The sequence below is a fragment of the Bombus affinis genome, chromosome 16, assembly GCF_024516045.1.
Source record: "Bombus affinis isolate iyBomAffi1 chromosome 16, iyBomAffi1.2, whole genome shotgun sequence".
Taxonomy (NCBI): domain Eukaryota; kingdom Metazoa; phylum Arthropoda; class Insecta; order Hymenoptera; family Apidae; genus Bombus; species Bombus affinis.
In genome coordinates this window covers 2058831-2342688 of record NC_066359.1, presented here as the reverse complement: position 1 = coordinate 2342688, position 283858 = coordinate 2058831, and the positions used below count along the sequence as shown (strand labels likewise).

At 30.3% G+C, this 283858-nt stretch overlaps 38 protein-coding genes and 6 long non-coding RNA genes across 103 annotated transcripts in view; 26 read left to right on the top strand and 18 right to left on the bottom strand.

Moving 5' to 3' along the window:
• LOC126925640 (protein TAPT1 homolog) overlaps window positions 1–3567 on the top strand; it is a 3859-nt gene extending 292 nt beyond the window's left edge. Inside the window, exons 1-7 of the mRNA XM_050741407.1 lie at window positions 1–85; window positions 313–467; window positions 661–758; window positions 1175–1503; window positions 1877–1974; window positions 2124–2339; window positions 2427–3567. The exon at window positions 1–85 is cut by the window's left edge and continues 292 nt beyond it. Coding sequence (XP_050597364.1) covers window positions 1–85; window positions 313–467; window positions 661–758; window positions 1175–1503; window positions 1877–1974; window positions 2124–2339; window positions 2427–2795 — 1350 coding nt within the window. The 3' untranslated portion in view covers window positions 2796–3567. The remainder of the gene's footprint in view (window positions 86–312; window positions 468–660; window positions 759–1174; window positions 1504–1876; window positions 1975–2123; window positions 2340–2426) is intronic.
• A 1032-nt stretch (window positions 3568–4599) lies between these two features.
• Window positions 4600–14139, bottom strand: LOC126925649 (uncharacterized). Of its 8 annotated transcripts, none has more exons than XR_007714031.1 (9): window positions 13953–14139; window positions 13538–13689; window positions 10087–10320; window positions 9798–9929; window positions 9580–9697; window positions 6617–7105; window positions 6349–6455; window positions 5888–6212; window positions 4600–5683 (listed from the first exon to the last, which is right to left on the bottom strand). It is a non-coding gene; the product is annotated as an uncharacterized LOC126925649 (long non-coding RNA). The 8 variants fall into 8 exon arrangements; XR_007714030.1 differs by having other exon boundaries at window positions 6363–6455; XR_007714034.1 differs by having other exon boundaries at window positions 6363–6455; window positions 9798–9919.
• Window positions 7104–11666, top strand: LOC126925637 (hexamerin-1.1-like). Its single transcript, XM_050741403.1, has 6 exons — window positions 7104–7900; window positions 8101–8434; window positions 8741–9156; window positions 9489–9805; window positions 10114–10469; window positions 11163–11666. The coding sequence occupies exons 1-6, from the start codon at window positions 7679–7681 to the stop codon at window positions 11570–11572; spliced, it is 2055 nt and encodes a 684-aa protein (XP_050597360.1). The 5' UTR covers window positions 7104–7678; the 3' UTR covers window positions 11573–11666.
• A 3036-nt stretch (window positions 14140–17175) lies between the features above and the next one.
• On the top strand, window positions 17176–20816 carry LOC126925636 (hexamerin-like). Its single transcript, XM_050741402.1, has 7 exons — window positions 17176–17423; window positions 17950–18283; window positions 18516–18762; window positions 19042–19210; window positions 19391–19707; window positions 19829–20181; window positions 20275–20816. Exons 1-7 carry the CDS (start codon window positions 17205–17207, stop codon window positions 20700–20702), a joined length of 2067 nt encoding a protein of 688 aa, XP_050597359.1. The 5' UTR covers window positions 17176–17204; the 3' UTR covers window positions 20703–20816.
• A 5069-nt stretch (window positions 20817–25885) lies between these two features.
• LOC126925638 (hexamerin-like) lies at window positions 25886–29649 on the top strand. The gene is made up of 6 exons (XM_050741404.1): window positions 25886–26150; window positions 27087–27423; window positions 27497–27900; window positions 28063–28379; window positions 28509–28861; window positions 29160–29649. Exons 1-6 carry the CDS (start codon window positions 25932–25934, stop codon window positions 29561–29563), a joined length of 2034 nt encoding a protein of 677 aa, XP_050597361.1. The 5' UTR covers window positions 25886–25931; the 3' UTR covers window positions 29564–29649.
• Window positions 29650–31332: 1683 nt separating this feature from the next.
• Window positions 31333–35598, top strand: LOC126925639 (WD repeat-containing protein 43). The gene is made up of 7 exons (XM_050741406.1): window positions 31333–31706; window positions 32641–33135; window positions 33522–33963; window positions 34073–34379; window positions 34483–34727; window positions 34947–35165; window positions 35363–35598. Exons 1-6 carry the CDS (start codon window positions 31425–31427, stop codon window positions 35150–35152), a joined length of 1977 nt encoding a protein of 658 aa, XP_050597363.1. The 5' UTR covers window positions 31333–31424; the 3' UTR covers window positions 35153–35165; window positions 35363–35598.
• Window positions 35599–35704: 106 nt separating this feature from the next.
• LOC126925642 (geranylgeranyl transferase type-2 subunit beta) lies at window positions 35705–37804 on the top strand. The gene is made up of 6 exons (XM_050741409.1): window positions 35705–35871; window positions 36144–36248; window positions 36377–36733; window positions 36940–37084; window positions 37218–37393; window positions 37494–37804. The coding sequence occupies exons 1-6, from the start codon at window positions 35869–35871 to the stop codon at window positions 37710–37712; spliced, it is 1005 nt and encodes a 334-aa protein (XP_050597366.1). The 5' UTR covers window positions 35705–35868; the 3' UTR covers window positions 37713–37804.
• Window positions 37805–38550: 746 nt separating this feature from the next.
• LOC126925641 (protein-lysine N-methyltransferase EEF2KMT) lies at window positions 38551–40350 on the bottom strand. The gene is made up of 5 exons (XM_050741408.1): window positions 40020–40350; window positions 39795–39938; window positions 39546–39725; window positions 38979–39474; window positions 38551–38907 (listed from the first exon to the last, which is right to left on the bottom strand). Exons 1-5 carry the CDS (start codon window positions 40110–40112, stop codon window positions 38804–38806), a joined length of 1017 nt encoding a protein of 338 aa, XP_050597365.1. The 5' UTR covers window positions 40113–40350; the 3' UTR covers window positions 38551–38803.
• Window positions 40351–40397: 47 nt separating this feature from the next.
• LOC126925647 (CUE domain-containing protein 1) lies at window positions 40398–43330 on the top strand. 4 transcript variants are annotated; one of them, XM_050741421.1, is made up of 5 exons: window positions 40398–40540; window positions 41142–41287; window positions 41415–41790; window positions 41878–41976; window positions 42064–43330. In XM_050741421.1, the coding sequence occupies exons 2-5, from the start codon at window positions 41168–41170 to the stop codon at window positions 42198–42200; spliced, it is 732 nt and encodes a 243-aa protein (XP_050597378.1). In that variant the 5' UTR covers window positions 40398–40540; window positions 41142–41167; the 3' UTR covers window positions 42201–43330. The 4 variants fall into 4 exon arrangements, with proteins under 4 accessions (XP_050597378.1, XP_050597376.1, XP_050597375.1 ...); XM_050741419.1 differs by lacking the exon at window positions 40398–40540 and adding an exon at window positions 40699–40840; XM_050741418.1 differs by lacking the exon at window positions 40398–40540 and adding an exon at window positions 40792–41059.
• Window positions 43331–43450: 120 nt separating this feature from the next.
• On the bottom strand, window positions 43451–47182 carry LOC126925634 (WASH complex subunit 4). Its single transcript, XM_050741401.1, has one exon. The coding sequence runs from the start codon at window positions 46871–46873 to the stop codon at window positions 43613–43615; it is 3261 nt and encodes a 1086-aa protein (XP_050597358.1). The 5' UTR covers window positions 46874–47182; the 3' UTR covers window positions 43451–43612.
• A 972-nt stretch (window positions 47183–48154) lies between these two features.
• On the top strand, window positions 48155–52235 carry LOC126925950 (pre-mRNA-splicing factor ATP-dependent RNA helicase PRP16). The gene is made up of 2 exons (XM_050741967.1): window positions 48155–51774; window positions 51925–52235. The coding sequence occupies exons 1-2, from the start codon at window positions 48398–48400 to the stop codon at window positions 52004–52006; spliced, it is 3459 nt and encodes a 1152-aa protein (XP_050597924.1). The 5' UTR covers window positions 48155–48397; the 3' UTR covers window positions 52007–52235.
• Window positions 52227–53882, bottom strand: LOC126925952 (60S ribosomal protein L23a). The gene is made up of 4 exons (XM_050741968.1): window positions 53772–53882; window positions 53053–53354; window positions 52717–52844; window positions 52227–52552 (listed from the first exon to the last, which is right to left on the bottom strand). Exons 1-4 carry the CDS (start codon window positions 53803–53805, stop codon window positions 52291–52293), a joined length of 726 nt encoding a protein of 241 aa, XP_050597925.1. The 5' UTR covers window positions 53806–53882; the 3' UTR covers window positions 52227–52290.
• A 623-nt stretch (window positions 53883–54505) lies between these two features.
• On the top strand, window positions 54506–56157 carry LOC126925935 (ras-related protein Rab-34). The gene is made up of 6 exons (XM_050741946.1): window positions 54506–54535; window positions 54935–55101; window positions 55173–55274; window positions 55381–55445; window positions 55529–55659; window positions 55942–56157. The coding sequence occupies exons 1-6, from the start codon at window positions 54506–54508 to the stop codon at window positions 56155–56157; spliced, it is 711 nt and encodes a 236-aa protein (XP_050597903.1).
• Window positions 56158–56914: 757 nt separating this feature from the next.
• Window positions 56915–76573, top strand: LOC126925891 (NADPH--cytochrome P450 reductase). Of its 3 annotated transcripts, none has more exons than XM_050741876.1 (11): window positions 56915–57192; window positions 71353–71561; window positions 72161–72353; window positions 72782–72931; window positions 73909–74033; window positions 74203–74391; window positions 74467–74705; window positions 74783–75114; window positions 75346–75607; window positions 75703–75931; window positions 76050–76573. In XM_050741876.1, exons 2-11 carry the CDS (start codon window positions 71386–71388, stop codon window positions 76192–76194), a joined length of 2040 nt encoding a protein of 679 aa, XP_050597833.1. In that variant the 5' UTR covers window positions 56915–57192; window positions 71353–71385; the 3' UTR covers window positions 76195–76573. The 3 variants fall into 3 exon arrangements, with proteins under 3 accessions (XP_050597833.1, XP_050597832.1, XP_050597834.1); XM_050741875.1 differs by lacking the exon at window positions 56915–57192 and adding an exon at window positions 64013–64181; XM_050741877.1 differs by lacking the exons at window positions 56915–57192; window positions 71353–71561; window positions 72161–72353; window positions 72782–72931 and adding an exon at window positions 73494–73645.
• Window positions 76574–77489: 916 nt separating this feature from the next.
• Window positions 77490–93328, top strand: LOC126925889 (probable histone-lysine N-methyltransferase CG1716). 5 transcript variants are annotated; one of them, XM_050741871.1, is made up of 13 exons: window positions 84894–85103; window positions 85184–85499; window positions 86362–87980; window positions 88145–88801; window positions 88860–88979; window positions 89067–89195; window positions 89267–89468; window positions 89543–89640; window positions 89739–89904; window positions 89989–91051; window positions 91307–92091; window positions 92181–92516; window positions 92628–93328. In XM_050741871.1, exons 2-13 carry the CDS (start codon window positions 85497–85499, stop codon window positions 92781–92783), a joined length of 5334 nt encoding a protein of 1777 aa, XP_050597828.1. In that variant the 5' UTR covers window positions 84894–85103; window positions 85184–85496; the 3' UTR covers window positions 92784–93328. The 5 variants fall into 5 exon arrangements, with proteins under 5 accessions (XP_050597826.1, XP_050597830.1, XP_050597828.1 ...); XM_050741869.1 differs by lacking the exons at window positions 84894–85103; window positions 85184–85499 and adding an exon at window positions 77490–78243; XM_050741873.1 differs by lacking the exons at window positions 84894–85103; window positions 85184–85499 and adding an exon at window positions 84540–84681.
• Window positions 77666–84456, bottom strand: LOC126925890 (uncharacterized). The gene is made up of 10 exons (XM_050741874.1): window positions 84271–84456; window positions 83698–84000; window positions 83355–83588; window positions 82994–83277; window positions 82679–82928; window positions 82342–82554; window positions 80491–82255; window positions 79796–80409; window positions 79425–79552; window positions 77666–79338 (listed from the first exon to the last, which is right to left on the bottom strand). Exons 1-10 carry the CDS (start codon window positions 84394–84396, stop codon window positions 78345–78347), a joined length of 4911 nt encoding a protein of 1636 aa, XP_050597831.1. The 5' UTR covers window positions 84397–84456; the 3' UTR covers window positions 77666–78344.
• A 511-nt stretch (window positions 93329–93839) lies between the features above and the next one.
• On the top strand, window positions 93840–97032 carry LOC126925588 (activating signal cointegrator 1 complex subunit 1). 3 transcript variants are annotated; one of them, XR_007714014.1, is made up of 8 exons: window positions 93840–94465; window positions 94543–94652; window positions 94730–95048; window positions 95140–95303; window positions 95412–95542; window positions 96053–96338; window positions 96559–96700; window positions 96790–97032. XR_007714014.1 is itself a non-coding variant. In XM_050741300.1 (7 exons), exons 1-7 carry the CDS (start codon window positions 94251–94253, stop codon window positions 96064–96066), a joined length of 1071 nt encoding a protein of 356 aa, XP_050597257.1. In that variant the 5' UTR covers window positions 93841–94250; the 3' UTR covers window positions 96067–96169. The 3 variants fall into 3 exon arrangements, 1 of the variants encoding a protein (XP_050597257.1); XM_050741300.1 differs by lacking the exons at window positions 96559–96700; window positions 96790–97032 and adding an exon at window positions 95598–95715 and having other exon boundaries at window positions 93841–94465; window positions 96053–96169; XR_007714013.1 differs by lacking the exons at window positions 96559–96700; window positions 96790–97032 and adding an exon at window positions 95598–95946 and having other exon boundaries at window positions 93842–94465; window positions 96053–96169.
• A 363-nt stretch (window positions 97033–97395) lies between these two features.
• On the top strand, window positions 97396–100494 carry LOC126925583 (uncharacterized). Of its 4 annotated transcripts, none has more exons than XM_050741280.1 (4): window positions 97396–97516; window positions 98179–98363; window positions 98448–98629; window positions 98701–100494. In XM_050741280.1, the coding sequence occupies exons 2-4, from the start codon at window positions 98190–98192 to the stop codon at window positions 99914–99916; spliced, it is 1572 nt and encodes a 523-aa protein (XP_050597237.1). In that variant the 5' UTR covers window positions 97396–97516; window positions 98179–98189; the 3' UTR covers window positions 99917–100494. The 4 variants fall into 4 exon arrangements, with proteins under 4 accessions (XP_050597237.1, XP_050597235.1, XP_050597236.1 ...); XM_050741278.1 differs by having other exon boundaries at window positions 97404–97632; XM_050741279.1 differs by lacking the exon at window positions 97396–97516 and adding an exon at window positions 97738–97876.
• A 400-nt stretch (window positions 100495–100894) lies between these two features.
• On the top strand, window positions 100895–106195 carry LOC126925586 (eukaryotic initiation factor 4A-I). Of its 2 annotated transcripts, XR_007714012.1 has the most exons (8): window positions 100895–101059; window positions 102022–102139; window positions 102250–102397; window positions 102472–102581; window positions 102819–103094; window positions 103217–103668; window positions 103818–104013; window positions 105178–106195. XR_007714012.1 is itself a non-coding variant. In XM_050741298.1 (7 exons), the coding sequence occupies exons 1-7, from the start codon at window positions 101037–101039 to the stop codon at window positions 103960–103962; spliced, it is 1272 nt and encodes a 423-aa protein (XP_050597255.1). In that variant the 5' UTR covers window positions 100895–101036; the 3' UTR covers window positions 103963–104944. The 2 variants fall into 2 exon arrangements, 1 of the variants encoding a protein (XP_050597255.1); XM_050741298.1 differs by lacking the exon at window positions 105178–106195 and having other exon boundaries at window positions 103818–104944.
• A 1622-nt stretch (window positions 106196–107817) lies between these two features.
• On the top strand, window positions 107818–110100 carry LOC126925591 (eukaryotic translation initiation factor 4E-binding protein). Of its 2 annotated transcripts, none has more exons than XM_050741303.1 (4): window positions 107818–107979; window positions 108274–108422; window positions 109373–109525; window positions 109728–110100. In XM_050741303.1, exons 2-4 carry the CDS (start codon window positions 108281–108283, stop codon window positions 109775–109777), a joined length of 345 nt encoding a protein of 114 aa, XP_050597260.1. In that variant the 5' UTR covers window positions 107818–107979; window positions 108274–108280; the 3' UTR covers window positions 109778–110100. The 2 variants fall into 2 exon arrangements, with proteins under 2 accessions (XP_050597260.1, XP_050597261.1); XM_050741304.1 differs by having other exon boundaries at window positions 107823–107979; window positions 108227–108422.
• LOC126925589 (stimulator of interferon genes protein homolog) lies at window positions 110016–112067 on the bottom strand. The gene is made up of 2 exons (XM_050741301.1): window positions 111844–112067; window positions 110016–111755 (listed from the first exon to the last, which is right to left on the bottom strand). Exon 2 carries the CDS (start codon window positions 111710–111712, stop codon window positions 110666–110668), a length of 1047 nt encoding a protein of 348 aa, XP_050597258.1. The 5' UTR covers window positions 111713–111755; window positions 111844–112067; the 3' UTR covers window positions 110016–110665.
• Window positions 112068–112180: 113 nt separating this feature from the next.
• On the top strand, window positions 112181–123819 carry LOC126925582 (macoilin-1). 5 transcript variants are annotated; one of them, XR_007714011.1, is made up of 13 exons: window positions 112181–112670; window positions 113273–113414; window positions 113488–113614; window positions 113696–113825; window positions 114073–114139; window positions 114218–114425; window positions 114504–114762; window positions 114858–115103; window positions 115343–115519; window positions 115674–115952; window positions 116208–116401; window positions 116597–122982; window positions 123144–123819. XR_007714011.1 is itself a non-coding variant. In XM_050741275.1 (12 exons), the coding sequence occupies exons 1-12, from the start codon at window positions 112591–112593 to the stop codon at window positions 116857–116859; spliced, it is 2169 nt and encodes a 722-aa protein (XP_050597232.1). In that variant the 5' UTR covers window positions 112181–112590; the 3' UTR covers window positions 116860–123819. The 5 variants fall into 5 exon arrangements, 4 of the variants coding, with proteins under 4 accessions (XP_050597232.1, XP_050597233.1, XP_050597231.1 ...); XM_050741275.1 differs by having other exon boundaries at window positions 114218–114422; window positions 116597–123819; XM_050741276.1 differs by having other exon boundaries at window positions 115361–115519; window positions 116597–123819.
• A 652-nt stretch (window positions 123820–124471) lies between these two features.
• On the bottom strand, window positions 124472–126605 carry LOC126925590 (m7GpppX diphosphatase). Its single transcript, XM_050741302.1, has 5 exons — window positions 126459–126605; window positions 125752–126368; window positions 125529–125674; window positions 125043–125379; window positions 124472–124841 (listed from the first exon to the last, which is right to left on the bottom strand). The coding sequence occupies exons 2-5, from the start codon at window positions 126104–126106 to the stop codon at window positions 124660–124662; spliced, it is 1020 nt and encodes a 339-aa protein (XP_050597259.1). The 5' UTR covers window positions 126107–126368; window positions 126459–126605; the 3' UTR covers window positions 124472–124659.
• Window positions 126579–140282, top strand: LOC126925585 (UTP--glucose-1-phosphate uridylyltransferase). 7 transcript variants are annotated; one of them, XM_050741292.1, is made up of 11 exons: window positions 126579–126725; window positions 137584–137842; window positions 137918–138126; window positions 138274–138456; window positions 138572–138777; window positions 138864–138939; window positions 139035–139181; window positions 139256–139394; window positions 139459–139596; window positions 139680–139846; window positions 139931–140282. In XM_050741292.1, the coding sequence occupies exons 2-11, from the start codon at window positions 137779–137781 to the stop codon at window positions 140141–140143; spliced, it is 1542 nt and encodes a 513-aa protein (XP_050597249.1). In that variant the 5' UTR covers window positions 126579–126725; window positions 137584–137778; the 3' UTR covers window positions 140144–140282. The 7 variants fall into 7 exon arrangements, with proteins under 7 accessions (XP_050597249.1, XP_050597253.1, XP_050597254.1 ...); XM_050741295.1 differs by lacking the exon at window positions 126579–126725 and adding an exon at window positions 131238–131494 and having other exon boundaries at window positions 137718–137842; XM_050741294.1 differs by lacking the exon at window positions 126579–126725 and adding an exon at window positions 131238–131494 and having other exon boundaries at window positions 137631–137842.
• Window positions 140283–140424: 142 nt separating this feature from the next.
• Window positions 140425–145707, top strand: LOC126925584 (activating molecule in BECN1-regulated autophagy protein 1B-like). 9 transcript variants are annotated; one of them, XM_050741283.1, is made up of 11 exons: window positions 140425–140843; window positions 141917–141972; window positions 142489–142678; window positions 142773–142831; window positions 142893–143076; window positions 143298–143470; window positions 143801–143881; window positions 143961–144229; window positions 144713–144811; window positions 144888–144992; window positions 145102–145707. In XM_050741283.1, the coding sequence occupies exons 3-11, from the start codon at window positions 142502–142504 to the stop codon at window positions 145503–145505; spliced, it is 1551 nt and encodes a 516-aa protein (XP_050597240.1). In that variant the 5' UTR covers window positions 140425–140843; window positions 141917–141972; window positions 142489–142501; the 3' UTR covers window positions 145506–145707. The 9 variants fall into 9 exon arrangements, with proteins under 9 accessions (XP_050597240.1, XP_050597247.1, XP_050597246.1 ...); XM_050741290.1 differs by lacking the exon at window positions 141917–141972 and having other exon boundaries at window positions 145102–145208; window positions 145265–145344; XM_050741285.1 differs by lacking the exon at window positions 140425–140843 and adding an exon at window positions 141392–141447.
• A 657-nt stretch (window positions 145708–146364) lies between these two features.
• Window positions 146365–148646, bottom strand: LOC126925587 (gastrula zinc finger protein XlCGF58.1-like). Its single transcript, XM_050741299.1, has 4 exons — window positions 148185–148646; window positions 147965–148114; window positions 147506–147673; window positions 146365–147396 (listed from the first exon to the last, which is right to left on the bottom strand). Exons 1-4 carry the CDS (start codon window positions 148317–148319, stop codon window positions 146686–146688), a joined length of 1164 nt encoding a protein of 387 aa, XP_050597256.1. The 5' UTR covers window positions 148320–148646; the 3' UTR covers window positions 146365–146685.
• Window positions 148647–149332: 686 nt separating this feature from the next.
• Window positions 149333–155574, bottom strand: LOC126925955 (cyclin-Y). Its single transcript, XM_050741975.1, has 4 exons — window positions 154640–155574; window positions 154323–154543; window positions 153842–154128; window positions 149333–153770 (listed from the first exon to the last, which is right to left on the bottom strand). Exons 1-4 carry the CDS (start codon window positions 154869–154871, stop codon window positions 153482–153484), a joined length of 1029 nt encoding a protein of 342 aa, XP_050597932.1. The 5' UTR covers window positions 154872–155574; the 3' UTR covers window positions 149333–153481.
• Window positions 155575–156260: 686 nt separating this feature from the next.
• Window positions 156261–158292, top strand: LOC126925949 (2-oxoglutarate and iron-dependent oxygenase JMJD4). The gene is made up of 4 exons (XM_050741966.1): window positions 156261–156741; window positions 156813–157110; window positions 157189–157459; window positions 157529–158292. Exons 1-4 carry the CDS (start codon window positions 156507–156509, stop codon window positions 157982–157984), a joined length of 1260 nt encoding a protein of 419 aa, XP_050597923.1. The 5' UTR covers window positions 156261–156506; the 3' UTR covers window positions 157985–158292.
• Window positions 158293–159531: 1239 nt separating this feature from the next.
• Window positions 159532–164409, bottom strand: LOC126925947 (mRNA (2'-O-methyladenosine-N(6)-)-methyltransferase). 3 transcript variants are annotated; one of them, XM_050741961.1, is made up of 6 exons: window positions 164061–164409; window positions 163180–163462; window positions 162677–162832; window positions 162462–162601; window positions 161016–162380; window positions 159532–160934 (listed from the first exon to the last, which is right to left on the bottom strand). In XM_050741961.1, exons 2-6 carry the CDS (start codon window positions 163435–163437, stop codon window positions 160664–160666), a joined length of 2190 nt encoding a protein of 729 aa, XP_050597918.1. In that variant the 5' UTR covers window positions 163438–163462; window positions 164061–164409; the 3' UTR covers window positions 159532–160663. The 3 variants fall into 3 exon arrangements, with proteins under 3 accessions (XP_050597918.1, XP_050597919.1, XP_050597920.1); XM_050741962.1 differs by lacking the exon at window positions 164061–164409 and adding an exon at window positions 163816–164043; XM_050741963.1 differs by lacking the exon at window positions 164061–164409 and having other exon boundaries at window positions 162669–162832; window positions 163180–163327.
• Window positions 164410–164666: 257 nt separating this feature from the next.
• LOC126925948 (polycomb protein Scm-like) lies at window positions 164667–169372 on the top strand. Of its 2 annotated transcripts, none has more exons than XM_050741965.1 (8): window positions 164667–165040; window positions 165203–165493; window positions 165568–165800; window positions 165858–166425; window positions 166510–166692; window positions 166777–167349; window positions 167408–167562; window positions 167685–169372. In XM_050741965.1, exons 1-8 carry the CDS (start codon window positions 165013–165015, stop codon window positions 167817–167819), a joined length of 2166 nt encoding a protein of 721 aa, XP_050597922.1. In that variant the 5' UTR covers window positions 164667–165012; the 3' UTR covers window positions 167820–169372. The 2 variants fall into 2 exon arrangements, with proteins under 2 accessions (XP_050597922.1, XP_050597921.1); XM_050741964.1 differs by having other exon boundaries at window positions 164669–165040; window positions 166504–166692.
• A 2176-nt stretch (window positions 169373–171548) lies between these two features.
• LOC126925895 (thioredoxin domain-containing protein 9) lies at window positions 171549–173216 on the bottom strand. Of its 2 annotated transcripts, none has more exons than XM_050741884.1 (4): window positions 172950–173216; window positions 172593–172771; window positions 172192–172393; window positions 171549–172086 (listed from the first exon to the last, which is right to left on the bottom strand). In XM_050741884.1, the coding sequence occupies exons 2-4, from the start codon at window positions 172767–172769 to the stop codon at window positions 171818–171820; spliced, it is 648 nt and encodes a 215-aa protein (XP_050597841.1). In that variant the 5' UTR covers window positions 172770–172771; window positions 172950–173216; the 3' UTR covers window positions 171549–171817. The 2 variants fall into 2 exon arrangements, with proteins under 2 accessions (XP_050597841.1, XP_050597840.1); XM_050741883.1 differs by having other exon boundaries at window positions 172981–173216.
• Window positions 173217–173310: 94 nt separating this feature from the next.
• Window positions 173311–184414, top strand: LOC126925892 (uncharacterized). Its single transcript, XM_050741878.1, has 11 exons — window positions 173311–173768; window positions 175888–175985; window positions 176513–176659; window positions 176746–176865; window positions 177066–177216; window positions 178159–178288; window positions 178469–178622; window positions 178733–178921; window positions 179002–179121; window positions 179210–182517; window positions 184275–184414. The coding sequence occupies exons 1-11, from the start codon at window positions 173477–173479 to the stop codon at window positions 184282–184284; spliced, it is 4719 nt and encodes a 1572-aa protein (XP_050597835.1). The 5' UTR covers window positions 173311–173476; the 3' UTR covers window positions 184285–184414.
• Window positions 184415–186280: 1866 nt separating this feature from the next.
• LOC126925894 (regulator of G-protein signaling 7) lies at window positions 186281–192873 on the top strand. Of its 4 annotated transcripts, none has more exons than XR_007714185.1 (14): window positions 186281–186807; window positions 187170–187322; window positions 187473–187698; window positions 187770–187866; window positions 187958–188008; window positions 188379–188534; window positions 188654–188877; window positions 188985–189205; window positions 189358–189471; window positions 189551–189676; window positions 189803–189989; window positions 190166–190258; window positions 191567–191761; window positions 192203–192873. XR_007714185.1 is itself a non-coding variant. In XM_050741882.1 (13 exons), exons 3-13 carry the CDS (start codon window positions 187480–187482, stop codon window positions 191630–191632), a joined length of 1554 nt encoding a protein of 517 aa, XP_050597839.1. In that variant the 5' UTR covers window positions 186281–186807; window positions 187170–187322; window positions 187473–187479; the 3' UTR covers window positions 191633–192873. The 4 variants fall into 4 exon arrangements, 1 of the variants encoding a protein (XP_050597839.1); XR_007714184.1 differs by having other exon boundaries at window positions 192198–192873; XR_007714183.1 differs by having other exon boundaries at window positions 191833–192873.
• A 1068-nt stretch (window positions 192874–193941) lies between these two features.
• On the bottom strand, window positions 193942–211465 carry LOC126925893 (monocarboxylate transporter 13-like). 2 transcript variants are annotated; one of them, XM_050741880.1, is made up of 6 exons: window positions 211111–211465; window positions 199286–199542; window positions 198757–198883; window positions 198012–198191; window positions 197697–197860; window positions 193942–197490 (listed from the first exon to the last, which is right to left on the bottom strand). In XM_050741880.1, the coding sequence occupies exons 2-6, from the start codon at window positions 199497–199499 to the stop codon at window positions 196445–196447; spliced, it is 1731 nt and encodes a 576-aa protein (XP_050597837.1). In that variant the 5' UTR covers window positions 199500–199542; window positions 211111–211465; the 3' UTR covers window positions 193942–196444. The 2 variants fall into 2 exon arrangements, with proteins under 2 accessions (XP_050597837.1, XP_050597838.1); XM_050741881.1 differs by lacking the exon at window positions 211111–211465 and adding an exon at window positions 199625–199792.
• A 1955-nt stretch (window positions 211466–213420) lies between these two features.
• On the top strand, window positions 213421–214760 carry LOC126925896 (uncharacterized). The gene is made up of 2 exons (XR_007714186.1): window positions 213421–214421; window positions 214493–214760. It is a non-coding gene; the product is annotated as an uncharacterized LOC126925896 (long non-coding RNA).
• A 1294-nt stretch (window positions 214761–216054) lies between these two features.
• Window positions 216055–219415, bottom strand: LOC126925858 (ras-like protein 2). Of its 6 annotated transcripts, none has more exons than XM_050741845.1 (5): window positions 218927–219415; window positions 217224–217311; window positions 217084–217111; window positions 216722–216933; window positions 216055–216634 (listed from the first exon to the last, which is right to left on the bottom strand). In XM_050741845.1, exons 2-5 carry the CDS (start codon window positions 217290–217292, stop codon window positions 216440–216442), a joined length of 504 nt encoding a protein of 167 aa, XP_050597802.1. In that variant the 5' UTR covers window positions 217293–217311; window positions 218927–219415; the 3' UTR covers window positions 216055–216439. The 6 variants fall into 6 exon arrangements, with proteins under 6 accessions (XP_050597802.1, XP_050597804.1, XP_050597805.1 ...); XM_050741847.1 differs by lacking the exon at window positions 218927–219415 and adding an exon at window positions 218774–218883; XM_050741848.1 differs by lacking the exon at window positions 218927–219415 and adding an exon at window positions 217820–218717.
• Window positions 217297–219731, top strand: LOC126925861 (uncharacterized). Its single transcript, XR_007714158.1, has 2 exons — window positions 217297–217400; window positions 218782–219731. It is a non-coding gene; the product is annotated as an uncharacterized LOC126925861 (long non-coding RNA).
• Window positions 219732–221328: 1597 nt separating this feature from the next.
• LOC126925855 (mediator of RNA polymerase II transcription subunit 26) lies at window positions 221329–227226 on the bottom strand. Of its 3 annotated transcripts, none has more exons than XM_050741838.1 (4): window positions 226600–227226; window positions 225388–225462; window positions 224943–225221; window positions 221329–224418 (listed from the first exon to the last, which is right to left on the bottom strand). In XM_050741838.1, exons 1-4 carry the CDS (start codon window positions 226612–226614, stop codon window positions 223213–223215), a joined length of 1575 nt encoding a protein of 524 aa, XP_050597795.1. In that variant the 5' UTR covers window positions 226615–227226; the 3' UTR covers window positions 221329–223212. The 3 variants fall into 3 exon arrangements, with proteins under 3 accessions (XP_050597795.1, XP_050597796.1, XP_050597794.1); XM_050741839.1 differs by having other exon boundaries at window positions 226622–227226; XM_050741837.1 differs by having other exon boundaries at window positions 226773–227223.
• Window positions 227227–228034: 808 nt separating this feature from the next.
• Window positions 228035–232949, bottom strand: LOC126925859 (protein max-like). Its single transcript, XM_050741850.1, has 6 exons — window positions 232784–232949; window positions 232669–232728; window positions 232002–232236; window positions 229596–231742; window positions 228446–228534; window positions 228035–228275 (listed from the first exon to the last, which is right to left on the bottom strand). Exons 1-4 carry the CDS (start codon window positions 232820–232822, stop codon window positions 231561–231563), a joined length of 516 nt encoding a protein of 171 aa, XP_050597807.1. The 5' UTR covers window positions 232823–232949; the 3' UTR covers window positions 228035–228275; window positions 228446–228534; window positions 229596–231560.
• LOC126925864 (uncharacterized) lies at window positions 228529–229237 on the top strand. Its single transcript, XR_007714161.1, has 2 exons — window positions 228529–228823; window positions 228935–229237. It is a non-coding gene; the product is annotated as an uncharacterized LOC126925864 (long non-coding RNA).
• Window positions 232950–237630: 4681 nt separating the features above from the next.
• Window positions 237631–241292, bottom strand: LOC126925860 (protein max-like). Of its 2 annotated transcripts, none has more exons than XM_050741851.1 (5): window positions 241210–241292; window positions 240683–240730; window positions 240566–240625; window positions 239930–240164; window positions 237631–237751 (listed from the first exon to the last, which is right to left on the bottom strand). In XM_050741851.1, the coding sequence occupies exons 1-5, from the start codon at window positions 241228–241230 to the stop codon at window positions 237720–237722; spliced, it is 396 nt and encodes a 131-aa protein (XP_050597808.1). In that variant the 5' UTR covers window positions 241231–241292; the 3' UTR covers window positions 237631–237719. The 2 variants fall into 2 exon arrangements, with proteins under 2 accessions (XP_050597808.1, XP_050597809.1); XM_050741852.1 differs by lacking the exon at window positions 237631–237751 and adding an exon at window positions 238135–239528.
• A 20-nt stretch (window positions 241293–241312) lies between these two features.
• Window positions 241313–282614, top strand: LOC126925857 (forkhead box protein A2-A-like). Of its 3 annotated transcripts, XM_050741842.1 has the most exons (4): window positions 241313–241436; window positions 242609–243483; window positions 262037–262564; window positions 276427–282614. In XM_050741842.1, exons 3-4 carry the CDS (start codon window positions 262346–262348, stop codon window positions 277303–277305), a joined length of 1098 nt encoding a protein of 365 aa, XP_050597799.1. In that variant the 5' UTR covers window positions 241313–241436; window positions 242609–243483; window positions 262037–262345; the 3' UTR covers window positions 277306–282614. The 3 variants fall into 3 exon arrangements, with proteins under 3 accessions (XP_050597799.1, XP_050597798.1, XP_050597797.1); XM_050741841.1 differs by lacking the exons at window positions 241313–241436; window positions 242609–243483 and adding an exon at window positions 248523–249486; XM_050741840.1 differs by lacking the exons at window positions 241313–241436; window positions 242609–243483 and adding an exon at window positions 252828–253656.
• On the bottom strand, window positions 249692–252769 carry LOC126925863 (uncharacterized). Its single transcript, XR_007714160.1, has 2 exons — window positions 252521–252769; window positions 249692–249937 (listed from the first exon to the last, which is right to left on the bottom strand). It is a non-coding gene; the product is annotated as an uncharacterized LOC126925863 (long non-coding RNA).
• On the bottom strand, window positions 271527–272319 carry LOC126925865 (uncharacterized). Its single transcript, XR_007714162.1, has 2 exons — window positions 272226–272319; window positions 271527–272147 (listed from the first exon to the last, which is right to left on the bottom strand). It is a non-coding gene; the product is annotated as an uncharacterized LOC126925865 (long non-coding RNA).
• Window positions 282615–283858: the final 1244 nt, after the last annotated feature.

Genomic DNA, 283858 nt, shown 5'->3' with positions numbered 1-283858 from the left:
ACGAAACAATTGGATAGTCATATTAATAAAATTGAAGATATGAAAGCCCAATTAAACGTTGGGAAATATCAGCATAGAAAACCAGGTAATTTTGTTTGAACTGTCATCTGTTTGGTAAATTGTTTATTAACATGAAATTATAAATTTTTCATAATAATGTACAGAGTGTTATAAAATGAGGGATCTAAGACTTTAAGAGCTTATGGTGCTCACTAAGAAGAATAAAAATGTTTAAAAAATATAGCTTCTAAAAGTAATCTTTTCTTTTTTTGTAAATTTTTGTATTGTAAATGTTTTTCATTGTCATTACAGGTGTGTCTCTTACACAATTTCTACGAACAGAATTAACAAGAGGCTATCAATTAGAAAATGACGAGGAAAGTTTTTCTGCAAGAAGGGAAAAACTTTATTCATTTATGAAAATTCCAAAAGAAGTTGAAAAATTTATGGCCTATGGATTTTTACAAGTATGCATATATGGAATGTTTTTTATGAGTATTAGATCAAGTTTAATATGCAGTTTGTAAAAGTGATCTAATTATTTTGTAGTATTTCACATAATCTTAATGTTTTCATGAATTTAAGATTAACGTTCTTTTATGTCATATATGTGTGTGTGTGTTAAAGATAAGTGTATAATAGAACAATTTTCTGTTGCAGTGTGCAGATTCTTTTCTATTTGTTTATACATTTTTACCACTAAGATTCATGATGGCACTATGGACAATGGTTACAAAACCCTTATGGCATTGTCTCGGGTAAATTTATATTTATATTGGTTTACATGTTCAAGATTGACAATGTCATATATATGCAATAGAATATCTAAACAAAAACATTGTCATATATACATCTAAGGAAGATATTAATATCCACAGATATCAGGAAAATAAAGTCATATGACAGTATGTAAAAAAACAAAATTGATATTGATTGAAAGTTAAAGTAATATACAAGGTGGCTCAGCTAAATGGGATCACCTAAATATCTACCTTATTTATTATGCTCATATAGCCTGGGTCAATTGCTAAGTATCACTTTTTATAGATTTATACAAATAATGAATCGTAAAAGGAACAAAAGCTATTCATAAATACTCCCAAATGTTCATTCATACCACGTTAAAATTTGATTACATATATTCTATTCTATATAAAATAAATTTATGGTCTAGAAAGAAGAAGGATTTAAGAGTTGGAGAACGATACCTAAGACCAGCGGAAATGTGTGACCTTTTAAAAGGAATCGTGGTGATTAGCTGTTGGGCAGCTACATGGAAGGTTGACACTTCGATGATGTACCATTTGGTGAAAAGTCAGTCTGTGATAAAACTCTACATATTTTATAATATGTTGGAAGTCGGTGATAAATTATTCAGTGCTTTTGGGCAAGATATAATAGATGCCCTTTTCTGGACAGCTACAGAGCCTAGATCAAAGTCACAAGCAAGATCTCAACATTTGGGCATCCTACCTCATCTATTGTTTGCTTTTACCTATGTTTGTATCCTTTTTATAAACATTGGGTGTAGGAGAGAATTTTGTACTACATTTAATATTACTTTGAAAGATTTATTAAAATCTATGGGGTTTTGATTTAGGTTTATTACTGGAGATACTAGTTTTCTATGTTTTAATGGATGTTTAAATTAAAGCACTATTACAATTACAGTATTGGAAATATTAATTGTATCACTCAAATTTTTTAAGACCTTTTAAGCTTGAAAATATCAAAATAATAATTACAATTCATATCAAACTTTATAGTGCATTATTATCACTAAAAATTGAAAATATTTAAGTTATATTATATGGAGTGTATTACATTGAGATATAAATGATTTTAATATTTTCCTATGCAATATTTACTTTCATAGTATTACACAGTATTTTGGTACTTTTCCAAGCCACAACTTTAAATGTTGCTATAAACAGTAGCAATAAAGCTCTGCTCACTATAATGATGTCTAATAATGTAAGTCATTATTAATATGTTACTCTTCATAGAGCATTTTTAAAAGAATTGAATAAAAAAAGTTATTTGTCTAAAAATAATAAGAAAGATCAAGAAACACTCATTCTACAGTGAACATAATAATGCTATTATGTGAACTTCTATTTCAGTTTGTAGAATTGAAAGGTTCTGTGTTTAAGAAATTTGACAAGAACAATCTCTTTCAACTATCTTGTGCAGACGTAAGGGAACGTTTTCATTTAATGATGCTCCTTCTTGCTGTAAATCTTCAAACAATGAAGGAATATGCATGGAAAGCCGAACGACTCGCAGTGCTTCTTCCAGATTGTATAATGCTGCTCTCTGCTGAAGTCCTCGTAGATTGGGTAAATAGATTATCATAGTTTTCAGAGATAACCATCAGAGAGAGACTTGTCTTTTTAAGGCATTTATCGAATTACTTTCTACAATAGGTTAAACACGCCTTTATAACTCGTTTCAATGAACTTCATTCAACAGTATACAGAGATTATACTATCAAAGTAGCCTATGATATGGCTCAAACTCGGCAGGAGAGCGCCTTCTCTGATCCATCAGATGTAGTAGCCCGTAGGATGGGTTTTATTCCCCTTCCTCTAGGAGTTGCAATAGGAAGAGTTCTTTGTACGACTATTACACCACCTGTTCAACCAGCCAATATAATTTTGTTGCTTCTAGCTTATTTTATTCTAGTAACATTCAAGATCTTAAATAGCTTGATAATTCTTGGCAAAGCGTGTGATATAATTTTGTCACATTCCAAAAAATCGGACAATAAAGTGACGTATAATTGTATGGAATAGTATTTGAATATGTGTAAGGCAAAAAATTTAGAACAAAATTGTAATTATGTTTTTATAACATTTTGTTCCTCTTCTTACTTGGGACTGGTAATTGATAATTATTGAACTATAAATTCAATTAAGGATTCTAGTGTTTTACAGAAAAGGATTTGATTATTATTATGTATATAAAAGATGTAGAAAGAAGTAGTTCACATTTATACTTATATAAAATATTTATATTTATTGAACCAGTGGTATTTTTTAATGTATTAAATATTAAACGTACTTTTTTTCATTAAGTAACGTTTTATGAATATTCTATTGGTTTTGCTCCACAGACAGAACTTTTAGCTAAGTTTTTACCTGTGCACCTCCGTTTAAATTTCTTCTTCATTTTATATACTGTAGAGGATAATTTATTTTCTTCGTGATTTGGAAATGTGATATTGTACACTGGTATGTTGCTGCGTTGTTTATCTCTAGTCACAGGTGATCGCAAAATGTATAAATAGTTACTAGGACCCAAGAATGTTCTGAGCGTGGTAACTTTCTAAAAGTACATGTGCAATATTCATAGAAATTAATTGATTTTAATTTTAGCGTATTTTAAAAAAATTCCCTGGATTATCATTGTAATATTTTGAAATACGTGTTCTTTTATGTAATTTGAAATATTTTATGTTTAATGTTATATTTTATGTAATCAATTTGTAAAAAAAAGAGCAACACAAACAATTCTGACTTCATTGTGATTTTCAATTTAAAATTAATAAACATAAATAAGAAAATATTTGTATGTAACTTATTTATTGATATATTTATAATAAGTAATAACAATAATTTTAAGCAAATTTATATAAATTTAATTATTTACTATAATAAAACTCTCCCTCATTTTTTTTAATAATGATATTAATCCACCATTATTTACCATCATTTAAAAGTATAGTTAAAGTAGATCTAACAATGATTCACTTTTATAAATAGGGCATAAGAACTATAACTTACTCTACCATACAACTCAAATTCTTTTAAATGATCTTGCATCTCTGTCACCCATGATAACGAGCTGTTTTCAAAATTTTCATGCCTATATAGGCATTGTATATTATTTTTTAATCTTTCGATAATCATTTTAAGTACTACGACCATATTAGCATACTCAGAGGATGCTAGAATTATATCTTTCTCTGAAAGTGGAAGATGCATTTCTCACAAGTTTTTATTACCCGTCTTCAAAATATTAAGTGATTTGATATCTAAAATAAGTAATATTTTAAATAACATATCTTGTAATTTTAATGTATGAAATTGTAACTTAGTTTCGAATTAGAAACTATATAATTCTTGAGGTAAAAGCTTTTGATACTGAAATAAATCCAAGAAAATATTGCATCTATTTATAGATTAAGGTTTATATAATGAAATTTATTTCAGATATAGTTCAATTTTATAAGAGATAGAAAATAATGTGATTTAAATTAATTTAAAATAATTTTGCTCTTATATTCCTATTTGGAAAATATTCAGCACTTAGTTTTGAAGCAGTATTTAATAAAAAAAACATAAAAATCTATATATTTAATCACTATATAATAATGGTAATAATAATAGTAATAATGAATCATACTATATTAATTTTGTATTATATACTCTGTATTATGATTTATTACCTTACCTTTACTAAATTAATATGTTCATATGTAAATCATACTATTTTCAATTTTTAAAGAAGTATATTTATGTATTCAAAATGACTAATAAAATAAATAGATAACATTTTTGCTGTAAACAAACTGAATTTAGTTACACATTAAATAAAAATGTGATATTTATAAACATTAAATTTTCACTTTACTACAACAAAATTGATATAACAAAATCTAACGAGTCACATATTACAATTTAATATACAATTTATAAATGTCGGTTAGTATTATAAGTTTGAATTATAATATAATTGTAGAATTGTTGCTTTAGTTACCGATTTAAAGAAAAGTATGTATGTATGTATAATTTCATTACTTATCAGCGCAGCAGATAAGGTGTACGAAATTTTCCCTTGAATCGAATGTTCAAGATATTGACCTTACGCACCACATTTATCAATTAAATTAATAATGAAATTATACACCTATGTGTATTTTATTTATTCAACGAATGTATTTTTATTTTAACGAAAGTATGTCCAAAAGAATGGAATAATGAAATTAAAGAATTAACTAATAACCTTTTAGATGATTATTAAGAAAAATGTTTATTTTTATCTTCTTCTTATTTCTTACTAGAAGTAATATAATATTTAATATTAATGATAATATTCATAATATTATTTATTCGTACTATCCATGATTTGATATTAACAAAATAAATGAATGAAAAGCATCAAATTAAGTATGATTTTCGTTAATGCATTTTGTTAATACTAAAACACGAATAATAAAAACAGATAATATTATAAATAATAATACAAATATAAATAATGTTATTGTAGTATAAGTCTTACAGAAAAATATTCTCATTTTATCTTCCCTCTTCTTTTATATATTACACAATCTTATTTTGCCATTTACAAGATTATGTACGTTGTTTGACTTCTGATAAATCCTATTTCAACATTATTCTTAACCCAAACAATACTATAACATTTTTATCACATGGCCACCGTATTAATTAATAAGCTTTCGAAAATAGTATAATTCTATTTCGTTTAGAGAACAAAAATCACGCGACAAATATAATTATTTTTTCCTTCTTTTTTACATTCAACATAACGTTCCGTAAAAGTCTGAGAAATCCATTCCATTAACTTTAGTGTTTTTCCATATGCCTGTTATTCTCACATTAATCTATTGAAACAATAATACTTTTAGTGCTCGTATTTTGCCTTTGATCCACGTCACGCTCTGCAATTAAGAGACAAATGTTATTTACTTATTCACTGACCCGTGAATTACATATTCGTCTGCGACATTGAATATTATTGAGATAAAAAAACCGACAGAAATGTGAGAAACAGATACGCCAATCCGTTTTAATTACTTTGCACGTTATTAATATATATTTTGTTCTTATAGTTAATAGAAGTAATTTAAAAAATTTCTATACACCTGTGTCATTGGTTCTGAGAATCATTGCATCTCTTTTATCGCTTAGATCGTCTTACATTCGTTCGTGTAAGGAAATTTGTCAGTCCTCGGCGCACTTTTACTTGATATCTTAAGCTGCATATATAATATACATTTGATTGATACATTTGACCAGATTAAAAATTCATACTTCGATTTAAGAAATGACAGAGATATATTCTGATATAGAAAATAGTTCAGTATAAAAGCCAGCATAGAGGATAATTTAAAAGATTGCGGATCGATATAAGAATTACTAAGTTAAGTAACACTCTCTAATAATCGTAATATTGTTTCATTGATGTAGCTGCAAATAATAAAATTTATTTATTTATTAAATATCGTGAATTACATAATATACGTTCGAACGATTTGATTACAAATTTATACTTCAATTTCGAAGCGTTTATTGTTCTACGAAGAGGATATAATGTTAAACATACATGGAGGAATATACCGAGCCTGGTCAGCATATTTACTCGCTTCCAGATCATAGAAGAATTTTCCATTCAAATAACTCTCTTTACGTTAGCTAAGGTAGTGGGGCAGTCTGGAAAATTCACAATAGAGTGACTGAAACGTTCTACGATTTAATTAGAAAGGAACAGAAAGTAGAACACAGATGATTAATGATTGTTTCCATTAATAATGCTTAATAAAAAAGTAGACAGGAATACATAACGAATAATAATAAGAAATAAATGCATTTACCTCGACGCTAATAACACTATAATGAGGCTCTCAAAGGTGCTTGTCATCTTTTTAGATTACTAAACTATTATCAGAATTACATAAAATATATATATATACACAGATTGGGATAAAGTTCTAGCTTGGCCAAAACGACGTTCAGCACAGTCGTTGGAATATTCGAAACGTCCATCGAGCATTCAATGGGCTCATTCTGAAGCGTTCTTCGGACGATTCTCGCGTTTTTTAAAATGCGTGAAAAATAATTAGATCGTCCAACGAGACACGCTTACCAGGGGAGTCTTGAAGGCAGTTTTCAACTGGCCAATTGCATCGCGAGTATTTTAATTACTACGCGTGAAGTTGATATTTACCGGTCTAGGTGAATATTAAAATTTGGTAGATTAGCCGAAGGATGTCTAAATATTGATTTTCTATTGGTTTAAACATTGATCATGGTCGACGTGATCGGTACGATGACTTCAGGCCGCCAAAGGGTTAAACCCGCCACTAGAAACAAGTAGTAAAATATGTAACATAAATAATGCATCGTATAAATACGTAATAATAATAATCACTAATAACAGTAATAATAATAAATTCCAAAGAAAATTAAGAAAAATATTTATAATATTTGTATTGGTAGAAGCTTAAAGCATAAAGAATTTGACGATCGCAACAAGATTAACTCCGTGCATCTCGAGCCGACTCACGGATTACAAAATTTCTCCCAGAAATAAAATACGAAGATAATTGACGGTATCCTACTAAGAATCGAAATATTTCAAGTAGACGTAAACTGATCGCTATATGATTGCACGTACTAGTTTCAAACGTATGGAAATCGTATTCGCGCACAATCCTATGTCGAATCTTTTCCTTTCGACGGATGTGCCTGTTAATAATCAACCGTAAAAATATACAGGGATATTGATGACACACGGTATCTCCGTGAGCACGATGTGGGTCAGAGGTTCAGCGTGATTATTGTATTCCGAATAAGTATAAAAGCACGCGGTGGATCGTCAACCGGTACACAGCGACCAACTGAATCCAGGGTGCAGCCGAATTTTCATCGCGGGGATGTTCAAGTTGACTTTGTTAGCGGCGCTAGTCGCTATTTGCGTAGCGCAGAGCGCATCGTTCTCCGGAAGTCGCACCGCCGACATGGACTTCCTCCATAAGCAGAAGAAGATCTTCGATCTGTTGTTCTACGTTAGACAGGCAGACCTAAGCGATGCTGAATGGTATGACGTAGGAAGGAACTACAACATGGAGACAAATATGGACATGTACAAAGACAAGGTGATTCTCCATGTTCACGGTTTCATGACTATAATTATTCGAATTATACCTGTTACTATTTCATCGAGTCGATCCCGAACGTTTAACCATTATAATTTAACAACATTCGATTAAAATAACAATCGAACAAAGTAATAATTGTTGTTACAATATATTCTAATTTTTGAACATTATATATGTCTTGCATCTACTTGTTTCAGGATGTCGTACAAAAGTTCTTTTGGTGGTACAAGCAAGGAATGTTCCTTGTCCGTGATGCCATCTTCACACCATTCAACACCGAGCACATGTACGAAATGAGAATGCTGTTCGAGTTGTTCTACAACGCCAAGGACTTCCAAACATTCTACAAAACTGCTTGTTGGGCCCGACTTCACATGAACAGCGACATGTTCACTACGGCGTTCTCCGTTGCCGTGTTCTACAGAAGCGACTGTAAATACATGAGATTGCCAGCGATCTATGAGATCTACCCTAACTATTTCTTCGATTCAAGCGTGATACAAGAAGCACAATACTTGAAGATGTCTCAAGGTAGCTATACCTTCCTATTTTACAGTATTATTATAGAGTAAATGTAAGTAGTTACATATAGAGTAGTCAGGTAGAGTAGTTGAAAATAGTAATCTGAAATTGAATTTCAAATGATTCGTCTAATACATGAGTAGCAATCTATTTTTCGAATAACATATTCAGACTCTGTTTTCTCCTAAACGGGAATCTACGAAATATGGAAAAGGGAACGAAGGACATTTTTTATAAAGATTCTAATAGCAGAAAGTCTTGGAAAAGTCCTCATCCGTCGATTTTAGATAAATAAAGTCAACCTTGTTCTTTCAGGAACTGGTGCCGGAATGGGCAACATCGAAACTTACGTAGTATCCGCCAACTACTCGAGCAGTTACATGATGCCATACATGGACGACGAATATAAACTCGACTACTTCATGGAGGATATCGGAGTGAACGCGTATTACTACTACATCCGACAGATATTCCCCTTCTGGATGTCCAGCAGCAAATACAACATGCCTAAAGAGATACGTGGACAATTTTATTATTTCATCCACCAGCAATTATTGGCCAGGTACTTCCTTGAACGAATGTCGAACGACGTTGGTAAGATAGAGGACTTCGACTGGAACAAGTCAATCTACCCTGGATACTTCTCGACGATGATGTACCCCAATGGCATACCTTTCCCACAAAGAGACAGATATTCGGCTCTACCCTATTATAAATACAAGTATCTTAAGGTGAGCATTACATTTTATCGCAATAACAACGAGCTTAAAAGTTTGCTTCTTTACGACTAATTTAAGGAAAACAGCTAGTACTACTTAAAACCTGACAACCTTCAATCTAAACTGAAAAATTTCAACAATATAATTCACAAAGCCATCGTCGATAAAAGCCAAATTATTTACTTTGCAAGAATTATTAGCAGGAGCAAAATATGCTAACAACGGCCAATATAGATAACAAAGAAGAAAATCCAAAGTATAGGTTGAATCTTCAAAAAATAACAATCGTGATGTCCGATATGAAGAGTAAAATGAAAATTCAAAGTGCACGTTCGATTCTCCAGGAAATCAACGCCCTGGAGTTGCGTATAATGGACGCCATCGACTCTGGCTATCTGATAGACCAATATGGAAAGAAGGTAGACATCTACACACCGGAAGGTTTGAACATGCTCGGCAACGTGATAGAAGGGAACGTAGACTCCTGCAACACCAGATTCTACGGCATGTACGACGCACTTGCACGTGACATCCTTGGCTTCAACTTCGACTTCTACAACAAGAACAAGGTGATCCCCAGCGTTCTCCAATCCTACTGTACCAGCATGAGAGATCCGGCATTCTATATGCTTTACAAAAAGATCATGACTTACTTCTTCAGGTATGTTGGCTGTTTAGAAGATGTCAGAAAGATATGTGAACGACATCAGATCGTTATTAACGTATTCGTATCGTTACAAGCAGAAGTCTCGACGAAGAGCTAAATTTTGCTATCCTGCAACAAACTTTTCAATAAATTTATCAGTATCTTTCATAAGATTCAGCTTAAAAATAGTCTTATTAGATAATAATCATCTGTGCGCATGAATATCTGCAATTATAATTAATCTCAACTACTCTTTACAATAATTTGAAAGGTTTTATGTATTTTCTACTTCTTACTAATTGTTATGCATTATGTTCGCGCAGATACAAGAAATTCCAGTCTCAGTACTCTCAGAGCGAACTGCAAGTGCCAGGTGTGAAATTCGAATCCGTGAATATCGACAAACTGTACACGTACTTCGACACCTGCGACACTCTGATCAGCAATGCAGTATCAGTGGATAGCTTCAAGGGTGGAATGTACCTTCGTCTGAAGGCACGACGCGCTTGCCTCAACTACCAACCGTTCACCTACAAAATCAACATCAATTCTGACAAAGAAATGAAGGGAATGCTGAGAATCTTCCTTGGGCCAGCCTTCGACGAGGTACAACAGGATATGGTCTACTTACAGAAGTACTATTACTACTTCGTGGAAATGGACAGATTCGCCGTGAACCGTTAGTATCTTATTTATTTTTCTTTATTATTCTCCGTACGAATAATATATTATTCAATATGCTATTTAACGCTAATCTTATCAGGCCCGGTCAAATTTCAAAATTTATTTAAAGTTGTACATTCGTCGTTACTTTTTTTCTTCATCTAACTTTATGTAAATTCTTATATTATCTGGCTAATCAATTTCTCAATTTTTGTTAATATAACAACTTGCAGGAAGTTAGATGGACGAAAGAAATAACGACGAATGTACAATTTTAAATTAAATTTCGAAACCGGTCATTTGACCGGGCTTGGTAATGTTAATGTTAACCAGTTAGCTGTTGCGACCTGTTTGGAAAACGTGAACCTAAAACATATCGCAAAAAGTAAGCGATGACGAGTATACTCGTCCAACACAGAGTCTGCGTGTCTATTACAATATAGAATTAAGTTGTAACGAAATGACTGTTTTTTCAATGTTATTACCGGTAGGACTCGTCCTAACACAAAATATTGCAATTTCTTCATGACGAGTATACTCGTCAAAAACAGCTAACTTGATCAATCAAGCTTAAAGAACCTCTTTAGTTCCTGATCGATGCGATAAGACAGCTCACGATGAAGCAAGCTGTTTTCGACCTTTATTATTATTATTACTATTAGAAAATTAAAGATCGATATTCAATCGAGCCTTCTGTTTGCTCTCACAGTCCATTCTGGAAGCAACAGCATCGAACGTCGCAGCTCGGAGTCCCACATAACTGCACCTGGCATGATGTCAAGTGACATATACTACGACAAACTGAACAAGGCAATCAGTGGAAGCGAGCCGTTCACGTACTCCGAAAGGGTGTTCGGTTTCCCAGAACGCCTCACTCTGCCACGTGGTAAACCAGAAGGTTTAAGATACAAGATGTTCTTCTTCCTGAGCTCGTTGGAAGAAAGCAGCATGAACTCGTACGAAATGCCTCTGTACGGAAAGATGATGTTCGACAACATGCCATTCGGATTCCCATTGGACAGACCCATGTTCGCATGGAACTACACCATTCCTAACATGTTCTTCAAGGACGTGTACATTTACAATCGCCCGTACGAAAAAGAAAGGATGAATTACTAAACCGATGAGATTTTTATAAACAGTGTTTTCCCTTTATCGATTGTTAACGATCTTGTAAAAGATTATTCGAATAAAGAATTCTGAATGAAACGAACGTTTGTGTTATGTTTCTGTTTACGCGTTGGATTTCTATTATACACGTTGTATCAACAGCTTTCTTCATAAGATCATTCCAAAATTGATCAAATAATTTTTTAGTGTTATGCCTTCTAACTTTATCGATCTCCTCGTACGTTATATATTTATGTGTTCGTTTCTCGTATTAACGTGATCGTTAGCGATATCTTCAAGTAGTCGCAAACAGGTTCGAACACAGGTTCGAAGCTAAACGCGACATATTCGAACCCTATACGGATACTTGAAGATAAAGAAGGTATTCTTAACACTTTACCGACCGCTAGCAATTCAACAGCATACGCACGTCCGACCGGCATCTCAGGCGCAGATTCTCCCTGGCGCCGGCGTTGTTTCGGTTTAGACTCTCCAATACCATTCTTATTGTTCATCGCGAATGGCACGTTTTTCTAATTGATATAAAACTGTGGGAGCTTACAAAGCAACGCAACTGACGCAACCGAGCAAGGTACCTTAGTACTAAATAACAAATTACTGCTCAAATAATGGGAAAAATTGTCGACGACAAAAAGCCAATTAATAGGCTATCGGTCGGTAAGCGTCGATGACAGAAAACCGATTAATCGGCTATCGGTCGGTAAAGTGTTAAGTAGAATTTAAACACTGGCCGAACAAGTTTGAAACTTTACGAGTATCTATAAATCTCCCATTCGCTCAAAGCTATTTTTCTCGGCTATCGTTCAAATAAAATTTACAGCAATCCCATTCTACGATTCTGTATAATTTTCCTTTTGTAGGAAGAATTCAATTTCAACGACTGTACTCTCTCGTCGACGACGAGAATGGAAGTTGTCGAGACAAGAGTAAAGTCACCCTTGTGTTTGCGTTACGGTGTTCAAATTTTTATTCTGAGTTGTTCTAGGGATGTAAGCACGTGTTCCAAAAGAAGAACCCTTTGCCTGTATATTATTGTTGTTAAAATAAAGAGAAATATCCATTGTGCTACGGATGTTAGCGTTCCTAAACTCATTTTTTCCTAAACTAAGTACGATATTGAAACGATATTTTGGAACAATGTCTAGAACAGCTAAAACGATCGAACACGTTGATGAACATCGTCTAATGTAAAATATGTAAAATACGTTCGATTTTTAAGAAATGGAGGGCGAGTCAAAAATGCAAGCTTTCGCGGTTGCTTCCGAGATCTTTTGAAATAAATCATTATTCGCTTTGGAACAACGTAGAACAAACGTGAAACAACTTGGAACAGCAATAGAAAATACAAGATTTATACGAATTATAGTCGTAGATCGAATATCTGCTAAGTACAATGAACCAACTATCGCATACATTTTATTAGTAACATTCCAGCTCCGTGAATCTTGGATTGGTCTCGATGAAAATATTCGAACATCTACGCGGAACATTTGTATTACTGTGTTACGTGCATTAAAGGGGACTTTCTGAAATGAGGCACAACTATCGCGATTAGATGTAATAATAAAATTTGAAACCAATTCGTAAATAAACAAATAAAATAATAGAAGTTACAAGACATTTATCGCAAACACCCGGAGGAAAATTAGCATACAATATGAATAATAGTTTGAAACATACAATTAATGCTTCGAATATCGTGGCTTATTAATATAGCGAATAATTTATCATTCAAATACTATATGGATATCTTTGCGAAAAGTATGCTTCCAATAAATATCTCGTAACTTTTACATACATTTTCAGATGCCTTTCAAGTTTTATCAATATAATCACGTAGTCGCCTCTCGTGATATAATGCTAATGAACTTTAATTTTAATGTTTCTGGATAATATATGTATACATATAAAGTGTGTGTGCTCGAGTACTTTCATGAGCCACTATATACGTACTTTGATCAGGCAATAAGTTCACGAATCGCATCTTCGTACTTTTTTTCTCTCCAACATCCGCATCGTGTTCCCCGCGTCTGCTATCATTTTCAATCTTCTGTCTCCAAGCACAGACAGAGAACGCACTTTCAACGCACTTTCATCACCTCTTCCTACGAATACACATAACTTTAACATTTGACCGATCTATTAGATCGTCCCAAAAGTTTCTTTCGTTTTATGAGGAAATAACAGATGCACAACATTTTCTGTTTTATATTATTCTATTGAATCCTGTACGATCCATTTTATTCCATTGCTACAAAATAAAAACAAATAACATTGTGCATCTATTATTTCCATATAAAACGAAAGAAACTATTGGAACAGCTTAATACTTAAGAAATTTCACAGCAGCCAAACTTAAGAACCATACCGGTTTAAACATTCGTTTTTACATGCTGATTGATACTTTTCAAAGCTACTTATTCTTTAAGAATAAGTCGTTTTCGAGACTCGAGTTTTACTCTTAATTCGCCGCTGGCACAAAGTCAACAATTATAACGTTCACTCTGCAAACAACAAACTGAAACTGCTCTAGATCTACTCCTAACTCAACGTACTACATAAAACGAATGATGCAATATTTTTCAACATTGCAAATTATTATTTTTATACTTCCGATTGTAAGGAATACGCATTTATGAGAATATGCATTTCGAGCAGCTACAGAAGATTCCTTTTGTTTCATTTATTCCTCTTACGTTCGCAATCCCTGTCATTAAGGAGCTCAAACGTTGTACATATGAGCACGCCGAAAACTATAAAATTCTTAACACGTTGAAGGCGAAAAAAACAACACTCCAAATTGCCGCGTATTTTTGGAATGATCGGATGGATTCAAAAGGTCGTTCGGAATGTTCGTTCTGATTTACACTTCGATTCAATATACATTTACTGAATTACATAGCTGACACTTTGTTCCACCTATCGTTCAGGAACCTTCCAGGTTTCTCGGCGAAAAACTTTGCAATGTGATTTTTCATGTCGGCGAAATTTCTTAAAAATTGGAACCAACTTTCCCACCAGCATTTAACGAGTGTAATATTTTATTAAAAATCAAAGAGCATGTTTAAAGACACTTCTAGTGTGATATGCTTGAGGACAATCTCCCCAATGGAGAGGTACTGAGCAACATTTATTATTTTATTAAATTCCTTAAAAATCAAAACGAACTTTCCGAGCGACCAATATTATATCTAATATATTGATAACGGTTTCGCATTTTATCTATAGCATTCGTTGCTTTTTTTACTGTTTCATTCAACAGTAGTTAACGTTTTTATAGGATAGCGCATCAAATAGAATTCGCGTCTCCTGTCCATAAAATATTAGGATTTATAACTTGTTACGACGTTATCGCGTTTTTACTACTTTACAATCTATAGATCCATAGATTATATAGGATATTAATTAATAGATAGATAACTACATATGGCCAAAATCCACGCGAAACTACTTTTCTTAGATTTTGGTCACATGGCTATTGCAGCGTATTGCCAGTTTAATTCACATTGTGAATAGTTATTATGGCACGATTGGTCGAAAAATAGAGTTTCATTTAATAAAATATCCATGGCCTTCGAATCTCGTAAAAAGATTACCGCGAAGAAAGATTCCTCTCACCGTTACACGTGTCCCTTTAAACAGCGTGAATTTCGCTTCGAGAACCTTTTTCACGCTACAAAATAAATAAATAAGATATTCGTCACTTCGATATCATTTAGCTGGACCATCTTTTATGACAATGTCTCGCGCATAGTCTTGCACTATATCTTAAACATACTTCAGATGCAACTTAACATGTAAGAAGTTCGTTCACATTCGACACACAGAAAGTTCATTCGCTTCGACGATTTTTAACATCGTCGTGGTATCGGTTCTTACTCTATCATTCGCCAAGCCATTCGCAAACCGATCTGAGACAGCTAATTAGCGGATAATTTAAATTTATAATCTGTCAATTCCGTAGAGAAGGTAGCAAATGCTGCTTGTAATTATATGCAAACTATATGTATAAACTTGTCGTTAATTTACAAACTATTACAAAGGTACTTGAAAGTAATAGTGCATATGTACTAGAAATATATAAAAGAAAAGCCAAAAGTGCGAAACATGTGATAGGTATATTATAAGAAAGGATTTCTCTGACATCATCGTGTCATAGGTCACTAAACTCGATTATGATATAACGTAATAAGAAACTGTTTTAAATATTATGCAAAAACATGATAACTTCCAAATGATCTTCAACATGATCTCAGACAGTCTCCTTTTTTAATGGTTTTTCTTTTATCGAACAGCGTTTACTTTTATACTAATACACTAGCGTTTATGCTTTCCTTTCAATTTCTTCATTTAACGAAACGTTCCAATGTTAGGATATTTGGAAGCAAATTAATCTTTATTTCCTATCGTTATCCGAAATGATTAAATATCTGTGTAATCTTTCAAATATTTTTATCTATTATTTTCTATCGTAGCAGTTATTCTTCTTGTTTATTTGTCATCGTTAATTTATTCAAAAATGTCTAAAGCCGACTAGAAGAACGAAAAATTCTTAAATCAGAATTCTCGTTAATTGCAAATTGTGTAATTAAAATCGAATCGTTATCGTGCAAAAAATGATTCGGAACGTTTGCCGGGCGATTAGATGGACGTAGCGTTTGCAGAAACGAGCGAAAAATATTTTGTTAACGTAGGTCTTCGAATCAATCTCGACTGCGATAATATACGATAAAAATGGTTGTTTATTTCAACCAGAGACTGATTTTTATGTAATCGTGTTCTTTCCAGAAAAAATAGTTTCTTAACTTTTAAAATTCATGCATTCGAAATTGCAGAATTATTAGCCTGGTGCATATGAAGTTTGAAATTCTTCAGGTTTCAGTTCGACAGGACAATATTTATCCATGTATTTGTCACATCCCATATCACCGTAGTTAAATTTATTAAAAATCTCGATAGTGTATCCTTAATAGAATCGAAGAACATCTAAATACTTAAATACAAGGATATTTGAACGAACAATCCGTCTATAGCATAGTCCACTGTAACCATTAGCGTCCCAAAACGAACATGAACGCGATTAAAGTATCTACACTAGATCCTTCCTCCTACAGTAGCAGACAAAGGAAGGTTTGCAAGCTAAGAAATATGAAAAGACAGCATAATTTTACAAAATGGACTTATGTCTAATAATAATAAACAATATGTAGCGTCGAATAGACGGCTGTTATAAACATGGTAAGCAATTTTTAGTAGAAATTTTTAACAGAGAAGTTACTGAAATTCATAGTCTATCCATTGTTTCATCCGCCACTGCATCAACTAAAAATTAACCACAGCTATTTACCAAATTTCAAGTTCACAACGAACCGTAGTTCTTCGTTGAATTGCGAAACTTTACCGATATACCGATCGAATCAGCCAAATTGCATCCTTTATCTTTATCAGCAATTGCGACACGAAACCGAACGCGTGATAAATCGTTACTTTTACCACCCTCGCGACCTTACCCTAATTCGACCCCGATACAGATTATAGATTTGTTTATCGAAGTCCAAACATTTTGAGTCCGGTATATAAACTGATCACCGAACCGGTCTCCTCCAACCGCGGTTCAACGATGAAGCCCGCTTTAGTAATTTTCGCCAGTTTCTGCTTGCTGGCCCAGGCAGTGCACCAACTGCCCAGCCAGGTCGCTGACGCTACTTATCTGACTAAGCAGAAGAACATCTACGAACTGTTTTGGCATGTCGACCAACCCACTGTATACCATCCTGAACTCTACCAGAAGGCTCGCACCTTCAACATCGCGGAGAACGTCGTCCAATACAACGACCAGGTAGGATATACGGCTGACTCGTGAATAGACTGCAGATTTTTATATAAACTTATACCCTTATGAATAGGATTCAAGAAATAGAGATTCGTCTTGCATGTTAAAAATTACAACAAATATTCTGATGCAGATGAGTTACGTATCTTTGTATCTTTAAATTTTGCACAACAATTTATGTTCATATACCTTGTACATTTAGAAATTTCATTGGTAACGAGTAGACTACAGACCAAATAAATATGCTTGCAAATGTATATTGTTTTACAGCATTTCGAATAATTTCTGCAGCGTTGAACGCATTTCTTTTTCTCATATATCGAAACGCAAATCTCTTTAAAGGAAAGAAATTGTTTCTTTCTGTCTCCAAGAACTCTTTCGCATAAGAGTATTATTAAGTGAAAGCAGCAAAAGCAGAAAATCGAGTCTTATGTTCGGTATTCAACTCGCAAATATTAAAATCTGCGATCTATTAATTGGAAGAATCGTCTTCTCGCCGCTAACGATTAACATATAATTGATAATATAATAGGAAGCAGTGACGGAGTTCATTCAGCTTCTGAAACATGGAATGCTACCACGTGGACAAGTGTTCACCATGATGAACCCTGAAATGCGCCACCAAGCTGTGACGCTTTTCCGTGTTTTGTACAGTGCCAAAACCTTCGACGTGTTCTATAACACCGCTGTCTGGGCTAGATTCTACGTAAACGAGCTAATGTACACGTACGCTTTAAGCGTGGCTGTGATCCATCGACATGACACCAAATTGATCAAGTTGCCGCCATTGTATGAAGTGCTTCCACACTTCTTCTTCAACGACGATGTCATGCAAAGAACTTACGATATCGCTATGGGCAGCACAGGTTGGCTATGTTAATAATCTTTTCTTCTTTTCTAACCCCGCTCCATTCTCTCTATTGTTCTTGACCCAAGCGTATTCTTTTAACATTAAAAGATAGCTCAAGTCTGAGCTGAATATGAAAAAGTTGTTCGTATGCATGATTTTTGAATTTTGGATTTTACGTTAAACATGCTCTTCAAATATTAGAAACTTGTTTTGTTTGCTACGCAACGTTTTTGTTTGAACTTGAACAGTTGACGAGAAGAAAACCGTGGGTAATGTCGACCAATATGTACTTTTGGCCAACTACAGCGGATGGTATTTGACGAGGCACAATGTACCCGAACAGAAATTGAACTATTTTACCGAAGATGTTGGCCTGAATAACTTCTACTTCATGATCAACCATGATTTCCCACCTTTCATGTCTTCCAAGATGCTTCACACCCCACAAATCCGTGGTGAATATTATTTCTTCAGCCACAAGCAATTGTTGACCAGGTATGTTAAGAATTGCTCGATTATGCGTTGAATTTACTTCAAATAAAAATACGAATCTTGACACTTTCCTATGACATGAATAATATAGTGATTTGTATAAATTTTGGAAAAACAATTTATTTCACGAGATATGATTTCATTCGTATAAAAATGTAACAGAATAATTTATTTGTAAGAAGACGTTCCATTCATGCGAATGTAAATTCATTTCATAGAAATTTAAAATAATACTAATTAACGTCGCTTCTAATGGCTGCTATTTAAAATTCATGTTTTCAGATACTACCTCGAGAGACTCTGTAACGACATGGGTGAAATTAGTTACGTGAGCGTAAACCACCCCATAATAACTGGATACTATCCCACCATGCAATTCCGCAATGGGCTTCCATTCCCACAGAGAGAAGCCGGCGCTGTTGTGCCTCTTCACATGCAAAAATACGTCCAGGTAAGTTTTATATTCATTCAAGAATAATCGCCGGTCGAGAAGAAGGTGATTCGGAGAAGGTGGAAAAGATATATTTTTCGAAAATATAAAGTGAAACTTTTTCGTACGACCCATTGTTTTAGATCAAATTAAATCAAAATCAAATATGAAAATTCCATTCTACGTGCACGCTATTTACAGATGCTTCAGGACTTGCATACTAGGATCTCAACCGCCATCGATCTCGGTTTCGTCTTGGACACCAATGGTAACCGTGTCAATATCTACGACAAAAACGGATTGAACGTTCTTGGTAACATCGTCCAAGGCAACGTCGACAGCATCAATGTACAATTTTACGGACAGTTGGACATGCTCGTAAGAAAAATCTTTGGATTTGGTTATGAATCGAACGTCAAACACCAAGTGGTGCCATCTGCTCTCGAACTTTGGTCCACCAGTTTGAGAGATCCCGTGTTTTACAGCATCTACAAGACTATCCTCAATTATTACCACAGGTTTGTCTTACCTCGTTTAATTTCGTTGTTACATTTGTCATGTATCATTGTTACTCTTTTAAATCTCTCTCCAAGAGATCCCAAGAATAAAGGAGCCAATAAGTAAAGATTCTTCTTCCAGATACAAGGAAAATGTTCCCAGTTACACCGTAGATGAATTGAGCTTCTCTGGTGTGACCATTCAATCCGTAACTGTAGACAAACTCGTCACTTACTTCGATCACTTTGAGTCCCTGCTCAGTAACGGAGTGTCCGTTCGTGGCTACAAAGAAGCCAAGAACACTTTGATCCAGGCTCGTCAATACCGTCTGAATCACAAACCATTCACCTATCATATTACCGTCAACTGCGACAAAGCCACCACGGGTGTAGTTCGCATTTTCCTTGGCCCAAAATACGATGAATTTGGTCATGAAATTGACTTGGTCCACAACTACATGAACTTCATGCAGATGGATGAATTCATGGTTGACCGTACGTATATATATTTTATTATTCTTATTATTCGTCAATTCATATTAATTTTCACGTCCAACGCTAATGTTTGTTCGATTATTCGTGTTACAGTGAAGTCTGGAATCAACAAAATCGACAGAAGCAGCCACGAATCCATCTTCGTTGTTCCTGACGAGACCGCCAGCCACATTCTCTACAAAAAGCTCGTAAATAGCATCGAAGATGGCGCAACTTTCAAGTACTCTGAACAGCCTTATGGATTCCCTGAAAGACTCCTTCTGCCAAGAGGTAAAAAGGGAGGTATGCCCTACAACCTCTTCGTCATCGTTTCGCCGGTCAACCCGTCAGACACCGTCCAAGTAGATTCTCCCATATGGGGTCACATGACCGACGATGGACGTTCTATGGGCTTCCCTCTGGACAGGCCTGTCAGTTCTCTACTCTTCAACGTGCCTAACATGCATCTCACGGAAGTTCTGGTTCATCATGGAACTGAGCAGGAACTGAACACTGTCGATGAAACAAAACTTTCCATGTAGTTTTTCTAAGTTATTTCGTAAATATTAATTCTTTAATAACTCCTTAATAATTTCCTTAAAGAGGAAACGACAAAGAGATGTAGAAAGAGACGAAATAAAATAATGTAAAAATTATTGGCTTGGATGTTTGACTATTTTATTGTCCTATATTGCGATATATAAGCAACGTTAATCTTATCTATGAAGAATAAATATTGATATGGATACATAGAAGGCTCAATAGTTGATTAGCTTAGTCTGCTGATTTTGCTTCTTGTAGTTACATCACCAATTTTTAAAACTGATTATCCATTTCAAACATCTAATGTGTTCGCTTGTTTCTCCGGCTCTTATTTGATTTTTTGCATATCTGCATTTGCATCTGATGAATAATATTTAACGTAAAAGTTGAAGGAATGATATTTCAATCTTTTTGTCTTCGAACTTAACTCTTTGTATACTCACTAAAATAACTAAACGTGGTAAAAAAAGATCGCATTTGTTATGACTTGAACTAGAATATTCTAGCGAATATAAGCGTTTATTACGTATATTTAAACTTCTCTTCTTCAATTTTTAATAATTAAACTTTGCATGATACGATATTTGATAATTATCATTGATCAATATCATTCAACGGTAAGTGATAAAATTACATCGTTAAACTAATGTTTCGTTTAGAGACGGAAATCAACTTATCCTATAAAAGTCTTAGTGAAACAGAAAAAAAGTTATCATAACGATTAATTTAAATGCAGTAAACATCCTAAACCTACGCAGGTTATATCAATCGAAAGAAAGCATAATTAAAACCACTATGAATAGAAAACCTAACGATACCAAGCAATACATATGTACTTATAACCACAAAACGATCATGTCAAAGGCACAATGCCCTTAAAATTAACAAAAAATAAAAATCAATTTCGAAAGTTGATCTTATTCAGTTGAAACATTGTATTAAGTATAACAGAGATAAGACGTAGAGACATTAGTAAAATTGTCGAGATATCAGACAGCAATTAAAAGACCAGACTATTGATCAAACTAATTATCGAACTATCAAACGTCCGTTCACACGGCAAAACAACAGCTGTGCAGACAAGAGAACTTCATTTCCGGCATAAATCATATCCAATTATCGTCGAGACAATATTATCTTCGTGAATTATTATTAACGAACTATCCAGACTAATAAGAGAAGAAAGTGAGAACAAATGTTCCATACTAATCATACGATAATGCTAATCAAACAACGATAACGTATTTTTATATATTCATGTAATTAAACGCGATTACGTGAAAGTACTTATTGCATGCTAAAAGTTCAATGTAGATAAAACTCACCCTGTATATACAAGTTTTCTTGCATACGCATCTCTCTTAATTACTTACGTATATTTGCAACTTGCGTTCATAGTAATAATAATAATATAAATGCGTACCGATACGTGCGCGCATGCGCAACTGCTTTCTAGTTATATCGAAGTTCAAGAACGCCTTTTTTTAATTTCTGTATTATTTCGTGTTCTTCGTACCAATTTCTCTGTTTTTATTGGTACTCTGTACGATATAATACATCATTCTTCGGTTACTAAATTAACTAGATAAAATATGAAAATTATTACTAAAAAGCAGATTTTTATGCTAATTCATATTTTTTAGAATATATATATTTAAAAAAGTAGAACTCCGGTAGAAAAATGTTTTATTCACCAAGTATTCTAGGAAACATTATACTTGGATACTTTATATATTTTTTCATATTATGTGCGTTCTGTGTAATTTTGCACTTTCAGAATTCCTATAAATCCGTAAAAATCCATAGACCAGTTGTTCTAAATTTGTTATTAATTTTTACAAATTTTAAAATGGATATTATAACAAGCGTAATCGTTATCGTGAACTGAGAGGCAAAGTTTGTTCTGATAAGGAAAATAGTGTAAAATTAGATTTGTTTTCATCTGGAATTTTTTGTAATTTATCATAGAACATCAGTAAGCAAATATTTTTATCTAGTTAAGTCTATAAAGACAGACAGAAAAAATATAATTTCTTAGTTGTTTGAACTTTGAAATAATAAGTATTGGAAATATGTGCATTAAATGTTTCTTGAAAAAACCTTATTATAAATTTCGATTCTCAATTTATATGTATATAATATAAAATTAATTTATATGAATTGAAAACATAATTAACAATAACCCCTGTTGAAAATGACAACGTGAGTTCGGGCTCGCCACTCATATGCAGATGCGCTAGTTACAATAAATAGTAACTAGAAGATAGTTCTAGATACGATCGATAGATTTAATCGATAGGTTTAAGATGTTCTTTTGTTTTTATCCCTAGTCCATGTAAGAAAGTGCAATAAAGTTTTTTCGGCTCAGAACGGTGTGATAGATTTATCTAAAGAATAAAATAATAACTATTGTGATCCTACAGAAATAACAACAATCCCCTTGCCACTTCCCACCTAAGAAAAATGAAATGTACAACTTTTAATTCCTTAAAATCTGTGGAGTATTGTATTTTATTTGTTCGTTGTATTAAAGGCTGGTGCCTATTACAATTTTTTCGCGTATCTCCTAGTTTGTTGCATTTTGTTTCTATCTTAATTTATTCCTCAAAGCTAAATCTTACTTCTCTATTTATTTAAATAAATAATAATAAATAATAATAAATATATCTATATCTTAATTTTGCTATAGAGGTTACTATATATCAGTCTTTGGTGTTCCAACCTTATTCGTTTTTCTTCGATTTCTTTATTCGCTTATGCAGAAAACTCATGCTTCCCTTTATGATGTTTACCAGTTCCCATATTTCATTTTCGATTGTTGTTATCATTATTTTTGTCCATTCTTTACTTTCCAGTATGATTGGTATGATTCTTATATATATATATATATATATTGCACAGTCGCTTAGTATACCAGGTATGTAAATATGAAACCGGAATTTTTGTATAGAAAATACACGTTTATTGTATGAAAATGATTAAAAATATTTTATTCGAAGTATTGTCCATCGCTAGCTATACATTTTTCCCACCTGTCTGGCAATTGGTGGATGCCACGCCAAAGAAACTGTCGCTCTTTTGAGGCAAACCAGTCATCGAGCCATTTTCGTACATTTTCGTAAGAAGTGAAGTGCTGGTCAGAAAGTGCGTGTCCCGTCGATGCAAATAAATAGTAATCGGACGGAGCCAAGTCTAGTGAATAAGCCGCGTGCGAAAGTATTTCCCAACTGAACGCTTCAATCGTTTCCTTGACCGGTTTTGCTGTATGTGATGGTGTATTATCATGAAGCAAAATTACTTTGTGTTGCCTTTTTTGATATTCTGGTCGTTTTTCACGCAAAGCTTGATTCAAATCGATCATTTGTTGTCGGTAGCGCTCAGTATTAACGATTTCGCCAGGTTTTAACAGCTCATAATAGATCACGTTCCACGTTCTTCGTTCCTCACGTCAAAATTGCCACTTCAGAATTTTTTAAACCACTCAAAGCACTGTGATTTACCAAGAGCATGCTCACCGTAAGCTTCGACAAGCATTCGATGCGATTCTGCAGCAGTTTTCTTCAAATGGTAACAGAAAAAAATCAATGCTATCCGCAAATCGTAGTTTCCAGGCACAAAATTCGACATGTTCAACGCTATTACAAACTATGCTGTTGTATGAAACTTGTATTGTTCTGAGTCGAAAATGTTTGTGAGATGTCAACAAAGACTTTTGGCATCAATGACGCAGTTTAGTGACAACTACATTATCAGCTAGGGCCATCTATAGACAAATTCCGGTTTCATACTTACAGACCTGATATATTTTCTATTCTGTATTTCTCCGATGTAGCATGTCGCATGTAGCAGTCGACATGATAATTTCTCTTCTGTTTTATATTTCATTTCTTGCCTTATTATGCATCTGTAGAATATATAAAATGTATTGTATGCATCAATCGAATAAAAATTGCATGAATTTCTTTTAGCAAAACGAAATATCCGCATCACTCGTCTCATTGTCAAAGTGTGAAACAGATTTCGTGCCTGCACCGATACCTGGATATTTACTTTTTCATTTTCTTGCATTTAAATATACAAAATATTGATAAAAGAAAGGTTACCTTGGGTAAGACGCCGAAAATACAGCGACTGATATTTTCTGATCGAACATTCATACAAATTACAAACCTTTTGATTAAGCTTGAATAATTAAAACAACAATGCAGCTAAAGTAAAAATATTTGTTCTTCGCTATCGATTTTTGTCATACTATTCCGTGACATAATATTGAACTGTAGTAAACATAATAATCGCTACCTTACTCCATATCGAGAAATTCTCAATTATGCTTATATTATATAATAATATACTTCCTGTTACATAGGTAATGAATCAATTGAAAATTTCTCTGTCAATTAATTAATCCACACCAGCGATACCGCATGCATGTTTTATTCTTCTTAATTTAGATTGGCCCAAAATTAATACATAATATGTAATCGGGAAGATAAAATTATTCAAAACACGAATTTCGATCGAAGTTAAGTCGTCAATGACCAAACAGTGTTTATTGCTGTCATATCGTACAACTTTATTACGATGAAATACATTATGATTAAAAAAAAGAGAACCTTCTAACGCTCGAAATAAAAAATTACGCATTTCTCCTTAGCCTTTTCTGATAAAAATTGACCGAGGCACGTTTAAATTTTCAAAATTTCGAACAAGATCTTAACGATTTCTTCCAGACTTTCTTTTTCATTTTCTTCGAAAACCGTTCGTCGCGCGAGAAAAAGGCAGTAAAACATCAAAGATGCTCTCCTTTCTTAGATCTACAATTTTTGTCTGACGTGCTTCTGTTATATTATATTAGATATGTTATATTAGAAATATATTATTACATAGGATATGTTATATTACATTATATTAGATAATCGAATAAAATCGACTTTATGTGCATTTAAAAATTTAAATAATTATTTCGACGTTTAAGGGCTCAGAGGCACGCCCTTTCCTTATCCAATCGAGCTGAAACTCTGCACAGATTATTTTTTTTATTCGGTGGAACTATTCCGGTGGAGGGTATCGCGAAAGAAATTTTCATCAAGATTAGATAAGAATTTATGTAAAATATCTAATGGAGCAATAAGTAAGAATTAATCGAGGGAGGGGATGACGGACTATAAGAGTAGCTGCGCGCTGAGCATCCGCGCTCTGGGATTCCGCGGTTTTCACTTTTCAAAAATATGTTTCCACGGCTGTGGCTGCTGGGGCTACTGGCCTGCAGTTTGGTCAATGCAGAATATTACAACACGAAAACCGCTGATAAGGATTTCTTGTTGAAACAGAAGAAGGTCTACAATCTCCTCTATCACATCACCCAACCAGCCGAGATCAACTACACGTGGTACGAAGAAGGTCAAAAATGGGACATCGAAGCGAACATCAACTTGTACTCCAACCCGGTTAGTAATTATTCATTAAAAAAAAATATTGATTATTGATGATGATTGCGTTGCTAGCTGCACAACGATTAAAAATATGATAGATGCAATTCTGTTGGTTCACTGATTTTTATGTTACTTGGTGTTTAAATTTGTATACTTTAGTATAACATACGTATAACATTAGTATAACATCAGAGCAAGAGGGCACGAATAATAAATAATGATAAAATGTAACATACATAATGACTCACGGAAGTATTCAAACACTTCTAAAAACTTTCTATGTATACAGTATGTCCGATTTATTCGTATGCACTATACACGCTATTGTTTCGTTAACTATTGAAAATGCGAAAAAATGTTTCCTATGAAATTTGTTCGACTTCGGGAGGGCATATTCTAATGTTATTAAATTTTCTGTAGATACGCGCATAAGGATTGTGTGAAGAACAACTTTGTTTTTTTCTATGGAATCATATATTCTTTAATACATTAAAAAAAAGAAAACGAAGTTGCTCTTCACACAACCTTTACGCGTTTACCTACAGAGAATCTAATAACATCAGAATATGTTCTCTCCGAAATCAAACAAATTTCATAGGAAACATTTTTTCGTATTTTCAATAGTTCAAAAGTACATATTTTGAAATCTCATTAACAATGTAATGAGACACAGCTATCATGATTATATTGCTCATAATCACGATAGTCGTGTCTGCATATCAATTGATTACATTCTAAAACATTTCATGACCAAGTTTTGTTTTACATAAAAAATAACTACAATGGCCAGATAAAAAAATCCAGCGTGGACCGCCAATGGCATTCAATGTAGTAAAATAAAGTGACAAAGCAAATAACGAAAAACAAATACAAATTTTTAAATAATTATTTGAACAAAAATCTAGTAATATCCAACCCTGTGTAAAGTGAATATTCTTGATGAATTTTCAGGCCGCGGTAAAGGAATTCCTTTACATGTACAAGAACAGCATGCTTCCGCGAGGAGAAGTGTTCTCACTTTACTATCCATATCTTCTTAAAGAAATGGTAGCCCTATTCAGGTTGCTTTACTATGCAAACGACTTCGAAACATTCTACAAAACAGCTCTTTGGGCAAGAAACAACATAAACGAGGGCGAATATATCATAGCCTTCTACAATGCAGTAATCAGAAGACAAGATACTAAGTTCATTAAATTGCCACCCCCATACGAACTCTGTCCATACCTTTTCTTTAACTCGGAAGTCCTGCAAAAAAGCCATCACGCATCATTTTTTGGCCTCCGTGGTAATTGTTTCTAGTTTCTTTGTTTTTATTTTCGTCGTACTATTTAACATAATTGCAAACTATTTCACTTTAGAAACAAGTGGAGAATACAAGACATACATACTTCGGGCAAACTATTCTGGTTGGTACATGAATCGTGAATACTATTTGGAAAATAAGTTGAATTACTTCATGGAAGATATCGGCTTAAATGCCTACTACTTCTTCTTCCGACAATCATTCCCATTCTGGATGTCATCCTCGGAATTTGGTTTTCAAGATTATCGCGGAGCAGAATACTTGTATGGGCATCAACAATTAATGAACAGATACTATTTAGAAAGACTTACGAATGAATTACCTAATCTCGAAGACTTCGACTGGGAGAAACCATTTTATGCTGGTTATTATCCTACTATGACATACCAAAATGGATTACCATTCCCTCAGAGACCAGAATGGAGCAACTTCCCTAGCTACAAATACAAATACATTACGGTAAGGAAAAACTAACAAGTTTGAAATTTTTAATTTTGAATTTCTTTAAAATCTCACATGTGTGTTATAAATTGCATGTTGCGTCCGAACGATCCGTAGCACTGCAAGTAGTCGACCGAGCCGCTCGCCTTCCAAAGGTTAATATAATTTCATTTGTTATAGGACATCAAAGACAAAGAATCGAGAATAATGTCTGCAATTGATACTGGTTATGTATTCGGCAATGGTACTACCAAGTATTACATCTATAACGAGGATGGTTTGAACATTCTTGGAAATATAATTGAAGGCAACGAAGATTCCTTTAACCAACAATTCTATGGCAGTATTGATGCCCTTGGCAGAAAAATCCTTGGTTACAATCTAGAACCATCAAGCAAGTATAAAATCCTTCCCAGTGCCTTGGAAACCTTTTCTACTTCTTTAAGAGACCCTGCTTTCTATCGTCTCTATAAGAGAATAGTGGACCTTTACTACAGGTAATTCTAGTTTAGTTTAATTTAGTTTGTTTTTAAACATAATTAGCTTAATTCTAAACATTTGCTTTTATTTATTCATATTTATTTTTGTTACATTGTAACTTCAATTAACAAAACGTTTATTTCTAGGTACAAAATGCATCAGACGCCATACAACAAAGATGAACTCATTTACCCTAGTTTGAAAATTGAATCTTTCTCTATTGATAAACTCATTACATATTTTGAGCAATTTGATGCAACAATCAGCAATGGGTTGTTTATAGATGCACAAAAAGATGACAAATTGTCATTAATTAAAATTAGACAGCCTCGTCTGAATCACAAACCATTTAATTTCCACATTACCATCAATTCTGATAAAGCAATGAAAGCAGCTATCAGAATTTTCCTTGGACCCAAATATACTTCACACCATAAACTATATGAACTTCCAGAAAATCTGAAATACTTCTATGAAATTGACAACTGGATCCTTGACTGTAAGTTTATTCAATTTTATTTATTAGTTAATTATTAGTTTGATTCCCCCTTATTTATCCTTTTCTAAAAATATTCTATTATTTTCATATATTTTCAAATTAAAAGGTATTAAGTAAATACAGACATTTTTTTAGATTAACAAAGAAGTTTTATGTTTTTCAAATCATTCTTGGAAAGTCGTTATAGTTAATGAAATTATCTTAATTTACTATTACCCTTAATCCTTAATGTATAAATTTTTGTTATGACTAATATTTAGATATATAACTAATATTATTCTTCACAAATTTTCAACAGTGAATGCTGGTCTGAACAAAATTACACGTAATAGTCAGGAATGCTTCTTTACAATCAATGACCAAGAACCAAGTGAAGTTTTCTATAGCAAACTCGAAGCATCTCTCTATGGTGACAAAACATTCAATTACTATGAAAGAATCTTTGGATTCCCAGAAAGACTGTTATTACCAAAGGGTAAAAAAGAAGGGATGCCATTCCAACTGTTCTTATATGTTAGCCCAGTTTCTACGGAATACCAATTCACTTCCAGAATATGGGGTGATTATAAATTTGACAACAAACCATTTGGTTTTCCACTAGATAAACCTCTTGATAATTTCAACTATGATGGACCTAACATGTTATTCAAAGACATTCTTATTTATCACAAGGAGGAATTTGACATAAACATTACTTATTAATAACTTTCTCTTTCTCTTGTATCTCTCACATTTATTTTTATAATATTCATAATTTTGTAATAAACGTTACTTTCTTTATCTTCCAATATGTTTTACTTTATTCTTCTTTTCATATATTTGGATACTCCTAAAAACTAATATTCTACATTTAATATTAAGGTAATCACAAATTTTTAAGTGATAATGTCATATGGAAGAAAAAAATATATTGAATAATGTTTCGGAATTTATATAAATGTTGTCAGATCATTCGCTAATTAAACTAAGAGAAATAGATTTACGTTGCTTTTTAGAAAAATATATCAAAAATAAAATAGTTTAATTAAACTCAAATTCTTTAAAAAAAATTGATAGTAGAGCTATAGGTTATGTTATTAAAATAGTTATTAAGGTTGTAGGTTAACTTATTAATATATGATGTATATAATTACATAAAAATTATAGATTAAAATTATAGATCGTGTTATTTCATGATTATGTTGAGATTGGCACGTACCACGATCATATGCCGTATACAAAGTTCTAGCAATTCCTAGAAATTTTGATGGTAGGGGATGTAGCGTTTAAAATTTTGTTACTACTTGCATAGTGGTTATATTTCAACTTGAAACATGTAAGAATATTTTTTATCTAAAAAAAATTCTTCCAACACGTAATACATATGTGGTTGTATTAATACATAAGAGGCAAAGTGTTCAAAATTTTTAAAAGCAAGTTTTGAAATTAGATACATAAGGAAAACAGAATAATTATTGTACTTCGCAGCTAACTTTACTTCGTAGTAGTTGAATAGCTGGTTAGCAGCAGAGAGGAAATTAAAGTTTACGCTTATGGACCTGGTTGTTCACGAAGTAGTGCTGCACCATGCGGTCAAGTGCTGAATTTAATTCACGTTAGCATATACAAGATCCTATAAAATTAGGGATTTGTCCTGTGTGGTTGCACACTATTATAAATAACAACCTATTGTGTTCCAAGCTACAAGAACTTATTTAATCGTACGGTTCTACGGAAAAGTTCATATCTACTATTCTATTCGATAGACAAGTATAAAAATGAGAACATTGTGCAATAATGAAACTATTGTAAGTTGCTTAGAAAAGAGGAATTAATTGTTTACTACATTTTTGAGCGATGACACATATAAAGCAGTGTCAGAAATAATATAAAATGTCAGAATATAATAATTTATTAACAAAAAAACAAAGAAAACAAATAAATTTCTGTCGTTGACAAAATCCTAACTGCCCTTTGCCTTTGCTCTTGACTTTTGAGACTTGCACTCTTCTTTGTTGATGTCTTCTCAGGGACAAATCTTCCTCAGCTTTAACGGAAAGCTCTTCTTCGGATGCTCCTAGAATCACTGAAGGAATTTACCTATAAAAACATAATCGCAATAGCAACCAATTAGCTCATATTATTTGCTATATAATTCATAATTGTATATTGTCAATATTATATGATACAATTAGTAATTATATGTCAAATAAAAATGATTTTCCGGGTCTCACCACGTGAAACTTGTATGTATTAGCAGAGAGGAATTTCCTCTCTGATATTACAAAATAAAAATTTTATAAGCTATACATCAATTAATAGCAAAGTAAACAATGATAAATTATTTTCAATTAAATTAATTTCTCTTTTCATGATAGTTTCGCTATCAATTCTCCAGGACTATTCTAAGCTACTAATTATAAATATTCTCCAGGAGAATTTAAGTTACTTAAGTTTAAGGTAATAACTTTAAGCTTAAATACATAGATTCTAGTATATGCTAAGTTCCAACCAAAAAGGGCAGATCCTTAATTTTATAGGTTCTTGTACATGTTAATGTCAATTAAACTCAGCACTTGGCCGCATGGTGCAGCACCTGTACTGTGAAACACTGAAATTACGGGCGTGTGAGCATTCTCATTTCCTCTCTGGTAGTAGTAATAGTTCAAAAATGGTGACTACCGCTAATTACGCTTTTTCTTCCGACGGTGAATATTTTGCACATTGCGGTAATGATGGAAAATTAAAAATTTGGGACACTGGCACTGGCCGTTTGAAACAAGAATATGTTTCTAATTCTCATCTTTCTTCACCATGTTGTGTTTTGACTTGGCTTTACGTCAGTTCTCAAACAACAAATACATCGGTATGCCATGTGCTTCTTTACTCTATATTCGTATAAATGTTAGATTTTCTTATTCTTTCGTAGATTTATTCTGTATATTATGATAAAACAAAACTTTTTCCGAACTCAACCTATCTTCTGAGTCATATCATGAATCATGAATGTTTATAATCTTTAATTAATCATACTTCACAGCACTTTTAGAGGTTATGTTTTCCATGCGTTTCGCAATTTTTTACAAATTTTATACCAAAATAAACACTGAAATGAGACTTACACAAAAGTATCTTGAGTTGTGAATATCTTTTATTTCATGAATTTTTCCTTTTCACTTGCCTTTATTATTAAACCATATTTCTTTAATTAAATGGTACTTGAGGTTATAATCTTTGTTCATTACTTTATTATATTTATATCAGCATAAGCTATAAATTTATTATTGTTCTCATAATATTTTACTATATATTGTGTAGATGTAATATCTTTATTTATAAAGGTATTTTGTTTTGTAATATAAACGAAATATTAAATAAATCATTTTTAAGATCTTTGTATTATAATTGTACATAATACAAATGTTTATGTTATTGTAAAATTTCAATTTCTTGAGTATAACTGTATAATATAAAAATTTAAAATATATTGATACCTTTCAATCCTCCTTTTTCAATCAACTTTGGATGTTAGAAATATACATTACTTAATAAGTTATTAAATATTGATGAATAATATGAGAACCAAATTATAGTATATTTAACATAATAGTATATTTACTTATGGATTAATAGTATATTTAACATAAGATAAATTGATATAATTAGTACTAGTTATTAAATAGAAAATATAGAATATATTATAACAATACTAATTTATTTTAATTTATAATAATACAACTAATTTGATTAATAAAGTCTTGAGTATATAATTGAAAATAGTTATTTTATTTTATTTTTAGCCTTCACCATGGAAAAAACGCAGAAAGAAATCAATTTCAGAAGAATCCAATCAAAAGGGCATTGTTGCCATGGGTTCAACAAATGGAAGAGTCACACTTTATGATACAACAACTTCCTTAGTTACTGCACAATTAAATGGTCATTCTAGTACTGTTACTGCAGTGACTTGGTCTGAAAATGTTGGCTTATTCTCTGCAGCAGATGATCATCACATTATTCAGTGGAATTTGCAAGAAAATGGTGTAAGATGTAAATGGAAATCAGGCAAAGGAAAAACTGTATCATTAGCAGTTTCACCAGATGGAAAGAGTTTGTTATCAGGAGAAAGGGTTATTAAATGGTGGAATCTAGATACTAAGCAGTTAGTAAGGACATTCACAGGCCATGCTAATGAAGTGTCATGTCTTCATACTGTTCAAACGACATCTGGTAACAATTACGTTATCAGTGGTGCTTGTGGGGATGGTTACCTGAATGTTTGGGCATTAGATGAAGTAAGATGCATTTTTTAAATTTCTTATTCTCATTAATTTTTTTTAATATCCTATACTTATTAACCATAACACATTATTATATGAGAATTGACAATTCCCTGCATTATAAGGAGAGTATACTAAGAAAGAATCATTTAATCATTTGACAATTTGTGGTGTATTGGTAACTTCCCCATATACCTAAATAAAAAAAATTATTGTTAACAATATAAAATACAAATCTATTTAATTTTTAAAAATTTCCGATAATGGACTTTAAATATGATTTTATTAGAGCTCCCAAATTAATTTCTATAAAAAGTAGTATTATATGTGTTCTTTTCAAAATTTTATTCAGTTTTAATTAAATATACAATTATATCTACTAATTAAGAAAATATTTTCAGCAAAGAAATGAAAGAACTGCTGTGGCAAGTTTAGCTTTGCAAGATGATCCAATAAGTGTTTCTACACACATTTCTGAAAACTTTCAAGTGATAGTGTTGGTAGTAACAAGGTCTGGTCAAGCACATCTATTTCAATACCAACCAAATGGTCGGTCAAAACCTTTGAAGCCAAGTTTAAATATTGCAGTCGCTTCTGATATAAGCCAAAAAGATAGTGTCCAACAAATTTCTATTTTAAATGGAAAATTAACAGAAGATGAAAAGTTATTATTGGCATATGGAACATACCTTAATCCTATATTTGAAAAAGTGACACCAGATTTTTCTGATAAAGTACAGTATCTGGTACGTTCTGAATATAAAAAAAGCAAAGACAGAAAGGAAGAAATTTCTAAAGTGAAGTCGACTATAATTGAAGATAATGTTGAATATCTTACACCAGGTATTTATTTTTGATATTAATTTTGATATATATTTTGATATAAACAGAGCAACATTTATACATAACAGTAAATCAGATTTGTAATTTAATTTTGATTTATCTGTTGTAGGAATAATTGAAACTACACAAAAAAAGATTAGAAGCAGTGGTGGGTCACAATTATTATTAAAGGATAGATTGGAAAACTTAAGCTTAAGTGCTGAAAGCAATCCTACAGGCAAAATCACGAACACGGGTAATAGTAGGGCACAACTTTTGGTACAAGGCTTAAATAGTAAAGATAAATCTATTTTGAACAACATTTTTCTCACAAAAAATGAGACTATTATTAAGAATACTATTGCCAAGCTACCAATTCAAGCAATTGGTCCTCTTCTTAAAGAACTTACCATCCTACTTCAGGGTAAAACATACACGTAAGATTATCAAATGTTAGCTAATTTTTGTAGTATATTTAAAATCATTAACTATAGAAGCCTAAAGATCGTGCTTAATTTTTATTAATTGATTATATTATAGGAGTAAAATTGCTGTACGATGGTTGGAAGCATTATTAACAACTCACGCGGGACATTTATTATCACAAGCAGACCTTGTAGAATTATTTGGGCCAATTTTAAGCTTAATGGATGCTAAACTGACTCTTTTAACAGAACTCTCGAAACTTAAGGGTCGAGTATCTCTTATTACTGGTCAAATTTCTCAAACAATGGAAGAACACGACAAAGACATTAGCGAAAACTGCCTTGTCTACCAAGATACAGGTTTGTATCTGTAAAAATATTATTTTGTTGCAATCAATGTTTTAAAACTATTTTTCAAAATACAATTTATAAATTAAAATAAGTTTTGGACAAAATCTTATTTTTGTATAAAAATTAATAATACATAATTTCCCATCTAATTTGATATGTTATACTATTTTTACAATATATAGTATTTATTTAAAGCTGAAATTAATAAACATAAATAAATATAAATAGATTCATCAGATGAAGATGGTGGAGTTGAAGATGAAGATTTGGAAAGCGAATCAGATGAAAAATGGGAAGAAATGTCAAATCAAGAGGACGACGAAGGTGAGCAAGAAGATCAAGGTGATCAAGAACAGGAGAATGATGAGGATGTTACAAGTACGAATTCTAATTATGATAATGATGATGATGATGAAGAATTTGTATCCAGCTGAATATTAATTTGAGGTAAAATAAAAAACGGAATTATAAAAAATCATTAGTTTTAAATTACGTTTAATTTTTTTGCAGTTTACATGAATTAATTTAAATGCTTCACTAAATTATTTTATTATAATATTATATCAGAATGATTATTTAAAAAATTAGTATAGGTCAGTTTACCACACAATGACATTACTAAATTCAGTTTTTGTTTGTTTTAGTGAACATTGGAGTTCCTGAATGTAATGAATATGAAGAAAAAGAGAAAACAATTGAATTCTTGAAATTGTTAAATAAATGTCGTTTTTCTACAAAAACTATTCAAATTATTAAATATATATTATCTATTCTAAATGAGAAATTATTTCATACTTCCGATTTTAAGTTAAAAATAAACAATAAGTATTTACTTAGAAATAAACAAACCTTTTTAAAAGGAAAATAGAAATAACTACAACTTCAATGTTATTACTTTATGTAAACTTATTATAATCTTTTATTCCGTTCTGTTTAAAAAATTTTTTTTTGAAAATCCGCGCCTTTTTGTTACCACTAAGAATTTCTGTTTTGAGGTTAGGTTGAAAATGAAGCTATTCTTCAATGAAGAATGAGGTATATTTTTATCGGGGGTGTAAGAGGTGTAAAAAGTTTTTCTAAATTGACATAAATGAATGAATATTAATAAAACATAGTAATTTATATACTTTTCAAAAAATAACTTTGTAACATGGTGAGTGGACGTAGAGTTTAATACAAATTATTTATTCTGGGTTAAAACATTAATTCTGTCTTAGGTTAATTTATCCTTTTTTTGCGTATTATATTATTACAATGATTTTATTTTGTAAATTTTTTTATTAAATAGAATATGGTTTATACAGTTCCTAGAATAAGTTTTTACAAAAAAACTTAGAATAAAATAGGATATTATTTATACAAGTATAAATTTATTACTATTTACATCATACATGCTTTAACAATGTTTTTTAATCTATGCTTTAGCCAGTGCTAAAACATGACATCGAACTTCCAGCTTCAGTTCCTGAATTACTATTGGAAAAGCATGCAAACTTTTTACTTTCTTATGGCACTGATAAAGATGAATATGTAAGTATATTATATTATTTTAAATTTTATGTATTATATTTTTTATATTATAAGTAGTATAAGGATTATTTGCATATATATAATTAAATAAGGTTTAATGTACAATTAATGGAAATAATAAATTTTAGATGTATTGTATGACAGAACATATGAGAATGTCTGGAATGTACTGGGGTTTAACAGCACTGGATCTTATGGGTAAACTTGAACAGACAAATCGAAATGAGGTACTAGAATTTATTGCTCAGTGTCAAACAGACAGTGGTGGTATAGCTGCAAGTTTACAACATGATCCACATATTCTTTACACTTTGAGTGCAGTACAAATACTTTGTATCTATAATGCATTAGATACTATTGACATAGAAAGAGTTGTAAAATATGTAAAGGAAAGACAACAACCAGATGGAAGTTTCACAGGTGATATCTGGGGTGAAGTTGATACAAGATTTTCTTTTTGTGCTGTGGCAACTTTATCACTTTTGGTAAATAAATATAGTAATAAGAGATTTAATCTATTGATAGATATTAGACAAATGTTGACAGATATTAAATCTGTGCAAAAATGTATTAAATTATATCTATATTTCTGTATTTGTATATTTTTTATGATAATAGAATAATATAATACTTAAAGTTACAAAAATAGTAAGCTTATGAATTAACTTAGACTATAATAATATTATTTTAGAATCGATTGGATGCAATAGATGTTGATAAGGCAGTTGAATTTGTGATGAAATGCATGAATTTTGATGGTGGATTTGGATCAAAACCTGGAGCTGAAAGTCATGCTGGTATGATTTATTGCTCCATAGGGCTTTTATCAATAACTGGTAATTTTTATTTTATTTTTAATTATTCTTCAGTTAGTATATAACAAAATCAATATAATAAAATAAAAAGAAGGAGAAAAAAAATATACAATTCTTTTTACAAATTAAACAACAAAGTGTTAAATATTGCCAGGTAATCTTCACTTAGTGGATGCAGATCAATTAAGTTGGTGGCTTTGTGAAAGACAACTTCCATCTGGGGGTTTAAATGGTAGACCAGAAAAGTTACCTGATGTTTGTTATTCTTGGTGGGTCCTCTCTGCATTAACAATTTTAGGACGCCTTCATTGGGTTGATAAAGAACAATTGGTATATATTTCTTCAAAAAAATTAAAAAATGCAAAAAATATTAATATTATATTAAAAATGGACAAAGTTAATCAAATTTTATTACAACATTAATTTACAGGTAAAATTTGTACTGGCATGCCAAGATACAGAATCAGGAGGATTTAGTGATCGTCCAGGAGATATTGCTGATCCTTTTCATACTCTTTTTGGCTTAACTGCACTCTCCCTTTTAAATACTGATTATCCTCTGAAAAAGATCAATCCGACATATTGCATGCCTGAATATGTAATTCAAAGGTTACATTTGAAACCAGCAAGACTCGACCAAAGTAATTGACAATTGATTATTAAAAATTAGCTTTTTACTAAACCTAAATATTTATGAAATAATGCAACAAAAGAAAATATAATATTAATCTTTTGCAACAACTGTTTTATTTATTGCTTTATTTAAAGAACACAATATCGTTTACTTCAGTTTGGTAGCATATTATTATATATATGTATATTGTTACATATTATTATAAAATGTATATTATTAATGATAATGATTGATTATACATATAATACGTATAATAATATATAACAAATATGATAGTATAAGTAATATAAATAAAACTATAATTTAATATGAGTAAAGAAAAAGATTAAGAATTAATAAAAATATATATTGCTTTTGCTCTTAATGATTCGATAAGGATGTTGCACTAGAAAACTATATCTATAATAATATTTATTATGGTGTGAGGTTTTTAACAGATAGTCGCAATAACATATGATAGAAAATTAGTGACCAAAAAAGAGCTATTAAAAAAAGAAACACATAGTATTGATACAAACATAAACAACTTTCATTTCATATAAGTCCCTCATTATTTTTCATTCGAATGTAAAGCAATAGTTATTGGCAATTATATTCATATTTATATAAATCTTTACGTTATATATTTTTCAAATTTTTATTTACATTTAAAATTGTGTTGAAGTCAATACATGACAATTCTCGCAATCCTTATGAGTATTTTAAATGTTTTAATTTAAATATATCATTCCATTCAATAAAACAGAATTTGTACAATTTTTTTGTGAATCTGAGAGACACTGAGAGAAATAAAATGGTAAATAGAAGAAATAAATAAGGTTATCCGCTTAATATAAGTAAGTTTACAAATAAATAATTTTTATTATATAATTTCCATTGAAATATAAATAATTACTGTGTACATTTCTCTCTGTTGGTGAAGTATATTTAAATACATTTATAGTAAATATTCTTTATTTGCAAATATAAATATATAAAACAAGTATTAAGTAAAATTTGCTATATAATAGATATTCAACAAATTGCCTCTGAAATCCAGTAAGATCATTTAAAAATAATTATTATTGTCAAAAACATTATATTAATAAAAATTTATTATCTTAAATTTATTTCTGAAAAATCTTTAATATTTTAACAGGAGTACTTGCTAACTTTTGGTGTACCGTTTGCTGTGGTATATTATATTCTTCAAAAGAAAGATCATAATGTGCTAAAAAAAGAATATTAATTTTTAATATGTATTTGGTAGAAAATATAATATCTAAGAGTAAAAAAATATACCTAATTGATATAGAAACTGTAAAACAGTGTTTTCATTGCGAATTGTTGCTGCAATAATCGCACATCTATTAGGAAAAGATAAAAATTCTTTTAATCCTGATATTAATTCAGGAAACGAATTGACATCATATAAAATATCAGCTCCAATTACTATATCTGGTATGATCCATTGTTCATTCACATATTTATTAATATCTTCCCATCTTAGCTCTTTTATTTTAACATCTGTATGATTATAGCTTAATTGCAATTTCAACCTATCATGTTTTAGTTCTGGTTCTATTTTTTTCCCATTACATAATAAATTAAGTTTAATGTTTTCAGAAACCATTTCAAGAACAATTTTATGACAATCTGTAAATATATATTGTTTGGGAAAACATGTTTTAATAATGGATAATCCTGTTAATCCAACACCACAACCAAGTTCTAAAATAACTTTTCCAAAGAATTTTTGTTTATTTCGTAAGCACCATTTACTTAACTCAATGGCTCCCTGCAAATTATGAATGATATTACAACTGGAAATTCGAAAAATCATATTGTACAATCATAGTTTCCAAATACCTGCCAACTATACAATCCCGTTGTACCTTCTGATATAATATTCGTGCTTTCTTTTATACTAATGCAATTATCTTCCATTAGAAAATGCCGATAGTGAATAGATTCTTCTATAGTGGAAGATATTAAATTACAATATGTTGTATAAATACCGTCGTAAATTTCACCGCCTTCATCTTCAATCTAGATTACAAAAATTAAATCTTTAACTCTAGAATTGAATTTATTTTATAAATATTAATTTATTTATACCTTTTTCATAAGCCATTTTAAAAATGCCCTCTGATAAGATTGTTTAATTGGATATTTTTTAATTAAGTCACTATTTACTGTTCTTTCCAAGATCTCCTGTTGTTTTTTTGAATTAACTAGATAATTAATATTTTCTTCTGAAATCTGCAAGTTTTAAAATAGAGATATGAAATTTCTATAATTCTTTGAAAGATTATTTATAGACTGATTGTAAAATTTACATACAAGAATGTCTATTGTATTTATTGGTGTACAATATAGGAAATGTTTAATTAAATTATCCACGTTAAACGAGTTACAATTCATTTTATTGTCCATGTCTCATACATGAATTAATAAAATTTAATATTTATTTCTATCGATAATATTTTATGAATTTTTCATACATAATTTTAAATTATGATGCTTCATAAATAAGATAAAATAACACTAAAAACAATTATTTTGTCATAGATATTTATTTTCTGGAACTAAAAGATATATGTCTTCGAAATGATTTAATATAATATAATAATTTTTATTCAATTAACAACATATGAAAGAAAACTTGTGAAAACATAACCTATCTTTTCATTTTGAAATATTAAACTTCAGAGTTGTAAACATCCCCACATGTATACATGTGTATCCGGTTTTAATATATGAATACATATATGAATCACGGTTCAGGTCTATTTATAATTTATATGACCATGGTCGGACTATTCGTTCAAAAATTCAATCAACTTAACCTAAAAATGCAAAAGGTTACTATTCCTTACTTCTATATAAATAATATTTCATTTGTTCATTTCTGTAATTATTTATATTTATTGCATGCTATTTTAAAAATAGTTAATATTCAATATTTCGTGTTGAACTAAAATGAAAAAATATTACATAAATTGTCCAGAATACACCAATAAAAATCAAGCTCGAATCACTAGATAAATCGTGATACCGTTCTGTGGTTTCGCAATTCTGGAATAGGTTTACTTTTCATAAGAAAGGTCTCACTCACCAAATTTTTGACAGTTGGTCACCTTCCTTGCATGTGTAATGACAGGGTACAGTCTTGTCTCGGTTTTCAATTATGTGCATGGATATTTCGTATAACTCAGCGGTGCATAACTAATTATAACATAAAGACAAAATAAGATGCAATTAATTTCCTCAAACAAATAACATGACATTCACATAATAATCCGAAACCGATATCCCTCGTTATGCATGACGATTTGTCTATTCATGTTTTTGGAACGTTTTAGATTTATCGAATCTTCAAAGTAAAATTAAATAACGTCATATTATGAAATCTTTGTTGAAAGCTTCCTAACTGCAACTAATTAAGCTAATTGTTTCGCTTAGATTAACAATTCTACAATCACCACATAATGGCCTCTGCTATGGAACAGCAACAGCAGCAACAACAACAACAAACAACCTTAGAATTTTATCAAGCAATGGCTGATTTCAAAAACATGTTTCCACAAATGGATGATGATGTGATCGAGGTAAATTCGTTTAATAAATGTATTAAATTACATTATGTAACTGGAAACTGTCTTTAATCTAAATGTATGTTTTGAAATGATGCATAATGATGTATAATAAATGAAGAAATTATTTCAAAACTTCTAGGCTGTGTTAAGATCTAACCAAGGTGCCGTAGATACGACAATCGATCAGTTGCTTACTATGAGTACAGATAATGAAAATGAAAAAATTAGAAGTGAATTAGAGCAAAATGAAAAATCACCAAGTACTTCTAAGTCACAGAAAATAGAGTCAACAATATCCTTAAAAAGTATACGTAAATGGCAACCTGCTTTATTAGGTCCATTACCAGACACATTCCTTCGGCTTCCTCAACAAGTTTGTGAAGATAGTTTAGATTCTTCATATTTACAAGAAAATTCAATGTTAGAAGATGAAAGAATTGCTATATTTCTTCAAAATGAAGAATTTATGGCTGAACTACGTTGGAATGAAGACTTTTTGTCAACTTTAGAAAATGGTTTGTAATATGCAGTTATAATTTTTATAATGCAAACAATGTAGAAAAGACATAAAATTCCAATTATTTACATTATCTTTATCATAGATACAAAAATTCAAGGAACAAGCCTTGAAAAATGTGGCAATCAAATTGGTCATGATGATGAAGATCTTTTTAAAGAAAGACTAAAAAATATGGGCAAAGGTATTTTGGCAATTGTATATTATTATATAACGAATGTAAAAATTACGGAATTCATATTTTACTTTTATTATTTTAATTATATTCTAGTATCTCGACGTAAGTTTGCACAACTTACTAAAGTATTTACACGCAGTAAAAAACGAGGGGGTAGACAGTTATTACCCCCAACAGCTTCCTGTGACGATTTATTGGACCCAGAGGAGTCGTCTAGATTTCAATCTTAGAAATTATAACACTTTCTTTATTCTACCAGAAAAGACAATTTTTCAGTAATTGATACTTACAGCAATTTATCCAGCCCAGAAGTGAGAAAGAAGCATATCTGTATTAATATGAATAATTGAATGGCAAATTGCAAAGAAAATTTAGATGGAGATAGTTTTATTAATGCAGATTATTTAAATTAGAAAACAATTAGTAAGACTCATATTCTGTGCAGTTTAATTAACATGATATTATTAAGTTGCTTGAGTAATTGTTTAATTCAAGAGCACAGAAAGATCAAAAGATAAAATGTAGGAATAATAGCCCTAAATATTATCTAAGAAAAAGATTGCAAAACTACAAAATATTTCGTATTTTAATAATATACTGTGAACCAATACACATTCTAGATAATAACAGTACAATAATTACAACAGTCATACTGTTAAAATAAGGATCTGTCGAATGTTGTTATAAACATTTTCTTTCTTTTTTTAAGATGAAATTGTGAAGCTTTACAAACAATGTATTTACAGATAGTTGATATTATTTATGTATATTATTTATATTTGATCGTTGACAATGATTTAGAGAATGTATAGTTGTTTTTTCTACAAAATTTTTTTGTAGTTTATATTTATTTAAAAAAAAGTTTGTATAGTTATTGGTAAACATTGTTAAAATATAAAATAAATTATATTTATAGGTATCAAATGAATTATAGTAAAAAATTTCTATCCATAATGTTAAAGTAAACATTTAAAGAAAGATTTAGAATTGGCGAATTTGTGACTTCATATTTGATTTTTATGTGATTTTTTGCTGATATGAAAATAGATTTCTTTTTATATTGCTATGTGTATTAATAATGACGCTTTCATATTTATAATTACATTTTTGAGAAACTCCTATCTATTTAGAGTTGTAAGTGTAATAAATTCTAGTCTGTTCATCTAGCCATACTACTTATTGAGTAATAAATATCAAGGATTGCAATTATACATATATATATGTTGGTGTAGAAGACCTTTATATATATAAATGAGTGTAATTAAACACGGTATGTGCCACAGGCATAAGTATAAGCTTAAGAATACCGAACTTAACTATATAAAAATAAACTACGTAATTTTTAGTGGCTCTTTAATAAGTTAAGATTCATTTGACATATTATCCTGTATTTTTATTTTCTCATTATTGTAATATATATATATATATATATAATACAAGTTACAAAAGGATTACGAAAATAAAGTAAATTTATAGCATATAAAGTGTTTTAAAGCTATTTTTTATAAAGCACATAACAGTATTATACAGTATATAATTTGACATTCTTTATACAATAGTAATGAGAAATATGAAACAAGAATACTTAACAATCACATTGCAATTAATTAATTCCATAATACATTTTACAGATTGTGGAATATTACATATCAGACTGTTTAAAGAATACTCTAGCGCCAGACAAACTATAATAGAGCAATTGGAATTCAGCACTTCTTTCACCTAAGCGTTTTAATGTTAATGCTCTTGTTTGTTGCAATTTTTCATCTCCTTGAACATTTTTACTTTCTGCAGCCTGCTGTTCAGCATTTATATGCTGTTCAACTGTTTTGAACCAATGTAAACTATCCAATTCTGATGACTGATTTAAAAGAGCATTTATATAAGCAATTCCCATTGCAAAACCATCATCAGTAAAAGCTGCACCTGTTTGATTTTTCTTAAACATTTTTTCTTTATTCGATATTGAGTTATCAATAAAACTTAATGTTAATGGAGGTACAATAGCATAAAATTGTTGCAAATGATGCGATTCAGTATCTCGAAAAGCAGATGCAAATACATCAACAAGAAGTTTGAAGTATTGTATTCTTCCTTCTGTAAAGTTTCGTATTAAATTTGCAATATTATTTTCTAAACACTTTGCTGCTGATTGAGTTGTTACATCATAACTTAAATTTTTACACATTAATTCAAATGGTACAGATGAATCGATGTTTGGCAGAAATGAAATAGCATTTGAACTAGCATGCAATCCACCAGATCTAATTAATCGTACATACCCCAATGCATTTCCAATTTGAGTTATTAATTGTCGAAATTGATCTAAATAACTTAAACCATCAGGTGTCATACCTAATTTTCTGATCCCTTTCTGAAATTTTTCTGCTCTTTCATATGTATAAGGTGTTCTACCATTTTCTCTTTGAACCTTGATGAACCTTATATCTCGCATTAATCTCGATTTTATATGTTCATCAAAAAGGAATTGTGAAAATGTATGTAATTTTATACGAAGAAATTGATATACAAAGTTAACTGTTGTACTCATAATACCAGTTCCATGTGTTCTGATAGAATTTGCTATATGTCGAATTCCAATAGTATTTAAATGTTTATTGTTACTAGTATGTTCAATAAAAGTTTGAGTGTTTAAATTATATAAATATTTTGATACAAATACATGAATGTTTCTCATAATTTCTAAAGCATCTAAGCCCTGTTCCAAGGTCTGTGTAGGTAAATAGTTTTGTACAGTATCTAGATTTAATTTATAATGTGCCAAAGCATGCATCATTCTATATGTTCTCCAATCATGTAATGCTACTGTAGTGAGATTGTAAAACATATCATCAAGGTAATGTTCAATGAATCTTTTAGCGTATATCATACTATTTGTTAAAGGTAATGGTAATGATCGTACGATTCTTCCACCATCTTTTGCCCCAATATTGAATGGATTTGTAGAATCCAATTTTAAATGTGCATGGACATGAAGTCTTAGATTAGTTTCAATCTCATGACAAACAGGTTCTAATATATTCTTAGTCAACATTTCTCTTAATTGCATAATTCTTTTCTGTTTTAAATTTAATCCTTCTTGTTCGTTAATGGTGCTGTTAAATGCATTAAACAAATGAACTATGTGATTTATACTTAAATTACTATCTATTACAGAAGAAAAATAAGCTGGAATTATATTCTGATGATATAATAATATAGAGTAATCACAGATATCTGTAATAATATTATACAATTCAGCAACAATATCGTAATTGTTCAATGAAAATCTCAATTTCACCATGTCCTCTTCCTTAAAAGTATCTGTTAATTGACTAGCACATGCTAGAGCACATCTGATTATTAATCTTCTATCTGCACTTGGTGGTCCATTTAATAATCTCATACTTAAACCCACTAGTGACAATGCATCCAGTTTTTCTCTGCTATAACCTTTATCCTTTTGAATTAAACTCTTCCGAGCAGTTTCCAATGTAATTAAAATATAATAACTCAAGTATTGTAATACTTGACTTTGTGATTGCACTATAACTGGTCCCAATATGTAAAATGTAGTCTGCAAAGACTTTTGTACTTCTATTAATCTACAAATTAATTGAACAGTGTTACGATTCATTGGTTTAATAAGAATCGCATGCATATTTATTATAAAAGATACAATTTCTTTAATCTGAGATAACAATGCAACTAAATCAATTAATAAAGTTTGTTTCTGCCCAATATCTGAGATCTGAAGACTTGTTTTCATTAAAATACTTTGCATTTCAATGCACCATGTTACTGCTTTTTGAATTAAGCCATTCACAGTCTGGGAAAGTTTTTGTATCCTCAAACATAGTATTTTTTCTCCTACTTGTTGACTAACAGCATTACCAGCTTCTTTTGGCAAAAAATCACTTAAAAATTTACTGGGAATCCATATAACATTTCCAATTAAATTTACAGCATAAAACTTTTTATTATTTTCAAGCACTCTTTTAATTAATCTTTTATCACAGGTGCCAAATAATTTTGTCGTTACAACAATTCCAATATTTATTTTGATCCAACTTTTATTCAATGAAACATAATCATTTGGTTTATTTTCTATGTCTACCATTAAATTTTTCAAATAATTGGTAATCTGTTCACTCATTATAGGTCCTTTATTCACATCCATTATGCGTTCAATCGTCTTGAAAAATAAAACTTTCTTTAATAAATTCTCTTGTAAATCTTTTAATAACTTATTCAGTGTATGTAATTTAGATTCACTTATGCCAAATTGCAATGGATTATGCATGATAGAACGCACATTCATTCTGTACTTTTTCCACTGTTCTAACAATGAAGGCTGGGATTCGATAATTTCATCCAATGTCAAAACGATTATAAACAAATCAATAAAATGTTCTATTAATACAGGTAAATAAATATCATTAGAGTCACCTGCTAGACTAGATAACTGTTCCGTTGTCAAATGTGCTACTGTCCATATCCTATTCACAAAAACAAATAGATCTTGCAGATCAGACAAAAGGGATGTGATATTATTATGATTATTCTCTGCCCCTCTTTCACCATGAGTAAACAATTTTTTATAGAACATCTTAGCTTCCATCACAAGAAGTCTAATTTCTCTGCAGGTACCGGCAACTGCAGCAAGTAGCTTTGATAAATATTTATTTTCCATTTCTATTAAATTTATCAAGCTGATATCCTCAACAGGTTTGTATACAAGCCGAAGAGGACCTTCCATAAAATATTCTAATGTAGAATCTTTTTTCCATGTTTGCTTAGCTAAATTCTCAAAAAACTGTCCATATTTTCGTAAGTGTATCGAACCTGCCGCTTTGTATATGGTCTCGTCCTTTTTCGAATTCCAAGCTGATGATTCTATCATTATTACTTCGTATATTTGCTAACGTTAATCGAAATGTGTTAAAATACTGATTTTAAATAAATGACAAGTAAAATATATTTTTCAAATTTGTGACATATCTTTTGATAATTCACATATGTTTTAGTACCATCCTATACTTTTCCAGCATCACTTTCAAGCAGTACTTTCTTTAATTACTTTTAACTACTATTATGACACAATCATTTCTTACATATTTACAAAAAACAAAATTGGAAAGTGGATATCATGAAAGGTTGATAGCTGATAGTACTGCACTATACAGACTATACTGTACCGTCTAACCAACGAGTAAATAAAACCACGTGATCAAAGTCTAGGGAAAATAGGGTTGCATTTATGCATTGACGTATTGCGTGAATTTTCCAAAATTTTGGAGAATTTCGCGAGGTTGCAGCACGTAAAGTGCTTCAGCACTCTGCTCGCATTTTAACTTCAAATAATTCGAAAAGCTAACTCGACATTTAAATGAAAAAAGACACACCAAGAAAAATTAACGTGAACAATGATTTATATTTAAAATTGAATTATAATAGATTGAATTTCTTAATTTAAAAAATTTTTTAATTTTTAACAAAAATTTACGCTTTAATGAGATTTACTTAGATTCTGCGCTCGGTAGCGTGACGGTTCTAATGATTTTACGATTCAACGATTTTAACTTCTTGGGTCACAGAATTACTCGAATTTTACATGACAATCTACGATTTGTTTATTATCCAATAACATAAGTTGCCATTAACTAATACTGATAAACATTAATTTGATTGAAGTTTATAGTATTAGAAAGTGATCGATTTATACTTAACAATGTTTCTTCCTATGGTAACGAAAGTAAATACGAAATTTGAAAGTGATCGCAATTATTACTGATCAATAATTTCGATATTTAATTAATAAATTGTTAAATAAACTTTTGTTCGTTGCCACGCTGTTGTGCAGTTAAATTCAGCGCAGTAGGTTTTACCCTATTATAATACAAGATATTCACACCAGAAGGAGCTATTGGTCTACACCCGTTCATATTATATATCAGTGCATTTAGTTTTTAAATATAAAATAGAAAATTATTTTGCTGAAAATTCATTTCACAAGTAAAATTTTTATTTATATGAATGAAATTATAATAGATGAGATGTTCATAATGTATTCAGATGAATATGTAATAACTAGTAATAATAATTTCTAGGGAATTTAATGAATTGCTATTAATGGATGTCATTGACTGTATTTTTTCTCTTACTATAGTTCCATCTATAGATTATGAAACTAATTTACGTTTATTTAGTTAATTAGTCAGTTCTAGTGTTTAAGATGGCGTCTAAAACCTAGCGTCTACAAGATGACGTCTAGAACGTGGTGTCTAAAGGATAGTGTCTAAACGTAGTGTCTAAAACGTAATTTTATACTATGGTGTTGTATTATATATATTTGCTAAAAAATAACTACTTTGTGCGCCATTAAACATATAAAATTTTAATAACGAATATTACTCAGTATAAAAAGATGGATACATCAAATGAGTCGAATTTGTATAGATTAGAAGGGATTGAGAAAAATCAAGCAGGAGGTTTGATCATTCGGAAGAAACCTTCTGATCATACATTTAAAAAGCCTCAGGTATCTGTCTTGGGTCTTGACAAACTTGCAAAACGAAAAAGGCAAGAAAATTCACAGGAAGTTAACTCATTGAAATCTGAATCAAGTTCACCAAAATCAGAAATTAAGGAAAGAAAATACAGATCTTATGCTGAAGAAACTCCAACTCATACTGGTGGGGTGAACACTGAGGCACAACAAAGATTAGAAGCACGATTAAAGCATCAAAGATTGAGTGCACAGGACAAAAATCATAGGCACAATTATAAGGACAAAGATCGGAATAGAGATAGGGATAGGAATAGGGATCGATACAGAGATAGGGATAGAGAAAGGAGTAGAAGCAGAGACAGTGTTAGAGATAGTAGTAGACAAACACCCTTAAGGTTTAAAGACGAACCTCAAACTCCAATATTTAAAACAAAGGATCCAACATCTAAAAGTAATTGGGATGATGATGAAGATGAAGAACCAAGAAAATCCAGTTGGGATCATCCAACACCCAACCTATACAATATTAGAGATGGTAGAGACAGTGTTAGAAGTGAATTTACGCCTTCATATAAATATAACCCTTGGAATAGAGATCGAAAAGCTAGTGGTACTACACCTAACATACTTGGGGAAGAAAAAGACCTGTGGGACTTGTGGGAAGAAGAGCAACAAAGACTGGATAGAGAATGGTATGCCTTGGATGATGGAGAAAATCGTGCGTTTGCTGATGTTTCTGAAGAATACACCCGTAAAAAGGAAATGGAATTAGAAGCAAAAAGACAGAAGCGTCTTTCCGCACAACAGCGACAGATAAATAAAGATAACGAATTGTGGGAACGTAACAGAATGTTAACATCTGGTGTCATCAGTTCTTTAGATCATGATGATGATCCTGATGATGAAGGAGAAACCAGAGTACATCTCTTAGTCCATAATGTTGTTCCACCATTTCTGGATGGTCGAATTGTATTCACTAAACAACCAGAGCCTGTTGTACCTGTACGTGATCCTACTTCTGATATGGCACTTGTAGCAAGAAAAGGATCGGCCTTGGTACGAGCATATCGTGAACAAAAAGAACGGAAAAGGGCACAAAAGAAACATTGGGAACTAGCTGGAACTCATATTGGTAATATCATGGGTGTACGTGATAGACACAAAGATGATAAGGAAGATCCAGGTCAAGAAACTGACTTCAAAGCTGGTCAAAAATATGCGCGTCATATACGAGATGAAGTTACTGGAGAAGCTAAATACAGGTCCATTCAACACCAGAGAAGAAGTCTTCCAGTATTCGCTGTACGACAAGAATTGTTAAACGTAATTAGAGAAAACAGTGTAGTAGTTATTGTTGGAGAAACTGGCAGTGGTAAAACAACACAATTGACTCAATATCTTCATGAAGACGGTTATAGTCGCTATGGTATAATTGGATGTACACAACCAAGAAGAGTAGCAGCTATGTCTGTGGCAAAAAGAGTTTCTGATGAAATGGCTACTGCTTTAGGAGACAAAGTTGGTTATGCTATTCGTTTTGAGGATTGCACTTCAAAAGATACTGTTATTAAATATATGACTGATGGTATTTTATTAAGAGAAAGCTTAAGGGAAGGAGATTTGGATCGATATAGTGTAATTATTATGGATGAAGCTCATGAAAGATCTTTATCTACTGATGTCTTATTTGGTTTATTGAGAGAAGTTGTAGCTAGACGACATGATCTGAAATTGATCGTAACATCTGCTACAATGGACTCTAGCAAATTTTCAGCATTTTTTGGAAATGCTGCAACATTCCAAATTCCAGGTCGCACATTTCCAGTTGAAGTATTACACGCCAAGAATCCAGTAGAAGACTATGTTGATGCTGCGGTGAAGCAAGTGTTACAAATTCATTTGCAACCCCGTTCAGGTGATGTATTGGTCTTTATGCCTGGTCAGGAAGACATTGAAGTTACTTGTGAAGCTTTGAAAGAACGTTTAGCAGAGATCGAATCAGCTCCTCCACTTTCCATTTTACCTATTTACTCGCAACTGCCCTCGGATTTACAAGCTAAAATTTTTCAACGTTCAGAGGGAGGTCTACGAAAATGCGTTGTAGCAACAAATATAGCCGAAACTTCATTAACTGTTGACGGAATTGTATTTGTTGTGGACTCGGGCTATTGCAAGTTGAAAGTTTATAACCCACGAATTGGTATGGATGCTTTACAAGTATATCCAGTGTCCAGAGCAAATGCTGATCAAAGATCAGGAAGAGCAGGACGTACTGGTCCTGGTACCTGCTACAGATTATACACGCGAAGACAATATTTAGATGAACTACTATTAACTGGAGTTCCAGAAATACAACGAACCAATCTAGCAAATACTGTATTATTACTGAAGTCTTTAGGTGTTCAAGATTTATTGGGTTTTCATTTTATGGATCCTCCACCACAAGATAATATATTAAATTCTCTGTATCAGTTGTGGATTTTGGGTGCATTAGATCATACAGGACGTTTAACACCTTTGGGACGACAAATGGCAGAATTCCCACTAGACCCACCACAATGTCAGATGCTCATTGTTGCTTCTCAACTCGGTTGCACTGCAGATATACTTATTATAGTTTCTATGCTGTCAGTGCCTTCGATATTCTACCGACCCAAAGGTCGCGAAGAAGATTCTGATTCAGCTCGAGAAAAGTTTCAAGTGCCAGAGTCTGACCACCTAACATATCTAAATGTGTACAATCAGTGGAAGGCGAATGGTTATTCCAGTTCTTGGTGTAACGTTCACTTTATTCACGCGAAAGCTATGCGGAAAGTAAGAGAAGTTCGACAACAGCTGGAAGAAATTCTGAAACAACAAAAGATGGAAGTTGTAAGCTGTGGCACGGACTGGGACATTGTACGGAAATGTATTTGTTCGGCATACTTTCACCAAGCAGCTCGTTTGAAAGGTATTGGCGAATACGTGAATTGTCGTACTGGAATGCCATGTCATCTTCATCCGACGTCAGCTTTGTTCGGTATGGGGTTCACGCCAGACTACGTGGTGTATCATGAACTTGTAATGACTGGCAAGGAGTACATGCAATGTGTGACTGCCGTTGATGGCCACTGGCTAGCCGAGTTGGGTCCTATGTTCTTTAGTGTAAAGGAAACTGGACGAAGCGGGCGAGCAAAAAGACGACAAGCCATGCAACATTTACATGAAATGGAAGGGCAGATGAAAGAAGCGGAGGAAGAAATGAAGGCTAGGGCGCAAGAACAACTTGAACGTGAACAAGCTTCTATCAGGAAGTAAGTTTCTTGTGTTTCAAATTTATAATACATACAGTGTCTCATAAAAGTATTTGAATTACCGTAGAAAGCTTAATATAAGTTTTTTATAATATTTATCTGATATTTTGTATCATTAATTTTTATGGTATTATTTTATATTGTTTACAGGAAGGAAATATTGACGCCAGGTATCAGAGAACCGGGTACACCTGCTCCTTATCGTAAAACTCCAAGTAGATTGGGGTTATAATTGTTCAGATTTTCAGTGAAATGTGTAAATATTGTAAAATGTGTTGTTTTATTGGGTTGGCAACTAAGTGATTGCGGATACCACCATCATTAGGTGGTAATGACAAAATCCGCAATCACTTAATTGCCAAACCAATATAATATATAGGAATAATGTAAAATTTATTGTTTTACAATATGTAGGAACATTGTAAAATTTTTAAGGAAATACAATAACAAAATTTTTTGTACAGAGGCATTTTTTTAATACAGATACACTTCCCTACTCATCACATATAGGTACATTTATATTATACCAATTTTATTAGCAACATCAAGCGCATCATAATCACGCGTTAGACGTACATAGGCTTTCTTTTTACCATCTGGTCTAATTAATGTATTAACTTTAGCCACATCAACATCGTACAGTTTCTTAATGGAAGCTTTGATGTGATATTTATTCGCACGAGTATGCACGATAAAAACTAACGTGTTGTTGTCCTCTATCTTTTTCATAGCAGCTTCAGTGGTCAATGGAAATTTGATGATATTAAATGCATCCATACTGAAAAAAATAACATCGTTTTAGATATTTTTCATATAAAATTATAATAAATAATTATAATAATTATAATAAATAAATAAATAAAATGATACATGTCATAAAATATATAAAATTAAATGTATGTAAATAAGTAGATAAAAATAACACAAGTATTTAATGCTTACCGATTTCTGTTTGGAACAGATTTTCTCGCATATTTCGGGTCCCTTGGTGGCCTAAATGTTTTTGGCCGGTAGAAGTGGACAGATGTCCTTATTTTCCTTACTCTTGATCCATGAACACCTTTCAATACCTGCAAATAAATACATATGATCAATATACAAATATATATATGATAAACTAAAAAGTTCATTTTTTATGATTTGATATATCAGCAGTAGATTATATTTTTATCACAGTCATTCAACGAGATTCCCCAACATTTATCATCATGTATATTGAAATAATTTACTAAGTTTACAATTAATCAAATTTTTTTTATTGATATTATGTATACTAACCTTTTTCTGAGTTTTAAGTGCTTTCTGAAGTGGGGCAGCTGTTCTTCCACCCTTAGGTGTTTTCTTCGGAGGTTGAACATTTTTCTTAGATTTTGCAACTACTGGTTTTGCAGTAACTTTAGGTGCAGGTTTTGCTGCTGGTTTTGCTGCAGGCTTTACAGAAGTTGTCGTTTTAGCAGCTGCAGCTTTCTTTGCAGTGGTCGATGTTTTCGCAGCTGGTTTTGTAACTTTTGATGTAGAAGATACAGTAGCTGGTTTCTTCTCAGTTTTCTTTTCTGCTTTTTTCTCAGCTGGCTTGCCGGCTAGAAAAAATAAAATAAATAATCAAAATATTATACTTTCTACATCTTATATTAGTCAAATATTTATAACACAAAGTTCTTAAGGAATTGTTGTGGATAATTTCTAGGTTATGTAAAACATGCAAAAGCTTAATTGAAATTGTAAATTTCTTTCAAATTTACCATTCGAATAGATATAATAAATATTTTAATACTATAGAACAATAATATAATTATATACATATCAATACTTTTTTTAAATATATACAAAACAGACAACAAGCCACATGTTTAAGGTTGACCTGAACACGTGTTTATTAATCAAACTTTTTACATCACAAATTCGCATTAATCATGTTTTATAAGTTTGTTTAAATTAAAACATTTTTCAAACTTGTTAGACAGAATTTAAATGTTATTAAAAACTTTTAAATATACCTGATTTTTCCGTGGGCTTCGGTTTAGGAGCCATCTTGCTAAAAAGAAAGAAAGTTTTAGCCGGAAACAGACATGTGAATAATCAATGAACTACGTTAGACGTTTACGTATAAATTCAATTTTATAAAATAATAACTATATAATTATAATATAAAATTGTACGTTTTAAAACATTCCTTGTTCAATTACTATAGTAAAATATTTATATTTTATAATTTATGCAAAAAAGATATTTTAATACCATAATGCAATTTAATAAAAAAAGAGTATTTGCACATACATTTTACATTTTGGTATTGGTATTTTAGATAAATTTTACTTATCGAAAACTTATGAGAAAGATTTTATTTTAATTCTAGAATATGTAATTGATTTGTAGCAGAGTAGATTAAATAGTATACACCTGTCGTAGCAACCAATGTTTTCATTTAGTTCAAAATTACTTATGTTAGTGATGGATAGGCAACATATAACATGCAAATGCTTCTCTAGTTCTTACTGTATAAATATGTATTTGAATATAGCATAAATATTAAACATAGGAAGTCTTCAAATGTGTATTGTACTCATGTTTCAAAGTGAAATTATACAAATAAAATATAATATAATAATTTATAAATATATATTGTAAATATAAAAGGCTGTACAATTGTATATATTTGCATTACAATATAAGAAATATTGAGCAGTATATAGTGTAAATAATGTTAGAAACACGTTCAGCTATTTACAAAATGATTGAAGTGGCACGTGATGATAGACAGGTATGACTTAAAAATTTTGTTCTTATACGAGTATAATTTTTAATGAAAAATAATGAACAATTCATAACTTTATAATTATACTATTGATAAACATTTTTAAATCAGTTTAAGTATGTCAATTGCTGCCGGACATCCGGTGGAAATTAGATTCAAATCAAATTCAAATTAAATTCAAAATTCGATTCAGTAATTTTATCGATTAATATTTTTCTTCAAAACATAATAATTATGAAAATAGGGAATAAGAAGCAATTACGTTTCTTTATTTTAGATTAAAATATTTAAAAATATATTTAAATATTTAATAATAAATTTATTTCTAATTTCAGCCACATATACTGCTAAAAATTTAAATTTTGAGATAAATGTACCAAATAATAAAATAAAAACGTTTTCTAGGTTAATAATTGGCCACCACCGTTTTCGTCTGATATGACGAAATATAATGAAAGAGATTTTGATCCAATTGTTAAACGTTCATGCAAAACGAAACGCGTATCTTTGAAAATTGCAAAAGCAATTGTAATTGGCGATGTTTCGGTTGGAAAATCATGTCTAGTAAATCGGTAATATATCACAATATCTATTTCTGCTTTACATTAAGAAAAAAATAAACATAACATTGTTTGCTTTCCAGATTTTGCCACAAAATATTTGACAATAACTATAAAGCAACAATCGGTGTTGATTTTGAAGTAGAAAGGTTTGATATTCTGGGTGTACCTTTTCATTTACAAATGTGCGTTCATTTTGCGTTTCAACATATTTTATTATTTAATTTCATAATATTCATAATAAATATTATGTTAAAAAATAGAAATTTATTATTTATTTACTTATTTCAGATGGGATACTGCGGGACAAGAAAGATTTAAATCCATCGCTGCATCTTATTACAGAAGTGCAAATAGTATAAAAAAATTTGTTGTTATGAATGTGTAGTAAAATATAAAAATTGTGTCAAAGTTTTATGTTATAAATGTTTTATTTTAGTAATCATGGTTGTTTTTGACTTGGCCAACTTAATATCTTTGGGACACTGCCAACAATGGTTAAATGAAGCTGCTCAAAGTAACACGGAGCCATATTACATATTCTTAATAGGCACAAAACGAGATTTACTGGTAAATCACGTAGAATTTATTGACATATACAAAAATCGAAAGTAAATTATAAGGAAATAGTTAAATTTCTGATGCATTAGATGATTAACTAAATTAGCGAAAAGACCTTCAAATTTTTGTATAGGACATTAATTAAAAATTGCATTAATTATACAATAATCTACAATAATTTAATATAGTAGTTTTATTTAATATTACTTTAATTACAATAATTACAAAATACTTAAATTATGTTGTTATCATTGATTGACTATAACTACAAAATACAATAAATGTTTTTAGTCCAATCAGGTATATACAATAATGGAAAAACGAGCGGCTGAAGTAGCGCGGAGAATGAAAGCTGAGTTTTGGGCTGTTTCCGCTAGAACTGGAGACGGTGTATCAGAATTATTCACAAGAGCAACCGTATTATCTTTTCATGCCATGATTCTACATGAGTTACAAAATATGAAGCCGGAATCAATTAACATTGGTTCTGATTTAATAAGTACGTAGCACTATAGCTATAAAATAGATAGAAATATTTTGCGAAATCATGAATATTTGTTATATATCTAAAATGTTATTATTATATTTAATTATAATATATTATTATATCTAAAATGTTTTAATACCGTGCGACATTAAACGATCTTTTCTTAAACCATTAAATCTGGTTATCAGCTATTTACTATTTAAAATTAATTTTATTTGGATTGTATTAATTTTTTATTTCTAATTTTTACTCATTCAATTAAAAATGATAAAATACGTTCATATTTCAGCTTTAAATGGTCAACGAGAAAGAATTAAAACAAGGAAAAGAAGGAATACTTGTTTCGATTGTTCAACGTGAATAATATTTCTCAGAAATTTATTAACCACTAAAACTTGCTCATGAACAATGGTATCAGATACTAAGATTTTAATTAAAACAAAGTAATATATATACTACTTTGTGGTAAATATATCTGTAATATGTAATTCATACTGTTAATTTATATCGTGTATGGATATTCTGAGTAATTTTGTATGTTCATATTTCTTATAAATGCATAAAAATCCAAAAAATAATAAATCATAAAAATAAGAATCAGTCTAATTATCAAAAATAGATTTATTATCGTAACGTTGTTCAAATACCCCGCGCGTGAAAGAATCTTCCGGCTACGTAACGTATATGGACTCCATCCGGCAGTCTTTCTTTCTTACTCGCACTTGTCTGTCTTTCTCGAGATCGGATTTACTCGGAAAAAGTACGTTCTTTACTGATATACTCGATAGATAGAGTTGGCGATAATATTAGACAAAAGAAATCGCTTCATGTGTTCGATGTCGACGTGTCTGACAGGCGCATGTCTGCACGTATATGAATTTCGATCAGTGGTGAATCCAGTGCAATTAGAATTGTCTTTCCGCGAGTGTAACGGATCAAGCGAAGAACCGAATTGACAAAAAAGTGTCATCACATGGTCATTGCGTACCTTCCCTGAAAAAGATCGGACAGAAATTCTCAATTAAAATCTTCTTCGTTTGAAGACAATTCCTCAGGTAAGTGTTATGTTGCATTCCAACAGGTGGTAGTTACTAATACTTGTATACATTGTATATACGTGCGTGAAGATCATCGATCGAGGAAATGTGTAAAAAAGAAGTTCGTGGAATGTAATAACGGTAGTTTCTCGGCATTGCTTCTTGCTTTTCTTTTATGAAAAATATAGTATATTCTCCTTACTTGTAAGTATATATATATATATCTTTATGAAATAAAAATCAGTTTTCAATAAGATGTATAGTCATTGATATAATTTTAGTTAATTTTCGAAAATGTATATGTACAGTTATTTCTATCATTACTATATGTATTTGTGTACGGATATGTTGTTTTAATTATTAACTCTATTTAATTTTTAATTAAAATTTTTACTTCTAATTATTTATTATTAAATTGATTAAGTTATATATAAAAATGTTTGGAGTTAAATATTCGTTTTGTTATGAGTAATTATGAATTAAATATTTATATTTAATATAATATTTATTTTGTGCATTTTCATAAATCGTGGTCAGAAACTCATTTCCTACATTGATTTCTGTAAAATTAAATAATTTTTTATATATACCAAAGTTCTTATTTTTTTTATAAAACAATATAAATTTATTCTACGGGGAAAAATGAGAAAAAATATTATGAATATTAGAATGGATCAATTTTTTCACATTTTGAAATGCACTGCAATTGTTTGAGCCTCGAATTCGCTAATGTCTGGGGCACTAGATTTTTATTTGTGGAGAATTTTAAAGAATAATGCACAATTTATGCACAATAAAAATTAATACGTATCTGGAATTAACAAAGAATTCGTAATGTACTCAGCGAAAATGGAGGAAATTAATATGTAATGAATTCAATTTTTGCATTTCAATACCTTGAAGTCGAACTAATACAAATATCACTGTATAGGTAGTCTGCATGTATCATTTATCAAACAACTAGTTCGTTGTTATTTCATATTTTTATTATAATTTTTCATTTGATATATGGTAATTTTTTGTTTGTTCTATTAAGATTAACTATATAATTGTTCACTATTCATAACTTTTTATTGATAACGCTATAGTGATTTTACATTGTAAATTAAAAATTGAAAATATAATATATGTTATACATATTATCTTAATACATATATTTTATAATCTGCGATTTTTTTGTATCATCAGTAATTGATAGCGTTATCACATCAGTCAGATACAAATTTCTTAAGAGAGTATTACTTGCTTAAGATATTTAAAAAATACCACAGCTCTTTTCATGCCTCTTTTTACTTTATCAAGAGGATAAAGTATATTTTTGGCATAATCGAAATAAATAATGTGCATTTTTGTTTTTGAGTTACTTCTTATAGTACAATATTATATCATTCTATCTCTTTATATTCATAAAATTTCAATAGATCAAACGATATCAAAATTCCAGTTACTTTAAACTAACTTGTATAGTTAAGAAAAAATATAAATTCACAATATTATAAAATCTGATTTATTCAAATATTATATTAAAGGTTTTGTAATTTATGATGTAATTTTATCGCAAGATTTTTCTGTGAATCGTTTTAATTTTTGTCATTCTCTTTGTGAACAAAATATGTTTTTAATTTTTTTGGTAGGACAGTACAAAAGATTTAGGTGTATGTAGACTTTTATGATTGTATGCATTTCAAATTTACGTGCGTCATGCGTTGTAATAACAAAGTAGATAAAAGGCATAAGCATATATTGAAATGAGTTTCAAAAACTGCTTATAAAACGGTTTTGTGACAGTTGATGTATAGGATGTTCTTGTTTTTGGTAAGCAATATTTACTTACTGTTTTGCCGACTCTGTTTATTCTGTATCAACATGACAAATTAGGTTTTGTACATTAAATTCGTATAATTTTTCGTCCTTGATGTTTTATATATTATAATAAAAATATATTATACACAAACGTTTCTACAAATAATATTATATCATTTTTACTACATAGAAATATATCAATGGGGAATATTTTCGAAAAAAAGAAATTTGATTTCTTAAAATTAAGAGATATTAAGTTAAAATTAAGACTCGATATCACTATCAGTCTTGTAGATATCATTATCAGGTACAACAGTTTTAACACTAATTTTCCATAATTCTTGAAATTTCACAATACAGTATAATAATATTTGTAATATATTCAGTCACGATTAAAAGTATTCGCACTAGCAGACTAGCTTATCTTGTTGCAGAAAATAGTATATTTGTATTTATATTACTGTAAATTATATATTTTATTATGAATTATATAAATAAAATACAATTTCACATATATAAAATGACAACGTAGATTAAAAATAATTAACGGTTATATGCTTTAATGGTATTTCCATTAAATATTTGTTCGTCATAACCATTTGCATGTTTAATATCTCTATTTAAATGTGTTGACATAATTTTGAAACATAAGGAATTGGTACATCAATCATATACAATGACAAATATACATAAATGAATATTTTTCTTTATTATATACAGTGACTCAAAAAAATTGTTTGAACATAAACTATAAGAAACTTTTATAACTATGCATAGCATATACGTCATACGAGGTTTTTGAGGACTTTATTAGCATTGTAATGCAACAACTATAATAAGTGGTAACTTTTAGTGCAAAAATATACGTCGTAAAGAATTTATGTACAGTACAGACTATTATTCTATAAGTAATAGATAATTTTATCTATCAATACAGAAAATTATGACAGATATTTTATAAATTGACAACGATGCATTTCAGGGAATTTGAGCGATTCTCATTCGTAAAGTATGTATAAATTATACGTACAAATATGTCTAATTTTCCTGGAATGCATGTTTGTGTAAATGTGCAAAGTTTTTAAAAATTGTGTAAATTCATTCTATACGTTATTTTATATATATAGTATATTTGCAACAGGATACGAAGTAATATGTTTTTCACAATTGTGTGCTTAGATAAAAATATTATGTTTTTAGAACAATTAAAAAAATTGAAGTCCAATAATATATTATTTTTGAAAACGGTTGTAAATGAAACTTAAAATGACATTGAGAACAATTGTTATTCAGTAAAAAATATTACATTATGGTGTAAAAGTAATATGTAGAATACGTATTAGATAAACGGAATATGTACGTATTAGCAAACAAAAATTTATCTCGGTTAATAATCTAATAATAATATCAAAAACAATTATGATATGAAGTTACAATACGAAAAGAGACAATGCAATTAGGGAATAGCATTATCATGACGTTAATAAGTTTTCTACGAACGTAATTTATCTCACGTAATATGTCGACGCAATTTTTCAGTTAATCTGTGATTTAGGATGATATTCGAAATATGCTTCCAGAGAGTACATTATATATTTATATAAGCATGACGAAACGTAATGAGAAGTTTTTTCACCTTACAATTATCTAGTTCTTGTCTTCAACCACGGTTCATATTGAATAATACAATGCCATTTAAGTGATAGTAAAATCTTGCTACTATCTTATTGATATTAGGTAGTGAGTAACAGTGTGCCATCGAAATTTCTATAGGTGAAATCAAGCAATGAATTAATTAATAATCAATCTCATACAAAAGTTGATTAAAACTTCATAGTTATAGTTTTACAGTGAAAGTAAAAAAAATGAAATCATATATGATATAATCAAATAAAATTATGAAATAAATGTTGTTCAGGAAGCTATATACATTAGTAAAGTGTGTATTAATGTCCAAGCAAATGCTATTTAACACATAAATTATTCAGTTGAAAACGGGCAAAATTGCATATCCACCTATAAAACGCTTATTATATATACTTAACAACTACATCTAGTAATTAACAATCAACAAAATTGTTTAAAATTGCTATAATGATTTTGGAACTTAGAATACTGCTTATCAATTTTTCACTGCAGCCTGAACAGATACTTTCAAATATTTATACAATAGAGCTTCGATATCGAATATATTTCATAACTTAGGAGTTTACAATCTGTTTTGATTCGCGATCTTCTTTTGTAATAACCAAATAATCTTCGATCTCTTCTCCTAAATATAGAATAAAAGCATTGTTAACAAAATATGGCAATCTGGCTCCATTTATTACAGCAACATATTAAAATAAATAAATGCTAAAATTTTCAAAAGAGTTATGATTTCAAGGATTTGAAGAAATAATGTCGAGAAGACATTCTCAATCTTACATTTATACCACACGTATTATGTAAGTATTTCAAAGTCATCCTTTGTCAGATCATAGTCGTAGTTCACTAGTTAAAGAATCTCGATTGAGCAATCTTTGAATGATCTTCACTATGAAGAAGGTCAATGTTCAGTCTTACTAATTCTATCAAAATGTTCACTGTTCAGTCGTTCATAGTTAATCGATTCTAATGTTAGACGACACAAATGACAATCGCTGTTGTAATGACTTGCGTTGCATGCGTATCGTATTTTGTATGCAAACCGGATTAAAGTAACATGTTACGTAGGTCATAAATAATCAACATTATCACAAGTTGATTACGAATTATCTTCTTTATTTGCTTCATCCTTTGATTTCATGTAATGTATAAATCGTTTGACGAATATCATTAAACGCTTGTTTATTGGTATGAATAATAATAAATAATATTAATATAAATGCAGACGATCAAATAATAAGTAACTCGAAAAATAAATTAAGAAAAATTAAGAAAAACATGATAACTCACGTCTAAAAATAGGAAGATGCTAACATAAGTAAATAAAACATCCTATATTCCTTAATCGTGAATAAGGCGAAAGAAAAAGTACATACTTCTCCCTTGGAATACATAATGATCAATGATAAGGATTGAATAAAGTTGAGTTATCACTTAATAATCCAGGAAATTATTCTTATAATTTTAAATAGAGCTTGTTTCATTAATACTGACTACTGAGCGTCATATAATGGAACATCAAACTATATTTGATGTGAAATTTTTACAGTGAAATTTTTACAACTGCAACGATTCAGTTTTCTTGTTACCTTTCACTTTCTCCGGCGAGATAAATTTATGCATGTTGTTCGTTTATGTTGTTGGATTTTTACCGCGTTAATACTTTCGCAAAATACTGGTACCTCAGCTTTCTACTTCGTCACAAAATCGATACAAATGATATCATACATATGATATCATACAAATGATACAGTTTGCAGAATTGAATTAATGATATCAATGAAATTGGAATGGAACAATTCTGCTTTAATCTATTAATTAATTATAAAACACTAAATCAACTATTAATTGATATTTAATAATGCTCTTATTTAGAAGCAGAAAATTAATCACAAAACACAGAACATTTGTTAAGTATCTTATCATGAATTATACAATGTAACAGTATACGTGTAGTCGATGAAGGTTAGTAGATAAATTCGTTTTGTCCTCAGAAACAAATATCAATGTAATTGCATATATTTGATATATAATTAAACTTTTCCTTCTCGGCCAACTGTCTTATCAATGAACATAATATAAAACAATGGTATATTATACATATTACATATTACATTATACATTTATGCATGTACATTATTTTTATATATCGTTGACCCACTGTATCGTTGCTTAACGAGAAAGATTTTTTTATATTCGAAAGTTGTTGTATGATATTTACCAAAGTATATTTCTATTTCGCTAATATCATTTGTCGTTTCCAATCTCAAGGTCGAACATAGTTTTCATACTTATTCTAACTTAAGTAATCTAAAAAAACGCAACCTCATTTTTAAATAACAGTTAAAAAATTATTCAATGATAAGGATCTTATTTTGGAACAATTTCAGAGGGCAGTGGAGCTGTTAGAAATAAAAGTGGGGGAAACGGGGAAAAATCTGCCGTCATGCTGCAAGAGAACGAACTGTCTAGTCTATCGATAACATTTTCACGCGCGTTACGTAAGCGTTTTCAAATGAACTCGATTTAAACCATGCGAGCCTTATGACAAGAAATTTAATTACTATGTGAAGAAAACGACAACAAGAGAACAGCAATCAGTTGCACGAACGTGTTACGATCGAACATTATTAAAGTGTATATAATACGGAAATTTAAGTACATACATACGTATTGTGTCACTGTGTACGAACCCAATATGCTACTTCACGTAGATTCGTGTACAAATACTGTATAGGGTGTTTCAATTGGTAAATGATGTCTTTAACGTATCAGTGCTAATATAACAATGTGATTACTATATGATATTTACATTGATACAACCTAAGACTGATACAACACTGCTCGAAGCAATTATAGATAAGACTGCATATGTAAATATTTGGATATTTGAAGCGATTTAGCGAAAAGATTGGTATTTTTCAATCATTCCAAGATCTCAACATAAAGTTACTTAATTTAAGTGTTCCCGTAAAAGTAATTTTTATCCACCTTAATTATTCTTTTTTTATTTATACTGATCAATATCAACTACTTATTTTTATTAATATCTAGTAACTGTGTATGATTGCCCGAAATAAGATCAAAGGTGAACATTAGAATTAAAATTAATTTAATTAATTTAAAAAATAGACGGAAAAAAATAGAAAAATAGATTAACGTGATTTATTTGAAGTATATTTTGTCATTGCAATAATCTGCGAATGTTTAAATATTTATGCGCATTGGACATGTTCGATAATATATGTATCATATATGTACCATATGATAACAAATAATCCCAATTGCGAGGGACACTCTGTAGATACATATACATCCTACAAACACAAGCTTGGTCGACAATGACTCGCTGATTTTTCGTTTCGTTTTGCTTGTGCATCAGTTCAGCGTGTCTCGAACGTGCTGGTAGTTACGTGTTCGTTGTAGCGCGAGCATGTTGTGTCGTCCCGAAACGGATCGTGCATGATCGTCGCGTTGAGAACTCGCTCTAGTTTAATAACTTCTCCTATTTATCGATACGAGGCATCGCAACGTCTTTTGGAAGCATGGATTTACCGGTAAGCGCATGAACATTGTGTATTTACTATTTTCCTGCTCATTTAGTTAGCATTAATTTGAAATGTTATATCCTGGCAGGCGATTTATTTATGCAAAATTTAATGGCGCAAAGACGGATTAAATGCGTAAATCTGTCATAATCTTTTCATAAATGCAGCAAATCCCTAGATTTTTCTAAAAAAAGAAAAAAAAAAGAATATATATGTATAAACTTGTATAAAAATCCGCAGTGTAGTTATCTCTACAGCTATTTGAATGATCTAAGCTCGCAAACTATCTCTCATGAAATTAACGATTATCTTTTTTTCTATAGCTCGCTTGCATCTGGATGAGTTTTAAAGTTAGAATGAGAAGCATTGAGTGCGCGTGAGATACAGAGAAAACTTCTTTAGTATGCTAAGTGCTAATAGTCTAGATCGAGAATCTATTATCATAAGGATATAACCTAACTTTATTCAGTCGAGTTGAAAAATTTTTTTCAGTTGAATTAAGATTTTACAAACATTTTATTAGGCAAAATAAAAAATGTTATGAATTTGGAAACATCAACCACTGAAAAATTCATTTCGAAATTTTGATAAGCTTCCTTATTTATTGTTATGATAAACACGAATTAATAACGAGAAGTATACATGGCGAGCTTGAGATTATCTTTAAGTTTCCTTGTAGACCTACATTATTTTTATATTTATTTATATTGGAGCTTTCTATTTAAGTAAGTGGACTTAAGGATGGTTGTAATTAGAATATAGGACTATAAAATGAGAAAAATCTTTATATCCACTACATAAGGTCGCAATAACAGAAAGAAGATAAGCAACTATTATTATTATTGCCATTATTATTACTATGTATTATTATTATTAGATCCAACAAGAAGTATATTGCAGTTAAATATTTGCAATATAATTGAAAAGAAATATTTTATGATTTCCTTTTTTAATATTTTATGTTAACTACATTAACTATGTTTCTAATCATCTCACACAACAAACAATTATTTCTAATCATAACAACAAATATTTCTAATCATCTGTTATTTATACTAGCGTATGGTGATTTTCATCAAATGTTTTTACATGCATTTAGTGTTTATTAGTTTTAATAAACAGTATGGAAATACTTTTTTAAGCACTAGCAGATGCTTTTAGAGTCGTTTTTCGTTAACGGCATACATCAACTGATATTTATTACTATTAATTTTATTTTATAAAAAAAAAATTGTAAAACAGTGTTAAAGTTGAAATAAAAAACTTTGCAAAAAATTGAAATAGTTGAAATAGATGATGCTGTGATATGCTCGTTCTTTATATATAACAAGTTAACCATTTTGAAGTTTTCAATTTTTGTATTCGTTTAATTTATGATAATAATAATCCAATTATGATTTTAAATTTGAAACTTTGACTTATATTTAATAACTGATAATAATTTTAGTTATTACGTTTCGACAAGATTATTAATTTTCTTAATTTTCTTTCTTGTGTTGTTAAACTTTATTGCTGTTTTTACGGAATTGATCCTCTGTAAATAAATTAGGATGTCTGTCGCATTTAATTATTAAAAAACTGTAGACAATATTGTTTTAAATTAAAACGTTCTTATGTACTCTTTTATTAACTTAGCATTAAATGGATAATATTTAAAATTGCATGTAAATTAATGAAGTAGTATATTATTTATAACGAAGGAAATATTATACAATGATGTCGTCTTAATTGAAATAAAACATTTTTTTAACCAACAATACAGATTTAACAAGTTAGTACATAATATAGATAATAAAGATAATTCGCTCTTTTTAGAACGTATTAATAAAAAACTTAATATAGGTAATTTCAACTTCTAAATATAGAGATAAAGAAATAATTAAATAAAGAGATTAGTAATGCATGAAGGATAAGATACTCTAATTAAAAATGAATCCTTATCATACTATTTGTTTTTATTGTAGCGTTTAAAATAAATTCAACGAGACGACAAAGTGGAAAAATGTCTGTCTTATTGGTCTATTCTACTATTCTTTAAGGTGAATCACGTAACCTATTGCGTGAGCCAATATCTCGGTAACTGTTCAATTGCAGACTTGCAAATAGCAGCTGAAGGAAGACGATACTTAGAGAAACGACATATTTACACACACACACACACACACACACACACACACACACACACACACACACACCAATTGTCATAAATCTTCTCAGTTCTCTTTTATGCTACGGGAGATTAATTTTTCATATGGTAGTCGAATCGATTTATATAAATAATGTGTAATCTTGATAGCAATTCGTTTCGCAATTTATTTAACTCTTATGGTTATACACCGTTCAACTAAATGTTATGTTGAAAGTACTTACAATTTTATCTACTAAATTAATGAATATTTTTATTTTATTATAGTGAGCTCTTTCGTGACCTGATTAAAGCAATATTACGAGTGAAAGCATTAACTATAATTATTGCTGAGTTAAGCTCTACCATGCTTCCGTATGAGACAGCATATATATGTAATTCCTCATTGGAAACAATATTGAAACTGCACACAACTGATGTCTAAAACTTTCATCTTCCAAATTTTCTTATTGGAGAATGATTGCAATAATATTACAAAAATATTATTTCTCGATACAACTTCTTATCGTTTATTAAATTATCTTAAATAAGATTGACTAGTCAGTTATGATATTCCGATTTCAGCACAAAGGGTACTTGATTCTTCTACTCAAAAAATTGAGCAAATATTTAACAAAAATCAGTATGATTAATTTTACAATCTAAAAGATGTTTATCCAATATAATAGACAATTTCTTTCATGTGACAGCGAATTATCACAGTATTGATCTAAATACAATCATTTATCAGTAAATTATAAACTGAACAAATCTATCACTACCTGATAAAAATCTTTGATATTATTTCTTTTTTTAAGATTGTTTTAGCGATATCAAGGGAAAACAATAAAGTGATCCGAGGTCATTTTCATCTATGCGAATAGAATTTTTAATTGTGTCAAGTGACTGTAATGATACTATTACGTTCGAACGGTTTTGATAGGCAAATTCAGTTGACGAATGTAGTTTTTATTTGCCGAATTGCTATCATGAAGATTGATGAAATTATTATATAACATTTGAGATATGTTGTAATACATAACATAAAATACATAACAAAATAGTTCAGATAGGATAAAATAAAATAATATAAAATGTATAAATAATCTATACAAACTGAAGCGTATAGTTTGGGAATTTTACAACAAATTCAACTTTTCGAAATTATTCCAGATTTTTTAGGATCTTGAATATTAAAAAAAAGTTGGTTTTAAGTGTAGAGTGAGTCACAAGGAAATTTGTATGCATACCATAAATAATTTCCATAAATAAAGATTACTGGGAAAAGACGTGATATAGGAAGAATATATGTTTTATCTATGTACATCATTATTATTGTTCTTATCTTGTATGAGGTCACTTTTAATATAAAAAACAAGTTCCACCTGCATAAAAAGCAGTGGCAAAGACTTTTAACTACAAATCATTTCAATAAATATAATTTCAAATATAAATTATTTTAACAAGAATGTAATTTTTTGTTCAGTGTGTTATCCTATACGCATGTGTATGATACCATTTTTGAAAAATTGGAAAAGAAACATATATGTAGAAATGATTTTAATACCATTCACAGAAGTAATTGAAGATGATAATTTTATTTATTAAAATGATAACGCCCCGGTTCACGCATTGAGACATATCAATTACACAAACTTGTTATTTAAGTTTTATTTTACCTATTTAAAAAGCGTATAGCTTTATAGAAATTTTGTATTTTGTTTCCTGTTAAATTACATTTTAACGTGTGTATGTGTGTGCATGCGTGTAAATGTCACTTCTATTGTAATATGTATCGATATGTATACGCAATCGATATGTATATTTCTCTTTTATTTGTTCTCAAAATGGTATCGTACACACGCTCGTTGTTAGAATGGAATAATTATAAGATTTCACCAAAAAATATAGCGGCTTTATCGACATTTTGGGCATTATAGTTGAGGATGTGGTATTTAAATACGTGGATATAAAAATTAAATTACGTAAATTCATATTTTCTCAAGTACATATCTAATCAACAAGAATTTTTGATATCATACGGCTAACTATATTATGACGTGAAAAGTTCGTAGGTCGAATCAATGAATTTCTGACGCAAACTACGCGAATATATCTGAATACAATACTGAATACAAAAAATATCTTTACTGGGCAAAATTGTTCTGTTGTATTCGTAGAAAGATCTGTTGTAACATATAGATGCTAGGATATCACTAAATATGACGATATAAAGAGTTCATTGCCATTACAACTATGTCAGGAATCTTTTTCAGAAGCCAAACAAGCACTGAAATAGAAATAGAATTGTTAATATTATGTTAAATAATCTTTGTCTTAAATTTTTAATAATGCGGTTCTTTTAATTTGTTGGCTATTATAAATTTTACTATATGCACCATAAAGTATCGTAAACATAAGAGCAACATTGTTACTTTAAAAAAATCATTTTCATTAGATCCACTGATAATATAACTGCTATAATCATATGATAGTCTGATATTGTTATCAGATACATTGATACACAGTTTATTACTACGCTACTTGCGTTCTGTTTGCTGAGTCATTAATATGATACATTTTGGTAAATTTGCATGATCTTTCCCTTGTAAATTTGCTTCAAATTTAAATTGCCATTATTCTCAAGATTTTTCAGTCTTTCTTTCAGTTTGCACGTCTTAAAAGTTTATCTGATAACTGTTTTCACCACTGTCACATTTTATACATAAATTCATTTTATGTGAATAACATTTTGTGTTTATGCGAACAAAACATTCTATTTATTCACGCAAATATACGAAGGGACCAGAAGAGAAACGGGCGATGTCAATTTTGAAGAATTTATCAATAAACGGAAATTTATTTTTCAATATGTAATATCACAATCTCATATTTCCTCACAGATATTATATCAAAATAATTTAACTTTATTCTTCATTTTATTCTACATCATTTTCAACTTGTACATATAATTCTGGCATTAAACTGTACAAAGTGAAAAGTACGTTGTATACCTAAACTTATTATATAACTACTATAAAACTCGAAAAATGTTTATTCAAATTAATGCGATATATCCAGTGGTAAAAAGCATACGCCAGAACGTACAAAAAAACATGAAACTCGAAATTCGTTAAAATTGATATTTCCCCTTTTTTTCGTGGTTCCTTCGTATGTATTATTTATTACCGCGAGACAAATATAATTTATGCAGGTAGTCACGTAGATTGCAGGAAAGATCGATAACTTAGATGTTGAACGATGCCCTCGGTAAAATTATAATTGTCAAATTCCACCAATACGAAAATGCTTACTCATCTCGATAACGACCGCTCACGCATATCATTTTGTTAATCATTCGCTTTAAATCAGTCGTTAGATAAATCAGACTTCGTTAGTTTCATATTTATGCTTTTTCACTCTTAATTAAAAATCTCATATGAGTATATTTTTCATCGCAGGTTATAATATTCAGATATTTGAAAATTTCATGAAATGTTAATTGCCTGATACTGACCACCACGCCGAAATCACATGTTTCTCTCAGGATGCCACGGGACTATTTTTGTTATTGAAAATATATAGTTGCAAAATAATAATAAATTGATGATGTAAGACAACATTCTCCCCGAATGGAGTGGTTATCTTATTGGTGGTCATTGCTGACCACCGTGACGTCTTGGTAATAGTTAATAGCGACATATTATAATAAGGTTTCGTTTATCTCAACAAACCATTCACATTCATTATTTCGTCGTAAGCAAAACGTCCAGAATATATTGTTAAAACGTGTAGAAGATATTAGTAAACAGTATTTGCTTATTCATTTGCTCATATATATATGTATATATATATATATATATATATTATATATTATATATATATATATATTTTATATTTTACGGAATAATTTACGTAAAATATATATAATAGTAAGGCATGTACACACTTAAATTATATGATTATAAAGCAGCATTTACGATTATTTTCTAAGGTGTGTTTATAATAATATTCTTAGATGACACCTCAAATATATAGATGCAAACACAGTGCACCGTTAGATGCAAGATTTGTTCTCATTTTTTTTTATTGCTGTTCTAATAAAAATGTTTAATTGTTTAATGGGGCACTTCTTATTTCAAAGTACCTTCTATTTATCGATTATATTCAAAATGCCCTAACTGTCAATTTTTATACAATTTTTACAATTGTAAGAAGTTCAAGGTCCGCTCCAGTCACCAATGACCTCCGTGGCATCACAGAAGAAACCATGGCTAGTCATATATGACCAATATAGCAGTCAAAGTGTTAAATAGTGTATCATTTTATTTGACTATATGCTATTTTGAAGTAATTACGCAGTGAGTTTCAGTATCTAGGAATAAATAAATCCAAGTCATAAATTTACTACGTGTTGTATATTACTGCAGTCGTTAGCGACAAATGAAACTAGATTATATTTTTAAATTAGATTATATTTTTCTGACTTTAACGCCAATTTATTAAGTGACTCTACGAGTTAAATGAAATTTATTAAACTATGACATTTATTTGGTTTACACAACCTGCAGTCCTATAAATGTTAATTGAGTCGCTCTGAGTTGATTTGAAAATAGGAAAAAAATTCATAAAATAAAATTGAATGTTTTCAAATGACTCATCAAATGATATAGTGAGTTCTTTTTTAAATTAGAATAATGAATTACCATGTACGATATTACTAATCAAAGGGATTCCAAAATATGTAAATTTCAGTTATAGTAAAATATTAGCCACAAAGCTATCATAAAATATGCCAAATATCCATGAATACATATAGAAACATTATCACCTTTCTAGAAGAAATTTGGATTATTTTAATCTGTCTAAAGTTAATAATTCGTTGTATATCTTAAAGAATATTAATTTTTCAGTCAATATTTCAAAATGTATGGATTCCCCCGGAATAATAAAATATCAAATAAAATCTTGATTACTTGTTTAATATTAATAGAGCCAATTAGTTAACTAACTAAATTATGATAATTAATATGACAATTTTTTGTATTGTTTCAGACTGCGGGCGCGCTACAACCAAAGGCAATAAGAATGGCAGGTTCTCCGGTGCTGGAGATGGAGGACAAGACAGAGGTTCTTGAGGAACCACTCTTCAACACCCTCGACATCATACTGCTCACTGCCCTTTTATTGGCTGCACTATGGTGGTTGATGCGCAGAAACAAACAAGAAGAATTCGCGGCCATCTCGAAATCCTATTCCATCCAGTAATAATGAATTATTATTACTAATATCATTAACATATTGATTGACACAGTGAATATCGGTGACTCGCGTTGCTAAATTTTTTCGAATAATTAAAACAAGATAAATATTATGGACTAAACATTTTTGAATAGTGTAAATGATATGTTTTGCATTAATTAAATGTTATGGTATGGTATTAGGTCATCCCATAAGTTCGTTCCGTTTTCGAGCGGTTATATATGTTAAGATTGTTTACATACCTTTCAGTTTCATGAAAAAATGTAATCCCCCTCTCGTTGTACAATTTCTTCCTATTTTTCAAGTGCATTGACCCCTTATCGCCGTATATTTATAAATCGACACATGAAATGTATACACAAAAGTCGGCACGAACTTATGGGATGACCTAATATATTTAAACCTATTACGACTCGCAGAAAAAAATCTATAAAATTCGAATAACACTTAACCATTGTTAATATAATCATATATATAACTATAAGTATGTACAATACTATAAGTGCAGTATGTAATATCTTTCATATAACATGGGAGATACGCCCTGCATTATGCGAATTCCCTGTTATAGAGGAATATCGTAATAAATTTTTTGTTACAGGCCAACTATGTTCCCTGCGGTACAAACATCAGAAAATTCATTCATAAAAAAGTTGAAGGCTTCCGGGAGAAGTTTAGTAGTATTTTACGGTAGTCAAACCGGAACCGGTGAAGAATTTGCCGGTAGACTGGCCAAAGAAGGCATCCGGTATAAAATGAAAGGCATGGTGGCTGATCCTGAAGAATGTGATATGGTACTGATTTATTTGTTAAAACAGAAACACAAACTACTAATCTTAATCTTTGTTTCATTTAAGAAGTAGCATTTTCTTTTGTCAGATTAATTAATTTCAGTAAAAATTATTTATATAGTTAGAACATTAAATTAAATTTCGTAGAAAATTGATTAATTTCATTTATACTTAATATTCAGTTATCTTTATCACACTTAATATTCATTGATATTTTGATTTACGTAATTTAAATTATATCTCAATTCCACTAAATATTTGATTGTCATTAGAATTTATCGACATAAAATTCAAGTATAAAATAAATAAGCCAGTAGTAGAATAGTAGAATTCAAGTATAAATTAAGTAAATCAAAAGAGAAATTACTTTGATGCATCGTTATGTTATTCACTTATTCGTGATCTTAAATAATTGTAATTTATTATAACAGGAAGAGTTAATACACTTGAAAACAATTCCAAACAGTTTAGCAGTATTTTGCTTAGCTACATATGGAGAGGGTGATCCTACGGACAATGCTATGGAATTCGTTGATTGGCTAAAAAATGGAGATGCTGATTTAAATGGATTAAATTATGCTGTAAGTATTTTATATCTAATATTGAAGTTGAAATTATAATTATATGGTTCTAGTATTACATATAGATATGTAATAACATTTAATCTTAAAAATACATTTTTAAAATTATAGTACAATCGTGCAAATGTGTGCATATTTGTAATCATAATTTAAAATAACAAGTAAAATATAGTAAGTTGCAAATGTAAAATATAATTTAAGCCATTTTAAGCAAAAGTAAATTAGAACTTATTTTCGTGTTGTTAGAGGGCGTTGTATATCTTTTCACATGGTTATAGCATTAGATTAGTATAAGGTCAGAGTACTGTTATACTGTTCATTTACATTGAGCATTACATTAAATATTATAATAATCTATGTTACATTATAAATTACATCATCAATTACTTTCTTCTATGATAAAGTTTTCATTTATGTAACAATAATGGAATGTTACATAAGTACTTCATAGCAGTCACGTGTGCAGCTACATAGATAGCATTTATTAACGTGTGATAGTGTTCTTTATTGTGAAAAATAATTGTTTATTGTAATTATTACGGTTATAATAGCAGCAGAATTTTTTAGTAAATTGTAAAACATTCCTCGAAAAACATTCTGACAATGAACGTAAAAAAGTTCGACAAATTCTTCCAAGTGATGATGAAGCATTATAGATGCAACAGCGCTACCCAACGGCGCTTTTCAATGTTAGTTTTAGCGCCAACGTCTGAGGTACATGAACTAATATTTAGAAATTTGTCTACCGATGTTTATATTTTTACAATTAAATTTTGTAAACATATTTTATTAAAATTTTTCATATATTTATTCATGTCTCATTATAATAAAATTTTAAAATATTTTATATAACACATACGTAATATATATACAATATTTCTATGATAAGTATTCAAATATTTTCGTCGATTACTGCATACAGTATAAAAAGTATATATTCATTTATTATTTATCATTCTTTTCGCTTTATTTTGCAGGTATTTGGTCTTGGAAATAAAACATATGAACATTACAATGAGGTAGCTATATATGTCGATCGTAGATTAGAGCAACTTGGTGCTACACGCGTCTTCGAACTTGGTTTGGGAGATGACGATGCCAAGTAAGTTTATAGAGATACCAAAAACAGTTTCATATCTCAAATGGTAAAGTTACTTGTATAAATTTATACAAGATAACCTCAAAATAAAATATATAAAATTATATATATATACAATAAATATATGTATATACATACAATAAATAATAATATATAAAATAAATAATTATAGTATAGAAGATGATTTCATCACATGGAAGGACAAGTTTTGGCCAACAGTTTGTGACTTCTTTGGAATTGAAGGTACGGGTGAAGATGTTAGCATTAGGCAATACAAGCTAACTGAACACGTTGACATACCACCTGAACGCATTTACACTGGTGAAATAGCTCGTCTTCACTCATTTAAGAATCAAAGAGCGTATGTTTAATTTATCTCTTTGTAAATATATCGAGATCATAAAAATATTTATCTAACTTAATTTAATTTCTACAGACCTTTCGATGCAAAGAATCCTTATTTAGCTCCAGTACACGAAAACCGTGAACTTCATGGTCCAACTTCAGAAAGATCATGTAGGCATATAGAATTTTACATAGAGGGATCAAAAATGCGATATGAAGCTGGTGATCATTTAGCAGTATACCCTGTAAATAATGCAGAACTAGTAAATAAAATTGGAGAAAAGTGTGGTGTACATCTAGACACAGTGTTCACTCTTACGAATACAGATGGTAAATTAGAAATCAGCTAAATATGAATTTAATTAATATTAGCGTCTTTATAATGTGAATTTTTTTACATATTACAGAGGAATCTACAAAGAAGCATCCATTCCCTTGTCCATGTTCTTACAGAACTGCTTTGACACATTACTTAGATATTACTAGTAATCCGCGCACCCACGTTCTTAAGGAATTAGCGGAATATTGCACTGATCCAAACGACAAAGAAAAATTAAAATTAATGGCGTTAACCAGCGCAGAAGGCAAAGCTGCATATCAGCAATGGGTAGTTCAAGAAAATAGAAATATTGTACATATCTTGGAAGACATTCCTAGTTTAAAGCCTGCCTTAGATCATCTTTGTGAACTTTTACCAAGATTGCAATGTCGATATTATTCGATTTCCTCTTCTCCCAAGGTATGTTGGAATTATTTTGCAGTAAGTTACTGCGTAAACTTGAATTTGAATTTGATATGAACATTGAGTAATATAAGCAATATTACATAACATTAAATATTTAAACATAGTAAAATAATAAGATTGTATAATTTATATAAAAAGTACAGTTCTTAATTTTTTGTTCTCTATTGTTACAATTAAATAAGACTTTTTAAGGAGTTCTAAAACAATTTCTTGATTATTTTTCAGCTATACACAACATCAGTCCATATTACTGCAGTTGTAGTGGAATATAAAACACCTACAGGTAGAGTTAACAAAGGTGTGACAACTAGTTGGTTAAAGGAAAAGCATCCTTCAGATCCACCATGTTATGTTCCTATTTTTGTGCGAAAATCTCAGTTTCGTTTACCAACCCGACCGTCGATTCCAATAATCATGGTTGGTCCAGGTACTGGTATAGCACCATTCAGAGCATTTATACAAGAACGTGATTTTGCCAGAAAGGAAGGTAAATACAATACAAAAAAAAGTTAATTCTATATTTATCTGTATTTCTTTAAATAAATCGTAAATTAAATAAATGTATCATTTTTAATCTTTTAGGAAAAGAAGTTGGAGATACTATTTTATATTTTGGATGTAGAAAAAAAGATGAAGATTTTCTTTACAGAAAAGAACTTGAGGAGTACGTAAAGAGTGGTACTCTAATCTTACATACTGCATTTAGTAGAGAGCAGGCTCAAAAAATATATGTTACACACTTATTGGAAAAGAATAAAGAAGAATTGTGGAGAGTTATCGGTGAACAAAATGGGCATATCTATGTGTGTGGGTTAGTATAAAATCATATTAACAAAAATATGTGCAACATATATATGTAGACATATTTTTTTAATTGTGTAGTAATTCGTGATATATTTGTGAAATATATGTATATATTTGTATTTTAGAGATGCAAAAAATATGGCACGTGATGTACACAATATTTTATTAAAAGTTGTAATGGAAAAAGGAAAAATGTCAGAATCAGATGCTGCAAATTACATCAAGAAAATGGACTCACAGAAACGTTACTCGAGTGATGTATGGAGTTGAATGAGGGTATTTAATTTATGTCACGAATATTTATAACTTAAATTGTTAAAATTTTTTTAAATATGCCTTTATGAGAAAGGTTAACGATAATCATCTTCGTGGAATTGTACGATATACATATAATCGCTTAAAGTACTAATTGATAATTGTATACATCAACAAAATCATACAAGCACTAATTGTATTTATTACACATAAGTAGTTAACGTATTTGTATAAAAGGATCTATTCTATATCACAATGTTAAATAATTGCAACGTTAACATTTTTCTGGGACTCGTTAAGAGTGCAATAACAAATTTAAAATATAATTTTACATTTAACGTGCGTAATATACCTGTATAATACTACAAAGTAATAAATATTGGTATACAAGAGACACGAGATGATAAACTAAATTATTTTATTATGTAATATTAATAATGTAATAATGATATATACAAAGTGAAATATTCACCAAATGTTACAATATTTTTATTAAAAAGAAAAAGGAATTATTAAAGCAGCTATTGCAATTAAAAATACATAGCCTTTATACTTTTGAGATATTGTACAAAAAAGTTATATATATAAATATATTTTTCCTATATTGGAATGGAAGTGATAATAAATATATGCCATTTTAAAAAATTCATCATTTTATATTTCCTAAAAATAAGCTATTGCTACATATCTGCCTTATTTATTATTATGTGAAAAAACTTCTTAGAACGAAATAACAGTATTTCAAAGTAATCACCATTTTTTTAAATAGAATTTTATATTTATTTTTCGATATCCTTGTAGAACACGAAAGAACAAATTCAATGATCACATTATTTAATCCCTTATTGCTTAATGCCTTAATAATTATATTGTTTCCATCATTCAATGTTAAGATATTTGCTACTGAAGTGTACATGTGCAATATTTAATCATGTTCAATTGATAGGTGGCAAAATTAAAAAATCCAAATTATTCGGTTGCTAGGCACAATTTTTCAATTTTAAAAGGCTCAAATGAGAGTTTTAGGACAGGAAGAGAAAGAATTAATGAATTAATATAATAATAATTAATTAGAGTAAGGAATTAATAAAGATTAGTTTCATATGAATATTCTCTCCCCGGTTTTTTAGTTAGTTATAAGCAAGTTTTAAAAATCGTTCAATCCATGGACAACAAAATATTATATAACGTAATACAAGATAACGTTATATACTACAACGTAATACTATATAACGTAATACATTACATCGTAATACATTATAACGTAATTCTATATAAAGTAATACATTATAATGTAATACAATATAACGTAATACATTATAATGTAATATAATATAGCGTGTTATGATATAACGTAATACATTATTACGTAATAAAATACAAAGTAATACTATATAACGTAATGCAATATTACGTAATACGATATAACGTAATACAATATGAATGAGGTGTAGAACGTGAAAGGTGCCTAATGAATACTCGGCGCTTTGTTCAACAGTTTATTTATTTGCTTTACCAGCAACTTCACAACTCTCGACTCGCCACTCCTACTGACGACTACCAATTCACAACTGCTCTGTTGATCCACTTGCTTTCCTTTGTCATCTTTTGATATCCCCACTATGTCCGTTTTTATATCCGTCGGCGATCATGGTAACATACGCCTTCTGCCCAATATTTGTACGAAGGGCAAAACGTAATATAATATAACGTAATATAAAATATCGTAATACAATATAACGTAACACAATGTAACGTAATATTATATAACGTAATACATTATAACGTAGTACTATATAGCGTAATACATTATAACGTAACACAATGTAACTTAATATTATATAACGTAATACATTATAACGTAATAATAACGTAATAACGCGGAACTAATTCCTTTATGAGAAATTTAAAAAATTATATTTCTCGGTCTATAAGGCGAATTCTTGAACTATTCAGGAATTAAATTGAAGCTGAAATTCTCAGAAATTATCTCTGTAGAATTACATGAAATAAGTGCAGTGCTCTACTTTGTGTACGGTGATGCAGTCTACCAGTGAATCAATGGTACTGACAAGAAGCAAAATTTTAAACTGATTTTTCACTAATTCATTGTATATTTTTAAATATTTATAATAAATGTTACTAGATAAAAGTGTAAAAATACATCATAGATTTTCTAACTTTTTAATGCTAGATTTCGTCTTCGTAAGAGATATATTTGAAATTATTAAACCATTGTCAGGTTCTTGAAAATTTTCAGATATATTTGTGTTAATTGAATTCGTCCTCTCGCTATTAGAATTCGAGTTTTGTAGCTTTGGTGTAGAAGTTCTACCTTTTAAGAGAACTGCTTGCTCTGTACTTTTACTAGCTTCTTTAATAGATATCGAAGACACGTCACTAAAATCTGGTAAACCGTAATTACTATCGAATTGCTTCTTAACAGGTGATATTCTTTTAGCAGTATTCATCGGTGTTGCATCAGAATTCGATGATGAGCTCAAAGCGCTTGCTTCACGTGTTTTTTTCAACGTCGTAATCGCCCAACCTAGACCAAGTTTTTTAAGAGCAATTTCCATTTCTTCCGGAGATGATGCATATTTTAATATAGTAGAAGATGGGGTACTTGCTATTTGTGAAACACCCGATAATTCAGAAAAACTATTTGAACTTGTAGATGTGATTTTATCCTTATTATCTTTACATTCCTTATTTGCATCAATACTAGGATAAAAAAGCTGCAATTCCTCTATCTGCGATGATTTTTGATTAACCGTGTTACGCTGTAATTTTCTATCGTTCATCTCCTCGGCAATACCTTCTCTTCCTTCGTTTTTACTTCCCATTAAATTTTGATTTCCTATATTTTTAGATGTTTTAGGTGAATCAAGAAATATCGAGGCCTCTTTTACTAACTCTTTTAAAGATAATTTTGTAACTGAAGAATTACACAACTTTTCTGCACGTTGATTATGTGAATTAAGCGAAGAAGCAATGTGTTCGGATGGCTTTACTATAGCAGTAGATTTCGTTATTTGACTCTCTGCTACCTTCTTCGCTGATAATGGACTTCTGGCATTATGACTTTTATTTACGGTATCCGGCGTGTCGAATTCAATTATCGTTGATAATTCATGACCTGATGATTCAATTTCCGGCCTGGAATTCGATTTTATTATAATCGTACCAAAAATGTAAGATTAAATTATGAAAATATAAAAAATATGAAAAAAATAAAATTTTACCTATATGGCCCACTAAGTAAACTCACTGGTGGTTTACTTCTTCCATTAGAATGTGCTAAATTATCTACAGCTTTCGATACTTTTGGAATATCAGTTAGCATTGGAACAAAATCTTTAATCCTTTTTGACTAGAACAACATAATAATTGACAATATATAAATAACTAAATAATTATATATAAGTTATGTAACAAAATGTTGTGCTAACAGACAGAAAAAAAGTTTATTTAAAAAATGTATTCTTCATATTCGATTCATTATGATTTGTTATGAAAAATTGGGGTCCATTCAGTAGTACTATACTTTCAGTATATCATATTGTATTTAATTATATAAATGTTATTATTACTAATTAAAAAACATAAATTATACCTCTTTATTAGAATGTTTCCTTGTAGTTGTATCATTTCTTTCTATTCTGGAAATATTACTTTTAAAATCATCATTATCCGTTGAAGTTTGTATGGAATGTTTTATAGTTGAAATTTCTTTTGATGTAATTAAATTATTATTATTGAAACCTTCACTTTGTTCCAAAATTTCTTTCGATATTTTTTCTATCAGTTCTTCCTCATAATGTTTCATCAGTTTAGTATCATGTTCTGGTGTTGATGTTAACACTTGAGCTGATTTATGTACTTTGAATCTATTCAACTGAATATTCACTTTTTCCTCGTTTATAATCTTTGGCTTGGCTCTTTTTTTTTCTACTTCTATTTCTTGTTCATCAGGGCAAATTACATCATCGGTTGTTGGAGTTATTGTTGTTTGTGTTTCTTTAATTTGATCAGGTTCTTCTTTAATTGCCTTGCTTTTAATAATCCTTTGAGATTCGATTAATGTTTTTGCAAGTTGATTATGAATCGCTTCTATATTTTCTACAAGTTTATGAACATTTTCCAGATCAGACCTCTCTCGTGGCTCAGGTAACTGCATCAAACTGGTTTCATCAAGTCGAGATGGATCGATCATGGACATTTCCATACCTAAACAAAATCATATAATAATAATTTTCCTCTCCTTAAACTTCATTACTTAATTGTTAGTAATTAATAGAAGTAATGTACCTCTTTGTTCATTTCGAACTTTTTCAATAAGATGTGTCAAAGAAATTATTCTCTCAGCGCACGTAGTTTGAAGATCTTCGTACTTTTGTAATATCTGTGGGCAATTTTTTAATGCATAATTACGAATTTCATCAAATTTAGTATGTTCTTGTTTACATTCTGGATTATTACATAAACAAAATCCTAATGAAGCTGGAACTTTCAAATGTACGTCGTTAATCTTTCTTGATAATGGACGATCATTTTGCTGATGTTGAGATATATCTGTTGATGTTGAATAATCATTTTTGGTGGACGATGACTTGTTGTTAATATTATTATTATCATCATTATTATATGTTTGAGTATCTGTGGATGGATATCTAAGTAATTTTTTAATTCTAGCTAGATCAGGTATATTTGAAGGCATCCTCATGGTACGTGGTGATGGGGTTTCAGGTGTTGATACTGGACTAACATCTCTCCTCAAAAGCCTTAAGCTTTCGTTTGTTGATGAATCTAACAGTTCGAGAATAGAGATATTATTGCCTAACGCTTCAAATATATCTCTAGGCTTTACTGGTGGTGGACTAGCAAAAGACGTTGATGAGTCTGAAACATCCTTTATTTTAATTCTTTTTGACTTGGATTGAATCCATTGTTGTTTACTCGTAGTGACCTGTTGTTGTTCGTGAGTGCCCGTTGAATAAACCTGAGTACTTTGCGTATTAACATCTACAGCAATTTCTGCAACCGGAGGTGGCTGTACTTTAATATTTAATCCACTTTTATCCACATACATTCTAATCTTTTTACTAGGCACATCTTCCGTACTCGTACACCTTCTTGGACTGCTATATTGCGATTTCGACAAAAATTTTGAATATTTCTTTGTAGGAGTCGAAGGTTTGCATGGACGAGTTGAACATGATTTGTGACATATTTTTGTCGGAATTGGCTTCGATGTTTTCATGACGTACTTTTTCTTTTTGTGCGTTATTTCCGGGCTTTCTTCATCAATGTCAGTAATTCCGTTTATTGTCTCAGAACTTGTTGATTCGCTACTGTCTACTCCCGCTCTAATAACCGTAATTTTTGGTTCAATTGGGTAATGGTCTGTAATTGTCTTAATTTCATCAGTAACAGAAGTAGATTCACTTTCCTTCTGTGGCACCAATTCTACTTGCGTACTTTTATCTTGAGCTACAGTTTCTCTACTCTTATCTCCTGTCATAGTTTGTACAGCAATTTCTACTTTTTTCACAGATATATCACTTTTTTCTTCTGTTTTATCTTTTTTACTTTTTTCATCAAAAGATGCATTTATGACTGTGATTTCTGGCGATATAGGTTTTTGGATAGGCACGACTTGAGTAGGTGACTGAGTCTGAACTGATTTATCTCTTTCAAACAAGGGCTTTATAGATGCATTAAAAATGTCGTTTGGTAAATTTGCTCCAAATTCTTGTAATAACAATCGCTTCTGTCTTTCAACCTTTTTTAACATATCTAATATTTGTTCTTCACGTGAGATTCCATTCTCTTTGCATTTGCTTTGTGGAATTTTGCTAGTTTCTGTACATTGACTAAAGCAACATGATTCTTCCCAATTAACACAATCATCTATGTTTTCATCATGCTTTCTTGGTGTAAGAGTAATTTGTCTTTCTACAGGGTACGACGTACATTGTTCTTCATTTAATAACGTTTTTAGTGCACGATTTAATTTCGTTTTGTGTTGGTCTCGTAACATTTTTCTTCGTTCTTCCTGTACATATGTATCTTTCTAAATAGAAATTGCAAGAAGAAACATTGTAATTAATGAGACATATGTATATGGTGAAACTTGGAACGTTAAAATAAGATATATACCGGATAATGTTCGACTTGACTGGCTTTTAATTTACGTTCTTCATTTGTAAGTTGATCTAGATGTTGCATAAGTGTTTGATAATCCCGGCGTACTTTTTCTCTTAATACTGCATCTTCTCCTCGTTTCTTCGCGCTGTGTTTACGACTTTCTAATACGCGTGTTTGAACAGTTTGTGCTTGTTCAATTTCTTGAGCCAAATCCATTGCACTTGGCTGTGAACACATGTTTAATATCAATGAATATTTTTTTATGTTCCTTTTTAAATTTTCATGAATGGCTAATATATCATATGACTAGAATGTAAATACAATATTTATTATACTACTCATTGCAAACCTCATCCCATGCTTGTATTTTTTCAACTACACCAGTTGGTTGATCATACACATTACTATGATGCTTTTTATGATCATATAAGTGTACTTTATCAGTAGTTGGGCATTTTACATATCTTGGTGTTTTTGTTTCTCTGTTTATATATTGTTCGCCACTATCAGAAAAATATGATGAATCATCACTAAATGAACTAGAACTATCACTATTAGTAGAATCTGAAGTTGTTTGTACATAGTCATCTGGATTATACCTTTAACATCCAAGATATTTGTTAAACATCATATTCTTTTTAATTTTAAGTATTATAATACATACCTTGTTGTTTTATCTTTTATCTGAATATTTTGTACTTTTTGTTCAGAAGTTTTATTGTCAAACTTAAGTTCAGTAGCATGTGCAGTTTGTGCAGGCAATAGTTCTATAACTGAGTTAGGAGTAGATTGCTGTTCTAGAATTGGAGAATCATTTTCTTGAATTTCTTCTATTGTTTTTGCCTTCAATTTAACTGGGGATTTAACTGTGGATTTAACTGGAGATTTAATTGCAGACTTAACTGGAGATTTAGCTGGAGAACTTATCTTAATATCATTTCTTACAACCTATAAAAAAGTTCCAATATATATATATATACTTGACTCTACTGATGTTATATCAAAGTTATTTAGAAATAATATACTTTTATATTGGTTTTTGTCTTCCCAGGTGATTTCTTACAAACATGTTTCTTCATCTTTTTAGACATCTTTTCTTGTTTATTTTTCTCTTCAGTTTCTTTCTGAATAGATATACATATAGTATTTTCTTCAGATATTGTTTTCTTGGGAAGGTTTGCTACCATTGTAGACCTAAAGTTCTCTATTTCTCTCACTTGATGTAATCTTTCTTGACGCTGTTGTTGTGTATTATCCGTCTGCATAGATTTTATTTAATCACTCATAAATTTTATTCTAGCACAATGTATGAATATTTATAAAAATTCTCTACAATGTAACTAAATGTATGAAAAAACAAAATTATACCTGCTGAATATTTTTCATTTGCTTCATTGCTTCTTTTCCTCTTTTTAATGCTGCTAATTGATTCTTCCTAAATTGCTCCTTGATCAATGTATCATGATCTGGTTCTAATGTAGCAGACATATGTGCTTGACCAATATCTGCCATGTCCTCTTGATATTTCTGTTGAACTTCCATGATTTTTCCATTGTATATTTGTTTCAAACCTAAATTATCATTATTTTCAAGCTTTCTAAGTTCCTCTTTAGCTATGCATTTTGTACGTTTCAAAAGTCTATCTGATATTTCTTTTGATTGTTGGCGCACCTGTGCAAATTTCTTAAGTGATTCTTCCAATCTTTTTATTATTAATCTTGTCATCAACCATATTAATATTTTATCTACTTTTAATGCAATAAAATAATTACTATAATGTTACAATATTCAATACAAAGTATGTATTTAATAACTTATATTTATATCATTAATAAATAAAGATTGTTTCTTTGTACTTCATTATTATTATACATCTCATATTTCTATTTCATACTTTTTAAATTTATCTTTTAATTTTTACATAATTCATAATATGTGTACCTGCTCCAAACGTAACCTTCGTCGACGATCACGCTCATTTTTCTTAATTTGATCTAAATCAGATAGTACCATTCTTCCTCTGCGAATATTCAAACGATTCCCATTAACAGTAACATTAATAGACATAATTCATTCAGGTAAAAGCTATCTGTTATTCGAATAGATTTATTATAAAATATTCCTTAACTCGAATTTAAAATAGTAGGAACGGCCATTCTTACATTCCACCAATCAACGGAGCATTGTTCCTAGTGGTTTTGTAACTGTACATTCACGGCGCCGTTAGAAATTTTTACGGTAAAACTTGCGCGCGTGTAATTCAAACATAAATTACTAAGAATTACTGATAACATCTAACATATTTACCGGAATATTATTTCTTTTGTCGATGAATTTAATGTTTATAACAAGGTAATATATAACATATAATAAAATCTATAATAAGATCAATTGTCTATGAGAAGGTCATAGAAATAAATATATAATAAAATATCTTATATTCTAAAAATAGTAACTTTTTATGAATATATATATATATATAATTATTATACATGTTATAATTATCACCTATGCAGACAAGTGCATAGCGTGATATAATTGTTTTTTGTTTCATAACATATATCTAGGGGAATATAATTTCTTGAATAAGGATTCATGAAGTTACTAAAGAGTAAAGCGTCAGCCTTGTATCTTGTACAGTCGGTATCACGGTCGTGGTCGGTATTGTTACAAACAAGCAATATTCAGTGGCGACTACGTACACGCTTGAGATATACACTTTATCATTTAAGTATTACATATCCTTTGCGCTTCTCAGTGATGAATCCATTCAGGTGATTAATGTTTGCCTAAACAAACCGTAAATCAGCTACGAAAATATTCGCTAGGACAAAAGTTATCGTTTCATTTATAGCAAAGGTGATGATTGTAAAGTGAAACAATCAAAGAGGGCAAGGAAAGATATCTATATTACCTCAAACTTCTATCAATGTGTATAGTGCACAATTGTATATTATTGAATTTCCAAAACTTTTTTAACAACGTTCAAAATTGTTAACTCCATATTTATCTCATCAGTATTTGCGATGATCTCTGATAAAATTATCGCATTTATGCTTACAGAGAAAATCTAATAATTGTAAAAAAATGTGTATTATTAAAAAATGTCGATGAAATATTTTAAACAATGATTGTAATTCAGTTTAAAAAAGCAGTTTTAGGGACATATGGTAAGTAATTGATGATATATTCCGTTTAATTTTCGATATTACAAGAGCAGATGCATATCTTGATAAAAAACTATGTTTATCAAGCTTTAATAAGAACTATTTTTGTAATAGTCCTAAATGTGTAACACCTAAATGATACTGGAAGTTTAAAATATCTATATAATGCAAATCACTGCAACAGAAAATAATGAATCGGTATTGGTTGTAAGTCAAGATTTTGATTTTCATGAAAGCTGTGAATAATCCATTTTGAAACAATGCATAAATGGAGTACCTCTTCATTATAAGCTCAGTTGCTCAGAGTTTCTAAACAATCATTGTGTTTTGCATGTGTATTTATCTTTCCTTTTATTTCAAACAAATAAAGGTATTAGAGGAAAAGGAGAAAACATGTAACCTTATTATTTTTTTTACCTATTATTTATTATAATAAACATAACTTGTATGAAATTAATTTTTGTATCATCATGTAGCTAATCTAAATTTTATTATATTTTGTTATTATTATATAAGAAAATTGAGTTTATCTAGAATAAAAGACTGCAGTAAAACAAATGGTGACATTTCTTCATACTGATATATTCACTTTTGATCTCAAGCTTTCTAAGTGATACAAAGCTAATATTTTTGGTACAAGAAAAAATACAGTATAATTAATATAATTATATGATATTATTTTAGTAATATTTCATATCTAAACCATATAGTGTATTGCAATATATTATTGATTATATATATATATATATATATATATTCTTTTACTTTTTACAATCGTATTATATATTTCAATAATGTAAGATAGTTGTGAATATTATAGTTTTGTATACATTGTTTCAAATTTTCTTTCTCACATACGTTTCAGATTAGAAGAATACATGGAATCAAAATGGCACGTAGACGTAAAAATGAAATGAAATCATCCGTAAAAACATCACTTAAATATGTACCTGTTCGAAAATCTAGTAGACAAATAGCCAAAAAGCAATTAGAAGAAAAAAAGATTAATGGAGATGTTTTACAAATATCTTACTCAAACAACTCAGAAGATAGTAAAAGTACCACAGAATACCAAACCCAAGTACTTCCAAAAAAGAATCAAAATTCTTTAAGGAAGCATAACAAGCATAAGAACATTTCTAATAGTAATGTACTTGCAATTAATGAAGAGTGTTCATATTCCACAACATCCCAGTATAAAAAAGATGCTAGTGAAAGTGATAGTCAAGATGGAATAGACATTATAGTTGATCAATCTAATAAACTTAGTCCTGAAGATGTTCAACAAGTAGTTGTTGGTAATCCGAATAAAGAAATTGTAACTGAATCCGATTCTGCTGAAATCGAAATATGGCCAGAAGATGTAATAGAAGAAACTGTAATATGCGAAGAGATGGAAGTTAAAGAAGAACTTAAGGGTAGTGGTTGCAGCTTAAAACAAAATGACAACGTAATTGTAAAAGAAGTATTAGTTGTAAACACTCCCTCTTTAGAAACAAAAAATTTTGTAGAATACACTGTGATACAAAATGAAAATGGCATGGAATCCATGTTAATAGAATCTGATTCAAGAAATACACCTAATAATGAATGTTATTGCAATACGCAAAATGACGTGTGTAATTTACATAAAACGGGGAATTCCATGCCAGCCTTATGTATAGATGTGCCAATGACTTCTAATGATAGAAATAACAAATCAACTAATTTAGAAAAATCATATACTCATAGTAAGGATATAAGTAATGATCAAGGAGACCCATATGCAAATAAAGATGCATATACAAAAAGGTTGCAAGAAACTTTATCTAAAGATGATGTGTTCTGTAAGATAGATAACAAATTAGCAGATATGCAAATTAGTGAACCTTCAAAAGAAATACAAAAATTAGTTAATGATTTATCCAATACAGAAAACATAATGTCTCCATTACAAATTGCTGGAAACACAGAGAAGGTGATACCAATGAGTGTTGATGAAGAAAGCAGTTCCTCAATACTAGATAAAATGGAACAACTGCATCAATCAAATAACTCTGCTATATTGGTTGATATTGTAGAGAAAAGTATTACAGAGTTAAATAATGATTCTTGCAATGATAAGATGGACTGTACAAATCAGCATTTACTAAAATCAAAAGTATTATCAGATAAAAAAAATGGAAATCAACGTAAAACAGTACATTTGCAACAGGTTAATGAGGAATTGTATGGTGATAGTGAAATGGATAGCAAAATTGATGGGGAAGATACAAAACTATCTAGTAGCAGTGATAATAGTAATGATACACTATTATCTATGAGTAACTGTAAATTAACAGAATTTGATACAAAATGTAATAATAATTCAAATGATATCGATAAAAAGGTTGAGTTTAGAAGCAGAAGTGGTAGCACTGACACAACAGGTTCAGAAAGTGGATCAAATAGTTCTGGTGTAAGGAGGAGTAGTAGAATTAGGTCAATTGGTTTAATGAAACAAAGGTACGTATTTTAATATAATATAAATATGTAAATCATATAAAATATTTTTTTAAACAAATTAACTAAAACAAACAGACTTTCTAATCATATTATTGAAAATATGTATACACGAGTTTAGGTGAATTTAAAACAAAAGGATGATTTGTTTTTATGCCATTTTATAGATCACGAGGACGTGGTTTAGTTATGAAACCTAATGTAGATATTTCAAAAACTAGTGTTCAACAGGAACGAGAAAAAGTAGCTAATAATGTTGTTTCAATTGCTCAAGAAATGAAAATGGATAATATATCTGAATCACAATTAGATAAAGAAACTAATATCAGTAAGACAGTAAATACATTTGAGTCTCTTACATTGCTAGCAACAACTTGTAATACTACAGGCTACGATTCAGATTCCTCTAAACCTGTTAAAGTAAAATCTCGTTGGCGAAGATCAAGTGAACTCGAAATGGGTGGATCAAATACAGGGACTGTATCTACATCAGCAATTGGATCTGTATTTGGAACTATAATTGCAAATATATCTGAATCCGGATCATGTTCAACTGTTAAAACCACAAGTGGATCTTTAATAGATATTAATTCTTCAGATTCTCCATCTGGATCAGCAACAATTACAAATTTTCAATCTAATACAGAGACAGAACAAACAAAAGAGGTATCGACATCAGTTAACAATAATAATATTGTGCAAATTCCAAAAACTGTAGGTGCAAGAATTTTATTACCTATGGTTCCTGAAATAAAAGACAGAGAAATGGAAGAAAGGCTAAGTCAGTTTGAATATTTGCGTGAAAATTTATATTTGACAGAAAGGTATGTAAATAGAATAAAGCCCATGAAATTATGATATGTATAATAATAATACTTTTAGATACACAAATAAGGAGACGAAGAGAATGGTATGTGATTGCTTTTTAACAGAAGAAGAAATTGAAAGAGGAGAACTAGGTTGTGGAGAAGACTGTCTAAATAGACTTCTTATGATAGAGTGGTACATATTATATATTCATACATTTAAATTAAATGTAAAACGTTAATAAAAAAATAAGCTTTATACAATATGTTATGTATTTTCTAGCGGCCCTCGATGTGTAGTAGGTGATCGTTGCACAAATAAAAGATTTCAAAACTGTGAATATGCAAAATGTGAAGTATTTAGAACAGAAAAAAAGGGGTTCGGATTACGAGCTATGGTTGACTTGTTAGCGTAAGTAAGTTTTTTTTACAACTATAATATAATAAAATTCTTTATTAATAAATGCTATTTTTAAAAATCAGAGGAGAATTTATAATGGAATATGTAGGTGAAGTAGTTGATCCAAAAGATTTTCGACGTAGAGCAAAAGAATATTCAAAAGATAAAAATAAACATTATTATTTTATGGCATTAAAATCAGATCAAATCATAGATGCAACTCTGAAAGGAAATGTTTCTCGATTCATAAATCACAGTTGCGATCCAAATTCTGAAACTCAAAAAGTAAGTATAATTAGTAAAAGTAAATTCTAAATTATATATATAGAGCTTTATCTTTATAATTGATATTTGTACAGTGGACAGTGAATGGTGAATTGAGAATTGGCTTTTTTAATAAAAAATTTATAGCTGCTGGTGAAGAAATTACATTTGACTATCATTTTCAACGTTATGGGTATGTATGTTAATAGTATTTTAATTGATTAGTACTTTTGTACATTAATGATATGTAACAAAGTATGTCCCTTGTGCAAAATTTTATTGCACAATTAGCAAAGAGGCACAAAAATGTTTTTGTGAAGCACCCAATTGTCGCGGTTGGATCGGTGAAACGCCTGAGGAAGAAAAAGAAAAGATTGAAAAGAAAGAAAAACGTGAGAAAGATATGAAGAAAAAGAAAGGTGAAAAGAAACAAACTGATTATATGGAAGATGAAGATGTGAGTAATATAAATATAATTTACTGTTTTTACTAATTTGAACTATTTAATAATTCATTTGATTTATTATTAATATTATTTTAGTTGGAGGAAGAAATAGATAAACTATGCTCAGGTGGTTTGAAAAATAGAGCCCATACATTGACATTAAGTAGATTAATGGTACGTAGCAGAGAATTAGAACACAGAACACGGCTTTTACGTCTCATACAAAGCGGAGAACAGCCATGTCGAAGATTATTTTTGGATTATCATGGTTTACGTTTGATTTGGAGTTACGTTATGGATATTTCTACTAATGATTCTGATGAAGCACAACAGTTTCGACTAGAAGTTTTGAAAACCCTAAATACACTTCCGATCCCCAATAAAACAATGTTAATGGATAGTAAAATTTATAATGTGGTAGAAAAATGGTCAAGACGATTGTATTTTTCTTTGAGTGGAGATTCTCCTGAAGATGATCAAGGAAAATCAAAATCAAATAGTGATGAATTATCAGTTAATTATGACAGTAATGAAAAAAGAAACTCTTATCCATTGACTGATACAGAAAAACAAGAAAATAATATTGAAATTACTGACATAAAATCTGATAACACAGATCAAAATCTTATTCCTGAATTAGCTTTGAGTCTTTTAGCTGAGTGGTCAAATTTAAAAGAAGTTTTTCGTATACCGAAAAAGGAAAGAATTGAACAAATGAAAGAACATGAGAGAGAAGCAGATCGCGGATACAGAGAAGAATTAGAAAAAGATGAAAAAAGAGGAACGTCGTATGACAGGCATAGATCTGATAGATATGGGAGAAACGAAGTAGAGAAACGTGGGGATAGAAGACGAGGACGAGAATCTCCAGAATCTGAACATACTCGAACAAAAGATAAGAGAATAGAAGAAAGAAGTAGCTTAGTTCCAATTCCGCGAATGACGAAATACGAGCGCAGACAATTATTTGCTTTAAAAGTAGCTAAAGAGGAAGAAGAACGACAGCGTCGTCAACAGCAAGAATCGTGGCAAGATCATGAAACTAGATGTTTGGCATTAGGTATAGATCCTCATACCACGGCTATGGTAGACCCACAAACAGGATATCCTGTTTTTTACAATCCATCAATTGGACAATGGCAACAATATCCTACACAAGGTTTTAATCCATATATATATATATATATTTTTATACATTTATGTTGCATAGTTCTTAAATGATGTAAATCCAAAAATTTGACTTTATAATGAACAATTTCTATTGGTCTTAAAAGAAAGGATAATTTGTCATAACTTATACTTATGTATATTATATTTCTTAAAAGCCATTGAAATTGACTTACACCATTTAGAAACTAAATCTATTTCTTCTTATATGATTATTTCATTCATATAAAATTTTATTATATTATAGATGGAGAAATAAATCAGCAATGTACTTCAGTGTATGTAGCTGGACCACAGGCAGTATCTAGCCATACTCAATCCGGAATGGTACCGCAAAGTTCACATGTCCTAGCACCATCAATTTCTTCTGAAATATCACCTGGCATGTCGAGTAACATACCTTCAGGTGTACCTCCAGTGGTGTACACGTTAAGTCAAACGCCTGTATATAATCAAAGCACAACAGCTTATTCTTTACTGTCTCATTGTCATCAACAATACCCCGAAGGCCAATTGCCACTCTCGAATAATTTAGTTTCCAGCGGAACATCGGTTCCGCTCCAAACCGAATCTCTTTACGAACATATTGAAAAGCAATCAGACCAACAATTTTCTGCTACATTCAGACAATCGCAGCTTGAAGCACCTCCTATAGATTTACCACCCAAATGGAAGAGTGCAACTGATAGTAGAGGCAGAACATATTATTATCACGTAAAAGAACGAATATCGCAGTGGTTGCCTCCTCCGCCAGATCATATTGGAGTTCAACCAGATTCGTCATCGACTTCAGAATCTAGTGAAGAATCTAGTTCATCCAACGAAGAAGATGAAGAAATTGACGAAGACAATAACGAAGAATCGAGAAACGAAGAGTTAAGCTTAAATAACACTTTGATAGAAAAATCGTTAAATGGTTCTAAGCATAATGCACCTAAAAAAAGTGCGGTTCATAATATAAGCGGATGTTCAGGTCTTCTTCCGGAAGGCAAGAAAAGAAGAGAAGGTTTAGTTCAAGAAAGAATTATTAGCGTACGTTATATTTCATGTTTTTCTTTTTTATTACAATTAATACGTATTATTGTATTTATTCTTATATATTATGTTTGTATATTTTATAGCCACGTCGAGAAGAAGACCGTATGGATCACAAAACGCACAAAGGGATAAAGGAGAAATTACGACGTCAAAAAGAAAGAGCCAAGTTTAAAGAACACGTTGAAAAAATACGAAGACATCGCCGTAGTAACAAATCTAAATCGCATTCACGACACAGTTTAAATAAATTACAACTACCGTCGTCTGATTTATCCACAATGTCAGAGAGAAAGATTAAAGATACTTTTAGGATAAATATGGCGAATGTCATGGTACATTTTTTGAATCCGTATAGGAAAAACGATTGTAAACAAGGTAGAATAACAAATACGGAAGATTTTAAACATCTCGCTAGAAAGGTACGTTTGCAGAAGAAAATCTTTTTAAATAAATTTTTTTACGAATTATATCATTCTTTTTTTAAAGCAGTAATGTTAAATTTAATTTTTAAAAAATCTTTTCTGTTTTAGCTTACACATTTTGTACTTGCAAAAGAATTAAAACACTGTAAAAGTGTCGATGAATTACAATGTAATGAAAATGTTAAACACAAAGCTAAAGATTTTGTACGTAAGTATATGAGTAAATTTGGCGCAGTTTATCAGAAAAGCACTGATGAAGATTAGTTATGTAACTTATGACATGAAATTGTTATTTATTATACGAATCCACTTTAAACATTGTAATATATCTACTAAAAAAAATATATCTAAGTAATGCCTGTATGTAGATATATATATCTGTAATTATCATTATTGTAATATAGACGAATTTGTACATGCTTCATAAACATTCTGGTAATTTAGCCATTAAGAAATTAGGAAATTTCTAATTTCGTACATTCAATGTATAAACTTTATATTTTCATTTGGTAGATAATAATATGTATGTTATATCTTTAAAAAAAAATGCATTTTATGTCCTGCTATAATGTACATCTTGCATAATTATATTAAGTATTGATTTTGCCTTTTATTATCAGTTTTAAAAGATGACACTAAATATTGTATTATGAAATAATTAATATTAAAAGTCTTAAATATTGTACATAATTATAAATTGTAAAAGAATTTTTAACTGTTTCATAAAAGTAAGTTGCAATTATTATCTTCTTAATGTGTATAAAAAGCAAACGAAATTAAAAATAATAAATTTTGCATTTACAAACTTATTTTCTATCTATTTAAAACTTTATGTATTATAGTTTTTTAGATGAAAGCAATATATGCAAGTTTCAACGAAAAAAATGTTTGAATAAAAGAAATTATTTATTATTAATAGACTACAACTTATTGAAATTGTTTCTCAGAAGTATTGTTTTCAAATACTCCAAAAAATTAACTTATTTTTTATAAGAAAATATTTGTGTAGAGATTATATTTTTGCTGTCAAAAAATTATATTTAAAAATTAACGTAAAACGGACTTATAATTTGTAATATACATATGAATATTGTATTATGTATATATGTACATATTATTACGGTGTAGATATTTATACATACCTACAAATTTTTTTACATCAATACATAAATATTAAAAGTTGAAGAAATCTCTAAAGTAGTATGTCACTGTACATAATCTTGTTAACAAAATGCATTTATTATTTTATTCTAAGTAATTAAATTTTTAATTATTTAATCAAACATTATTCTGAAATCAAGATCGACAACACTTTTGGTCACTAGAGGCGCTAGTGAGTACTGTACATCAAGAAACTGATATAACGATGTCTCAAGTACATGTAATTTTATATTACGTATAAATTAAATAAAATTCGTAAATGATTTTATTCTATAAAACATAGCTTACACATCTTAGATTATGTCAATCACATATCTTTTTAAAATTTAACATATTTCAATATGTCAAAAATGAACGCGCGATAGAAAAATTTGACGCACATTGACAACATAAAAATGCGATTCCGCTGTAGATTGAGAATTCGTCACGTCACATATATATAATATTTATGATATAGAACGATTTTTACGGTAAAAAATCTTACTTTTTACCTTAAGATAAGATATTATTATCAATAAAGAAGAAAGTGGTCTTTTACGGTTGACGTGAGAATAAAATATTTTTCGAACAATGGATATTCTGAAACCCGAATTAATTTGGGTAGATGGCCGATGTTATAGAGTATTAGAAAATATTGAACGGACGGATGCTCGCGACGTTCCTTACTTCGAAGACAATAATTACAATTTGGATGACAAAGATTCTGAGGATGAATATTACGATACAGATATAGAAATTGTACCATATGGATCAACAAGATTTAAACATACATTTCGTGCACCAAAGTATACAAATTTTGTAAAATACGTTATGTAATAAATTCAACATGTAACAATGATTAATGATTGCCACAATATTTTAGAGCATTTTTTCCATATATTATTGGAGCTAAACATGCAGTACGTAAAAGATTAGAAAGTGAAACTGGAACGTTAATACAAATTCCAAAATTAGGCCAGGATGGAGATATTGGTAATTACATTTTAAATTTTTGATTAAAATATAAAACTTTATTTTCATAATATAATTATGTATCTGTATTTTAACAGTAATAATTGGTTCTGATCATAAAAGAATAATAACTGCACGTCGGAGAATAAATTTATTAATGGAAGCAACTAGGAAGAAATTAGAATTTACACACTTTTTATCAATACCTTTAAATGAAGGTCATATAATAATGAAGTTCAATATGTTTAAAAATGAAGTCCTGACAAATTCAGGAAAGAAATCCAGAGGTGTGGATGAAACAATTTTCCAAACACCAAGTAAATTACATCTTACTATTGGTTTAATGACATTACTTGATGAAACAGAAAGAAATAAAGCTATAGAAGCTTTAAATTATTGTAACGAGCATATTGTAAGGTAAAGAAAATAATATGATATAAAAAGTATCTTCTGTTGTTGCAAATTTGCTAAAGTTTATTTCATATCATTTTTTTATAACAAATTACAGACCTGCTATTGAAAAATATGGACAAATTCCTATACACTTACAAGGAATTGATATAATGCAGGATGATCCTAGTGAAGCAAAAGTTATATATGCAAAGATAGTTAATAAAACTGAGGTTTTGCAAAAGATAGTAGATGAAATTGTAGACTATTATGTCAAGATAGGTAAGACAGCAAATAATATTTTTTAATAGTAGAATATAAGTGCATATGTTAAAGACATTAATAGCTTATACAACAAGAAGCATACTGATAGTAAAATACATTGCTTAGGTTTAATAATCAAAAGTAAACGTCAGTCAAACAAACTGCATTTAACTCTTATGAATACAACTTTTCAAATAAATGAGGAAGAAAGGAATAGTAAAAATATTATAACATTTGATGCAAGAGAAATATTGAAGGTAATTATTTAAGTTGTAATATACTAGTTGCAACTAAGAAACTAAAATTTTTTAGGCTCATGAAAATACAACCTTTGGCGAAACCATATTAAAACAAATTCACATATCGCAACTTCATACAATTGGTAGTAATGGATACTATCTAGCAACTGCAAAAATTAATCTACTTGAAGGTTTATAAATGAATTGTATATGAATTTATATATCCAATTATTTTTTAAAATACCAAAATTATAAGATGGCAATTGGATATAAATAATTCGTATAGGAAATACTTGGTTTAAAGATAAGATATTTTCTAAAAATATATTAGCATGTTTTTTAAAGTTATTGTCCTGTTTTAAATGAAATTTTATATATTTCTGTTATTATATAGCTTTTATTTTACTAAAGTATTTCATAAGGTAAATAATAATATTAAATATATCCATGATACTAGTACAAGCATTTATAATAAGTAATAATTGTAATTGATCATTAAAACTTGATGAGTTGCATTCATGTTTACAGATGAACCTGTGTAACAATTTGAAAATTCGATTTTCCTATATAAGTTATTCTTTAGATGTATTTGCATATCAATGTAAATATTCTGGATTAAAATTCTACATAATTTCATAATGTAAATATCCTGGATTAAGTACCTACAAACTTTAATCTTTAAATGCAAAAAATATTTTCAAAAGATTGGACAATATTTTTGGTGTTTTATACATGTCAAAATATGAAAAAGGGTCCTGTGTATTCAAGAAAATAAATTTTTCGAATTACAAGCAAAAGAATAAATGAATTTATAGTAAGTGTGCAAACTATTTTCATAATTGTCTGTTTGCTAGAGTATGCCAGTAATAATTTCAAAACAACATATGAATAAAAATTATTGGTATTTTCTTTATGTAGTTAAATATTTTATTATATGTGTCAGTTTTGTTAATATTGCTGGACAATGGTAATTTATATTTCCTCGTTTATTTTATATGTATATATTGCTATGATAACTGTCTTATATGTTACAGTATAAAAAGTGTTTATTAACATGTCCTGTATCACACAGGCTGATAATAATCCACGATAACAATTAAACATAAAGCTTCCATTGGACTAAAAAAGATATGTTTTAAGTCATTTTTTAGCGAATATATATGAAAGAAAATCTAGGTAACATGAATTCAGGTTTTTATGTCAAGTATTTTAATGTAAGTCTTTAACTCTTTTTTTAATCTCTATTTATTCTTATTTTCTTGCAGTTCTGCATAGAAGAAAGATTTATTAAATTAGAATATTTAATTAGAAAATAGTCCTTATACTGAATTCGTGACACTTTAATCTCTTTTTATCTACTTTACTTCAGCAATTTAATATTGTACATATTCGACTGCTTAATGAATGCTCTACTTCTATTAACTATCACAAGTTATTAATGGCTCACAAGATACAAAATGAGTTCAATATGTGTACAAGTAGCCAAATATAAATTCAATATTCACTTTGATTGATATAAGAGATTGATATAAAATGTTTTACACAGATTCTTTGTCACAAAAAATATTATTATAATTAAAGTTAATACAATTCTTGTCTTCAAACAATTCACAAACAAAAATTTGTATTGTATGTAAATTGGTATGTAGTATATATTTATTTTTTATTATATTAAGATTTTCTCAAGTAACTTTTAAAGAAATTATAAAATTATAAAGATATAACGCGTTTGCGTTTTTTAAACTTTGAAGATCCAGAGCGTTATTGTTCTCTATACTTTTTAAACAAGGAGATCTTCATATATGATAATTTTATATAAATTCAAAATAAAGTATTTTTTCAATATTGTAATTTTTCTTATTTTACCTAATGTTATTTTATCGCTTTAATATACGTTTTGCTTTTTTTTAACTTTTGTAACGTGATAAATGTCACGATCGGATCGAAGACGCATGCGTAATGAGTACCAAAAGAGTGTCATACGTCAAAATAGTAATAGACGAATCAGAACCATATGATGTTTTTTATCAAATTATATACACATAATGAAACTTAAGTTTTCGACTTTTATCACCGTAAAAAAAACTCTAACCTCTTCCCTCTTGCATGTAATATTTAATACGAAATATTAACAAACACGTATTTGTAAAAAAATTAATTTATAATTACTAATATTAATTCGATATAGAAATATTAAATATATCTGGTATAGAAATATTTTAAACATATAACAATATGTCACTAAATTTTTTTTAAGCTGAAAATTTAATTATTTGGAATTGGACATCACATAATTTTATCCTACGATATGTTTGTTAGATATTCAAATTATTTTTACAATTTTTAATATCGGTAATCACTAATTGTTGTAATTATTATTAAAGATAAACAATTGATAATATCAATTTGCAATAATATAAATTATTTTAGTACTAGTGCAACGAATTATTGAAATTTTCATAACAATAAAGAATCATCTACAATAAATTGAATAATTTGTTGCTTAATCATTTAATATTTTTAAATGTGCAGGATAAAATACACATGTACCACCTCTACTATGATACAATATATATACATGTATTATGTTATATATGATATAATACATATTAATTAATAGTTAGATATTGACATTAAATTATCTGATTCTTCAGGTTTATAAAAAATGCACGGAATCAAGAGAATATTAGTTTTCTGTACATTAACAACCATTTTACCAATTCTACTTCTTGTGACACCATTATATTTACGTCATAATTTCTATGCCAATGTAGCATATGCTGTAATGGATTCTGATATCTTGGAAATTACAGATGGTATTTCTACAATATTTTGCTCTGTAAATACACTTTAATTTTGATTATATATGTATATGAATTATATATAAAATCAAATACAAATTATTATTAATAATGATATATAGGCACATACTTTACAAATGAATAGAACATTTAATGCATTTCAAATGTCGCACAAACCAGAAATAACTTCATACAGAAAACATATACGTCTTAAAAAAAGTATGGTTTTACCAGATGATACATTGGAGTACTGGGGATTTTATCTCTTGGAAGGATCAAGCGTGGCACTTTCTGTGTGCTCAAGGTAATGCAATGTTAGAATATTATCATATTTTTTAATTAATATATAATTGCATATAATAATTATTTGCATAGATTTGAAGGTGCTTCTATACTTGTTGTTAAGGGAGAACGAAATTTGCGAACATGTGGAATGTTAGAGCATCACAATACACAAATTGCAGAGGGTATATTTTTACCAGAAGCAAAAGAACAAGTTAAAGTAACATTTAAATCAAATGCAGAACAAATTAATTCTAATAATACTATTATACAGAACAATTACAATAAAACATTAAATGACATTGAAGATAAATTGTTATGGGATCATACATTGAACAATACTGATCAAAATATTGGGGCACACTATCCTTATTTAAACAGTTTTATGTCTAATATGGAAAATTATGAAGAAGAGGCAAAAGAATTATTACAGAATAAAGATATTCAACATATTATAAGGTCTCTGGAAAAAGAAACTATACATACTACCAGAAGATTAAGACATGCTAGGAAGAGGAAATATAAAAAGCAAATAAAAGAAACAAGAAAAAATATTACATTGCAGGAAAGAAAAAAAGCACAAAAAAGTCTTAAAATTAATTCTTATTTTAAAAGAGATATATATAATAAATATAGTTTATTTTTAAAAAGGTTACAAAGAAGCTTGAATTTAGAAAATAATGGAAAAGGTGATATCAATAACGAAATGAATGTGCAAGATAAAAAAGAATCAAAAAAAAGGATCAAAAGAAATCAAGGGATTGTTAACCCAACACTTTTATTTGATCAAGGTGTTCAACATGGTGGAAATGCAGGAAATGTAACAGATACTAATGAGGATTCTTCTATATCCAGTTTTGAAAATGAGTTATTTAAATGTTACGGGGGATCAATTTTAATGGCTCAAGAATTTGCACCTTCTGAAAAATGCACTGATGTCACTTATTTACTGAATGGCAAACATATGCAAGCTGTGCACAACGTCATAGAAGATGGTTACTATTATTATATCTTTTATAGTGATAATGATATCGTATCGAATGACATATATGCATTATTTGATATTTATAAACCCATTTTTCATTATGAGAATATAACAAATTCTTGTATAAATCAAACAAAATGTTCCTTTTCAATTAATATGCTATCTTCTGATAGAGTAATTGTTGAAATACCAACTAAAGATGGTCTTGAATATGAAATAGATGATGTTAATCTGCTTTTATCAATTTGTCATCCACGAATGGAAGTGTATATAATCTTTCCTGTTGCAGTATTATTCTTTGTTCTTACTTGTGCTTTCATGTAATACATTTTACAATTTTTTTTTATCAACACAAATGTTGAATTTTGGTCGAATCGCGTATTATTACTGAGAGATATTATTTTATTGATAAAAATTCTTGAATGGGTGGAATACAAAAATATTTTCATCAGTATATGTGTTTAAAAATATATAAATATCTGTAAATATATATTTACATATTAATATATCCTGATTGTACATATATGTACATATATACGTATATATAATATATCTATACTTATATATGTATATGTATATATATCTTTTTATAGAAAGAATTGTATAAAGTATGTGCTATTATGATGTATGAGTAGCTTATATTCTATATTAAACATTCCATGCTAGCCATTAATATTTCTAAACATATAAAGCAAATAAGGTAGTGCGACGATTTGCGAAATTAAAAGTCACATGAAATAGTATTGAATGTATTATAAAGTATTTTCGCCTATAATTACGATTACTATAATCTTTATATTGTTAGATTTATTTTGTTGATTATTATATTCAAAAGTATATATGTCTATTATAAAATTTCAATACCTTTATTGGTGAATGCAGAAAATAAATTGTAATTTGTATATCCATAATTTCATTAAAATACCTTAAATAACTACCTTTTAACTTAGAATGACTTCCGGTTCATATCTCTTTACTTCTTCAATCTATTCATTAAATCTATTCCTTAAACTGAAATATATAGTATATAAACGTTATTTCAAATACGAAAATATACAAATATATCGCTATAGACTGTTTATTTAAAAAAGATTAAGAATATGAAATGCTATCAATGTATGTAGTTACATTTGCCGCAAATACCCCACTAAAAGGTCGCAGAGAATTGTGGGCAATTGACGTACTTCCTTTATGCGCAATAGACATTTGGAAAATCGCGTACGATAAAAACGAAGGAATTGAATAAAAAGCTGTTATCCACTTTTAAAAATTAATATCCCGAAACGTTCGAATTGTTTCGCGTAGAATTTTACGTGTCGAATCACGAGAAAAGTCGATTGAAAATTTGAAGACCGCTCGCAGCGCCATTGTGCGGTGCTCATAAGAATATTCCTTGTGACGCAATAGGAACTCGTCCTTTCCGTCGACCTACCGTGAGTGGAACATGTCGCATACGTCTGAGCGAAGGTAAGTTCAGTTTTTTCATGCGTAATTGAGAAATATGCGTGCTTTCTTATATTTCACTAATTTCTTGTTTACGTTGTGCCTCTGTAAATCTGGCGCGACACGCGGTTGGACGTCAACACTTCACGATATATCCTTAAAAAATAGTGCCGCAATCAGCGAATGCATGGGACACGAGACTGACAACATGGCGTGCATTCATTTTTGTCACATTGTTCACAAAATTAACGTTAATCCCTCGTACTTCTTCATTTTTATAACCTCTATAATTGTTGTGATTAGAAGTCATAATGGGTATCCATACGGTAGGTCGCCAAACTCTCAGAAAAATATATTTGAGAAACTTTATTATAGGAACTGCATGCTCTCTACTCGTACTTGCAAACACGTTTTACTTTGCATTTAAAATTACGTAATAAAAAATGGATTTTCTTTGGTAAGGCTAGTAAAAATGGTGCGAATCGAATAATGTTCAACAATGCTACATAAAATTGTAGGCATTATGTCTCATACAATCGAGACTCGTCTTGCTGGGGCATGCTTTCGCGTGAGTCACTGTCAACGCATCTATCAAGTCATCGATAAATTCATTATCATATCTGCAGGATTATCTAAAGGCATTGTTGATACATTTATAGGAAATCAGACACTTTTTAACGAAGAATTCCTATTTTATTGAGATAAAATACCTTTTAACATTCGTCGCGAAACTGAAATACTATAATGTCGGATTTTTACGGTTCAAGGTCGCTGGGATTCAACATTATTTATACATTTGATTTTGGAGTAAACATATAATGCAAGTTACTGGAACAGTTTATTCATTCCTGGTACCACTGATTAGAACTAAAAAATTGAATGCTATAAATGAAATAAATTTTTAGATATATTCTACTGTAAATTATACAGTTATATATTTAAAATAAAAATCAAATTTTTATTCTTATGTGTCATTTGTATTTCAGAAACGATGATCAATGGGCAGGAGATTCCAAAAATGGTCCTAGTGAAAGTGATCAACAGACATACGATGGCCCCCCTGGCATGGAGCCCGATGGGATCATCGAATCCAACTGGGATGTTGTAAGTTAACGATTACAATAGACTACCTATTCTTGAATTTTGAGTTTAATAGGATATCCTCTTAAAAGGATTGATTGTTATAATAATTTTGTGCTTTGTATATAAACTAGGTCGTTGACAACTTTGATGAAATGAACCTAAAAGAAGAATTACTACGTGGTATTTATGCTTATGGCTTTGAAAAACCATCTGCAATTCAACAACGTGCCATTCTGCCATGTATAAGAGGACACGATGTGATTGCGCAGGCACAATCAGGTAACAAAATCATAATATATGCTTTGATATAGAAATAACAGAATTTCGTTTCTAATTTGTGGAATGTTCAACAGGAACTGGTAAAACTGCTACATTTTCAATTTCTATTTTACAACAAATTGATACCAATATCAAGGAATGTCAAGCATTGATTCTAGCCCCAACTCGTGAACTTGCTCAACAAGTAAGTTACAAAAAAACTCTAAATGTTAGCATATTAGTAACCGAACAAAGTACATTTTAAATAAATATGGCTGAAAAGATATTCTAAATTAAAGTAAATTTTGAAAATCGAAGATAATCTAGTGTTGTGAACCAGAATAATAAGATATAAATCTAATAATCTATCTTATAAATCTAAGACAAACAGGTTTTCTTATCTTTACGTGAACTAAAAAAAATCTTTTTGTTCTTTTTTTAGATCCAGAAAGTTGTTATTGCTTTGGGAGATTTTATGCATGCAGAATGTCATGCATGCATTGGAGGTACCAATGTACGTGAAGATATGCGAAAATTAGAACAAGGTGTTCACATAGTAGTTGGTACACCTGGTAGAGTTTATGATATGATTAGTCGACGGGCATTACGGGCCAGTAGCATCAAACTGTTCGTATTAGATGAAGCTGATGAAATGCTCTCTCGTGGTTTCAAGGATCAGATTCATGATGTATTTAAATTATTACCTCATGAAGTACAGGTATATAAAAATCCGATTGTATTTTTTATATTACTGATAAAATTTACTCTTTAGTAAATTATTTAACTATTTAAAAAACATCATGAAAAATGAACTAATGTATTAAAATTTTTGTCTTTCAGGTTATATTACTATCTGCTACTATGCCGACAGATGTATTAGATGTGTCTACATGCTTCATGCGAAATCCAATTCGTATTCTGGTTAAAAAGGAAGAACTTACATTAGAGGGTATTAAACAGTTCTTCATCTACGTTGAACGTGAAGAATGGAAGTTTGAGACTCTTTGTGACTTATATGATACATTGAGTATCACCCAGGCAGTTATCTTTTGTAACACGCGGCGTAAAGTAGATTGGTTAACGGAGAGTATGCGCACCCGCGACTTCACAGTCTCTGCTATGCATGGAGATATGGAACAAAAAGAGCGAGATCTCATTATGAGGCAGTTCAGAACTGGATCATCTCGTGTCCTCATAACAACTGATCTTCTAGCACGTGGTATTGATGTTCAACAGGTTTCTCTTGTCATCAATTATGATTTACCTTCCAATCGCGAAAATTACATTCACAGGTAAGTTATTATATATGTTTATATATATTATATTATTTTCCTATAAATGATTTTAAATTATTTTTTAAATTTCATTAATTTTAATTATATTTAAAAAAACATACAATTTATAAAAACTGAAAACGTTATGCACTGAAACTGTATTACAGAATCGGTCGAGGTGGTCGTTTCGGTCGTAAGGGAGTGGCAATTAACTTGGTAACAGATGACGACAAACGAACATTGAAAGATATTGAACAATTCTATAATACTAGCATCGAAGAAATGCCAATGAATGTCGCAGATTTAATCTAAATCTGACTATTGGCTATAATTCATTATAACTAAAAAAAAAAAAAAATAAAAGTAAGTGACATACGGAGCTCTCAGCTGATCTCTCATGGTGTGTGAGTATATATAGAGTGAGTTGGTGAACTATAATCGCTTATGTAAACGCGATCTACCGAAATATTCCAAACGTTCTCATCTCAATTTCATTTTATAACAGTAGATTACAGAAATAGTTATTCGTTACGCTAGACAAAAATTAGTACTATTATATTATAATTATTACAATTATCACTACGGATACTACTATATTTCTATTCCTATCACTATTGCTCTTAACTATTATTACTGTTACTGGTATATACTCTTGCGCTACTCTCTTCTTGTTCAATATTTATTACTACTACTTCTCCCGCTGCTATTCCTACTATATAACTCTCTATTCTTAATATCTCTCGTACCCCTGTTATTATTACTATAAATATCGGGATTGCTGCAGTTTCTAATACGAATTAATAGTATTACCGCATCAATAAAGATACAAGCATTGCGATTGCTACTAGCGTAAGGCGAAGAAAGGGAGAAACGAAACTGAGAAGTGAGGCAATTCAGCCAACTTCGGTTGTTCCTTTACCTCTCTGTTCTTTCAAGTCACAGAGATATCTTACATTTTGCGTAAATGCATCTACAATCTTATCTAACGTGCCCAAATTCTATTATGAGTTTCAAATCTTTTATTTTGAATCATTTTATTTCGTCTTCTTTCTTATACAACATTTCCAATTGGATGATTTATTCTATGTTCTGTTGTCCCTCTTCAACACTTTTACCACCGCGATTACAACGTGTTTGTCTAAGCAGAGGTTTAGTTGGGTATTGGAAGGGGTACTTTAATCACAAGCGTTGTCGAAGGAGATGTACATTCAGATTTTAGATGATATGAATTTTTTGTATGTCCCAAATCCTAAGTACGTACCTTCATTAAGAAATAAAGTGTTTGACCTTTTAATTGTGGTTTTTGTTATTGCATTCACTATTATATGCTCGAATACTTTAAAAAGAATTTTCATTTTATAATGGAAAATCCAACTAAAAGGTATTTTTAAAACAAAAAAGAAAGAAAACCGCGTGTAAATCATTGCGGTTACAATAAATCTCATTACCAGATCATATCGAGAACAAGTTCTAAGAAACTGTACGCATTATCGAAAAAGTTCTCACAGTTTTTATTTGTATTTGCAGGCAATTTTGAGCGGTCCAGAAATGAGGGAGATATTTTTGGAAATAAAGACCAAATTTCGTGATTCAATATAGAAGTTTTGTAAATCGATTACCTCTCTAATTTCCTGCCCTTTGCAGGTTATTATATAAACAACATAATATAAATGTCGAATTATTTATACATACATTTGCATTATTTATTTTTAATAATTATAGAAGTCAGATTTTTACACGATCATTTTATATCTTCTCAATAAAAAGGCATATTGAAATACTTTTCATTCATTAGTTGTGTATTTGTGTGCTTTGTTGGGAATAAAATTTTAATGTTTCGTATATTGTGAGAACTTTTATATATAAATATATATATATATATGTATATAAATATATATATATATTGTATCTTCGTGAAGAAAGTGTGTTATGAATAAATATTCGATTATTCAAGCACAGTTTTATTTTGTAACGTCGACGATAGTTTTCGAAAGTTGGAGTAATTTCATGCAATTCTTCATTTCGACATTTAATATTATTAGAACAATTCAAGGTATCTTTTCTTCCGTATGTATACGTATTTTGAAACTGCTCGAATTTCCGAAAACTGTTCATTATTCAATTCTGTAAATATTACAAATGATTTTTTCAAATGGTAGACTATTGTGAGTTCTATTGTATTTATACATTATAGAAAAACAATATGGTTAAATTGAACTCTTAAAATCAACACAATAAATGTGCATGTCGTTTACATACAGCCATCGCATCACTATTTTTACTTGTCTATATTTATTTTAAAATACTCATATTTATTTTACATTAAGTGGATTATTAAGCATGTTAAGATCATAATAAGGGTTTGCGATGACCGTAGATCCCCAATATAACATAATAATCCAAGAGCCCTAAGATCCACCTTCATTTCAACGTAATTATTTACTTTATCCAAACGATATATAATAATGTGTATGTAACAACAAATAATCGATACGACTGTAATGTATTGGCACAAGTTAATATTAAAATGAATCGAAAGCCCGAATTGTTCTCAAGCCTGTTGCTTCAATAATTTCAATATTAGAAATTTGCTTTTAGAAACTAAGCATTCAAAGTCTGATTTCTTTCAATTCCAAGTGACCCTTAAATATCGATGAGTAACTAACCAAACGATTATTGATTACTAACTTATTAAATTATCGAAATGTCGCTGTATTTCTCAAGAGGAAGTGTACTAAGATATGGTATGTCCAATGATGCATTGAATTTCGATAATAATACGAAGTTTCTCCGTCAAACATATACAGTTGTTTAAAAAAGGAAGAGTTAATTATGAATTTTTAATCGGGTTTATATGTTTGCTATTTATATTGAAAAAATCGAAAACGAGAAAGTTCGAGTAGTATATTCTAATCTTCTCCGTTAAGAAACATTCTGATCTTGAACTAAAAATTCTTCAAATCAAAAATAGCAAATGATTCGGAATGTGTCGCTGCCACTATGGTGAAAAACGCTGGACGTGAATACAGTTTTATTTACACTTTTTGAACCATGTACATACTAATAACAAATGTATTAGTAAAATGTGTAATCATGTTTCAAATATAATAACGAGAATTGGAATAATATTTAAAAAATACATAAACACGATTAATTTATTAAAGAACATTTGATAACATCAGTAGGTACATTATCTTTCTTTATTCGTTCAATTTTAGTTTAATTGCAATAAAAATCTTTTATTTAAAAAAAGTATGAGTACATCCATAACAAAAAATTAAATTGTTATATATTTTTAATATCAGTAATGGTCAGTCATAAGCTACTTAAATTTTTGTGGCTTTAGTACCATTAAGTAAAACTTATAAATTAAAAACATAAAGCTTTTCATTTCTTAAATGACATTCAAATATTATTGATCTTTTCTCGTTATGGCAAATTTTTATATTTAGATATTTGTAAATATTTATATTTTGGTTTTTTTATATAATTAAACAAATTTAATTCCATAATAATTTAAACTAAATAGATTAAGTACTTGATAGTACAATATCTGAGAAAATAAAAAATATTGCAGGAATAATAATATGGCGAGGAAGAAGGATATTATCATATACTTTTATTCTATGTATTAAAAATGTATATGATTAATAATGGAGAACTTTTTATATTATACTTTTGTTTATCTTTAAATAGTTTAATGAATAATTTAACGTTGCATAATAAATGCGATCACTAACAAAAAATACTTAACTGTACAACCACCTTCACAATGTTACATATATCCAAATTATTCAATATTTCTTCAACAAAGTCATGATTACTAGAAAATTTTTAAAAGTTCCAATTTTGAATAATAATTATTAGTAAAAATAGAATAACTATATACCATCGAACGTTTAAAATTAAATTTCGATTAATATTTAAATATTTTTATTTTTTAAAATATTTTTGTTTATTGATTAAGATCGAAAACATATTAAAATTTCATAATAAAGTTATATATTAATAAAATCTCGAATTTCATTTCTTTTAATATAATCTTGCTGCATAGATATGTAAATACATAGAATACTCGTGTTTACAATATTTAAAATGTGTTATAACATTTGAATACATAATTACTAATTACCGTACTTGAATTTAATTTAGTACAATGATAACACGATAGTTCGCGCCAATGATTGGTAATGCTTTGGGTAGTATTTCTGTAGTATCTTAGAAGTGGGGAGAACTTGTGAACTTATATAAAACAATTACTTATCGTATGGTGAGACTTTGTGTTGTGAATTGTTGTGTTCGTTCGTGATTCGATCTTTTAGGTTACACGTATGTTATACTTTGTTTATACTTAATCAATTTTATTGCGTCCGTGCAATATTTTGACTTAAACTGTGGGCATGAAATTCGTTTAAAATTCGTATCAAAACCAATTCTTTTAATGATTCTGTTTACATTTATATCTCCAAATCGAGCATAAGGACTTCATCATTTTTTGTAAATTACGCAGTAAAATTATTTGTCAACAGCCATAGCGAATCGTTTTACAAACCTTATATTTATGTTTTATTTAAAGCAATTTTCCTGAACTGAAATTCTTTTTATTCTTGAAAAAACTGAAAGATCAAGCATGTCTGCATCACCGATTGCTAGGCAAGCTACCCAGAGCCAAAACATACCTTCCAAACGAGTCGTTATTAACGATCCCAATCAGTTACCTATTGATTATTCATCTACCCCCGGTGGAACGCTTTTTTCAACTACGCCCGGAGGTTAGTGTCTTTCTTCTTTTATGTTACTTGTAAACTATTAACCCATTAAACTATAATTTAGGTAATTATATTGATCAGGATATATTCCACCGATGTTCATGATTTTCAAATATGATGTCAAGGTCATGATTTTGAGTAATTTTATTTATATGTATGTATAATCGCAGTTCGGATCTAATTTCCGAAGTACTCATAAAAATATTTTTGATACTTTTTACTTTGGCGTGGATTAGGTCTTGATTATATTGTGGAGTTATAATGTACACATATCAATATAATTTCATTAAATAGAAGATATTAATGTAATTGTATAAACTTTATACATTTTTCAATTGTTTACATCCATTTTATTAGTTTTCATTCTTGTAAAACATCTTGTACTTTGTATTATGTTTATAATTTATCATGTTCTAGTAACTTTCTTTTGGGAGTGTATTTCGTCTTTTCTTAAGAGATTAAGTTTATTGTAGTTCAATTATATTCTTACAATTAAATTTAAATTTTAGTTATTAGTTAAACATCACAATATTTGTTCAAAATTCAAATATGCTACACACGATTATATAAACTGGTCTAGACACTCGGTAGAGAAAACCATCCGAAAATTGAGTCGCGACTAGTTGTAAAAAATTAACAAAGTCCGCGTTTGTACAAAACAAACAGAGATGAGTACAGTATCTCTATCTCTGTCTGAGACAATTATACCATGTCATGCATGCGCAGAACGAGAATCTTCTTGTCTCCCTTGTTGATCTTCCACAATTAATCACAACTCAATTTTCGGACGGTTTTCCCTAGACTTCAGTGTATGAGTGTCAAGACCTGTTTATAATATGATCGTGATAGTACATATGAAATATTACTATAATTATTAATATAATTGTATATAATTTTTTGAGGGAGTGTAGAGAATATTCTCATTATACAAATAATTAATAAATTTTTTCTAGGTACACGTATTGTTTATGAACGTGATTTCTTGATGAATCTACGAAATTCTCCCATATCACGAACACCACCACGAAATATGCCATCAATACCCGGAGTGTTATTAAAAAATACATCAAGTCTCTCAACATCAGCGAAAAATCAAATTAACAAAGGTCAATATTTATTTCACTAAGTTATCGCAAAACTACTAGTAAATTATAGATTTTTATGTATTTATAGGAAATGTAAACGTGCAAAATTGCATAGTGTTCATGAAAATATCTATTTATATAAACATCTGCAGTCTGATTACAATAATTTGATTTAGATTTTGGATAGATTATGCCATAACTTTTTGATTGTAACATGTTACAGATACTCCAGTAATTGAAGAATCTGCAGAACAATTTGAGATGGACATGTAGAAATTGTAATTACAATATATTCATGTTGTGCCAGTCACTTTAATGAATAGTAAGAATCAATATATAACAGAAAAATATATTAGCAATTTTTATATAACTATGTGCCATTAGGGGCCTTAAATAGCAATAAGTGTTTATAACATCTAAAAATGTTAAATGTAATTGATATAGTTACACTGATTCATTGCATTATCATCTTATATGCTAATAAAGGTGACAAAAAATTTTAATCAGTACATTCATGTTTGCACTATTGGATGTATTACTTTATAATTTCACATATATTTGTACAACAATGAATAAATGGTATTTTGATAATAAAAGTTATTACCTGTGAATCATAGTTACAGACTTATTAGAGAACTATTTTAGTCCATGGAGAGTTTATTTTTGTTATGTAAATTAAGTTATTTGCCTTTTATTTCAATATAATGTTTTAATATGATTAAATATTTTCACAGTTAAGTTTTATACAATCGAATTTTGTAGATTAAAATATATCATAAAATAGATGAAAAATTTTAAATCTTTATCATTTATTTTATATAACATATACAAAAATCGAAAATATATTTTTCTTTTCATATGAAAATGATATTTTAGAAATTCAAAATATTTAACAGACTTAATCATCATATAGATTTAATTATAATTTATAAATTATATTAAATATCAATATATAAAATTCTATGTATTTAAATATACATTTTTTTTTCATATAAAATAATTTCGTATAAAATATTACATTTTCATTTATTAAAGAGTTAAACTAAATATATACTATATATTTGTCAATGATTAGCCAATATTTGTATAACTATTATGTTGTTATATCACATTAACATAGCTTAATAATGTACTTTTTATGCCATTAAAGTGCGTTAAAATTTAGGTAAATATATTGTATGTATTTTCTGAAGTTTTTTTTTGAATTTTGTATATTCTGTCTAAAATAACTTTCGCCACATTGACTTTTGTTCCATTATTGTCATAATCATTGTAATAAATTAGTTCGCAAAGATCCGCGCATTCTGGATCAGCATCTAATAACTGTTTCAATTTTTCATAAAATTTCTGTATGATACATTTGCAATATTTCTTATAAACATTTGTTTCATTGTGAGCGTGTTTTTGAACTTCATGGAAAGTTAACAAAGGTGTTGCACCTTCTACCACTATGTAGAAAGGTGTCTCTAATCTTTGACCATTGAGATAAATTTTATATACACTGTTGTGATATGTTCGCTCTTTAACTCCTGCTCGATTCAACACTTCTTTCTCTAAATTCATTGCACTTTCCATCCAATGATATGAAGCTTCTTTAAGATTAGGTGGAATGTACGATGATGAAGGAATTAAAATAAATAGTTTTTTAACACCTATATATATACCATGACTGTCTTCAATATTTTCTATCTTTTCAATTAAACCTTTGTTAATAGATCCTGTTGAAGGAAGTATTATTCTTAAATATCCATAATAATAACTGTATGCCATAGAGGTTCCATAATCCAAACCCTTCATTGACTTAATATCAAGAGTATTTTCTTCTCTCTTTTCATATGAGTTTGTGATTAGTAATAATATATATGAAATTCCAGAGCAAATAAAATATGTGAATGCGTCAAATATTTGTATGTAGTTATAAATATAATGATATTTAGTCATGGTTAGCATAATAAAACATATTAAAAAAATGTGAAACAACATATTTACACTAAATTTAATATCACTGTTTTTCACAATCAGAATATTCATACTATGGACACATTGAAATATAATAGTTAAAATTTTCAAGACTATGAAATAAAAAAGTATAACAAAGATATAATTTTGTACAGTAGGTATACTTCTATTTGTTATTTCCAAGTATATTTCTGCTGTAATACTTACAACAGTGCAACTCATTAGAAGTAAGTATATATATTTATCCATTTTAATGTTCTTTATCGATATCAATATGTTATGTTAATTGAGACTGCAAATGATAAATAGAATAAGTAAAATCATCTATGATAAATTTACTTATTATTATTTATTACTAATCATTATTTCAATAAATTTACCTGTTTGATTTTTTTTAAATCCTATGTAAATTTCCTTTGTAACTCAACATTGGATAATAATGAATACTAGTAAGGACAAGATAAATAAATTTTCAAACTTCTCTTTACTATAGATAAATAGATAAAATAGGTAGGTAGATAAAAAAGATTAAAGATTTGAAAAATGCTTTGCGTTGAGCAACAGGATAGATAGATATATTATATATAATATACTTATATATATCAGGTGACAAGATGAAGCGGGAACAAAACAGAGACAGAGAGGTAGCAAAAGAGGAAGAGAAAGGTAGTTCACGTATCGCTAGGTCAGAGCGCTGTTAACGTAAGTGAAACAAGTCGATTGACCTACGGTACAATCGAAACCATGTACGATCGATAAAGTCCATTATCTGGAAACATTTTCTGCAAAAATTACTTAGCTCTTTCCATGTCTGTTTATTTCCCGAGTAGGGTACGATATAAGTGTAAATCGGTCGCAAGTGCATTGCAAGCTAAAATATCCCAGCAGGTGATTTTTGTTGCTGATTAGCGCCATATCCCACAATGGACCAATCAGCTGCTCGGTAAACCGCCGTAAAACCTCGAATCTGTCCGCAGACGAATGACAACAAAAGAGACTGATAGAAGTCGCGCGCGCGAGACAGTGGATTTTTTTCGCGACTCCGCCGTGAAGATTTGCGGTTTTTTCCATTTTGTTGCTCGCCGCGAATAACGTCGATTTGGCCGCTGGTGAAAGCGTCGAGGAATATGAAGAGAAGAAATGTCGAGTGTGGTAAGCTTCGGAGGCCCTTGAAACGCAACAAGCTCACTGAGGGGATCTACGGAAGGTAAGTTTTCGCCGCCATATGTCTTCTCATTTGGAACGACTAATTTTAAAAATAACCAAAAATCTGACCGATCGCCCCTCGAGATATTTGTCAAATCGTTGATCGAAAACTGTTACGTACTTTCGGGTTGATGCGAAGTGCGAAACCTCTGTGATACGTTGTGTCAATACATGATCATCCACCGCTTCCCAGAAGCTGCTTGACATTTCACTAAAACCTTGACCATGTGTGCCTGTTTTTTACAAAAACATTTGTTGAGTTACATCTTTATAAATGTTTTATTACCTGTATTCACAATTTTTCGCCTAACGTGCCATGTAATTGAAAGATTTTTACGTCTAACCACATCAAAGAAATTTGCCAGTTCAACAACTTTTCTTTCATTTATTCCCTTTTCTTAAAAACTATATTGACATTGGCTTACATCATATAATTATATAATTTAGATTTGTTATTTATTTTATTTAGTTAAGAGGTGCTTATTTTGTTTTATAGCAGTGTTTGTTTCCTTTGAAATATTTTATACTTTTGCAACTGTAGATCCTTAATTATATAATTGTGTTACAAGAATGATAATAAAATAATGAAATTTTTTATTTCAGTACTTTACTTTACCTAAAATTTCTCCTACTATGGGCCATGGTAATTTTGGCAGACTTCATTTTAGAATTCCGATTTGAATTTTTGTGGCCGTTTTGGCTACTTCTCAGAAGTGTTTACGATTCTTTTAAATATCAAGGCTTGGTAAGTAATCTATATTTCAAAACATATGTGCTTATATCTGATTTTAAAATAACATAGACTATTATATTTCCAGGCCTTCTCCGTATTTTTTATTTGTATTGCTCTTACATCAGATATGATTTGTTTCTTTTTCATACCAATACATTGGTTGTTTTTTGCTGCTAGCACTTATGTTTGGGTACAATATGTTTGGCACACAGGTAAATATAAACATATCTTTAGGTTGTTTGAATTAATTTAATTGCAATGAGATTGATATAAATATATTGTGTATGGAACAGATAAAGGTGTGTGCCTTCCAACTGTGATGTTATGGTTACTATTTCTATACATAGAAGCAGCAGTTCGATTAAGAGATTTGAGACATATGCCCTTTCATTTGGATCTTTGTCGACCATTCGCAGCGCATTGGTATATATATTTTTGTTATTATACTCTCTTTCCTTTCTTTATTTATGCATTTACTCTTTGTCACTGAATATTGTAAGATACACTTCAGAGGAACAATTTTATGACTAATAAAAAAATAACCTATTCCTATGTTACTGTACAAAATCTGTTATTATGAATAAAATATACTTTGCTATTTTAATGTTGAATTAACAATATCAATTCAAAAGTAATAATAAAAATAATTATAAGTATTATCTTTTTTCAGCATTGGTTATCCTGTAGTTACATTAGGTTTTGGTTTTAAGAGCTACATTGGCTACAGAATGAGACAGGTAAATCTGTAATAAATACATAATCATTCAAAGACTATTTTTAAACGTTTTATTTACATGACTGCCTCTTTTTGCCAGAGAAAACAAAAAGATGTAGCGAAGGAGAATGAATTCTACCTACAACTATTGCAGCAAGCACTGCCTCTAGAGCAACAAACTTCCACTACGATACAACCGATACAAGTTCAATCACAAACACATATTACAACACTAGAGCAACATGTTAAATCACAAAATAATAAATTAAATTTGCAGTGCAATCCAAGTCCTGAAAAGAGTAGAGGTAGTTTGTATTTATTTTCAACTTTTAATATATATATAATAGCAAAATAATAATATAGCTTAATCATAAAATGCATTGTAGGAAGCAGTAATAATTCTGTAGAAACAGGTGTACAAAATGGTAGTTTGCATATAGGGACACAAATTACATCAACAAACCAAAATGTAACAACAAAAAATAATCATAGGAAGTGCTTAGACAAAGGTGAAAAGCAAGAAGAGCAGCATAATAAGCATAATGTAACAAATGTATCACAATCTGATAAAAACGATAAAAGATTTATACATACAAATGGGAATACTGTTAATCACAGTGATATGCAGTTCATTGAAAGAGTTGGGTAAGTTGGGTGACATGTGTATCTTGGAAACTCAACAGTATCCATATTATGTAAAGTAATAAAAGATTCGTTAACATTTTAAATAAAAATTACAGATCAATAAATGATTTTGATGCCAATGAAGTAGAGAAAGACAAATTTATTAAAGGTGCAAATTATGGGCATACTACAATAAAATCACAGACTAATGGTTCTGTAACAGGAAAGTGGAATAATATAAAAGAAAATCGGGAATCATCGTCCACTGTTAATACTCAACGTGAACGAAAAACACGTCAAGTGAAAGCCACGGTTGATAATATAACTGAGCAGCAAAAGCAGCAAGACGAATATTGCCAAAGGTATGTTATTTACATCAATTAGTGAATTAACAAAAATGTTATTTTATGCAACATATTTTTTGTGCTTTTTCATTTCTATATCCATATATAAAATTCAGATTTAATACTGTGTATACTTATACTTTCCTTATTCCTTATGATTTTCTTAAAATGTAATTATTATTTTTATTGAATTAAAAGATATGCAACTTTATATTATCAGATTTTTTCTTTAGTGTAATATAATATCGTTTAAATAGGTTACTGATGTGTCGCAGGCTCGAAGCTGACATAAAACGTTTGAAGTCAGATCTGCAATCCAGTCGACAACTGGAACAGGAACTTCGTTCCCAGATTAGTTCTCTACAAAATGGAGAACGTCAAGCTAAGGGTGATATACAGCAACTTCAGCACGATAACGATCAGTTGCAAAGCAAGTGCGTATACACACACACACACAGTATCATTTCTATATTATTAAAATTGTACTTAAAAGATCTATTTTTCTTCCAATACACGTATACGCGTAGATATTTTTACACTATTAAATATATTTTTATTTATATACATAAATATTTTTATCTTGGATAGATTACATGGATTAGTAACAGCTCGTCAATTAGATAAACAAACAATGTCTTCGTTGGAAAAACGAATCGCAGAAGAGCGGAAACAGCGCACTGCTTGCGAAGCATCTTTAGTTTCCGAGAGGCGAGCACGACGAGCTGCAGAAGAAGCACGATCTGCAATTCCGCCTCCACCTCCGCCACTTATTAGACAAGAATGTACAGATACTTGTAAAAGTCGTAGAACACAAATGGAACAAGATCTCAAAAACTTACGGCGAGAACTTAAAACGAAAGAAGAGAGGTAAAGATGTTGAAATAATATAAAAATTTTTATGTAAATAAAATTTTAAATGTAAATATAAGTTGACACATCGGAATATAAAACAATAATATCTATAGTGTCGTACATACACTAGGTAATAGTCAAAATTTCATTCAAATGTAAACAATTAAATTAAGTTCGAGGGTGTTTAATATGTTAATAATTAAATACTTTTTTGTATTGTAAATTCACTAAACTATATATCAGATGTTAATTTCTTATATATTTTCTTAGGTGCAACATATTAGAAAAAGATGTAACTCGTTGTAAGGAAAATCATAAAGAGTCTGAAATTTTACTCGGTGCACTAAATGCGCTACAAGATAAAACTGCACATTTAGAAGATAGCTTAAGTGCAGAAACGCGCATAAAGCTTGATTTATTTTCTGCACTTGGTGAAGCCAAGCGACAATTAGAAATCAGAGAAAGTAAGTAGGATTCGATTTACAATTATAAATCTTTAATATTTTTGGTAATCAAGGAAATGTATAAACTTAAGTGGGACCGAAACATCAATTTTTCAAACATAGTTTTATTTATATAAACGATTTTAGTATATGTATATTAAATATATATATATATGTACATATGTGTATGTTAAATATCGCATATTGTTGAATCAGGTTTAATTAGATCTCAAGAAAAGGAAATTGAAATGTTAAAAGCAAAAATAGCTCAAGATTTAGCTGTGATGCCACAAGATACGTTTGGACCTGCGCCAACCTGTGCGACATCTAAGCTTCGATTAAATAATGAAGTACGAGTAGCAGGTACGAAAATACGTTCAAATGAAAGTCTCTGTCCAGGGTGTACAATTTCAAATTTGGATCCAAATGCGACAGTGTATACACCCAAGAATTCCCTAATAGCGTCTACCGAAGCTTGAAGAAACAATTTTTGGCCACATTATGACTTCACAAAAGTTGGGTATATATTTCATAAACATGTTTCAGTCTGTTTCTCAATGGAAGTATAAATATGAATTTATGTTTTATACGTGCACATATTTGTTTTATTGAAATCAAAGTTTTATATTTAAAATGCGTAGGATTAATGAGATGTAAGATCTTTTTAACATTTATAGTGTAGAATATTTGTGTAACATTTGCTTAAAAAACGTGGCTCATGCTATAAATTTGTCAAATTTCATAACAGGAGATATCTTTTATAAATGTCTTCCATGGGAGGCTTCTAGAAACATGTTTTATATCGTACTTGTCACCTGAACTAATACAACGTTATTAACTACTTATGACCATGGGACGTGACTAATACTAAATTAAAAAAGTATTTAAAAATTAGTTACGTTCTGTTAAACGTGCTGTAGGTCGATCTAACAGGTACCTTCTTCATCTTTTTGGTACTTGCAACAGATGTATTAAGAAGAATTAAAACTAAAGTGAGGCAACAGTGACATGCGTAGTCTAGTTATAAATAATTATTAAATTTTAAATTAAATTTAGTACTTCTATTTAGATGATAACGTTTGATAAATTTACTGTTGACGTTTAACAGAAAACTGTATATTTTACTAATTTTTTATAGCGTTCGAATTATATCGATTTTCACACAACACTTTCTATTTAAAAATACCATAATGTAGATATAAAGAGCTAGAAAAACTATATAAATTGGATCGACGAACGACTAGCGGCATATCTTATTTGTTAGAAGCATAGAAAAATTGAAGACTCAATCTGTATTCGATCCTCCTACAGCATATGCCTAAATCTATGACGACTTGTTATAGACACAAATCTTGTTCAAGTCGTAATCCGAAGCTAGTCCAGCATACAAACTGTATTTAATGTCTTTGGCAAATGAAGCCATTTTAAGTCATGTGATCATCCAAAACCAGCCATTAATACACATTGAAAAACCTGCCGTTATCATTTGAGAGGATTGATGTAAATGTTAGAAACGCCAAATTTATTTTGAAATAATCACCAACATATTGATTCTCTCTCTCTCTCTCTCTCTCTCTCTCTCTCTCTCTCTCTCTCTCTCTCTCTCTCTCTCTCTCTTTCTCTCTCATATTTCTCTACATTTTTTATATTTTTTAAATGTCTCTGTAAACTTTTTTAGTTTAATGGTACAATTGTGTATTGGCTTTCGAACGGTGCGAAATAACTGTTAATGTTTCATAATGATTTTTTGAAACGTGTACAGTGTTTTATGTGATAGATAGAAATTTTGTAAACAAAGGAATTTTTAAGTTAAGTATATTATAATTGGTAATGAAGGGATAGATTTATTTTACCCAATTTGTTTAATGAGCTTCAAGAGATAAACTAATGTGTAATGCCACGCGCGCGTTTATTTATGTACTAAACTATTAAATCGTACATATAAGTAATCGAATCATTTTTCCAAATTGAACTTCTAATTTTTAATAGCGTTATTAATATTGGAATTATACGGTTTTTCATTGAACAGTCTGGAGGAATGAAACTAAGATTTTTTTTAAATTTATCCGCAAACGTCTTCCTTTCACACATTTGATGGAAACATTTAATGTATATAATGTGTGTCCCTTTTATAATATTATAAGTTTCACTATTATCAACCAGTGATGATGTAATTTAGTAAAAGTTGATTATCATTGACTATTTATATAATATATATTACTTACGCGATACGTCGTTTCTCTTTCTCTTTCATCGCTTTTATACTACTTTTTACATATCTAATTTATAGGTTTAATGTTGAAAGCATTAAATTCATTTTTTATAATTTTTAAGAGTAATATATTTAACACCGAACGATGTGTATGTATAAGAATTAATTATTAACGCTTGAATATTTTGTAGAAAAATAATTGAATTCTCTTTAAATCTTTTTCATTGATGAAGTATTAAAAGATTAATAGCAACATTAGAGTGTATACCAGCATATTCTTTCTAAGGTATAATAAACAAGTTAATTCCTTCACAAAAAAATAATTGAGATGCAAGTTTCAGGAAAAGATGGCATTACGTATAAAAGATCTCTAGAAAAAGATGTGAATTTTATATATGCTTTAAATCCGCAAGAAAGCCAGTACCTGCTTGCTCCAATGAATATTAATTAACGACTGGTTGATATCATAAAAGTCATTCTTCCATGATTGTATATATAAAGCACTGTCATGACAATTTATTAATAACATAGTGGATCATGACCAACTAGTCAAATGAATTTCTATAAGCACAAATATTTATTAAATATCTAATATTCATTTGATATTTCTGTCCTTACATGAAAAAGCAATAACAATTACTGTTTCTTCTCATTAATTAAAATTATAAAAGATTTATCAATATTATCATCAAACTGTTAAGTTTATTAATTAATTTTGTGTTTCTTGGATGATCCACGTACTAAATATAATTGCAAAATGTTAATGCACAATGCATATGTTACGGGTTATAAAACTATTTTTATTTTACATTAAAATGTGAAAATTTCATCATTTTTGCTTAAAAAATTAAAAGCATATCAATAACTCTGAGAAAACCTATGCTTCATATTTCTTTTTTATTTTACTATATAAACAGTGCTGATCTTTTTTCGTTCCTAGATTTGCATAAAAAATATTTAAAATTTAATAATTCACTGATGTTGGCAATTAAACTGTAGGGGAATAATGTGCTTACTTTAATTTATAAAGGAAACGATACAGTTCATTTTACACATGCTAAAATTCGTTATTCCATCAATAATTATCATCCGACTGGTATGGAAATTTGTTTTATCATTAAGATTAATTTCTTTATAGTTAAGATCAATCAGACTTGTGTCTATGTCAACTTGTATCATTATGTGCATAAGCCTTTATAATGTAATGAAACAGTGTAAATAATTACTTAAAATAGACTAAACGCAAAGCAAAACTTACTAAAATTGTTTGGGCACTTGCGTAGCATAGTTAAAGCACATTATATAAAATTAATTAGTTTAATTTATTTTAAGTGAAAGCTCTTTTAACTCATTTATGACTGTAATCTTTTAATCGATTTTCTAATCATATTATTTTAAGTCAGATATGAAATTCAGAAAAAATTAAATTGAAATTGATTGCTTTCAATATACATCATTACTTTACCATAGTAGCAAAGCAGAATCAGTATTATAACAAGAAATGTTATAATAAATAATGAATTAAACGAATTAAAAATATTAAATAAAATATAGTAATTTCTAAATGATGTTTCAACTTAATAGAAATTATTTATCAGATAAATCATTTAAAAGATAAATAAACAGGATATTATGTAAATGAGGTAAAAAACTATTGAATTTTTGTTAATTACCTTTTTTTATTGAATATACATACAGTTGAGTGTAATGCATTACATAAAAAAGAAATTTGATAATGTTTTTAATGCAGAACATAAATGAGTTAATTTGATAAAAGTGTAAAATGCTTGTATGGAAATATCATTTTGAAAAACGAATGCTTTTCTTTTCAAGGTATCGCATTATCAAGTGCACATTAAGTACCTGATCAGGGAATGCCGTAATATTTGCGGCTAATATACTTATCATGGATTTAATTCCGCTATAAGGCTGGTTTCACGAACATACTCTTGCTATTTAATTAATTCATATTGTTTGTATTGAGTTAATGTGATATATTTTATAGACATATATACACGCACATGACTTGGCACATGACATTTACATTCATGCTGTACATGTTCATTTAACTTTCATATAGCATATACACGTACATTTAATTGTTTGGTATAGAACAGCTTGGGATTAGTTGTCTATGTTTAATTACATATGTAATAGCTTACGAATTGGCACTCTTTCTATATGACTCGGGGCGACTGCATAGTAATTGCACCTCACATTTGTAAGGAATTGTATGTTTCATGTCGTACTTTGTAGTAAAGTACTTTGTAATATATTATTTGAAGTGCACTGAAATAACTTCTCTATGACAATAACGATATATTGCTTTTGTTATGTATTTAAATGTTTTCGAATGAAGTATGAAGATTTGTTACAAAAAGTACTTTTTTAATTTAAAAAGGAAAGTTTGATTTAGAATTCAAGTTAAATTTATGATAGAATATTGTATTGTGATTAATAATTATGTTTTGCAACATAATATTTCTTTATGTTTTTACATATTGTTATACAGGATAATTTTGTAATGAAATTACAAATATGATGGATAATTGATTAACTATGAAACAATGAAGAAATCTAAAAAAGGAGATAACGTTACTGTATTCTAACAACCATATCTTGAAATTCTGATGTTGCTGTATGTATATTTTTCATACTACAGCTAAATAATAAAATAATAAAATATGAACATAATTTAAAATATGTACATACTTTTACAATCAAATTTTACAAAAATTGGATTGTTTGTTTCTATTTGAACGCTTTAAAGTGCGTTAAAATGTATATACATAATTATATTTATTACACGATTCGTGGATAAAATTTTTCTCCTAAAAGTAGAACGTAAAGTACTTGATTCGTTATGTTTATTAGATTTTATAAATAAACAATTATAAAAGCGAGATGCTAGGTGTACAGTATATAATGATCTTTCGGAGGTGTATAATATTGCACAGTCATGTAATGTACTTGTATATGCATGTGATATATTAACGTCATCCCTATGGTATTATGTGATTTTTATTGTAATAAATCAATTAATGAGTTTGTTAAGATGAAATAACACTACATTAGGATGATAATAATTTTGACGGTTTTTTTTCCTTTTTTAATTTATTTATTATCGTCATATGTATTGACAAGAAAAAAACAAGACTAGAAGAAATTTAATTACTTTATGCAGTTTGTTATATTAAGACTTTTCATTCGTATTTTGTGGGACAAAGTATTTTTTTTACTTCGTAGATGAGAAACATGTAAAGTTTGACGGTGATATAAAGAAAGAGGAGATTGAAAAAATGTATTTTATCAAAAGTAACGTGCATCGTGATTGTGTGAGTTAATAAGAAATTATTAGATCTTTCTAAAAATGATCTTGTGTATTATGAAAGCGAAAATATGTTTTCCAGAACATGCACCGTTATGTTTTATAGTTGTACTATCATCGCGAACTATATGTTTAATACGATTCCTTAAATCGTATTAATACATAATTGAAGGAACGTGAAACGTTTTAGGTAGAAAGAATATACTTACACATATTCAGATATAGTGACAAATTTTTCTTTCGTTTTAAATAATTTCATAAGAATACAACGCGCAGCTTTCGCATCTCATCATTTGAAGACTACAGGGAAAGAACATGATAAGACATTTCCTATTCTTTTTACAGGAAATCAGTTTTAAAATTTAGTACATTGTGGATCAAATCATATCATCAAAAAGTACGATACTTTTAACAATGTTTAATAAATAAAACAATTTTCTAAGTCCCATTTTTTAAATTATATTCATAAAAATATGAATTTACATAAATATGTGCAATCTATTTATCACGATTTTCTCCTGTGATCTTCGTTTATAATCGTACATTCGCTTCTCTCTCTCTCTCTCTTTTAGTTTAGCGTTAAGGTAATTTTCAAAATCCTGTTAAGGTATGTACCTTAAGAAAGAAAGGAAAATGAAAAAAATAATTTTGATCTCGTAATGTGATGACAATGCACGCAAATGCCCTTCTCGTTTCCATGCGTTCATATTTTAAAGAAAGAAAGGAAAACGTCTGATTTTTTAACGTTCTTCGTCATCCCATTCTCGACTATTTGAATCGTTTCAGTTCGAATAGAATGGCCGGCATTACACTGAAATTGGTCTAGTCTGTATGAATGTGCGTAGTTCATTAAGGACAAGCTGAGTGGAACATTTTAACGATTTATTTAAGTGAACTTTGCGAAACAAAAATATACTTTATTAAACTCCCTGTCTCTCGCATAAAAGATATTTAAAAAAAGAAAGGAAACGTCTTGCTTGAAAGATGTGAATCTTTCGAGGCGGAAATTTCATTTTTGCGTAACTTCTATACAATAAATCAGAAAATCTTACGTGTAGACATGTAAGTAAGTACATTATGGTTGTTGGTTTTTTTTATTCATACATATACTTTTTTGTAATTATATATATCTTGATCTCGGAAGTAAATTTTTCTACGTCTTTATGTCAACGGCTCAATTAATATTAATCTATTCTTTTCTTTTTTTCCTTCGTTTTTAAAAGGTGCACGTAATACTTCGACGAAAATACACATTGTTGCTAAGGAATATCGTTGAAAAAAACGATGACAAGATTATATTTCCTCGATTGAGTTTTTAAATACTTCTATATCATAGTTTTTAGGTGGTTAAAAAGGAATTCATACTCAAAGCATACCTTCTAATGAAGAATATTTATTAAAATTCATTCGTTTCGTAATTTTTTGAATTCTTCGTGCATGATGATGAAAGGATTACAAATACATCGATCACGATGTTGATACGACATAATAGGCAAAAAAGATGTTCATTCTTCTCTTAATTGCAGCACAGTGAATTACAATTTGGATATTCGTGCATATTTAAAAACTCAAAATGTCTCATAATATTTTCATACGTAATAAATATGATATTTTAGTATGCATAAACAGTACTTTCTCCCAATCTTGTTACATTTTTTGTAAATAAATTCTACACTCTTTCCTTTATGCTATAAGATTTAAAAGAAAGAAAGAAAAAAGGAAGAAAAAAGGAAAAAAAATAGGTACTTCTTGGTATTGGTACTTAATGACTTTTCATTGTGTACTATGTACCACCATTTATACGATAGAAATATTTATTAAAATAAATATTGTAAAATGACACGTGTATAATTTATATATTATAATTAATATGATTAAATTGTCACGTGTACATATAAATCACCGTTATTTCATCAATTTTCTACCTCACCTATCGTTTCATATGGAACACATTGCAAGACAAAAAAGGAGATTAATGTGAGTGAAGATATTGTAATTGAAAACGATTGATTAGTTATTAACGCGGTCAAGAATATCGAGAGAAGTCGAAATTTTCGTAAATATTATTCTCCTCGATTACGATAGTTGTTTTCTCCGCATTAATAAGATTAAAAACACCTAAAAAGTTACTTACAATTTTTTAAGGTTTATTTAATGTATACGTAAGTAAATATATATGTGATAAATATACTTACTTAAGTAATATAATAATCAATGATATTACATATAAAGATAATATTTTGTTATTTAATTGAGTAAACATAGTTTCTCAATATTAAAATGAAAAATATATTTGAAAAGCCCTTTTTTAATTGTACTATTTATATCTAATATATATTGCTACAAGTAATATTCATTTTCATTACATCATTACAAATACTTCACAAATGTTATTGTCAATAACCTATTAACTAGATATATTTAAAATATTCTAAATCTTACAGTCTTATTTGTACTTTATCTTTTTTCAAAGAGACTATGTCAATTCAATAAGAATTAATTCCAGAGACACTCTTTTTTAATTAAAAATTTTTAAGTGAAAAGCGATTCATATGATTCTTATATAAAATGTTTATTAATTACAAAGCATATTAAATTGAATTTATAATAATTTAAAATTATAAAATTACACTTGTAAATGATATTAATTTGATTTGTAAAATGCTGATACACTTTTTCATACACAGTTTATAAAACAATTACAATCACTTTAATACATAATTATTCTTGTCCTATTTCTCAATCTTCTGTAGTTTTAGATTTAGATACTTCATTTATAACTCCTTCTTTTAGAAATTTAGTGTACAAAGGATCTCCTTCAGCAACAACATACGACAGTACAGCCTTTGTATAATAATCTGACATTAATTCAATGTTTCTTATAATTGTAGATAGAAGATGTGCTTTCTCCACATATATACCTATGTAAGAAAAACATTTGAAAACCTGTGATACATTTGTTTTTAAAACATAATGTAAATTTGTAAAATAATTATACAAGATTGGAAGATTAATTATTTTTCTTATCTATTACATTATCTATTATAAAATAAACTTATTTCATAGATGCAGGCACAGCAACAAGTCATAAAAATAAACCAAAATATTTATTCTAAACTTACCTGGAGCTTCAAACATGAGATATGCAAAATGAACATGGAGATAATAATAGGATGGTTGATAATGTAAATATACTCTAAGTTGAGAAGCAGGTACATTAAACTTTTCAGCAATTGCAGCAGTTCCAGCTTCTTTTATATTCTTTAGTAAAGGAAGATGAGATGCATTCAACTCTCTAATACATTGAATCTTTTGAAATGGAAGTGCTATACATTTTAATGTATTTGTTTGCCCATCCCATTTCAAATCATTTACTATTATAAACCCAGTCTTCTCATCTTTATCTTCGTATACAATTTTATCTTGTTCTGCCTTATGTTCCAAAATATTATACACCCACTAAAAAAGTACAAAAATTCAATCTAATAAATAAATCTTATAGCAATAAAAGCAAATTAAATTTTCATATATTTGGCATGAAAAATGTATCGAATATTTGTTTGTTTTTTGCTGTATATTATACTTTTCCTATTTTTTTGTACACATACTTCTATAGAAAAACTGCTTGACTCTATATATGGAAGAGTAATTTTTTGATATAGTTCATAAGTTTCATCTATGATATGAAGATCTTTCCTCCGAAATTTTTCGATATGTTTTGCCGTTGCAGGATGTATTATCGTCGCATTTATACCTTAAATGATACAAACGTTTTCAAGAATCAAGCAAGAAGAAAAAGGAAAATGAGGTTATAAATTCACTATAGTCTACCATTATATTTTTTAAGGGGATAACACTCATAATTCCCATAAATATTATTGTTATAAAGTTTGTGTAAAACTGTATCTTTATTAAATAATTCCTTCAAAGCTGCTTCATCATCCGAAAAATTTTGTTTCTCCAATAAAATAACCGCCGAACCTTCATATCCTTTAAAAGCACCCTCTATACATATCTGTTTCCTTGTGCAATTATTTTGCAAAACTTTTTTTATATTAAATGTAGACGAGCAGAATTCTACGTCATGTATACTAGTGGCATTTTTGCATTCATTTTCTGTTTCTATTTTAATTTTTTTCGCTGGAGTACATTCATTGGCACTGGTATTAGAAGATATCTCAGCCATTGTTGATGACGTTTTCTTCAAACAGCTCTCAATGTTAATTCATAAATTACATAAAATCGATTAAAAAACATTACATAAATAACATTTCCTCCGTTATTTTTCTTTCCATAAAATTACATTACCTTTTCTGGTGTGGTCTATCACTGACTGTTGATTATTAAGATAAGCAATATTCTTAGGTTATACGCATAACCTATACATATATAGGTTAGTATACATATACAAATGTATAATCTATATAAGAATGAGAATCATCTAATTCCTATCAACACAATGATTGCTATTTTAATGCATGTCTGTATTTATATATATTACAGGAATGAATAATTGATTATGTCGTAGATATACATACATATATATAATTTACATATATGTAGATTTAATTCGCCAATGGCATGTGTATGCACTGTACGTTGTCTGATAGTCTACCGGATCCATAGATTGAGTACAACTGCTACATATATAGGTACATATAAAATCTAAACACGGTGGCCGAGATCCAAAGCGGAGACTTTATCTTTTGGTAACCTTTGCAAGATTACTGAAGACGAGCACTAGGAAACAGCTTCTGCGTGGACTAAAGAGGTTAATAACGATGCTACAAGTAGATGACAGAAAGGTAAAAAATCTATTCGTTTCCTTCCCCCCTCCATTTTTATCCTAAAACATTGATTCACTATAAATATTCGTAGTTTTATATTGTAGAATATTTATTTAAAATTTAATGTTAATTTATAACATACTTATATGTTTCGTTACCTATTAAATGTTTTCAAATTGTCAAATAATAATCGATGCATTTTTTGGTAACGTCTTAATTTTGTATATATACAGAAATCTTACCCTTTTCACACGTTGAGGTTATGTGTATTTTTTCTGCGATCATTATGACTTATTATTTATTTCGTATGATCAATTATTTTGCTTTTTGTTTATGCGTGATTTTAATCGGATTATATAATTTAAAACATGTCGAACACATGATATCTTTGAATAACTTTCCTTGTCATTATGTTATGGATGGTAAAATAAAAATAGATATGTGAATATGAAACGTCAAGATCGCAAATATAAATGCAAATTATAGACGTTTTGTATAATATATAGGTGTATATTATTTCAAGAACAGAAGGTTATCTGTAGGCCGTAGCTGTCATAAGAGTACTGTAACGAAGTCTAAAAGTCATAGTAACGAATTAAGCAAACATTGCTTATTATTAATTTCAATGGTATAAGGATATATAGTATAACAATTATTTATTATTACTACACTGCGGATTTTTATGCGAATTCATATCTTTTAGAATATTAAAATTGCAGTATACTAATTTGATACTATATATTTAAAGATTTATTTTGATTTTACTTCGTATATTTATTTTACAATAAATATTTCAAAAATCGTATGAAAACAATTATTACATTGAAATATTATGGTCAGATTTATTCATTCATTCATGTTGCCAAGCAATTTGTAAAATAAAAATTTCGTTTGCTTATTATGTTAATATTAAAATATTTGTTTCATCTCACAAGAGTACATGGCACACTATGATAGGAAGTATGACAATATGATAAGAAAGTAATATTTTTAGAAAATTTTTTTAACATTGGCTATTTTTAATTGCGCGGAGCTTTATCCTTTTTTATGATCATACTCTTCCAATCCACATGCCTAGAAACTCGTTTATCCGAACAAATGGGAGGATGGAGCAGTTCGGATAACCGAACAGTTCCTATAATAGACGTTTACACGCGTGTATAGTATTCATTATAAGAATAAGTCTTTTATGTATTACGAAATTACACTCAATCGTAGTTCGGGTAATAGAGACTCGCAAATAAACAATTATCGACGTGAGAAGATGATGAAACATTAAACAATTATATTAAAAAAGTAAACACAAGGAAGAACATAATATGAAATATAAATTCCATAATATAATTATAATAAATTGGAAGTAAGAAATTTATTTCAGAGAATGTTGTATAAAAACAGATTTTGGTTCGTTTCAACTATTATATAGAAAATATTGTAATATTCGATATTAAATGTACGATATTAAAATTGGTTTCATTTAGAAAACACGTGTTTTTAATATTGCTCTCAATTATTGGAGTAGTGAGACTATTTGTCAGTTTTCCTACGTATAAAACACCTCATCTCGACTACGTCCAAACATTAATATATATTCTTCCTTGTAAGACATTTATTACGCAAGATAGTGTGAGATAGTTCGCGGTTACGTTTCATTTGACTGCAGAAGATGCGTGGCTTACTTTTACGAGGCTTACTTACGATAAGTATATCGTATATAAAATTTCGCCTGTTATTTTATATGCATATAAATTGTAAGGAAATGCATCAAAACAATTTTGTTTGTCTGCAAATAATTTATTTATTATGAAAGTTAGTTATTATTCATCAAATTCTTTTAAATATTGGCTGAGTCGCATCAACTTTGGTTATTAGCAACTTATTAACTTATTATGACAATTATGCGTTAAATTCATTTATTATAAGAATTATTCATACATTATTTATTAAAATTATTATTCCTAAAATTTTAATATTATCGTTTTTTTCGTGTTATCAATTATTACATATGTATATTTTTTCTGAGGCCACGACTTACAATTATTAGAAGGTAGGGGCGAGTCAATGACTCGTACTCGTGACACACTACCTTCAGATAATCTTACTGAAGGATTGTCGAGTCAATTCGAGTAGTTTTTTTCCAAAAGAATAACAGATAGATTCGCGTATATTTCCGAGTATACATTTCCGATATTTTTCAATCCTAAACACTGATAACCTTCTGATTCCCTTACTGTGATTAATTCTTTTTTACAAAGTTTCGTTTCAAACCGACGGAAGATTCATGAGTCAAGATTTATCTCGTTGAATGATAACCTTCAGGGTGGCTACAAGCGGGTGGATTGAACGGCCAACTGGCGAGAAATTTTAGTAAGTCACTTTGTGTAAACGCAAATTTGGTTGACTAGCTTAATCGACTGTCGATTAAAGGTCCAATGGCAAGTAAAATTGCGTGTGCGAACGCAAATTTTAGTTGTGTAGTTGTTAGTAAAACGTAGTTGTGTTCAATATCGATCACTGAATCCAACTTGATAAATTTTCTGGTCTAACTCTAGAGTTCTTTACCTGATACCCTTTGTTAGTCAACCACTTAGTCGACAGTTGATTAAGCTACTCGACTAAATTTGCATTTACACAAAACGACTTACTAAAATTTCTCACCAGTCGACTAAATTAGTATTCGAGTTTTAATATTTTAACTAGTACTAGTGTAAAAGGCGTAAAGTTTATACTAATTAAAAATTTAATATATTGGAAATATAATATATAGTTCCAATAAAAATAACGTGATGCAACAAGCATGCAATTGAAAGAATTACTAATTTCTCGTGTATATTATATAATACACGAGTATAAAAAATCAAATTGCTCCATTACTTAGCAATTTTCGTACGTATACTTGTGCAATATTTTACATGAGTACTGTATTTGTCATATCTATTATATTAACTTAGATATGCCTACTATCCTATTAAAAAGATGATTGAAAAGTAATCTTATTATGTTTCGCAATTGTTCAGATATCATCCAATATTTTTCACGAGTAGCCATTTTTTAAGAGTCGACTAACAACAATAGCATCGCTTTGGAAATATCGCAAAAAAATTCCACATATCTGGATTAAATTGCGTCCATAGAACGAAATAGAATGCAAAAAGTAAAGCAAAGTTCAAATCTATATCGTCGTTGAGAACGATCAAATTATTCCATTGCTCGTTAAAATCGTGGCGCTTACGTCGTCAACCATTACGCGTATTTTCCTATTTGCTATCATTTGCACTTTCGCAGTACATATGTGTAAATCGAGAAAGAACTTTGAATGGTGTTTTATTGGGATAAGGAGCATAGACACGCGGCTAGATAAGAAATTCTAGTCTTGTGATACTATTACTCGACCTCGTCAGCGATCACAAATCACTTGATATCGAGTCGATTATACTGCCACAGTTGCAAAGTCACGTTGATTGGTCCAATTATGATAAAATTCATGGCCAGAGGACAGCTCGATAACAGTTTCAAAAACCATGTCTTTGGTCGTCGCGCATGTAGTGGCTTACTTACGAAGGAAAACTTTGATATTGTACGTGTTATATAAAACATTTTGATATTGTATTAGTATTGTAACGAGGCACGACTGTTACAATTGTATTGTCTGAATTTAAAACCAATTTGAAAACGTATAGAGAAGTCGCAAGATATTCTTTACAAACATACAGTAAAAGAGAAAATTCGTACAGTTAGAATATAGAAATAAAAGAAAAACCTTCTCTTCAATGCATTTTTAAATATATGTAAATATACATAACTATATATTATACACAGACACCTACATATATCGTAAATAAGATAAAAATTAATTATAAGTATACATAAAAGTTAGTCATATTATTTGGTAAGTCATAACGAGACAAGATTCACGTCATGGTAATGTAATATTTTGTCGAGACAAAATTCGTATAGTAGTACTAATCAATGCCCATGTTGTAAATAATATTTTATAGGCTTCCCTCTTTAACAGATAACTACTCATAATGAAATGGGAATAGATAGTAGTAACGATAAGTATTTCCTATTGTTTGTCACGATGGAATGTTACCATACACGAATCTTATTTCATTATACCAAACAGTGTAATTAATGTTTGTTTGTATATGTTTATGTATCACCATAAGCGTTCGTAGGTATATATGTAATATACAGTTTCATAAATTTAGATATATTTAATAATATGGAAAATATTGCTCTCTTTATTTCTACATCTCCGCCATATTATTTTTATATATCATTAATACTTTTCCTTTCTAATGTTCAGTATACTAAAACAGTTTAGTCTCACGGTTTAATCTTAAAACGCTAAGCCTTAAATCAATGGTTGTCATTGATTAATTCTGTAATTTACAACCTGGCTATATCTCGGCTGTATCGTTTAATAAATGCTTACAACCTGCCTATAACGCGATTCACTTGTCAAAAATGAAATCCGAAGCCATAGGAAACGTGCTTCCTATCGAGATACGACGATTTATACCGCGATGACAACACGTCGACGCTCCTCGAAGATACATTGACTCGGGCGCTCGTGTCGCGTTCAGTCAGGTTTCGTTCGTTCGAGGATCGGAAAGCTCAGTCCGCATGCGTCACACGTCGCCCTGACGAGAATTTAAACAATTGTTCGCACGTTTTTCTGCACGAGTGGAAAATTGACGCGCGCGCAAACGCTCTCGCTCTTCTCATTGAGCTTTGAGAGAGATATACAGATATATTATATGTGAATGGTATACTTGTTGAATGTAAGTGATCGTGTACCCAGAGAAAGGAAATAGAGGGTGTTGTTTTCCATGGTTTTGCTAGGATTTTGGGATTTCTCTTCAAAATCAGTGATAACGATTTACCAGTTCATCGCTCGTTACAAAACGCGACTATACCATATATAAATACGACAAAGTTAATCATAATACCGAATGCAAGAACGTTGTCAGAGTATTTACGCGAGTTTTGCACAAAACGTAGGAATAAATTCGTACGTTCTTTTCTTCGTACCTGTTGGAAATTTCAGTTTCATGGTTTTGAAATAGTCGTTATGACTTTTGCGAGTCAATGCTGACTGTGTTAACAGAACTTGTATTCTGTTGGAAACCTGTATGTAACACGATCTTTATTTTTATCTCGAGAATCACATTTTTCTAACTAGTACGTTTGTTCAAATATTACATAGATATTAAGCAGATAATAAAGTTGTTTACTATATATCTCTATTTTATCTAAAAGTATTATTAACTGTTTATTAATTTGTATAAATAGCTAGTTTATTTATATTTTGAAAAATAATTTTCGTTGAAGATTTACAAAAATTCCTTTTATTAGCCTATATTTAAGTAGTATGAAAATTACTGTCTTCTTATAACCGTTTCCTGAATTATCGTGACTTTATATAACTAAAAACAACCTTTTCGGATGATTTTAAATATTTGTCCAGCTTTTCCTTTCTAAGCCTTTTATCTAATAATTAAATTTATAACAATATCCCTATTATAACAATTAAACTTAAAAAAAAGAAAAGAAGAAGAAAAATAAAAATATCATAGATAATTTTATAGAAATATTACTAGGTCTAGAAAATATCTAATTTGCTAATTCCTATTTAATCAGTTGAATATACAGTGATGTTCATTTAGTAATTTTCTCAAAACTTACTTTCGACACTGACATCATTCTTGTATTCAACATATACAATTCGTTCCACTTATCTACTGTATTGCATCACACAAACAAATCGTTATGTCTACTACGTTCAATGAAATATAAGTCGCGTTTTACGTCCGCCCGATCTTTTATGTATTTTGTATTTATTTTCTGTATTTATGTTTTGTGTATAATACAAATTGATAAATTTAAATACATATAAACTTTCCATTTATTTTCATGTAACTTCTAAAATTCTCTATTATCTGTTTAAAGGGTAGTTTTTTTGTATTGCTTGTAGAAAAATACATTGTCACACTCGGTAGATAACAATAATTAAACGAATCAATCATCGAAAATGACAATTCAAGCCGCGATTAGATTGAGTGCAATCGTTGTTTATAAATGCTTTGTCATATGCACAATGTTATCTAAGATCTAGCAATTGCATGTTAACACAATACGATTAAAATATGTTCGCTATGTTACATCATGAGTGTTGGCATCTCGAGTTTGCTTTAAAGCAATGTTATTAAAAGGGATCAACAGAAATGCACTTGTCACGGGTATTACGTTAGAGATAATTCCTAATGCATGTCATGATCCCCCTTTTTGCCCCTATCATCTTTGCATATAATTTCAGAATGTTCTACACGAATGGGAATTAATATTATTTACTACTTTTTTTATGTCTCATAATCTATGAGTACGTAATGAACAGGCTGCAGATAGTTATGCAATTTTCTATTTTTATGAACATTATTAATGGAATGAAATGTAAAAAGAAATTTGTTTCATATACTATATACAATAATAGGTGCTTTACTCTGGATATCATAATATTATGTATCCTTATGTATCCTTGTATGTTTAAAAAAATACATAAAAGATCCGGAGATTATTAATTATAGATTTATGATTTATTAATATTTTCATTCATTTCATTAACGGATTCATTACATTATATATATGTGTGTATATATATATAACATTTATATATTATATATATAAACTTTTGAAGATTTCTGAAACTATAAGCACAAATTATATATTATTTTTTAAATTGTAAGTAATTGCAAAGGAAATAGGAATATAAAAAGTAAGATAATGCAGTTAAAATGATTAAAGTGAATTAATTAAATAAAATGCAATTTTTCATACAACAAGATAACATCCTTTCATAAATAACGTTTTGTTTAAAGTTTTCTTTTCAAAGAAATTATAGAAGATAATGTATCGTCTCAGCAATGTCACAATCATTCCTTTAAATACTTGAATAGTCCTTTGTTACGAACAGGGAATAATCACCCGTTTTCATGTTTTTTATCTATCTCAGAAATAAAAATTATGAAGGAGGAATAAATGCAAAGACCAATTCATATATTCGCTACGATCGAATAATATTCGTTATCGTTCGTTAAACGAACTTCTCGTTTCTTCCTCGTAATACGATATTACCTCGTAAGTTAGTAGGCGATAAATTTGAATAGAAAAAGCTAAAAAAATATTAAAATTATTAATTTAATTGTGTAACGATTCGACACAATCGTGAAGAATCTATTCATACGAAGAAACATGAAAGTATCTCATTTCCATAAAAAGTAAAGTCGACTTGCGGTTTTTAAGTGACATTATGTATCTTTCTTTTCACGTGTCTCTTTGAATTGATTATTCGTACAATTCAAGAGCGTGAAAAGGAATATATACGTTGCTATTTAAAAATCGTAAGGTGAATTTCATTTTCTATGGATAAACGTACTTTCAAAAGCTCCTTTTACACTAATAGATTAAAAGAACTATTTCAAGAATTTTTTATTTACTTTTGGAACCTAAAAAATACTTGTTAAAAATTGCTACGTAACAAATATGTACGACGTAAACTCTTACTATAAGATGTCATAAAAAATTTTTCTCGCTTTTGTACCGATTATTTAAATATTGATTATATAGATATGTATTTCGCAACTTGGCTTGAATATTACGTTTAAAAATGCTTCTTCTATCCATAAAATAAAATTCTATAAATAATTCAAAAATACAAGAGGTCGAAGATTCATAAAAATTGTCTATTATCACATTTGTTACTGATATTAATCATCATTGTTTATTGGTATAATTTATCACAGGTGTTTAATGTTGAAGATAGAGTGACAGAGGATACTAATAAATAACAAAATTGACTTCTCACAATTTGATGTTCTAACGTAATTTTTATATTTATCTACAATTACTTTCAAGCTTCACATTATACTTGATTATTATTACATTATGCTTGACATATTTGATTAGAGAGCAACCGTTTACATACTTTGAGGGTTCAGCATGAATAATCCAAATACCATGTAATTCATCCAGATTATATTTCATTCCTTGAATTTTAATGTCGTCAGTCAAAATTTATTAGACTGAATGTTCGAATTAAAAAAGAATAATATTTTACACAATATAAAAAGCTGATAATCGCATTGAACTTTTAACACTTTAATCTTTTCTTTATATTTTTTTTGTTTGACGATTGACGATGAATCGACGAATACTTATCTAATGAATTTTATCGGCTGACTTTTAAGGTTCTTTAAACAATGAATGTGACTAATACCATTATCTTACTTCTGTCCATTTTACTCACAGAAAATATCTGATTCTAATATCATTTATTACTTAGCTTAACTAGTCCGATAAGTATTCGATTTTAATTGCTAAAACGATGTATTTTTCTACAATTATACAGAGACAATTAAAAACAAAATATAATAATTATGTTTAAAAGGCATGTTTATCTCAAGTTAGATAGAAAATAAAATTATGTGTTTACGTAAAACAAGAACTCGTTAAATTCAACTGAAATCTCGTCTTAGGATCTTTTTGAAATTAGTCTTTCCTTAGAACAAGGACAATATTCACGTAGTTTAAAGTGGCAGCTTCGGGTGATTTTTGCATATCGATAATGATTTTGATAAAAGCAGCTTAACATAATATCAATATGCACTGTACGCAGTTATATGTTGATTTTATCAAGAAATTAGTATTTATAAAATTCATTTATTCATTTGTAAATGTATTTCTTCATGTGGAAAATTACTTACGATAATTTTATTTATAGCTTTGTCCTTGCAATTAATAATTACACACTGCGACAAAACTACAAGACATACACGAAAATTGAGAAAAATTATATTTAACTCAGGAATTCCCACTCAGGAATCTTCTTCTTTCATTCGTAATACTATTGTTTACTTTACAATATAGAAGCATATCTACTGTTCAGTTCTACGAAATACCGAAGGCTGTCATTCCCAGAATTTGGATAATCAACATAAATATGTTTTCTTTGCGACAAAATTATAAGGCGGAAAGTAATGAGTTATTCGTGTAATTTTCACTTTAGTAATTAGTTTTGTGTTATTGGATGTGTTATATATGAAAAATGCTAGTCCTTATGTTACATATACAGTAAGATGCCTCGTGGAAGCAAATTAATGAGTAGCTTTTAAAAGGAAAAGTTTTCATTGGTAAAAGTACCGCGCATATTAAAATAGCCGCCTTACTTTACGTAACTATCTAAGGGATACGAAAAGGTATTCGAAAAAGCGTGCCGGTAGACGCCCAAAAGCTTACTTACAATTACTCGAGAAAGACGTGCCGTTTCAACCAGTTAGCTGTTTTTGACAAGTATACTCGTCATGAAGAAATAGCAATATTTTGTGTTATGATGGATTCCGTTTGTAATAAAATTAAGAAATAAATCAGTCATTTCATTACAACTTAATTCTATATTATAGCAACCACACATACTCTGTGTTTGACGAGTATACTCGCTTACTTTTCGCGACACATTTTGGGTACACACTTCTCAGAGAGCTTCGCAACAACTAACTTGTTAAGGGTGACACTGAATTCAGCTTTCATAATATGACAAATTGCAACAGAAGACGTAGTCAATACAAGTATAAGGAATGTACAATGAATAATTAAAGGAGTAAGCCACTTGAACCGGCTAAAACTTCCGAAGACACCACTACAAAAAATACGGTTTGATTTCGCGGAGAGAAAAATAAAACAGAACATGGAGGGAAGTAATATTTTCAAACGAACGCTTTAATTTAGAATGGTTCTAATGGCCTTCATTATTTTTTATGACTTCAGAAAGGAGATACTCATTAAACAGAAAAGACAAATGGGTGGGGAGGGTGTTACAGCGTAGGCAACTATAGATTACGCTGGTAAAAGCAATATCAAGTTTGTTTCCGATGAAGTGAAGAGTAAACTCTATATGTTTAAACAATCCAAATACTGTTAATTAAATATGCTTATGAAATGGCTACACAAAATTTTATTTCTCGATACGATAATTTATGCAAAGTACGTTAAAAATTTTCTGGAAACAAAAAATATCAAATATTATTATGGTTCCTGAAATCTCTGGATCTGAACATTGTTAAAAACTGCTAGTTTTTTGCGCGACAAGTTTATGCGCGTGACAGACAATTCAGTACTATAAAAGAATTAAACAACTGTATTTTAAATGAAAAGGAATCATTGGATCAAAATGTTATACACAAATTTCATGAATTATTACTAAAGAGAATAATCGAAATGATAAGAAACAAAGGTGATAGTACACATTACATATTAATGGGTAAATACAAATTATTTTTCATGAATTATTCCTATTTATTTTATAAAAAAACTTCTCGTCTCATAGTTTTGTCGCATTGTCATTCATTGAAAAATCTGCAACTGTAAATAATCTCTATTTAAACTGAAATTGTTACAAATATTTTGGTCAGGATACATATATCTGTTTACTGAAATAACTCGATTCTACTTTAACAATTCTATAAGATCATGTTTTTATATAGTAATATTCACCAAAATCATAGCTGTCTTGTGGTTTTGCCGCAGATGTACCAATACAATCACGATAGTCGTGTCTCATTACAATACTAATGAAATTTAAAAATGTTTCGTACATAATACGTTCACAGAAGGTTTCATCCAATTCATAGTACATTCACAGAAGATTTCTATGGAGTTCATACCACTGTACATATCTAAAACTTGTTTCATTTATCAAATATCAATTCATTTTCCCAAAAAGAAACTACGATCGAGAAACAAAATAATCATTGACGGTGTCACCAAGAATGCATAAACAGAAATATATTCAAACCATTAGGATCTTTGTTTGATTAAGGATCGTTTAACGAGAACCAGGAAAATAGTATCTTCTTTCTCCATAAGGCTGCCTAACGAGTTGCTCCTTCCTAACAAGTTCTTTCGGTAACAATCTCGAATAAATCTAAACAAAAATAACATTCTAAAAAAAAGGGACAATAAATAAAAAAAAAAAAAAAACGGGAAAGAAAATATAAGGAACCGTCCATACGTCATGCACGATCTTACGAAATTGGATGGTGGCGACGACAGGCCCAACGTATTTTTCAAGAGACAAGGTATTTATCGCTCTGTTTTTCAAATATCCTGGTGAATAAATCTGCAGGCACGCGGTCATCAACGCAGTCCCTCAGATACACAGGCATTCCGCGAAAGAACTAAGAGGGATGCCCTGAACGAACTCCAACATGAATTAGAGAAGCTCGAAGAAAGCGCAACAGGGGAGGTCAAGGAGGAGTTCCATCGACAGTTCGACGGCTTCACTCATCTCTTCAAACGGTTCCTCCAGGAAGAAGGACCTTCGCTAGAATGGGATCGTATACAGAAGCTGCCCGACGATGCGGTAAATAATAGTTTTTAACTTAAAATTGCAAATGTAATTGAATATAGCGAATTACCCCGTCATTTTGTAACATTTTTCCTTGAAAAAGATATTGAAATGCCAAGATAAGTTTAATTATAATTAGAAAAAATTTAATTATATTTTTAGATAAGAGATTACAATTCCTTGCCAACTCCGGAAGGAGAAGAAATGAAGGCACTTTTAAGCAAGTTGATCGTTATAAAATTGAATGGTGGCTTAGGAACTAGTATGGGATGCCATGGTCCTAAATCTGTAATAGCAGTACGTAATGGGCTTACGTTCCTAGATCTGACTGTACAACAGATTGAGGTAATTATAGTATTATAAAATATATATGATTTAAAGTTATATGGAAATGTTTAGAGAAAAGGAAATTTATCTTATTATTTATTATTTCTTACATATATATATTTTTTTTTTGCAGTATTTGAACAGAACTTACAATGCAAATGTCCCGCTTATTTTGATGAATTCCTTCAATACGGATGATGATACACAACGAATTATTAGAAAATATAAAGGAATAGATGTTGATATTCATACGTTTAATCAAAGTTGTTATCCTCGTATAAACAGAGATTCTTTACTTCCGACTGCAAAACACTGTGATGTTAATGATGACATTGAAGCGTAAGATTAATATCAAATAATTTGTTGACACTTATTTATTAAATACACATATTTATTCATATATGGATACTTATACTCATTAATAGGTGGTATCCTCCTGGTCATGGAGACTTCTATGAAAGTTTCAGAAATTCAGGTTTATTAAAAAAATTTATAAAAGAGGTATATATGTATACATTATGATTTTTTTAAATTAAGAATTATGTAACGCGCGTACAATATTATTTATATTTAACAAATATTTTCTCTCAATACAGGGGCGTGAATATTGTTTCATTTCAAATATTGATAATCTAGGTGCTACCGTAGATTTCAAAATTTTGAAATTACTGTTAGACAAACGTGAAGCTTCGCCTCTTGAATTCGTTATGGAAGTTACTGATAAAACTCGAGCTGATGTTAAGGTAATATAATCTTTTCTTATAAATTGAAATGTTAAAATATTTTAAAACAAGCATACTTTTATATGTCTGTACAGGGTGGCACACTAATCAAATATGAGGATAAGCTACGTCTACTTGAAATTGCTCAGGTTCCAAAGGACCACGTAGATGATTTCAAATCTATAAAAACATTCAAGTTTTTCAATACAAATAATTTATGGATAAAACTCAGCGGTACTTATTTCTCTTTTCCAATTATACAATTCATAAATGTAATATTTATTTCTTATCTTGTTAGCTATTGAAAGGGTACTTGAGAAGAATTCCTTGAATATGGAGATTATTGTAAATAACAAGACCTTCTCGAATGGTTTAAATATTATTCAATTAGAAACAGCTGTTGGAGCTGCTATGAAATCATTTGAAGGGAGTATTGGTAAGAGGAAACCAAGATTGTATGTTCTGCATGATCTTTTAAATTTTCTTGTTGGATGTACATATATATAAATCTGTAAATAGGTATAAATGTTCCACGCAGTAGATTCTTACCAGTGAAAAAGACTTCAGATTTAATGCTTGTTATGAGCAATTTGTATATTCTTCGCAATGGTTCATTAGTAATGAGTCCTCAACGAATGTTTCCTACAACACCTCTTATAAAATTGGGCGATAATCATTTTTCAAAGGTTACTGTTTCATTTCTATAATTATACATCACAGATATTTGAGAGCTAGAATATTTTGTAATTAATGTAAAATTTTCCACATAGGTTAAAGAATTCCTTACTAGATTTCCAGCTATACCAGATTTGTTGGAATTAGACCACCTTACAGTATCAGGTGATGTTACTTTTGGAAAAGGTGTAACTCTAAAAGGAACTGTTATAATTATTGCAAACCATGGAGAACGCATCGACCTTCCAGCAGGCACAATTTTAGAAAATAAGATAGTTTCTGGAAATTTGCGTATTTTGAATCACTAAATAATATATAAAAAGAAAGTTTATCTGTTGCATAATATAAAAATCAAGAAAAAATGCATATAGTGTACATTTATTTAATATTACAGATGACGTATGTAAAAAATTTATAAATTGAAAATAAATAGATATTTCAAAACTAGCAATTAAGAATATAGAGTAAAATTTTAAAATTGGTACATTTATATTTAATAAATTTTGAATTTTATTTTCTTTAAAACTAAGGATTCTATGAACAATTGTTATTCTACATTTCCAATTTGTTTTTTCACGTACAATCATCTTTTCGCGGATACTATATTATAAAAAAGCCTTATAGCCATTTTTAGCACCAAAATACCAATCAAAAAATAATTGTGAACTTTGGCGCTAGTTGCATCGCATTATAAATAAACGCTGTTGTGTGGAATACACAGGCATGTGAAAAAAATTCCATAACCTATAAGCTATTCCCGCGCGAAAGTTCATAGATCCTAAAGTGTTTGATATGAAACTATGCTTATCACTGTTATGTATACTAGTATATACACATATCGGTGATGTTTATCCTCTATTGCTCTTGTATTTTGAGCTCTAAGCTTGAATATCTGATACACATAAGCTGGTTAATTTTTCGCTGGAGTTCAACTTCAGGAAGCGGTGGGGATAACAGATAACACAGACAACACGGCCACATTCTAACAAGATACCACTGTATTTCCAGGTAGTATTGGCTATGCTTTTGAATAATTAATGTAATGTAGATTCCTATGATAACATATACGCGTGTTAAACAACAATGTTTAGCATGCAAATTATATGTTGTACTTTTGATGTTTCCAACAATTCAGTGATTATTCGTTATTGAATTTTTTATTTTTGAGATTAGTTTTTGCTAAATTTAACGTATTTCATTTGTTAAAAGTTATTTTAATGTATACGAATTTATAAGTAACAGATTGTTCAAATTTATGAATGTATTTCATTTATCTTAATGAAAAATCAGTCAAACATGCAACACTTTGTTTATAATAAAGTTTTATAAGCATGTTTGAGAAAATAATACCATACATTTTTTAAAAATAATTATTTACATAAGTATTTTTTGTTATTTTTAAATATATATAGCGAATTAAATGCGATACAAAATTAACATTTATAGATATCTTAATTTTTTTCCAAATTTTTACGATATTTGTTAAATACTCTAAAATAATTTGATATATATTAGATATACTATTATGTAGGCTTGTTTATATAAAACTACTGTGAGTTACTCTCATTGAAAAGAGAAAAATAACAATATTTATAACATTACACTTGTTGAGGTTTATATTATATTTATATTTATAGAATAAGAAATTTATTTATTTATTCCCATATTTTTATAATGTTAAAAATTTTACTTTAAGGAAGTGTTAAAAATAATATTTAAGCTTGTAAAATGTTATTCCATTCAAAATTTTTAATTCTAACCTTAAAAAGTTACATTTTGTTTTTGACAGATCTGTAAGTTTAAATTCATTTTTATCAAGAGAACTTTAATAATTTATTAAAATAGGTATGCAATAAAAACATAAAAATGAAAATGCTTGCTATAATAACATAATTTCATAAATTCTTTGTCACTCCTTTTATTCTGACTGGAAGCAAATTGGTGTAAATGAAATATTTTTTAAATTTTATTTGTAGTTATACAAAAGCATTTAGATATTCAGGGAATGTATATCAAAGCAAGAAAAATAATTCTAATTATTCCTATGCATAGAGTATAAAAAAATATCATGGCTTTCACAGATGGATACCTGCAGCTATGGAGATTTGAAAAATGAATCTTGGTCTTAAATTTCAAGGTTAAATTTTTATTTTATTCATATACATTTGTTGTAAAAAAGAAATTATACAACAGTTAATTATGTCTACAAGACTATAAGTTAAAGTTCTTGTGCTAATGTTATTGCATAAATTATCTGCTATAAATAAATGTATTTGCTATATGCTTTTAGTTAATTTGTAGAAATGTATTATTATGATTTATATTTTGTGGTATGTATTATTATTCAACACTTATGGTCAGAAATATTAATTATTTGATCAATATTATTTTTGTATGATGTTTGCACATAGAACAATTTATCAAGTAATATTCATAAATATTACAAATTTTGAGCTTGTTTTTGTGAATTTTAAAGTTGAAATAAATTGTAAAAATGACTGCTGAATACATTTGCACTGATTCAAATGCTTAAATTTAGCTATGAAAGCTGATGAATATTTTTGTTATGCTTTATACATTTTGTATATTAATTTCATCAAGAGAGATTTAATTTTTAGTTCAGTCTTCCTAATTAATTTTATAAATATTACAGGATATCCTGCTAAATGGAGCAGGTTAAGGAGATACCAGAATTGCTTCATTGCAATCATTCTCATAACATATTACAAAACTTAACGCTTAGAGATTTGGGATTTTTATATTACAATTGCTATAAAACTACAAGGCGTACATTAGAATCAGCAGCTGAAATGAAATTAGTTGGAAAAAAGCATAGAGAATTGGTAATTATAGAATTATTGCTCTATAGAAAGATATAACTATTATTCTTATAGAACTATTTAATATCATCTCATCTATTACTTTAATTCTTTTTAGGAATATGATCTGCCAGGATATCCTAAAGCAACATTTTTAATGGTTTTCAGTCCTGATGGGTAAGATACTAATTATTAAGCAATTTTTTGTTGCAAATTAATTTATTCTATTAAATTTTAGCACTAAAATAGCATCAGCCCATGGAAATCACAGTGTTTATATTACTGATGTAGCAACTAGAAAAAACATTAAAATTCTTTCTGGTCATCCACGCACTCCATGGTGTATTGCATTTCATCCCTCTTCTAGTTACTTACTAGCATCTGGTTGTCTTGGTGGTCAAGTACGGGTTTGGGATTTAAGGGTTAGTAGCTTTATTTCACTATAAGAATAAACTATTGGACATCTGAAAGTCTTACTCATAAGAAAGATAATCTTGGGTCATAATGTCCCAATAATTTCTTTACTCCTACCTCAATTATTTGACCAGTCTTATTACTGGTATTTTTTGTATAAGAGTATTTACAAGTTATAAAATGTTATACTATTTATACTATTTATTTACAACATATTTTATGGGAATAGGATGATAGCAAGGTTTGGAATGTGAAATGTCATACAGTTATAGCTTCTCTTGCCTTCCATCCATCCGAAAAATTACTTGTTATAGCAACAAATAATGAAATACACTTTTGGGATTGGAGTCAACCTGAACCCTTTGCAGTAATATCTACAAAGACTAGAATTGAAAAAGTAAGGTAAGTTATGGTACATTGTGTATTATAAAGTAAATTATAAACTATAAATTTTGATAAATACTAGATAAAGTAAATCAAATTTATATAAATTTGATATTTGTGAAAATATCAGTTTCCTTTTATATTTTAAAAATATAATTTAAAAATATTTCCTATATTATTATTTCCTCTATTATTCTGTCTCCCGATATTAAAAAGTATATACTTCTGTAATATTTGTAGTGTGCCTATTATATAAAAACTACTGATCTATAATAATAAGATCTAAGATTTACGTTTATTTTATATTTGCCAGAATCAGACCTAGTTATATTAGATTATATGTTTCAGATATGTAGCTTTTGACAATTTAGGAAAGAAATTAATCACAGGCATTGGAAATAATTATGTAAGAGAATCAAGAATACTCAGGTATGTATGATATACATATCACTAGATGTTCTTTAACATATTACTAATGGAATTTTATTATTTTTTTTTAATTATGCAGATCCCGTTTAAGGCATGGGAGAACGACTCGTGATAGTCAAGTACCAAGTAACCATCTCGAAAGAACTGATCAAAATGAAGCGATTCAATCGTTTAGAACCATGGGATCCGAACCTTCACACAGTACTCAATCGAATTTACGCGGTAGCGTATCAGTAGATAATCAAGAAACCTCCGTACTAGAATATATCTATAATTCAAGGCGGCGAACAGGAAGAGGAAGAAGGGACTTGAATCTTCCATATGATGAAGAAGAAAGACCTTCTTCGGGTAAGTAATGATACAAAAAATTTAGAGTTCCAATTAGAATTTTCTTTGTGACTTAGAAATCGTGGTATGTTATTTATAAGACTAATTAGAACGAAGCATATTTGAATACTTACTTATTGTTAAGAAATTGTGGAAAATAATGCTGAGGAAATAATTTGTACATAATGTATCTTTTAGAAGATTTTAATTCAAAATTTCTGTAAAAATATTTTAGGTAGAAAAACATACTTCTAAGTAAAAATAGTTTTGAAAATTATTCCCTTATTATTTTAGTCTTAATGCTAAAAAAATAAAATGAGTTTATAAGTTTATCAAACAAAAAATGTTTTTTATTATCATCTAATATGTATCTGCTACTTAATTAATTTATAGTTTTGATGCACCTTATACTTTTACATGCACCTTCAGACAGTGATTATGGGTTTCGTTATATAAAAACAGAACTAATAGGATTTATATGCAATGAAATATTAAATTTTTTAGAAGATGTCTCAGCAGTAGTGTTAAACTTCTCAGGAATCTCCAGTTATCGTGTACAAGCATGGGACTTCTCTAAGGGGGAAATACCTGATATTACAAACTGTAAATATTATTATCACTATTATATTCAATATTTGAAGTAGAGTAATTTATTCATAAAGTACTTCTTATATTATAGCTGAAAAAAATATTGTTATACACAAGTGTAAAATACGTAATGACGCTAGCGTAAATATTTCTTCGGATGGAAAACTATTGGCAACATGCTTTATGGGAGCTGCAGGTGAGCAACTTTTTAAGACTAATGTATGAATGCATTATGTGTATATTATTTTGATATTATAACATATATTTATATCACATATTACAGTCTCACACAACATTATTTTTAGGAGTTTACAGTTTACAATGGGAAACGTTAGGAGAAGAAATTTATTGGGCGGAAGTATATAATTCTGTGGTTTCTGTATCAATTTCGCCAACACAGGAGCATCTTTTAGTAGGTCTAGCAAGGAGTGCTATTGGAAAGGAATATACTATGGCTATTATTTACAGACTAACACATAAACAATCTGAAAATAACAAACCACGTATGCAAGATTTGGACTTTAATAATCTAGCGAAATATTTACATTTCATGAGTAAAAGGAACACTATGTTGTGGGTTAGAGATATACTACAAAATAATCAATCAAATGGAGGACATACAAGCATAAATTGTATCAGGTGGGCACCACAACCTGGCCAAGGTTTAATTTATGCTACTAACACTGGCCGGTTAGCTATTCTTCATTAATGTAATTATAATGCTATTGTAAAAATAGAAATTCGACGCTGTATTAATACGATTATTTTATCGAAAAATTGTGTACGAAGACAGAAGTTTATTGTTACATGTCTTTCAAGGGATATATTATCAGAAACATAATGAAATTTACTATTAAGTCGCCAATATTATACATTTCGACAAGTAATTTAATATAATGCTATAATTTAAATATCGGTTTTATTTTTATTTTATTATTTAATTTTTGTTTGATTTCAATATTATTTTCATTTTTAAATCCTTTTGTGTAGATGATTTTTTCATTTCCAATATTACAAAAAGACTAATGTATTAATATTAGCTAATATTAGTACATATTTGTTGAAAGTAAAAAGCGCAGGATACTTTAATGGAAGATTTATAAATAAATTCATATATATTTTTAAAGAGTTTTCTAATTTTATTACTTTAATAAACATTTAAATATAAAAAGAAATAAATTTAAGTAAATATTTTAATATACGATAACTAGTAGGTTGTTGTATAAATTGTTAATTTTCCTACTAACGATAATGAAAGTATTCTTTTATATAATATTTATAATACCATATCTGATGAGTAAATATAAATGAATTGTTATTACTGTCACATTCAATATATCGTAATAGATGAAATTCCTTATACAGAATAATGACTTAAACCACTACTGGCCATGAAAAAAGCCCCTTATTTGGCTTTGTCCTCCTCTAGATCTATTAGAGATCAACAGATCTATTATCATCTCTTTCCGTTTCTATCTCATTCTTAAAGCTATAGGCGAGTAGGTTGTATTACAAGTTTTCCAAGCTATGGAGTAAGTTGAACAAGACTGACTTAATTTGTACGTATGTAACTTGTATACAAATGGAATTATTTATTTACAACAAATAAGAATAAAAGGTATAGAATTATTTACAAAAATTTTTAAATAATAAAGCTTATAAAAAGCATTAACAAATATTGTTAAATTATTAATAATGCATGTTTGAAACTACTTTCTAGAAATTATATACGTGTATAGCATAATTAACAAAATAGAAATGTATATTAATGAAAAGAAGTACGTATAATTTCATAATTATCAATATGTATGTAACTTAATTCCGGATTCGGAATATAAATAATTTTGATATTATTTTAAATAAACAATTACACAGTCAACTTGCGAAAATTAACCATCATCATATAATAGACTGTGCAGTAATTCAGGAGTCTCTGGTTGTTTTAAGCAAAGTGGTACTTTGTCTTGTACATTTGTAGAATATTTATTTTGTCCTAATTGGCCAAGATCGCGATCCAGAATTGTTTCAATTTCCTCATCAATATATAAAGAATTTTCATATATTTTTGAGGCATACGAACTACTCTGCTCTGTAGAATTTATAGTTTCGTTTATCGTATTTTGCAATTCGATTTCTGACATGTTAACTGTATGGAAATTATTTAACGTTGTAGGTATATCACAGTCAACTATTTGATCATTGTATTGAGTCTGTCTTCTTATTTCAGTTACAGAACTATGCATTTGGTGATACTTCACCTGATGCACTTTTAAATTACCAGTTTGAGAGAATGTTTTTAAACAGAAAGTACAATGATATGGTCTTTCACCAGTGTGGCATCTTGAATGCCTTTGTAACTTATATTTTGTTACAAATTGCTTACCACATTCAGGACATGTAAATGAATTGCTTTCCATTTGCAGATTTTGATTATTAACGGACTGTTCCATGTCTATATGAAAATTTATCATATGAGATTTCAAAGAAACTTTATAACGAAATGATTGATGACAATTTGCACATTGAAATAGTTTCTTTCCTTCATGTCTTTCTTTATGCTTCATTAAGATTTCTTGTTGATTGAATGACATTTTACAAATCTAAAAAAATGTTACTATTTTACTAAAATACAAAAAGATTTTTATAATCTCTTAATGTGTTCAATGTATTCAATTTTTATTTATTTAAATAAACTAAATAATTACGAACATTACAAACAAAAGGTCTTTGTCCAGTATGAATACGTTTATGCCTGTTTAAATGTGATTGACATCTAAAACTTTTAGCACATATTGGGCATGTACTTTTCTTTACTCCCTGCTTGTTTAAGATATTTTTTGGTAGTGTATCACTTTGTTTCAACTGGTATAACATATCCTGTAAATATAATACTGATATATTTATCCAAAATAAAAAATATTTGTGATGTAATAATTAATCTATAATTAAATAGAATACTTTTTGCATTAAATGAGCTATTTTGAAGTCATTTTTTAAAATCTTCAGTCAAAAATCTGTTGAAATTATATGATTAATATTTTGTGCACATATTATTGATATGAAACTTCAATTTAAAAGATGCGGAAATCAATTTTCTTAATTTAAATTATTTTACATTTAAAGCAGAATTATACATTTAATTACAAATAGTTAAAAATCATTTTATACTTCTGCAAAATCAATTTCCAAAGATGGGGCTGCAAGTTGTTTCTGCACATTAGCTACCATCAAACAGAACTCATCAAATACATATATCTTTTGTTCGCAATCACTACAAACATATTTGGAAAATGCATCAGAGTTTGAAATATTTATCACCTGTAACAAAAAGGTATAAAAATAAATTCTTAAAAAATTATACTTTACAGAAAGTATATTTGAATTATACCTCTTTAGAGAAATATTTATTTATAATCGACATTAGTACAATCCCTTTAACTTTGTCTGTAAACAAATCTGTGCCTTGTTGTTTTTCTTTTCCACAGAGGCGACATAGTCGTAAGTTTGTTTTATGCAACATCATTGTTCTTTTATCATATATACAGTTGTAATTTTCCAAATAATGAGTAAACAAATACTACGATTGTGTCACAAACCTTTTAAAGTGATACATACAATTATGTATATAATTTCATGTTTTTTATTAAAACATATACTATCGTTATTAATTTAGAAGTTGCATGTGAGTTTTTAAACATTTTTTAGTACGTTGTTTTTCAACTTAACTGCATCTGTATACATGTATATACTGACAGATACAAACATAGTTAAAGTAAACGCATACCATTCAGTTTTCGTATAACTTAGGTTCTGTATATATGTAGCCATATAGGAACTACTTTAACAGGGGTTCTCAACAAAAACAACGTTACACATCCAAAGCTATAAATCGATTACGAAGAGAGAATTACAAGAAAAATCACTTCGTAATGATTTTCTAAAACAAAAAAAAAGAAAACAGAGAGCATAAATATATTATATCGCTAAGAATTATTTTATAAATACTAATAGTATTTCGAAAATATGTATGAATATAAATTTAGTTTTATTACCGATATAAATTTTTTTATTTGGGAGATTACAAATTGTATAGAGAAGATAAACAACTTTAATAAACAAATTGTAGGCTTTTAATTATTTAAAAATTATTCGATATTAGAGACTTTTATATGAAAAGAAAATTAGCTAATAGAACTATTGCGTAATAAAATTATTACGAATATATCTTATATTTCTTTATGCATACATATGTATTTTAAATTCGAATATTATTCAATATTTTTTATGAATTATTGTAAAAATTATATTAAAAAATATTAAAATTTTTATTTGATTAAATTTTAAATATAAAGAATGAATTTGTATATAAATATAAACATAATAAATATATGTTTTGTAAAAATATTTCTATTCATGTAAATAAATCACTTGAAAATTTATTAAAAAAAAATTGGGATCATAGAAACTACGTAATTATTTACTTCTAATGTGTATATGAATGAAATTATATTTAGAAAATATATTTGAAATGCAATATTTTCCTTTTTTATTTCTGTTTATTTCTGACAAATCTTAGAAGTTATAATATAAAATATAAATACAAATGCGTATCCCAAGACATTTTCTTAGATACAGTTTATTATTATAAAATATTAGTTTGTTAGAAGTTTATACGAAATATGAAGCAAGTTTGTATTGTATATGTTATATACATTATATATAAGATGCGCTAGAGTTAATCTTTTCGAATATCCCTTTGAAATGTATGACATACATACACACAGAAATACATCTCAGGGGGCACTCATTGTTAAACTTCTTACTTCGTAAATTACTTCTATATATATAAATTGTATTATTTAAATCTTATCAATTACAAAGTCTCTACTTATAAAAAATTTTCATCAAGGAAAGAACTTACACTACTATGGTCTCTTTTTAGTAAATGCATCTATTACTTTCCGAAATATAAGTATTAAATTCGTTATTATAACAAGTACTTATGGAATAAATTAAATTTCATAATATCATTATACATCATAAATTTAATTAATATACATCTTGCATGCTATGTAAATTTAGTTAAAATGAATAAAAAAGAAAATAATGTCTAGATATTAAGTAAGCACAGATAAAATATTAGGAACATTAGAAAATATAGAAAAGAAATAAAAGAAGAGTAATTGTAGTACATAATATGACACACTTTAATAATAGAATGCTTCATAATTAAAACGGATATCTGTTCTGAATATATTAAAGCAATCATATATAAGTCTATAGTAAGTGTATATAACTATGTATCACAATTCATTTCTTTAGAAGCATTACTGCAATATACCACAGAAGTATTATCTTGTAAACTAAGAAAAAAATCTTGAAACTGTTGTCAAAATGGAAGACTTGAAAGTTGATACCATTATACCATTTTCTTCCAAGTACAATATATTGTACTACAGATATTAACATCTTATTGACCATTGCATTGATACATTATACAAAGCAATGCATTATGAAATAGTAGCAGAACATAAATTAATATTCATTTATATAAATAATCTTTAGAAATAATAATTTAGAGGAATATATATTATACATATACAAATTATGTAGAATATTATACAGCAGTCAGGAGTAATAAATTTCATTAATAAATTTTAAATAAATAACAATTCAGTATTAATATTACAGTAGTCACACGCACACAACAAGGTGTCAATAAAATTACTTCATTTATAATACAACCTTATGAGAAGTACATAGACCAAGTGTATAGCAGTTTATCATAGGACGCAACCAGACTTCGAGATTGTCTTTACAATGCGATTCTATTTATAAAAATAGTTATACTAAAAATAGTTATGCATAAAAAACTGTAAATCTTAATTCTTTGGGAAATAAGAATATTCAAACAAACAAAACTTGTATTGCATATACTTTTTTGGCTACTTTGAAGCAAGTATTTGGCATGTCTTAATGCATTCATTTATTTACATTTCATCATTTCTCTGCTTACTTTTTTGTTTCATCTTTTATAATATATAAAACCAATCCATTTGTTGTAGTAAAAAATATATTTTTTTGTTTTTGTGTTCATAAATAAAAAAGTCCTTTTTAGGCAAAAGTGCAGATATGTTAATATTATCCTTATTTCAATACGCTATGAATGCCATTCAAAATTACTTATTTGCTATTACATTTTGGCATTATACAATTTCATATTAACACTTAGTTGTTATTTTCTAAATTTCCTTACAACAGTGTGCTCAATTTCTGATAGTAAAGTACAAAAATAAAAATAAATTGCAATTACTTTACAATGATGTATCTGAGATTCAATTAAAAATGTAGATTACTTTAATTTTTATAAAAACAATCGGTTACAATATTAATGTTACCTTACTGCTATTCTTTAACATTCATGTGATTTCAATCTGAGTATCAAATATTACCAAACTATTGTAAATAAATTAAGTGACTCGTTTAAATACATGCATCAATTTAATTACAATTTTTTTTACAAAATGGGTATAATTTAAAAGTATTCTTTACATGAGAACATTGCACAATAATAAACATAGTCTTTTTTCAGAAATTTAAAAAAACATAATACATTTCATTGGACTAATTCATCAAAACTTATTGCAACATTTATAGAACATATTAATTAATGAATGCAATAAAAGTTTTATATGTTCTTAGATATTTATATGTAACTCTGAATGTAATTAAACAAAATATTGAAATTAAAATGTATTAAATTTTTTTGTGAAATATTAATTTTTATTTATATATTTTAAATTCTAATTTTAGTACTAATTTTACAAAGTTGTTAATTAAAAATGACTTTTACTAATTAATTGAATGTAATACTATCACCATTTGAGATAATCGAAAATTAATGCAAGTTGCATTTTGCTTATATAAATTGTATAATAAACAGGCTGATCTAAAAATTTTATTAAAATGCTGCAATTGCTACAAATTATTACTTCATTTTATTAATTATAAATCATCATAGACAAATTAATTATTAATATCTTTACACTAGTAATCAAAAGTTTTACAAACATAAATTTACATAATTTCTAACTTAACATTGATATATATAAATTGAAAGAGAAAGAGAAACAGTTGCGATTAAGATTTGTTTATATGTAAATGGCTGTTTCAAATAATATATTCTTTGTTATTTCTGTAGCTAATATATTTTTTGCTACTATGTCAGAGATAATTATACAAAAAGTAAAGGAATTCGTTAAAATATATTCTTGCCATATTATAATTTAAAAATTACAAATAATATAAATAAATTCATACGTATATTTATAGAAATGAATTTTACTATTTTTCAAAACAAACATAAGCTCATCAATATCTTAATAAGACCAAAAAGTATAAGGCTATCAGTATATTTATCCTCAGTAATACATTTTTTCAAAATATATAACATAGAAAATATGAAAGAAAGAGATTAATGATACTGATGTAACTAATATGAAATTAGCGATCGAAACAATATAATATTTATATAATTTCGTTTAGTTAAAATAAAGAAGAAAAATAATAGTTTTTAAATTGTTGAAGATTTTTATCATACAAGATGTATATAATCAATTATACATGATTAATAATATGTAATGAATTTTATCTGCACTTTAGAAGTGATAATCGACCAAATGATAAAAATTAATACAAATCATAAACGCAATTTACATTGAAAAAATTTGAAATTTTATATAATGTCTATGTTAATGCTATAAAATATACATTACTTCATATATTCATTGTATCTCGCACTAATGTTAATTTAAACTATATATGAACACAAATTTGGAAAAGTATTTGAATATAAAAAGGTACTTTACACATATCACGTTAATTAATAAGACTTTAACTTACAAATTCCTCAAATATATTTATTGAAATTATTCGGAATAAATTCTATTAAAATGTATAACATTAATGCACAGAAAATTTGATAAAACTAGATTCAAATTAATTTTTATAACGCGAAATATTTTCATCTTTGTCTATATCATTATTAACGAATTTGTTAGAAGTTTATCTATTAAATCATTTAATCAATTCATAACTATTTTGAATAGAAAGTAACTGACGTATATCACAATTTGTTCTTTTTAATCAAAGAAGTTAATTAAAGAATAAAAATTTTATTATTACTTTTACTTATGTAACATGTGAATAATTTGCTTTAATATATTAAGAGGTCCCCAATTAAAAAATTAATTTTCCCAGCAATTGTAGACAATTCTCAATAATTTTATTATTCGTATAAAACGTGAATTCAAATTGAAATCAAATTAGAAATATTTTCATAAAAACAAATTTTAACAATTGAAATATATATATAAATATTACAATATTTTATTATTGTACAAACTGAAACTATAAAAAATGTAGAACTGTGCAATCCGATCAAACAAACGTAATTAAAAAGGAATTGAACATTCGTTAAATAATGCTTATAAAACTTGTATTGCATTAAAATACTTAAGTAAAAGAATGTACATACAAATTATTGAGTAATAAAAATGATATGCTTATGAAAATTTGAAATTGATTAATACTATATTAGAAATAGGTCTGCAAACCTTTTTCTTGTTCACGTACCTTGATTGAGAATGTATGGATATAAGTAATGTACCTACTTATATCCAAAATTTAGGATAGAATGGCAATACTACGTCTAGGTCCACCTATGCATATGTTATCTAAACTTGACCATCTTTTAATACCAGTACGTAAAGCTTCAGCAGTAACTTTGTCTTCATAAACTCTGGACATAGCTTCCAATTTCTGAGCTTTTTCTTTACTGAGGGGTTCACTAGGGAATGTTAATTCGTTTGCTTCTGCGAGCGTGCGAAGATCAAAATAATATTTAGCATACACGCTTGAAGGAACATTTATATTGAACTGTAGCATTTCCAAGAATTGCCTTTCTAATTCATTCCTAAATAAATATTAAATATTTAATAAAAAATATTTTGAATATATTTGAACATAACATAGATGTCAACTTACATATCTTCTACTGTAATATCTTTAAGAATTTGACAGTAATCTACATTCCATACAGCCTGATCATCCCAAACTTTTGATGCTAATAAAATAGCTCCAAGTACTATTCGTTTCCAATTGGCTGGTGTTATATCTATTTCTGCATAGGTAAGCAGACGTTCTAAGTAAACTAATGTTATGATGGCACATTCAGCTGTAAGTTGAGCAGCGTTAAACAATGTCCTCACAAATTTGTAAATTTGTTTATGTTCTGGATTCTGTTTATCATAATCTTCTGAAACACCCTCCCTCTATAAATGAGAGAGACATTATAAATATACTTTTAAACTACATCTTGTAGAATAATTTATTTTTATACATCCATCTTTTTAAATTTTTGTGGACATAAACTAAAAAGCTATAGTGCTTTCCATATATTACATTGTACATCTTTTATCCTTTTGATCTAACAAATAATATATATATATATATATAATTAGATTACCGTTAAGGGATGTAGTTTCTCATCAAATATATCAATCTGTCGCTGTGAGGTTCTGTTTTTTATGTGGTAATAAACAGCTAAGGCAACGCATTTTACTGTATTCTTAAGATTTGGTTGTGAAACAGTACTGTCATCTAAATATATTGTACTGCAACTACTACTCTTTTTTAAAGGCCTTATATCTGCAATTTGGTGCTGGCTTTTTTTTCTTACCATGCCATCTAAAAAAGATATATTTTTTAAACAAATTAATAAAAGAAATAATAATAATGCTCTAAAAATAAGTTCAGCCAGTATTTCCAAATAAGTCTACATACTTTCAATAGCTTGTTTCGATCGTTCCATAAAAATAGTACCAGCACAGGGGTGTAATGATGGATCTGAGTCCCAGTCTTCTGGTTCACGTTCGCTAATATGTTGTAAATTATTAACACTAATTCCACCTTCTGGTAAATGTTCCTCAAGACCTCGGGTAACACCTTCGGTCCCTAATTCCTTACGTCCAACTTGAGGACTGGAATAAACGCAGCAACTACTTTTATTTCCCATTCTTTCAAGAGACTCGTTGATGTCTCCACTCTGTTTCTACTTCCAGTTGAAAGTTCATAAAATATAAATCAGAGTATGATACTCGTTACTATGGTAATTATATGGATGGTATAATCTAAAATTTCTCACGGCACATCCTTCACATGATGCGTTTAGATGACAATCAGCTGGCAAAACTATTCGCGATATAAATATACATTCTTCTTTTACTTTCATCCACATGGATGCTTGAACGCATCCATATAATAATCAAGAAAAAAATATTTGCATCAATTTGCACACAGAAAATTACGATTGAAAATTTGAAGAACCACTTTAGAAATGATTGTAGCTAGTAATATGATAAACGTCTATTACATTGACAACGCCTTTAAGCACGGTTCATGCCGGTTGATTTATTTGTTTAAATCATCGGTCAGTCAAATTTCATTTCTGCTCGTGTATACGAGCTGTGATACTTTTTGTTCTCGTTGTACGTCATTCTCATTATTACGGAACATTTAATGGGAATATTCCAATACTTTTATGTGTTTATCGCACGCCTTAGTCTACTGTTTTGATATTGCATATTCATGCATAAAGTATAACGTGTATATACGGTAGAAAGGCTTGACTTCCAGTTTTAGCAAGTTTTACCTTGTATGCAAGTTATGTTTTCATTGGTTTTATGACAAAAAGTTTTCTATTTTCTATGAACATCCAGATTTCTTAATGTACCTACGTTATCATTGGTCGAAAACTAGGGATTTTCAGAATTTGTTTTATCTACTTACAGTCTTTCGCGGCTATACACATTTGAAATATAAATTATAATGTGATCTTTTACGATTATGAAATTTCTGCTAGAAATGTTACATTAAATATAATTAAAAAGAAAATTGATATTTTCTTTTACAACGAGGTTATGTTTTTACAACAAAATAATACTAAAATACTTCGAATTACTTAAAAATTCTAGATCCAACATTTTGTTACATATGAATTTAACTTGTTAGATATTTAAAAATTATTTCAACATTTTATTCCCATTTTATTTCCCATTGTATAAATCTAAATAAATTTATCTATTATAATATACTTTTTTAATTTTAAATTTAAAAGTAATTTATTAAATATATACTAAGGTATCAAATAAATTTTTTAACCATATACAAAAATTAATACAAATATGTATATTATTATTTAATGAAATTGTTATATAGTTAAAGCAAAATAATATATACGTAAAATGAATTAAATTGAACGAACAAAATAAATCAACTTTAAGAAAAGAATGGTTTACAACTGTGCATGGTTATGTAGCAAACAAAAAATATTAAATCATAATAGCACATAACGATAAATGTAATAATAAATAATAATGATTAAAAATATAACGTACATAACATATACGCATGCGCGTAGATTAACAAAATTTCAAGGTAGTTTTTAATTAGTTTCGTGACATTGTATCCATTCAAAAAAAGTGTCGTAATTTTTTAAAAACAGCTATACATCATTGTCGATTTCTATATTTTAATGTGTACCTATATATATATATATATATATTTACGTGTATACATGGATATGTATATATATGAAAAAATTATAATGAAGTTCGCTTATTATTAAATTTAATTCAAGTAAAAGTGCGCGATGGTACAAGAAGTCGAAGTTCAAGACAGGAGGTTATCTGTTAACAAAAAGACCACCATAATCGATTGGATTGATTATGTTGATGCATCGATAACGTACGATGACTTTTTTTCGAAATATTTAATGGAGAATAAACCGTGTATTTTTAAGTCGAATATAACTGAAAATTGGTCGTGTAAAAGACAATGGAATCTAGATGGTGCACCAGATTTCGACGTCCTTGATATATCGTTTGGTAAACAAATTATAAACATTATATTTGCTCTATACGCGTATTATTTATTAATTAAAATATTTGTCTTATAGGAGATTGTATAGTACCAGTCGCAGATTGTAAAAAAAGATATTACAATTCACAGTCTAAAGATGATATGAAAATGAAAGATTACTTAGATTATTGGATGGATTATGCAAAAAACAATTATTCAGATTCTATGGCGCTTTTGTACTTAAAGGACTGGCATTGTCAGAAATTATTCCCCAATGCTCCTATGTATACAGTTCCTGAGTATTTTGCATCCGACTGGCTAAATGAATATTACATGGCACATCCTGATTTAAATGATGATTATAGATTTGTATATATGGGCCCAAAAGGAACATGGTAAAAATATACTTTTTAAGCACAAAATTATTAATGTTTGATGTTATGTAAATAAGGTAAACTAGTTTCCATGTATAGGACACCATTGCATGCAGATGTATTTGGATCATACAGTTGGTCTGCTAATATAGTTGGAAAGAAACGTTGGTTACTTTTCCCTCCAGGTCAAGAAGATTTTCTTAGAGATATACATGGTCAATTAATATATGATGCAACATCCAAAGAACTTGAAAACTATGCTGTATATAAGACCTATGATAAGCGATCGATAAAATATATTGATGTAATTCAAAAGGAAGGTGAAATTATATTTGTACCTTCTGGCTGGCACCATCAAGTTTGGAATATAGTAAGTATACTTGACTATCATTATTTAAGTTAAGTAATATTCTATACTTATTATGATGCTTATTTTTAGGAGGATACAATTTCTCTCAATCATAATTGGATCAATGGTTGTAATATTATAAATGTGTGGCACGGATTAAAAAAGGAATTAAACTCTGTAATGAAAGAAGTTAGTGACTGTAAAGATATGAGCAATTGGGCAGAACAGTGTCAATTAATATTGAAATCAACATATGGAATGGATTATAACTTATTCTTTAATTTTCTGACATTTATAGCTAAACGTCGTTTAAGCATGGTATTAAAAAAAGAGGACGTAATTACCTTTAATAGATATAAACTTGGATTTAGCCATTGCGTATTCGATCTCCATTCAATAAAATTGACATTGATAGACTTTATTAATGATATGGAAGAAAAATCTATTTATTATTTAATTTGTGAAAAACAGCAAGCCCATAAATTACTGAACAAGTTATTATTGTTTTTGCAATCATATGACTCAACTGAACATTCATCTACATGATAAAAGACAAAAAAATTAAAAATAAAATAAGGAAATAAAAATCTTGTTTTTGTTTATATAAATGTAAATATTATGATGTAAATAATGTAATACATATAATCAACAAATTTTTATATAGATCTGTAAATATTGAATATAAGCAACTACATAATTTTTAAAAACAAAACGTTGATTTTTTTATTACACCTATTAATTAGAATTGAAAAAAAAGATCTGTAATATATATTTTCATAAATAAAAGTTGTATATTTTGTAAGTACTGTGAACTATCTAATAAAATTGAGAAATAAAATAGGTAGCAAACTCAATTATATTTTTATTTAAATATTTTTAAATCATAAAATATATTTATATTATATTAAATTTTGTATTATTCTTCATCTAATTTTTATTTCAAAATGTTTCAACCTCTAACACAATATAAATATAAAAATATAACACTATTTAAAAAAATGTGATCTTTGAATCTTCAATACTTAAAAATAAAATATCTTTAGTAAATGACTTTATTGTCAATTGGATAACTTTTATTAGAAACAGTTTTTCAGTTTTTAGAAGTATGAATTATTTATATAGTTTGTATTAATGTAAATATATTTACATCTAAAAAAAAACAGTATTCTAATTCAACAGTAACAAGTTGCTTTATAAAATGTAGAACTCTACTTGTTTATACTGTATTCAACAATAATATAATCTTTTTACGAGTATATTTTATTTTTTTTATGGGAGTTTAAGTACTAAAATAGTAAGTGCCCATAAACCTTTGTTTATATTGTCTTATGCCTTACAAATTATATGTGCATAAGTGTCTTATGTCTACATATATACATATACATATTGTACAACTATGTACAATTTATTACTAATAAACATATACAAAATGTATAAGATATGTATAAGTATGTATATTATCTATAAACACAAATAATTGTAAAAACTTATTAGTATCGGGAAAAATATGTATATAGCACAGTTTTTTCTTTTGAATTTATAAAATAAAATTACAAAGTAAATTGTGTGATATTATGTCACATGTGTGTATATAATATTTCTAAATTATTATTTTAAACTGTGTAAAATTACGAATTGGTCACCATTTCTTAGAATGACATAAAATGTGTATATTAAGGATTTGCTTATGTAATTAATTGAAAAAGAAAAAAGTATAAATATAATAGAAATATAATGAAAATATATTGTATGATATTATTTATATTATTTCTTATATATAATATATATGATTTATATATATATTTCACTTAAAGAAAAAGCCATTATATTATTAAAAAAAAGTATTTTGTTTCATGTGAAAATAATAGTTGTAAACTCTATACTTAATTTGATTTTTTAATACATATATATACAGATGTATTTTCAACTCAAGACACATTTATTTTATGGAACAGTATTTTTTTTTGAATTTATCTTGAACAATTTCATAAATTGAAGGATGAATTATCATAATCCAGTGTTATACAAATTTATAAATCAATTATATGTTCATTTTAAGATTTAAAAATTCATCGAAAAGTAACAAAGATGTCTTCTATAAAAGAAGTTAATATATTTCTGTACATATTTTCTTTTATAAGTTCTATTAAAAATTCATATAAAATATTGCACTGATGATACATTTAGAAAACAGAGTATCTATCGCACTTTGTTATTTCATGTTAAAAGAAACAGATTGTCATGGATAAAAGGTATAAAAAGGGGATATTACTTTAAATTATTTTCATATAAACTAATTTTTCCGATGAAAAACAAGCAAATATAATTATGTATTTCATTATTTACACACACGGGCACACACGCATACACACTATTGCATTTTCTCATAACTTTTTCATAATAGTACCAATTTTTACTTGCATGGCAAGTACCTCTATTAGGGTATCACGTCTTACAAAGTCTTCTTATTAATTACTAACAATTAACGCTATTATAAAGATTAGACTCCACGCAACGTGATTTTGTATCAATTCAAATGATGATTTTTTATACCTATATAATAGATACATATTTTTCATTGTCACATCTCACATATTTTTAACATTTCATGTTGGAAATAAGTAAAGAAATTGCACTCTATGATAAACATCACAAAAGAATTATTAAAATTAAGTTATAAATTCTCACAATTTTCAATAGAAAAGATTTATATGAAATTTTAGGTAGCATAATAATATTCATTTAATTCATAATAATCAAACAATTTTTCAGTACGCATATGTACAAATTGTATATATCTATTTGTATACCTTCTTTAGATGAAATGAATTTCTTACAGCACATATGATGAATAATATTGAAGTGCAGTATCTTTCACAATATAGCGAGATCCCAGTGAACCAAAATTAAGAGTTTCTGTCCTTCATTTTAATAAGTTTTCAAGTAATTCGCTTATTTAAATATTCGAACACGTAAATTATATTGCATCTCCGATTTTACGATTATATTCGCTATATCATGAATGTTACCATAATAGGCATAACAGTATTAGCAGAAATCGATGTTTCATGTTGTTATTATGTTAATTCCGCTACATAAAATGTAATTGTTAAATTATATGCCAAATACATTCTGTAAAAGACCGATTTCTTTAAGAAAGAATTAAAATTAAATTGTTAGACTTATTTTAGTTTTCTTTCCAACTCTCCGAATATTGTTTAAGAATTATATAGGATGCGTGGATAATGTTTGTAACGGTATTGTTGGATTTGTGGGCGTCGTTAAAACAGGGATAGGCGTAGAAGGTATTTGCTGATGTGTTTGCCTTGGTGGTGACAAAAGTTCTTGTCTATCTCGTTCTCTTTCTCTTCCTGGACGCCATGCTTCTAATAATGCTTCGACTCTTTCTTCAGTAGGACCCCAACGAGCAGTACCAGCTGCATTTTGTAACCATACAACTAATGTTCCGTGCGCTGCTCTAATATTAACTTCCCCTCTATAATGCAAAAAGGGTCTTTTGTATGTATTTTTTATTTATTACTTGAATAAATATTGAAACCAAAATATTGTAACTTACTTTGGTAATATGTGTTGAAACCCATGTCTATATTCGTGTTCCATTGCAGGTACCACTACTTGTTTGCGCTTAAAATGGCTACTTTCCAGTTTAATAAGAGCATTAGGTGCTGGATCCCGCCATTCAGGTAAGAATACCACAAAAGATAAAGGTTCAGTAGAATCAGCCAAAAGACGTTCAAAATGATTAACCATAGCTTCCATAAGTTCTTCGCAATATGGTGGATTAGCTTGAAACGAGCCGCTTACAGGCCTAAAGTCCAAGAAAGGTCCTCTTGATCCAAAATAAGAATCTGTATCAGCGAATGCTGAACAATATTGTCTAAAGTAACAATTTAATGGGGATGCAAAACATTCAAATGTTACACCGAATGATCGTTGAAGACATTCAAAAACTGTGACAGGCAAAGCCATTTGTGTTGCTTGTCCTTCATTAATTCCAAGATATGTTTGATAACGTTTTAACATACACCAAACACGAGGTAAAAACATTTCGAATTTTTTATCATCGAAGCAATTATATCTATATAGGTGTTCTAATTTAGTAAGATGCATGTTATTAATACACGCAGTATCACCATGAAAACGTAACATTGTCTGTTCACGTTCAGGAAGATAATCCACTTGTGGAAGTCGAGGAGTTGGAAGAGAAAATTGCACAGGATAACACCAAACTTTCCTTTGTGCACTAGCAGGTCCTCCTAATGGTATAACATTTCCTAAACCATTATCCTTTAATATTTGATTATTTTTATCTTTAACCTTTTTTGCATACTCTGTTGATAAATGATAAATTTTCAGGCAAATACCCTCAACACTAGCTTTTACAGTCTCTGTAAGGTGTGGTTGACATTGTCGTTTTAAGTGTGCGAGACGATCTTGAAAATCGTCAAATGTAGCACCAACTGTTCGTCTCAACCATTGAAATGTGTCTTCTGCATTCCATTTTACAACTTTCCTACTTTCTGATGAAGCTGCTCTTGATTCTATCATCTTTTTTGCAGCCTCTGCGTATCGCGATAGCTGTTTTCTTGCATCACCAGTGAATTTTGGCCGGACTAATTTAATAGGGATATCATTCATAATCTCACGATACATAGACATAGAAATTTCAGGGAAACACTGACTTGGTAAAAGGGGATCTGAACCACAGTCTATAACTTTTCTTTCCATTAGCCATCTGTTAAAAGAATCTTTTGGAGCATCTATGGATTCACGAGTATGACACAATTCTTGATAGCATTGTCTCAATTTTGCAAGTAAACTACACCGTAATGCTTCTGCTTCAGGATGAACATGAGGTAAATTTGATGGAGCTCTCTCGTATATTATAACATTTGTTGGAATTTCCAAATCCCACGGTCCTCTATCATTAAATTAAAATATATTAGAATTTTTAAAAAATGCTTAATATAAAAATGATATAAATTCAGTCAAGTAAACATACGCTAATACAAATTTCTTTGCAGCCGGAACAACACTATCTTCAGAAGCTCTGCGTTTAAGTGTTCCTCCTGGGGGAATCGTTCCATTTCCAGAAACAGGTGGTACACCGCATATACCAAGTGGATCCGTAATTGGGTCAAACTTGAATATAGATGCAGTTGACACATATAAGTTTATGTTTTTATTAATCTACAACCAAAAGTTATACCTTAGTACCTGAGGTTTCAATGGTGGTATTACCCATAATGATTCTCCAGTTAATTTATTCCAAAAATATGGACGATTTTCTCTTTTACTCCAAAACTTCTTCCATCCTTGTTGCTGAAGTTCAGGTGAAAGTTCAGGTTCTGGGAACGTTCCTGGTGGTGTACCCTGTAATTGAATAGAAATATATAATAATTTACGGGGAAAAAATATTATTATATTTGCTTATTTGTTTTCATTATCTTCAAATTATAATTGTATTTCTCAACTCTTTTAGCCACTTAATCTCCCAGATATAATAATTTCCTTATTTATGAATCTTGTATCTGCAGAGTTTATCATTTCATTAAAACAAAAAGATATTGCATTTCATTTTACTTTTGGAATATAATTATTAATAGTTTAATCTTTTAATTTTCAACAATTGAATTTTAATATATAAAAGATTACGTTTTACGTTTTGTTCATATAAGCAATTAATAATTTTAGACAATAGATTATAAATAAATATTTACCTGCGACATTAGACCTGATTGTTGCATATGACCAAGTTGTGAACAGTGGTCAGATATATTTTGTGCTGAGCTTAAGATAGGTGTCTGAAGTTTTACAGGAGTAGGAACTATAACTTGTGCAACAGTTGGAGTTGCATCTTGTTGTAACGACTGATGATGATGATGCATAGTAGACAATGAAGATGCAGACTGGCCAGATAAAGTTTCCCAAGAAGAAGTATTTGGTATGTCTTGCTTTCCTCCACTTACTTCATTCATCGTACAACGCACGTTGTGGTAAATACTTTAGTACATATAACACATATGACACAATTATTCTCGTTAATAGATACTTTATAGCACATAATTATTACATATGCATATAAAATTTGATCACATTTATATATTTCTTTATATATGTAACATTCTCAATGTTTTATTTTTAATATCTTGCAACAAAATATATTAATCAACACTCCTTGCATTTTGTCTTTTCATAAGTTGCAAAGTAAGTTTTTATATCACAAGATGAAGAATATTATGCTTATAAATACCAAATTTACTTATATATTTAGTAATTACAAGTTATTTACAAACATAAAAAATGAAAGTTTTACACTTTAAAAAAGTAATAAATTTTAGAAAGAACTTTCGTACCTTCTAAAAATATATTAATTTCTTCTTTATTATAACATGAATTATAAAAGAATGAGTAAAATTGCAACTTTCTTTGTGTATTTTTAATAAATTTACGTATGTAAAACTGTTAAAATTATATGACAACATTTCGTGATTCAATGTTTGTTTACATGCCACTAAACCGTTTGATAAATTCGCGAATTTTCACGACGTAGGATTATGCAAATTTGTAAAAAACACGTAGCCGTTAATGCTGGACTTACTAGTGTCAACAATGTTGCTAATTTGTAGAAAATATACAACAGAACTTAGAATTCATTCATGATTTGTGAGATTTGACGCAACGACCTCCACCCGTGAGATACCATTTGCTTGAACTGAAATTCCAATTCCAACGACAGCAAAGTTAAAGCTTTCTTTACAATGAATGGCAGAATGGCAGATGTTAAAAAAAAGAATACTTCGCATTAAGCGAAACATCGAAATGATATGAAGTTTTCGTAGAATATTTAACCAATAATTTGCTTGTTTCATTACATAAATACATAATTACGTATATATTTCACCGCATAAATCAATTAAATGATATTTTATCGTTTTTACGTTTTAATCTTAAGGAGGATAGTTTTGGAATGCATAGTATTATGATTTTTAAATAAACATTAAGCATCGAGGGGAATGGTAGAAATAGTTTTTCGGGAAAGAAAAATTACAAAATGAAAAAAATTATTTTTGTCATTTTATTTAATTAGCAAAAAAAGGTTTCAAACAATTATTATTATTTATTGGTACAAAATTTTAATGATATGCACAGATTATAACTTGTGTAATTATGGTATTGATATTCATGTAATGAATCCTTTCTATTACCTTTTTATCTACGGATTGCGCGGCCAAATCAAAGCAATATGGCGGCTTGACATAATAACTTTTGATACGGAATATATTATTTTGATTGTAACGAAATAATCATCACAGAATCCGATTAAATTTTGATTTATGTGAAGGTGTATGAGAAACTATCTGGTGGTACATAGGCTTGACCGTAACCTATTTGCTAGTAGAATATAACTGTAATTTTTTTCTGTTTAAAACTAGATGTGCTTCCAAGATTTATTTTATTAATGGATGCAAAGATGTCCTTAATTATTAAATTAAAGTAGTAATGTTATGCAATAAGTTATAGTATCAAATACTGTTTTTCTATGAAGAATTATGTCGTCTACACAAACCAAAATGCGAGGTATATAAATATTAGAGTTCAAAGTAACCTTGTACTTCATAGATTTTTCTCTTTTCTCAATCATTTTCGATTGTAGATATGAATAATTTTTTTATTATTGATAACTATTATTATATATGTTATGTTACTATTTATTTAAAACATTATATCTTTAAAATATAGGTCCTGGAAGACCACCAAAATCAAAAAACTCCTGTACATGGTGCGGGGAAACCAAGCAGCCTTTAAAATATGTTCTTCCAACGCAACATGGAAAGAAAGAATTCTGTTCAGAAACTTGTTTATCAGAATTTCGCAAGGCTTATATACGAGGTGCTTGCGTTCAATGCGACAATGTTATTAGAGGTACACCAGTGAGATTAGAGCAAAAAGATGGGCCTACAAAAGACTTTTGCTCTCCATTTTGTTTAAATAAACATCAAAAGAAGGAAGGACAAACAGATATAAAGAAAAGTTAGTAATTTACAAAAGTTTAAAAAAAGTTGAAGTATATATATTTTAATGAGGATTGCATTTTTTTTAAATAGATAATAGGGACCAGTCATCTCCTGCACCATCCCTTGCACCATCGGGATTAATAAGTGGAAATAATATTCCTTCTACAACTCAATCATTTACGAATACAAGCCATACAAATATATCTCACTCCCCATCAACCTCTACTGGTCCATTTCAGTATGAAACGTATCAAACTTTTGATTGGGATCTTTACTTAAAAGAAACAAACAGCCAAGCTGCACCTATAGAATGTTTCAAACAGGTACATTAAATCATAAAAAAGGAAAGTATACGTTATAATATTGAAATTATCTTTTAGCATGAGATTCCATCAACTAATGAATTCAAAATGGGTATGAAATTAGAGGCTCTTGATCCTCGTAATTTAACATCAACATGTATTGCGACTGTAGTTGGAGTTCTTGGTCCTCGTCTTAGACTTAGGTTGGATGGTTCAGATAATAAAAATGATTTTTGGCGTTTAGTTGACAGTAATGAAATTAATCCAATTGGTCATTGCGAAAAATCTGGTGGCATGTTGCAACCACCATTGGGCTTCCGAATGAATGCTTCCAGTTGGCCAATGTTTCTTCTGAAAACATTGAATGGTGCTGAAATGGCACCTGCAAAAGTATTTAAACGCGAGCCAAAAACTCCGCGTTCTAATATGTTTGAAATTGGACATAAATTGGAAGCCATAGATAAAAAGAATCCACAACTTATTTGCACAGCAACTGTTGGTGCAGTTAAGGAAGACATGATTCATATTACATTTGATGGCTGGCGGGGAGCGTTTGATTATTGGTGTCGTTTTGACTCTAGAGATATCTTCCCTGCTGGGTGGTGTTTTAAAAGTGGTCATCCATTACAACCACCTAGACAGAAATGTAAGAATTATAATATCTTCCTACCTTATATCATTAAAGTATATATTTTTATTAAGTAATATACATAAATATCTGTAGCGACAGGGCCTAATAGATTTAAGTCTAGGACAAGTAACATCTTACCAGTAATGGCAGTGTCTGGTGGAGGCACTAATGGAGAACCAGCTGTTGCTTTAGTGAGTCCTGCTGGTTCAAGTGCTCCACCACAACCAGCCACAGAACCTGATACTAGTACAGCTAATACCAAACCACATTCTTTAGAGAATGGTATATACTATTTCACTTAAATTTATCTCTTGGTAATTGAATCTATACTTTCTTTTGTCGTTCAATATTTTTATTATGTTACAGTTACAATTTATGTAAATCATAATTGCACATGTGGTCCCTATTTTGATCCTCGTAAAGTAAAGGCAATGCCAGCACAATTTGGTACTGGCCCTATACTAAATGTCACAAGAGATATATTTCAAGCTTTCTTGATGGCAGCAATGAGTCCAAGACAGATGTTGAGTCTGTTAAAACGTGGCGAAGGAGAAACTATAAGCTTAATTTTAGAGAGTAAACCTACTTCTGTTAGGTTACCTATATTTATGGAAGAAGAAGATTTTTATATATACATTAGGCGACAACTTGAGGATCTTTGTGCATGTGAACATATGTTATTTAGAAGGAAAGAACCCTGCAACAAATGTCCAAATACTCAACAACCACAATCCACCAATAGCGAAGAAGCAGTTAATACTGCTACAGCTACAACTAATAGTACTACTGCAGCAGAAAAACGAAGGTGGTCTCCAAGTCAGCAAAACCTGTCGTCAACTATCCCACAGCAGCAAACACAACAAAATTCTGTACAAAGTATAAACAATTCATCATTATCCTCACCAACAGCTACAAAACAACCACGAAAATCTGTTCCAGGTAATTTCTCTTATTTAAAAATATTGATAAATAAATGATATATTATTATTATAATCAGAGCTTGAAGCTGCAACATCCACTACCCAATCTGAAACTTCCACAAATCGCACACCTTCTATTGAACCAGCAGAATGGACTATTGAAGATGTAATACATTATATTGGTGTTACTGATCCTGCATTAGGACAGCATGCAGATTTATTCAGGAAACATGTAAGTTAACACTTTATGTTATTTTGTATTTATTTTATAATAGTATTTATTACAGTGAATAATAAATTCATTTATATATCAAATAGTACATACACAAATCAGTAATTGAAGAAAATTTTCAGGAAATTGATGGGAAAGCTTTGTTACTTTTAAATTCTGATATGATGATGAAATATATGGGATTAAAACTTGGACCAGCACTTAAAATATGCAATTTGGTAAATCGTATTAAAGGTAGAAGGCATATACTTCTATGACTTTATCAAACATCAAACTATGTACAGTGAGTTAAATTGACGTATTACTTAAACTAGCTGGTCAAGTTTGTTTTCATCATTGAGAACAAAATAATATATATAAGCTGTTAAAATAATGTGAATATATTGAGTATAATTTTTCAAAACCTTCATTCATCGATTAACATAGATTTTAAATAAAAAAGAATCAAAGTTTAATTTTATTTTAGTATTTAAATATTTTTCTTGCTTTAAAAATATGTAAAGTTATATTAATTATGTGAATGTAAAATCTTTTTGATAATGAACAAAGTTAAAGATGTCTATAGAAGAATTCTAGAATCTAATTAGACTAGTTGATTCAACTCCAAATGCTAAATAATCAGGTTAAATAAGAAAGTTATTTCCTGCAATATGTTTGCCTTTTCCAAACTTTATTGCAATTTTTATATATTCTCTTGGAAAGATAACTTTTACTAAGTTATCTCAATTTCTTAAGTGAGAACACTCCTTGTGACATAAAAACAGTGTGAAGTATATTTAGTACAACGATTGTTTTTGCATTTCTTTTTGGATATAAATTGAGTTTGTTATATTATATAAATATTAGCATAATTATATGTAATTATCTATGAAATATTTCTTATTTGTTAATGTAAAAGTAAACTTTCGTGCATTTTTGTTAAAAAAGAACATAAGTCATAAGAAACGCATGTACAAAGTGTAATTATTTTATGTTTCATAACACGTATTTAAGAACGATTATATGTAATTACTTCTTATATGTAGTTACTATCTGTTTTATGATGTACTGTTACAACAAATAATAAGGTATCATTTTATACATGGAAAGGCAATATGTTCTACTTTATATCTTCTATATAAGGCAAAAAATTTAAAACACAGACTATCGTATTTGTTAAAACATAATAACATTTTCTTACATATTTTTGGCACTTTGTTGTTATTTCTTTTTTCTTGTTTTTAATAGAAATAATATATATGTAATAAAATACATTTTTAACAAATCTAATTTTAAATATATAATTCAAATAAAGTTGAATTGCCATGTCATATGAGTTTTAGAGAGAACATACGCTTTTATACTTTAAATATATGCGTAAATGTTTATATTTTTTATAATAACAATACTTCTACTTTCATGTAAAAAAGGATTTCTAGATATTATCTATTCATAATATATTTATTAATGTAATTTCATAAAAATATTTTCTAAAAGTGTGAACAGCGTATAATTCATAAGCAGGGGCATTATAAGGTAATTTATGTAATTTTTTTACAGTTCTTTTTGCAGATACAGTATTATATATTTGCTTATTTTCATTTATGATATTTTAAAAAATTCTTTTAGTAATTTGTTAAAGTATGTTTATTGCATAGTGTTAACCCTTTGCGGACACGTGTCGGCATATAGCCGCCAAAATCTGTTTACAGTTTCGAACACTTATTTTGAAGTGGCTGGCATACGTCTATTTTTCTGAGCGATAATTTAATGCGTATTTATGTATGGGTATAATAAACTAAACAGTATTATGTTTTTTGATGAAAGAAAATTATAGATCTTTAGAAATGTTATCTTCCGTAAACTCGAGATGTAGGATGATGGTCGAGTTAAAACGAATTTCAATCTTTCATTGACATTACCAGATGAATCAGCAAACTTTTTATATGTTTTATATATTTTTTATAATACCTTATACACGATGTCTAAAATATCCAGAAAGAACATGTTCGATAGCGATAGTAGTGATGACGAGCATTATTTTGAACCTGACAAGATAGAAGACGACGATAGTGCTTCAGACAGTGGAACGAACTCCGTTTAACAAGGAATCGGCTCAGACGTTTCAATATTTCTAGTAATAGTGACAATGATGATGAACTAAATATTGATGAAAATAATACAAGTCTCGACAATGAATAACGCAACATTCAACGTGTATATTTTCTCCACGCTTATTTATTCTCGACGCTTGCTCGTCGAGCGACCTCATCCGCAAAGGGTTTATAAATATAATTTCCATTTCGATGTGTACATATAAAAAATTTGAATGTGTGCAAAATTATCTCTGTGATACATTGCATAATTATAATATTAAAAATTAGTTATTAAACATGTAAAAACTTAAGAAATAGAATATTCGAAAAGTTTTGATTTACATCTAACATATAATGAATTTTAAATTATATAAATCTCTTATACATAAATACAAAACATATGTATATAAGGAATAATGATATCAATATACATTCTTAATTAAATTTAATTCAATATAAAAAGAATGGTATTAGTAATAATAAAATGGCTATGAAAAATATCACAAAATATCATAATATTGTAAAGTAACATAACAAGTTATTCTTTCATGAGTGATTAATCAAATTAGGTTTGATAAATGATAACTAAATGGAGTTGGATCATAAATGAATTTAATAGTTACTTTCAACGATGTTACAATTCCATGCCTTACTTTTTTGCAACATAAGATTCAAATCATTATAATTTTAAAAATATTGCCATTTTTATATATTATTACTTTTTTAAAGTTATAATTTTAGAAAGGTTTTGTAATTGCACAGTAGATATTCTGAATAGCAAAGGTATTTTAGACATTATATCATAATAAAAATTATATAATGAATTGTTTAATTAAAAATATAATTATGTTTGTCTACTCAACTATTTCTTTGAAGTTGATTTATATCTGAATTTTAAATATTTTCATATAATAAACTTCTCATAACATCTCTTTGTCAGTGATGCTCACGTGAGAGAATAAAACTGTGTTAAAAATATATTGTGCTTTTCCTTCATTTCTATGAAATTTACTTGTAAATGCTTGTAACATATATTGGAAAAGTATACGTATATATTTTAATCTAATACTTGTTTTAATACAATTTTGATATAAGTCATTAGTCATTCTAGTATATCTTTGTTTAAACTTAATTATAAATTGATATAATTTCATATTTTGATAAACTTCTCATATGTTTGTTCCTAGAAAGCGTTTATTTTATCTTTAACATCAAAATATTATACTTTCTTACTTTTTACTTTTGATAGGTTTAAAAGATTTAGGAAGAAGATATGTTTAGACTTATTTTATTAATAATTTTGCTTTATTATATTTATTATATTTAATTGCCTTTGTCCAATTGTATATAATAACTTAGGAATTGTTATTGATATTAATACGCATTTATTTAGTAGTCATAAATTTTTATGACTTATTTTATATAAAAAACAGAATAATTTGTAAAAAATAATTAAATTAAATTTATTATCATGCTGATGTATATGTGACATAAAATTTGAATATGAATAGAACATTCTTTGAAGTATTGAACAAATTTGAATTATTAAATTAATGAATAATGTTTAAAATTTTCTGAAAACTGTTGCAATTGATAGATAATTTGAAATTTGTTTGAGTGATCACATCTGATTAATAAAAATATATTTTCTAATATTTTTTAAAATATGAATTTTTATTTTTTACACATAGGTACACTATCTATATTCATATATTATATTTTTAACTGCAAGCTATTTATGAATAATATGTAATTACATATAATACAAATTATCTTTTGACTTTAGGAGTTACTTTGTTTTGAATAATAATATGAAAAAATTAAATTTTTTTAAATGATTTTTTTATTGTATTATAATAGATTTGGACAGAATTATATAGTATGTACTAGTAAGTAAATTTAAGTAAGCAATTTAAAGTTATAAGCAACTTTATTTATAAAAAAATATATTTAAAATGTTTGTTTCTTAAAAATTTTTTACATTAAAAGATTTATTTTATATATAACAATATTTATTATAAATAAAATAATATATAAATATCTTATATAATATAGCTATTTTGTATATTAAAATTGTCTTTACTTGTTTAACGATTATTAATTTTTATTAATTAAATTTTACATACAGGTAAAAGCTTATAAATATTAGCTAATGAATCGTTAAAAATTATGAATTATTTTTAATCTTCATCCGAATCATCAGAATTTGAACCATTAGGTCCTTTGATAGTTTTAGGTTTTAAAACTTGTGATAACCATGGTTTTTTATTATTTTCTGATGACAAGTTCTCTTCAAATGTTATTGCTCCAGAAAGCGAAATTCTGTATTCTAATGTTTCAGTTGAAAAATCATCACGATTTCCTAAATCAGTAAATCCCACAATGTAATCATTAGTTTTACCATTAACAATGAGAGCAATTGTGGGAATAATTTTGATCCTTAAACGTTCTGTAAATGTATAATATAGATTAATATTACAAATTTTTAGATTTAAGAAAAGTTTAAGAGAATACACTAAAGAAATATAGAAAATATGGACAATAATTAACTTACCAGTTAAAAATGGACATCGTACTACATTTAACTTACAAAACTTTGCTTCTATATGCTTTTTTGCAAGAATTTTGAGATGATGATCTACTATTTTACATCTTGGGGAATCGTCTTTACAAAACAGGCAAACAATGTTTTGAGATTTTTTTGAAATTTCAAAGAATTCTTTTTCATCATATAATTCTGAATATTCTCCATGACCCTAAAAATAGTCATAAACATTGAATTAACAATTTTAATTGTATATAAAATTGGATTATTAAATAGTGAATTAAATACTATAAACTGATTAACTAGTTTATCTTTTCCTTATGATAAAAAGATTACATTGATTGCAGGAAAACAGCATTATTCAGAGATTAAAATACTATATAATAATAAAATACTAAATGTTACACTACCAATGCCAACCAATTCTGCTTTTGTTGTTGAAGCAACTTTAGTTTCTTTAAACGTTGTTCACGCAACTTTTCAAAATCATTAATATCCAGATTTTCCAATTTTTCTATCTCTGTGTCTAATTGTTTTTCAACGCAGTGAGTTGCTTCTATTATTTTTTGTTGCAAAATAGTCTCCATTTCTACTTAAAAATAAAATTCTGAGAAATTTTTGGGTTATATTATACAAACTTAATATGTAATTTTATATTGTAATGTGAAAAAAGATAAACAGCTTTTATTTCATATTTGAACAAATAAATACTTTTTAATATGTGGATAATTGATACAATATTACAGAATATTTTATTTTTACTGTACTTTAAATTTTAGCAAATAAAGTTTTCCTTACTGATGCGGTTTCGGTTTGACCATATAAGGAATCTACGTTTTTGTCAAATTGTTTATGCGATAGAAAATATGTCTATCCTTGTTGCTTTTATAATTTACTTGATACCATATAAGGCGAGAAAAGTACAAATTTGATAAACCATAAATTTATAGATCGGTCATATTTCATAAAGATATATTTTAAGTAAACTTTATATAGCATCAAAAATGTTTTACAAAAACAATTAAACGAGGATTTAAAAAATATTGAATACATTAATTATACCAGCACAGTGATACCAACTTAGGTGTTGAGTTTCACAGTTGTCGACTTGCCTGACAGTAATAAAGATGGCGGATGTAATATACGAGTAGCTGATGTTTGCTTCGATATCGACGTTAACGATTCTACGAAATAGCCGCGTTGACATCTTGTGCGATGTGCATGTGAATGCGTGTGTGCGTGTTTATAGTGAAGTAAATTCCGTTCGAGAAAATATGTTAGAAATTTGTTGAATATGAGCGAAGGAGCGAATTCGGTTTCGCAGATCAGCGAGAATTCGCTTACGACCTTGAAAGATGAGGTCGATCCTGAGGAACTTCCTCCGAGAACGATATCGCACACGACGAGAAGGTCGAGATTTGGTACAAGCAATGTCCCATTGTCGCCTTATATTTTGATCGATGGTAGAAAATTGCGAAGCTCCTTGGCATTGAGCAAAAAAAAGCTTCCCCGACGTGTGAATTTCCCAACAAATGACAATCATTTGATTACTGGATGCCTGGAACCGGCCAATCCATGGAAATTCGGTGAGGATAAATATTTTTATCTTACATCTCATCTTTACATTCATTCGTTCATTTTATATTGCTGGCTCTTTTAAAGGTCTACGCTCTGTAATTGTATTAATTAATAAATATTAATGATTCACAAAAATCCATTTATCTACGATAATACTTTAATCGTCATTAAGTTAACTTTATAGATACGTAAATATAAATGTTTCTAACAAATGTATGTATGATGTTTGTTTACTTATTTGTGAGTTACAGAGATTTGTACTTTATACTTGTATTGATTAATAAACATTAATAATTCAAAAAATTGTACATCCTTAGTAATAATTTAAGCATTAAATTTGGTTATTATTAAAAAATATATATATATATAAATGTTTGTAAAAACTCTGTGTGAAATGTATATTAACGTAATTAGAGAAATTTTTGACTTATAGAGATCTATATCTTATACTATATAATTCGAGAATCTGTACTTTATTTGTCATTAAATTAATTACATGGACATTTAAATTATTTACCAATTAACTATAGAAAAATATCCATATTTCATAAAGTTACTTAAGTTTAATCTAATATGTTAACTATTCTTTAGAGAAGCACTAAAACTTTTAAAATTTAATAAAATCACAAATATTTTCAAAGGCATATCATCTAAAAGTATATCAAAAGTTATTAAGTTAGTTTAATTTATTTTATATGTTTAATTATATTATTTTGGCACTTGTTAATAAGAATATATGTTTAGTTATATAGAAACTGTATTTATTTAATAATACTTTTCTGTAATAACAAAATAGGATGATTAATTAAAAACTATAATCTAAATTTGAGTTGTAATTTATAAATTATAAATTGATAAAATAACTTCTTTAAATTTTATTTTAAAGATGTTATTAGCACTCATAACATAATGGCTATAATCTTAACTATAAAATGATGTTACATCATTTGTTAATATCATTTTTGTAATTATTTACTTACATAGTTGTAGTGCACAAAGCCATTAGGTTTTTTTTATAGGTCATGCCAAATACAGAACGTTTAAGATTTCACAATGTGAACCATATACTAATTATAAGTTTGATGCAATATTGAAGTATGTACAATATATAATTAACCTGTAAATTACTCTTAAACCATATTATTTTAATTGTAATTTGTAAATTAGATTATTTTAAATAGAACAATGTATATTATAAAATTGTCTTATATAATAAAGAATTTGTTATATTCTCGAATTTATACCAATTTTATTCAAGTACACATTTGACTGTTTAAAAACATTACATGAGAATTAAATAAATTCTTTTTTAATGAAATAATGTGAAACTATGGTATGTGAGAGTATTTTAGTATATCTATAATTTTTATGCAGTTACATTTAGTTTACATCATTGTATTAATACGTTCTCTGTGGAATAATGCATATAAAATGGAAGCTAATTTTTTTAATAAAAACAATTATATTCTGCAGAAAAACAATATTTGATTTTTGATATATGTCTTACATTCATGTTAAAGTAAATATTTGGCTGTACTTTTAAGAAAAAAATGGAGAGTTGATTTCCGCTTGATCCTCTGCTTCTAGGGTCAAATTTATCAACTTACTTTGTTGTGATAGAGAGGTGAACATTCAATGGAAATATAGACACTAGTTAATGATCAAGTCATTGCTACAAATGAAACGTTTGGTGAGTCACCAATGAACGCCGCAGCGAACGTGTTAAAAACATTGTAATTATGAAATGCAAGTAATAAACTGAAGCTCAGAGTTATGTTTATAATATGTGTTGTTAGTAACATTTTGTCAAATAGGTTTGATCATGAATAGAATATAATATGTGAGACCTACTACATGAAGTGTATTCAGTATTTGAAAGTAATGAAAAAATGTTCTTATGAATAACATACAAGAACAAAATAAAGTAAAAATATGTATGAATATTGTATGAATCTTTTCAATTATTTTCAATTGTTGAACTATTTCTGAAGTGGATATCATATGTATTATGTTGCATCTTATATAATCGACAGAATCCTCCAGCATCATCTGTTAGTCATATATATCTTAATATGTTGAACTTTTAATGTTTTATATTTTAACAATATGTTGATTAATTGTTCACAGCTGAAAATGTGAATTGTGAAGATGTAATCTCATCATACAAGGAATCCTGTTTAAAACACAATTCAGATCCTCTGGAGATTGTTATAAATCAGCTTAAGGTAAAAGTGCATCTTTCCGAATATTTGTATGCAATATTGGTTTGGATTGAAAAAAATATCAAAGCAAATAATATTGATTACATATCTAATCATACTAATTATTAATTATTTGTAGTTTTATAATTAATATTCAAACTAGTAGTTACGGATATAACAAGTATATGCGCAAATGTATATATTTAAGTTATAAAATATTGAAACACAAATAAAGGAAATGGGGAGAACATAAGAAGCAGGAATATAAAATTATATTTACACAATATCTGTTTAAATAAATAAATAAATATAAAAATGTATATATATATAGAAGAAAGATTTTTATTACATTAAATTGAAGCTCAAAATACTTAAGATTAGATATCTGCATCATATTTTACTTTGTGTTTCAAAATAATATTTAAGTACTTTAAATATATAAAGAATTATTTTAAACACAACTATGAATATAGTTTATACATATCATGAAAATGCATTTATCATATATATTTATTTGATATTTAGTATTGATAATAATGATTACTGTACAGAATTTAGATACATTTGAATTGAGAAGTGAAGAGTTAGATTTAAAAGGACAGACATTGGATATTAATCATGCGGAACCATTGGAGGAAATATTCAAAAGAGTTCGATTTAATAAAGTTAATTTAGAAGCTACATCTTTGGATGATGAGGTATTTCTATTAATTAAAAATTTGATCAAAAATAGTAATTTCTTTTGAAATGATATTTGATATCATTTATTATTTTTATATTATAGAGTTCTGTGATATTATTTGATATGTTAGAATATTATGAATCTGCAAAGCACTTGAACATTTCATCTAATCAAGGCATTGGAATTTATGGTTGGCAAGCATGTGCAAATATGATAAGAAAGGTATATATAATATGATACATTTCATTTGAAAAAATTTATATGGTTATTAGTTTCAAATATTATCTTTTATTATTTCATTGATTATTGTGTATAGAATGACTATGAATAATGAAAAAATTAGAAATGACTAAATATATGAGTGTTTAAAATTAAATTTTATGTTGATTGATACATAATTAATGGAATCATTATTTGTTTAGACCCAATGCTTAGAACATCTTGAAGCTAAGGATGTAATCCTTAATGAACAATACATGAATATCTTGAGTCGTGCATTAAGATTAGTCTGTCATCTACATGTGCTTAAATTAGAAAATTGTGGACTTTCAGGAAGATCTATCGTCACACTAGGTATTTATTATGCAATACAGTTTGTTAGTTCCATTCTTTTTTAATTAATTTATTTTTAAGTAGTTACAATCTAATTTATTGACATGTTATAATTCTCATAAAGATTGTTAATTGAGGTCCACAAATCATTACATATGACATAAGTAAAACACATATAGTTAAGTGAGAATAATTTTGACATTTTTTAAATAATTATGGATATATCATCTTTATATTTTATTACAGAATGTTAATAATGTAATTATACTATAGTTTTCTCTCCTGTTAATACAATCATGTAGGATTAGTTATGGAAACCAGTATAACGTAAAAATTTTAATTTTATATGATCATATTAATAAAAAATGAACAAAATATAGCGTTTTAAATACTTTTATCTATTTTATCTTCAAATAATATTATTTGTATTAAACGGAAAGTTTCCCAAAAACATTAAAAATGTTGAAATTATTCAAGTAATTTATTGGATTGTAATATAAGTATGAGTTTAGTTAAATTGACTCAATATTATTTCTTATTTGACTAAACTTATTTATGTTACAACCTAATAATTTAAAATTTCGCTATATTAAAAATAATTAGAACTACTACTAAAATTATAAGATATTTAATTAGTTTTTATATATAAATACAATTTCATTGCAGTAAGAAGTTATATTTTTCTTTCTCTGCATCATCATTGAGTTGTTAAGTAGATTGCTTCTATTTATTAGATCTATTTAAACATTTTAGAATTAAGAAAAAATTATAATAATAAAATACTGTACTTTTATTTAAGTACTTGAGTACTTGAGAAAAAAAATTTGTTGTATAGTGTTAATTAAAAGTTTCTGAAATTGCATTCTATAATTTTGATTACTCTCTGCTACTTACTACTTTACTCAAATAAAATTGATGAAATAAGTTTCTGATAATGCTACAGTAACATAGTGCTTTTAACAGTTGCAGCATTAAAAATGAACACTGGAATAAGAGAACTTTATTTAGCTGACAATGGGCTGAATTTATATGATGCAATACAGCTTGGTTCCCTACTTAGATTAAATAATCATATACAGCTACTTGATATTAGGTACGTAACAAACAGAGGTAATGGATAAAAAAAACAAAACAATAAGATATATAACTCTATAGCATTTATCTTTTAATTATGATTGCATATGTTTTTAACGAATCTTTCTAATAAAAAACTAATTTACATATTTTACAATATATATATTGCAAATTATTTTGAAGTAAAATGTTCTTTTAGTAATAATGTCATTCAAGATGATGGTGTACGTGATATCCTAGAAGGTCTCATCAATCAAATAAACGAGGACAAAGATGGTAAAGGTTTAAGCATATTAGTATTATGGAATAACCAACTGACAAAAAAATCATCTCCCTATTTCGCACGTATTATAGTATGTAATTTTATTTTATCATTATAGTTACGCATGTATAAACTATACACTTATAGTTATTGCTTTATGTATTTATATGCACTTGTATTATATTAATGCTGTTTATATAGGCATTGTCTAAGACGTTAGAGACACTAAATATTGGAAAAAATATGTTGTCTGATGAGTTGTTATTGATTATAAAAGATGCATTGAAAAAGAACCATGTTCTATTACAATTGGGAATACAATCAACTGAGCTTACATGTGATGGAATTGTTACATTATCTGAAATCATTGAAATAAACCATGCATTGCAAGTAAATGTCATAAGCTTTAGAATATAAAAAAGGATATAAAATCATTTTGTATTCAACTTATGTCTGTTTTACTGTTTTAGAGGATAGATTTAAGAAATAATAGAATACATTTGACTGGAATGAAAGCTCTCAGTTCTGCTATGAAAAAGAATAAAAATATTACTAAAATAGATTTAGATGATAAACCTGATATAAAAGTGGTAAGTAAACAAATCAATGTCATTTTTCACTAGAAAAATATTTAAAAATATTATATTATAATTATTTATTTTTTTATGTTAATAATAGGATGATTTAAACGAGACCTTGCTTCAGTACACGCAGCTTGTAGCTGAAATTCGCAGCTGTTGTTTGGAAAACGAGAAAAGTCGTATATTAGAAGAAAATAGCGAAGGTTTTGATAATTCATATCATAGCAGATTCTGTAGTGCAACCACCCGTAAAATTTCGCTTACTTGTCAAACATTACCATGTTCTTTATCACCCATGATTTCAATACAAAAAGATGAGCCTGGACGATCGATGCTCGAACCAAAACGTATTAATGGAGGTCGTCTTCGTTCTCCAGCCCCTAGTCCCGCCTCTTCACCCATAGCCAGTCCGATATTAAGTCCCTCGCGAAGTCGGTTTGTGGTGTCCCGAGTTCCAGAAACGTTACGTACTACAGAATCCTCAATACCATCGTCATCATCTGTTCTTCCATCCCTTGGATCATCACCTACCTTTGTCACTTCTGCAAGTGGGTCATCTAGATTTCGTGTTTCAGTTGTTGAATCAGCAAATACTGTATCTTTATCTAAACCTGTTATTATTACGACCGAGGCTGATATCATGGTTGGTTTAAACCCAAAAGTTAATATTGCAGAATCGACTGATTCAAGTTCGAAAGTTAATATTACAGAATCTACTGATTTAGATGATCTGAATACCGTACTTGCATCTGAATCAGAAAAGAATAATCAAACCATTGAAAGTTTTCGAAGTATTTCAAACGACTTGTCTCGTCTAGCTTTAAATGTGGTAGAAGAAACGTATGCACCGACGATACTTGGATATCCTGTAGAAGAATTAAATACAAATAAATCTTTTGTTAAGACAAGGGTTGAAACTCAGCCTGATGATAATATAAGTTCTATTAGTCTAGAACACAAGAAAGATCATGTGCCAGACAATCAAATTATTTTGAATCGATTGGAAGATGTTTCAACGATGACAGATATCGAGAGTGTAGAAAATCGTTCTAACGAAAATATAGAAGATGTAAAAACGTTTACACCTACAGATAGGAACGGAAAAAGTCCGCCTTATAATACAATAAGTGATAAACCAATAATTTGTAAGAAAGGTTACGATGCAACGGATAAAGTAACAAATACTCGTACAAACGAAAGTGTAGAATTGCAGTCGCAAACGAAACACGATCCAATACAAAAAAGTACTTCTAATTTAGGAAAATTACTTTCGCTGTTTCAACATTCTAGTTGTTTTTTTTCTGATTCAACTCCTATTAATCAATTGAAAAGTAAAAATACGTTCCAAGGTAGCATAAACAGCATGATGACTCTTGGAGATAAATTCCATTATTACATAAAAGATAAGAGAGATAGGATTTATAATCGTGAAACGGAAGAGTCCTCGGTATCGCTAAAGAGTAAATCAAAATTTTTCAATGTTTCTCAATTGCCAAGTTTACAAAGTTTAGCGAATATGATCCCATCGTTTAGATTTGAAGGTAATATAAATGCTCCTGGACAAAGTAGTAAGCCTTGTTCCAAAGAAGTAGATCTTTTACTCAAGAAAGATAGTGAAAATGATTCAGTCGATACAGAAAAAAAATCTATTGAACATAGTAAAGAAAGCAAAAACTTACATGTCTATTTAGAAGGACGAAAGTCCACTTCTACTTTAGATAATCAATTATTATCTGAAAATATACAATCAAAATTTCCTCCTGGTGTTACTAACAAAGATGTAGTATTAGCTGCAGATTGCATTGTTTCAAATATAATTGATACTTGTTCTAAAATTGTGAATAATAATTTATTAATGCATGTTTCAAATAGTAACACGATTGTACCTGTACCTAAATTAATAGGTATACCTGAATATTCTGCTTTAAAAGCAGTTGTACAGAAACGAAATATAGCGGGAATACTAGATAAAGTAGATCCTATACTAATAAAAGAAACAAATAATGAAACTTTAACAGACAGTATTAATTTTACTAGTGATAGCAAATCTTTGTCGTGTAGTATGATGTATGATGTAAGCAATGATATGCATACTGTACATACGTCTGACAGAATGCACAATTTAGTAATATTAAATATAAGTACAAAAGATAATGTTGGAAATAATTCTGCTTTTAATGTAAATAGTACAGGAAGTAATACAGCATGTTTTGTATGTAATCAAAAATGTGTCTGTAATGTAAATAATAAACCACTTGAATGTTATAATACGTTGAAGATAAATGTAGAAACGAATTGTTTAAATAATGAAGTTACCAGAATGTATAGTATTGACAGTAATAGTGATAGAAATGTCTTTATAAATGTTCATAATATGCCAACAAGCAATGACGTAGAAAGAATAAATGTATATCGTGTAAATAATAGTACGAATTGGAAAAGCGCAATTGTAAATAACATACCAGAAGCAAAGATATCAAAAATAAATTGTACATGTAAAGATACTAACTCCGAATTTAGCGATGATAGTGTACATTCATGTACTTCAGTACTTTATAGAGATGTAAATACACCAATAAAGCAAGAAGTGGTAGAGCCATTTGTTATAAAATATAACAAATATATTGAAATAAGTAATATAATTGAAATGAAAATTAATAGTTCTATTGTGAAAAATATTATGGATCATATGTTCAAGAATATGAATATTGTTATGCCCATACCAAGAATGTACTCTTCTATGACAAACTTCAATGTGTTAATTCTTAGAAATCTTATACATCATGTAGCTGATATCTCTATTGATGAAACTCCGATCAAAAAGCTTTCATTAGATATTACAACTAATAATTGGTCGAATATCGTTAAAGTAAAGACTTTATTTTGTGATCTATCTCAGATATCTTATTCATCAATGAATGCTATAACTGAAAAGCCAGAAAATATTCATAACAACAATGAAGCGTTAAAAATCGATGAAAATTCTTCACTGGAGGATAATGCCGAAGAAAGTATGAGTTTTTACAAAGAACAGAAAGTCAAAGAAAACGAGGCTTTTGGAATTGTTTCCGAATATTCTTCAGTACCTGTAATAGCTGATCCTATTGTCCATTCAAAAGAAGATACATCTTATTTGAGAGACAATGATGATGTAAGCAGTAACTCACCAGAGAATATTCATATGCTCAGTAACTTTGGATCAAATATTGCTCAACATTTAAAATGCACAAATTCAGATGATATAAATGATACGACTCAACAATACTTAAATGCAATTAAATGTGCAGTTGCCACAACCATGTGTTCAACAGCTGTCGTGAACACAAGGGGCAATACAACAGTTGACATTATTTCTGATCAGAATACTAATATTGCTGAGCCTTCATCAGTAATTCGTGCAAACAGGTGAGTAAATTAAGCTATCAGAATTGATGAAAATTATAAATCTATATTGCACTGAAGATATTTCAGAAGAAAATATTTATTAAATGTTGTAGTTAGATATTAATATTTTTATATTCTATTTCTCTCCAGTATATATAATTTGAAGAACATGTAATTTATTGTAATTTTGATCTTAAATATTGAAAAGTGATGTGAAAGAACTATTTCATATATTTCATAGTTGATGTTTAGAAGAAGTTTAAAATAAATTCTTTTTATTGTGAATATAAAGCTTTTTGTATTAACAATATTAACAAGATATTATACTGAACATGGTTTCATTTTTTACAAAATCCTTTAATCTGAAATATTCAAGCTAGCTTTAATTTGGAATAATATTGGTATTATGACACACATATATAATTAACTGGACTGATCTTATGATATGATTTTCTTCTGTTATATTGAAGCTATTAGTTAACTTTAATTTTCTTTATTCTGAATTAAATATGAGCTGAAGCAACACACATACACGCACACGCATACACACATTATACTATTAAATAATTGCTTTATATATGTTATTAAAATAAAATTATAATGTAATAATGGAAATAATTAAAGTCAAACTGAATACTTGTGTATATTATAATGAAGAAAGATTTTTAATGCTTAACATTATCTAAATGATTTCATGCTGCTTATTCTTCATTATACTGCATCATATTTGATATGTGAAATTAAGAATTGTATATAATTAATCTATGTATAAAGTGGACTGATTCAACCGCCATAAACATAAAAATTTATAAAACGCATTGTTTTGTAAAAACGATTTGAATCTGGTGGAAAAATATAATATCTATAAAATTTGTGAGACTTTATATTTTATTTGAGAAGTAATGCTTTTTCTTTTATTTATGCTGATTTCAACAGTATCTTATGTCTCGCTTGCACTTATTATAATAACTTTCATTCAACTAATGAAATCGTATTAATTTTCCTTTTAAAAAATACTATAAAAATTCATTTCACTTTTGTATATTTCCTATGCTAATAAAAAATCTTAACAGTTTGATCCATATAATACTTAACTTATTTAATACTTAACACGTAACACTAGTGTTGTATAAGCAGAAATTAAAAGCTTTATCGCATCTTTTTTAAGAATTTTATATTTGTAAGAACTATTTATTTATATTGATACAGTAAAGTGCTACAAAAACCTTTTAATCTATATAAATTGTTGATACAAATATATATGTGTTTTGTAAATTTTATGTAACTGACATTATTTAGTTAAAAGTGATATTTGAATTAATAACAGATCTTATTTTTTAAAAGTTGAATATACATTTTATTTGATTCATTGTTAAACATAAAATTTTAGAAAAAACAATTACTGTATTTTTTTATAATATGTATATGATATATTGATCACATTAAAGCAATTAAGAAGTATATATTATTTATTTTATTGTATCCTTATCATTAATATTTATATATTATCCTTATCATATAAGGTATAAGATATAAGCATTGAATAGAGTTACAATACTGCAATTTCTTTTTATTATATTCATGATATTTATCATATTTTATTGAAGTATCATTTATTTTTGAGTTACCGTTTTGAACCTTTTAAGAACCGTTTAAGAAGTTGAGGTAAAGATTTTACTTTACTGTATCAAATGATTATGTATGCTATGAATTAATTTATCGTAAAAATGAAACGGTATAAAATTACTTTATAAGAATCATTAACGTGATTTTTGTAGCACAAAATAAAATCAATGATATTGAAGAAGAAAAAGAAGAAGAAGAATTGCATCTTGTTGAATATGAAGACACAGAATTAAAGAGAAGATATATGGAGGAAAGTAACAATCTTTATGATTTTGACGATGAAATTGACGAATTCAAGCAATTAACAATGGATCTTGAACCAAAGTATCAGCAATATGCTAAATGGAGGATCTAAAACTACGTATTATTTGACTGCTTTAATAGTGCGTGATGGTTTTGTAAGAACACAAGTTCAGCTCATAGAGTCGTTCCAAGGAAATTATATTGTACAAAAGAAAAGATATAGGTAAATCTTATAAATGTTATTGTATATATATAGGCAATTTGTAGTGTTTTATACATTAGTTCAGTTCAGCTTTAGTTCAAAAGTTTAAATTTATGAACAGGGAAGGTGAAAAAGATACAGATCCATATACACATTCATGTGTATTAGGGATAATGTTAGTACGTGTTTGATTCTAGTCTAGAAAACAATTGATCTAATATATATTATAGTACGAATAAAAAAACAGCTATAGTTGTCAAAACAAAGTTTGAGATCTAACTGCGGCTATTTTGATATTTAAAAATCAATTATTTAAATGTGTTATAGCTAACTTTAGCTTTCATATGATTTGCACATGATCGGGAAACGTTGTGCATAATGTAGAGATGGATGTATATAATTGTAATATTATACTATTATGTGTGTACATGAGCGTGTATATACAACTAAATTAAATAATATATACACACTCATATTAAATGCACACCATGAAAAAATTGTTACTTTTGAAAGCGGTTTGCGTCATTAAGGGAAAAGTATTACAGAAATTGTTATATGTAACATCAGATTTTTATTTATGAATTGTAAAACAATTTCAATATTGACATAATATATTTTTATTATATGTAAGTACAGAATATATATATACACGTATATAAAAAGTTCTTGACTTAAACATAAGTCAATGCTTAGACTTTAAATTTGAGTCTTTGTTATTCGAAGAATGTATACTTGTTACATTGTATATTCGCAAAGCTTTTCTTTAATATGTTATTTCTAGAAATATATATAGAATACAAGTCGTTAGGGAAGAAGGAATGAAATTGACATGATATAAATGTAATTTTATTAAGCCATTGGCCTGTGTCAGGAATTTATTAATACCAATCATCAGTAACTCATAAATTATGTTTCATATATATTCGTAATCGCGAAACTTACTTTCGTACATTAAAACAGCCGATGAAATATTACATAACATAAAACTTTAAAGTATTATTTTATAATTAATAACGACTTTATGGAGTTCAAAGTAACGAGTAAATGGATAATACCTAATTATATTTCGTTGAATTTTAACGAAGCATTACAAAAAATTAAAAGAAATATTCAACAGTTATAGTTAGCTATATTCATATATTTCTTCAATCACGAAGCTCTATAACTAAAATTAAAATAAAAAGTCGATTAATGAATAGTACTGTGTTGATTTAGCGATCTTAAAAATATAATTATTGTAATTATTTTACAGATATGTATGTACGTACACGCATGCGCGATTCTGTACATTAAGTTCGCATAGAATTCGCGCGCATGAAATGCGTACGCTTACGTTGTGAAATGAATTATGTACAATTTATATATATTGAGAAGGAATTGAATTTATTAAGAATTTTATCACACCAAGAAATGAAAGAATAAAGATGGTTTACTAACATGTTGCAGTTCAATAATCTCATTAATTAATACACATCGATATTAATACTTGCACATATTAGATATATTTTTATTAAAGACGTATGTAAGCATTTTACATTTTTATGTTTTGCTAAATGTTTGAAATAGACCTTATTTTGTAAAAATTTTTATTGTCAAATCAACGAATGATCTTTATTGATTTATCATGTAAATATGTAAATATTCTATTACTAAAGAATACGGTTAACCAACATTATGAATTAGTTAACATTTAAAATTAATTGTTTTAATTTTCACAGATTTTTACATCATTTCCGTTTCTGCTATACATATGAATATGATATGATATGCTTTCTACACCATCGTCGTAGCAACATGAAATTGTACGCGCAGTCGTGGTTCGAATGTACAAAGGAATTTCACGTACATATATGTATAGTAAAAACACCGATCTATTATTTCATCTATCAAAAACAATTTATTATTGGTTTATTTGTAAATTATTGTCATTAATGAAATAATTTGAACAATTTAAGACGAAACAATCTTGTTTAAATGCAATTCTACGAACGAATAGAATGTGTTCATAGTTTTGTGATTTTGGAATATTGATCGTGTAATGAGGAAGATTTGTGCTTCAAATACAGTTTGACTCACAAAAATAAGTTTTCGAATAGATTGTGAAATACTATAGCTGCATATTTTTTAATATGGAAAGGTCGAATTATTATTTCTGATAGAGGAATTGCCTATCAAGAAAGAACATGAATGATTGGCACTGTTGATCATTCTAAGATTTAGTTTTCGTTCCTTGAGAGTCGGTAATATTATTATTAACTACCTAATCATTTGTTGAAGTAAAATTTTCTTTGTAAATTAAATTTAATGTGATGATTATTTTTAAAGAATGTATGAAAATTTAATTTTCATTGTGCCGGAATAGAATTGTGAAATTAACTATAATAACTAGTAAATTCATATATTGTAATTATTATTATATTTTTTCGCTTTTTAATATCAATTTAAATCTAAGAATGCTTACATTTTTTTGATTTATTGAAATTTATATTTTTCGTGCTATAAATGTATATATAAAACAATGATATATATTGTGACATTGATTTATACACTGAAAATATATTGAAATATAAAGAAATATTTCATTTATATATTTTTTCACCAGCTGTTTCTGCCTCATCTTAGTGAAATGTATAATTGGCATGGCTTTGTGATAGTGAATAGTCAATTAATCGGATATTGGCTTAAGTCTTGATAAATATAATGTAAACAAGACACTTTTCTTTTATTCATGTCATGGAGAATATACTTTTTTAAGGTAAATATATTTCTGTTTTCAACTAACTAAATTAATTAATAAAACTAAATTTTTTAAATAATGAGGTCAAACACTAGTGAACCTTCTATATTTATTTTATACTTTGAATAATATAAATGCAATAAAAATCTTTCCAAAATACTGTTTTAGCTTGGATATGGTAACTATGAATTCTGAACAATCGGCATGTCGCCGAAAACCAGGTGAAAATAATGACATTGGAGGAACAGCTGATCGATATAGAAGTAGAGATAATCAAATAGATCAATGTAACAATCAAAATGGCCAAGCAGTTGACAAATCTCCAAGTAGTCCCACATATCATATCACTGCCTCATGTGCCGAAGATACACCTAATTATCTTGTGTATCAGAAAGTAAGAGAGAATATCGTTTTTATAATTTTTAAATGTTCTCATCTTTAATTTTATTTATCTGTGTATTGTAGATGGAAGATATTGTAGAAAAAATGTCAGATGAAGTTACAGGTGTTCCAGTGAAAACGGTAAAGAATTTTATGACAAAAACACCTTCTGTTTTTACTGGTAATATATTACAATTTTATTTGAGATTTTATTATTCTTTCTTTATTTTTTAATATAATATTAATGTACTTAATTCTCTTTATTATTTTAGGTACAGATTTAATATCATGGATGATGAAGGCCATGGCTATAGATGATCAAGGTACAATTAAAATATTAAGTACATAAACATTAGGGAAAAATCACAAAATAAAAGGGTTTTTGTTTCTGCTTTCAACTATTAATTATATTATAATTAATCATAGCCTTCAAAGTATAATAGTAGCTTAAAGTAATAGTTATTTATTTAGCTCGTTTCTTAGAATTATTAATTGATTCAAAAAATGTATCTACTACAAAATAAGAGATATGGAATTTGAGGAGGATTACATAAAACAGTGGCAAACAATTTAATTGTATAAATAATATTGAATGATTTAATTTCTAAAATGTTCTTTTATTGTTTGATTTTCCCTCATAAATCATAAAAAATTATTTGATTTTAACTAATTAGAAATGTATTGATATGATAGAGGCACTTCATGTGGCACATCTTATGGCATCTCATGGATATTTCTTCCCTATTGATGACCACTGCCTTACTGTAAAAAATGATAATACTTTCTACAGGTTTCAAACACCATATTTTTGGCCATCAAATTGTTGGGAACCAGAAAATACTGATTATGGTATGAAAACTATTTTTTTTTTTTAATTTAGCATTGATTACACAAAGATATTTCTTGTACTAATTATATAAATATCAAATTATTTGTAAAAGAATTTATATTTAACTTTAATATTATAGCTGTCTATTTATGCAAAAGAACGATGCAAAATAAAACACGTTTAGAATTAGCAGATTATGAGGCTGAAAATTTAGCTAAGTTGCAGAAAATGTTTTCGAGGAAATGGGAGTTCATTTTTATGCAAGCAGAAGCACAAAGTAAAGTCGATAAAAAGCGAGATAAATTAGAAAGAAAGGTACTGGATAGTCAGGAAAGAGCTTTCTGGGATGTATATAGGCCAATGGTAATAATATCTAATTTTATTTCTATCTTTTGAAAAATTATTTCTTATTGAATAATAATCACATATTTAATATAATAGGAAACTTATATAATTATTATATGTTTCAGCCTGGATGTGTTAATACAACAGAAATGGACATTAAGAAAGCATGCCGTACTTATAAACCAATTTCGAAGTTAAACAAACATTTAGGTATGACTAGTACCGATATTCCTTCACATTCAGGATCGTTCTCGATATCATCGATAGAATCGTTAAATAAGGAGATTGAAATGTTGAAATCTAGACTAGATAGATCGAATATAAAGGTCTCGAAAGTTTCAGAAGCGTAAGTAAATATCACCTTTAAATATTATCGAATATTATTGTAAATTTTTTCGAAAACTGTATGATGTTATATAATTAATTTATTTTAAGCAATATTAATTTGTTTAAATTACATATCTTATTTTTAAGTATTTTTAATTTTAATTATTTTAGTCTGATTGCGTATTTTGAGCAGTATGTAGAGTATGATCCTTTTTTCATACAACCTGAATTCACAAATCCATGGATATCAGATAATCCTGAAATGTGGGAGCAAGAAAAATTAGCGTACGTGTATTTCTTAATTTATATTATCCTTATTTATGTGTACATTATTAAGATAATACATCCGATTTTTTTTAAATAGCAAAGAAATATCAACAAGAAGAGTAAAAAGATGGGGTTTTAGTCTTCAAGAATTGCTACAAGATCCTGTTGGTAGAGAACAATTTATACGCTTTCTGGATAAAGAGTTCAGTGGTGAAAATCTAAAGTAAGTTAATAGTAGGAAGATATTCTAATTTAGATAGTCATATTAAAGTTTTGGACTAGAATATCTCTGTAAAATAAAATACAATTATAGAGACTAAAAATACAAATTCCTCGTTGATATACGTAGATTTTGGGAAGCTGTGCAAGAATTGAAAACATTACCTCAAAAAGAAGTCCAAAATAAAGTGAACGAAATTTGGAATGAGTATTTGGGTCCAGATGCTAGTTGCCCAATTAACGTCGATTGCCAGTCCTATGAGCTAACAAAGAAGCATTTACAGAGACCTGATCGATGGTGTTTCGACATAACAGCGGTACAAATTAGAAACAAGATTTTACAAGTTAAAATTAAGAAACTTCGTAGAAAAGATATTTATTCAAGAAATTCATTGAAATATTAAGATCGAATAAATTAAATGTAATAAAAGCTTAGAGATAATAATAATAATGGAAAAATAATAAAACAATCTTCTGTGGTATTCAATTTTAGGCGCACGTTTATCATCTGATGAAAAGCGATAGTTACTCCAGGTATCTTCGCTCGGAAATGTATAAGGATTTTCTCAGTGGCTCGAAGAAAAAGGTCAATATATCATTTATAAATTATATTTTGACATATTAGATCACTACTATGAGTAGTAGCACCCCGACACGTAGTAGTTACGCAGTTATTAATATAGTTACAATTATTATAATTGTAATTGTTATTGTAACTGTTATTTTAATTTATAAAAACAATCATGAATATATATATATATATATATTATCATCTTTACTGCTGCCGTCATCATTACCACTAACGTCGTTATTTGTCTTCATCAACGCCATCGTTATGGTCGTCTTCGTCACTATCATCTTTGTCTGCATTATCATTATCATTTAGATAAGATATTTTGTGTAATATTTCATTACAATATATAGCTTATCGTTATGATATTATTTACTAATTTTGTTGTCCTACAATACTATTTGCATTCTTGTTATATTATTTAAATTTATTTATTTCAATTTTTTCACAATTTTTGTACACAACATTTTTTACTTGCATACACCGTATTTGATCTTTTAATAATTATAATCTTGTAGCCTGCTTTTTGAGATATTTGGTCTCCACTGTGACTTTTAGATTGTTGTAGAGATAGATTTCTTTATTTAGATAGCTTTTATTTAGCAGATTATTATTTGTATATGTTTTATATTTTTTCTTAATTTAGTTTTTAACTACAGCTTCACTACTGATGTATGTATCACCTAGCTGCTTCAAGAAAAAAAGTGAAAAATTATAACGGTATATTTATATTAACTCCAAGCAAAAAATAATACAAGTCGATAACTAACAATTATAAAATATCAGTTTGTAGAAGGTTTGTCAATTTATTCAATGTAATTAGATGATAAAAATGACCCAAACAAATTGCAAAAATAATACTTAATAATATTAATGTTCGTAATTAAATAATTATACATGATTGTGTATGTATGTACTCAAGAATCACATTCAAATCTCTAATAGTATCTAAAGATTTCTAACAGTTCTTTTTGCTGAAAACAATTTTTTACTCAACGATGTCAAAGATTTAACTTCATTAGTTTATGCAACCAAAATGTAAAGCTTTTATATTAATGTAACATAATAGACATTATGGATATCATCAACATTATTATCATTATTATCGTCCTCGACATCATCATCGCTATCAATATTATTAATAACATTTTTATAGTTCTTTATAATACTTTATAACACTTACTTATATTGCATATACTTAAAACTTCTTAAATAGTAATACGGTGCAAATTCGAGAGTTTTGTAAACATTTAAAAAAATTAGTTTAAAAAAGAAATCGTAGCATCTGTTAATAAAATTACATCCTTTGTTCAATTATTTCAGACTTCTGTAAAAGGTATTCGTTCTATTGTATCGTTCAGCGGGCGCAGGGACACAGCCACGTCGTAATCACCAGCTTAAAAATTTTTCATAAATGGTTTTGGGAATCTTTCCAAGTCTCGTGTTATGTTTTCGTATTCAGAATGATTCGAAGAGGAGACAATGCAGTTCATTTTATTACTATCACGCTAAAAAAGAGTAAGTATGCAAAATACTTTAAATCCGCATCTAGTGCAATTTTCTACTTGCTTCCATACAATTTTTTGTAGAATAATTGAGTCTCTTGGAAGCCAAACTGATCAACTCCATTTTTTGTCAATTTTTTAATTTTATTATCTATGTATACAATTAATAAATGTTCAATTCTAAGGACGTTTAAAGAACGGTGTTTGTAACATCATCCTCTACCTTTTATTTTATGGAATTGATCAGAATGATTCTTAAACAGCTCAGTGATAAATCATACCAAGCCCTAAAATAGGTTTTGTAAATAATTTATTCCAAATGACGTATCATTAATACAAGCAAAAAATGTATAACTGTATAGAGCAATTCTATAAACATTTATTTATTAAATTACACGTCATTAATGATATTTAATTATTTATAATTATTGTAATATATTTTTCCCAAGTATAGGTAGTCTAAATTAAAGTAAATACTACAATTGTAAAATAATAATTCTACATGGAATTCTAAAGAAACTATCAAGGACCCCTCAAATATGAAATTTTGATAAGTTGATATTCTATCGAGAAAAATTAATTATGTTCAGGTATGCATATGTTTAAAAGAAAAGAAAAATTATTAGATTATTAACTGTTACAACAGTCAGAAACTAAAATGCATGATTAACATGTAATGATTCATAATACATTAGTAATTATTATACAATAAAATTTTACTAAAGCACATGTTCCACTATACTCTTTCATATCTTGCAAAAATGGAATGTTTGTCAATACAATAAGTATTGTATTAAGTAAAGTAATTGAGATCAAATATTAAAAATATAATTCCTACATTTCTGGGTAACACATAACTCTTGTATGCCTTTGACAATGTTTAAAATCTACAGTATTTGTTTAAAATTAATAAAGAAAGAAACAATAGGATACCACACACCTATTTTCGTATCAATTATATTTTTCATGAATAGACAAATACGCCTGTAGTGAAGAAAATATTATACGAAAAGTTATCAAGCATTTGCAATCTTGTAATATTTATTATATTAAAACGTATTGTAAGCCAGGTATATATTAGAAGAATAAAATGTAATTATAAATATAACATAGTATAAAAAAGAACAGTGATGTATGATCTTTTATCTAGTAGTACTTCATTGACCCAGAATTTGTAAATAGTGTAAGATTATCTACAATTTTTTAACATTATCTGAAATTATCTGTAGTCTTTTTATTTATGATGTACGTAATGTAAATTTAGTATGGTGATCGATTGCTCCTGCGCGATCGCAATTAGAAGGTATTTTAAGGTAGTTTATTAGGGTATTTTAAAGTATTTTTAAAGACTATAATATTTGGTTGTTTTTAATAGTAAATTAATTTCAAAATATATACTATTCGTTCTATAAAATTTTTTGTCGTTAAGTATTTTTTCTTAATGGAACTAGAAAACTTTAATTTTATTTTTTTTAATGAAATTGAATAACAGTTTATATTATATTTTCGGTAAAATACAGTTTATTTTGGATCATTACAAAGATATAATTTACATAAAAGGAAATATAAAATGTCATATAAAAACAAATAAAATAGAAATTGAGCAGATATCAATAATATTCCTAAATATCAATACTGAAAAGAAACATCAAGCACGCTAGAAGGAACATAAATATGATTCATGTAGGGAATCACAATGACTATATAATAGCACCTGAAATTAAATACATGTAATCCTACTTGTAATGTAAAGCAATAGTAATTAAAATTATTTTCTAATTCTTAATAAACTTAAAATATCATCTAAATCATATAATTACACATTATTAAAAAAAAATAATAAAAATACCATACTTAACTGCTGCATAAGTATTCAAATTTCATTGCTTACTATAATAAATAACAAATTTTGATTACAATTCATACATAAATTTTAAGACAGCAAATGTCTATAACAATAAAAATAGTATTTTAGTGATAACGTAAAATAATTGCAGTTAATAAATATTTCGATAATAATAATTAATAATTGTGTAAAGTATTTTATAGTATTTAATATTATATTATTTAAAATTATTAAAGATTTCTTTAAGTAATGTGAAAAGGAATATAAAAAATATTTTTTAAGAAACGTGCAGAAAGTTAAACAAAACTTCTGTGAAATATTTTACATATAGTATGTATGTAAAAACATTATATACAGACATAATTCTCTTTATTTTCAGTAGAAAATACATTTGATAATACTTTCTTATTTTTCTTACTTTTTCTCTCTACATTCCATTGTTCTTATTTGTAATCATAATGTCTGATTATTTTACAAATTATTTTAAATAAATGCTACTCAGATATAAAAATTACATTTGTAACATTTAATCATTCGCATTCATTCTTAATATCATTACAAAAATCAGAAATTTTCTTTACAATACAAAAATCTTGTTCAATTAACTCTAAAAGAAAACCATAATAAGTATATATACTGCAATACATAGATGACTTTCTTGTTTCTTAAAATTTTAACTAGTATTCAAATAAAAACTTGAACTAAAAAATTTAATGCGTATTGACGCATCACGTTTATACAAAATTGAAGAAATTAATTTTTACCAGAGAGTATGTGCACAGGAATCCAGATCATCAGTGTTTAATGATATTGTAATACATGAAAAAATCTATAACTAATATAAATAGAAACAGCTGAGTATTTGGTATAAATATACAATTAAAATTTTCTATGCACATATAATAAACAGAACCTAATAATTTTTAATCTCTCCTAGTAAAAAGATTCTCTAATAAGTCTACTAATACAATACTTTTCATGATGTAAACAATGACATAAATAATGTAACAATTTACTTATATCATTGTCTTTGTTTCTTTAATATATTTAGTACTAAAATTGGAATTAGAACTATTACAGTTTGTATTGGATTAATATTTCTTGAAAAATAAAACTTGTACAATATTTGAATTTTGAAGACCTTTATGTCTCTGTGATCTATCCAAAAATTCAGATCATCTATAAAAGATGACTTATTTATTTAAGAGACTGTTCTACTTTTAAAGATTGAAAAAATGTCAACTTTGGAATTTTTACATTTCTTACACATTTAGTGTTTTAAAAACATACTTTGGAAGTAGTGAATTTTAGCCAAATTTAAAAAATTGACAAAATTACTGTTGGATCAATATTACAAGTCTTACTTTTTACAGTTTATAGAAGTCACAAATTTTAAATAGCAAATTTCATATTACTAATTAGCACCATATTGTGTAAAAAAGTAACTATATGTGCAAGGATTAAGATAAATTTACATTTAATTATTTCTGCTGATTAATTGTAAGTTGTGCTTAATTAGTACCATCATTTTGGAAGAATTTTCAGACAAAGTGTGATGGACAATACAGCTATGATATGTAATCTCTGATTATCTATGATATTAATAGTAATGGATTATAATTTTTACTTTTAAGTAACTAAAATATCAATAACTATATATACATTTCTTCACAGGAAACTTTCAAAAATGTCCTTAGAGTAGCCTATTTAAAGTATAATATCTCCTTACAGTTAATGAAGTATATAAAAATATATTGAAACTAGTTAGAAAAATTTTAGTAATAGTAAAAGTATTGCACAATAACAATTCTACTTAACATGTATTAATGTATGATATTTCTGGAAAGACACATGTAACTCAGTAATACATTGTATACAGATTGTACTATAATATTGGACGAAATTAGTATACCAACAAGTTTAAGCACCAAGAAATCATTGAAAATTGATAGTAGTATACAAAAAAATACTTTGGTATAATTATAAATTCCTAAAAAGCTTTCTCACAAATAGTAAATTCATTTTTATTTTTTTTTTATTTAAACATAATATTAATCTTTTTGTCAATTTTAGCAGAAATTATTTATTATTATTATAAGCATTATTTAACTATTAGAAAATCATGATTCAATTTCATTAATGGCTGGTAAACTTGAGATGTTAAACTTTAATGATATCATAATAAAGTTACGTTTGTGCACTACTATACCGATTATATTAAAATATCCTTCTTCCTATAATCGTTTGTTTTGGAATTGTATACAGTACGATTGATATGTAATCATGACTTAAAATTTTAAATCATATAATAGATTTTATATTAATACGTAAACGTAGGGTTAATATATTCTTATCTCTACTTTTATCTTGTCCATATAATTTCATTATTAACATCAAATATGACTGCATATATGCCCATTTACAACCATAGCAGTAAAATAATTAAGTTTTTCACTATGTATCATTAATTGTTGTTATTTAATGATAATAGAATTATGCATAATAGTTTAACTATTTTATTTTCTAAATATTCTTTCCTTATTATATCTAAATAAAACTATAGTAAACTCACTGATAATTAAATTATAAGTTATTAAGTATATCAATATACACAAATAAAATTAGATCAGTATCAGTATTCGGAATGATAATAATATTAATGATGTATTACTATAGATCTGTGAATAAAAAGACTAACTTGCGACTTTAAATGATTAAAAATGAAAAATTTTCTTTAAAAAACTGTATGGTTTAAATGGCAGTTATAATGCTGTTATTAACAAATCTATAATACCTTACAATCTTTAAACTTGTGCAATATTCATTATAGAAACTAGTAATTATGAAATATTATACAACTTGTAAAGACTTTTTGTTGCTCCTCTTTATAAGAGGTACGGCTGCCCATAATGCAGTGCCAAGAATAAGTATAATACCAAATGCTAGAAATATGGGTTTATATGATCCTATCGTTTCAAATATAACGCCACATATAGGTGGACCAATTAATTGAAGAACTCCATTAACAAATAAAGATATCCCGTACGACGAGCTAAGTTTTTCTGTGCCAAGCATATCTGCTAAAATTACTGTTGTAATACCAATGTACATGCCTGAAGACAATCCAAACAATGCACAAAAGAAAGAAAGCATTGTATAACTTGTTGCCATAGGTAATAATGCCAAAGCTATTCCACTAGTACCCAGACCACCAACGAAATAATAATACTTTGGCACAAAGTCGATATCTGATAATGAAGCACCACTGATTCGTCCAACTAAATCAAGAGCAGAAACAATTGATAAAAGTAACGCTGAGGAATTCTTATCAAATCCTTGTGAAATAGCATATGAAGGCAGTAAGATCATAAAATTGGTATTGCTGATAGCTGAGGTAGAGTTTGAAATAAGAATTACTAAATAAATTGGATCTCTAAGTACACTCAAGTCAAAGAATTGTCGTTTATTTTTTACTTCAACCTTAGTCAACGATGTTCCAGATATTGATTTTTCTGCCAATTCTCCTAGTTCTCTTTTCGAACTTTCAAACAACTTCTCATCTCTGTTCTTACTTAACGATGTGTTATTCAATTCCAGCTTTTCATTTTTTAATTTATTGGAAGTTACAAGAACTTCAGAAGTATTACTTTCTCTTCGTAAAGAATCCACGTTTTGACAATTTACTGTATCTTCTTTCTCTTTGTTCAAACTAGGACCTTTTTCGGAAGTATTTTTTTTCTTTGCTTCATCGCCTTTATCCTCATTTTTATCTTTCAAACAAAAATTTACTTTAGAGTTATTCATTATACTTTTAGTTCCAGAACTTTCTTCTTTCTTTGATCTTGTATTGCTGCATGATGTTTCATTCTCAATTGTGCTGGATGCTTTGAAAAGATCTAAAATTTAATTTAATTTTACAACTCATCTCAAAAAATTATCTTTTCAATGTCATAAAAATATTCAAATTTAAAATATTTCAAATGTGCACATTATATGTACAATATAATATATATTTTTAAACACCCATTCAGTTTTCATAGTTCTGATTCATTTAGATTATTATGTTCCTTAGTAGTGTATTAATTAATCAATACTAAGTTACCTGTTGGTTTTTTTTTATGGGGGATTGGTTCATCTATGGTTAATCCTTGATTATCAATTCCTCCTTCTACTGGTACCATGATCATGTGTTGTTCAACAGGATGGTATAGTAAACCACATACCAATGTATTTAATGTGAGTGCACCCATGATTAATACTGCACCTCTAAAAATGTAATGAAAATGTAACACTTTTAAATTTCTGAAAATATGTATTTTAACTATTTTAACTATAGTGATATTTGATCATATTTGATTAGATTTTTTTAAGTAACATAAATTATACACATGCTATTCAATATATAAAGATACATTACCTATATCCAAAACAGTCAAGAAGATATTGTAGAAAAGGTGGTAACACGATAGTTCCAATTGCACTACCAGAGATGCACAAGCCATTTGCAAAACCTCGAAGCCTTTCAAAATATGAAGTTACAATATACACTGTTGGTGGAAACGTTAGTCCTGCACCAATTCCAACCATCAAGCCATAGCTGTATTCATAAATTATAAAATTATTAGCTCTCTTTTTTTTCTAGATATCTAATTTTACTATTATAATAAATTGTAGTAATAATGAACAAATTTTTGAATGATAAAGGAAACATTTTTTTGTTTAATAAATAATATGTTCGACCACCTTTATTTTTTGATAATAAAGTTCTAGAAAAGATTGTGGGCGCCTGTAAATGAGCAACCTGTCATACACGTTATTCACTTAAAAGTGTATAAGAAGTGAGTAAATTCTTTTAAAAAATTTTGATGAACAAATTGATTATTTCGTAAATTTTCTTATAAATGCTTTACAAAAATTTTTCTACTATTACACCAAAATACATGTGTAATAAGTATGTATTTGGGATGCATTCATTTAAAAAATTACATTCATGTACAGTGGGTTGCTATTCATTAGGTGTTCGTAATCTACTTTTAAAGTTCCCTTACTAGAAATTTAAGTGAGAATGAATATTTATCTATTAAACAAAAAATGTTGTTTTCATAATTTTTTTATTTTATCAAAATAAAAATGTCAAGGTTTTTAAGATGATTTTATTATACCTAACGTATAAATAGGAAACTGAATTAGCAAAGTAACTCAGCATCATCCCGCTAGCTGCAAACGCGCCGCCAATGATGGTCACTGTTTTGTAGGAGTATCTAGTTGATAAAATGCTGGATAGTGGACCTATAAGATATCATTTATTTTATCTAATCTTAATATTGTATTGAAAGAGCAAAATATGATTTTAAATAGTAAAACTATGATAAGTCATGTATATCTGAGAATTTGCTTGAAAGTTTATTTTATTTACAAACATCTATAGGTTAGAAAAAAATGCAGTGACTTTCCTTCATAAATCTATAAAAATTTACGTTAAATTTCAACAAATTATTCATTGAGAGTTTTTAAAAATGTGGAAGAATGGTGTTTAACAGTAACGTAATGATCTAATTTAATTTATAACATAAACAATCATTATATAGTTTATTAATTTTAGTAGCTATAACACTAACATGAGATGAGACATCTTATTACTTCTCACTTAATTTGCAATGAGAAAATATGTGGATATAAAAATTAGCTTACCTAAAGAGTTGTATAAAAAGTAGCATAAAGCTGGCATCCATGAGGCGGCGGTAGAGGTGGATTTGAAAACGTGAAGAAATTCGACGAAGAGGACACCAAACGATTTCACGGTACCCGGAATAAGGAAGTTCACGACAAGAGCTGAAGAAAGGACGACCCATCCCCATCCTCCATCCGGCGGGACTAATTTCGTTTTTACACTCTTCGTCGTCATGCTAGCGTGGAGAACGTGGTGAAAAGCACTCAATTAGATTGATCTGTAATTATACGAAACATGACATTAGATAGTTACAAATATAAAGTACATTAAACAATGGTCCTTGTATAAATGGTCCAGACCTGATCAATTAAGCGGGTAAAGGTAGCGCTCTCTTATTGGAGTTAAGAATAGTTGCGCGCCCTATTTTACCGACAGCGATAATTCGATATTTTTAAATTATCAACGAAAAATGTATTTCGAAAATGACGCAACTCAAGCAAGCTTCTCAAGAAAAGTGAAAAATTATTTGAAAGATTATGCAAAAAATATTTTACTCGCTTCTATTAAATGAGTCCCACAATCTTCATTATTATATTTTTATAAAAATGTTTAAAAAGTTAGGACAAGAAATATTAAAAAAAAACTATATTTAAACTTTATAGATTTCACTAGAAGAAATTCACTAAGCTTTATAATTCATTGTGAGATTTTCTCCATTCATGCCCCATTGTACGATGCGCAGGTGGAATACTTGTAGTGAACGCGAAGAAAGGTATAATCCTTTTTGTTGTCAAATTTGTAGTCAATAAAACCATGAATAAGATTTTAGAATTAATAAACTTAGCTGTTAAATAATCAATAGAATACAGAAAAATAATATAATTTTCTAGATAATAGTCAGTAAATATAGAGCTCTGCGCAATGAGAAAATTCTATTTTATAATCGGAATCCATTACTATTACAATAGTCCACGTGATTCAAATGCCTGTCAACAATAACTAGGAAGTCTTCTGGTCAAAATTGTCCATTGTTCTCAATGTTCCTTTAATATCCAGCCTAAAGGATAAAACTACAGTACTTCAATTACTATAAAACAGAATATACTGAACGCTTAAGATAGTAATTTAGTTTTTCTCCTTGTGTCGTAAAACTAATAATATGCTTAACACGTTCAATTGTCCCATACATCATACGTAACGCAAGCTGTCCGTTTTCTGCGATATTAAATAAATTTCTTGAAATAATTGGTACGAATGTAATACTTCACATAAAAAATGAGCTATATATACTAAACTAATAATATATGAATATCATAAATATAACCATATTAAAATTTCTGTCTTCATTGTATTTTTTACATCGGTTAACAAATAATTAAATAATTGATGTTTTAAATTGTGTTTCACGAAATATATACATATTCTGTCTTATGAAGACAAAAGTAGTTAATATGAAATGTTCCATTTACCATAATACACCATGAAATTTCAGAATATAAGTATAAACAAAATTTCTACGTTCTGGTATGTAGGACAAGGCTGAAGTATGAAGTGAACGTGATATAGCTATGTTTCTCTAGGAAAACAAAACATATCGCGTTATTTCTTGCATTATTTATATACGTACATATATTAGTACCATACTCCCTTCCATCTTCCAAGTTAGTTTATTTGCAACAGGAATATGGTGATAGGTTCATGTAATTCTTTATAATTTTTCATGAAATTAGTCATACTAAACGGTAGCAAAAATAGTTTATACGTAATGCCATAATTACACGACACATATCCACAGACCCATATGCAATTGAATGGAATAGTCACGTGGCGACGCGCACGCATCTGCGTACGCGTCTGCACATGCGCACTAAAAAAAGAGAATGACAGATTTTACTCGAACTTTTCAAACAAATTTCGCATTGTGCAATTGCATTTGTCATACGAACGCATACTATCCCAATTACATAACTTATTTTATCTTTCGTAAGTCACGTAAGGAATATTCCGATAGATCTTTTCAGCTATTTTGTTCCCATTTCGCGAAAATTTTATGAAATGAATATTTAACAATTATACTATGTGTAATTTATATAGTAAATTATTATTTGAATTTATATGAAGATAATTCAATAAACGACATTGATGTGTCTCCTGTACCAAATACAATAGCTCATAGGTATACTGTAGGTATCTATATATTAGTTAATTGGTGTGGTATTTCTAAACTAATAACCAGGTGTGCAATAAATGAGCCATTAGATTGTAAATACAGTTATTGGTTATTTTCAATTATTGCACTAATTATCCCCAATTACAGTATAGTGTACATTGTAGTTCTATGCAAACTACTATGCATCAATATTATCACACAAAGATTAATTCAATTGAAACGTTTTGCTGACTTGTCTTGTAAATAGCAGGCATACATTATTGTAAGTAGTAAGTAGTATAATTGAAGCTTTCAAAGAATTGATTAATTCGAGGAATTATCTTTGAAATTTATTATAATCTGATTAGGAAAAATATTCGTGATAAATATTGTATCTGTTGAAGGATATAATTTGTGTATTCAACGAAGAACTTGATAGAATTCTGCAAATTTTGTTAGTAACAAAAAAAGAATATTTAAAAAAGGAAGAAAACATGAGGAACTTTTGACCAGTTTCTGTAACATAATTTCACAACTAAGATTAAAAAATTCAATTTTTAAATTAGATTGATAATTTAACTTTTATACTCTCGTAGATGTAAATTTATTGTAGAACATTTGACATTCATTATATGCAGTTATACAAATTATTACACAGATAACATCGATAATTTCATAGAACACAGTTTCGAGATCATATCACTATATGATAAACGTATTACTATTAAAAATAAAGAAATCTTATGGTATTGGAAAAATGATTTAAACAAGAAATATCACGCGAGTGTATTATGTCAGGTATTTCATTTTTGTAAAGAAGATTATCAATATTGTCAAGTTTATGATATGTGCCCTATTTTTTACAGAATATTAAATATTTTCCAAATTCAATAACAATTACTTTTATCTGAGATAATGATTTTTAACGCTAACAATTAAGATGAAGTAAGATAACACCTAGATTTAGATAAGATTTATAACACCTTAGAAATTTTGATTTCTACAGTAATTGGATTCCATTAGTAAAATGGAAAGTACATCTTCTGAAGTATTGCACCCATTGTCGTGAATATACTTAATGATTACCAGTGTAACAATGCCTTTTGTAAATTTCTGAACTTTTCTGTGTATCTATTAAAATGATTATCATTCAATCGCATGTTAATGAAGAGCACAGAATATAACATTCAGAGTATTCCAGTGGATTAATATATGTATACCTCCGTTCATAAATATCAGGACACTTGCAGAAAACCAAAGTATACCTAATAAACCATTAAAAAATGATTAAACCTTGTTTGAAACGGTAAATTATAAAGAACTAATATGTTCAACGTCTCAACAAATATCTCACCAATTACACGTATAATAAAGTTAGATGTTTTCTTTATTTTCATAGTCCTATTATTAGATATTTTATTTTTCTATTCCTATTTTGATATTCTTATCAGATACCTATTTCATTATGTTTTATACGTCGTTATTTAACTATATTCTATTAACAGTTTCAGATATCCGATTTAATCTGTGCACTGTTTAATTCCATTCAAATTCCTTCAATGAACTGTGTAGATTCAAACATATATTCATTAATTCAATATTTTCTTTTAAAATTCTTGCAAATTGTTTTCACAAGTTTTTGTCGTGTATTTTGGATCATCATCTTATACGATCTAATTAATTTATCGATTAATTATTTGTCTAACAATCTAGAACAATTTTCGTGTTCTATATAAGTTTAGCAACTGCCCTAATATTTATGAACCCGTTAACGAAGTTTACATACTTTTTTAAATGCATATTTATAACATATTCCCCATTTTGCCACAATAATTAATTTAGATATTAGAGATTTTCTAACATACTATGCATAGTTTCAGAATCTAGTGTTACTTTAGATTGATCCGTTGGCGATGTCGCATGCAGAATGCCTTACGCACTTGCCTGTCCGGAATAAATGCAATTTTCATTAGAACACGCGTTCAATGAAACCGTAAAGTAAACGTGCTCCGGTTACAATTGATGATTACGTGAAGTAAACAACAAAGACACGATTTCTATATTTACGTGCAACGAACGCACAACGGCCTAATAAAAATAGATGAACTTTGATGCAATCGTGACGAACACAGCACTCGAACCCGTAACAAATATAAATTTATTCTATACCATTTCAAATAACCGTCATATCACTATATTTAAATTGCATTAGAACATTCAAAATGGATAAATTCAATGTAAGGAATATAGCCATTCGTGAACATTTTCGAGTATCCTACAAAACGCCTACCTTTCTTGAAACCTTTGGAGAGAGAACTTCAGAATGTTTGAATTTTTTAAAACATGAATCCATTCTTTTCCTTTTTTCAGAGATAAAATGCTTGAGAATTTCCATCACATCCACAGCCACGTCATACATCCCTGAAGGCTCCTATGCACGTTGAAACATGCTACGATGCATGCATCGATACTTAAGATTCACGATACATGTTACAATTTACGTAATTCGGTATCGGCAAATTGGCATCAGAAACAACTTGTATCGATTATGTGAAGAATTAGAATCCCGATCTTAGTCGGTGAACAAGACTCAATTGGAGCGCAGGTTTCAACTTATTTTCATCATTGACCCTTAGGCGAACTTCATCCAATAGATGTTGAAAAGCAGAATCATCCGTATGCAAATAATTTTTATAACTATTCGGTTCGTTCGTTTTCAATTCTTACAATGAAACGCTAAAACGATTCAGAAAATTTATTCCCCTCGATTAACTATCTTCCTGCCCAGTTCTGTTTAATTTGCAATGTTTTGCTCTTTATGATCAACCTATTATCGATAATAATGCCTTAGTAGGAAAATAATCAGGCATTTTGAAACACTTGTTTCAACGTTGTTATCATAGCATAAACTGAAACTGATGCAGATTTCCAGGTGTCGATGTAATACGACATGTTTCAACGCTTATACGAGGCCTTTAAATAAACAGTAAATTAACGGCAAGTTATCGAACAAACATATTTTCGTCGAAACGTTTTAACATGTTAAATACAAGAAGTTAGTAGAGAAATTCGATGAGAATAAATTTCTGTCCAAAATCTACGCTGACGAAGATCAAATAAAATATATATTTGAATCCGTACGTGACGGCATTTAAATAATAATTGGCCACCTTTTCCGCGCGTGAGAAATAGTTTTCAGTGGCAACACGAGACTTTAATTACCACGAAGCAATTGACGCTTCGCTAAACGTACTTGAACGTGTTAAAATTGCGCGTCAATGGAGCAAGCATAGAGATGTCCTAATAAATACTTTTTCAATATTTGCGTTTTTATCCTGCTTCGCCCGTCACGCGTCATGTCATCGATTTCGTCAAAGAAAAAAAAAAAAAAAAAAGAAGAGAGAGAAAGAAAAAAATCTCATTAATTAATACTGTAATAATGTGACATAATGTGTAGAGATTCTAGTTGGAGAAACATGGAAACGGAGTCGAAAAAGCCTTCGAATTTTTACCAAAATGAACCCGGCTGAAGACGATGGTATTTATAGATATCCGTATTGAGCAATATCAGCATAAGTACGGTATAACCTGCAGGACTTGTTTTTGCATAAAGAGCCATAAGCTGTAAGAGGTGCAAAGTCGGGATATTTAAGAAGTTCTTTACATTCTTAGAGGTCTGTTTCAGCGTCACTTAACGTCGGTCATTTTAGAATCGTCGTATTGCTCGAGGCATTGCCGCTAACTTTAACTACAGTGGTATTTCCTCCTCTAACGTTATTTGACCTTTATGAAAACGATTCAAGAACCTCGTATAATGAGACAAATAAATAAAAGCTTACGCTACTCAGACAATTTTATTGCCACCGTTTTCTCTCTCACGTTTTTCCACTAATAGTATCATTTTTACTCGGCTAATTTATCGATATTAATAGCACAACCAACAGCTAATATTTATTTATTTTATTATTATTATTATTATTCTTGCGTTAGGATTTCGCCCATTGCAAGCTTCGATAATAAACGGGTTACAAATATATGTAAATAAACAAGTAATAATATTACCAAAGTATATGAGTATAAGATATATTCATAAGATATACGTATAAGTAAGAAACTTACTTTGGTATAGTGATGATTTGTACTATCTCTGTGAATCTTATTCCTATTCTTATTACTAGCAATTAATAATAACACATTGCCCTAAATGAAGATATGCTATCTTAGTACTCGAGGCAAATTGCACTAATTCTCATTGCTATCTATACGAAATAGTACAGTCTTCACGGATGTTCTTCAGTGTTCGCTTTCATAATTTGCCTAGTGATTTTATTTATGTGTGTTTCTAGTCCAAATTGACTATATATTGAGCAGCCTTTAAAGTTATGTTCGATCGATTCTGACTTTTTCCTGTCACATATTTGGCATACAGCCAAATATCTTCATCTATATAATATTATGGTACTTCGTTTATTCTGCTGATTTTCAATTGTTTTCTTCTTGTCGTATTAGAATCTAGGATTCTTTTGAATTATTAACAGCTAATTTATTGATATCGATGCTAGAATCAATATAAATATAACAAATTCATGTTTTTAAATTTATATTCCAAAGTACATATTCCTAGATAAATTAATTCATTGAAAATGTATATTCTATGAATTTTGTGAATTTGGAGGAAGTTCGATCTTTCGTAGAATATTTTTGTACAATACGACCTTGGAAGGAATTATGGCACCTATTTCGTATCGTGAAGTAATTATGTAAAATCTTGACGAGGTATAAGGTAACCGTTATAAGGGACCGAGACTATTTCGCCTAGAATTTACATAACGATATATTATCGTAAAATAAAATTTTAGTAACAATAATGGTACTGAGAACAACGAAAACTTGATGTTAAATTATAAATAACTTTACGATAAAAGTGGTATCGAATGTCAATTTGAATATAAACGTCAATTCCATATGCATTAATGCCAAACGTGGAACAGAAAAAAATGGCAATGAATGGTACTTACAAATGTTAATAACGAGCGAGAAAAATGTTACAACAGAAATGGCAATAATTGGTACAAAAATTGATAACAAAAAATATTGCTGTAAAGAAGTGGCAATAAATACTACAGACATTGATGGCAAATCGAAAAAGTATTACAGTAAAAACGATGTTGCAATAACAAATTGTACTAAATAATAAAAAAATAATTTATCTTAGGAGAAATGATATTAAATGATAAAAAGTGGTATGATATGATATTTATACAAATCCTTTTTTTTCAAACACAGATAAAGTATTACAGGTCGAATAAAAGAATGTTTTATATTCTGAATATAATCATGTGCATTTCACTTTTGATATTTTATATATTTCTAGCATTTATGCATCTCCTTGTACATTTTTGCACACTTATAGCCGTCGTGAATGCATAAGAATATTCCAGACTAATAATGAAAATAGCTTTGCTCACTAAAACAACCGGGGAATCATTAGTATGAATCGTTTTATAGCATCAATCAGGTAAACAGAAATAAAGAAGTACTATAGTGGCTAGTTAAATTGACTTGTTATTCCTGTGATACTATAATAAATATCAAATTCATGACAGGCATTAAGAAAAAACAAACACACAGGTAACGGGTATAAAAGCCAAAGTGACATGAAAAACGATCCCTTAATCAGTTTAAGCAATGTAGTAAAAAAAATAAAGAGGCAATCGCTTGTTTGAAAATCGCAAATCAATGAAATATTGCAATAACAAAAATGACACTAAATGGTAACAAAATTATATAAATACAGTAATAATAGATCTGATATTTTGATAATAAAAAAAAATAGTACCTAGTAAAATACCCATATTACAATCATAAGAAATGAGGCCTTAATACTCAAGAAAAGAATATGGTAATTCTGATAAATGGTATCGAGCAATTAAGAAAAAATATATTACACTGATTGAGCAGAAACAATGATTTATTACCACAATAAAAATAGCAATGAATGGAAAAACAACGCCGAATAGAAGATGTAAGTACCGCAATAGCAAAGGTGATACTGAATGGCAAGAAAAAACTTGAACTGTGACAATACTTTGGCGCAATAAACAAATAATAGAAATTGATGAATTAAAAATGTGATGTTAATTGAAAATATTCTCGTGGAAATTATAGTTTCATTATTTTTATAATTGTATAATTTCTAATTCTTTTGCAAAGAAAATCAAAAAAAGGATCATAAACGGTTGAATAATGGGAAAAGGAAATAATAAATGTTTAGTTTATACTTTCCAATTTCCTCGCGATAAAAGTTAATGAATAAAAAAATATGTATGTTTTAGTAGGAGAAAACCTTATAAAAACATTGTAATTTTTGTAATTGTATACTTTTTGATCCTTCTCTAACAAAAGAATGAAAAACATTCTTGCAGAGCTATCAAGGGATTCTGTATTAATGACTATGATTTGCTTCGAAAAAAGACCTTCGTAACATCATGAGCTATGCCGAAGATAGTCGTCGATTAAATTGCTTCTATAAACAGTAAAATTCGAAGATCCTCTCCCGCTAAAAATAATCTCTTCCACGAAATGATATTCTACAATGATGGTCTTCGTTACTTGTTACAGTCGAGAATTAATGGAAATTTTCGTTATAACTAAACACGAAAATATAATAATGTTAACAATTTATGATAATAGAAATTCTGATGACGCATCTTTTCCTCGCGCGGATACGTGTCGCGTCCTACTGAAAAAAATCATTTCTGCACGAGGAAACTTTTAATGCAAATTGTTGGCTGACTTGAGTTATTGAATGATTATAATAACAAGTACTGTGTGTGACTAATAAGTTACACGTAAAATTTTCTTGTTTATTCATACCGCATAAATATTTCGAACGAAGTGAACGATATTTTCATAATACGATTAATCAAACCATCAAATTAGAAGTAGAAATAACGTTGCAATACTAATTTCAATGTTATTGTAACATTGATATTGTAATTTAACTATATTACTTGTAATATTTTTATTTGTTAACTTCTCACTAAGAAATATTTTAAATATACGAGAATATCGTTATTTCTTCTAGAAAATGATTTAGACATCACTTTCGCGTAAAAATATCGATGCTGGCGAGAAAGCCGGCCAATCAATCATTTGCGAGAAAACAATATCGACTGCGACACAGTATCTTACCGTGAAATCTCAAATAACGTGTTCGCTTAATTACATAATTTGTTTGGTAGTTTCTTTTTTTCTTGGAAGCTAAATTACAATTCTTGCATTTTTCTTTTGTAGAAATAATTAATAGGCAAATTATCGACTTTTCACAATCTTTAGTGATTTATTAACTTTTACCGTAAGAAGACTAAAGACTGTAATTTACTATTTCAATCGTTTAAATTGAACGCTTCTTCGATTTCCATTTGCAAAGATGAAAAATTATACAATTACAAAAGTTGTAACATTTTTACGAGAATGTTCTTTTAATAAAGACATATTTTCGATTTATTAATTTTTATCATAAATAACCCGAAATTATAAAATATAATATCAAATTAAATTATTAAAATATAAATTATTAATTATAATATAAGTATTATAAGTATTAGTTATAGTTATAGTATAATTATTAATTATATAATAATTAAAGTATAAATTTATTATTTCATTTTTTATTTCCTCCAAACATAAATAAAAGTTGCGAAATTTTTATAATTTATAAAACGTACGAATGTAAATTTATGGAAATAAAAGTCATAATTTGTAGTAATTCGATTCGAAATCTAAGATATGTAAAAATACTGTCATTAGTCAAAGATTTAATCAATTTAAAATAGCTTTATATACATCCAGTCGTTCTTCGAATAATTGGCGATCCCACTTTTTATACTTCAACTGTATAATTTCAAGCAATCGTAATTACATATACGCTGACAAACAGCTCGTACGAGATTTTTAACTGAGTTCTTTCGAACAAGATTAGTTTCACGTGCAGCTGTAGTAGATTGTAGAATTCACGTTACGTGCAGCCAAAGAAAAGTGAGTACTCGGGTCTCAATGACTTACGTTTCTCGCACGCTATAACCAGGACCCGGAGCGAATTTTATTGGAAATAAAACTGAAAGATAACAACTTCAACTAACGAAACATAATTCAGCCGATTTATAATTTTTCCAAAATGTAACTCTATTTCATGATATATCGAAATCAAATCAATTATTCTCTCAAACGATTTTTATTACCTTAGTTAATGAACTTTTTTAAGTAAAATAACAAATAAACGAGAAGTTTTAAGTAAGAATAGAGGATAATTTCAAACAACGAATCATAATTAATGAACCAATTCGTTATTTCAAAAAGTAATTGTATTTTAGATCTAACAAATTAAAATTAATATTAAAACCGTGCAATGTATAAAGGTAGAGTTTTTAATGCTGTATTTTGCATCTATCTTAGTCATAAACAATAAAACCCAATTATTTTAGAACGTAACAGCATTTGCTCTCAGAATTGTTCTCCTTTCAATTAGTCTTGGATATTAATTGCACTAGCCTGTGTATAGGCGCGAGGAAATTTGTATTTTTAACTCTCTTGGCATAATAGATTCAGATATTGTTACTTGGAAACTTATATTCCATTTTATTCAAATAAAAACGAAATGAAGATTTATTTCGCTTTTGCTAGTGAAATAATGGAATAATTTAAATGAAGATAATTCTTCGATTCAAACAAACTAGCCTATAATTATTTTAAAGTAACTTTGTGCCAGGTAAAATGATCTTGAAATATTTAGCATATCTGTGTACGTATAACAATGGTCGTGCACCATTTTCAGTATTTTCAAAACACAACACGTAATTCAAGAAAAGCAAAAATGTCACGTATCGACATTCATCACAGAATCGTAACTTTGTCGAGCCGTTCAAAATTTTATGAGCCTAGCGAGATGATTTAAAACGTAACAATATTTACACGATCGGGAAAACGCAGCGAAACCTGAAAAGCAGGATTTTACGTATTTTTTACGTATAACATTCGTTTCACGTAAGTTTGACACGAATAATTTCAATGGCCAATCTATTTCCATTCACTTAAACAAATTAAATTCGCTTGAAAATTAAAACACGATCGAAAGTACATAATGTTATCATCATCAACATGCGTGATGGTTATCGTGCCGAAATTTGTTAAATTATACAAGGTATTACATACTATAGTTATTAATCAAACTTCTCAAATAGTAACAAATATGAAATACTATATTAATGAAATTTTGGGAATTATAGAAATTATTAAATATTATCGACGAAATTTTTGAGTCGTAAAAAAATATCAAATACTATCGCTTTTAACGAAATTCCTAAAATTGTGAAATATACTAAATACCATCCTTATCAATTATCGTTGTTACCAGTCAGTTATATAAAATATCTAAAATTTAAAAAAAAATACCAATTTCTATTATTCTGAAACTTTTTAAAATCGTACGAAAGAAATGATTAAATTAAACACATTATTTAAGTTAGATAAGAAATATCAATGACGAATGATAGACGTGTCCTACGTTAACTAACTATCCGAATCTGCCAAGCGATCGAATGTCAACCGCGTGGAAAAAATCGATTGGCGATTTATCGATTTCGCGAATGCGATGTCGAGATTATAGTCACATCCGAAAGATAAACGTGCACTGACCTGTAGAGGTTCCGCGACCTGTGCAAACGGTGGTCGGTCCACAACGCTCGGTGACACTAGTTTTCTTGTTTAGGCAGAGAAGGGCAGCCCGGCCGGAGGAATCTTCACGGGACGTTCACTATCATCGTGAGTCTTGAACTAGACTGTGCACAGGCACTGAAGAACTCGTTCCTTTCCCTCTTCCTTTTCTTTCAGTCCAGCTCAAGCTGGAGGCGGAGGGACACCCGAAGGTTGCCCTCGGCTTTAACCAAACCAAAATGGTTAGCATATCGTAGCATCATAAATCGAAGCGTCTTCATTCGTGCAATAGCTTTCAACCACCGAACTAATAGATCACCGTCGATGCCCACCATAAAATCTGTACATTAGCCACTGACAACCGTTTAGCGATAAAATATCTCATTTCTCTATCTCGATACAATGTTTCATATACTGTGTCTCACTAAAGCACTTCAACGCTTCTATAAACTTTTTTATCAATATATGTATATAGTATCTTGTTTCATAAAGATTTCATTGGAATTCATTTGATATTTATTACAAGCATACACTTCATAGAGATTATTTAAGTATTTGAATAATCAATTATTATATTAGTTAGAGCATCTTTAACATTAATTATATGTTTAAAACTATTTATACTCAAACGAATATTTTTCTAAATGTGTATTTGCAATAAATATATTCTAATATTTACCTTTATACGTATTTATTTTAAGAGTGATTCCATATTTTATCAATATACAATGGTTCTCGGAAGTATTTGAACGTTATAGAAACTGTGTGTATAATATAAAACACTGAAATCTCATTAGCACTGTAATGAAACATGACGATAATTATATTGGTCTTTGAAACCAATCTGAAGATAGTTACAACATAGTTACTGCAAACGTATATTTAATTCGAGACTAGTATAGATCATGATTAATAATCTTAAACATATAATACGTAAATAGTCGACTCTCGTTACAATGCTAATCGAATTTCAAAGTGTTTCATTTTTATGTAACATGCATAATATATACATAAATACTTCGTGAGCTATTGTATGTACAATCGATAGTATCGAACAAAACGAAGATCTATTGAAAACGATCGTATCTGTGACATAAAAAGAATGAGAAACTACATTATACATTATTCAAAGTGTAACACGCGAAAACAACGTTTTTACATTGATACGTACGTTTATATAATGCCTAGAGGAAAGCAGATGGTGGTGAATGGATGCACGTTTCTCTTTGCGCATGATAACGTTTTACTATTTTAGATATACTATACGGAATAATTTCTATCAAAAGTACTGAGGATTTGAATGAAATTTAGAAATAGAAAGAAAGACCTTGTATCGAATAACTGGTTTAAACACTAAATATGAACAATAACGATTTGCATTGCTTATATAAATACATACATTTGCTTATATAAATGTAGAGATTTTATATAGACGCGCGACTAGTGAAACTCGGTAAAACTCGTACATTTTCATAGGAATCGGTCGCGTTTCCATTACATCACAATTTGCTTACTGCTGCGACGTTACACACAAACATACGCGTATCGCGTGCGTATCGTAAGCGTAGGTACGGGTCCTGAAACGCGATTATCGCGAAATTCTCTCGAGGTTGCAACCACGATCTTGTTATTATCCTTATCAAAAAATATTCACCGATTACGTACGATAATTTTGATCAAATGTGTATTTCGATCATGCTGCGGTCTCGTGGCGGGAGATAGAGCAGGTTTACTTAGCGGTTTGGTGCTAGATGCACTTGATCGTATAACCAGTAAACCATGCGAAATACACGGGTAAAAGTTACATAGGGTGGGAGATTCCTCCTTCCAGACCCTGTACGCACCACCGGTTCTCACCTTTATTCGAACCAACACCGAGCCAAGCTTGACCACCATACGTTATAGCCAATATATTATTCCAGTGGGCCAAGCTAAGATATCGGGGAGATTCTTTCTTCTCTCTGCTCTCTCCCCCTACTGTACAGATGTGGTTGCTTTTGCACATCTTCTTTCTACCAACGAACGTTCTTTCAGTCCGTTTTTACTGGTCATCTCCTTCTGCTCGGTCGGTATTGCTCCTTTTTTTCCCTCTCGCGCTCCCTTCTTTACCCTCCTCCTTAATCGTTATCCTGCAGGTTGCTTATCACTTTTTATTTGAAAATGCGCGCTGCTATTTTTAACCTGGGCATTCTTCTTCCTCGCAATCTTGTTTCTTCCCAGCTCGTCTTTCTTCTTACCGAGAAGTCCCGACGCTGTTCTCTTCTCTTTGGGCAAATAAAAATGTACTGCCAAGATCCTTGTATATAAATCTTTCTTTTCATTTTATACAGTAGTTACAAAAAGTAGTTGCATATCTTTTTAGATTTATCAATTAATTAATTAGGTACAAGTGGATTACATTTTGTATTATTTAGTGGTACGTTTCATGTGACAGCGAAAATTTGATGATTATGAAAATTGAATGAACATTTTGATAAGAAAATGATTCATTGGAAAATAAGGTTATTTGCTAATTTTTTTCTTTTTTCTTTTTTTGTAGCGATTGTACTTCGTTTTATTTTTACTTCTTAATAACGATACGGTACTATAATAATTTTTACGGACCATAAAAAATGTTGTTTGACTTAAATACCGCAAATATCGTTTTTTGCAAGATATTACATATAATGATTCACGAAAGTATATGAACACTTATCGTAAAAAACTTTTATGTATGTATTCGTAACATGTAACTTTATATAATATTTTGGGATTTCATTAACACTGTATTGAGTTATATTGATCAAATTTGAGCCATCTTAAACAAATAATAAATCGTAAAGATGGTTCCAGTGAATGTTAGAGCTTATTAATGATGATTGATTACATACGTTTGTAATTTGTGCGATTTGTACAAGATATATATACTTAAACTAAACGTTTTGTAATCTTTTCAAATTTTTTCAGATGCTATCGATATAATCAAGACAGTTGAATCTCATTACAGTATTGATGAAATTTCAAAATGTTTTATAAAAAATTTCTTTAATGAGCTACTGTTTTAATGTTATCGTGTAAAATAAAATTGTTTACATAATTATTACAATAATTGCCGGGTTTTTTTCTTGTCTGTATATATTTCCCGTTGTACGCTGTCCATAGACGTACATTGACGTGTGAGAAACTTATTAGCGTCTAAACGTAAAATCTGTTTTCGCTTCAGGTGTTTTTTGTAAAATGAAAGTTGTACACGTAACGTCATTTAACGAAAGAGAATAAAAATAAATGTATTCTATATATCGCCGTTCATTCATGTGAGTGTGTAATGGGATGCGAAAAGAAATTAAAAATTCGTAATAACAGTTATATTTATTGCTGATGTTAGTGTAGCTGGAAGTAATTGAGCGGATTCAATATTAGCCTGGTCTGGTTAAGAATAGCCACGATGGGAATCCCGTTTGACCACCTTGCGTGCCAGTTGCTTACTGACTAAATTAGGGTGAATGTTCCGTTGTGTAAAACTTATCGTTATTATTTCTTTTATCAAATAACAATATTAAATTGTCCGATTTTATTGTATTGGTAATAGAGCTGTATTAATAACGTGAACGTGAAATATAACCTAATAAAGTAATAAAATTGCAATCTATAAATACATGGTACATATATGCAATTGTTTAATTTCCTTTTTCTCTATGTATCTAATTTTTCGCATATTTTCTGTATAGAAATTGTTTTTAAGGTAAAATATTCTTGCAAAATCTATTTTGTAAAAATAATAATTCGGGGAACGCTATTATTATCAGGAAAGGTTAAGGAATAAAAGTCGAGTAAAAATTCGTTCGAATGTGATCGAAGTTGATTTCAGTTGACTAATAAATAATTTATTTTTTAATTGTATTTGTATCCTTAAAAAGAAATTATTTGAATGCTAATATTTATTTATATTTATATTAATTGAATGCTATATTTTATATTTATTATATAATTAATTTATAATAATAATAGTAATTTATAAAATGATTAATGAAATTTATTATTTACGATATTGAACTGTAGGTATCCAACAAACCATAATTACTTAGTTTATAACGTTTTTATTAATTTTTTGTTACAATTTCGTTGTAAGAATGAATACAATTATCTATTTTCGTATTACTATTTATTAGATGTTAATGAACACATACTCAACTTATATATCAGTTACGTGTAAAAGTTTGTTACAAATACATTACAATTTACAAAAATAAATATAATTTTTGTATTTTATATTAGCCTTGGAATTTTTATATCTGTATAAAATAATTAATTTTGATATATTATTACAATATAGTGATTAATGGCATATGAATATATTTTAATCGTACATGTATTTAATGTAAAAAAATATAGATATATTGAGTACACACTTAATAATCGTAAGAGCAAACATGAAATTGTTTATAATAACTTAATTTCTATTAGTTTAAGAGTAAAAACAATTTTTTACATAACACTAGAAAAATTATGGCAAAAATAAACATAAAATATTATTGTATATAAATAAACAAGTTCGATTAATTTAACGAACTGTTTTATGAACACATCAAAATATCATAAACTTTCTTAAACTTTACATACTGCAATCATGATAGAAAAATTAAATAATAACTATAAAATAACTAAAATTGTGTTAAATCAAAGAAATTATTAAAAATTTCACATTAGAGTTGTTATTGGTCTCACTCTTTGTTAGAATCTTACTACACTATATTAAATGATAATTAATATATGTAATAAATATATACATGCATATTTACAAATAAATATTTTAAATAATATTATAATTTGTTTTGAAATCGTCATATAAATTCAATATATAGGGATATATGTGATCCATGATAGTATTAAATATATTAATATATTTAATATAAAACTTACATTGCTGCTAATATACTTCTAATAAAATACGTCAAGTTATTTTTATTTCTTATACAATTAAAATTACACGATTTGTGAACTTTGTTATTACACTACACATTTCATAAATACCATTGTATTAATTCGTTTTAGAAGTGAGTACAAAGTATTTGTAGCATACTCAAAAATATTATATTTGCTTAAAGCACTCTTTGATTCAAGTTGAGTGCATAAATTTCGAGTTAAAGTAATCTAAGTGTTATTTTGAAAAGCACTTCAACAATCCCTTGTTTCAGATTTCAAATTCCTATTTCAACTTAATTATAGATAATAATTCTTATGATTTGATTGATTCCACAATTTCGATTTTGATTCAACCCCTTTGTACCATTTTATTAGTACAAAAGTAAGTTGATTAAGAACACATTAGGCATTACAACATACAACATTTTTTTTTGTTTTTTTTATAGTTTAATTCAAGTGGTGGTCTTTCAGATAACTGAAACTTTCTGACAATTCTTACTAATTCGTGAAAGGCTTGGTCAACATTCATTCTTAATTTTGCACTACATTCAATATATGGAATTTTCAATCGACGAGCTCTATTTTGTGCCTCTTCAACTTGAACCTATGCAAGTAAAACAGTGAATATTAACATATTATTATATTAATATAATGTTCTTTATATTAAATTCTTTATATTTTATTTACTTACAACTCTATGGTAATCCAAATCAGCTTTGTTGCCAACCATAAGCATAGGAAATTCTTCTCTATCCTTTACTCTAAGTATCTGCCTATGGAATTTTAATATTTCATCAAAAGATGAAAGCTCAGTTATCGAAAATACAAGTAGAAACCCTTCGCCACTTCTCATATACTGTTCTCGCATTGCACTAAACTCTTCTTGACCTGCTGTATCTAATACTAAAATTACATAAATATTACTAGTTTTATTATTCAAAACATTCTACAATATATATGTAATATTGTTTTTAATGCTTATAAACTGACCATTCTAACTTTTTCATAAAATATTCATTCTAAAATTGAATAAATAAGGAATTATACTCTTACAATAACAAACCCATGATTCATTATGGAACTGCATGAAAATTAATATAAAATAAGTTATAGAAGATATTACAATTGTTTTATGCAAATAAATATGAAACGATAATTAATATATAGCGTCTCACTGTTATCAGTTTACTCACTATCGAGTTTCGCAGGTATATCGTCGATAACGCACTGTTTGGTATAAGAATCTTCAATTGTTGGATCATAATCAGTTACAAAATAGCTCTGCAAAATATTAGTGAAATTAGTACAAAATAATAATCAAAACCTCATTATAAATAATAATAAAAAATTACCGTGCAAGTAAATCTATCGTATGTATATAAAATAATTCACTGTGACTATAAAGAATATAACTTAAAAAATTATAATTTATACAAATTTAAATATATAATATCTTAAATTATTATCTTAAAGTACGTACAAAACGATCTCTGTTGCGTATTAATATAACTTAAAAAATTATAATTTATACAAATTTAAATATATAATATCTTAAATTATTATCTTAAAGTACGTACAAAACAATCTCTGTTGCGTATTACTATATATGTATATCAAAATAATATATTATGCGAATATTATAATATTACGTGGCTATATCAACAATCTTATCCCCAGTTATATATGACATAATCGATGATAAAAGTAGGCTTGTTCCTTTTTTTAGTATCCAGTGCAAGCGTAATTACGAAAATATTCATAAGCGAAATATAACAGCCCAATTGTTTACCTCGACATATCGACATTATTTATGAAATATTTCCAATATAATTTATTATAATTCATTATTCGTTTCATTATTCCTTTATTTGAATTGATCGCGAATGACGTAGGACGTAGGACGCATGAAAACGAATCCGATTGACAAATCTAATATGCATAATGTACACAAATAAATGTCATAAATACAGGGTGTTACGGTAATTATGGTACATAGAAATTTCCGAATTTCATTTTTCCGGAAACGCAGTATCCTATGAAAAAATTTTATTCTAAAATTTTTTTTCGACTTATTTTCATACGTAAAATAACCTCCTGTCAATTATATGCTCTTGTCCAGTCCAGTATTGGTCAAGTTTAAGTATAATTGGCAAACTTTTAAACTCTCTTTTCTCGAAAACGAAATGTCATATGGAAAACTTTTATTGTATATTTTCGACTTGTTTTTTTCACATAGAATCGCCATTTTGTCGATGACTACTGCGACACCCTGTATATACGTCATATATACCATTTATACATACATGTACAAAAGTATCAAAAGTGTTTGGAAATTTATTTTATGAATATATTATGTGCATTAAAACTGTAATGAGACTATTGTGATTATAATAGTCACATTTGAAACCAATCCGAAAATGTATATAGAAGTTGCAAGGCATTTATTACAAGTATACACTTATCGTTGGTGAAAAATTAGAATACATCATGGATGTAGTCTTATACATACAATTAGTGCTAAAAATTGTCTTACTAAATATTGTAACTTATTAATGTATTGAGTAATTGATTTTGAATTGAGTTATTAATATTTTGGCAATATTTACGAAGTATATATTCCCAATAAGTATTAATGTAATTTTTATATACATTTTCAAATCTGTTTTAAATTTTACCAATATAATCACGATAATAGCGTCTCGTTGCAGTGTTGAGATTTCAAAATATTTTGTATAACATATACATGCAAAGTTTCTAGGAGTGATCCGCTACTTTTGTGAGCCACTGTATGTATGATAGAATACACAAGCACAAACGATACACACGGCTACATATACGTCTATATGTACACCCACGCACGTATTTGCTACACCTATTGGCCATAAAAAGTACTCACTTGAATGAATTGTATCGTGATCGCAGATTTTCCGACGCCACCCGCGCCAACGACGACGAGCTTGTATGTCTGCGCATAGCTTTGTTTGTCACCGAGCTTCGACATTTTTCATATGATCGACGAGTTGTGGAAATTTCAGAGGAATACTGGACACATATTGAAAACAGCACGGCGAAACGTAGAAAAATACAAAATTGAGGCGCATTCACATGCAAGCACGTACTACTGCGTTCTTCTTAGTACAAGAAGAGTCCAGTACAGCGGATCCTGGACATTTCCTTACTAGTAGTGTATAGTCGAGAACTTAAACGTGACTAAACATCATAAGTCGCTCCTGCAAACGCGAATTTACTAAAAACCCGAGCTAACGAATGAAACGAGAGAGACACTAAAAAAAGTATCCCCCACCTTGTGTATTTGTACTTACACATGCATACGTTATACCATATCGTGCTATTTCGATTGATTGCGCAGTCGCTATTACAATACCGCCCTCTTATGCGCTTATGTCTACCTGATGTTGTAAAGTAAACGATTTCAAAATCACTCGGTTTTTACGCGATATCGAATGCATGATAATCTCACTGTGCTACATTGTTTCTAGGAACAATCGACTTTTTTTCAATTGCTTAGCCCGAGATATAAGAAAAAATCTTTATCTGTAAAGAAATTTAATTTGTTCTCTTGATGTAATTTATTATTATCACAACAAAATATTTACCATCTTCTATTTAAAAATTTTACTAATTATTTTATATGAATCGTAATTTATAAGATTTTGAATTAATAAAAAAAAATTACGCCACCGTTTTTCAATTTAATTCCTCCTTCATCCATAAACATTCTTTTTGTCGTACGTCTTGATACTTATTTTCATATGTTCGAAAAAAAGTAATTCATAATCAACTAAAAAGTTATGATAAACAAAAAACATAAATCAAAATTATTCAATAGTATAATAATAAATGTATAATATCAAAATAATATATAATATTTTTCAATAATTTGTAACATAAAAAACGTACTAAAAGATATAATATATTGTAAAAGCATTAATATTAAATTGTTATTGTTAATCCAATTGTCAATCAATCCAGTATAGGTTTATACCAAAAGTTTGATTAAACAGGAATAAATCATTAATATCGACATTTTTTACATCTGATTTATTACTGAACTCTCTTAAATAGCATTGCTGTTTGACTTTAAGTATAGATATTTAAGCTCTGTTATTATTTAACAATAATTTAATCATACGGAACCGAATAAAATAAAATATTTCATCCTCAAATCATATTGACCGATATTATTTTATTAAGGGGTTGTTTCACTTTATTTAATCATTATTTCGTAGTATATCACTTTTTTCAACAGATTCTGTATTATGATAGAATTGCAGTGGTAAAAAAGGCACGGGATTTCGTTTCGAAGATAAGCGCTTTTCATATAAAATTATACTGATCTCTTTCTTTTATGAAAAAAAAAAGACACATGCCATGGTTACTAACATATTTAAATGAAAATACCGTGATTAAAAAAGCATATCTTAAAATCTTAATAGAAATATACAATTCTGTTTATCATAGGTTATTGTTATCATAAACTTTTATTCGACGGATATATCGTCTTTCATTCACTGAATGTAATATTTCGTTATTCTGAAATAAAGCTGCTATCGGTGTATATTACGTAATAAGCGCATCATATACTCTGCAATCATAACGATAGCACAGCATGTACTTAGATCGATGGGAACCAGGGTTTGTTTAAAATTCATCCAATAATCTCATGGATCTTCATAGTGAACGATATCTATACATTGTTCGATAAAATGGAATTATACTAAATAGCAAGAGCGAACATTATTCTTAAATTTGATGGGGGTGTAACTAACTAAAGTGGAAAATTAATATAATTAAAAGTAAAATAAATTATATCCAGAAATGAATTATAATAAATGAAATGATATACATATATAGACCGAAATTATCATAAACAATCGCTTAAACAATCTTGAAACTACTATGTGTATTATAGTATTTAATTATATTAACTTGTGTCTTTAATCTTAAATACAAAGGTATACACAAATGTCGGTATAAATAAAATACTTATCATATACTTGTAAAACAAGACATTGTAATTAATATAAATGTAACACGAGAAACTATAAAAATTTATATTATATATACATCGTTTTGGAAATATTTTACTATATTCAACTGTTATTATTGTGATGCTTAATTCAAAAGAAAAACTATCTCAGCGAGTGATCTCTCATTCTTTTGTCAATAATTGATGTTCACTTCAAACATTCAAAATATTCAAACATTTAAAAAACAATCGATCATAAGCGAAAGTAAATAAAAAGGTAACTGTTATCATCAAAAAATGAACACATATAAAATCAGACATTTTCTTTTTCTAATTCATAATGTTTCACAAAGCTTTCATTATACATGATATAGTGGCATAATATGTACAATCTTTGTCCTGTTTTTTTCTTTTTTTCTATTTTCTTTTTTACATAACACATAGTATTATTTGGTTATTACAGAAAATATTAATATATTTTGGTTCCAGTGTTTTCATGATTTTGAACGACGTATTTACATCTTTCAAATAATTTCAATCTTTCTTTTTGTTTAAAAAAATTACATAGCTTTGAAATATTTGTTGCATTACACTGGAACATTTGAACATTGCACGTAACATATTTTCCTTCCAGCAATATAATTATGTATGTGTGGATTTTTGCTGCAATTGTTCTAAAAACAAGAATTTCTTTTTTCTTTTCATTTAGACTTTTACTTTCATTTTACTATATTGTACTAATAACATATGAAATAAAATTGAGATAGAAAAATTTAAAACTTACTCGGATTGTATTACCTTTGCTAGAAGTATATGCAACATAATACTTTATTAGACAAATATTTTTTTTTTTTACTTTTAAACTTTAATTAAGGCCTCGTTATATTCGGTTCGACTACTTTTTACCACGCGCAAAAAATTATTTTTCATATTATATTTAAGTGACATCTGTACATTTCAATAAATACTTTAAATTTATAAACAGAATATTGTGTCAAAAAGCATTTGAAATATTATAGCGTTATCTTTTTGCGTGGTACAAGTATATATTTTGCCATAATCATTCCTTATACTTTTTGTGTAACATCATTCTTCAAACATATCGTAAAAATAATAGAATGAACCAAAGGATATGTTACAGCAAATGAAATGTAACTACCCATAATTTTTCATATATTCTTTTTAAATATTCGAAAATAATTCTTTTTTCCTTTATGCATAGGCCAAAATGCACTATTTGATTCAATCTGTGTGCCTCTCTTTTCTTAGCAAGTGAATAAGATAGTTTGTACAATTTCTGAGAAGTGATCAATCATATTATAATGCTATACAAATCTTTTGTTAAAGAAAAATCCATTCTTTAAGAAAATTAAACATTATTGTTCTTATAAAAAATTTAATTATAATAAATTTGAAAAAAGTAATTTGCAGATTTTAAATCGCTTTTATAATCCGAATCTGATTTTTGCTAGCATTTTCTTAATACAGTGATAATTTAAGCAATAATGTCAATGTTAATGAGAATAATGATATAATATACACAATGAAAGACAAGCATTCAAAGAGTACCTTTTGGACTCAAATACATTGTCACAGACATTGGAGCTAAATATTACATTAGAAGCTCCAAACATTACGTTTTTCATTTCCTAAATATCTTCTTTATGCCTTGTTCTGTATAAAACTTGCTTTGATAAGTCAATAATGAATAATATCGACGAGAATGATGATAATATTAATAATAGTAGTAGTAATAGTAACAACAATAACAATAATAATAAAGATACTCTTGTATTGTTGATGACGTCGATGGTGAAGATGATAACGATGATGAAGAAGATGACACTAATAATGCTGATTATAATAGTAAATGATTTTTACGAATAAAGTAAAATTAAGATTTGTGACGATAACGAATATCGTCGAGAATGATATTCACGCGAAAAGTGATTGCCAGTTACATATTTCTAGCGTGATTGGTTCACACATTCAAAGTATCAGTTTTAATTTGAATAATTAGGGAACGATAATGATGATAAAGGTGGTAGTATAAAGAGCATTTATAGAAATAAAGGCAATCATAAATTGCAATAGAAATTGTTTTAATAGATTGATGACTGATCAATCTCTTTAATATTTATAGGGATTTTTCACAAATTTCAGGATAATAATAGAATAAGATAATAAAATTACTAATCAATAATAACATAAGGCAATATGTGGAAAACCTGGCCATTAGAACTGGACCTTGCTAGCATTTGATGCCATTCTCGAAATTCTTCATCAGGCTGGCTATACACATTGTTTACACTATTGATTTCTGACACATCTTCCTTTACCTCTGGTTTTTCATTACAAGTCGAAGTTAAAAACGATAATTTTGGTTGGAAGTTTCCATTCAGTCCTTCAACACATTGTGTATGTAACCTTTCTATATCCTCTGCAGTAATTTGTCTAGGTGGATACTCAGTACTATTTTGATCTTCTGTTGGTTCAGTTTCACACTCACTCCAATCTATTGAACTCGGATCTATTGGTGGTAACTTGGCCAATATTTCTTCAACCGTTAAATCTTGATACTGTTCTAGTTGATTATTTTGAACATTTGTAACTGATTTTTCTTTGTACACTACACCTGATTCTTCACACTTAGATGGTACATCGAGACAGTTTTCTGTGGGCTTTAACCGACTTTCTGGTGAGGCTTCAGAAACTGTATTTCTATGGGACAAATTATTCTGAGGACCACGAAGGAACTTTGATACTTGTTCGTTGCTACTCCTCAGAATATCTTCCATGCCGGATGATTCTACACTTTGACTAGGTAGAGCACTTGAATTAATGCTAGAATTGGTGCCGCGTGCCCGTAGATCAGCCAGCAATTCTTGTGTTGTCTTTAATTTAGGATTCCTTGAGATACTAGCTAGTTTTTCCTTTACACAATCTTCTAAAACCGGTTGCTTCTTCGTAGATTTACTGCCTTTCTTTCTACCACGTTTCTTTGGCCCTGATTCATCAGGTTTAGTGGAAGACTCCGTAAAATGATCAGAGATTCTTTCTCTAAATGTGGGGCTAGGCACTTGCATATTTGAATTACCACACACATTTTCGCCATTTAGACGTTGTTTTTTAACAAAGGTTTCACTTTCGGTGATTGAGACTGAATCATGATGCTGATAATTATGTTGGTCCTTGGGATCATCTTTTCGAAGACGTTTGTTTGAACTGTGAGTTCGTGGCACTGCTTCCATCAAATGATGTTGGCTCGAAGAACCAAGTGTAGGTGGCACATCAGAACTTGTTCTGTGGTTGCTGGTTACTGTAATTGACTGCTTATTTGATGACGCATTAGGAGAATGTAAATGATCGCAATTCACAGATAGAACTGGACTAAGCACCTGCAATTGGAACAATATATTAGTTCTATTATGTTTTATGAAAATAAAAGAAAATGTTATATACAAGTAGATTAAAAGTTACTATAATAATGAATAAACAAATTAAAATTTGATCTGATAAAAATAACAAATATAAATACTTCTAATACTTTTGAACTTAACAAATTATAAATTTCTTGTCAATCATGTTACTTTCAATGATCAATTGTTCTTTTACTCTGTTAGTCTTTATTAAGTGTTGTTTATCCTTCAATATGTTCTCCTCGATTTCAAGAAACAATTTAGATATATTACCTACTTATTGCTTATTTTGCTTATGAATTTGTAACAAAACATTTCTGAATCTATATTTATATAAAATTTTTTCTTTAATTCACTGGAAATTTAATTACATTAAAATGAAGAACATCAATAACTGAATATATTCAATTTAGAAAGGTACTATAGTTACACAGTACATATGTATATGTTTTATATTTAATGTATATTATGTAAATAAAAAAATGAATATTTGAATGACTTACTCTGAGTGCAAGCGTATCCCTTAATAATGGACTTTGAGACCGCATTATACTTCTTAATGCCGGACTTTGTGGTTTAAAACATCTTAGTGCAGGGCTATGTGGTTTTGCTCCATTAAGAGCAGGTGGTGCTGTGTCTGCTGGTGTAGGCTGTGGAGTAGAATGAGCAGAAGGTAAAACCATATCACGCCATCTTCGTACCAAATCCTTTGCACGCTTTGCCAAGGCATCATTGTTTGTCTTTCGTCGAAGTTCATTGATATATTTTCCAAGTCTTGTACTCTGAAATAATTCAACAGATCATTTTTATACTTATGTAATTAACCAGAAAATTGACAGAAATAAGAGCAAATGAACATGATGCAATTTCATCAAATTATCATGAGATGCAATTTCTATCATTCTAATATAAAACTTGTTTAATATAATATATTTGCAGCATTTTTACCTCAAGCACTTCTTTAGTGATCGTCGTCTTTTCCAGGGCCGTAATGACATCCACAACAGCTCCCATGTCGATGACCTAATGAAATTTGATGATTGTGCCATTATGAAGTATTGATTTTGTAAATTAAATGCATTATATTTCTATACAAATGTACCGCTTATATTAAATTGCTAGAATTAATAAAATAATTATATTTTGTATGTTTGAAAATACCTTTCTATATATATGCTATTCCAATTTCCTAAATATTTGGGGAAATAGATATTTATATAAATTATTAATAAATTACATGTTTTTATATAACATAAATAATTAATTACATTTCATTGTGCTTGTCTTATGTGCATTAAATATTTAATGCACATAATGATCAAATCATTTATTATTGAAAATAAGAATAAATGATCAACCTATATTAACTTTACTTAAAAAGAAAATACTTTTGCATTGTTTTAAAAATTTTATTATTATTTGAAAGAATGCAAATTAATTAAAAGATAATAAATTTAATACTTAAAATATTTTAATGCTTTATTAATATACAGAAAGTTTTAAAATTCTAATAAATTTACATCTGTGTTTTTAATCAATTACCACATTGTTAATAATAATTTAATAATTACATTCCTAGCAACAAGTAACAAAAGATATTTCATTTCCTGATAAATTCGATCTTACAATAGTAAAATCGAACCATACTTTAATATAAAGCTCAAACTACTGTAACAAATAATAGTACGATTCGATCATTGATACATTTAATACGTGATATAAAACATGAACGAACGTAAAATACAAATAATCAACACGTGTCTATATACATTTCCTTAATCTATAGCGAAATGAAAGTAGACTTATGGTAATGTTAACGTTTATCGTAAAAATTGTTCGAAAACGACGATCGGGCCCACACCTCGAGATTCTCCCAATTATCCTCAAATCTTCATTCTCTACATAAAATTCTAAAAGAGATATAAATACGGTAGAAAATGATAATTTGCGAAAGTACTGCAATCGAGTGTAACTAGAGTCTAAACAGCGGGAGACAGCTAGAAAGGAAGGGAACGGTGATTTCTTTGTAAGTTCCTCTCGACTTTGGACAATTCGCTGGAGGAATGTTAAGGTTATGCTCCAGGTAGCCGAGAAACGCATTTTATGTTGGATGTATACACTCGTGCAAAAGGAAAATTGGCTGACTGGAATCGAACGTACACAGAAGAAACGCATTACTCACTCACACGCGGAACCGCCACCACACTACACTCTCAATGACTCTCGCGCACGCTACTGGTACAGGCACACGGCGCACGGGGGATCGAGAGTGGCCCGATAGCCGTTTGCGTGAACGGACGGACGGCGCATCGCGGATTCATTCCGCTACTTACATTGTATTCCTTATCAAGTGATTTCAACAATCTATCGGTGAGCTCGGTGCAATATCTCTGCATCGGGGGGGCACACTTAGGGCCCTCGCGGGGAGATTAGGTTAGCGCAAAATCGTCTCCACGCGTCCGAGTGTCACGAATACGAGAGCACGGGGGGACTTGCAATGGCGACTACTGAACTGTGCTCTGCTCGCATGCCCTCCCTACCTCCCAAGTGCCTCCTAGTCGCAGCCCATGCATCGTCCCTAGCCCCACGCCGCCTCATACTGCCAGACGAACGCTACTAGCTCCTCTCGTGGTTGGACGAGACTCCTAACCGTTACCACACCTCCCTTCTATCCCCACTACCGTACCGATAGCGCTCCAATCGGTTGCCAACTTTACGCAGCTAACTTCAAACTGCTGCTCTCGACCACTCGCGTTTAACCCTGTTGCGATCGTTTAATTCTTGTATTTCAATCATGATTTTGTTTCAACGAATAAAAAGAATTTTAATATTCTAGAAAAACGTTTGACATAAAATTGAAATCAGAAATCTATATACACCAATAATAATTCTTCTCATTTTCTCTCATTTTCTCATTTTTACTATATTCAAATTTGAGATACTTCAAACGTTAGAAAAATTCAATTAGGTTAAAAGTGTTCTAAAAAATGCAGTAGGGTTAATAACCTCTTTACTAATTTATCTTCGATTTTGAATTGCCCAATTTTTCCGTCAAAATTTGATCGTATAAATAGACACTTGTTGTTTCATTCTAACTTATTATGTCTAGTAACTTTGACTTATTACCAGATTTAGAGGAAAATTTTAAATTATATAGTTACTATATTTTGTTTTAGCAAATATTTTATCAAATTTAGGATATAATTGTTGAAAATAGTTCACTATTGGTTGATTACTACAAGTAAAATGTAATTTTCACTCCTAAAACATATACAATTTCAATAAGAAAAATTGCGTTTGCTTTTAATAATCAAATTTGTAACATTGTAGACGCTCCGAAGTTACCTACACGAATGGTGCGCTAATAGTACCAATATAAAAAACGTGAAGTAACTATCTAGTTCTTTATTTGCAACATACAATGAATTTACATAAAAATATGTGTATATATATATATACAATATATATATATATATATATATATATACACTATATATATATATATATATATATATATATATACAGTTATATTGGTATTTTTGCTTAGTTGTGTAAAAATATACGAACATTTAAAATGATAATAATGTTAAAAATGTTGATTATTTAAATGGAAGTTTATTAATTGTATCGTTCATTATGCTCATTATTTTTTGTATTAATTATCACGGTCTGTGTAATATGTGCTTAATAGGAGAAATTTTGTGCAGATTAACAGCAACTTTCTATTATCAGAGATCAAGAATCGTCCATTTCATTGTCGTTGCATACTATTATTCTTTATTGGAGTGGTATATGTGATTGATAATTAACAGTTTCTCGTATGTGGTACCCATAACCTATAAGTATCAAATTATTCAGAACAATCGAATATTATTCTTATCTTTAGATAAACAGCACACCATCATATTTAAATCCACGAAAAAAGATTGTTTAACAAGTACAAATATGTAAAATGCTTAATGCTAAGTTTTTGATGGAATAATCGAAAAATATTTTGTGATCTTACCTGTCTAAAGTTTCAAATTATTCGCATATTTTCTCTCCTACGTGTTTAAAATTATATTTTCATTTTTTGCCTAAAATTAAATTTTGGAACTGCAAGAGAAATAAATATTTTGTGTTATGTTGAGTATAAAGAAGTTGAGCTGTTGACTATGTGATACATCCGAATAAGTTCGCGCATGCATTATCTCGATCAAGTGCATACTTATTGTATGGCAAATATATTTTATCAAAATAATTTGCAAAAGTTATACTTAATGATATAATCTGAATAAGTGTGCAAAACTTGAAAACATAAAAATGTAATTTTGCTACTTCAGTAATTTGTTGTATCAATATACCACGAAAGTATTAATTACAGATAATTTTTTATATCCTACAAGTATGTATTTCTTGAAAATTCTAAACGAATTATTTCATAATATTATATAGGTAATTTGAGATCTTTAATATAATACGTAACATTAGTATTACATATTATACTTTGTTACAGAAAAAGATGATTACTCATTCAATAAATTTTTTTATGATATAGAATATCATGTTTTCATTATTTATTTATGTATATTGTTCGTAAATAATTGTAGAAAATCAATTATATTTGCCTAATATGTTTAGAAAGATATAACAAAGATGGTCGGAATTTTGAAACAAGGTTAAGTAGAACATATGTTTATCTGGCTTCTTGGATATTTATGTTAAAATTATTTCGAAAACTCTGCTAGCATATGTAGTAATTTACTTTGTATATTTGTAACTATAATTATTGTATAATTAAAGAATATGATATAATTCATTGCATATTTTTATTTTTAATGATTCATGTCTGTCTTCTAGATTAATAATTCAATTGTTATAATTATTACATTTTGTAGAATATCTTTATAAATATTCTTATCAAACTTTGACAATATTTGAAAAAGAAACTATTTCTGTAATATATCATGTACATCATAAAATTAAATTCCTTTGTATGGGCATATATATATGTATATACTATATACTACATTTATATATATAAAAGTAAAGTATATATATATATATATATACTTTAAAGAACTATCAAGATAGTCACTTATAATTACTTTTAATATTATAGTACAAGTTGAAGGACATAGTGATGTAAAGATTCAATTTTATAAGAGAAAACTTACGTGATTAAATAAACATATTTCAATTAAGTGATTAAACTTATATCTTATCTGTATATTTGCTAATAAATGTACATATTTTTAAATCATTTCATTATTTATGATTGTTGTTTCTAGTTACTCTAATTTTATGTTGGTAATGTTATTGGTTTAATATATTCATAAATGATAATTCATACAATGTCCTAAATTTGGTCTAACTACGTCTATTTTGACAGTTTTCCAAGTGTGAATATATGCAAAATTTTACTTCTTGAGAGTACTGCTAACTCCCGAATGAAGGCGCCACCATGCTTAAATTAAAAAATGAAATTTCTCGAGTTGCAGAGCAAATTCTTAAACTATTCAAGGATTAAATTAAAGTTTTAACTCTCATAAACCATCTCTGTATTTATATATCATCTTTGTGTCATTATTCCGATTTTCTACAGAATTAATTAATTACATACAATGAGTGTAGTCCTTATTTTGTACATGCTGGCGCCATCTTATAGTAAATCAATAGTACTAAGAATAAGCAAAATTTTCATATAGATGCTGTCACCAAATCCAAGATAGAACACTACACTAATCGCATCTAATTAATACTTAGATAAAACTAATCTTAATTAATTCCTTACATTCAAAACTTTCTTTCGAACTATCAAATGTTAAAAAATTCTTTCTGCCCAAGGACCAGTAAAATTTCGACTTTAATTTTGCCACCTGTCGATCAGGCGTAAATATCTCGAGATTAAATGATGGAAATAGTATAGCTATTAAGATTTACCATACTCTATAAGGATACCACAGAATAAATATATTTTTTATTATCTTATATCTTATTTAAAAGAAATGGAGATGACATTCAAATCTTGTAAAAAAAGATCATGAGAAGAAACTATTTGTTTGGTCACTTTGTATACATATATACCTTTTAGAACGATATGCATATAAATAAAATGTATTTCACAAGTGATCTTTATTTCTACTGATTATAAGTATCTAATAATTTTACATTCGATTTTAATAAATTCTTCATAATTTATAAAATAAATTTCGTATTTCTTAATATTATAGAGTACAATATTTCCTGTTAAAAGAATATTACTCTAGAACTAATTGATATAATACTTTCCATCTATTTACAAAGACTTCTATAAAATTCAAAAGGAGAAACGTTTTTCTTAAAAAAATACTCTAATTAAAATAAACATACACCATTATCAATACTTACTTTCTATCATATAGACATATATGTAGAAGGTTAAAAAGTGATTAAAATTGAGTAATTCTTATTATAATACATTTTCTAATATATTTATTTCTATTTATTTCAATATATTTTCTTCTAGTAATAAAAATTTTATTCATATAATTATTAAATTCTTTTTCAAACGAAAAAATAATTCCAAAACTTTCATAAATTTTACAATTGAGCATATATCTAGTATTTTCAGATTCTTCGATAAATCAACAATACAATAATTATGATAAGTAATCTTCTATAAATAAATTAAGAATTATAAAAAACAAAGGAAAGATTTTAAATTGAAATTCTCTTTTAGAAAGAGATTATATATTTAAGGAAATGTATTGCTTGAATTTGTATTGACAAAGTGATTACTAATAGTACAACCTTAATTAAATTTAATTAGTTTATCAGTATAAGAATTTAGAAGTATAAACCATAACACCTCACAATACATTATTTCCTTTATATTAAACAACTAATTTCATAAATAAAATACGTCCAATTTTTTAACAAATTTTAAGAATCTACTCCAAAGTGTTAGTAATGTATTATTTCATTAATCTTTGAATGAAACAATAGCATTACTTATAATTTGGACAATATTTTGTACACCGGTTTTAAGACATTCAAGATTCCATTGAAAGACTCCATTCAGTAGATGTCCTCATATATGGAGTTTAGTAGTAACGTAAGAATAAATTTTTATCAAAACAAAAATTAGATCAAACCATTGGTCAATGGTGGAGGCCTCCAACTTTCAGTTTTTTTGATTGACGAACTGTTCTGCTAGTTTCACTATCTGATGATTCAGACTCTGTGTCATTGTATCCAGGCATTGGTACACCTTCTGACTTTGTGACTTCACAAGTTTCAGCAGCGAAATTGCCTGTTATCTTTGCTTTCTCAAGTGCCCTAACTATAAATAGTACAAAAATACATTTATGGCGCAGAAAAATTTTGGAGTATAATATTATATATATTTTATAGTGTATTGAACATATTTCATATATATTTTTTAAATATAAAAGTAACATATATAAACTTTTACCTAAACTACAATCATGACAAGATATAATTAATGGAGAATAATTGTAATATTTTTCTATTTAAACTGTATTTTGAATTTTCAAAGAGTGTTAGAATAAAATCTAATTAATTTTCTGATTAATATTTACTTTGAGACTCCAAGAGATTATTCTGGCGTTTCAAGTCATCAATATCCTGTTGATGGGAGGAATTCTTGCGTCGCATAAACTGTATATACTCAGCAGCTTTCTTCAGTATTTGTGCCCTACTTGCAACCTTTTCTCCTTGCAAGGCAGGTACAGAGTCTCTAAGGCTGGAGAAACTATCCTTAATATGATCCCGACGTTTCCGTTCCAACGCATTATGGTGTGCCCGTTTTTCTGCCTATCAATATATACAATGTTTTTTCATATCAAATTAAACTACATTATATGTAAGTTGTACAAAAATCTTACATCTAAATTCTTGCTTTATGATCAACATCAACCTTAACTTTATTATTAAAAATAAACATGTGTGTGTATATCTTAATCTTAATTATAAAATTAAATCTATAGATCAATATACACATTAGTTGAGTATCTTCATTTTATAAGATATTCAATGGTAAATTACAAGATTACAATTTACAAGAATAAATTGGTTAAATCGCATGGAAAGTGTTCATTTAACCTCAACAATATTTACATTTTATATTTTGAAAATAAAACTTGTTTATATCGTTAATTAAATAAAAGATGTTGAATAAATGAATGGAATTAGAAAAAAAAAAGAAGGAAAATAAGAATGGAAAATAAGAGTGGATAATGAACTTACTTGAGAATAATATTGGGTATTGTTTGAATGCCTCTGCCTAGAATCGGAATCGTCACCTTCCTAAAAAACGATCTCTTTAACAAGGTCCATTGAAAGAACAGTTTTAAGGGCTTACATCGCTCTCAATGTCGATGTCTCGATCATCGTCACTCATTATAAATTCCTAGGCAAACAGGTAAACAAAAGATATTTTATCAACTTTGCAAAAAATATACAAACAGTGTACATACAGTACATATATAACAAAATGCACGTAGGATTTGACAACCACGAAAGTCACTAGTTCTTAGGTACTTGTTTAGGAACTTTATTTTCAACAGGCGCAGTGTTTGCTTATTTCTCAATTTTATAATAACAGAGAGGAATTATTTTCTCTCTGATAATGGATAGAAGATTTTATTGCAAAAATAACTAATAAACTATTGAAATGATTTATATTTAATAGAAGTAATAAAATAACAAAGAACTGTTACTGATTATTGAATCATGTGTATATATATATATATGTCGGGTTCTCATTGGAGTTAGGGGCGGTTGACGAATCTTCACTTGAATTGACCATCATTGTTATGTATTCTAGCTGATCTTTATTGGTACAGATGTGATTACAGAAGTTAACAAGTAATAGCGGCGATCGAATAATCGAGATGTCGATGACAATGACTTTAGGTTCGATAACGAATCCACGGTCAACGGGACGATGAATGCGATGTGATACATGATTCTGGTATGACTCAACGTGCAAGTAGAACATATCTAAATGAATTGACCCGCAGTCCAAGTGGAACTGCCCTTATACTCCTGTCTGTACCTCTCCGGTCAATATTTGTTTTTAAGGAGAGCTATATAAGTACTCCATACTTCTGTTAGGTACGCATCCCTCCCGTGACCGTGGCTACGTTCAGTGACCCGTTATGTCACTTCGAGCTCAAGGCCACTGTCATAAATCTCGGGCACCCATACTCGGATTAAAACATAAACAACTATTCCTCAGTTTTATTATTTAAGTGCAGTTATAATAAAAAGTCTGGACTAAAGTATTGAGGACCTTCCCAAACGTTCCAAAAGAAAGACCCCGATGTCCTTTCATCTCCGACATATACATATGTCGAGTTCACATTATGATTAGGGTTAGGGGCGTGAAACGAATCTTCATTTGGATTAGACATTATTGTTATGCAATAGATATTTACTAGTGCAAATATGATTATTACAGAATTTGACAAGTAACCGTGGTAATTAGATACTCGAGAAGCTAATGACAATGATCCTAGGTTCAATAACGAATCTGCGATCAACGGGATAACAAAATGCGCTTTCTTCCAAAGTCCAAGTTGTACCCAACTGCCTTGTCTACGATACAAGTATTACTGAACTCCCTGGGCAACAGATTCATAGCCGGAGGAGACTACAACGCTAAACACACCCAATGGGGTAGCAGACTGGTCACAGTAAGAGGCAAAAACCTCCTCAACAGCATAATAACCAACAACCTCAACTACCTTACCACATACGAACCCACACACTGGCCCACCGACACAAACAAAATACCCGATCTCCTTGATTTCCTCATAACTAAAAATATCTCGTCAAGACACGTCCAAATCAATTCCTCGGCTGATCTCTCCTCTGACCATTCCCCCGTGATAGTAACAATCAGTTCAACTATCATCGAGAATACACCTAATGGCTCCATTCATAACCAACACACCAACTGGCAGCTCTTTAGAGAAGTCTTTACCCACACAACTTCAGCCTCAACCTCACTAAAAACCAATGATGAAATCGAAGCAGCCACGGAATACCTAAATGCGAGCATAATAAACGCTATCCGCGTCTCCACACCGGCAAAAACGTCCACCAGCAACCACGAATACCCCCAGTACATACTAAAAAGGATAGCAGAAAAACGTAGACTAAGAAGGATATGGCAGACCCATAGAACACCGGAGGACAAACGCAAACTAAACAACGCAACTAGAAAACTATCCAAAACCATAAAGAACTACAATAATGACCGTTTTCACAAATACCTCGCCAGCCTGTCCCCCACAGCCGACTCAAACTACTCACTATGGAAAGCCTCCAGGAAACTCACGCGCCCCCCACAAATAATACCCCCAATCCGCCGCCCGCAGGGTGGATGGGCGCGTAGCCCTATAGAAAAAGCCAACCTATTTGCCAAACATTTGACTGAAGTATTCCAACCCCATTCCTCCATAGCCGCAGCGGACGTCACCGAATACCTGCACACTCCCTTCCAAATGTCCCCTCCTATTCAACCCTTCACTTCTGCAGAGATCATAGAAGCAATCAGTCGCCTAAACCCCAAGAAAGCAGCAGGTCACGACCAAATAGGAAATAAAGCAATCAAGGAACTTCCCATAAAAGGGATTGCACTCATCGCATCAATCTTTAACGCCATCCTCCGCCTTGAACACTTTCCTAAGGCGTGGAAAATCTCACTAATTACCCTCATCCCCAAACCCGGTAAACCAATATATGAAACCAGCTCCTATCGCCCAATCAGTCTCTTACCTACCCTGTCTAAACTATTCGAGAGGATGCTCACGAATCGTCTCCTTCCACTCCTAGAAGAATTGAAGACTTTCCCAGATCACCAATTCGGCTTCCGAAAACAACACTCAACAGTAGAGCAAATCCACCGCATAACCCACATGATCAGCCAAACCCTTGAAAAGAAAAAATACTGCTCAGCCGTATTCCTAGACATCCAACAGGCATTCGATAAAGTATGGCATGAAGGGCTACTCTACAAGCTTAAAACTATCCTACCCCACCCATACTACTCCATCTTAAAATCCTACCTAACCAACAGACAATTCATAGTTAAATGTCTAGGCGCCACTTCCGCAACATTCCCAATAAAATCCGGCATACCGCAAGGTAGTGTCCTCGGACCCTTACTATTCTCCATCTACACTGCCGACTTACCCATATCAAACGAGGTAACAATAGCAACATTTGCCGACGACACAGCACTATTAGCTACCCACGCAGACCCGGCAATTGCCTCATCCACTCTCCAGCGAAGTCTCGACTCCATGGAAAAGTGGTTCCAAAAATGGGGTTTTAAAATAAACGAAAAAAAATCCTCCCATGTAACCTTCACGCTCCGAAAACAAACCTGCCCCCAGGTCACCATTAACAACACAATAATCCCAAGCAAGGACTCCGTAAGATACCTGGGCATGACCCTGGACAGGAGGCTAACTTGGGAAAAACATATCTCGGAAAAAACAAAGCAACTAAAGGAAAAACTAAGAAAATTCTATTGGCTCACGGGCCGACGCTCCAAACTATACATACAGAACAAAATAACCCTCTACAAGGCCGTAATAAAACCTGTCTGGACCTACGGAATCCAACTATGGGGAACAGCAAGTAACTCCAACATTGAAATACTCCAACGCTTCCAATCGAAAACGCTAAGATCCCTATTAAATGCACCCTGGTATGTTACCAACGAAACAATCCACCGAGACCTCAAGATACCTACAGTCAAAGATGAAATACACAAGTCCAGAAGCAGATATAACACAAGAGTCAACAACCACCACAACCCACTAGTCACCCAACTACTGGACACGACGGACCAGATCCGCAGACTAAAAAGAAAGTACCCACTAGATTAAATCCTTAGTCCTACTAGAATCAACAATATAAAGCTATTATAATCCATGTCATTGTATCACGCCAAATTAAGTTACTGAAAATTCTCAACGAGAATTGATTGTAAATATTCTAATAAATAAAAAAAAAAAAAAAAAAAAAGTTCCTACATCTCTCAGAGTTCCTGCACTTCCGCCTGTTCCTACTGCTCCGACTGCTCCTACTTCTACTGCTTCTACGCCATCAGGAGGGTCACTATATTGGTTCTCATAACCAACGAACAGTCAAAGTCAACATATACACGGATTCTCTCATCTACGAATAATCCTTTTCTTCGTTACCTGTATCTTAATCAACGGCGTTATTAATTTGTGTGATTGTACAAAGTGTTGGAAATATATATTTTTATAACTCTGTGAATCACAGTGTTATACTACAACAGCCACCCCTATTATCCTAACTGAAATAAGGGGATCGAACTATTCGTGGTGTCGATTATTACAATCGTAACGGGAATTTACGACTCCCGTTGACGCGTATTCTACCGGTCGCGTCTTCCCGCGATAGCTCGAAAATACACATATATTTATTTATTTATATATATAGGCTGATACAGGAGGAAATTATGTCACTAGTATCAAAATTTAATTTAAATAAATCTACACTTTTTGTATCTTTCACATATCTTATGTTCTAAATTCAATATTTATTATAATGTTGTATAGTTTAATTGTATAAGTTGAATGTATTGACAATGTATAATAACATGTGAAATATGTACAAAAACCATAAAATTATTATTAACAGCTCACAAATTTTTAATTCTTTACTTAGAAAAGCTAAATTATTTTAAGATTGATTATCTTATTAATATTCTGTTTAGCTCTCAAGTAGGAAGTAATAAAATATCGTGTTATACTACACTGTACTTTGTATCTTAATTCGCAAATACATAACCTAATGACGTACTACTACTCGATAGCTTTAATTTATCTCTACCTTGAGCGTTAATCTCGTTCAAGGTTCGCGATATCAACCGATCAGTTGCAACCTGACTGATCGCCACATAGTGGAGAATTCGCAACAAATATATTTTTTATTTTACTTATTTATTTATATTATTGGTAGAATTATAGGTTATTATAATTTTATTGATTTTTCACTAAATAATACTACTTTCGTATCTACTTTACTAATGAATGTATTTAGAAAAATATATCAAATGTATCTTTTATTATGTTCACAACAGAAATATGTAAAAAATTAATTGTATAATTATAAAGGAAATATATTTCGGAAATATACAAGTTTAATAAAGAAATATTACAATTGTATAAAGGTATAGATTATAAATATTTTATTTTATTTATGTACATATATATGTATATAAAATTTCTCGATACCGACTGCAGTTGGCGTTAGCGTCGACGGCTCCTCTTACAGATCTTGACTGTAACCAATGCAAGAAGTAAAAGTATTAACAAATGAAACGTCGGTACTATCCTATAGTACTATCACTGATGTGTGGGACGTTTCCGATGTTGGGATAAATTTCCAATTTATCTTTTTGATTAATCATTTCATCTAAAGAATTTATACACACAATTATTTTTTCCTAGGCTTTCTAATTTTTGAAATCTATATGTAGTATACCTATCTCTGCGAAATCCGTCAAATTGAGGGGCTAGCTGATTTCATAAACAATCTGTTTTTCAAAGACAGTGTGTAAAAGTTTCAGTTATTGTAGACATTTCCCATTATTGTCTCCGCTTATTGTAAGTATTTACAATAGGATAATTGAGTTTGGGCACAGTATTTTCTTTTTTTGACCAATCCTCCTTTTCTAACAATCATGAGTAATCCCAGAAGATATAATAAGATATTGAACAAAATTGTCAACATCAATGAAGATTGTTCTGAGGATACCTCCGAAGAAGATCAGTACGAATTAGGCCAAAACAAAGCTGACAGTGAAAGTTCTGAATACACTCAAAGTGGAGAGATAGAAGGATCTTCGGATAGTGAAGATGAAAACTTCTTGGAAGTGTATCGTAACAAGAAAAGGATGCATATATTTTCTAATTCTGTCTCCAAGGATGAAAGGATGAGCATTCCAAGCACATCCCAAAATGTAATGGGTCAAATTGGATAAAACAGTGGATAAAAGATATATAGATATATATATACTATAAGACAATGGACAAAACTGAAAGCAGGCAGATCTAGGGGTAGGATGCCCGCTCCTATAATATTCAAGGATATCGCAGGGCCTACTGGCTATGCTAAGAGAAATATTATATCGGGTTATGTAACTAGTGCTTTCGAATCGATAATTGACAGACACATAATGAAACATGGAAGTGATTGCACTAAAACCGAGGCGCATCGAGTTTTGAAAAAGGACTGGACAATCACAGTTGCTGAGTTGCGTAATTTTCTAGGAATTCTATATACCCGGGGCGCATATGAAGCGAGATCATTGAAAGCCTCCGAAAGATTACAAACAGATAAATTTGCGCTGATATCCGAAATATGGAATAGATTTATAAGTAATAGCCAGGCCTGTTACAAGCCATATGAAAATATCTCAATAGATGAACAATTATTTCCAACGAAAGCCCGATGCAGGTTTATGCAATATATAACGAATAAGCCTCATAAATTTGGCATTAAGTTTTGGTTAGCAGTTGACGTCCAAATAAAATATATTTTGAATGGTTTCCCTTATATGGGGAAAGATGAAACTCGATGCTCAAGAGAAAAAAGGACAAGATGACATTGTTTCCCTCAAATTTATATAAATCAGAAAACTGCACACTTACTGTGTATAAAAGTAAATCTAACGTGAAAGTCTTCCTTCTAAGTGCCAAACATACAGGTGTACAAGTAGAACACAATTATAAACATGTTCCAGAAACCATTGCTTTTTATAATAAAACAAAGTTTGGTGTGGACGTTGTTGATCAGATGGCACTTAAAAATAGTATGAAAACAGGGAGTTTCTGATGGCCCCTTTAAGTTGTTTTCAATATTTTAGATTTGGCAGCGATAAATGCGTGGATATTATGCAAAGAGTGCACCGGATCGAAAATATCCAGAAAGGAGTTCATATTTTGCTTAACTGAGGAATTAGCTGGAGAAAACAAGGAGAACATTTACCAAAGATCAGATGCTTCATTTCTGTCACCTTCAACATCAGAAGTGCAAAAAAGTTGCCAAGTGGACTACTGGAAACAAAATAGAAGCAACAATTGTTGCATATACTGCAAAAAGATCGTATGCGGAAAATGCACAAACAAAATTCAATATATTTGTAAAAAATGTGCTCAATAAATATGATTACCCTATACTGTTAATATTATTGTTATCATTTCCGTGATAATATAAAAAAAACTTATTACTTATTAATAAGTTATTTAAACGTGAAGCCTAATATTATTCAATTTAGACTTAATTTGAATAAATCGATTTTTTAAAGAAAATGCGTATTTTCGTTTATCCATCAATTTGACGGGTGCTCGTACAGATAAGTATATAAGAAATGCCCGTAAACCTAGTGTTAAACTGTATTTTGAATTTCCAAAAAGTGTTAGAATAAAATCTAATTAATTTTCTGATTAATATTTACTTTGAGACTCCAAGAGATCATTCTGACGTATCAAGTCATTAATATCTTGATCATGGGAGGAATTCTTGCGTCGCATAAACTGTATATACTCAACAGCTTTCTTGAGTATTTGTGTCCTACTGGCAACCTTTTCTCCTTGCAACGTAGGTACACAGTCTCTAAGCCTGGAGAAACTATCCTTAATATGATCCCGACGTTTCCGTTCTAATGCATTATGGTGTGCCCGTTTTTCTGCCTATCAATATATACAATGTTTTTTCATATCAAATCAAACTACATTATATATAAGTTGTACAAAAATCTTACATCTAAATTCTTGCCTTATAAACAATATCAATCGTAACATTATTATTAAAAATAAACATGTGTGTGTATATCTTAATCTTAATTATAAAATTAAATTTATATATTAATATACATATTAGTCGAGTATCTTCATTTTATAAGATATTCAATGATAAATTATTTAAAAGAATTGGTTAAATCGCACGGAAAGCGTCCACTTAACCTCAACAATATTTATATTTTATATTTTGAAAATAAAACTTGTTTATATCGTTAATTAAATAAAAGATGTTGAATAAATGAATAGAATTAGAAAAAAAGAAGGAAAATAAGAGTGGATAGTGAACTTACTTGAGAATAATATTGGCTATTGTTTAAATGCTTCTGCCTAGAATCGGATTCATCACTTTCCTAAAAAAGCGATTTCTTTAACAATCGTCCATTGAAAGAACTGTTTTAAGGACTTACATCACTCTCAATGTCGATGTCTCGATCGTCGTCACTCATTATAAATTCCTTGATAGGTTTAAGAAACAGGTAAACAAAAGATACTGTATCAATCTTGTTAGAAATATACAGTGTACATATAGTACATATATAACAAAACGCACGCAGGAATGACAACCACGAAAGTCACTAGTTCTTAGGAACTTGTCTAAGGACTTAATTTTCAACGAATCCACGGTCAACGGGATGATATATACTCCTCTATACCCCTCTCCGTACCTCTCAGGTCAATGTTTGTTTTTAAGGAGAGCTATATAATTACTCCATACCTCTGTTACCAATACATGGAACTAGCTCCTATCGCCCAATTAGTCTTCTACCTACTTTGTCAAAATTAACGAATCGACTCCTTCGAGACATTTAACAGGCATTCGATAAAGTATGACATGAAGGGTTTCTATTCAAACTAAAGAAAATCCTACCACACACCTACTACTCCATCCCAAAGTCCTACCTAACCAATAGACAATTCATGGTTAAATACTTACAATGTACATATATATGTACATAAAATTTCTCGATACCGACTGCAGTTGGCGTTAGCGTCGACGGGTCCTCTTACAGATCGTGACTATAACCAATGCAAGAAGTGAAAGGATTAAAAAATGAAACGTCGATACTATCCTATAGTACTATCACTGATGTGTGGGACGTTTGGAAATTTCCAACTTATCTTTTTGATTAATAATAATTCAAGCGAAACAGGGAGAATAAAGTAAGTTGAAGTACAATATACAAAGACTAATTCTATTTCGAGTTTAAATACCGATCTGTTAAGTAGCCGGGGCGGGGGTGGGGGTTAGGTTAGGATTAGGAAAAGAAATGATGATACGTAAATGATTCGTTTAATTATTTTGAGAAGGATTTCGAATAGTCTTAACTGGACTATATTAACGTAGTTCTTAGCTCGGAATTGTTTTCTAAAGATGAGGCACTTTAGTGATATAAATATAAAGATTAATCTTTGAAAAACTATGCCAATTAGCAAGTCCCGCATGAGATACGTCCACAAGTCACTCAACATCACACATAAATCCCTATATTCAAGCTATTAATGCGAATGCAAAGTTCTGACCTTACTTGTCCGTGCATTTGCGTAAGCAGTGATAGATATTTCGTAGCCTAAGTTGGGAAACATTTATCTCCCACGTAACGCTTACACGAGTCTACAAACTTAAAAGAAAGCATACATCATGCAATATCTATTTTCTACACAACGCATGCAGGAATCTTTACAAACTTAAAGGAAGGCGTACACCATTCACCAAGCTAAAAGGAAGCATACACCACGCAACGTCTATCTCTTACGCAACGTTCGCATGAATCTTTACAAACGCCGTATACTCAATAATACGCAACCCTACTGGCAGTAGTCAGTATCAAAAGTAGGCACATTTGTTCAACTCGCAACGAAAGGAAGAAAACGAAGCTACTGACGTTTTATTCGTAATTTCGTGTCTTGCAAAGGAATATTCCGATCGGTATATAGATAAAAGAGCGTTTAGAGGATCGATACGATCGTCGATATTATCGTCGATAATGAAGGTTCCCAACATTGTACCGATAGAGCATAGGATCGATCGTCTAGAGAGTCTTTTATGTACGACAGTGTTAAGAATCTTAAATATCGACGATAATATCAACGGTAATAGCGATCGATTGAACGCTCCTTTAATGCTACTTCCTTGATATTAATATCTTTTAGAATATCGGAAAATTATCTTATCACTCTGACGTATTTAAGGAAACTGCTCTTAAAACTAGGAAGGTAAAAAGAAGCAACGAGCCTACGCGATGCACTTCCATGCACGATATAGCATCAAGTTTCAGCGGCAGGTTTATTATCGACCTTCCATCGATTTCTATCTATCCGTTTGAAACTTACAGGAGCCATGGTCGAAGCCATCGAACCGATGATGTCGCAGTTGTTTAGCCAAGGATCGAGCATACAGCCCTGCAATATCTAACTGTTCTCAGTCGAACAAACTTCATTACCGATTGGAGGAGCCATTAAACAGGATTTCGAAAGACCTCGAGTTACAGGTCGTAACTTTCAACCCTACCTTATCCTAGCAGGGTTGCAGGTCGAGTCGATATCATTTAACTGACACAGAACTTACCGACGTTGTTTTTTATTACTATCTTTGAAATGCCCGTCACAGCTTGTGTAAGTAACGTAACACAACGTAACAGAAAAGTAACACAAGATAAAATAAAATAATATATAACGCAAACGAGACGGGAAGAGAAAAAACTAGTTCACACGAGATCGCGCAAATGATTTTAATAGTTGCTATTATATTAAATATACTATATCAAGGCTAAATGTACATAGTCACGGGATAAGTTAAGTTCGCGGCAGAGATTACTGACACATTCAGTTACAAGATTAAGGCCGTGATGTGTGCGATGGGTTTCGGTTACGAAGAGAGCACGAGTTCTTAGTCGCACTAAAGTAGAAAAATTAAATTCGTAGAGAATGTGTGGACGAATGTGTGAAGAATGAGCCAGTTGACAAGTTTATATATAAACGGTAAATACGGTGCAGTGTTACTTGATAATCGTTAATCCCAGACGCGACAGAATCGAATTGTAATTGTGACTATAAAGACATGGTTCGGTGTGAGAAGATAATCGCATTCGAGCATTCTATGCTGCACATTGTCGATCAACGCATCATGACATTCGTAATACGGAGACGAAATAACAGAGCAATATTCGAGCATGAGACGCGCCGGAGAATTAGAGGGAGCCACAAGTGTGTAAGTGTTAGAAAAGCACTTTGATGAACGACGAAGAACGCCGCGGTATTTAAAGGCGGAATTAACTATACTGTATAGAGTATGTTTGTAGAAAGGACTGTCGAATCGCGTACGATGCTATCGGCAGATGACAGATCGTCGTTGGGAGAATAAGAATACGAAACGTACGAAACTTTGTGACTAAGACGGATAACGTGGCACTTTGACACGTTGAAATCGAATATGTTAAGCGAGCAGGAAGAAATGAGAAGAGAGTCTGTCGTAAGAAAATTGCATCTTTCACGCACGAAACCGAAGCTGTCGGTAAAAGTCGACAACGATTTATCGACGATAGAAGACTTTATCGACGACAGTTTTCATCGAGGAAAACGACGATTAACGCGATAGGGCGGGGTGCGAGAAGAGTCAATGATTGAATATCTCCGTTATTTTTGCAGATACGACGATCTTTTCGTAGCTGTAGGAGTTTCGGAAATTTCAAAATCACTTTTTTAAATGGAACGCAGATCGATATCTACGATATTGTAAAGTCTAGCAATTTCTACTCGAGTTTACCGCAAGCGGTTGAGTGAACCCCGTGTCGAGTTTCGTTATCGTTGGTCAAGTTCGGTGTCGATGAATCGTCATCGGTAAAAACATCGCGCGTCTATCGAATGACACGAACCCCCGCGGATTCTCGACGACTGGACTCGGTAAGCAGCATCGGCGCGATGACAGATGCCGCGACTCGACGCAAACGACGAACAGTCGTTGAGCGATCGCGAACGCCATAGGTGTCCTTGGAGTGACGAATACAAAGGAATCGTCGAGCGCACGCTGACTCGCGCGCCTCAGCTCAACGCTCAAAGTCACATAAGCGTACGTACGTACTATCATCGTATTCTGCGTTCGCAAACGGACTTAACTTAGGCTCTGTCCTGACATAATTTTTTAATTAGTCGAAATTAAGACGCATCTGACCTTGACGCGATATCCCATGGCGTTCAACGATTGGCGTTAGTTGATGCAACTAATAACAGCGAACTAATTTAATTGTTAATAGGTAGAATTCAGTGGTACTAGTTTTTAGCTTAGAACCGTGTCGATCTAGCTATATTAAAGGTCAGTTTATGAGCAAAATAATTACGCTATAATAGCAAAACATCGAGTCGACCATTGGTGAAGAACGCGGCGGCTCATCCGAAAGAAAGAAGAATTTAATATAACGCATTTTAACGCGTAATAGGTAATTACCGATTTTTCCGAATTTTCTTATAGCAGTTGCAATTTTTCATATCCGAAATTTTACAAATAATTCTAAATTTTCTTAACTCGATTCTAATCACGTATATACCTCGTCATCCAACGATTACTTGCCATATGATATAAATCCAATTCTCTTTTGCTTCGTAATATACGATCGGATATCTTTCACGTATTCTTTTACCTCAATCGCAACTGAATAATTCCTTGTACGTTGCTTGTCGCCGGATTCCTAAAATTCAACTATACAAATCCTCTTATCCTCGCCCCTTGCTGCAAAAAATCGAAACAAAGCCATCTGCAGCGTACGCAAGATCGAGCGAAATCGATCGATTTCGTTGGATCGACTCGAACCAAACCGACTCGAAAAAACCATTCCCTTTCCTCTGAAACCGCTTTGCGGAGGGTTGGTCTGCGAAGCTGGTTCGCACGTTCGTGCGCTGCTAAATACGGAGCGCGCACCGGACGATCCGGTTCTGTGGAGCGTGACGCGTCGCTGTAGCCACGCGAGTGGGCGTGGCCGCCACTCCCCGCCGCCAATGATGTCTCGCCTCTGAAACGCGCGACTGCCTTGGTGGGGATAATTGGCGGAGTGGGGGCAGGGTCGACGGTCGAGCACGCGGTCCGGCGAGTTATTGAATTCGTCGAATTGGCTGCTCGTCCGGGCAAAAAGACGGACGAGCGAAAAGAAGCGGATAGCCAGATAAACGGCTGGCGGAGCAATCGTTTTATCCGTGCTACTGATCAATCTATTAACCGGCTGCGAGGTTCAGCGATTCCGCGTAGCGTACGGAATGTGAAAACGTGGATAGGGGAACGTAGGAATGCAGTTCCGTTCTTGTGATTCACGTTACTTCTACATCATTTCTAAATCAACCAGACTTTTGTGCATTCCATAGCAAACGTAAAACTGCGAAAACTACATTTCTACTTTTATCAAACACGAATTTCCAATGAAAAATCCACAGTCTGGCTGTTGGTAAAATTATCACGAAAAATGATAACTGCGGTGTCGGTGGACGCTGTTGGTTCACATCGAGGCATCGTTTATTTGGCGATCACAGGGATGGCTGCTTGGAAATTCTCAGCAGAAAAGAGACATTGCAGGCAGTGGCGAATTTTCTGCATCTAACCGAAGAAACGAAAAACTCGCTTTGTCATAATTACGTGTACAGTATCGTACAACCGTCCTTGATACGTGTATTTCTAAAGAGGATGCCAACAGCTAGACAAAGTCAGAAGTTCTCCTGTCGTTCAGAAACCTTCAATTTTTTAAACGTCGAGAATACAGCGGAAGGTTATAGCTGCATACGTTTCGTGATTTCATGCGAGTACACGTAACATCTGTACTTGGTGTAATTTTCCTAACGTTGTCCTGTTTCACGTTCTTTCGCTCCTTTCCTCTTAATAAAGTTAACACCGGATATCTAATTAACGCGCCGACAGAATTCATAACAGCTAACGTGTTATATACTTAGATTTATCTGTGATCGACTGTACGCGATTAGTTTCAGTTAAACACCCTGTACATACGTAGCATCGCTGTCTATGTAACTGTCCACGTACTTACATACGCACGAAGTTCGTAATGAGATTTCGCGCGATGATCGCTTATGGCGAGCCATCGAGATCTTACGGTTTTAAAGATAGGTAGTTGTAATATTTTATGAGATGTTTAATGTCGCCAGCTTTTTCTCTCCTGCGCTTATATTATAACGACCTATATCCCGCGAGTAGCCGACATATCCGGTCGTATCAGGTAAATTATTCGTCTGCGAGCAGGCAAAACCCGTCTATTCGCAGCTTTTAATCTCAGCGACTTTGTCTTCATCGCGATTTATCTCTGCCTCGACTCTTCATTTCGCATCATTTGTATTTTCTACACCGCCAAGCATCTCGCCTGCGTTCAGCAACTTTACCAACACCGAGCAACGTGTCGTCGTCTCTCGTTGCTCCACCTTCCGCAGAACATCTCCAACAAACGGTAAGTTGCAGCAACTTTTTGTCCAAGCTAAACGATATTCAGCAACGAGCGGCGAGAAAAAGTTGCTCCGTGTCGCCTCAGCGAAGACATTTACGTGTTTTCGAGCTACGATGAGAAGGTTCGTCCTCTCAGACAGAACGAGCAACGCGCTGCGTATTTAAATCACCTTATTACGCGAAGCAACGAACGCGGAGATTGTGGCGTGTCTGAATATTAACGCGCGTAACCGATACTTAAATATTAATTGCAATAACAATTGATTTATATGCAGCGTGTGATTATTGATTCACTTACGCCCTCCACCCAATATGTATACACGCTGTGCAACGAGCAGTTAACGACGTTTCCTGCGTGCATCGATCGAGCTTGTATTTCGCGCGTGCTTGCTACCGCACATCGCATAGGTGGGGATAGCGATACGAATTTTTCAAGAGCTGAGAGCCTTTCCATCTCCCGCCCCTTCTTTCCTTTTCCTCCAGCGCTGCACGCTTTTTATGGATAGCCTCGGTGAACCGCGAGTCGGTCGACGCGTCCGCAAGTTTGCTGAGTTGCTGGTAAACGCGGCTCACGCCCACCGCCAATAGGAAGATGGGTCCAGACGCGGGGGCGTGGCCATTTGCGATTCATGGCGGTGAAACGAGGCCGACAGAGGGGTGCACTGTCGTGACCCACGCCCACTTCTCGATACTCTTTGTACGTATGGAGCGAATTACATAAGCAAGTAAGCAAGTAAGTAGCAATGTATACGTAATTACAAAAATTTGATGCTATGGTAAAGATGGAACACGTGATATAGAACGTAACAAAAAGGCGCTCTGTCGGAAAGTAACGGTACGATGGTCAACGGTCGAGAGTATATTTGACAAGCTCGTTAAGCGGTCAGAAAGTAGAGGAAACTGAGGAACTTGCGCAAGCATCGATCACACGCCTTGCCACTAAAATTTCATGAAGTAGAACGGCCCAGTTCTCGCCAGCACTGTGCATACCGTGTTCGCCAAAACTTAAGATATTCGAGTTAAAATTTATTTACAGTCGTAAGAGTTGCTTTTTCAGAGAACAAGAGTAGGAGCGTGCAGCAACGCGGTTGGGTGCAGGCCACGCCCACAGCGCGGCGTAGTGGGAGGCGCTGGAGCGGGCACGGAGTGGTGGAAACGAGAGGCGAGGTAATCTACGAAGAAACAATAAAGCGACTGGTGGCATTCGGTGCGATTCGAGTTCGTGACGCAACGAGGGTGGAAAAAGTGGTGTCGTAACATTAGAGTGGGGGAACGAATGTATGTTTTTGCGTCTATGGAGGAGGAATTGGTTGGATGGTGCGATAAGATAGCTAAGAGAAGTGGTCGGCTCGTTGGTGGGGTGTTTTAGGTTTGATGAATGTGGAAGGTGGGAATGTTACGAGCTTGTTTTGACCTGATATACGAGCTGCTCGGAAGCCACACCGATCGACTCCGCAAATGGAAAAACTACATACATACGATCGCAGAAAGAACGACGCGCCGTTACAAACCTTGTGTTTTAAAATTCACATTAGCATTTTCATGCCACTTTTATATCGCTCCTTGAGAAACTGCCTTAAATTTAAACTTTAAACTTCTCCCTTGTCCGCAACCGTATCCACTCGCATTTCTCTTCGAACCTCTCTACGTCGTTTAAACTTCCTCCTTAAACCCTCCGTAAAAGTCGCTTTCTTATCGCAGTCGTAATATTTGATCGCCAACTCGTTCACTCGGCTGCGCTGAATATGCAACGAAGCTGCTTCCGCTACTCGCTGTCTCGTTCCAACCAACATCCGTGCTTATCCTTTCTTATTCGCCATATTTAATTTACGCTCTGTTTTTTCCGTGCACTCTATACGCATTAAGTATAAGCAGTCAGGTAGTTAACACTTTACCGACCGCTAGCGAATCAACATCATATGCACGTCCGACCGGCATCTCAGGCGCAGATTCTCCGTGGCGCCGGCTCTGTTTCGGTTTAGACTCTTCAATACCATTCTTTTCGTTCATCGCGAACGGTAAGTTTTTCAAATTGGTATAAAACTGTGGGAGCTTACAATGCAACGCAATTGATGCAACTGAGCAAGGTACCTTATTACTAAATAACAAATTACTGCTCAAATAATGAGAAAAGTAGTCGGCGATAAAAACCGATTAATAGGCTATCGGTCGGTAAACGCCGGCGACAAAAAGTGGATTAATCGGCTATCGGTCGATAAAGTATTAACCTTACTGTCACGCGGATTTACCAGACAAACACTGGTGGCTCTGCTGTCTTTTCTAAACGGAAGATTCGAGAAACAGGACAATTGTTAATTCGAAGTAATTTGTCGTATGAAACGAGCAGCTGTCCCGATACTTACGTTCTAATACGAAGCTTAACATTGTAGCCATTATATGGTAATTTGCAACGTAAGATTATCCAAGCTAAAGGACAAAGTTATAGGTAAAGTGTCGTAAGGGAAACATGGTGGAGACGTTACGGATGAGGGCGAAGAATAAATTTACGACGGTTGCGCGTGTTTACGAGGATAGAAGGACGAGCCAGTGTGCCGGTCTCGCCAGTTGCACGTGTGACAAAAGAGGAAAGATATGTCATCGCGGTGTCTTGCGAACGACTTGTCACGGTGACATTCACGGTTAGTTGTGGAATAGGTCGTGTAAATAAGAAGGCGTGTCTGTGCAAAGGATATTATACACAGGGTGTCTCGTTTTCATTCATCCACGTGATTACACTAGAAAGGTTGATATGAGAGTTAAACGAGATACCGATATATCGACGTAAGTAACAAATAGATGAGAAATATTATTTTTTTTCGCAAGAAGGTAAATTCTATGCTCGATGTCTAATTACCTGTACATTTTTCTTATTTTAATATTACGTGTAGCAAATCGTGAAAAGAAAATAGTTAAACCGTGACTGGAACGAACGATCTGTTTCATAGCATGGTATTTCATGGGATCAGGGGAAACCAGACAGTTTGAATCGGGTTGTTCCAAATGTTTCTTTCGTTTTATAGGAAAATGATAGACACGCTACATTTTTTGTTTTAATGAAAACGAAACGTATGCTGAAGTGACTGAAGATATAAAATATTCTACAAATTAATCCTTTGTACTCCTATGTCCAGTGTGAAACTGATAGTTTTTATCTGAGGAGCTCCTTTGTCCAGTCCCACTCGACGTTCTTTCATGTCCACCTTCTTTTGTGAAAGAAAAGCAGGATTGCATCCTGGAAATTATTTCAAGATATATCATACACTTAAGAATTACAAGATACAACAATAGTGTGAATAAAACTGGTATTTAAGTGAATTTCTTTCTTCCTTTGTTTATTTAAATTGTCTTATTTTCTAGTTAAAGTAAATTTCAAATAAAACACTTAAAAAGCGTTGCGAGCTGCTGGTAACGAAATTGGAATAAAAAGTGCGAAAGGTTAAGTTTCCTATTTGTATGAACATCGCCAGATAAAGCAGCTACCTGCAAATAGCGAAAGATACTTTTGCGACAACCTAATATTACAAATGTGTAATATACCAAATACAAATGTCCATAGTGCATCTATCTGCTCAGTCGGTATCGTAAATAACCAAAGAAGAGCAAGTGAAACTAATATACAACCTTATACCAACAAAGCTAAAAACAACAGTCTTCTGTCGAAATGAACAGACTTAGCAGTCGTCAGGATAATTATTTCTACCTGTTTTATCGGCAACTAAGTGACTGCGGATTTTGTAATACCACCTAATGAGAAAATCCGCAATCACTTAGTTGCCAATGCAATAGTAGCCAGCAGATCATCGATTATCGGATGTTACTACTATGTTCATTGTTGTTATTCAAACGAACGATGTTTTATTCGTACGTACTCGTTGCTTTCTGTTTTATTCGTACATTTACGTGCATAGACAGATAATGTGTACGTGATATAGATATTTAAATTGTTCGAATAGGTACGTTATTTACGTTAGACATGCAAAGATAATTAATCGAACGATTATAATTGCATCGTAGGTTTTTCAAAGAATAGAAGCGTTTTTTACTTTCAATTGCAGCTAGGAGCATCGGTGAAAACGTATCGCCCGAAAGTGACCGCATCTTATTGCCGCATCCGTTACAAGCAGAGAAGGTTATGAATTTAAATCAGTGAGAACTGGGAATGAATGATCTCGGACTTTCGAACGGTAGCGTGTAATTTCAGCTATCTGGAGAACCATCGTACCGTTTATTTCAACACATTTTACTCGAGGAAAGACTAAATATAGGTTTTTCTCTACGCAGCTTGCCGCGATCTTAATTATCCCAGTGACTCTGCGTGTCTGAGAAACAGCTGAGGATATGTAAAGAGCTTCGAAGCTCGACTATCGCCAATTATCAGCGCGAAGAAAGAGTTTAATATACAGGGTGTCTCTAACGAATAAGACAAGCCATCGCGTTCATACGATAGAAGATGGGGAAAAAATTGAAATAAAATTGAAATAGAGGAAATTAAAATAAAATAAAGGATTGAATTTGTGCGCGATTTTTCCGGAAGTACAGGCGTTTCAAAGGTGTCAAACTCGTCTCTAATTTTTTAGACGAACAGTACGCGTTTCTTTCTTTTACACACCGTTCGATGCACTTTTTCATTAATTTAATTCGCCTAGTCAAATATTGCAAATAATTTCCGTAATCAACGCGATATCAGAAAAATTATTTTAAAAATTGCATCGATTAGGATATCGATCAGAGCTGAAATCTCCGGCTGCGGGCTTCATTAGTCGACTTTCTCTGTCCGAGATTTTTTGATAAAATGCTCGAAAACATATATATACGTAACAAGATATCTACGCTGGCCAGATGATTAATTTGGTAATTTGTAATGGAAATTCTTAAACGCGATTACGCTGTCGTGCGTTCGCGTTAAGATCGTAGTATTATTTTTCCTCGACGAGCCTCGATTATTAAACTAACGCGATTATTCTCGTTAAAAGCGTACGTAGGAATTCTTCGAGGAAAACAGAAGCAGAAGATAAAATATAAATCGACTTCGCTTGGCTTCCCTGCGGATAAAAAATTATTTATAATTTATAACGAACATGTAAATTATTTCTGTTTTAATGGACAATTTCTTAATTAACGCTTGCAGCGACTCGTCCTAAATTATATCTGCTGGCTATTGAAAATCTGAAAGAATATCGTCGTTAACAATCATAAATTTGCCTGAAGATTATTTTCAAAAATATTCAATATTTTCGTAATTTTCGAATAATTCGGTTGTCCGAAAGAAGAGAAGCTTCGACACAAGAGAAGCTTACGAAATAAACAATAATATTAAAATGTTCGTTAAAAACGAGTAAATACGATTTTTATGGAAATGTATATTTTCATGGATACGATTGAAAATCGATAAGAATTGGATAGGAAGTGCTTTGGGTATTTTTACACGTTTTACACTTTTACACGTTTCTTCACGTATCTTCAAGTTTCCCATATAGGCTAGCGTTTCCTGAAGTGTGAACTTTTCACCTTTCCACATTCCTTACATTCCTTACCATGACACGACTACAACCGTAAACCTTCACGTAGTGAACCATTAACGCGAATGTCGATTAATCTTGTCACGTTTCAACGTTAGTTTCATCGAGAAGAAAGCAGAATTCTGTTTTTGGCAAGCTTGTAAAAGCTTCCTAACATCCACTAACGATATTTCCAACAATTAACGCAAATAATTTCCATCTGCAAACAAACCCAGTTCCGTCGTAGCCAATTCAATCTCCTCCTCCGAAAAATCCATCGCCTTACTCGCACATTCACCAACCTTGTATGTACATACCTCTGGAGCCTGTGTGTACCGTGTGCATCGCCAACAACAGGTTAGAATCGTTCAGCGTGGACAGCGACGAGAACAATGTTAACAAAGCGTCCGCGTAACGCGACACGAACGCTCCTCCTATGAAGGAGGAACGAAGGAACGCTGGCGTTCCACGCGAACCATCGTTCGCCGTTCAGCAACGAGCGGAGGGGATGAGGCCACGCCCACTAGCTGGAACGCTCGAGTGCAGCGCGATAGGCGGCTGGCCGCGCGGCCAATCAGCGCGTGCATCGCGGAACGCGGCCGAGCGGTGGGGGCCAGGTAGCGCATCGGGAGTGTGGGTATCGTTCGAGCGCAGTGTCCCTGGAGACGCGAAGTTGGCTGCTCGATTTTCCTCTGGCCTTCCGGTTTTCCACCGACCGGTTTCCGGCCGCGTGCGTTCACTCGCGTCGCTTCCGGTTGCTGCGGAACATTTTCACCAGGCAAATTCACCGTTTCGTCGATCTCTCGTTGCAAGAAACTACGAAGGAAGAGTATTTTCGCGGAATATCGCACCGAAGGCGAGAGAGGCCGTGTTGTGTGGATCTTGAACGGCCGGAAACGAGACGCCGCGGAGACTTCGATGCTGCCGCAGCAACGTTCGCGGAGAAACGCAGACGTTCTCAAGCTTTGCCGAGGATATTTTCCCTGCATTTCGAATATGCAGGTCTTTGTAGAGTTTCGGAGAACGGCGTGAGCCTCGTGCAACATTGTTGCGCTCTTTCTCAGATGCGGAAAAATGGTAGAATCGAGGCTTTCGAGAGAATCAGCCGAGTTTGAATCGGTTGCAGCTGTTGGGATCGTTTGAAGAACTATCGGTGCTGTTTTTATTGGTGAAAGGCAGTGATTTCGAGGGAAATTGGTATTTTGTGTGGCAAGGAACGTCGATGTTTGTCGGACATTGGTAAACTTCGAACTTTCTTCGAACATTGAAATTTGTGTGAAAGTGGATCGGTATATTTGGAAGAGTATCCTCTGGATTTAAGGATTTTTCCATGGACTGTAGATTCTTGGACAATTGGAAGGGAGAAGAGTTCCGGAAGATTTCAGTGACTCGCAGCGATATTGCTGCGTGCAATTGAAATTGGGACTCTGATCGAGACACAGCATGGCGAAAGGTATGTGCAAAATTATGCGACACGATGGAGAAACGCATGTTAAGCGGATATTACAAATTTTCAAAAGAGAAGAAACTTCGCGGTTGCAAAGCTACGTTGCTTCCCTTGCGAGCTTTTTTTCTCGTCCGATAAGTTTCTGCTAATTTCAAGGCAATTTACGGCTTTATACTTTACAAACTATGAGATTGCGCCGGGTAAATTGAAATGAATATTTTCTATCGAACAACGTGTCTATCTGAGAATTTCGTCAGAAAATTACCTTTATTTCACCGTAGCAACTAAAGACTGTTTAAACACGAACTTCAAAATGGAACAAGGTTCTACAGCGAACAGCTAGATACGTTTCATAGCAATAGCAAAAATGATGAACAAGCGAACAACTAGATATGTTTCATAGTAATTCTATAAAGTTTGAACATCGAACAACAAAAAAGAATAATCGAGTAAATGATGAACAAGCTTCTATAGCAAAGAGTTAGATATGTTTCATAGCAATTCCATAAAGTTTGAACTTCGAACAACAAAAAAGAATAATCGAGTAAATGATGAACAAGGTTCTACAGCAAACAGTTTGATGTGCTTCATAGCAATTCCATAAAGTTTGAACATCGAACAACAAAAAAGAATAATCAAAGAAATGATCAATAAGGTCTACAGCGAACAGTTAGATACGTTTCATAGCAATTCCATAAAGTTTGAACATCGAACAACAAAAAAGAATAATCGAGTAAATGATGAACAAGATTCTACAGCAAACAGTTAGATACGTTTCATAGCAATTCCATAAAGTTTGAACATCGAACAACAAAAAAGAATAATCGAGTAAATGATGAACAAGCTTCTACAGCAAACAGCCAGATATGTTTCATAGCAATTCCATACAGTTCGAACATCGAACAGCAAAAAAGAATAATCAAATAAATGATGAACAAGGTCTACAGCGAACAACTAGATACGTTTCATAGCAATTCCATACGGTTTGAACATCGAACAACAAAAAAGAATAATCAAATAAATGATGAACAAGGTCTACAGCGAACAACTAGATACGTTTCATAGCAATTCCATAAAGTCTGAACAACAAAAAAGAATAACCGAATAAATGATGAACAAGGTTCTACAGCAAATAACCAGATATGTTTCATAGCAATTCCATACAGTTTGAACATCGAACAACAAAAAAGAATAATCAAGTAAATGATGAACAAGGTTCTACAGCAAACAACTAGATACGTTTCATAACAATTCCATAAAGTTTGAACAGCGAACAACAAAAAAGAATAATCGAGTAAATGATGAACAAGGTTCTACAGCAAACAGTTAGATACGTTTCATAGCAATTCCATACAGTTTGAACATCGAACAACAAAAAAGAATAATCGAGTAAATGATGAACAAGGTTCTGCAGCAAACAGCCAGATATGTTTCATAGCAATTCCATACAGTTTGAACATCGAACAACAAAAAAGAATAATCAAGTAAATGATGAACAAGGTTCTACAGCAAACAACTAGATACGTTTCATAACAATTCCATAAAGTTTGAACAGCGAACAACAAAAAAGAATAATCGAGTAAATGATGAACAAGGTTCTACAGCAAACAGTTAGATACGTTTCATAGCAATTCCATACAGTTTGAACATCGAACAACAAAAAAGAATAATCAAATAATTGATGAACAAGCTTCTACAGCAAACAGTTAGATACGTTTCATAGCAATTCCTTAAAGTTTGAATATTCCGTGTGGGAAGAGTTTCGTGTTTTAAATCTGGTTTTAAGAGTTAATTGCGTACAGCAGAGGAAAGCATGATAAGACAGGCTGAAAATTATCAGAATTAAAGCTGTCATGTGGCATGCATCGTGAGAAAACATGGAATGAGAAATAGAATCGGTGTTTCCTAACCACGTGACGAATGTTGAAGGCTCGTTCTATAATGACACAGCAATGAGGAAGAACGCAGCATTAAAATTAATAAGAAAATAATACAACAATTACGAGCTTCGAATTATTAAACGTGATAAGCAATCTGTTTCCACGCTGTTATTCAGTCTGACTGCGTATAAATTCAAATATTATAAATTTAAATATTATACGATCTCAAGTATATAATCTTATACACATCACTAATACAAATATAACATAAATATGGTACATATAAAACACATAGCCGTTGCGACAACTAGTTTCTTCGTATCATCTTCCTCTTTTCTTTATTTACGATCCAACAAATATCGTTTACAAGACGATCCACTCTGACTAACGTGTTATAGCGCAGCAAGGCACTTACGCTCGATGGCTACAAGTTATAAATAAAATCTTCATTGTAGAAACTATCGTACGCATAATATCGGCGTGTTCCATAACACGCAGCTTGTAATTAACCAGTCGAACAAGTCGATACGAACAAGAAAACGACGCTTTTCCAAGTAATTTTCTATGAAAATAGAGCGAATATTATAGGTAGTTTTCGACACTTTCCTACATACGATATAATATCTCGTTAGGAAAATGATATAGTGGCTAAAAAAAGTATTTGTACGTCGCTTACTAATTAGATCCGACTGTAATAAATTTTGTATTATTTATAATTATCAGGTACATGTTATAAAAAAAAATCGATATCTAACAAGAGAAGTAACTGCAACATGGCAACGTTAAGAAAAATGTCCCTCCACACCCCGCAATTACCATATTTATCGTTGTTGTATCTACGCGACATATTAAATATAGTATCGATATCTGTTTAGCATCGAAGTACGTTAAGATAAATTTGCAAAGTTTATCGTAGAAGGTACGAAAAAATCATTTTTCAAGATAAGCAAGCAACGACAATGTTCTGCGTTGCATCGTGCACGCAGCAACGTGGAACTCGTCTATTCGCACGCGTTCGTTGTTGCTGGACCAAATTATAGTGCAACATTTTTTTAAATGCGATGTAGTGACGAGTACAGTTTGCAGAGATGCTGAACTAATGTTCCGAGAATTGTGTGAACAGAACGCCAGCTTGTTGCTGATCGGTGCAGTTCTGCGAACTGCCTTAAAAGCTGCCACTGCTTTACGACAGCCCATCATTTTCGTACAGTTGTGCTTCAATGGTTTTCCGTATTGACTTTTCGCTCTGTCTTTCTTCTGCACGCTCGTTCCACCCAAAAACGATCGTTTGTGGAAATGTCACCATTCTGCCTCGAACGTCACAACGTTAACGACGATGTCTTCATCTGCTTACGAGCAACGTTCGCGGTAGAAAAGAAGATCAGCTTCGTTGGAAACAGAAGAGTCGTTTAACTGTGACTCTATCGGTGTCGCTTAAAATCCACCTGTTCTTTTCTTCTCATCTGTTGGTTTCCAGCAACACGGAAGCATAGCAAAGTAAACTTTGTTTTGTTCCGGCTCACGTTTTCGATACGATAGAAATTGTAAATTAAATTTTCTTCTTGCTCTTGCGTTTACGATAACCTGGAGAATCAAACTAAGAGCTGTTCGAAAATTAAAATTGAAATCATACGACTGGAGAAATTCGAACAGTACCTATGGGGATAAAAAAGAAAACGTGGAAGCTAATAAAAAGAAATAAAAGAAAAAAACAGGAAAAAAACGTTTCACTGGAAAATAAGGGTAACGTATAAATACTTTTTGTAGCCGCTGTAGTTACATAGGCATACGTAGACTGGCTGTTTTCACGCGATCGCTAATTGTTAATGGCTCGGTGTATCGCCGATAAGGAAAGTTATTCGCGTGTGTGTCACACCGCGATCTTATCCAGCCAATTCGAAACTTTATTTCCCGCAATTACACCCCGTTAAACGCGCGCCCTGTGCGCCCCCTGCCCCTCTCCCGATGGAAAAGTTGATTTTGCGATTTTTAATTTCATTCCCAGCAATTTTCCTGGTCACGAATGGTGCGTGGCTCTTCTTGTTCCTACCCAGTCGTCGATCTGCACGTCAGATTGCCTCTTTTACGGCTGTTTTAATACGGGAAATTGTGCAAAAGAGTATTTAATCAAGAACGAAGTTCGATTACACATACAGTGACATACCGGGTGATACATAAGTGCGAGTCGTCGCTTTAGGCCGTAAATCTACGCGCTGATACAAATAGAAATGTGACTGTTGCGTAGCATAGTTTTCGTATTATGCTCGGGTAGAGTGTGACATTGTCCAAGTGGTTTCCTCTTTGCAGCGAGAACATTCCGTAAACCTGCGCTTTCGCGATATTCTGAATATCACGACGAATAGAGTGAGATTGCATGGGCAATATGATCCTCCAAATCCATTGGTTTTCTGTCTTTTTGCGTCTTCTGCCATCTATCGTATTTATATTGGACGAATGCGCACAGGGCCGGCGCAAGGCAGGTTCAGTGCGTTCGCCGGAACCCGGGCCCGCGTTTTGACAGACAAAAATCATCAAAGTTCAGTGTAACTTCATAAAGTCCTCGTATCTTGGAAACTACTTTAGATAAAAATTTAGGCGCTTTCGGAAAAATGTACTTTTTAGAGAAATTAAACTACATCGATAGTTTTTTGCAAAAGTCGTACAAGATTACAGATTTTGTACTTTCATTGAATTTTTTGTCCCTTGAAAGTGAATTATGGATGCGAAAAAATATTACTTGGATTTGTTTAAAAAACTGCTTACAAAAAATATATAATATGTAACAGCATTTGTAAATAAATAATTCCTTATAAAATTTACATGTAAGATTTGAATGTGTATTCAGGCCCCGCAGAAGGTCACGCCGGCCCTGCACGCATACGACATACGTTCGTAAGTTGCTCTTTTTCCTTGTTTTTCAGTGTAGGTTTAACGATTGAAGTATTTACAAAAAGTGCGTTTATGTATCATGGAAACTTTGTATTGGGTTGGCAACTAAATAATTGCGGATTTTGTCATTACCACCCAATGACAAAATCCGCATTCATTTAGTTATCAACACAATAGTTACAGAGTAGGTAGGTATAGAGTGTTAGCTGTGGAAGAATTATTTCTCTTTTTACTTAAAGGCAGCTCAGTGTATAAGCATTTCGAAACGTGGCAAATTGTCGAGCACTTGTTTTCGCGTTGATTAAAAAATTACGTTGCATTTATTTTCATCGCCGATCAAGCCGATAGCGTCAAGTAGTCGTCTTTCTTCGTGTTTCTATTGGGTTGGCAACTAAGTGATTGCGGATTTTGTCATTAGCAACCAATGACAAAATCCGCAATCACTTAGTTGCCAACCCAATAATTTTCCGATTGCTCAAAAGTTGCGCTTTTCGTCCAGACAAAACGAACGGTTCGCCACAATCGTATTAGATTCCTCTGACGATTGAAGATACACAAACATCTAGCACATTTTCGAAATTTGTGTTCGTCGGTGATGATCAAACGATGAACAGATTCTTCTATTTTGTTCGTATTATCTGCTTCTGTTTATATTAAACACAGATAGCTAGGCATTTCAGAAATAACAAACTGCTTCACTATGATCAATTAGACGTTCAGGCGGACCACGATGCAGAAAAGATGGAGAAGTACGGCCGTTTTTAAAAACCGATTGAAATAACGTGAGATTGATATTTGTATATCAGGATTTTAGCGAAACAAAGGAGATCCGAGAGAGAAATCACGCCACGTCTAGCGTTTTGTTAAACCGTGTAACAGGCATCATCATTGAAACACTATGATTCATGAGAAACGCTCGGAGGAGGGTTAGGCCGGGAGGATCGTATTTCCGAGAATTCACAGACCGAAAGATGTTCTCGGCCGTTATGCCGCGGCGAAAGAAGGCGGAAGACTAAACGAGACAACTATGAGAAAAAGGGCAAATAATCTGCGGACAACAAAGGCCGGCCAAGAACAGCATTTAAAAAAACTTATGGTAGCGTGATTCGTAAAAAGAAAAATCGCCAAATGTTTGTATTCCTAACCACCGTATGGTCCATGGAAAGATGTTTGGCGAACGCTTTCGGCAGTTCCAACCAGCCAATGTTTCAATACTTTGAACCTGCTTGCAAAGTGCCCGACCTGCTCTCTAGCGATGACAGCCGCATTTAATCGACAGCTGCGTTCGTTATGTTCGTTCCGCGTGAATATCTATGCTATGTTTCTTTTAACACTTTACTGATCACTAGCGGTTTAACAGCATACGCATATTCGATCGTTAAATTGGTATAAAACTGTGGAAGCTTACAAAGCAACGCAATTGACGCAACTGAGCAAGGTATCTTAGTACTAAATAACAAATTACTGCTCATATAATGAAAGAGATCGTTTATCGCCATGACAACCGATTAACTATAGGTAGGTTATAGGTCGGTAAGCGTCGGCGACAAAAAGCCGATTAATAGGCTATTGATCGGTAAGTGTCGGTGACAAAAAGCCGATTAATCGGCTATCAGTCGGTAAAGTGTTAATTTACGCAGATGATAAGAGGATAAGTGGATATTTGAAAAGAGAAACAGTTCAATGTTACTCACTGGACGCTTTATCCAACGAGTAGATCGTACACCTAATTATTGGATTGGAAACTAAGTGATTTTGTCAATACCACGTAACGACAAATTCCGCAATCACTTAGTTTCCAACCCAAAAAATTATTATCGAACTAGAACATGGCAACTTTAATAGCTAAATTTCGAATCAGATTATCTCAGGCTTTTCAAGCAGTCGTGGTAAACTCGAATAGACGTAAACAGACTTGTAAAGAGAAGATCCTAGCAACTGGCTAACTGCGAATGCTACTTGTAGATACGTTTGGTAGTTGGACAAGTGTGTGAAATTTGAAACAAGTGAAATACGTAGCCAAATGGTAATTAAGAACTGTCAAAACGCGTTTAATTTATTATACGATAGGATTCCTAATGTGTGCTTGTCACGTAAACACGTAAGTTACATTTAAATCTTATTTCTTCTGGGAATCGGACGCCAGTGGCTACAGCTTCGATGTTTCGTTCGAAGGAGAGACACTGCAGTTAGCACTGAGCGAAAGAAGATATTTCGCTTTATCGCTGATTCTATCGTTTCAACTTTCGAATTCTATTTTTCTTGTCCTACGTTCCACGCGAAGGCACTCGATAAATACAAATTTCGATCGAACGATTTCTTTCGTAAATTCGAAGCTTCTACGCTTAGGACCTTAACCCTTCGCACTCGGAATTTTATTTCAATTTCGTTATCAGCAGCTCGCAACGCTTTTAAGCGTTTTATTTGAAATCTATTTGAACTAAAAAATAAGACAATTTAAATAAATAAGAGTTAGAAGATTTAAAAAGAAATAATAAGAAATTTTAAGAAAATAAGAGTTAGAAGAAATATAAGATTTAAATACCAGTTTTATTCACACTATTATTGTATTTTCTAATTTTTAAGTGTATGATACATCTTGAAACAATTTCCAGGATGGAATTCTGTTCTTCTTTCGCAAAAAAACGTGGGACTCGACAAAGGAGCTGCTGAGATAAAAACTGACGTCGAGACATACGAGTGCACAGGGTTAAGTTTTTTCTACGGGTTTTGCCTTTTCTAAAAAACGTTTTAAAAAAAAGGTTTTAGCTATGGAGTGCGGCTGGAAAACCGACAGAAATTTATCGAATGACCCTATGTATATTCTCGATCGATTTTTACACGTACGTAGCCTAAGTATACACAGGAGCGCAAATATACGTAGCTATCCAGCAAAAACTTTCCACTAACGAAAGTGACAAATGTGTATACCGATTGCGATAAGGTTTCATTCGTGGTCATTTCTCTCGGTGTATGATTAACTAGATTTAGGTCGATTCAGATCGTTTTATTCGACGTATCATTTCGTTCTATTCGACTGACTTGTGATTTCCTAAGGCTGCTTGTGCGAACACGATTTATTATACCAACGAACGTGTCTGCTTTTCAACGTTGATTAGGTACACTGGTTTTTATTTACGTTCGCGGTTAATTACTCCGAGGCGCGAGAATTTCGGGAATTTTTTCTTCTCCGAGAACCTACCATTCGATTCCTATAGGAGAACCTTCACGACCAATCAAAAATATGCACCAGTTTATTCGATTTTTATACGTGACGTTACGTCATCCCGAAAGTTTCATTCGTTTTAGAAGGAAATAACCGACGCACATTTTTTTCTTTCGTATTATTTCGTTGAATTATGCTGCGATGGAACACGTTCGTAATTCGATAAAATAATTTATAAGGAAAAATGTGCATCTATTATTTCCTTCTGAAACGAGAGAAACTAACGTATTCGCCTAAATTAATTACTTCTTTCTACAGCTGCTAACTAAGACGATTTGGATATCGTTGCTATCGATAGATCCTCTATAAATAATCATCCGAATTTTCCCCTCGAACGTCGCGTCTAAGCTTCCAAATGTTCCTAACGAATACGTTTCTTGTCGTTTCCTAGGACGCCTGTGAGCCTCGTCATCGATCGCCGCCAGCACCAGCCAGTGTCTAAAATGACTGCCATCGAGCCAAGGTAATAACCATCGAAAACGCCATTCGAATAATACACGACACTCTGAAGACGCAGCAGTGTGTCCGCGCGCGAAGAGTGTCAAGGGAAGAAAAGATGAGAAGTGAGAGAAAAATGTGACAGAAGGAAGAAAGAAGAGATTAAGAAAAAAAAAAAAACTCGTTCGATGAGAAAAGTAGGCGAAACTCGCGGTGTGTAAGTGTTCTGAAGAAATCGAGGCGAGGAACTGTTGGCTGGAAGATGCCTCGACCATCGAGGGATACTTACGGCGACCAGAAGCCGCCATATTCGTATATTTCGTTGACAGCGATGGCGATCTGGTCGTCGAGGGATAAGATGTTGCCTCTGGCTGAGATCTACAAGTTTATCGCCGATCGGTTCCCCTATTATCGCAAGGATACTCGCAGATGGCAGAACTCTCTCAGGCACAATTTGTCCTTCAACGACTGTTTCATCAAGGTACGTGGCTGTATCGAGTCGTGTGTTTGTTTCTGTTGCGTAGATGTGCAGGCTGATGTAGCGTATTAATTCTTCTCACTGACCAGGTGTACGTTTGTTTATTTTACCTTAAGCCGAATTTACACTTTGGGCCAACGCAGTGGACGAAGGCTGGTTTCATCGAGCGCAGATTCGGCTTTAGCCGTACGCGCAACAGTTTGAAGAACTGGATTCGATAAATGAAATTTATGGAAAATGTACGGAAGTGCAGTTATTTTCGACAGGGCATAAATTGATTAGAATATTAGAAATGAGAATTGCAAGTCGCCAGAGGACGACTGTTGCTTCCTTCGCGCGGGCTATCGTGCACGACGAAGCTTCCCTTTAAAAGTTAATACGCGATAAAACGACTGGCATCTATAAACGTCGATCATTATGGAGTAGCTGGTGTTTTTATCTGCGCGTAAATTCAGCAGAAACGTCGTGCTTTTTGATTAAGAGCCAATTACTTTGATTTCGTAGCTATCGAAACGACGCGTCCTTTTATTATAATAACACGGTTGCGTACCTATTACGAGAAACAAAAACAGTTTTCAATTTTTCTCGTGCAAAATCAACAAAAATGGAAAAAAGAAAGAGAAAGAAAAGCGACAAGCGTCGACAAGGTTTGCCATATTTTATGGAAGACACGTCACAGACCCTATGGGATACGATGCCGCATTCGCTAATTTCTCTTTCGCAATTTTTTTTTTTTTTTTTTTAGCAAGGAGACACTTTAACACTTTGACTGCCACGCCGAAATCAAATGTTTTACTGAGGACGCTACGGAAGTATTTTTATTATTCAAAGCATATAATGACAAAATAGTCATAAATTGATGATGTAAGACAACATTCTTCCTGAATGGACCGTTTATCTTATTGGCGCCTTGGTAACGTGCAGAATATATTATTGAACCGTGTAGAAGACATTAATAAACACTATTATGATTATTTTTATGATTTCGACGAAACATTCGGCTGAAATGGTAGAGGTCCGCAAAGAAAATTATGTTTGTGATAAATCAATGGTAGTGGTAGATTACAAGAGAGGAAAATGTGCTGTAGACTTATCGGATCAAATGATAGCATATTCTACACCACATAGAGGAACCCTCAAGTGGTGTATAAAATTAGCTTCAGAGTTATTGTTAAATACATGAATTTCAAACGCGATGATACTCTCTAAACAAGCAACAAAAACAAAGTTCAAGGTATCAGATTTTAGAATGGCACTGGCAATGCACCTTACACAGAGCCATTCACCAGAGCAGTCAAATATACTTATTGGACAAAGATTGCCACAGGAAATACAGAAGAAAGAAGGGCAAGCGTAGCTGGCACGAAAATTTTCCAGAGAGTGGTATAAAAAAATGTTAAACAATTAGGATGAAAAATTGCTAAGAATCAGAGGAAAAAAGTGACCACCTATTATCCAAATTGTATTGATGAGCCACATTTATGTTTAAAGTGTTTTAACACAGTGCACCGTTAGATGCAAGATTTCTTCTCATTTCTTTTAATTGATGTTCCAATAAAAATGTTTAATCGTTCAATGAGACACTTTCCATATCAAAGTATCTTCTATTTTTCGGTTATATCCAAAATACCCTAACTGTCAATTTTCATTGAATTTTTACAATTGTAAGAAGTTGAAGCGTTCCGGTCACCAGTGACCACCGTGGCGTCACAGGAGGAACCGTGATGGGCCATATATGAGCCACGTGGCAGTCAAACAACAAAATAGATATTTACTTCGTTCTTATCTGCGTTACGCCTGTAATAAACATTAAGGTCTCGCGTAAATACGCCAAATTCGAATGCCATTTTTCCCGTAGCTGTTGCTTTGATGCTTCACAGATACCACAACGTGACACATACAGCGACAGTCGAGCAGACATTAACTTGTTTTCCCAGGCACACAAACAAAGCCATAACAAAATGCAACATACAGAGTATACAGTTCTCTCTCTCCGATCGGAAGATATTACAAGCGTGGCGGATCCTTGTGCCTGTGGCGACTGTCCTGAATTTGCTCCAAAGAGTTTGCTATACTCGGCTCGTCTAGTCGAACGTAAAAGGCTGTTACTTCGAGCAGTACAACAATTACGAATTTTAAGAAGAAAAAACAAAAGAAAGGACAATTCATCGAAGATAGTGGCGGTAAGGCGAGAAAACCTTTGGTAAAGCAATTGTTTTCTGCCTGGTAACCGTGAGATCAAAGTGTAGATAAAAGAAGAGGAGACATGATTAATGGAACTTGATTCTTCTTTCCTAGTTCAAACGATTGTTCGTATAGTTGTAACGCGAACGTACGGAAGTCGACTATTACGGTCTTCGTGTTTTTTTACTTAGACGACAGAAATATAAGCAAAAAGATTGAACGCGATGGAACCAATACAGAGACGAGAGAAGCGACGTAAAAAAAAGAGTATTATTTGAACTTGAAAAAGTGTCTTTGATTTTATTTTTTTAATTGAATTAATGAGAAAAGGGAGGGGGGAAGACAGAGGAAAGAAAACGCGACCACGTGGAATAAAATACGTTTTGCGAGAATTTGTTGGCGTAGGAAGATGCGATCGTGTTGCTAATTAGATGTTACAAATGAAACGACGTGTACACCAGACATTGCGTAGATCTGTATCTGACTACGCATCCGTTTTGTTCGCTCGCGTATTAAAAGATAACACACCGGCAATCTTGTCTTCTTCTTCGCGCTTTTTATCGCGCCAACAGCCCATTAAATTCCAAGGATACAGTTAACTATGATTAATGATTTAGGAAAAATGAGGAAGAAATCTCTTAAGGAAAATATTTCTTCGTTATTTATGTATTATTATATCGCTATACGAGAAAATATCGCATAAACGATCGTTTGAGATCTCCGTAAGGTAATCGGCGGCAACATTCCTAAGCTTTCATTTTCCAAATCACGTACAACGTCTAATCCACTTTGGCTCCGTTTTTCTACATATGTACTTGTGCTTATCTTATTGTTTCATATGTCTTGCGCTTACCTACCGAGATAAGAAAGTTGCAAACTCTATACAAACATCGTATCCTATCCCTATATGTTGGACAAAACACTTTTTTTTTATTGCAACATATCGCCAATGTCAAACGGCAGCAAACATTTTTACGGACGTCGCAGCATAATCTTCTTCGAAACAGTATTGCGTTGGCAGCTAAGTGATTGCGGATTTTCTCAATACCACCTAATGACAAAACCCGCAATCACTTAGTTACCAACCCAATAAATACTTACGTGGTATGTTGAAATAAAAGCGATATTTACCGATCGATAGACGATTCTGTTAACACTTTATCGACCGTTAGCGATTCAACAGCACAGGCACATCCGACCGGCATCTCAGGCGCAGATTCTCCATGGCGCCGGCTCTGTTTCGGTTAGACTCTTCAATACCATTCTTTTTGTTCATCGCGAACGGTACGTTTTTCAAATTGATATAAAACTGTGGGAGCTTACAAAGCAACGCAATTGACGCAACTAGGTAAGGTATCTTAGTACTAAATAACAAATTACTGCTGAAATAATGAGAAAGATTGTCGGCGACAAAAGCCGATTAATAGGCTATCGGTCGGTAAGCGTCGGTAACAAAAAACCGATTAGTCGGCTATCGGTCGGTAAAATTTTAATGTCTACTGGACAAACTGTGAGTTATAGTTGCTCTTTCTCCTAATTACCTTATCCTATGCAGTATTTTCTATTGGTTGAAAGGGGGAAAAAAAATGAACAGATGAGATTCGCGAAACGATTACGATCTCAGGTAGAATTAAACTACAATTATCGACAAATTAAATGGAAAATTGTGAAATAATATTTTCTTGCCAAGTTCTGAAGCTACCAACCTTCGACCATCGCTTTGTTAACTCTGCTGGCTTTTTGTCGCTCGTTTTCCACCCAATGGTATTTCGTAAGGTTAAAAGATATTTCAGATTCGAACCAGAAAAGGTCGTTGCCAGTATACAGCTCGTCTTAGTTCTACAGCAAATATTTTCTTCAAACGCTACGAACAGTTCTCGTTGCTGAGACGAGAGGAAAATTAATGCAAATGAAAATTCGTTGAAGAAACTTGATCGCGCGTATCGAATGTAATGGCAACACGAGGATTGTACATCGCGCGATCCTCCGAAGCCAGAACTATCGAACGAATCACGGAAGCAACCGAAAAACGAAGACGAGGAACGAAGAAGGAAGAGCAAAAGGAAGCAGTGGATCCTGGACATTAACTCGATCGTGTTTCTCAGCGATTTGGGTCGAGGCAGGTGCGAAACAGATGGTCGAGAGAAATATAACAGAAACGAAGAGGGAGACTTGTCCTACAACGTTATTTAACACGGCCTCAACACACAGGGACAAAAATAATAAAAAGATTGGCTCGTTTTATCTCAGCGAATTCGGACGATCGTTTTCCGCCTTCCGATCGTTCTTCAGAGATTTCGTTAATGAGAATTCGTCGTCTAAACGGTGAATTTCGCCAGACCTTTTTTCTATTCTTGTAGAGTAGAGAAGCTACATGGGTCGTAAGATCGGGATTGTTGTTTTACCACAGACTAATCGCGTTAGTTCTCTGACGAGCTGCTTTATAATAGGCGATAGATTTACATATTTTGTATCGATAGTTTATCGAATCAGTCGCTCAACTTCTTTGCTTGCGCTCGTAAAATAAATTTCCATAAAAATTCCTAGTCTCTAATAAATATGCAAATGTAGCCTCTTCTTAGCTCTTCGCCACTATTTCATTTCTCGAACGATCAAATATTTGGAGTCTCCAAGTGTTTTCATTCCTTAAATAGCTGACGTTACGTTATACAGCTTGTTACCAAATTAAATGTTATATTACACTTTTTATTGTATATTATATATTCTTGCTATTATTCTTGCGTTAGGCTTTCGTAAGTTTACGTAATAGGAGAGCTACAAATATACGTAAAAAGGTAAATATAAGCAACAAAGATAATTAGAAAAAATATGGAAAAATATATAAGCAACGACGCTCCTTGCTGCAACATCAGCTTCTGTTCTATGTTTTCCAGTCTTGTTCCTCATTTCCTAATATCTAATTTACATTGCATTGTCTTAAACGAAGGTATGCTATCTCGGTACTTTAAACAAATTACTCTAATTTTCACTGCTCTCTGTACGAACTTCTTTTTACGTTCTCTTCGAAGTTCACTTTCATAATTCTCCTGTTCTTTTTATTTCTATATATTTCTGCTTTGGATTTGCCACACATTGAACAGTGTCTCAGCACGTGTTCGGTCGATTTTGAATTTTTCCTGCCACATACTTGCCATAGTTCTGCCTCATTGATACATACAAAGCTTGTTTATTTTCCTGATTTTCCACTGTTTCTTTCTGCCAGTTTTATTCTTTCCAATATAGTTTTCTACTTACTCCACTTAGCTATTATAGCTGTTTGTAATTATGATTGTTCGAGGAACTTGCTTGATAACTTTCTGCGATAAACCAGCGGACGATATTTTTAATCGAACGAGGAAAAGAGATGTCAATTTTCTGAGATGCCTCGACATGGACAGCGCATTTAAATAAAATTACGAACGACTCGACAAACTATCGATACAAAATACAAATAGAAACGTACCGGTATCTGTATGCCGTTTCGTTTGAAAATTATTTCGAAACAAAGTGGCAGATCTTCTTTTAGGAAGAATTCTCTACTTCGATTCTACAATTTTCCTTATTTCAACTGTGCTTGTTATAAACACGAACGTGGCAAAAATCCGCTTACAAGACGACTGGTTCCGCTTGATTTCACTGTCCGATGCTCATGATCCAGTGTAGATACATTTTATCGTTGGACAGGTGCAACATCGACATTCGCATCGACCATAAATCAAACGAGGTACGAGGTCATTTTTATGATAATTCCTCGGTAATTTCAATTTGCACGAAGATACTCGTACGATGCTTGAAATTTCAAGTTGTTTTCGAGTGTCGGGGTGAAATATGGTGGTCAGTTTTTAAGTACAACATCATCGGTCGCGAGTAGTAATTTCGGGGACATAAAAGCGAAGTAGAAATACGATGCGAAAGATAATGGACGTTGGTAGTGGTGAAAATTGAATTTTGCCCCAGCACTTGCATTTTAATTATTTATATAAAAATATACATTTTCCTGAAATTATATCGCCACGTAATATAAATATAAATTCGTCTTGTACGATATTTATAAAAAGAAAACTAGGTACGTTAGCATCCAGTGTTTGCTGGAAAGCCGAGAAATCTTAAACACCAAGTTACAAGATCGTTTAATTTCATACAATTTTTATACAAAAATATACAAAAGATTATACATATTCAAGGTAGAATGTATTAGGTTGTCGGAAAAATGTCTTTCTTTCGCAAACGTGTTTTTCACAACAGTGCACCTTCATAGAAATGTGAAACCAAATCTGTGAACTATCGCGGTATTTATCTGAACAGAACAAAATGGGTCGTAAGTAATTTGGCAAAATAATATAAAGGTCTATTATTTGTTCATAAAACGAAAGAAACTTTTCCAACAATCTGATATGTTTAAAAATAGGATGAATTTACGTTAGAATCCGATACATGTCAGCACCAGTTTCACCTTAGTTTCCTCTTTTATTCTATAGAAAAGCAAATGTATTTTTAATCACGCGTTGAATTAAAATAACACAGGTACAAGTAATCGCGTATATACACAGTTATTTCAGTAATCATAAATTACAAACGATAATTACGATATCACCGTCGCTATTATTCCTCTTGATACATTGCTTTATTATACCACATTTTTCATCTAGTATTCCGTTATACTTTAGCTCAAGCAGAATAATAGCTCAAGCTTTTACACTACGTTGCACGCTGCGCTCTTTTTTTGCCAGATATAATAGCTCGTGTTAAAGCAACGAAGAACGAAGATATGAATTGCAAATGTATCGTCAGATGTAACGTATTTGATAAAGAAATAAAAAACAAAAAGGAAGGATGTTAAACAGTAAAAAGTGTATTAATAGAATGTTAAAAAAAAAAAAGGGAATCGAAGATTTTAATGGAACAATAAAATGGAAGTTCCAGTATGGGAATTAATGGGGTCACGTAACTGTTCGGACGAGGGAATTTTTCGCTAATAGAAACCACGCGCCTCTTTATGTTTCAAAATCGATAATACAAGAACAATCGTAAAATGCTTTCTAAATTATTTACAAATTCTACCTGCTTTTTACCGCTAAATCAAATTTCGTTAATGTATTGAACCACGTTAAATTATAGTCTGTTTGTGCGACAGATCATTTTTTAAGCCGTCTTCGAAATGTTATAAATATTTCAAAATAAACTTTGTCATCGTCATTTTCGCTCTATCCATCTCCTCCCTTCCAACATCACAACTGAAATTATCGATGATAATATTTGCCCAAATTTCAAAAATATTTTCGCATAATATATGTATATATATATATATATGTATCTTGAAACAGTCGAGTAATTTTCATTTACGCGTTTCTGTTCTTTATTGCCGTTCTAAGAAAGCTATTACTATACAGCAGGCCGTGGGTATTTATTTCACAATTCCATTCAAGTTTTTCCACTTGTTGAAACACTTGTGTAATTTTCAATTACAGGTTCCTGTTTTTCATGTTCATTAATTATACATCTTCCGACGTTGTAGGTTTTTGCGATTTTTCCAACACCTCCGCGCCTTCTTCTAACCTTCCAAGTATATTTGGATTTTTTTCTATTTTTTCCTTTCCATACAACGCGTGTTCACTCTGATTTCACTGTACGCAAGATACGTATTAACGTGTGCAATATTCATTCAGCTTCGTATTAACGCTTTACCGACCGCTAGCGATTCAACAGCATCGTCCGACCGGCATCTCAGGCGCAGATTCTCCCTAGCGCCGGTTCTGTTTCCGTTTAGACTCTCCAATACCATTCTTTTCGTCCATCGCGAACGGTAAGTTTCTCAAATTGGTATAAAACTGTGGGAGCTTACGAAGCAACGCAACTGACGCAATTGAGCAAAGTACCTTAGTACTAAATAACAAATTAGTGCTCAAATAATGAGAAAGATTGTTGGGGACAAAAGGCCGATTGATAGGCTATCGGTCGGTAAGCGTCGACGACAGAATGCGATTAATAGGCTATCGGTCGGTAAAGTGTTAAAGTAGGACAGAGCCACCTTTACCCGAATACTGCAACGTTCGAACGTTCTATCATCGGCGCGTAACATTTTCCACTAACCTAAGCCTTTCTCCGTTTCAAATATGTACAAACTTTATCAGCGTTCATACGTCATGTACTCGTTCCTTTATTCGACCGAGTGAACTTTCATTATGGGAGTTTAGTATGAAACTAATAGCGTTGCAGCTACCGGAACAAGATACGATATAATTAAAACACTGGCAGGTGGCGTAACTGCGACACGGTGTTGGAAAAACCATACGATAACAAACGAAAACACGGTACTGAAAATTATCCGAAGCATGTAGATTTCTCCGATGCTGACAACAGCATCGGATATATTGGCTTGGCAACTAAGTGATTGCGGGTTTTGTCATTAGGTGGTATTGACAAAATCCGCAATCACTTAGTTGCCAGGCCAATATTAAACGTACCGATGCAACGAAACGGTGTCGTTATGACGAAGACGATAAAAATGTTAACGAAGGGGTAGCTTTTCACGCTGAAGTATTCGGGGCATTCGAAAGAGGACTTTGATAGATCTAACTACAAAAAGTATGTAACTCTATGCGGTAATTTATGTGGAAAAAAATTATGTGAATTTTGGAGGTTAGCAGCCAAGGAGATACGAAATCCATAGATATTTGAAGAATCTGGTAATCGATCTTAATTCGTATTTGAATGAATGAAATTTTATATGGAAAGAGTGTACTTTACCTTAGTAATTAAATAATAATAAATTAATACGAAATTATAAGGAGGACATATAACGAAGCTGATTTTTATTATTATGAATAATAACATTTTAAATAATATTTGAGAAGGTTCCTGTTAATTTTCCTGTTAAGAATCTAGAAATTCGGAAGTGGTTCTTTGGCTAAACCTAACGCGTAACATTGAATATTTTCGTTCGTTGAAACATCGCTGGACATGTTGACGTAGCAGATAGCGAGGCAATTATATTTCACTTGCTTTTTTTATAGTCGATGTTCATCGATAAGAGACACGTAAATTAGACGGAACATATTACGGTTTCTTTATTTGCAAAAGCATGTCGAAACAAATTGAATAGTGGCGTCATCAAATAAATCTTCACGCGGTGTGAACATAATGAATGCAGCTGTCAATCAGCATAACTGACATTGCTAGTGACGAGCTCGAGTATTTTGCAAGCGGGTTGAAACATTCACCAGTTTCGAGTGCTCTTTCAATATTTCGATAAACAGAAGCAAAAACGGTAGACTTTTGTTTACCTCACACTGCCAGACGATATACAGCTGATACAATAGAAATTCATTGTTTCCTTCTCATTGTCTATGATTATTCGTCAAATAATAGCAGTTCACAATAAGAATTTTTCGAATCTTTATTTCTGCATACTTAAAATTTACATAAATACACAGATATTAGTCTACTGATTTAATTCTTCTCTCAATGATCACGTACTCACCTCCTTTAGTTCAATATCTCGCTATTATTATTTTCACCTACTTAACATTTATACTAAACGTCTAACTCTACAGCTGCAGGGCATTGAATCTATTAGGTTGGCAACTGAGCGCCACCTAATGACAAAATCCGCTATCACTTAGTTGCCAACCCAATAATTGAATTCTAAAAGTTCCTTCTTTTAGCTTAAATTCCTTCGAAAAATAAACGCTCTAAGGTTTTTCATATTGAAATATTGATTCATAATTTGGCCACCATATCTCGCCACTTGTATTGTTTTTCTTGAGAGGGTTCAGCACAGACTTCTGCGTGTAGCCGGCAAATACTGCGATTGACAGTTGCCTTCTACGTGTCGTACGATTATCGGTCCATAACTTGTTTATTAACTTATTGATTAACTTGTTGATCTTGAACTTACATCATCGCAATAACGTAGAAGAATAACTCAATTCCTATTTGCTCATAAAGTATTCAGTGGCTCTATAGACTGTGCTGAAATCGTCGAGAATTTCAACATCAATGCCCTTACTAAAGACTTCAGACATTAAATACGATCTTCGTGCGCAGCCTGGCGATTACATTTTTCGATATACAGGGCGTCCCAGTTTTTCCTCCACAAATTTTACCAGCATATTTTGCAAGCAAAATTAAGAAACAGTGCCATATAAGCGTGTAGGCCCTTGAAAGTTTTGTCGACACAGTGTAAGAACACGTTGCCACAAAGTCTGATGTTTACTTGGTCGTTGATTTGCTGAAGCAGTCTGACAATGGTTAAACGACTATCACCGATGGACAAGTCTAGGAGAATCAATTCCTCGTTCATGAAGATCATCAGATATGGATTCTCACTTGCGTCAGAAAGTTATGTTGATACTGGTCAGGAGTTGACGCAAAGGATTTGTGACGTTAACACTAAACCTACCAGCGGCGGTCCAATTGACAGCTCTCGAACTTTCACACAAATTTCACCATACTTAAACTTTATCATATCGCTTCATAATTTCTGACTTTTCCTAAAGCATACATACAATATATTTTTCGGTGTTTACTTTTAGTTTGCTCTTTTATTTTCTGACAAAAATTTGTAGTCTGCCATGGCTACCGTGAGCGGTCAGTTTGACAAAATATTTTAGTTATTCTTAAAATAAATGCAATCAGTACAAAGAAAAGGCTATCTCAGGGTCAGATGATAAAGAAAATCAGTAATAACAAATAATAACAGCTGTTATACCCATAAAATTGTCATAAAACTTAGTCATAAAATTTAGTATTTTTTGCAGTCCATTGTTACAAATATTTTGAAAGCCGAGAAGTTTCTTAGGATTATTGCTCATTGCGATAAAACACGGGAAAATTTCCCAACTCCACCTTCAAGTAACCGTTGGTGGAGAACGGCTAGTACTCATCAATATTTTTGTATAAATATCGCCGTCAAGACCATATTCTTACTTGTTATTGTCCTTTCGACTAGAATACATCTCAGTTTGTTAATTAATTAGTTGACTTGTTATCTCTAACACTCAGACAGAAAGCATCTCAGAGCGTTTTGTGTAAAATTGAACAGATATTCGTAATGCAAGAGATACCAGTCCTGCGTTAATAATTTCGCAAAATCATGTGCAACATTTCGAAATGGAATTACAACGTGAACCAACGATCTATTCTTGCGCGATGTCGAATAACAAAGTCTATGTCTGAGCTATCAGAAGCACGTCATTTCGTATTTCTGTTATAACTTTTGGATAGTATCGGAACTGTAAAATTTGTTATGTGAACGTGTCTTAAAAAAGGATCATTTTCCACGATTTGAAAATTCGCTGGACGATCGTCTTACCTATAGAAATCCGCGTAAGGCCGTGATCAGACAGAGCGATAAGTGGTAAGCGGCAAAGCAAACGATGGCACAGCCATAATGCCAATGCTTACAAATGCTCTTAGCGGTGTCTGTATGATCACGGCCTAACCGCCTCATGGAAAATAAAACATAATACAAACCTAATGGCACATCCATAGATTAACTACAATCTTCTACTGAAAATTATTTGCCTCATTTCCGTAAACACGACCCTCATTTTTGGCTCCAGCGACCTCAAAAACCCTTAAAAAGTGTTATTCTAGTCGAATATTTCCAGATACCATACTAGAGCTGAACTTTTCAATGAAGCATTTAACACGATGCGCGTTCGAGTCAACGCGTATGGGCGCTCTATTGGGTTGGCAACTAAGTGATGCCAATGCCACCTAATGACAAAATTTGCAATCACTTAGTTGCCAACCCAATAGTTCTCAACTGTATTGTGTTCACTAATTGGTAAACAGAAGAAGCTGAGTTCAAAATTTGCCAAGTAATCGACTTACAAGCAACCGAACGTTTGTTACTTTCTAAGTAGAATTCTCATTATATTATCGTGAATTTACATTCTTTACACCAACCAGACGTATGTAGATTGTTCGATTACAGTCTTTTTAGCTAGGACAGATCAGGTTAATTAGGGCGACGACATATACTTTTAAATTGTGTATGGTATCGACTTGGATGCAGCATCTGAACTAAGAATCCTGAAATTATGGAAAAAATAGAATCTCGTAAAAGCAGGTATCGTACGAAATAAAAATCGTTGAGCGTTTATGGTTATATAATATTTCTTTTCTTATTTTTCCTTAGAGAATGCTATCGATATAGTTTGACGGAAAAAGTGGCATATCCTGTATTTTCTCAAACTTGCCGAGCAACTAACTTTTTGTATCGAACCTCGCCTTAATTTATAATTAAATCACAACTTGTGATTAAACGATGCAATAATGTATATTCTAATAGAGGTTTCCCATGTATAAATTGAAATTAAATTAACTGAACGAAATTGAATTATACTGACTGTCGTAAACTTTGGTATGTTCTATACATCTGGGCGATAAGGGGAAAAACAGGGAGTGTCATAAAATAGCATTGGCGAGAAAATTAATATTTTCATCCACTAAAGAAGAACCAACGTTCGATCAATTTAACTGTATTGTTCATAGAATGAAGTTTATACGTCACTTGGTCATCATAAAAAACAATGATATTTATCATAAAATATTCATCATTTCTCTTCATACTTTGTTCCAATACAAAATGGACATACTCCGTCTGTGATCACTAGGTATATACCAAATGTTGAATGTTATTTTGTCGAGACAGTTTGAATATTATGATCATTGTGATTTGATAGGTAGTTTTGCATTGCCAATTATCATAAACAGAACGTATTATAAAATGGTTTTCCTCCATGTTCTTTTCATTTACTCTGTACGTTTCTTTCTCGGTTTCATTAAAGCAAGTAATTCTGATTAGTATTCACAAGAAGGTATTAATTTTCATGCGTTTGTTAATTTGCAACAGAGTGCAAACATACATATTGCGCGTACCTGCCCGTGAAATATTGTTTCCTCCAGATAGCTACGAAACGTTCTACATATATGCATTTATGTTAATTAAATAGCCGCATGTACACGGCAAGCTCGCCTCTAACGAGTTACACCAGCGAATAGAAATCTGCATTATACGCTATTTCTTGTTTATATAACATTACACGCCTAGTGAAAAATGTGGTAATTCAGCATAGTGATGCGATACAAATCCTCGTGCATCATACTTGATTTGCCTCTTATTTTTTAACGAACTTATTCAAGTTAGTTTGATTAATGGTATTTAATGCCTATTTTTGTCATTTATACTTTTCCCGCTATATGGAAAAGAGATATTAGGAGTCAGAATGTTGACCTTGACATAACGTATTTCAAGGCCGCAGAAATATTCCGCATAATTAGCAAAAACTCTTCTGTTCTTTGAATAAACATAATCTCGAATAGGTAATGTTAACATGACTTGAATCATGTATGAATAACGAGAGAACACACTGTGAGATAGCAAGTTGTTTGCTATTAATAAAATCCATAGTAACTTAATATATCCCATGTTCATATTTTATTTAAAACTCGTTAACCATTTAATTTTAATAAATGAATTTCTTAATAGGGGAATTAAATGGTAATTGCTTGTGTGTTGCCACGTTCTTTGTATATAATTGGATATTGTCGGGTCGTGAGAGAATTCTTGATAATAATTTGTTAACAATGACCGAGGTTCCTTTTTATTTGAGGAAAAAATTCGTGAAACATCTTCAAACAATTCTCTGTATCCCGGAAACTTCTGGTTGCAGGTGCCACGGGGACCCCATCGACCTGGCAAGGGCGCGTACTGGGCTCTGCACCCGGCAGCGCTGTCCATGTTCGAGAACGGGTCCCTCCTTCGCCGTAGGAAGCGTTTCAAGCTGCACAAGCCCGACAAAGAGCTGCTAAAATCCGAGCTCCAAGCCCTGGCGTCCGCTATGCCACCTCCTCACTCCGAATCCTCGCCTGTACTATCGATAAACCCGAACGCACAAACCAGCAGCTTGACCGTTGCCAATCTGCATCGTCTTCGCGACGATTTGCTCCGCTGGGAGCTACAAGAGCGTCGTCTAACGATGGCATCCGGTGGCAACAGTTCTCCAGGCTTTACGACACCGGAGACCAGCTCCAGCTATTACCTTCTGTCGCCAGAAGTTCGACAGAGACTCGCCGGGACCGACGAGATCCTCCGTGGTTATGAGAACAATTTGTTGCAAACCGGAAGCTGGAGCTTCCCCGGGTTCCAGGTGTCTCCGTATGTCTCTCAGCTGTCCTACTTTCAGACAGACATTCCAGAGAGCAGGCAGATCTGCGCTGGAACCACGGAGACCAGTGTTCCCGAAAAGACTGACTCGAGGGTCTTCCTGGAGACCACGAGAGGCTCCACTGTCGAGTCCACCGACAGTAAAGTTCGTTGTCCCGTGTTGGAGGCTGGTATCTCCAGTCAGACGAGCATCCAGCCCGAACAGAAGAAGAAGAAGAAACCGTTCACCATCGAAAATATCATTGCGCCCGACGATGAACAGATTTCTAGTAATTCGGAAGACGAGAAGAGGTCTTCCGGTCATCTTCTGGTTCCCAGGCCGCTTTATGCGGGTTTTTCGTTTGGTCTCACTGCTAACAAGGTTCCGTACGAGACGGCTACTTGAATTTACTAGATCAACGTGCATCTAGTGGATGATTCGAACGGGGACCCTAGTAGCGCGACGATCGCCGCTTGGCGACGCTAGTGGTCATTCTGGTGACTATGACTGGCGAATCGTTCATCCTGTTCCTGGGTTTTCCCGTGTTTTTGCGAGGAAGTTTTGGAAGAAAAGGCTTCTGGTGGTGTTAAGCTCGGAAATTTCATTAAAAAATTGTAATATTACTTTGTGTTCTTTCCCCTCTTGTTTCTTTTAGAAAATTCGCAACATTTTCGCGTCAATCTTGTTTGAAACAGACATAGTTAATTTTGAAGTGGAAATTAATTTATTAATTGTGTTATGTATTCATTTTTTCGAAAATTATTGGTGCTACAGTTTTTTCGTGGAATGACTTTAAGTCTGAAATCGAGCAAGTGAGTTAGCGTGGTTCGAGTGACGCTTAAAAGTGAAGATAAATATCTGAATGTAGCAGAATTGTGGAACTGTTATTATTTGTGCTTTTTAATTAACTAGAAGTGCTTTACGCGTCGTTTGAGCAAAATCGTCGTAGCGATCAGACTAATGAGGTATTTTATTAAAATTAAACGTTTATATGCACGTTAGTAAAAACTTTTGAAATGATTCTTAATCTATGTAACTTATCTAAATTCTTGTTATGGATTATTAATATTCGACTGGTTAATTAGAAACAATGGATAAACTAATTGAATAGGCAAAGTAAGAGGTTACTTTCTAAAGAAATATGTGAAAATTTTGAAAGTTATAAATGTACAATAAACTCGTATAGATATTGGTCGCTATTTAACGATTTTTAAAACACTCTTTGAAATTGGAAACTATAGTAGATGATGTAATTTATTTCCATGAGAAGATAAGTGTCTCAATTTAAATATTCAAATGAAATTGCGTTAGTGCTTAAGTGACGAGAAATTATATCAAAGAAGTTTGAAATTCATTTTTCAGATCTGTTTTCCTTATTTGTTGATCTGTGTCCTTATATACATTTATTTTAGATACACGTGATTGTTTCAAATAACAATATTTTTATCAGATTTCCAGACTTAAAAGATATATCAAATCCAAATATATCTGTAAAACAAAATTATATCAACGTGACGCATTTAAATGTTTAAAAATTAATGTTTAGATCAGTGACTCGTTTTATCAGGCCACTACCAATAGTCTTTTCTTTCCCTTTTCAATGGAACTTAAAAGTTTCTTGGAATAAAAAATATTTGAAGAGATAATGGAAGCGAACGTATCAATATTAAACGTAATTTAACGAAAATGATAAAATCGATTAGTGATAACGCAAAGGAATGCAATATGGTGTTCGATAATTATTTAACAAATTAAATAATAAAAATAAGTGATTGTTGAACTATGTGGTATTTTTATTTACGGGTTGGTTACCCTGCGTGTAACTGCGTCATGTGCAGTGAAAATATATTTTTTTGGCTCATATAATAACATTCCACTATGTTATTTAAAGAATAAAAGAAGTAAAAAGGAATTTGAGAATAAAAAAAAAAAAAATACAAACGTTATATTTTTTCTAGGTTTCAAAATTTCTCTTACTCTTTTCTATTCTTCTTTTTCTTAATTCTAACCTTATCATGTAAAGAAAGGAAAACTAATAATTAAGGGAAGAATATATGAAACAAAAAATTAATGAATTAAGGAAATTTATCGCAATAATTATTTGGCTAAAATGAGCATAATTTGTCAAATAATTTTCGAACACCTTATGAATAACGATAAATCGAGCATAATAATATATTTAACGTTTAACAACGTATTTGCATTTAACAAGCAACGACATGGACATTTGCCTGTATATCATTGTAACATTTTGTATTCGTTTTACAACGAGGAGTCTTATATAAGCACAAGGAAGAAAAGAAAACCATTAATTAACAAAATATGTATGTACATTGACCTGCGAAGTTCTCGAAGGCATTTAAAAAAAAAAAAAAATAAGAAAAGAAGATAATATTAAAGTAGCAAGTTGAAACGTACAATAAGGTGTTTTACAGAAACACGAAATACGATTTAAAGAATAAAAGAAGAAATGTGTTCTAATGTAACACGAAATATCGTACTATTTAGAAAAACATTGAGAAGTATACCAATGTTAAGAATAAACAATAACTAGAGATGCTCGAGTGAAAGTATTAAAATTAGGGAAGTACTCGAGTACGAGGAACTATTATACCTGACGGATACTTCAAAATACTTAATACATAACGATAATTAAGCGTGTAATTACAGATTCTCGGTTCTTGCGAATAATTTAAAATAACCGAGAAAGTAAAAATTCCTTAGGGCTAGATATGTGTATCACACGAGAACTGATCAAACAATATTAAGAATTCGAGTGAAATTAGAGTACAAGAAATATTTATTAGACTAATATTTACTAAATATAAAATCTAATGTTGAATAAAATTCTATTCCAATAAATGAAGTTTTGGCAAGTTTTGATAGACGCAAGTTTTCAAACAATTATTCACAAATTAACTGTACTTAAAAATCTAAAATAATCGAAGTCACAATTAATTTTTTAATAATTTTAACGAATAATAATACTACTCAATTACGTCTCTGCTATAATTTAACATCGATGAAATAGATATATCAATATTAAATTTTGAAAAGAAACAATATTCTTAGTATTATTTGATCAAACCTCATATTTTGAAAACCACATACCTTCGAGCAACGGAAGTGTTCTTCAATATGGCCGAAGGAGGAACATTGAACGCGTGAGAATTGGCAACTTTGTAGCTCTTATATTCGTAGCTTCTAAAGCCGGCTCTGCACCTGACGAACGAACACGAACGAAGTATAGTGAATACGAATGAATGCAAATGGACATAAACGAAGGATATGTAAGTACTAAATACAGTCATTCACGAAAGTCTTTGAATACTTCATAAAAGAGATATTTTATTAAAATATGTTAATAAAAATATTAATACCAATTAATCAATATTAATACAAATATTATTAATGAAATACATTTTTATTAAAATAAATTGTATCCTTGTATTGTGTTTGGCGATTACAGTAACTTATGTACGTATGCATAGTCGTCCACACATAGTGACAAGACTAAAGTATTTCATCATCCTTCTTAGTACAAAATACAATAACCTTACGAATAGATTTGGTAGAATTTTACTTTAATAAGAATAGCTTTGTTATTAAGTGTGACAATATTTTCGTAGCAGCCTATAAATGCAAACATATTTATTACTTACGAACGTAACTCATCTTCGATTCCCCTCTATTCACTAACATTTGATCTCGCACTTTGATTTCTCACTATCACCAGCAACGGAAAACTGTGTCAATTGAAGATTCAAGTATTTTATTTACACTACACCGACACGAATAAATAATCTTTGATATGCAAAAATTATAATTACATTATTATATGTGTACGCATTGAATAAAACGAATGCTAGAAAAGCTTCTAAGTGAACTACTGCGTGATGCGCAAGATGATTTTTTAGGGCGTCTTTTGCGCATCGTACTGCGCTTCAGATCAGAGAAAAAGAAATATCGATAATCGATATTAAAGCAACTTTAGTTAGTGCGAGGAAGTTTAACGACATCGTGTTACGAACTTGTCAATGTTACGTATTTGTTAATGTTAAGTATTTTTTAACAAACTTGTGTTTTGTCGTTCACGTTAGTTCGTGCTCGTTCGTGATGTGTAAATCTGACTTTATAGTCACGCTCTATCGTCCATTATGCATAATTGCGGGTCTAGTTAACGTAACGTAAGATCCTCCGAAGCTCTCGATAAGGCGTTTCTTCTTCGATATCTGAAAGATAGGTAAAAGTTTTATTAGTGAGTTTTATGCTTGGATTAGTGAGTTATGTGCTTGGATGATTCGAAAAGAATTTTGTGATGTACGGCTTCTGGACCACAAGGAATTCTGGGTATGTAACATTCCAGTAAATCTTCTTCCGTTCGATGTGGTATTCTTTATGTAATTATATGAACGAATGTATGAACGAAATTTGAAAAGCTACAATGGCTACAGGAAGTATCGATAATAAACTCTTCTTCTATCAAGTCCTACATTTCATTCTCACAATATCACATTTCTGCAATCGTATGAAAATCGATTCATACGATTTGAACTTTAATATATTTGTATCTAATTCGCCAGTATGTAAATGCTACTTATTAATTAATAAATACAATTTATCAATATTTTTTGTAGCCACTGTACTACATCAGTGATGAGTATTTCATTAAGCATTAAATATTTTGTTTTTCATTCACTGCAATTACCGCTTTAGTTTTAATTGACGGATTCTTTTATACATACGATCCGAAATTAAAAACTAAAAGATTAGTCATGCGTGATAGTGTATCTTCAAAAATTGCTTTAACCAAACATAACTTCATTAATCGCTGTCCCCATTATATGTACTTAAAAAATGAGAACAAAAATTAATACAAAAAGTTTGAACTTTGATATATTAAAAATTCAAAAAAGTGAATTATATTCGAAGGGGAAATTAATCGAATTAGAATCAATACTAAAAGTAATTGCCTTAATCGAAAATGTAGTTTCAGAAATATATTCGTGCCCTTGAAATAAACAAATCAGCACGTTTGCTTCTTCCGAAACAAAGAAAATCATTTTCGTTTCAAAATGATGCAAAACAATTTTTCATTAGTTCAGTGGAGGTTTTACGATTAAAACAAATTTTATGCCGTTTTCCGTTTATATATTTATTTCGTTTCAATTTATGTAATTTCTGTATAGCAGAAAAATGCGAGAAAATTTTATTTCACACGTTTCTCTTGCACTTTAACGCGATATGTAAGTAGCTGCCAGTAGTTTCCCCGTTTAATTTTTACCAAGCGTTATTGCAAATAAAATTTTGCTTCTTGTCTTTGTTATTGAAGTTTAATTAATAATTCTAATTAATAGCGCAGATTGAAGATCAGGTATATATGTATATACTATATGTATAAGGAATATTCCTTCAAATTGTAACTATGAGTAACATAGACTGTTCTTTTTTCTTCTATTCTTAAATTAAAACAGAGGTTTCGATTGTTCTTTGTTAAGAACAGAGGTTATTTATAGACTTATGGTACGTAAATTTCGTTTAACGGGATCACGTGCGAAACCATTGAAAGGAAGTTCATCCATTGTGCGAACGTACTCGTAAATGATCTACAGGCGTAATATAATTAATGTACTCGATCGTACTTTCACGAAGATGCTCGTAAATGTAAACATTGCTTCGTGGTTAAATAAATTATTGTATATATATCTGGAAAATATTGTTCATTTTTTGACGATCTCTCGAACACACGTATATAAGACTTTATTATATATATATTACACAATTACCTCCACTACCTTACCTACCTAGAAGACAAATATTACTTTCTCGACAAACTTCCTTTCAATCCTGCATAATCAAGCCAAAAATCAAATCCAATGTCAGAAACTAAAAATATAAAATGGACGGAAAGTAAATGGCAAGAAATAAAATTAAGAAAGCAAAGACTGTAAGGATGTTAGATTGTTTTTGCAATGGACGATCGAGGCGCGAGATAATTAATATGGGAATAACCATAGCAGAACTATCGAAGGGGAAAGTCGTGGAGCGGTACGGCAGAGGAGGGAAAGAAAAAAGGAATTCTTTCTTTATGGCGTTTAATGGGATTCTTCGCACTTCGGCCGGTGCTCCGACAAAGGGCCAATTCTGGCTTGGGCCAAAGGGCCTCCTACCAAATTAGAAACCTCCAAATGATTTATCGGCCAGGGATATTAAATTAGAACGAATTTCGTGGTCGAAAGTAGCAAGCCCGTACTTCTTCCTTTAATAGCAATAATTGCCCGGACGCGAAACATTCGAAGCATCTTTGATACCTTATTTACACTCACCGTGAAATCTCTTGAAAACTGTTCCCTCTTCTCCCGGAGATATATCATGTTCTTGAAAGAACAAGCGAATGTACCGCAGTTATTCGCATTAATATTCGGGCACAGCACTATTTCTGCATTCAGAGCTTCGTATAAGTTTACCTTCCAAACTTGTACGTACAAATTTTGCTTATTCCACGATTTACGAATATTCTAATTGGGCCATGTTATGCAAAAAGTCCTCCAATCCCAGATAATACGAAATCGAATGAATTTAGTTTGAAGGTTTTAATTAAAAAAAAAATAAAGTAGCTTTATTTCTATTGGGTATATTTTATTTCTTCTTGCTGTTTTACAGTGTTTTTTAATGGCTTATCGAGTAGTGTAATTAATATAATTTTAAGTTTACTGTCGTTTCTGTGTATTGGTATTATTCGGCCATTTCGGTTTCAATATCATCCATCAAAGTCAAGACGTTCTACATCAAAGTAGTCTATCTTCCACAAATTCTATCGTCACTCTTTAAACCGTCATAAAAATTTAGACAATCTGCCAAGGCGAGGTGCCTCGTTTCTTGCCAAATTTTTGAAGTTTTTAATGATATTATTAGCAGTAATATTATTAGCAGAACCGTAAAAGGATCCATCATGTTG

Bases quoted from the DNA above. Each gene is read 5' to 3' on its own strand.
- LOC126925637 (XM_050741403.1), top strand. From the start codon at position 7,679: ATGTTCAAGTTGACTTTGTTAGCGGCGCTAGTCGCTATTTGCGTAGCG. The intron at 8,435-8,740 runs GTAGCTATACCT...TTGTTCTTTCAG, and splicing joins ATACTTGAAGATGTCTCAAG to GAACTGGTGCCGGAATGGGC. The intron at 10,470-11,162 runs GTTAGTATCTTA...TTGCTCTCACAG, and splicing joins GGACAGATTCGCCGTGAACC to TCCATTCTGGAAGCAACAGC.
- LOC126925636 (XM_050741402.1), top strand. From the start codon at position 17,205: ATGAAGCCCGCTTTAGTAATTTTCGCCAGTTTCTGCTTGCTGGCCCAG. The intron at 19,211-19,390 runs GTAAGTTTTATA...CGCTATTTACAG, and splicing joins ACATGCAAAAATACGTCCAG to ATGCTTCAGGACTTGCATAC. The intron at 20,182-20,274 runs GTACGTATATAT...TTCGTGTTACAG, and splicing joins GGATGAATTCATGGTTGACC to TGAAGTCTGGAATCAACAAA.
- LOC126925638 (XM_050741404.1), top strand. From the start codon at position 25,932: ATGTTTCCACGGCTGTGGCTGCTGGGGCTACTGGCCTGCAGTTTGGTC. The intron at 26,151-27,086 runs GTTAGTAATTAT...ATGAATTTTCAG, and splicing joins TCAACTTGTACTCCAACCCG to GCCGCGGTAAAGGAATTCCT. The intron at 28,862-29,159 runs GTAAGTTTATTC...AATTTTCAACAG, and splicing joins TGACAACTGGATCCTTGACT to TGAATGCTGGTCTGAACAAA.
- LOC126925639 (XM_050741406.1), top strand. From the start codon at position 31,425: ATGGTGCAGCACCTGTACTGTGAAACACTGAAATTACGGGCGTGTGAG. The intron at 31,707-32,640 runs GTATGCCATGTG...TTTTATTTTTAG, and splicing joins CTCAAACAACAAATACATCG to CCTTCACCATGGAAAAAACG. The intron at 33,964-34,072 runs GTATTTATTTTT...TATCTGTTGTAG, and splicing joins TGTTGAATATCTTACACCAG to GAATAATTGAAACTACACAA.
- LOC126925642 (XM_050741409.1), top strand. The intron at 36,249-36,376 runs GTAAGTATATTA...AATAAATTTTAG, and splicing joins GCACTGATAAAGATGAATAT to ATGTATTGTATGACAGAACA. The intron at 36,734-36,939 runs GTAAATAAATAT...ATATTATTTTAG, and splicing joins TGGCAACTTTATCACTTTTG to AATCGATTGGATGCAATAGA.
- LOC126925641 (XM_050741408.1), bottom strand. From the start codon at position 40,112: ATGGACAATAAAATGAATTGTAACTCGTTTAACGTGGATAATTTAATT. The intron at 39,726-39,794 runs GTATAAATAAAT...TTTGTAATCTAG, and splicing joins TAAAATGGCTTATGAAAAAG to ATTGAAGATGAAGGCGGTGA. The intron at 39,475-39,545 runs GTATTTGGAAAC...CATAATTTGCAG, and splicing joins CGGGATTGTATAGTTGGCAG to GGAGCCATTGAGTTAAGTAA.
- LOC126925647 (XM_050741421.1), top strand. From the start codon at position 41,168: ATGGCCTCTGCTATGGAACAGCAACAGCAGCAACAACAACAACAAACA. The intron at 41,791-41,877 runs GTTTGTAATATG...TCTTTATCATAG, and splicing joins TTTGTCAACTTTAGAAAATG to ATACAAAAATTCAAGGAACA. The intron at 41,977-42,063 runs GTATTTTGGCAA...ATTATATTCTAG, and splicing joins ACTAAAAAATATGGGCAAAG to TATCTCGACGTAAGTTTGCA.
- LOC126925634 (XM_050741401.1), bottom strand. From the start codon at position 46,873: ATGATAGAATCATCAGCTTGGAATTCGAAAAAGGACGAGACCATATAC.
- LOC126925950 (XM_050741967.1), top strand. From the start codon at position 48,398: ATGGATACATCAAATGAGTCGAATTTGTATAGATTAGAAGGGATTGAG. The intron at 51,775-51,924 runs GTAAGTTTCTTG...TATTGTTTACAG, and splicing joins GAACAAGCTTCTATCAGGAA to GAAGGAAATATTGACGCCAG.
- LOC126925952 (XM_050741968.1), bottom strand. From the start codon at position 53,805: ATGGCTCCTAAACCGAAGCCCACGGAAAAATCAG. The intron at 52,845-53,052 runs GTTAGTATACAT...ATTTATTTGCAG, and splicing joins CACTTAAAACTCAGAAAAAG to GTATTGAAAGGTGTTCATGG. The intron at 52,553-52,716 runs GTAAGCATTAAA...TATTTTTTTCAG, and splicing joins TCTGTTCCAAACAGAAATCG to TATGGATGCATTTAATATCA.
- LOC126925935 (XM_050741946.1), top strand. From the start codon at position 54,506: ATGATTGAAGTGGCACGTGATGATAGACAG. The intron at 55,275-55,380 runs GTGCGTTCATTT...TACTTATTTCAG, and splicing joins GTACCTTTTCATTTACAAAT to ATGGGATACTGCGGGACAAG. The intron at 55,446-55,528 runs GTATAAAAAAAT...GTTTTATTTTAG, and splicing joins TTATTACAGAAGTGCAAATA to TAATCATGGTTGTTTTTGAC.
- LOC126925891 (XM_050741875.1), top strand. The intron at 72,932-73,908 runs GTAAGTATTTTA...TTTATTTTGCAG, and splicing joins TAAATGGATTAAATTATGCT to GTATTTGGTCTTGGAAATAA. The intron at 74,034-74,202 runs GTAAGTTTATAG...AAATAATTATAG, and splicing joins TTGGGAGATGACGATGCCAA to TATAGAAGATGATTTCATCA.
- LOC126925890 (XM_050741874.1), bottom strand. From the start codon at position 84,396: ATGTCTATTAATGTTACTGTTAATGGGAATCGTTTGAATATTCGCAGA. The intron at 83,589-83,697 runs GTATAATTTTGT...AAATCTATGCAG, and splicing joins AAATGAAAAATATTCAGCAG to ACGGATAATACACAACAACA. The intron at 80,410-80,490 runs GTACATTACTTC...GATTTTGTTTAG, and splicing joins AGTTCGAAATGAACAAAGAG to GTATGGAAATGTCCATGATC.
- LOC126925889 (XM_050741868.1), top strand. From the start codon at position 85,828: ATGTGTATTTATCTTTCCTTTTATTTCAAACAAATAAAG. The intron at 88,802-88,859 runs GTATGTAAATAG...TAATACTTTTAG, and splicing joins AATTTATATTTGACAGAAAG to ATACACAAATAAGGAGACGA. The intron at 88,980-89,066 runs GTACATATTATA...TGTATTTTCTAG, and splicing joins AGACTTCTTATGATAGAGTG to CGGCCCTCGATGTGTAGTAG.
- LOC126925588 (XM_050741300.1), top strand. From the start codon at position 94,251: ATGGATATTCTGAAACCCGAATTAATTTGGGTAGATGGCCGATGTTAT. The intron at 94,466-94,542 runs GTATACAAATTT...ACAATATTTTAG, and splicing joins CATACATTTCGTGCACCAAA to AGCATTTTTTCCATATATTA. The intron at 95,049-95,139 runs GTAAAGAAAATA...AACAAATTACAG, and splicing joins TGTAACGAGCATATTGTAAG to ACCTGCTATTGAAAAATATG.
- LOC126925583 (XM_050741280.1), top strand. From the start codon at position 98,190: ATGCACGGAATCAAGAGAATATTAGTTTTCTGTACATTAACAACCATT. The intron at 98,364-98,447 runs GTAAATACACTT...AATGATATATAG, and splicing joins TTTCTACAATATTTTGCTCT to GCACATACTTTACAAATGAA. The intron at 98,630-98,700 runs GTAATGCAATGT...TTATTTGCATAG, and splicing joins GCACTTTCTGTGTGCTCAAG to ATTTGAAGGTGCTTCTATAC.
- LOC126925586 (XM_050741298.1), top strand. From the start codon at position 101,037: ATGTCGCATACGTCTGAGCGAAG. The intron at 103,095-103,216 runs GTATATAAAAAT...TTTGTCTTTCAG, and splicing joins TATTACCTCATGAAGTACAG to GTTATATTACTATCTGCTAC. The intron at 103,669-103,817 runs GTAAGTTATTAT...ACTGTATTACAG, and splicing joins CGCGAAAATTACATTCACAG to AATCGGTCGAGGTGGTCGTT.
- LOC126925591 (XM_050741303.1), top strand. From the start codon at position 108,281: ATGTCTGCATCACCGATTGCTAGGCAAGCTACCCAGAGCCAAAACATA. The intron at 108,423-109,372 runs GTTAGTGTCTTT...AATTTTTTCTAG, and splicing joins TTTTTCAACTACGCCCGGAG to GTACACGTATTGTTTATGAA. The intron at 109,526-109,727 runs GTCAATATTTAT...AACATGTTACAG, and splicing joins GAAAAATCAAATTAACAAAG to ATACTCCAGTAATTGAAGAA.
- LOC126925589 (XM_050741301.1), bottom strand. From the start codon at position 111,712: ATGGATAAATATATATACTTACTTCTAATGAGTTGCACTGTTGTAAGT.
- LOC126925582 (XM_050741274.1), top strand. From the start codon at position 112,591: ATGAAGAGAAGAAATGTCGAGTGTGGTAAGCTTCGGAGGCCCTTGAAA. The intron at 114,140-114,217 runs GTAAATCTGTAA...TCTTTTTGCCAG, and splicing joins TTGGCTACAGAATGAGACAG to AGAAAACAAAAAGATGTAGC. The intron at 115,104-115,342 runs GTATGTTATTTA...TCGTTTAAATAG, and splicing joins CAAGACGAATATTGCCAAAG to GTTACTGATGTGTCGCAGGC.
- LOC126925590 (XM_050741302.1), bottom strand. From the start codon at position 126,106: ATGGCTGAGATATCTTCTAATACCAGTGCCAATGAATGTACTCCAGCG. The intron at 125,380-125,528 runs GTATGTGTACAA...GTACTTTTTTAG, and splicing joins CAAGCAGTTTTTCTATAGAA to TGGGTGTATAATATTTTGGA. The intron at 124,842-125,042 runs GTAAGTTTAGAA...TTTCTTACATAG, and splicing joins TCTCATGTTTGAAGCTCCAG to GTATATATGTGGAGAAAGCA.
- LOC126925585 (XM_050741292.1), top strand. From the start codon at position 137,779: ATGCACGATCTTACGAAATTGGATGGTGGCGACGACAGGCCCAACGTA. The intron at 138,127-138,273 runs GTAAATAATAGT...TTATATTTTTAG, and splicing joins AGAAGCTGCCCGACGATGCG to ATAAGAGATTACAATTCCTT. The intron at 139,847-139,930 runs GTTACTGTTTCA...TTTTCCACATAG, and splicing joins GCGATAATCATTTTTCAAAG to GTTAAAGAATTCCTTACTAG.
- LOC126925584 (XM_050741282.1), top strand. From the start codon at position 142,502: ATGGAGCAGGTTAAGGAGATACCAGAATTGCTTCATTGCAATCATTCT. The intron at 144,812-144,887 runs GTAAATATTATT...CTTATATTATAG, and splicing joins AATACCTGATATTACAAACT to CTGAAAAAAATATTGTTATA. The intron at 144,993-145,101 runs GTGAGCAACTTT...CATTATTTTTAG, and splicing joins ATGCTTTATGGGAGCTGCAG to GAGTTTACAGTTTACAATGG.
- LOC126925587 (XM_050741299.1), bottom strand. From the start codon at position 148,319: ATGATGTTGCATAAAACAAACTTACGACTATGTCGCCTCTGTGGAAAA. The intron at 148,115-148,184 runs GTATAATTCAAA...TTTTTGTTACAG, and splicing joins ATAAATATTTCTCTAAAGAG to GTGATAAATATTTCAAACTC. The intron at 147,397-147,505 runs GTTCGTAATTAT...ACATTTTTTTAG, and splicing joins AAAGACCTTTTGTTTGTAAT to ATTTGTAAAATGTCATTCAA.
- LOC126925955 (XM_050741975.1), bottom strand. From the start codon at position 154,871: ATGGGAAATAAAAGTAGTTGCTGCGTTTATTCCAGTCCTCAAGTTGGA. The intron at 154,129-154,322 runs GTAATCTAATTA...TCTCATTTATAG, and splicing joins AGAAACTACATCCCTTAACG to AGGGAGGGTGTTTCAGAAGA. The intron at 153,771-153,841 runs GTAAGTTGACAT...ATATTTATTTAG, and splicing joins GATATTACAGTAGAAGATAT to GAATGAATTAGAAAGGCAAT.
- LOC126925949 (XM_050741966.1), top strand. From the start codon at position 156,507: ATGGTACAAGAAGTCGAAGTTCAAGACAGGAGGTTATCTGTTAACAAA. The intron at 157,111-157,188 runs GTAAAAATATAC...TTCCATGTATAG, and splicing joins ATGGGCCCAAAAGGAACATG to GACACCATTGCATGCAGATG. The intron at 157,460-157,528 runs GTAAGTATACTT...GCTTATTTTTAG, and splicing joins ACCATCAAGTTTGGAATATA to GAGGATACAATTTCTCTCAA.
- LOC126925947 (XM_050741961.1), bottom strand. From the start codon at position 163,437: ATGAATGAAGTAAGTGGAGGAAAGCAAGACATACCAAATACTTCTTCT. The intron at 162,602-162,676 runs GTACTAAGGTAT...TCTATATTCAAG, and splicing joins TACCACCATTGAAACCTCAG to TTTGACCCAATTACGGATCC. The intron at 160,935-161,015 runs GTAAGTTACAAT...TTTGCATTATAG, and splicing joins TTTCAACACATATTACCAAA to AGGGGAAGTTAATATTAGAG.
- LOC126925948 (XM_050741964.1), top strand. From the start codon at position 165,013: ATGTCGTCTACACAAACCAAAATGCGAG. The intron at 165,041-165,202 runs GTATATAAATAT...TTTAAAATATAG, and splicing joins TACACAAACCAAAATGCGAG to GTCCTGGAAGACCACCAAAA. The intron at 167,563-167,684 runs GTAAGTTAACAC...GAAAATTTTCAG, and splicing joins CAGATTTATTCAGGAAACAT to GAAATTGATGGGAAAGCTTT.
- LOC126925895 (XM_050741884.1), bottom strand. From the start codon at position 172,769: ATGGAGACTATTTTGCAACAAAAAATAATAGAAGCAACTCACTGCGTT. The intron at 172,394-172,592 runs GTAGTGTAACAT...GACTATTTTTAG, and splicing joins AGCAGAATTGGTTGGCATTG to GGTCATGGAGAATATTCAGA. The intron at 172,087-172,191 runs GTAAGTTAATTA...ATACATTTACAG, and splicing joins ACGATGTCCATTTTTAACTG to AACGTTTAAGGATCAAAATT.
- LOC126925892 (XM_050741878.1), top strand. From the start codon at position 173,477: ATGAGCGAAGGAGCGAATTCGGTTTCGCAGATCAGCGAGAATTCGCTT. The intron at 178,623-178,732 runs GTATGTAATTTT...CTGTTTATATAG, and splicing joins CCTATTTCGCACGTATTATA to GCATTGTCTAAGACGTTAGA. The intron at 178,922-179,001 runs GTAAATGTCATA...TTACTGTTTTAG, and splicing joins AAATAAACCATGCATTGCAA to AGGATAGATTTAAGAAATAA.
- LOC126925894 (XM_050741882.1), top strand. From the start codon at position 187,480: ATGGTAACTATGAATTCTGAACAATCGGCATGTCGCCGAAAACCAGGT. The intron at 187,699-187,769 runs GTAAGAGAGAAT...TGTGTATTGTAG, and splicing joins ATTATCTTGTGTATCAGAAA to ATGGAAGATATTGTAGAAAA. The intron at 189,472-189,550 runs GTACGTGTATTT...TTTTTTAAATAG, and splicing joins TGGGAGCAAGAAAAATTAGC to CAAAGAAATATCAACAAGAA.
- LOC126925893 (XM_050741880.1), bottom strand. From the start codon at position 199,499: ATGACGACGAAGAGTGTAAAAACGAAATTAGTCCCGCCGGATGGAGGA. The intron at 198,884-199,285 runs GTAAGCTAATTT...GATATCTTATAG, and splicing joins CTTTTTATACAACTCTTTAG to GTCCACTATCCAGCATTTTA. The intron at 197,491-197,696 runs GTAACTTAGTAT...ATTAAATTTTAG, and splicing joins CCATAAAAAAAAACCAACAG to ATCTTTTCAAAGCATCCAGC.
- LOC126925858 (XM_050741844.1), bottom strand. From the start codon at position 219,031: ATGTCGAAGCTCGGTGACAAACAAAGCTATGCGCAGACATACAAGCTC. The intron at 217,312-218,926 runs GTGAGTACTTTT...AATATTTTGCAG, and splicing joins TCACGATACAATTCATTCAA to AGCTATTTTGTAACTGATTA. The intron at 216,934-217,223 runs GTGAGTAAACTG...ATGTAATTTTAG, and splicing joins TATACCTGCGAAACTCGATA to TATTAGATACAGCAGGTCAA.
- LOC126925855 (XM_050741837.1), bottom strand. From the start codon at position 226,835: ATGCAGAGATATTGCACCGAGCTCACCGATAGATTGTTGAAATCACTT. The intron at 225,463-226,772 runs GTAAGTAGCGGA...AAATTTCATTAG, and splicing joins CACTTGATAAGGAATACAAT to GTCATCGACATGGGAGCTGT. The intron at 225,222-225,387 runs GTAAAAATGCTG...GAATTATTTCAG, and splicing joins TCACTAAAGAAGTGCTTGAG to AGTACAAGACTTGGAAAATA.
- LOC126925859 (XM_050741850.1), bottom strand. From the start codon at position 232,822: ATGAGTGACGATGATCGAGACATCGACATTGAGAGCGAT. The intron at 232,729-232,783 runs GTAAGCCCTTAA...ATCGTTTTTTAG, and splicing joins ACATCGACATTGAGAGCGAT to GAAGGTGACGATTCCGATTC. The intron at 231,743-232,001 runs GTAAATATTAAT...TACTATTTATAG, and splicing joins TAATCTCTTGGAGTCTCAAA to TTAGGGCACTTGAGAAAGCA.
- LOC126925860 (XM_050741851.1), bottom strand. From the start codon at position 241,230: ATGTACATATATATGTACATT. The intron at 240,731-241,209 runs GTAAGTATTTAA...AAACCTATCAAG, and splicing joins TGTACATATATATGTACATT to GAATTTATAATGAGTGACGA. The intron at 240,165-240,565 runs GTAAGTTCACTA...ATATATTGATAG, and splicing joins ATAGCCAATATTATTCTCAA to GCAGAAAAACGGGCACACCA.
- LOC126925857 (XM_050741842.1), top strand. From the start codon at position 262,346: ATGCCTCGACCATCGAGGGATACTTACGGCGACCAGAAGCCGCCATAT. The intron at 262,565-276,426 runs GTACGTGGCTGT...TTCTGGTTGCAG, and splicing joins TCAACGACTGTTTCATCAAG to GTGCCACGGGGACCCCATCG.